Source organism: Falco cherrug, chromosome 4 (assembly GCF_023634085.1).
Source record: "Falco cherrug isolate bFalChe1 chromosome 4, bFalChe1.pri, whole genome shotgun sequence".
NCBI lineage: Eukaryota > Metazoa > Chordata > Aves > Falconiformes > Falconidae > Falco > Falco cherrug.
The window spans coordinates 763,738-1,011,208 of NC_073700.1; the positions used below are offsets into that span (position 1 = coordinate 763,738).

General features: G+C 40.8%; 3 protein-coding genes and 1 long non-coding RNA gene across 16 annotated transcripts; 3 read left to right on the forward strand and 1 right to left on the reverse strand.

The window, feature by feature from the left end:
• Positions 1–4,152: 4,152 nt before the first annotated feature.
• Positions 4,153–229,547, forward strand: DOCK3 (dedicator of cytokinesis 3). Of its 13 annotated transcripts, none has more exons than XM_055709450.1 (56): positions 4,153–4,545; positions 24,324–24,407; positions 34,564–34,604; positions 36,941–36,996; positions 41,684–41,780; positions 78,048–78,196; positions 86,217–86,301; positions 96,259–96,300; positions 98,083–98,237; positions 121,189–121,270; positions 127,805–127,865; positions 129,117–129,264; positions 137,911–137,999; positions 141,548–141,673; positions 151,620–151,744; positions 157,055–157,217; positions 157,900–158,006; positions 158,704–158,875; positions 159,552–159,649; positions 161,652–161,735; positions 162,079–162,179; positions 163,514–163,595; positions 169,481–169,651; positions 170,872–170,958; positions 173,188–173,380; positions 175,222–175,349; positions 176,337–176,483; positions 178,571–178,669; positions 180,823–180,917; positions 182,492–182,567; positions 183,453–183,553; positions 183,833–183,891; positions 186,024–186,172; positions 188,716–188,801; positions 190,703–190,729; positions 190,855–190,950; positions 192,669–192,729; positions 193,212–193,305; positions 194,017–194,165; positions 199,081–199,167; positions 201,105–201,209; positions 204,681–204,822; positions 205,933–206,099; positions 206,648–206,734; positions 207,164–207,343; positions 208,267–208,350; positions 209,605–209,721; positions 210,945–211,066; positions 212,607–212,742; positions 213,302–213,383; positions 215,361–215,513; positions 219,026–219,144; positions 220,102–220,189; positions 223,691–223,813; positions 224,434–224,516; positions 225,022–229,547. In XM_055709450.1, exons 1-56 carry the CDS (start codon positions 4,509–4,511, stop codon positions 225,526–225,528), a joined length of 6,384 nt encoding a protein of 2,127 aa, XP_055565425.1. In that variant the 5' UTR covers positions 4,153–4,508; the 3' UTR covers positions 225,529–229,547. The 13 variants fall into 13 exon arrangements, with proteins under 13 accessions (XP_055565425.1, XP_055565426.1, XP_055565428.1 ...); XM_055709451.1 differs by having other exon boundaries at positions 219,044–219,144; XM_055709453.1 differs by having other exon boundaries at positions 176,337–176,441.
• LOC129736006 (uncharacterized) lies at positions 228,694–235,963 on the reverse strand. The gene is made up of 3 exons (XR_008732096.1): positions 235,590–235,963; positions 233,508–233,597; positions 228,694–228,833 (listed from the first exon to the last, which is right to left on the reverse strand). It is a non-coding gene; the product is annotated as an uncharacterized LOC129736006 (long non-coding RNA).
• MANF (mesencephalic astrocyte derived neurotrophic factor) lies at positions 234,853–239,778 on the forward strand. The gene is made up of 4 exons (XM_055709466.1): positions 234,853–235,026; positions 237,517–237,644; positions 238,432–238,573; positions 239,540–239,778. The coding sequence occupies exons 1-4, from the start codon at positions 234,939–234,941 to the stop codon at positions 239,722–239,724; spliced, it is 543 nt and encodes a 180-aa protein (XP_055565441.1). The 5' UTR covers positions 234,853–234,938; the 3' UTR covers positions 239,725–239,778.
• A 236-nt stretch (positions 239,779–240,014) lies between these two features.
• On the forward strand, positions 240,015–243,160 carry RBM15B (RNA binding motif protein 15B). Its single transcript, XM_005447442.4, has one exon. It carries the CDS (start codon positions 240,149–240,151, stop codon positions 242,894–242,896), a length of 2,748 nt encoding a protein of 915 aa, XP_005447499.3. The 5' UTR covers positions 240,015–240,148; the 3' UTR covers positions 242,897–243,160.
• The last annotated feature ends 4,311 nt before the right edge of the window (positions 243,161–247,471 follow it).

A 247,471-nucleotide genomic window follows, 5' to 3' on the forward strand; every position in this document is an offset into this window, starting at 1 on the left:
GCCTTTAGATTCCTAAGATGATGGTTTTGTCCTTTCTTCAGAAGGAAAAAAAAAAAAAATCCATGAGATGGCCTTGTGCAGTAGGACAAAGAATATAATTTATATCTGTACATCAGTCTTCCTGCTCAAAAGTTTCAGAGCATTACTTCATCAAAGGGGGAATAGCCCCATTCTTGAGACATGTGAATTCCTATTTTGAGGCACAAAGGAGAAACACTTGGTGCTTCAAAAGGACCTGTGAGGTTATTGGAGGTGGTGATAGAGCGTATTTGCTTTAGATTCTTTTGTTTCTCCATGTAAGGTGAGGAATTTATAATTTAATGGGAAGGTCAGGTTGTTTAATGGCTTCTGTTCATCTTATCAACAGGGAAAGAATATGAACTTCAAAGAGATAAATATTCAAAGTTGGAACCTCAGGTGTAGAAAAGGAGGTAACATAATCAAATACATTGACTGTCAGAGGGAGTTAGAATTCATCCCTGATTATTTTGGGGTTCTTTTTGTGATAGAAGGGGTTCTGGGCCATGTTTCTAAAACAGAGACTGAAAGTAATAATGGAAGTAGAAGTACCAGCATCTATAGCCCTGAGAATAAGGAGAAAGGGTAAAGTACAGGGATGCTCTTACCTGAAAGAGAGGGCGAGAGGGTGATATGTTCCATGATACCTTAAGGCTGAGATAACTGAGAAAAATTTGCTTGCAGGGAGGTATGAGAATCTCTCTGCTTTCTGCACTCTGACCTTCCATTGTCCCTTGCAGAGCATTTGAAAGGATCATGCAGTTCCCTTGATCTATTTAAGAGAAAGAAACTGTGTCAAATCTCTCCAATCCCGAGCCAGCTGTCTTTCAGATCACATCTATATTACAGCAAGATAGTATGATATAAGACAAACTCTGTAACGTATTTTAATTACTCCTGTGTTAAACGTGAATGCATATTCTGTTTAGATAAGGACAATCATGTCTGCAGTAACTTAACCATAAGCAGCTCACCACACTTCTGACATTACAGCTCCTGTACGCAGTGGATGTTCGGTAACATTCAACAGCGTTATTCAGAGTGCTTAGCACTTTCTTTCTGGCTTGACTTGTTCAATTATATAAAGTCTTGAAGCGTGTATTTGCTATTATTTCCATATGGTGCAACACAGCAGTTTAGTGACAAAGACTCAGAATGGCAGCTCAGAAGATTTCTACAAGGGGAGGCCACTTTTCCCTGAAGAGCATTAGTGTTTGGGATCCATGATGTTCACCAGCACTTGGTTCTTGTAGCAGCTCTGACATTTACAGCAGTTTTTAGAATGTAGTTTGATTGCTGAAGTTAATTTAAAAAACTTCTTAACGAAACCTTAAAATCATTTAAATACTCTAATGAAGTAGGCATTGGATTCCCAATTTTGTGGTGGTGGTTTCTGAATGTGCAATCTTTATGACAGAGAAAAATAAAAACAGCTCCAGAAAAAAAACAACCCTGGGGCATATAACCTTCAGAATTTCTCGTTTGTGCTTGCACAATACTGCTGTGCCTTTCCCATGCTTTACAGAGTAGCATGAATATTGAGGTTGGCAGGTGTGAGCTCTGTTAAAGACAGAAAAAAGACAGAAGAAATGGTTGTTTTGCAGCCCTGCATAACAGTCCCTGCTTGCTTTGGTCTGCCTCCTTTGCACATGGGTGATCCTGAATACCTGCTTGCTGCCTGGGAGAACAGTGCCTCTGGCTCCCTTACAGGATGAGGTGTTTGTTCTATGCTACACTTAAGTTACGAATATTTACTAAAGCAATCAAGTATTTATGTAGAGGTGATAGATGACTCATTAAACTGGTGAATGCATGTATCAGAGGAACAGGTGTAAATATATTTGGTAACTTTAAGTTGTGCAAACTTGCATTCCACTGACTCTACAGTAGCATACACTGATTTTTTATCTTTCTGAAGTGGCTCATATGCCCCTCTACTGACTCTTTCTGTCTGAAAATAGGCATTACCAGCAGCAGGGCAGGAAAAATGTTAGGAATAAATACGTAATAATATGTACTATATTTCAAATAAAAGTAATCTGTCATCAATATGACTGTACCTGTTAATGCTATCATTTATATGTCCACAATCAGGGAACATAAATGGCATCATGCCCTTTAAACAAAATGTTTCTTGCACACTACTAGTTCCTTGCCCGTTCCATTCTGTCTGTTATTCCGGTGTCCTCTGCAGAGTGTATATAACCTTGCAAGGTTCTCACCTTGTCTTCCCAAGTTCACCTTCATCTCATATTTGATTTAAGGGGAAAAGTCAACTCAGACATGGTTGTATTTTGGAAAAAAATCTGCTGTGTTTTTTGTGAAGCGGGAAGAGGATCGGCTTAGCTACTGGTCAGCGTAGCAGCAAGAAGAATCCACAAACTGCTGGGGCAGTAGGATGAAAAGGCTGGAAGAATTAACCAACTGTTGTCACTACAGAGCTTTCCTGCTCCCAGAGCACTAGCAGGAGATGAAGAGGTATTTATTATTGACATACATAGGTGAAAATCCCGTTTCTCAAACTCAGCAGCAGTCTATCTCCAACAGATGCAACTCAATGACTTTGTCAGGCTTTGTCCCTTCAGAAAGCTATTTCTGCATGCTGTGGGAGTGCCTCAGGAAGGAAAGTAATGAAGCTATTGTAAATATATATGCCTAAATGAGAATATGAATTAAGGTATGATTGAATAAGTTGTTTTTTCTGAATCAATAATGTACAAATGTGCTTACTTATTGGCCATTCTGTTTGCACTCTACACAGGCAAGCAAAAACCAGCAGCCCCAAACCAAGCAAAGACCCAAACAGATTCAGTGTTGAAACAGAAGTTGCACATGTTAAAAAAATAAATAATGAAGGTTTCCACAGCAACCTAAGTTCTGTAGTGCAAATTGGTGACTTTTGTTCTGTTTTATTATATAATGATAGAACAGATATTCTATAAAAAGTGTTGGGTACAGCTGAAGTTATATTATTAAAAAGTTCAGTGCGGTCCCAAAACTCCACAGCGAGCAGTTTGTTTACCAGGGTTTCTGCCAATGCGGTGTGGAAGGTGCTGGCTCCTGCCTGTGCCTTTGGAAAGGTTCCGCGGGGAGAACAGCCGCTGGTCTGGCAGAATATTCGCAGCCATCAAACATCCCGTTACAGGAAAAGTTCTGAGTTACATGTTCCAGCTTTTAATTTGCTGGGAGGAATTCAAATGTGGGCTTTATGGAAACAGTAGAAATGAAAGACAAACTCAGAGATCAAATCTAAAACCTATTCCACATTTTGGGCAAGTGTTTGTTGTGTGACCTGTATAGATTTTGCCAGGTCCTTAGAAACTTGGGAAGTTAATTTTTTTAAAAAAGGTCACAGTATCGGACAGATTTTGGTCGAGGGGCTGGTGGTGTCACAGTGGGAGGGCTGGGGCGCTCCCATCCCTCCTGCCCATGCCAGCCTCATGCCACCGCTGCGCACTTAGTGAACACCTCGTTCCTCCGTTTGCAAAACGCGGATAACTTATCACAGCAATGGGAAGAGGTTTCCATAAAGGTGCGGGGTGGGATACACACCTGAATGTCCCGCAGAGCGCTCGGAGCGGGGCCTGCATGCAGCCAGGGAACACAGACCGGAACGTTCTTCCCTTCGCGCGGCCACCATCGGCATTTGCCTGGTTTGTGAACCCAGCGCTGCCTGGCCGCTGCGGGCGGGGGACACCGGGGGCGGGTCACTGGGAGGGGGTGTCACCGGGGCTACCCCCCCACACCCCCCCTGCGGCGGCGGCGGCGCTTTTCCCGGGAGGAACCTCGGCCCAGCCGGTGTCAGACAACAGAGGCCCTGCCCAGGCCGCTGGGGGCGGGGGAGGCGCAGGGGGGCTGCCGGGGCCGCGGGACCCCCAGGCTCATGTGAGCGGCAGCAGCGGTAACGGGGGCGCGGTAACGGGGGGTTCGCGCTCGCCCCGGTGCTTGGGCACGCGGCCGGCCGAGCCCTTCCCTGCCCTGCCCTTCCCTTCCCCGCCCCGCCCCGCCCGCCGCCGCCCCCGCGCCTCGCGCCCGCGCGCGCCTCGTGCGGCCGCGCGGGGCTGGGGGGCGGTGCGGACCGCGCATGCGCGCGGGGCCCGGCGGGAGGGGGAGGGGGGGCGCGGCAGCCCGAGTCCTTCGGCGGCGGCGGCGGTAGGAGCAGCGGCGGTGGTGGCGGGGCCGGGGCCCGCCGAGGCGGCAGGGCGGGAGCCCGCGGGGCCGCGCTAGGGGAGGCGCGGGGCCGGCGGACGCCGCCGGGCGCTGCGGGAGCGGCGGCTGTTGCTGCCCAGGCGGGGGGGGGGGGGGGGCGCCTCCCCCCGCCCCCGGCGAGCGACCCTCGGCGCAGCCCGGCCGGAGCATCAGGCGGGGGCTGCCGGCGCGGCGGCCCCGCTGGGGCAGGAGGAGAAGCCGTCCCCGCTCCATGCGCGGCGCTCGCCCGCCTCGCTCTGCCCAGGGGACCCGCGGCCGCGGCCGGCAGCCGCCGCAGCAGCATGTGGAGCCCGACCGAGGAGGAGAAATACGGCGTGGGTAGGTGCTGCCCGACCGAGGAGGAGAAATACGGCGTGGGTAGGTGCTGCCGGCCCCCCGCGGCTCTGCGCAGCGGCCGGGCCCGGGGCCTGGGGGCCGCTCCGCGCTCCTCCCGGCCGCCGCTGCCGCTCCGCGGGGGCGGCTATGGTCGCTGCCGGCAGGTGGGCGGTGGGGGGCGGCGGGGCGGGCGGGCGCCGCCCCCGGGGGCTGTGGGGGTGCCCGAGGCCGAGCTACCCGCCCCCCCCCCGGCCCGCGGGGCCCTGCTGTGGGTCGCTCCCCCGAGTTTCCGCGGCGCGGCGGGAGCAGCAGCCCGGGGGGGGCGCCCGGGCCCGGCGGCCAAATCATCGGGGAACGGGCCCTGAGCCCTTAATCTCCTTACGGCGCGGCCCCCTTTCCCCCGTCTAATCTGTGGTTTGCGGTGATCTTGTTTGTGTGGAGTTTGGGGAGGGGGATCGGTTCTGGCGCCGTGTCATTAGGGGGCGTCGCTGCCGCACCTGTGCGGGGCCCGGGGGGCGGGGGGCAGCGGGGTGCGGGGCGCTGCGTGGGGCGCCGCGTTGCGTTGCGGTCGCCCGCAGCCGGGTCCCGCCGGTGCCGGTTTCGCCGTGGGCCGTCGGTCGGTGTTGGTGCCCCCCGGAGCCGTTCGCTGACCCGAGGCACTAGCTGCGCTGCCCTTGCTGGGTCTGGGGGTTTCGTGTATCCTCGTCTCGGGCGGCAGCAGGGACGCGGTGTCTTAACAAAACGGAAGGGAGACCCGGACTTTCTTTTACTTGCACTTTTTGCTTAATTTTTTTAAACTGTTGATTTTTATAACAGAAGTAGGTAGCATCTGCCCTGATTAGGCACCTAAATGCTTTCTATAAATGCTTTTGTAGTTTTCGATTGCTTATATTGATTTTTAACTTTCACAGTGTGTAGAGATGATCAATTTCTGCAAATATTTTTAAAAAATATAAACAAACTTGCTATAAAGATCTGTTAACCTGTACTGTTAGTGAATTTTGACGGTTGACTTGTGAGCAGTTAAAAACCTAATGCTGCTAATACCTACAACACGCTTTGAGCACATAGTCGACAACAAAATATGTTGGTGCTTTTTGTTGATTTTCCATCTTGTGCAACAAATATTCTGCTGGGTATGTTCCGCATACCTTCCTAATGAATAGAAGAAATAAAGGGGAGTTCACTTTTGTTTAAAAAAAAAAAAAAACAAACTTAAATATGGTTTGTCAGATGAGAACCTGTAAGCGTAGGGCAGTGTGCGCAAGTGGCATAAAGTAGCCCAGGACAGCCCTTGCAATGCTGTTGCTGTCTTGGTCAGTCACTGGGTATATCAAGCTAACCCGCTTTGTTAACCTCAGCTGGACTTTCAGGGAATACAAAGTACCCAGACTTGCACATACCCCTACCCTTGGTGGAAGACCACCTCTGTTGCCCTAGTGCTAAACTTGCCACTGCAATGGCTGAAAGGTGCTTTTTTTAAAAAAAATTACTCATTTTTCAAGTCTTGTTTGTTTTCCTCTCTTCCTTTTACATAGTCATTTTTATTTGCCATGTTGCAGGGTTTGATATTCAGAGTTTTGTTTGTGTCTGGCCCATGTTCTCGAATAAGAAAATATGCATGTATGCTACCTGAATCAAAAAGTAGGTGAACTAATTTTTTCTTTTACTCAGATGTATAATCTCTGTTCGGGTTGTAAACAAGTCTAAAAGAGGCATCCAGCCAGAAGAGAGAGTAGTGAATGAAGTGTTATTTCAGTAAATATTCTGTAGTCTTAAGAATATTTCTGTGATGTTGATTTTTCATTTTCATGTAGGTAGGTCTGAGATACTGGCTAAATCTTAAGAATTTTGGTGATCTTTAGGCAAGTTTTTTTAATTTTTTTTTTTTATTATTCTTGGGTAGCTTTAATTACTTTTCCTGTAATTGAAATTGGTTGATAATCCTCCAGAGAGGGAGAATAGCTGAAAGATGCTGCTTGTGCCTGGAGTTTAGTTACTATAAGTGGGGAAAGGAGTACAGGTTTTGCAAAAGTGGATCTGTCATTGTTTGCTGGAGTGGTCAATTTTGTGCATTTTGGAGAAACTAATCTATAGAAGGTGTAAACCTAAGGTTTTACTGTTAGAAGGTGCACTAGCAAAAAAAAAAAAGAGTGGGCAGGAGGTGATTTACACACCCCACCCCCCCCCCCCAGTGTAATTCCTGATTTCACAAATAAAGTAATATATGCAAAAATAATTTTCTGGTCATGAGTTGCTGGTATAAGCTTATGCCTTGGGCTTCAGTAGTTTGTTTTTATTTTGACCACTGTCCATCACAAAAAAGCCTTGTGTGTTTTCTCTGTGCTCTTGTTAAACCATGAAAAGTTTTTGATTTGACTTTAGATTAAGGCTATAGACTTTACGTCCCTGTTGATGTAAGTGGGGTGGGAAAAAAAATCCAGTTATTTCTGCAACTGGAATACCACAAAGAGCTTTCTCATGAAATAGAAAGGTGTGTCTGGGCATCCAGGCCCTGTACATACCTGTTTGTGTGTATCAAGGAGAGTGAAAGTATCCTATGAAGTAGTTAATCCTGATGCTGTTCTTTGTTGAAAGTAAATTGTGATCTGTGTCGTTTTCTTATCTAGGTAGTTGGCTCAGAGATGATGATTTATAGAATCTGTTCCTTCAGAAAGACACCATGTTCCCTCTCCCAGCACGTGGGTATAGAAGGGCTTTTGTATTCCGCACTGGCTTGCAAAGAGTTCAAGACAAAGACATTTCTTACATGCTTGCTGGAGCCCTTTTACAGCTACACAGGCTCCTGACTGCAAGATAACATGTTAAATTTGCTGATGTGACTGTCAGGGGCTTTTTGGCGGTTCTGAAGTGCTCTTTGCTTGTCTAGATGCAACTAAAAGGAAGCTTTCAGTGCTTGCAGTTGTAGGATGCTATGGTATTGCCCAATTCTCATACGAGCCATTGCATACTTCTGCAACAAAGATATTAAAAGATTGCTCAGGATGTTTCTAAATAAATAAGTTAAACATTCTCCTGACAACGCTGAAGTTCTTCCTTGGTTGTATTTCTCAGCTACTATAGCAACTACCTGGTAGCTGTAGCTCCTTTCTGTTCTATTTAGAAATACCTATTTTCAGTGGCTCTAATCCCAACTGTGCTTTTAAAACTGTAGACTTGCTGCTGAAAGGCAAACAGTTCTTCCACAGATGCTTAAGGTGACCAGTTACGAAAACAGTTAGTGAGATTTCTAAACTGATTATCAAAGATAACTAGCTCTCTAGCCCTCTAGTGTTCTAATATTTCTAAAGCAGCCTCTGTTTCTAAGAAAATATTTATTAAAGTGATCTGATTAGTTACATTATCCTTCTAAAGCAAGTATTAAATTATAATGAATTAAAAGGAAAAGCTAAGCAGAGAGAACTCTTTAGTAAATAACTGTTAATTAAAATTTGGCAGATGAATGAGAGCTGATTATGTATTTCATTAGGCTGTCAGTTTCTGCTGCTTTATTTTTGTGCAAGGAGCACGTTTAGGTGGTTCTCAAGAAAGTTTTTGGTGGTGTTTTGTAGTTTTTTAATGTAGTTAATCCTGTACTTTGAACGGCTGACCAAGTTAAATCATGGAGAAGAAGGAAAACCTGCCTGCATAAACAGCACCTGTTCTTAGTTTATTTAAAGAATTAGTGTTAAAATCTGCTGTTTCATTTCAAATGAATTTTTAATCTTTTTTTTTTCACCACTTAATTGGTAATGATGAAAAATAAACCTGTAAGCACAAATACATATAAATAATACTTCCCTTGCTCCTACTAAGAAAGGATGGAACATCATAATGTCCTAGTTGCAGTTCTGTACTGCAGCTTCTGCTTTTTGGTCAGTATCTTGATATTTTTTTGTATTCTCCTCACCAGTAAACCTTGGCTTACACAAATATCCCAATTTGTGTGTTTGGAAAAACAGGACTGCAGAACTTACAAAAAGTCTGCCTTCCCATACCAAGTTCCTTGGCATGCTGCTCTGTTCTTACCTGTTTATGTGTTTATGTAGAAGGCAGCTGGGGGATGGAGTGCCTCGGGCTGACCGCTGTTGCGGTTTCTCTGTTTCACCGAAGCAGCTTGTTACAGGTTTCAAATGAAAAGTTTTGGAGAGCTAGAAGAGAAGGTCCCTCCCCCAGATTAGGAGAAAGTCCATCTTCGGTGACCTGGGAAGCAATATCAGTCATTGCAGCTGGGTTCTGTGTAATGGAATGTCTGTGATACTTCATTTTCTTTTGTGCCTTATTGGCAGAAACTGTAGCTGTCTGGTGGCAGGAGGAGGGTGACTGGGGATGTTCTTCAGTGATCTGTCTTGGAGCCAAAGTGCTGGGGAGGGATGTACTTCTGAACCTTCTGCGTGGTGCTGTTTGGAGAGGTGGTGGTAATACCTGGGGACTTGCTCGTTAGGAAAACTAGATGGTCTGTGGATTGGAGTGATTTTTAGTTCCATTCAATATTTTGCCCCTACAGGCCTTTTTTTGCCCTTAGGGCTTAAGAACGAAGAAAGGAATTTGTCAGTCTGGGGTCATAAAGGAAATGTCTATGTGTTATTTGTCTGAATGAGAAATGAATCATACCTTGCAATGTCTCTGGAAAAGATCAACTCCCAAGACGCACCCAACTGGAAACATTCAGTATAGATAGGAAAGTTTAGTGAGGTGTCATTTAAAGTAGTGGGGAATTTTAGTTTCATCTAGTATAAATCTGTATTTCTGCTGTTGCTGATATCACTTGGAGACTAAATACACTGTTTTGTGGGAAGGTATTAAGGTATTTTGGCTCATTTATCCTAGAAAAGACTAGCCAAAAGACATTGTGGTTACTCTTGTCTGCGGAGCTGGGTGAGAATTAATCTGTAAAATATTACTAGTTTGAGATCATCTCAATCCCACTTGTCCACAAATGCATTTACAGTAGGAATTAGCCAAAACATTTATAAATATGGGAAGAATGAAGTTGAGAAACAGTTTTTCAAATTGCTTGCAAAGGCAAGGAATCAAATGCGTATGTTTAGCAGTTTATTGTGTGGTTTGTATGGGAATGTAGGCGTGATCTTGGAGTGAGAGGTGATAGTATTGTAATATGGGGTTTAACTTTCCATGTTTTGATGCTTTTGAGAGCAAATTTCTCCATTTATTCACAGTTATACTGTATTATGTATTCAGTTAAGACCTTCAGGACTTCAGCTGCTTGCGAGTAGGGTGGGGGCAGAGGTGATTCCTCTCTGACCTTATCTGCAGTGCAGAATGGATTTTATATTCAGACTGATTTCCTGAAGGTGGAAATCTTCAAGTGTCAGGCTTTGTGTCCTCTCCTAACAATACCTCTCATCCAGTAATGAGAGACATTTGATGATGAGAGTTGGCAGTCTCAGGCATACACTTCCTATGGATTTAATGAAAATTGGTGGCTGGGTGGGGAAGAAGGAACTCTAGTACTAGAATTCCTGTGGATGCAGTACAGATAAGCAGCTCCTGACTCGCTGAAAAGAATCAAAAATAAAGTTCTATTGAGATTCTTCCGAACTTTTTTGTTTGGTGGCTGGAGAACGTGAAGGGGAAGTTGTTAATGTGAGCATGGGAGTGAACTGAGGGTACTTTGTAGACAGGGGTGGGGACGGCGAAAAATTAACTTTCATGGAACCTTTGGTGAAGTGGAGGGAACGTGAATGTGAAATATCCATTGGTGGGAAACTACACTTTTCACATTTATTCAAGGAACAAGTTACCTTGCATTCTTTTTTAATGCAGCAGGTACCAATTACAATTAGTAACAGGGTATATGACAAAATACCTTGAATGCTCCTTGCTCTTCGAAAATTTAGATGATTCTTTAGTGTTTCTTACAAATAACAGTATGTGCTTTGGGTATAAATTGTCAAGCGTGTAGGACAGGAAGGGAGAATCTTCAGAGTGAAATTAGTGAGGAAAATTTAAAGTAGTTTCTCTTTTGAACAATTTAAGGCATAGGAAGTTGGTGTGTGAGTATGGAGTGACAGTGCAGGTTGTGGTTTGCAGTTGTAAGGAGGAGGAAGAGGAAAGCTGCTATTGCTATTAATCCTTCTGAAGGTAGCGTTGTTGGTTTGCAGTCAATGGCATAGCTCAGCAGGACATGAACCTCACTAACTTGCAGAGCCTTTCTTTCCAGAAAGAAATTTTGTGCTTAAAAAGTCAGACTCCCGATGATAAACATCAGGGAAACACGTAAGAACCATTACCAGAACTTGTGGTGTAGAAAATTCTCTACCACATATTTGGTGGCATTTAAAAGCCCACAAAAAGGGGATAATTGGGAAGAGTTCTTTGTCTTCATATGCACAGTGACACCGTAGATAGGAATAATTGTTTAACATATTAATCAGAAAAGCTTTTGGAAGTTGGCTATTACATGGAAGAACTGTAAATGCCTGATGATCTCCAACAACTGGTGTTACTGGTGGCCATACATGTTTCATAGATTGGTTCTTTTGAGAAATGGAAGCTTTTTTCAGACATGGATGTGAAAACACTAACCAAAGAATAGAAAGTCTTTGGAAGATCATTCAGCTGTTTAAGAGCCTGGTGCAACTTTTCCTCCTGTTTCAGAGAATTTTTTGTTAACTTGTGTAGTGAATTAAGTTTATTGTGATCTCCTCTCAGCTGTGATGTTCTGAGGGAAGCGGCTAAAGGAAGCATACAGCAGGATCTTGGTTCAAAAGCAATTGCAATTGACAGCAGCTTTCCACTGGTTGCTTTTAAGTCATGAGTCAGCCTTAATATCACTACATTTTATTCTTTGTTCCATTTCAAAATCTGTGTGCTCAGTAAACCTCAAGGCAAAGAGGTTAAATACCTTCCTTAAGTGACTGATGTTAAAATCAAACCTCCATTCAGTTTTTGTGTCTAAATGAACTTTATAATCTCTTCTGAGATCCTGAAAGCATCTCTTAAGGTCTTTTTAGCTATAATTCCTTCCTTTTAGATGTATTTTAGTGTTTGTTTAACTAACAAGTGTTTAATCAAAACTTACTGAAGGTGTTAGGAAGAGTGGTGACTCTGGGTTTGAGCACACACTTTCCAGTATAGCTGTGAGGTGATTTCTTCTTACAAGGGTAAGGCTTCCCTCTTGTTCCACTTTAGCGTCTGACTACGGTTTCTTGAGTCTTTCTGGGTATTCAGCCTTAAGAAAAGCTTATGGCCAGTGGTGCTAGCTAACTCTTGGTGATCAAAACCGGGTCATTCTGCTTTAAAGAGGCAAGCCGATACCAGTCACTTCTGACACAAAAATAAAGATTTGTCTACATGCTGCAATACAAGGAAGCTTATGCACTAAACACTTTTGGTGCTGACGGTAGGTGGGGTGGTGCATTATTTTCTTTATTTTGAATACAAGCCTGTGCACTGTGCAGCATGCTAGAGCATGGTTGGGTGTGCTTTGGCGGGTGGCTCACTGTTCTAGAAATCTCTTGTTTCTGTGTGTTTGAGCAGCAGGGGCCTCTCTCTTCCCTCTAGATGTATTTGGGCATGCGGTGTTTATGCCATCCCTTCCTACACCTGCCCTTTCGGTCTTCCCATCTTGATCAGTGTGTTGGAGAAACCCAGAACTGTAAACAGAAGCCAGCTGAAATTAATATATAACTTTTTTACGGGCCTGTTTGGGTATTGGGTTGCATACGGTCCTTTGTGCTGCTGGGCTCTGTGGCCCACCCGGAGCAGCTGTAAAGGCAGCGGAAAACCTTTCACAGGAGAGTATCACAGTGTTAAATAGTCCCTGTGGGGAGCGATGTGTATGTTCCAGTAACTGGCTCTGCACCTGGGAGGATAGGAGGAGATATTTCTATTCCATCCATCTCTTCCTTTGTAGAGAAAAATGCCAGGAGGTGCCGGTGTAAAGTTGTCCACTTTACCTGGGCACGTGCTCACATTTATCTAAGTTTTATATATATATATATATATATTTGGCTGTATTATATACCTGGACAGAGCGTGTAGGTGCAAGTGAGAAGGTGTCAGCTAGTGTGGGATAAATAATTGAGAAATATATGAATTATTGTAAAAAGAAGACTATTGAAAACTGTAGTTTGAACTTTAGTGTCTCTGTGGGTTTTCTCTCTCCCCCAAAGCTCATGAGCTGAACGATTGGCAACTCGATTTTTGGTAGACCAAAGAGGTAATGGTCTTAGTTTCACTGCACTGAGCGAAGCAGGATCAGCGTGTTTGTGAGATGATCTTGCCCTCGTACCTGCCATCATGTACCACACGGGACGGCGCTGCCTGCACGCCTGCCTGTGACGGGTGACCCGCCTGTGTGCCTCGGCTTGTGTTGAAGGTGACACTGGCTGGCTGCTGCCTCGCAGTGGCTTGTTGGTGTGGGCAGAGCTGGCCCGTGGCACAGGTCGGGCCTGTGGGCTGGTGTGGCAGCTCGGCATCCGCCGGAACATGTGTGCTGCTGGCACTGCCGCCTCGGCACGGTCGCACACCAGCGTCTGCAGCCATCCTGCCTTGGTGCTGGGCTGCAGCCTGCCAGGGTGCACCGACCTGATCGGAGTTACAGACAAAGTCTGTGTGTGTTGGAGTTTTGGATTTTGTTGTGGTGGGTTTGTGTGTGTGTGTGAGTGTTTTTTGTTTGTTTTTGTTTTCCCCCTATAAGTGTTTGGTTATCTCTGTGGTTCGAGGCTTTTACACCAAGGAAGATTGCTTTTGAAGGATTGGTCTTGCAGAAAATGCTTCTCTTTTTGTCTGTGGGCAAGTGGAAGTAGAAAATAGGGGTTTCTCTCTAACTTCTTTCACTGCAGCAAGACCCTGAGCTGCAACTTCTGATCTTGCTGGTTTTTTTCCAATTCTGGAGTGACTATTTCAGATTGCTGGCAAAAGACAGTATGCTTTTAATGGGGGAAAAAAAAAATTTCAACCTGGATGGAGGATGCAATAAGAAAAAGAGGATCTTCCCCAATGTGTCAGATGTACACTATTTTATGCTTTCAAAACATTTGCTTAAGTTGAGATTAGAAGATGTAAAAATTCTTCAGGTCTTACAGGGGAAAAAAGTGTCAGGCAAATATTTAATATTTTGGTATTTTAGCAGCAAATAGTTTACCAAAAAAGTCGGAGTTCTTTTGTGTGGGTTGAAAGGTTTCTTAGCAGTCTTGTAGGCTGCCTTCAGACATCCACAAAAAGTTGTTGTGTGGCAGCTGATTGGCTAAAATACAGAGTTTTCAGCTAAGATGTATTAGCCGGTATACTGATAAATACAGCTCTGTAAGCCTGCCCTGTTCTTCCCTTCCTCCTCCTCACAGGGAGCGTGCAAACTGACCGTAAATGCCAGGGTAACTTCAGCGTGTTGTCACTTAGCAGTTAGATGGGAGGACTAAAGGTCTTACCATAGCCAGTGTGAAATGGGGCAGGTTGTAGAACGCTGTTGGGTGGCACCTGTGTGTTTGCAGTGACTGGGTCAGTGGTGGGCTGCGTGCCTGTACCCCGGTGTGTTGGGGGAAGGGATCATTCCCCCTGACAGGGGGGCTCTGGGGGCTGCATCTGGGGCGCTGTGTCTCCCAGTGCCCAGGGTGAGGGTAGGAGGTGGTGAGGGGGCTGGAGCATGCGGTATCGGGGAGGTTTTGTGAGATCTAGGGTGGCGCAACCTGTAGAAGAGGAGGATAAGAAGGGGTCTCGTTTGCAGTTAACTACTTTTTATGGAGTTAAGGGGAAGATGGAGCCAGATGCTTTCCAGAGTTGTGGCGTGGATGGACGGGCAGTGGTGGCAGATGACGGTGTAGGGGGACACTGATTTCCCCAGGGCATGCGGTGCAGCACAGGAGCAGGTCACCTGGAGAGGTGCTGCAGCTCTGTCCCCCGGATACTCGGCACCGGACTGCTTCTGACCTCATTTCCCAGTGATCAGCAGTGAAGCGTGGCTGCTCGTGGGTCACGTCTGTGGAACACAGCAGTGCGGGACGGCTCCGCGCTCCCTCTGCAAAGCGTGGCTTGCTCAGCGTTTTTCTCCTCTTCCAAGGTTAGATATTGGAAAGAGGGGAAAAGGGTTTCAGAAACTGAAACAGCCTTTGTCGCTGCTTAAAAGGAAGCTGCTGCATTTACTTCCCGTATAATGGGGATGATGTATGGGTGAGGGACTTCTGTGCTGCCAGCAGAAGTTGAATGAACTGGTAGCTGACGGAATAGATGTACAGGAGTGGGATGAGTAACTAGGAGAGGTGCCTGCAAAGCTGGGAGCTCAAAATCAGTTCCTTAATATAGCTGAGGTAGTGGACAGTGCTGTGGACTTCTGATCTGCTCCTTCAAGTCTACCTCTTGCCACCAGGATGTGCAAAAATATTTTAAACAGCTCATGATTTTTGAGCCTAATCTCTATTTTTATCTTAGAGGGTAGGGGAAGGATGCTAGCAGTAATTCACTTTGCTAGTGAATGATCACCTTTCTTCTCAGGCATCTGTTTCTTTTTTTTGCATGAATATTTTCGTAGCGCTGGTATGACTCAGTGGAAGGAGGCGGTGTTGCTAGGCAGCAGTTGGAGCGCTGTGCAGATACCATGTGATGGCAGTAAGCTGCCTTGTGATAACGCACTGGTGGCTGTTCCTGGCTGAGGGTCCGTGCCGCACAAAGCAAGAAGCATCTCTGACAGGAGCAGATGCTGCCTAGCAACTGCCACTGCTCCCCAGCCAGCCCAAATACCTTCGCTCCGGCGCGGTGTAATTCTGGTAACAGGCAAACCCCGAAGTGTAACAGGTTGCTTTCAGTTTTGAAGGATATTTTTGTTCTTCAAGGTTTTGTGTGAAAATTCATGAGGACCATTAAATAAGGTCAAAAACTTCTTGAGCCCTCTTCTAAATCCTGTCTTTTGTTTAAGCCCTACTCTTCGATTGTAATGTTAGGATGGCTTTTAATCAGCTTTCGATAATCTTTTGGGTTTTTTTGCGTGTGTGTGTATTACTTTAGTGCCTGGCAATTCCAGTCGGATTAGAACCCTGTTCCGTGTCATGTGTGCTAGCATGCTCTGCAAGAAATGCCCCTCTCTGCAAAAATCTTGTTTTATTTGGGTAGTTTGGTTTTTTTTTTTTAGAGTGTAATTGGATGTGTTCTCTCCTTCCTACCTAAATTCTTCATACTGTCCATCTTGCTTTAACAGCAGAATGTTTTAGAAGTACTGGTCCTGGCTTTGTTCCCCATTTTCTTTGCAAACGTACTTGCTGAGTGTGGCCTGAACTTGCAAATAAATTAGCATGTCTCAAATTCAATTCTGGCAAATAATTGAAACCCTCACCACAATTAATCATTTAAATACTTGGAAGGTATATTGTGAAAACATTCTTCTAGATATTTGTGGAATAAAATTAAAATGTTTTCATTTTAATTTCCTTGTGATTCTGTTCCCTTGTCAAATATCATCAGAGTCTAACTGTGCAATCTATGAAGCTGCCAGGTTTAATCAAGCGGTTCTACAAAAATTTAATCATTTTGGCCTTTAATTTTGTAATAAAAATGTGAATGTTTTTGTTCCGTCAAACTATTTTTTTGGTCTTTTAAATTATTAAACCCACGACTTTCTTTTTGCAAGAACTGCTCCTTTTTGCTAGAAAAAGGTTTGTAGTTCTGAGAGGAGCTCAGAATGGGAGGCACATGATGGCTTGGAAAGTATTAATTCTTTGCTGCCTGTAGGCGTGATTGTGCAATGCAGTTGCCTCACGAAAAGGTAAAGCTAAATCTTGACCCTTAGCTGTCTTTTCTTCTGTGTGGTAACTTGTGTCAGTGCTGGGTTTTTTCTTGCACAGTCATACTGCTGTGGCTTAGGGACTTTTCCCTGTCTGCCGTATGTAAATACGAAGAATTAACATCTGTCACCCTTGGAAAATAAATTATTAAGAAAAGGTAGCTTGGAAGATTCTACAACTAAATACTGTGGAGTGGAAGAATAGGAACGGGATCTTTGCTCTTTTTATTTTAATAAAATTCTCAGAGGGCATTTGATGCAGGATCTGAACAACTAAAAATGCTTTCTTATATGATGTATAAGTGAAGCGTGGAGTTCTGTGGCGATGTGGATGTTAGAAGATGATGTGGTTAAACATTTGGGTGGCTCTGTAGAAGAAAATGTACAAAAAAACCTATTAAATACATACATAAAATTAATACTAATAAAAATTTCTACTTCAGGAAGTCCCAATCCATAGATGGCTGAAGCTGGGGAAAGCTACATCCTCACCCTATTCTAATACTCTTCCTTCACCTCCTTGTTTTAGCCTCCGTTAGGGAAAAGGTGCTGGATTTAGAGCCATCTTTGGTCTCGCCTTCTACAGTGACTCTGAAGTTATGTTACATGGAGCCTTTATTATCATCTGGGTATTACAGGGAAGAAAATAAAGTTAATCTTATTCAGCTGTTAAAACTAGCTTACAGTGTTTGATGCTAGACACTTTTAATGGATGGTTTAATATGAAAAGCATTTTAAGGAAAGGTATACCCTCATTGTAATGTTGATTTATCCATCTGAAGTAATCATGTTGTATTCTTTATGATTGATTTTGATTAATCTTTGACTCACAGATTGACTTATATTCCATTTCAGCTATTAATAGTGATAACTAGCAGTAGTTGGATACAAAATCCTTTATATAGACTGTGAAATTTAAGAGTTTGTTACATGTGTTTACCCAAAGTAAACCAAATTCTTAGCAGGTGTCAGTTTAAGATACGGTTATGTGTTATAAAGCATAAATTACAGCATCAGAAAACTTCATAACTTTAATATTTGCAGCACAACACAATTGAGTGGCTGCTCGGTGCGATTATAAATTGGTAAGGTATGGAGCTAAGTAGTTTGGTTGTAGAGCAACACAACTGCAGCTGTGCTTCTCCTATGTGTTATCCTTCCCATTGCTTCTGAAATTAGTTTGGTTAAAGATATACTTAGGGCACAATCAATGCATAACCTGAATAACTGCAAGTTGAGTATAGCACAAAGTATTTATAAAAATTAAGTGGCATACTTTAACCTGGACCAGTTGTTCTGAAGATGTCATTTAAAAAATACTGTAACTCACCAGAATTTTAATAAGACAGATAATAATAATAATGAGTTGAGAACTGGAAAAAACTGTCACAAAGGCCAAGAAGATTTGTCTTTTGAAGCCATGAGTAAACAGTTATGTTGCAAGTTTGCAAAATTAGGATTGTTGCAGTGGCAGGAGTTAAAGAACTCTTTTGGGTTTTTTTGTCATATTGTGCAATTAAAAAAGTAAAACAAAACAAAAGCATGTTCACAGCTGATAATATGAAATACTGTGGGTTTTTCCCCCCAAAGTTAACCCATAGAGTTCATTAAATCTTGACCTCACCAATGTCTTGGAATAAAACACATTTTTTTTCTTCTTCTTTAGCATATTGCATCTGTTTCAGCAGCAATGATTAGCGAAACATAATTTAGAGTTGTAGAAGGAAAAGGGTACAATGTAGACATTGAAACCTCTTGAACTGATTTTGTTTCTCAGCCTGCGTTTAAATTAATACTTCCAATATTGATTGATAAGTCTTGGAGGGTGGGGAGGGAAGGGGTAGGGGAAGGTCTCTGTTCCTTTATCAAAATGAACAAATTACTTATTATGGGGTGAGCTGATACTCTCTATTGTAAATAAAATGTTATACAATGTCAAAATATTTTTGTAGGCTTTACTGCAATGTGTAGAAACAGGATGGAAAAAATAGTATATGAGGAGTTATATACCTATGCCAGTTAATTGTGCTGCAAAGTGGTTTTATGTATATGCTAAGAAAAAATGATATTTCAGGGGAATTAGCAGCTAGATGCTGCATGATCTTTATGTGGGTGTATTGTGCTGGACAGCACTCTGACATTTCCCTGTGCTTGTTTTGGGTTTTCCCACTGTTCATGTAAAAAGAGTGACATATTTGTATTACTATGTTTATCATGTAATTGACATTTGAGAAGAAAAATGATCTGTGGAAGCACTGCAACCCAGGTGGGACTGGGTGGGGCAGTTGGGACATAGGAAATTGTGTTAGAAGGAATTAAAAAAGGAAGGTATATTTTAAATTCTACCACAGCAAAAATGAAAGCAGCTCGGTTATTTAGCTGGGCAGCAGAAGGTAGTAATGACACACATGAAACCTAATTTAGCAGTTCCCTAACTGTGAATCGTATTCTCTCTTTTTGCCGTAAGTGTTCAGGTGAGGTCGCAAATCAATAGGCAGCAACAAGCTATCACTTTGGGACAACAGAAGCTCAGGCTGTGATTCCATAATAACAGTGTGGGAGAGATCATAGCAGTCCAGCCACATACCCATCTCATTCAGTGTCCTGCCCCTGTCAGGTGTAGCCGGTGTTTACAGTACAGTAGCACAGCAAGGTAAGTGATGCTTTCCCAAGGCTTAAGTGCTTTCTGGGTCTGGGACTTGCTGAGCCTAAGGTGGTATGCATCCATTAATTTGCTTTATTTGTTTTTGAACCCGACTGACTGATTTTTATGTTATTTTTAATCACCCACAGCATCTCGTGAGGAGTGTCACAGTTCATGCACTGTGTGGGAAAGTACTTGATTAAATAAAGTCCTGAGCTGTTTCATTTGACACTGCTCTGCTTTTTGTACTGGAAGGGATGATTAGCAACTGTTCCCTTTTCAACCTCTCAATTATGCTTTCTGCACCCCTTTCAGCCATCAGTCTTACTAGTAGAGGAGTCCTGTCTTGGTTAATAATTAATCATATAAAACCCCTTATGCAGTCCTTGGTATCTCTCATCTCTCTTCTTTCTATCTTTTCCTATGCTGCTCTGTCCTTTTTGATGAAGAACACATTTTTGACAAAGGGGAAAGGGGAAAACTGGCACATGGGATTCACTGTGAATTTGATACACTGCTGTAGGTAATTGTGTCTTCCTTTTTTCCCCCAACATAGCGTTCTGCCGTGATGTGGTGGTGGTGTGGGGAGGTGGTGGCTGAGCACTGAGCCTATGACAAATGCTCGGAACAACATTCTGGGGTTTCACTCAGCCTGGTAACAGCAAGGGGAGAGACCAGTGTTTTGTGTGTGAGATGAGGATTGTTCATCCCTCATGAAACACCATGTAGATGAACTAAATGGTGTACATCTGCCAGTTCTATTTGCAGTACTTAAGTCCATCTGCAACTGTTTATTACCCTGATATAGCTTGAGTGGCTTCACAAACTTTGTCACTTTTCTAAATGATCAGCTTTTCTGGATCATTTAGAAATACTTTAAACAGAAAAGGCTCTGACAGAGATCCCTTCAGAGCTTGCTGGTCCATCTGTCTTCACTAAGAAAACTGGCTACTACTTCTATTTCATCTCTCTTGGCTAGTTATTTGTCTGTGCAAGTGCCTTCCCACTTTCATCACAGCTCAGTTTCTGCACGAGCTTTTGACAGGGGCTGTTTGGGAACATACGCTGTAAAACCTACTGAATTGTATCAACTGGATCATCTTTGTCCACATGGCAAGTGGCTCTGTTAGGTACCCAGCACCTGAGGACCCAGCGAGCTGTGCACGGAGGCGCTGGCTCTGTCTTACAGTGCCATGTTTACCTGTGTACCCTTACTCTTTTGAAGCAGTTTCTGCTGGCAACGTAAAGTGCAGCTGCTTATGCTGTGTCAAGGCATGTCCATAGGTGAGGAAAACACTTCTGAATCTGTCCTGTCCTGTATCTTCAGCTTTCCAAACTGTTGTTCTCATTCCATATGCTCTTATATGTTATACCCCCCAGTTGCTTCATACTGCCTGCTACAGCTTGAGAGTAACTGCCTATGTGTGAATTCGTTCGTGCCTTTCTCATTAATGAACTAGAGGTGCAGAGGGAGGGTTTATTTTGCTGTGGCCCTCTTTGATGCAGTTCAAGTATGACAGCTAACTGTCACTTGGAGATAATTTCTGGAAGTGGCGCGTGGTGCTTTCTTGGGGCATTCTTCTTTGGCAGAATGCTGGGTTTAACTGCCAGCTGAAATCATGTTTCATGGGGGCGACCTGTGACCCCCTTATAAACCTGAATGATGGCAAGGGGGATTAATATCTGAAAACAGATGTTAAGTATTTCAGCAGTCTGTCCTGGAATCCAAGACGAATCATTCAGGTCTATTAATTGGTGGGTAGAAGCTTTGCTGTGTGTCCATTTTGATGTTACTTCTGTGTTCTGGTGATAGAGGAGATGACTTCTGTAAGAAATGATGAAGACTTGTTGATTGATGGGCAGTTTGGAGATGATCTTATGCTATAGAGAATTTCACTGTGGGAAGGATAAAGGCAGTTACTGGAGTCCTCTCTAACTTATTTTCTCCAGAATGGTTAAATTATTCCATATTTCTCGTACACATTTGTGTTCATATTTTTCAAATAGTACTGCTAAGAAGAACTGTGTACCTAAAAGTGACTTCATAAATAAGATTGTGTTGTATAATGCATTTCTAGCTTAACAAATGTATGATCCATAACTTTGGAAGTAACCTTTGGAATCATGTCAGACTATAAAGTAGTCTCAGACTTCTGGGATTCTGTCATAAACAGTAGCCATTCTTTCTCATTTTGGAGATGATGTGTCCTCTGTCCTCATTAAATAGTTTTAACAAGGCATTATGTGGTGTATTGGGTCTGTTTATTTGGGTTCTTTAATTTTTCCTGACTTTCATCTAGTGTGGTTGCAAAGGCAACTACTCTTGAGATTTGGCTTCTGTTATTTTGAAAGTATCTCTATTGCTATTCACATGCACTATTGACGATTAAAATTGTCAAACAGAAGAGACTTACATAATTTATTGATGACTACAAATTTATCGATGAAGGAATGGTATTTCATGCTGCTGCATTAAAAATGAGGAACATGAGGCAGTGTGTGTGTGTCTTTATGTGAGAACTTATTTTCCAATTGAGAATGATCATCTAGATTCTATCTTCAGCTGATGGGATCAGTTCATATTTGTTCTGTGATTTTTGTTTATGCTTTTTTGACTGAAAAGAAGAGAGCTTTTGCTATCTTTATTAATGGAGTACTCTGAATTCTAAAGAACTGCTTACATATTCATGCAGTAGAGTCCTTATATCAGATTTTCTTTGTGTGACCAGTAGAATCCTTTCATAAGTGGACAGTTTGCATCTATAAAGTAACAGATTTGTTAGAATAACATAATGTATTCAGGCTTACAAGAAGTAAAAGTCATTATTCTTGGCCATATTTATAAATCTATTGTATCAGCAACTGGAAAAAAAAAGTACTCTATTTTCATGATACCTTCCCTTTAGCTTTCATTCCAAGCGTACTTTTTATTGTTACATAATAGAAAGGTATTTGATGACCAAAGAACTAATATTTGAATCAAATCCATTTTCTTTACTGGTGGCATCCTTTATTCCGTAGTTCTCATATGGTACATAATTGTTACAGGGAGCCAGCTGTTTGCCCATTCAAACCCTCTAATGCAGTGTTAACATGCTGTAATGCTTTTTCAGGTGAAGTGTTAGTTGTTGGACTTGCGTGAGTGAGGCCAGTCAGTCGTTAATCTTGCTACAATTCCTACGCTTCTGTCTACAAACCAACTTTTTGTCTACAACCACTAATACTCATGTGTCCCACAACTGGTGTCTCTGTGTCATGATAACCTTGATATGTTCAGAGACGTGGAAAATGGTCTGGAAATTTGATTTAATATTATGTATGTGTTGTTTTTTTTTTTAAAAAAAAACCACAACAGTGTGTCTAGGATTACTCTCATAAATGAGTATCTTGCTACTGTATTAACATTTATCTGTTTTTCAGTGTTTTCAATAGTATTCTTCACCCAGGATTTTTAAAATCCTGTGGGTTTGAGACATACTTGAATTTTCTAGTGTTTTTGTTGGTCTGAATCGAAAGGTCATGTTATTTCAATATAGGACTATTTTGCAAAACAACTTGAAAATAAAAGGTGTTTGTACCTTCTTGTTCTGGTAAAATTGCCTAATTAGGAAAACAAAAAATTCTTTATTTAAAGGATAGTGCTATCTAAAGTCGTGCAGGGGCCGAGAGAAGCCCCTAGAGGTTTGGCTGGCCTGCCAGTGTGGCGCTTGGCAGTTGTCCGTGTGCCTGCACTTTGGGAGAAGCATCGAGTGGTTTTTCTTTGGTTGAAATTCATGTTTGTTTTCTTCATGGGTGAAGAAAGAATCCAGAATGCTGACAAGCTTGGTGTTTTTCTTGGATTATGTTGTCTGTGTTACTGCAGTCTGGAGGCAATTGTCATGTTTCTGCTGTCTCTGATGTAAACAAGAATGTAAAACCTCACTTAACTAGTGACTTCTGCTGGGCCCTACCAACTGAGAACAGTTTGGGTTTGTTGGTGGAGTCCCTAATTTTTTTCCTCTTTAATTAAACACTCTGAGTCTCACTGTGGAAGACAAACATTTGATGCGGTTTGATTCTCTTCAGGTTCTTATTCAGGTTCTCCCTCAGACCGGTCTCATCCGTGTGGGTGTTCGCCTGGCATATGTAGTTTGTTCTTTCTTGCCCTTTCCCTGTATGAAATCAGTGTATACGGTTGAAACCGTGTTTTATTTTGGTAGGAGTTTTTTTTCTATGCTTTTCTCATTATTTCTGGGAAACTAAAGGTTCAAGGAACGTACTTTGTGGTAGATGGTGCAGGTGGCAGTCCTACTTCCCAGGGCATCCTTCCTCTGGACTTCAGAGTTTGTGGTTAACTCCTTTAAGTTCTGCACAGGGAGGCTTTAGTCGACATAAAAAGCTATTCAGGGAGGAGCTGAAATGGAGCTCCACCACACGGGAACATCTCAGCCGTAGCCAGAGTGTTTACATCTACAGGGGAGTGTTTGCTGAAATGGGAAGAAAGGCCGGTGCCCACTGGAGATCACTACCTTGGCTTGGGGAGCTCCCCTTGGAGTGCTGTAGTGTGTAGGTGTACGCTGTGTCTGAGCACGTATTGGCTTAAAGTACTTGAATGATTCAATTAAATCTGTGCCCGAGTGAGTTCTTAAATGCTGATGAGCAGGCATCATGGGACTGGGGGGAGAGGGACCTTGGTTGCGATTCATCCTTTATTTTGACATGTCATATTTCAGGTAACTCCCTTGTCCATGTTCCTATTACACTTTGATAGATATACCTATCATTACACACTTCGTTAATTCTTTAAAATTTGTTTTTAAAATTGAGTTTCATTTAGTAATGTGTTTGGTTGTATTCTTATTTTCCCTGGTTAATGAAAACTAAAGATACCTAGAAAAATATTTGAGGTATGTCATGTTAGTTAGTGCCTGTGAAAAATACAGGTTCTATATATCTACTTAAATATAACGCATGATAATACAGTATTTTTGCAGTGTATTAATTGCATGGATGGTACTTGAAATAGTGGCAGCTTGGAAGGCAGTAACTTCTGCAGCTGGCGTCCTGTTACGGGATCTGCGGTCTCGACTGCCTTGTTCCATGGATGGGTTGTGTAGTAGAGCAAGAACTGCGACAAAGCAATCTTTGTATGTAATACGAATCAGAGGTTGGTGATTACAAGCCTCGCTTAATTCAAAAACTCTTTTGAAAAGCCTTGCTTTTATGTTGCTGCTGAGCTTAATTTCTGATAAGGGCAGAATTAAAGATATCTGATGAGGAAAAGTTGGCTGACAGGTTTTCTGGGCAGCTATGTCATAGCTATTTTTATGTGAGGAGTGAGCTTTAAGTGCTATGCTTAGAAGAAAAATTCACACAAAGATTCAACCCTCATGTGTGTGTCTCTTTTTCCCCACCCTCTAGTGATATGCAGCTTCCGAGGAGCTGTACCGCAAGGCTTGGTCCTGGAACTAGGTGAAACTGTTCAGATCCTAGAGAAATGTGAAGGTAAGTGTGGTGTCCAAGAAGGAGACCCCTTTTCTGTATAAGAATATACAAATATCTTAACCTAGCAGATTTTAATAAGCTGTTTGGAAATCATGATGCATCAAATCAAAGCATTGGAATAAAACCTAATCTGACCCACTTTCTGTAGGAAGGGCTGAGTGCTGTTGGCACTAATCCAGTCTGATAGGGGGTCAGTGTGTTTAAGTTAACCATCTGTCCAGAAAATCTTGAACCCTGACCTGATTGTTGTATTGTAATTGGGTCTTACAGTGAATTTTCATCATGTAAAGCATGTAATAGTATCTTTTTTACTATATTTTCTCAGTTACTGTTACGTGTTTCAATTAAGTATATCAGTGTTTTTATTATTTAGGAACATCTGAATGCATGAAAAATATTACTTATAAAATAGATTAGCAAATCAGTTGGGAGCAATGCTGGGAAAAATGTAAAGAATATGGGTGTAGGGGGGATTACATTGCATGTATCTTCATGTGTGTTTTTGTACCTAAAGGAAAACGCCATTGTAAATGTTACAGCTCTAGTTCTTTCTTATGTGGCTGGAGATGGCTGTGTGTGAATAGATTGAATGTCCTAATCCTCCCCTTTATTCACATGAACAGTGTGATTGCAGTTGTTGTATTTAAAAGGAGAATTATTTTTATCCTAATGTTGAAGCAAGTGTCGTAAAACATGCCTATTGAGAAGCAGGTTGACAAGATACATTATAAGAACGTGTTTCACTATAGCGTGAGGTAGAATAATGTAGCCTTAATCCTGAAGTGTTAAAACAAATTCAGAACCCAGATCCACAAATCTGAATTCCAAATTAACATTCCACAGAGTTTTAGTTTTGTCTTTGTGTTTGTTCAGTTTACATTCATTTTTCATCTCCAGTGTTAATGCTGCTACGCAAACCTTCTGCGTGCTTGTCAGAAGACTGCTTTTCTTCTTTCTGGCTGAGAGCTGTTTTTTGCTCTTGATGCTTTTTCTTATACTTGGGTGTTTTGTTTGTTTACCTGCTGACTTAACTCCGTAAGAAAGTGACCTCCTGCATGCTTATTTTTCTAGGATAGTAGCAGCTTCTTCACCTACACTTGAAAATTTTTTCCATTGAATGAGACTTTTGCAGTGCTGTAGTGTTGCTTGGTCCATAAGGATGCATGCTGTAAACAGTTAAACCTGCAGGTGATAATGGTTTTAAAAAACCCACATGTGGTGTAAGAGGCTAAGCTTTACTCAAGCACTGAGTGTGGATTATAGTCATTCTACCAGGTCTTGTGAATTAGTACCTGGTGTAAGCTCAGAAAAAATTTACTACTTTGCATAGGCTAGTGTAACTCCAGGGTGTAATGGACAGCAGTCATGGTGTTTTCAAACTGTTTCTGATAATCATGGGAACTTTAAAAACTCTGGGAAATAAAAAACACAGTCTCAAAGGAGAAGTTGCTTGCAGAAACTGCCAGTAGTTTTGAGGATGATTCCTCAAAGACAATTCATGCCAGTCTTCAAATTGCTGGGAAAGGAGGCCCCACACAAAGTGGTGAAAGGAGGTGTTTGTACAGAGGAGTTTTTTTGTTTTGTGAGGGTTTGTTTTTCTTAAGCCCTCTATCCTGTCTTTCTGATTGGGATGCCTTTACCTTACACTTTACATATATAAAAAGTTACATTGATTTTGATAATAACATCTGGAAATCCACAGTGTGCAACTCGCTGAATATTCAGATGGTCTGTGCTGCAGCTCTTTGCATGTGTGAATTATGCAAAAAAGCATACTAAATGTGCAAAGTAGGTTCTTAAAAAAGTAGTCTTCGTTGAAGCATTCTTGTCTAAGTGGCTGTTTAACACAGTCCTTGGATTACCTTGCAAATTTAGGATAAAACATACCTCATTTTCTACTTCTGCATTATTTGCTGGGGATTTGTTTGACCAGACAAACTGGATAAATTAATGTTAACCCGTTCAAAGAAGGGTCAGGACTGTGGGAGTCAACAGAAGATTTATTGCTCTTTCAGCTTTGCTTCTTAGAATAGTTTGTGCATAATTCTCTACAGTAGGGACTGTGCTGTCTGGGTTAAAAGGATTCACATAACACAAACCTTCTAGTGGTGTGAAGAGTGATTTCTGGAGACTTGCTGAAGAATTCAAGGCTGATGAAAATTCAAATACTAGCTATGCTTCTGAATGTGCTCATTTTTAATCATAATGATTTACTGAATAACTGATATTATTACAAAAAAGCACTTGGTCTTTTGTAGTGACTGATGTAAAAAGCAGTCACTTTTATTTAGGGTGATTGAATTAGAGTAGGGTATTTTCTACATCAAGTTCTCGGGTACCTCTACAGCTCATTTTTATTTATATTTTCCGAGTAAAGGAACAGATATATATATATACACACACACACAGATGTATATGTACACGTTTTTGTCTTTTTAACGCTAATAAGCACGAATACCAATTAATAACATATTTTTTAAAAGTTTTTTATTGTGGTTGTCTATGCATTTCATTTTAAATAAAATGCAATGAAATAGTTGTCTTTATTACTATGGATCTTGTTTATGTGCTTGAAATTGGAACTTCTGAATTTCAGTCAGTTTGTGTGCCTGCCACTCTGCCTGCTTCCATACCAGGCTACAAACGTCTAAACCACTGTTTTCTGACTGTCTAAACCTGACAAACACTCCCCGCCCCGTTCAGTCTCACAAGGTTCAAGCCCATGGGCTAAGTGTCTGCCTTTCTTCTAAGTTACCATAAGCTCCTTCCATGTTTTCATCAAATGTGCTGTCTCTGAAGCATGTGATGTTACTAGGGGTGGTTTTATACTTACTGCTTGTACAAAGGGCCCTGAGATCCCTGACTGGTCACACTCAAAGATTAGAAATAATCAAGATGCCAGTTGTATGTATGCTTGGCTTTCACAGCTTTCCTTTCTCTTTGTTCCCCTCTCTGAGCCCTTCCACTTAAAATCTTGTCACTGAGAGAGAATTGAAACAGCAAGCAGTGCTCTCTGCTTTGCATGCCATGCATTGAGGAGGTGAAAGGGTATGGCTATAGTATGCCACCTGTAAATGCTGAGAGAATTTTCTTTTGTCAAGTGACAAGGCATGAGCATACTCATAGTTTGAAATACACACATGGACTGTGTGTTCTAAAGAACACCCTATTTTTCAAGTCATACGTCTGTTGTCCTGCCACTGCCGGTAGCTGTAACTAGTGGCATTCAGAGTAAATTCAAAATGTCTGTTTTACCCATGTATTTTAATCGCTAGGGAGCAGTTTTCTTTAGATTAAAAAAGTTACAACTTCAGTGTGTTTAATTATTACCTTGAGATTCTTATATATTCACTGAAGAAAAGAAACCTTACCGATATCTGAAGCACCAGTTGAAAGAATACTGTCTTACCCATGCACGTTAGTGATAGTGTTCTTAAGCCTTGCATATAATATAGTTAAAGTTTCCCTCTGTTATTCCAGCAGTGACAGCGTGGTCAAATGAAAGCTTTCCAGTATTTGGGACACTTAAGCAGCAGATATAGTCGCAATTAGGGATTTTTTCTTAATTTTTTGAAGAATTCAGTGTGCTTGAGCAATGATATCTTTGCCCTACAGATGAGTGAGGAATCGCACCTCAGAGTGTCACTGCGGTGGGAGCTGTGCAGGTTTCCTTCCACCTGGAGCCGGGAGCTGACTCACTCCCCGTAACGTGGGTTTACCCTGAGAAAGATGTCTCCAGTGAGACAGCCCTTTTCCTCTTTGCTTTTTTCCCTTTTCATCCCTTTTCCTCCTTGCCTTTTGTGGAGTGTGCCAGTGAAACTGGAGCCTCTTGGACCCACACAGCTGCTGCGGAAGGTCTTGCCTGGCTATTGAAACTGGTCTTTTGGAGCACAGGAGCGGCTTCTTGATGGTCCTCTATTTGGCTAAAGCCAAGATAAAACACATTCTATCTCTTCTGCTTTTGTTGTGGCAACACTGACTGCATTATTAGCATATTCCTGTGGCTCTGCTGGCAGGAGCCGGCTCCCTGACATGGTGTTGGCAGGCTGGCTTGGGTATTCATCTGCTGCTTGTCCTGTCCTGGCACTGCTCAGAGCATCAAGCCCAGAACAGAGTGGTCTTGGCATTGACTTGTTTCGGCATCAAGAAGCTTTTGCTAAGCACTATTACTGCCCCTCTCCTGGGTCACTTTGAGCACTTCAGCTCTGCGCAGCAGCTTATATGCAGATTAAAAGGCAAAAGCAATTGCTTATTGGCTAGATATGCAAAAGATAGCTTTCCTCCACATCCAAGGGTTTCTCACATTACTGCAAAGTATACTTATTTTTGTAAGGCAAAGGAAGTTTGAGTCCCTGTAGAGGATTCTACAAGCAGTGCTTTCTTTAAGAGCAGAGTTTAGCTTTAGGAGTTGCCATAAATACTTACAGAGTTTATTTTCAGAATTGTGTTTGTGAAGAGATTATATGCAGAATTTTTCCTACAGTCTGCAGCTGATGCTACTTTATTTAACCTGGATATTTGAGCTTTATTTTTCTAAAATCAGATCAATACCTTTCAATTAGGACTCTTTTGTTTTGCTGCTACTGAGTGCTCAAAATGGGCTGGCTTTTTCCATGTGGCAGACCTCTCATTGATTAAGTGGAAATCTGAAAAACGTTACAAGGTGGCATTTAGAAAAATCCTGGTTTTGTTCAAGACATTTTCACTTGAAGATCAAAAAACATTGGTAGGTCTTCTAATTGCTCAGATTAAGAGATTGAGATGTGCGTGCTTGTCCCAGAGCTCCTTTGGCAATTTAACCAGGATTGCACTAGCGTTGAGACTTGTGAGTGTGGTACATCTTTGGAAAAGACAGTTTTTCAGTCTATCTAAGAATATGCAGGTTTCTGTCATAAGCTTCCAAGTTTCTCACACTGTGAATTTCCACATGTACAGGTGTACTACTACATATGCAGGTGACAGATATATTACTTACCTATGCATTTTTTTTTGATATGTGGTCTTGATATATACATTCACAGTCCATTTTTATGTCCTGCCTCTTCAGAGGCCTTGTTGAATTCTGGGCTTCAGAGGAGCTAAGCAGGAAGCCTAATATCCCGTGTAGCTGAGAAAGCCCTAGAAACAAAGGGGAGGACAGGGCTGCGTTCCTGCCTACACTGCAAAGTAATTTCGCTTTTGTTACTGGCCTGCAAGTAACCTGCGGTGTGACTATATGCATAGCCAGTCCATTATGAAGAAAAGGTTATGAGCAAGTGGTGGTCTTAATGGTCAGGGGGAGCAGGCATAATGGGGTGCTCTTCCTTCTGGTTTTCTCCAGTTTTGCTACTGTGGAAGTAATTCTTCTTGAAGCTCTCGGAGGGATTATTTGCTGTGTGGGGTACACAGAGGGCAAGAGCTGTAGATCAGCCTACTCTTCACTTTTCTTAGCTTGTATCAAGTATCATTAGACAGTATTGAAAAAAAGTGGCTGTGAAGGATTGTGTTTTTTCCTGAGTTCTGTGTTTCACCTGAGAAGCGTGAGGTTTAACGTCTGTGGGAGGTTTAGCTGGAGCAGATCACTGTGCGGTGTGGCTGTACGGCCTCAGGTGGTCTGCTTGGTTTGTCTACTACGCTGTGCAGTAGAGTCCATGTAAAAGCAAAGTTGGAGTAGGGCTTTAAGATACAGTGACTTGTCCAGAACATACTTGGAATGGATGAGATTCCTTCAATTTTCTGCTACAGTACTTGGATTAAACCTTTGTCTTGGGCATACTGAGAATGTAAAGTATGACGTATTCAGAATCAGTTAGGTTAGGAAAGTGTACGTAATTCCTGCATGGACAGTGTCTGTTTTACTGAGGAGGCATTATGGCTATCATATTTTCAGTTTCTTTAAAACGAACAAACAAAAAGCTTTGCACCTTCATTCATCATCTGTGGCTTTGTCGTGACACTTACCCAGAAGTAGACATGGATGGATCCCCCCGGCTGCGTTCACCGCCAGCCTCTCACAGACTGCCAGACCTAGCAGTGCTTTCTCCAGCTGGTGGTGTGCTGTGGGGTAGCCGTAGGCTTGTCCTATACTCACTGCCTGGGTGATCAAAGAAAAAAGGGGAAAAAATAAAAAAAGTAATTTGCTTGCGGTGTCGTTTGTATCATTGGAGGTATTTTTGCCTGTTCTAGAATGTCTTCATCGTTTTATCTCCTTTGACTATGGTACAATATTTGAAATCCATCAGCCATGTTTAGTGTTCTCCTCCCTATCCTGAATAGGACATTATTTAGAACGGTGCTTCTAATGGGTTTATTTTTGGGTTTTTTTGGTTTTGGGTTTTGTTTTTTGGGTTTTTTTTGTTTGTTTGTTTAATAGCAAAATACATTATATGGTGTGGAATATCCTTTTGGCTGTTTCAGGTCAGTGGTCCTAGCTGTGTTCCTTCCGAACTTCTTGCCTACTGTTAGCCTGCTTGCTGTAGGGGCTGCGCAGGGCAGTGATGTACCAAGGCTGTTCAGCAATAGCCAAAACATGGATCTCTTACCAGCAGTGTTGTAGCCACGAATCCAAAACACAGGGCCAGACAGGTTGCTGTGAGGAGAGTTAACTCCATCCCGGCCAGACCCAGCACGGTGATAGTTTTTTTTGAAAAATAGAATTATGTGTCTTCCTTTCCCTAGGTTGTCCGCTAGGTCAAGCAGTTTGAGAATGTTCTAAGCTGTCAGAAGGGGCTGTGTTGCATGCATGAAGCACAGTCTTTCTCTGCAGAGGTGTTAGGTGTTGCAGCTCTGGTCTTACACCTTAACTTCATCTGTCCTCAAATTCGTATTAGTTACTGATAATTACTAGACAGTTAATCTGTTCAAATAGCAGATACTTGGGATTGTTGTTTCATGTTAACTTAGCAACAAAATTCTTGTCACTTCATAGTTTTTCTGCTCCATGTTTTTCTGCTTCTTAGTTTTAAATCCCATCTTTTTCACCATTTCCTTGAAGTCAATACCCTTTAAAGGCAATGTGTTACTAGAAAATGAATGCCATAATTCTAAAGTACTAACAATTATTTGTAGTACAGTAATGCCTAAAAAGTTAGTCAATGTTGCAGCCTAGCCGTATAGTGCATGTTGTGATCACAATTAGCTGAGCAGCTGCCTGGATTTGATGACTGCCACGATTAAATCCTCCAAAATAAGTGTTCTTTAAAATATATTAGATCAAAATTAAACTCTTTAAGACTAATTCCAGAATGCAGGTTTAGTTCATTTTAGTGAATAATATAATGCAGATGCAATTTTCTAAAAGTACTTTTTAAAAAAGCATTGTACCTTTTCTCATAGCTTTTACTTTGTGATACAGAATGAGTTTTTAGTAATGTTCACTGTAAGCAAATAAGGAATTACATTTTACAATTCAGTGCTTTCAGGTTCTGGTGAGCTCTTCTTTCTATTTTATCTTGCTTGCATAGAGTTGGAGGAAACATAAAACGGAGAGAGAAAGCCGATTCTAAAAATATTATGCCACACTGAAAAATAAAAAAAAAAAAGGAAGGAAAAGTAAGATCTGGAGAGCACAAGCTGCAAGATTAAAGGGAAATATACTGGTTTCCAAATGTATAAAAGTACTTAAAGGGAAGTCATAAAAATGTTTCCCATATTTTCCAAAAAAACCCACCCCGGATGCAAATAGCAGCAAAGGAAGTTCAGGTCCTAAAGTATATGTATGTTGTCTGAGCCACTGAAATAGGTTGCCCCGGGAGGATTTGCCATCTCCACTTGACATCAATATTCTAGATTTTCAGGTACTGTACCAAGCTGTTACTGTTACATGCAATTTTCTTGGCTGATGTTGATCCGTGGAAGAAACTTCTAAAAAGCTGTCTGTGCATCACCACCACTTTCAAACTGCTATGTGTGGAGTAGCAGAAATGTACTGTTTCCTTTGAATCCTGTGCAGAAATACCTTGGAATCTAGGTTTTGCAGAAGATCTGTGGATCATTTTCCACAGACTGGAAGTGCTGTGTTATTCAGTCCTGATAATAAGTTACTGAACGCTGCTAAAAGCAGACTAAACATCTGTGAGAAATTTAGAGGCATTGCTTGGCTGAGCTAGATGATTTCTCAAGGGTTCTTCCGACCCTCTTGTTTACAACTCTGTGAACACATACCTTTCTAAGCTTTGAAGATTTATGCTGGGATTAAGAACAGGAAACTCAGAACTAAGGTAGTTTTTTAGAAATGTTTCATTCCCTACCCTGCACATCTAAATCATGAGTAAGACACTTGCTTTATTAGGTTTTGTTCTTTTACAGTTCTATTCATAAACTTAGATAAAACACTTTTCCCCATATTTACCCAGAAGCTTGCCATTCTGTTTGTCTTAAAGCTTAAAATGTATGTTCATGTCTAAGGTACAGAGTCTACAAATGTAAAAGTTAGCAGCATGCTGCATTTAATTTTGGTAACAATGAATCACAGGATAAAAGCATTTGGTTTTTTTGTGACCTTAAAACTATGTAACATCTCTTACTCAAAAGCAGGTGTTGCAGGCACAGTTGTGTGGGGTTTTAGAAACTACTCATTTTAAGGATCTGTGTGTTGTTTGTGCATATATTGATATGATTGCCATGAAGTTTGATCAACTAAGAAATAAATTGAAAACATTTTTTTTGTTTTAAGTATAAGTATTAAGTCATGGGGAACTACATCTTTGTGCTATGTCCTATTTTAATGAGAAATTTGTGTAATAAGGAACATAGTATGGAAAAAAAAAACTAAGATTTGCAAATGTCTGGAATTCATCAATTATTTTCTTTTTATATTAACTCAGATTTCATTAAAAATAATTCAAGACTAGCAGGTTGTCATTAAAACAAAATCAAGGCCCTCTTCCCACTTCTGAGCCTCTAAATGAGACTTGGGTCATAATTCAGCCAAATGTGAAGCCCTTTTTCTGAGAGGGACAAAATACACAGTTATTCGTTCTGTCCTTCTCTATTCTCCATAACAATTACCAACAGGCTCTCCTAGTGCTCTTTTAAACGCTGCAGATATTACATTGTAGCTGGCCTCTGTTGGGGGGGGAAGTAGGAAGTTGCTGGAAAAAATAGAGGAATTTTTTATGGAAAGTGGATTTTAGATCATGTAGAATTGTGGGGGTTTGGCAGTCTGGGGTTGTTGCCAGCCTGTGCACTGGGCTGCAGGAGGCAGGAGGGTGATGTGCGGCGATGGGACGTGCTGGCCCCACGTGCTGGTGGCCGGCGGTGGCCCCGTGGCGCTCGCCGTCGCCCGTGCTCCTTGGGTGCCAGGCTCAGGTCTGCATGGTTGGCTTTGCGCTCCAGGGCTGAGCGTTGCACCAGCTACGAAGAGCAGCGCATTTTTCACACGAACTGAAGCAGTGTGATGTGCCTTACGGGGCAGAGCAGCAGTTTGTGGACACGATGGCTGGCTGAGCTGTTCGCCTTTCCACCGTCAGACCCAGACGGTGCTCTCTGCCTTTTCCTTGATGAATCTTGCATGGAATGCCATGACTTTCACCTGTGTAACACAGGAGTAATTGGGAGGTTCTATTTAGCTGGTGGCTTTTGCAGCTTTAGTTTTTACTCCTGGTACATTATCCTGACTGGGGCTGCTAATAGATGGGGATACAAGAATAATAATTGGGTTGGTGAAATTAGATTCCAAAGTCTGTCCTCCAGTCTCACAGACATACATAAGACCAGACGTATGCAAAGAATTTATATTTGTTTAAACAGTATTAGAAATGTATGGTAATGGCTTTTCCCGTCTTTAAAAGGACAGGGTTTTGAAGTCTGGAAATTTTAAGATAAATACTCTGAAGAGACTCATGTACCAGCATGTGAGAGAAGCGTTCGGCACAGATTCCTGCATGGGTGCTGAGTGTGGCTGTGAAACCCAGTGAAACCACTGGGGCTAATGGTTATGACTGGTTGGAATAAACAGAAGCTTTCTAGGTTCTTAATTGCTTGTCAGCGTTGCAGAGCAAAAGAACAGTTATAATAAAAATCCTAAACCAAAACAAAAAGCCCTTTAAAAACTTTTGCCTGATGTGAGGCACAGCTGGTTTTTGAGATGATTTCAGTAACTGTGTAGTTCTCAGTTTGCTTCTGTGTAAAGTAAGCAAGGCCACAAATTAACATAGTGTGTTTGATCTGGTTGTAGGTTGGTACAGAGGTGTTTCCATCAAGAAGCCAAATGTAAAGGTAAGTGGGAATACATGTTTTCAATCTAGTGGGAGATTATACGTATCTTCCTGTGGCAACTCAATAAACTTTTCATTTTCCTTACCCTTAGGGCTTTACTTCTCCAACTTTTTTCCTGGGGGGGGATTGGATGTATTTTCTAAGTTGAAAGTGTGATACTCATTAATCACCCAAAGGATCAGAAACTTTACTGACATGTAACGTGTAATCTTTCCAACATTTATAAATCTTGTTCAATTTGATTCTCTCTACCCTACTCCCCCAAGAAAAGCATAGGTGGGTGATCATGCACTGCTGAAGTCAGGATTTTTAAAGAACACATTTAATAATTTGCATTATTAATTGAGGGAACTTCAAAAAAGTCTGATGAAAAAGGTTATTGTAAGTTTGTTCTTTTTTCAGATATTTACAGTTGAACCACTGCATTTAGTTATTCTCCAGTCATATCCCTTTTCGCTCTTGGAGAACTTTTTTTGACTGTTAGGAATTTTTTGCGAATGAGTGCATATTTTTATGAATGTATGTATCCAAACATGTAAATAATTTCTTCTATGTAAGCATCACTTCATTGTCTTTTGGTTTAAATATAGCTTGTATTGATTGTAAAAGAAAAGAGGACCAAATTCCTCATGTTTACCAGTATTATGGAATAACTATTACCTGTGTTACGTTCTCATGACTATGATACTCTTTTAATGGAAAAGCCTACATTCTTTGTGTGTGTGTGTTGGTACATATGCTGCCTGCACATATGTTCAGTTTTGATAGGAAAGCCCTCCAAACCTCCCTTGGTTTCTTAGGTAACCAGCACAGGATCACAGAAATAAACAGCATTAACTGGAAGTGAACCAATCAAAAATGAAAAATGAAGTAGCATTTCTTCCTTTTCCAGATTTTCTTGTGGCTGAAAGTATGCACATCTACTTTTTGCCTCTGATGAAACTATTCCTGTTAGATTCATCTTTTTTCCTTGTGCCACTTTACTGTGAAAAAGAAGGAATTTTTCTTAGTGTTTTGAATAATTTTTTACTTAGTATTTCTTTCAAAACACCTCCCCCCGCCCCCCGCAAATCCTAGATTGTACTGTCTAAAGCTCTAAAAATGTAAAGCCCACACTTGATTACTGACGTTTTTGCCAGAGGCTGTCAACTGGTTTTTAGCCTGAAGGTGTCCCATGCTGATCCTGCATCCCTGCTGAAGTGCAGGCTTCCTGTTCTTATGTACAGAGTTTGCTGCAAGGATTCAGGGCTGTGTGTTTTACAGAGATAGTGGAACACGAAGGAAAGTTTGGTTTAAATTGCCTCTTTTCCCCATGTCTCATCGCACAAGAACGCAATGGCACTGGGAAGGTTAGAATCCAGCCATCTTGGGAACAGCAAAAGGCAAATCTCCGGAGCCATCCCAAGTGGGTTTAAACAGCTTTTTGTTGCAAGGAGAAGGGAATCTGATAGCTCCAGCCTGTGCAAGTAATACAGTACTTCTTTCTTTAGTGAAAAACTGGCATGGGGTCTAGACACAAATTTGATGGTAGGCTTTTAGTGTTGTGGGTTTTGTTGTTGTTTTTTTTAACCTCTGTCCTTGTCACCTAATGAAATGTAGCACACCGATACAGAAGCCTGGTCTGGATGCACAGTGGTGCTATGCTGCAACCTGCATGACAGCCACTTTCCTGGCTGTTCCGGCTGGCCGATGTCTCCCCAGTAGATATTCCTGGTAGCTCCATCTGTGACTCTTCCTTTCTGCTGACTGCAGGCCATTTACTGAGCTCTGCCTGCTTGGCACACCTTTTCCCCACTTGCCTCTCACCTCTTGGTGGGCTATTGGGCTCACACAGTCTTTGCAGTAGGAAGACAGCTAACTAAACTTAAGTGTTTATTTTTAAATCAATCTTCTCCCTTCCAAGGCAGCTGTGTAGGATTAGGGTGATACCTTTTATTTTGGTCCAAGTTGACTTACCCACGATTTTTATACCGAAGCATGTTTCCCATACCAGCCGTGTTTCTGAACACTTCAGGGTTTTTGGGGAATGGAAAGTATTCAGCTTGAGTCTTTGTATGAGAATTTTATTGAACAGATCTGAAAAACTTCCTTATTAAGAAACTGACCTTTCAGGATGGAGGTTTGATTCAGTGTGCTGTCCTGTTCTAAGGTGGATTAAAATGATCAATTGTGACTAACTTGAATGTTGACTTTTGACTGTGGCAGCTTCTTTGACACACTGGTGGGGTTTTTCTTTTATAGTTATATTAGCAATTATTTATTGTGGCTTAGGATATAAATGCTAAAAACTGAAAATGTATTTGTTTAACGTAAAGACTTTTTTTTTTCTCTTGCAGGGGATTTTTCCTGCAAATTATATTCACTTGAAAAAGGCAATTGTCAGTAACAGAGGGTGAGTATTTTTCCTTCTTTCTAAGAAGCTGCAGTGCTTTTCATCTAGAAAGGAATCTAAGAAATGGTTATTAAAATCTATAGAGCGGTTTTAGTGCATTGTGTCTTCTGCTGGGTATTAGGATTTGAGAGTTAAATGTAATTCTGCAGAGCTTTGGGGTTTCTTTGGTTTTTAATGTAGCAAGAATCAATTATCTTGGTTACTCCTGTTCACTTTCGCTCATAAAATTGTAACTTCAGAGGTATTATCTAAAACATGCATTTTAAAGAACTCTGGTTTTCATTTCTGCTTGTTTCTTCACTGGCAAAATTCTGTATGTTCCTGTTTGTTATGGAGGCACTGGCATGTTGGCAGCCCATGTTGTTTATCAACAGATTTTCACTGAGACATAGCTGACAGTGTGACTAAGTTACCTTGAAACTTTTCAAAAGGATCCAACTCTCCACACCTCAAGCCAAAAAATTACTGAATTATACTCTGCTGAAAATATTTTACTTTCACTGTCTTTATAGATAACTCGTAGTTTGCTAGAGGTAGGTTTAATTTAGTTAATGTGAATAGCAGTACTAACGGTGACATAATGTCAGATTTTACCCAGTGTGGGCTCTGTAACCTGCAGAGCTTCCTGTGAGGTTGACTAACGTGCCTGAAATCAGTGTCTTGTGCCTTCACCGCTGCTTTTACCTGCATATTTGAGGTTAAGGCTGCTGCAGGGAAATGTAGAAGTACAGCATTTCAGACAGTGACCCAAGGCAACAAAGGAAATATGGAAGATAAAATGTATAAAAAGTCATCTAGTGAAGTACCTGTAGAAAAATGTGACTTATAGTTGTGGATTGTGTGTTTGTCCTCAAAGGGACTGAGTAAAGATTGTAAGGGCAACTGTAATTACTGATGCTTCATAACTTTGGGGTGTAATAAAATTATATGTATTGCATAGAACGACTACTCCTGACCTGTCGTTGCCTTAGGGGAAAGACCAGTTTCCTGTAACCTGTAGTTAATTAGTATTTGATGTTAGTTCAGAATTTGTAAAGGGTAACCAGTTCAGGATACTGAACTTCAGATACTTACTAGGAAAGTTGATGTACTTTTTAAAAATAAGTATCAAAGACTGGTATCCCAATTGATACAACAGAATGTAATATAGTTCTGAACCAAAGAAATTCTGTCCTTGTATTTAAGAATATATTCAAAGTGTCAACATAAGCGTTTATGGAATAACAGCATGTGTGGTGGTTTAACCAGGGGGGTGGCTGAACACCACGCGGCCGCTAGCTTCGTCTCTGCGCGCCCCCACAGTCGGGTGGGGAGCAAACTGGGAAAAGACAAAAGTAAAATTTGTGGGTTGGGGTAAAGACAGTTTAATAGGACAGAAATGGAAGGGAAAATAATAACTGTAAAAGAATATACCAAAAAAGTCATGCACAATGCAATTGCTCGCTGCTTGCCAAGTGGTGCCCAGGCAGTTCCCGAGCAGTGGCCCCAGCCAGTTTCCTCCTGGTTTGTGCACTGAGCATGATGCCATGTGGTGTGGAACTGGAACATCCCTTTGGCCCACTGGGGTCAGCTGTCCTGGCTGTGTCCCCTCCCAGCAACTTGTGCCCCTCAGCCTGCTGGTTGGTGGGGTGAAGTGAGAAGCTGAGAAGTCCTTAACTTAACGTAAACATTGCTTAGCAACCTCTAAACCATCAGCATGTTATCAACATTCTCATCCTAAATTCAAAACACAGTACTGTGCCAGCTACCAGAAAGAAAGCGACCTCTATCCCAGCCAGAACCAGGACAGCGTGGCGTGTAGTGTTCTTAGATTTGAGTCATAGACCCAATGTAATGCCATTAATATGTGGGTATAACGGAGGCAGTGCAGGTTTATAGGAATGCAAAGCATTAAATTTACATGGTTCAATGTAGTCCAGATGTGCGTTCTCTTTAAACCCAGCCATACTGTTGAAGGTCAGTCTTCCAAAGCGTTTTATTATTCACTGATGCCAAAAGTTTTAAAATCTGTTTCTAAAAATAACCTTTAGAAGAACATATTTCTTCTTTGGTTTTGATTTTTCCTCACATATTAGTTATTTTATTATGTAATTCCTTTCATCCTTTAATTTTCTGCAGTTTCTTAAAGGGATGTAGAACTATTTTGAGTCTGTTCCCTGTAGTGGCATTTTACAAAGATCTGAAGGGAACTGAATTTTCAGCTAGAAGTGGTTGCACCATTGTTTTTAATGGTGCTAGTGTCAAGCAAACTTTTGATGATATGTACTAAATGCAGAATTTTTGTTTAACCCTTGAAATGATCTTTAAATATGAGCTAAAGAAGAGGTGTTGGGATTGTGATCATATTCTTAGTGTCATACTTCAGATCACAAGCATACTCTGTGGAGATTTGTTAAAATATTGAGATTTTTCTGGTCTTACTGTGGCCACGTTTTGGAAAAAGGAAAAAAAAAATCCAACAAAAATAAACAATGCCAAAACAAAACAAAAAACCAGCAACAACCTCCCCCCCAAAAAGCTACCAAACCCACCAAACCAAAATATTGCAGGAGTAGACTAGAGCGCAATCTCAGGTGCCAAGTGTCTGTCAGTGTTTCAGTTTCTCGCAACAAAATGTTGGAATGACAAGGTTGTTGGCGTAATAATAGATAAAAGATTTGTGATCTGGTTTAGTCTGCTGGCATGTATATATATGAACTGGTGCTTTCCAGTCGCAGCTTTAGTGGGTTGATTGCATACTTAATGTGACTATGGCAGGTTTGTAAGATGGTCATGTTTCTAAAATGTATATATTTTGGATCTTAATATAAGGTTTACTTACGTCATTGAGATTAATATGGGTGTTCTGGTAGCTTGGAAATGGGGAATTGAAGGTTTTGTTTGGTAAGTGTTCTGCTTCAAGAATACGTGGAGACATACAGTGACTTGACTTCATCATCCTCTCGCGCATCATTTGTTACTTTTGGCTTCAGCTAATGTGGCACAATTATTTGCAGTAAGAATTTTCAAAAGGGAAATAATGCTGCATGTTGCTTTTTTTTTAATGATTAACTGTGTTCTCTTTAAAAAAGAAACAAACCAACCCAAAAAACCAACACCTTTCAGAATTAATTACATCTCATTGCTCATATATTTACTTGTTAGCACTCATTTAACTCTGCAAAAAGGACAGAAGAAATTGTTTAAAGTCATTATGGAATGGGGAGTTTGCAGCTTCTCTTCAGGAGCATTTCAGAGCAGCTGTACTGCTCAGGAGGAGGGGGTCCGTGTCTGTGGTGGCCGCGGGGCGTGCCGCAGGGGCTCTTACTTGATGCTACTAGTCCCAAACCACGTCTTGAGCCAGTGTGTTTCAGTACCACTTCTTTAGGGTCTATGGAAAACTTTTCCAATGTGGTGTGTTTCAGAAATGTGATGGGGTTTTTTTGGTTTTGGTGTTTGTTTTTAAATTCTGCCCATTTTTTATTTTTTTTTAAAACTTGCTGAAAGAGCAGAAGCTTGAAATAGACCTTATTTTTACAGTGTCTTGACACTTGTTTCAGTAACAGCATTGGACATGGTTCAATGAAAGAGCAAGTCAAGGCACTAATGGATTGGATAATATAATGATATTAAAATACATTCATTAGAAAGAGAGACCTGTGCTTAGCTGACATGGACCTGTTGGTTTGGGTCCAGAGGAGAGGGCCGTAAAAATCATCAGAGGGAATGGAGAACCTCTCCTATGAGGAAAGCCTGGCACAGCTTGGGTGGTTCAGCCTGGGGAAGAGAAGGCTCCAGGGAAACTTTACTGCAGCCTTTCAGTATTTAAAGGGAGCTTATAAGAAAGTTGGGGGCAGACTTTTTAGCAGGGCCTGTAGCAATAGGGCAGGGGTTAATGGTTTTAAACTGAAAGAGGGTAGATTCACACTAGATATAAGGAAGAAATCTTTTATGCTGAGGGTTGTGGAACACTGGCACAGGTTTCCCAGAGAGGTGGTAGATGCCCCTTCCCTGGGAACATTCAAGGTAAGGTTGGACGGCGCTCTGAGCAACCTGACCTAGTTGAAGGTGTCTGCTCATTGCAGGGGCATCGAAATGGGTGACCTTTTAAAGGTGTCTTCCATCCCAACCTGTTCTACGATTCTCCTTTAACGGGTATGGAGCACCTTGACTGCAAGGGGATAAGTCCTGTTCTTTTGGTTAGAGGATAGGTCGCTTGGGTTTCATAAGCAATATTGAAAAATTCGTCTGGATAGGCAAGGTAAATAGATGGTAGATCTTTTGGGTAGTTGATGATACTGGCCAATGTATTAATTCGAGGGGAAAAAAAAGGGTTGGACTAGTGTAGAAAAAAGGGACACAAACTGTGAAGGCACACTTTACAGGCAAGTTAATTTAACATGCTATAATCATGAAAAGTTTTTCGTTGCCCTTGATTAGAATGAAATATATTTTCAACAGGTAACTTGGAAATGCATCACATAACCTGATTCATGTGGAATGTAATGGAGGATCAGTTGATGTTACTGTGGAGTTACTTCAGTGTTAATGATGAGAAAACGTTCCTCTTAAGATATTTTCCTTTATGTTGAAAAAATTCAAACAAGTTCAAGTTCCAGCATTTTACAAATTACTGTGCTGACATTTATTTCTTTTTCTACCTTTTCAATGGTACCTTTCCTAACTTTTTCCCCATCTTCTTGCATAGGCAATATGAAACAGTTGTGCCGCTTGAGGACTCTGTTGTGACTGAAGTCACAGCAACACTGCAGGAATGGGCTGTGCTCTGGAAACAGCTGTATGTGGTAAGAACAGCCCTCTTCTCATTGTACTTTCCCCCAAGATATCTGAGAAGTAACGTTGCCTGCATTTCAGTCCATTAGGACAAAGTAGTAACTATAAGAATTGTTAGATTAATTTTATCTGGCGGGGGATTTGCTAACTGCAGAATCACTGATCGTGTGAGGTGCATGTGGGCCAAGTTGGAAACTTCAGCAGTTTTGAAATCTGCCTTCAGATCTGGAAGCTTCATTGTTTAAAAAACCCCCAATTTTAGAGTGTTCTTAAATATGTAAGAAATGTAGGTGTTTAGTAACACACAATGGAAGGCTGTAAGTCCCATCAAAAGAAATATTCAACACAGTTTGTGAGTATTTGTTTTAGCATCTAGAGTTTGAAAGAAGAAGAACTTAAAGGGTTTTTTTATATGATTTTTTCTTCACTTATTAAAAATAAACACTCAAGATAAGTGAATTGAGTTTCATACTTAATTTTCAGTTGCTGCCACATAATGTCACCTACTTCTGCCTTCATCTTTGTTCTTCTCTTACTTTTTTAATGGCCAAATCCCATGGAACAGCAAATAAAAAACTTGCACATTTGAAAGTATTTTTTTTCTGTTTTTTTTTTCTCTCTCCTTTTAGCTTTTTAGCTTAGCAATTACAAGCTGTAACTGTAGGATTAGGATCAAGAACTGTAGGTGGTATGAGCATGAATTTCGTGTCTTTCCTTACTTAAGAGAAATACCTTTACAGAGAGCTGCAGCAGCTTTGTTTCCTTATGTAAATCTGAAGTGGCAGCAGTTAGATATTGAGGAAATAAAACCAGAAAAGATCCAGTTAAGTGATGAGACTAGCGTATCACTAGCGTAGCCAGTACTCCCTTCAAAAAGCAATCAAGTCTATGATGAAATTAGTTTTACTTTTGTTGCTCCCACTTCTCCTGTGGGGATCATATGACTCTGAAGAAATTTTCTTGGAAAGTAGCATCCAGTCTAATTGGGATGGGTGGGGGGCCATGGTACATGCTATATATGCTTTTTTAATACCACTCTAAAAGCTAGTACTCCTTCTTTTACCATTTCAAATACTTACACCTCTGGTGTATGTGAATAAAGCGATCTTTTCTGTTTTCTTCCTGTAAGATTTTCTCTCTCCCCAGTGTCAGATGAAGAAGACAACAGTAACACGGACAATGGTACTGAATTGGAGAAAGGGGAAACATTTTACCTACAAATGAGTTGCACTTCCTTTCTACTAATCTGTTTTGGGTTTATTGTTAAAAGGAGTTCCTTGAGGGAAGGGAGAGAGAAAGCTCTAGCTATAAACTTTCACTTAGTAATTTTCTTTCTGGGACTGCTTTCTGTTCTAGCTCATTATAGTTATTATAACATTGCACACAGCATTATTGTATTCTTAAATAACAGGGCAAAGAATTTACTGTTTTCATGGAACTTTGGAAGGAGGCATATTTCATGACAAGAAGAAATTGGCAGAAGAATTTACTGTTTTCATGGAACTTTGGAAGGAGGCATGTTTCATGACAAGAAGAAATTGGCAGAGGTTCTGTCTGAGTAAAATAAATTTTGTGGTGTATTTTTACCCAGAAAGAAGATATTTCTAATACAGAGGTGATCACAGAATTGTGTAGGTTGGAAGGGACCTCTTGACATCATCTCGTTCAGCTGTTTTCTCGAGTAGCGTCAGAGCTTGTCCAGGACAGGGTCACTCAGGTTTTGAGTTTCTTGTAAATGGAGACTCCGCAGCTTCCCTGGGCAAAGCTGTTGGTGCTTAATCACCTTCAGTGTTTTCTTATGTTCAGGACTGCTGATGTAGTGGTACCATAGCCGTTCTGATGTGAAAGAACAATCTGTCGTTAGGTAGGTAACAGAAATCTGTCCTATTTACAAACTGTAAATTTGAAACCTGAGGAAGTGTACAGAGGTACACAGATGGATGTGGCAGAGCTGGGATTAGGACTTTATAATTGGTATTCAGGTGAGGAGCTACGCTGTAAGGTCATATTCTAAAACATATTAAGACACTAAATGGAAGTGCTTGTTGTTGGATCAGCACCAGCAGAAATTTTTATTATTCCCAAACTGTAATAAGAGTCACATAAGAAATCTCATTGATGTTATTTATCATGCTACTGTGCCTAGTCAGCTTTGTAGAAAAGTTTCTTACGGTAGTGAAAGTTCAAATGCCAGTTACTGCAGGTGCTTTCAGTAGGTCAGTACTTACAGATGGTAACAGTAAGCACGTGGTTATTTAGTAGTACCGCACCTCTTAACTTCTCTGAATAGGATAAAATGTTCATCTTGTGCTTTTTGGCAAATGTCTTTCTTGGATTATTGTTTGAAAGACTAAGTTTGTTTCAATTAAAAATGCCAAGAAATTGCTTTAGTAATATTGTTGAGATATGTTGTAAGGCTTGTATTTGCCTTCGGTTAAACAACAAGAACTGGAATGTAATACTCGGGAAGCCTGGAGGTATTAAAACACTGCCTGAAGAGGGATGCTGTGTTGCTTCAAGATAAAATAGCTCAAATGACAAAATAATTGGGGGGAAGAGGGCAACGGTGGGAAATAGAAGGGCAGAGTGAAGCACAACTTTTAGAGAGACAGTTGTAGAAAATTAGTTTGTATAAAATATTGCCAATCTTCTTCAACCCCTTCTGACCACAGAGTCCATGCTGTTACTAAGAAGAAACTACGTGTGGGAAGCTTGAGTAGCTTTGAGTTATAAGAGTTGTGCAGTAACTTTAGTTAGTATATCTGTGAAATATATATTGGAAAGATTAGCCTGAGTTCACTATACTACACAGGGCTGTGATATCTTTGTAATTTTTGCTGTCAAGGTGAACATGAAGTGATAGTCTTAGCAGGACTAGAAGCTGAGACTGTGCAGAAAGGCGTTTGTGTGCAGGGAGTTCATCAAGGAAGGGCTGTGCCTGAAATGAATTTGGAATGGAAGGATATAAGGTGTGTGCTCTGCTTTACTGTAATGTCAAGCTTTGCTCTGAGTGGTTGGATTCTGGTATTGTAACCCTGTAAATGATAACAAAACAGTAAGATTTTTGAAAATGCAGGAGGTTTTTCTCATACTGGAAAAGGATTCAAATAAGACTGGTATGGAAGCTAACAGAATTTGTAATTTATATTGGGTCTTTTTGTAGTAATAATGATAACTTAGTTTAAAATTCTATGCGTACCTAAAAAATCACCTCTTTTGTTACTGAGTAATCAGTAATAGAACTTAAAATATTTAATATTTTTAAAGGAGTAAAGATGATACGACCTTTTAGCAGGGCCTGTTGTGATAGGACAAGGGGTGATGGTTTTAAACTACAAGAGGGTGGATTCAGACTAGATATAATGAAGAATTTTTCATGCTGAGGACGGTGGAGCAGTGGCACAGGTTGCCCAGGGAGGTGGTAGCTGCCCCATCCCTGGTGTCATGTTTTAACCCCACCGGTACTTCGGTGCTCACCGCCCCCTCGCCCAGCGGCACGGGGAGGAGAGTCGGGAAGGAATGTAAAACCCTAGGCTTGAGAGAAGAACAGTTTAATAATTGAGATAGAATAAGACCAAACCAATAATAATAATAACAGTTACAATGAAAAGGAGGGAGAAGGGGAGAGGAATGAAATCCAAAGGGAAGGGAGAAAAGAAAACAAGTGATGTGCGATGCAGCTGCTCACCATGCGCTGACCGATGCCCAGCCGGTCCTGGAGCAACAAGCTGCAAGCCCCAGCCAGCCCCCCCGTTTATATACTGAGCATGACGTCCCATGGTAAGGAATTCCTCTTTGGCTTGTTTGGGTCAGCTGAACTGGCTGGGTCCCCTCCCCGTGCCCCTCTGGCCCTTCTGCCAGCAAGGGCTGAGGAACCAAAAAGTGCCTGACCCAGTGCAAACACTGCCTGCGACACGAAAACCAGCACCAGCATGCTCTCAGCACTGTTCCCACACTGCATCTAAAGCACGGCACTGCACCAGCCACCAAAGAAAATTAACTCTATCCCAGCCAAAGCAGGACACCTGGGAACACTCACGGTCAGGTTGGACAGGGCTCTGAGGAACCTGGTCTAGATTATGTCCCTGCTCACTGCAGGGGAGGTTGGACTGGATGACCCTTAAACGTTCCTTCCAACCCAAACCATTCCATGATTTGTTAAAGAGCACATTTTTTTTTCCCCTATTTGAGTGTGTAGTCTGTCTGCAGATTGATACAGTGACATGACACTGGAAAATAAAAAAGCAGTTCTTTGCTTTCTGATCTGCCTGTATCCAGGCTCCTGAGCACAAAAGCAGTAAGACTTAGTAACTACTTTCTGTCAAAAAAAGGCCACTGTTCTATTTAACCTACTTGTTTTGGATTTTCCTGCTTCCACTGCAGTTGTACAAAATCTTTGGTAGGGAGTTCATGGGAACTGAGGGTTTAAAATCAGTGCTCTGAGCGCCGTGTACGCTGAGCTGCCCATAACCTGGGTAGGATTCCTGATAACCACAGCCGACCAGGTGTGTTTGTGTATGTGCCAGGGTATGTATACACATGCACATGCGTATGTACGTGTATTCTCACTTAAGTGTGTGGACCCTGTGTCTTGTGCTACTGTTTTGCCTGGCTCAAATACTCTGTGTTCTTCATTAGATTAATTTGGACAAGATACCTATTTCATTTTGTGGGAAGCCTCATAAATTTAAAAACAAGTTCTGCTTATCCTTTCTCAGTATTACAAAGGCTTATAAACAAAAGATGCCAGCGATTCCCCTGCCCAATACTGTACTTGGTATGAAGTGGAGGAGGAGAGCAAAGGAGGATTATTACTGGTTTCTCTGTAGGAAACCTAGCTTGTTCTTGTGACTGCTGCAGAGGAACAAGGAAGAGAGAGCAGAAAAGCAACAGCAAACCTGGGGGAGACTTCTGTAGGCACAGAGGGGGATAAAGATGCAAAATTGCATTCATTGCAGTGAAATACATGCATGTGGCTCTCAGGTAGTTGCCCAGACAGGTGTATGACTTCCACTGAGACAAGCACAATAATACCAATAAAGTAATAACTTTCTCTCTTTCCCTGTATGTGTTGATAAGGTTTGTTATTTTTATACTACTTCTAAATAAAGAATCTGCAAGTTCTCTGTGAGCTTTTATTAATTAGGTCAAACAAAACTCCTGTGAGTTAAGTCAGCTAAAGAGATCACTGAAACTCATAGTTGGAGCGTAGTAGCTATTTTAACAGTAAAAAAACAATTCCTTAGAGTTCAAGATGTGATGTGAGGACTATTTCTGTTGAAATAGCAGATGACTGTAGAGAGACCAAACACAATATCCCAATTTAGAATTTGGTCAGATCAATACAGGTAATTTGCTACTTTTCCCCCACTCCCCTTCTGCATAAAAGTGTGGAGTTGACTGCTCGTCTAGTTTTAGGAGTAAGAGCTAATGGCATTGGGAATAGATGGAATTTTTTGCCAGCTGAGTCTGAAATTTCCTATTGGCTCCTTCTAAATTTTCTGAGGATCCTGTCAAGGAAAAGAGAGTGGGTAAAGGGACTGGATGCAGTTGAAGCTGTCTGATTTAGGTGTTTTAGGGTGTCCCTAAAATCAAAGCGTTAGTTCAAAAGTTGCCTTGTAAAAAAAAAAAACCAACCAACCATTTGCTGAATCACTAATGTAGTTTATTCTTGTAGAGTCTTTTGTGAGACATTTTCATTTTCTGAGATGCCTGTTGCTTCATATCTAATAAAACATGGAACTGCTGATGCATTTTCTATAGTATATAGACAGAAAAAAGTGTGGTATGATCTGAAACAGATGTGCTGCATCTGAGGTCTGCTTCAGAAGATCTCTCTTGAAGGAGCTCCTTAAAGTCAGGCCTGAGCTTATTTCATACACACTTAGAGTTCTGTGCAAGCATGCTTCTGGAAAGATGAGGTATTTGTACCGAGACATCTGTACAGAAATGGTGTTGCACATATATGTGGTCCTCTTTCCTTTTTTCTGAGTAATTTTCAAGGTTACGTGCGAATCGGAAATTTATTTAGGGTGATTGTTCAGGCATTGTGAGAAATATCTAAAAAGAATCTTAGGAGCTTGTCAGGCCTCAGTTGACACCGACAGAGAGACTCAAAGGTTATCACTTTATTATCCATAGTCCTATGTTCTATATTTTGGCTGTATTATGGATGTATTGATAATTTTAGATCTTTCTGTGTTTGGAGTGAAGGTTGGATCTTCATGGAGTGGTCTGAGGCAGCTGGTTGGCTCATTAAGGGCTGTGCAGAACAAAGGAAACCAAGAGTAAATATTTACAGTTCCAGTAGCATCTAGTTCTTCAGTTTCCCGAAGTAAACAGTATACTGGGAAAACATCTGACTGCTTAGCAACATAATTGGAGACTTTTAGCAGATTTGTCATTTGATTACTAGAAAACAGTTGGCTCTTTCTTGATTGGGTTGCGAAGGGTACATGCAGAGTGATTCTGAGTGTACAGAATGATGAATGCTTCCATTTTGTATGCGTGAGGTGGGTATTTTTATAATTGGGTACCATCAGTCATGGAAGGGGAAGCTGGAGATAAATCGTAGAATAGCCCAGGTTGGAAGGTGCCTTGGAGGATCATCTAGTCCAACCTTTTGTGGGAAAAGGAGCCTAGATGAAATTATCTTGTGCCCTGCCTGATCACATCTTGAAAACAACCAGTGATGAGGACTCTACCATGTCCCGGGGGAGGTTGTTCCAGTGAACGATTTTTCTTACTGTAAAAAATTTCTGTCTTAGGTTGAAATGGAACCTCTCCCTAAGGTGCAACTTATACCCATTGCCCTTTGTCTTCTCCCTGTGGCTCCTTGTGAAGAGACTGCTTCCATCCTCTTCATAGTTGCGCTTTATGTACTAGAATACTGTGATGAGGTCCCCTTGAGCCACCTTCTCCAGGGAGAAAAGACCAAATTCCTTTTGTCTTTCCTCATCGGGCAGGTTCTCCAGCTCTTCATGGCCCTCCTTTGGACCTGCTCCAGTCTGTCCACCTCATTCTTGAATTGTGGGCACCAGAATAAAGACCATAATATAGAAGTGCCATGGTGCGATTTATGTCTACTCGTTACCTTAGGCAGTTAGAAGTTTTTGTACCTAAAATCGTAGGCTTTTATGCTGCTTAGATGTGTTGTGTGTGGAAGGCTGATTAAAAGTCCTTCTCATGCCATGTTAAACTGAGACTTGCATTTACATAAAATTATTAGCTATGGTTTCTTGGAGGTCTTTAGTGGATGTCATGACCTCTACATTTCTTCGGTGGAACAGTCCTCATGTAGAATCCACACTTAATATTTATTAGGTCACTGCCATGAGATGCAATCCATTTCAGTACATCTCCCCGTTAGCACTAACTCACTGAAGTTCAGTTTAAGTGCTTCATATTTTAAGATTATAAAGGATTCCCATAATTATTATTTTTCCCTTCCCTATTTTTAAGAGCTTTAATGCAGTTGGTCTTTCATAGTGATATATAGAACTCTGTGAGGTTTAAGGAATTATAAGTAGGCATAAGTTTTTAGGAGAGTAAAATAAGATTAGTTTGTAAGCAAGTCCTATCATTAAAATTTGAAAAATTATGATAATTGGTTTGAAAATTACTTTCCTTTGAAGACCACAGAACTCACAGCTAGTTTATTGGATTTCAAGAATGGTATAACAAGTAGCAATATATGCAGTACACTTCACCTTTCGTTTTCTTCCACATACAGATTCATGATATCATTTAAGATAATGAGGATCAACTAGACAATTCTTATGTATTTTCAAAGATACAAAAGGTTGACTATAAAACAAACTACAAAGTATTAATCAGACTGTATGGGAGGAATAGATGTTTTGAGTTACTATGGAGATAGATAGATTTTAATAGGTTTTAAAAATAAAAGACAGAATTAAATGAAAGTCACCTGCTGGTGTCCTTGGCAAGTCTTACTATGACAAACTGTGTGCCGGGTGTTTTTATATTTTCTTGCTTTGTAGGAGAATGTTATTTAGTCATTGATATGGGAGGTCATAATGTGCTCTTTTATTTTAGTAAATAGAAGAAAATAACTGCCTTCTCGATACTGAAATTCATAGCAAATTGTGGGGGAATGTGGAGGGATTTTTTGAGATTAATTTTACGTTTTTGAACTATTTAGCTAGTTTGTAGTTAACAAAGGGCTCCTTGCTTTCAGAACAATGTCCAGACAACCGCATGCTGAAAACGGTGATACAGTGTATGCGTAAAATACATGTGCAATATTAAAACATGGGAATTCGGTTTGACTGAATGCCGGTTTAAGACTGGCTGTGAACAGATGACTGGCAAGGAAACAGAATAGAATTCATTCAGGGCAAACCAGTGGCTGACCTGCAGATGCTTTCAGACTCTTTCTTTTGTACTGTAAACATACTGAACACTTAATTGCATTCGACCAAGGAAGAAAGGTTTTAATCCAGAAATCCAAACAGGAGTTTGAGAGTCTCTTCATCTGTAACTGGAGAGACCCACCTGGATTGTTCCAGATACAATGTTGTTACAGAATTGCATTTGAAGTAGAGGCAAATGTTAATGTGGTTTGATTTTAGTCTTCCAAAGGTGAGTCTTCCAAATATTGAGGAAACATGGCAGTTTGTTTTTGTTTTACTTTTAAAGAACAGAAAATTAGATAAGAGGGGGAAAAAAGGGGGTAGGAGGAACTGGCAGTCTGGCTTTTTGGAGTGAGTGAGCAAGCTTGTGTGCTATAGAGCCTAGAAGGAAAAAGGCTGATCATCCCTAGTGGGTATTTACTGGAACTAAAAAGACAGTTTGTTGGATTTCATTTTATAGGAGACAGATTTATTTTTTTTAATAGAAAAGCAAAGAACGTCTGTCCTGTTGGCATCTTGTATGGCACTGTTGTCTATGTGGTATCAAGGAGTGTCCTTCAGTCTTACCCTGATTTGTGTTACCTTCTGTTGCTTCTAACCTTAAGACACAGACAGGAGAAGGTAACTAACGTATAATAATTTATTAATAAAATTACTGTAATTTTAGTATCTGTCTGTATAAATGACATAATTGTGTATGTTTTCTGAGGGGAATGGGTAACAATCTTTCACAGGTGGGAGGGATAGACAAAGTAGGGTTATGAGAATTAGCGTATATATTATATATATTAGTGAGAACATGAACACTATAGCTGCAGCAGTGGACAGCTGGCACTTGGCTGCCAAATTTGGTCACTCTGCATTGTTGCATTTGGCTGGAGAGGAAGTCATGTTTGATTATTGGGTCTTTCTAAAGAAACAGGAATAAAAATGCATCTTATTTTAAAAACGCAGTGGTTAAGTGGCAAATGGGTAGATACTTGATTTTGCATAAGGTATTAAGATGAAACTAAAATATTTTACAATATTATTAAAGACCTGTTTGTTCTTTCTTGTTGCAACTTCCAGCCACATGACTGTGAATATACTGTAGAGATAACTGGTAAAAAAAAAACTGTTCTAAAAGTATAAAAAGGGTTGTAAAGAGTTAGGGAAGAACTAGGGAATGCCAGTGTACTCAGTTTAGTCTACATTTTCTGTAAGAGTTATGGTAAAACCTTTAATTTTGTGGCTGCTCACCATATGGTAACAAGGCTGTAAACACCTTCCTCGTGTCCAGCTGTTCTGCAGTGACTGGTGAGTGTGACCCCGAGACAGGGGGAGAGCCACCTGTAACAGGAATCAACGCACTGCGCCCTCCCAGGGTGTTGTGACCTTCCGTCTTCCAGCTCAGTGCTGCAGGAGGTATCACAAGCTAGTCACAAAGAATTAGTGGACACTTTTATACTTAAATCTGTCTTTAAACCCAAGATAATATTACTTCTAGCCTTGCAGGTAAATTCACAAAAATGTTGTAGGTTTGAAGCAGGATGCTGAACGCTATGTAGAAACCATTAGGAATGGGGATTACCTGCCTTCATGGTAAGATTTGAATAATTTTTAGCAAACTGAGCCCCAAGAACCATACATTGAACCACAAATGATAATGAAAATCAGAATGACTAGATTTATTGGTCAGTATAAAAGGAGGTTCTGCATATGGTCATGCAATTAAAAACTATTATAAAGCATACGTACAGGAGCCAGGGTTAATTTCAGTTACTGTTTATCCTCATTTTCTTGAGTACTTTACTTTCTCTTTGAATAATTTTCTCATAATGTATGGGTTTTGTAAATGTTGGAATGAGAAATGGGGAAATGAATATAAATTGTATCTTTGGAAACTACTCACATAATTCTTGAAATGGTTGCATCTTAATTTTGAACTAATAGTGATTCATGGCATTTGGAGAAATGTGTTCTTTCAGAATTTCACCTGTCTGTTTCCTAAAGTTTTTTATCACACTATTTTACACATAAAGATTGCTTAGAATAAAAGGAATTAAAAAAAAGAAATTGGGAGAAGTTTCTGTGTGAGAACTGTAACTTAGCTTCTCACTACTTTTAATGTTCATCTTGCTGTAAATTTCATGGTGGTTTGGTTTTATTTCATTTTTAATTTAGAAGCAGAGCCTTGTGCTAGCTGATTGGTCATAGAACAGCTTTGGTTTCAGTCATAAACATTGATTGAATATAAAAAAAGTACTGATTGCCAAGTTTGATTTCAAAGTCTTTAGCTGCTATCACTGTACTGTGCAGTGAGAGCTTCTTCAGGTAGTGAAGGTACTTTATGATTGTACATTTCCCCCTAAAAATAACATACTGGCTTTGAGGAAAAAATAAATAAATCTATTGGATGATATGAAAAGTTAACTTCGAAAGGTAAACGAATTTAGGACACCCTGACTGCTTATAAAACAAATACTCATTTCTTTTTAGTGCCAGTACTCACTGCCAGGAATAGCTCAAGATCCAATGTATGTAGATGGGATCCAATACATATTATAGAAAAAGCTGTTGCTGAAATAATGGAAGACACAAATCATGTGTAGGATTACATTATTTTCTGATAATAGCCACTGCTATGGGTATACCTCTGTATCACTGGCTTCCAGTTGGTGTGGTCTCCAGCTGGTTTTCCTTCGACACAAATGCTGCTGCTGCTGCTGGCCATTGGCGCAGGGCACAGGCGGTGCTGAAGGTGCTGCTCATCCAGGCGGCATCTTGCACCAGAGCGGCTTCTGTGGTCGCTGTGCAAGTGCAGAGACCAGGAAACTTGGGAGCCCTTGCCTGGGGTGAGCAGGGAAGTAATAGCTTTGGCTCCAAAGACATATAATTGCTTTTTTAAAATAGTATTTAAAATCCATTCTTTTGCTCAAAGTCCTACCCTCAGCAGTTAATATTGCACATACGTGTGACGTTTCACAGGGCTTTCTTAAAGCTAATGTACCTGTGTTCATTCTTTTCCACTGTGTTTTGCTAAGCTGTTCATGAATTTTGGAATGCTCCTGACCTGAAAGGACTTTTCACAAATTTGGAACATCTTGAATCCAGAGATCTTTATCTGAAGGTTGTGGGTTTGGGTTTTGTTTTTTCCTGTTTTGTGTACCCCCCTTCCAGGCCGTCTGCTCCCCCCACCTCCCAAATCACAGTAGTCTGGATTCAAAGGCTTTTATATAGCCGGGGGAACAGTGGTATCTTTCATGTGCTTTGCCATTTGCACATAGCTGTTTGATCTAAATTAAATTGCAGTTGATAAACTGAAGTCTGCTTCATTCTTTCGGATGTGTCCTTAGAGGTGATGGGGAATTTGTGAACGCTTGCTCTGTAGCCTGTGCAAGAAACAGCAGGCAATCAGCGAGGAAGCTGAGGTTGCATCCTTTCAGGAGGAAGGGCAGACTGCTGCTTAATGCCTCTCCAGACTTGCCACGCTGATGTCAGCTGGCAGTGCCGCTAAACAGGCAGTTTGCCTGCTGCCCCGGTGCCCCTGCTGCCCCCCAGCCCTGGGCAGCCGTGCAGGCAGCGCGGGGCGAGGGGCTGTGCCATCCTGGCCATCACTCAGCACCCCAGTGGGGGGACTTTGGGTTTCTCTTTTGTCTAACCCAGCAGTTAATACCTTTGGGTAGAGCCGTTACACTGATGTTTATCAAAGATGCAGGTTAGTGATGATGATATTCCTGTGAAGTCTTTCTTTGATTTAAGAACGATACAAGTTTCTTTTATGAATTGGCTTGAGCTCAGTTTACTGTGTGCAGGTGCTTATATTGTCAGTGTTTTCTCATACAACGATTAAAGTACTAGTAGTGATCCTAGTGCTGTTACTTTTCCATATCTTCTATTGCTGACAGCATTTAATGCTGTCATGGTTTAAACCCGGCCGACAACCGCTCGACAACCCAGAGGGATGGGGAGGAGGATCGGAAAGGAATGTAAAACTCGGGGGTGAGATAAGAACAATTTAATAGGTAAAGCAAAAGCCGCACACACAAGCAAAGCAAAGCCGGGAACATTCCCCACTCCCACGGGCAGGCGGGTGTTGGGCCATCCCCAGGGCAGCCGGGCTCCATCACGGAATGGGTACTCAGGAGGACAAACGCCGTGATGCCAGATGTCTCCCTCTTCCTCCTTCTTCCCCCAGTTTATATACTCGGCATGACGTCATATGGTATGGAGCATCCCTTTGGCTGGCTTGGGGCACCTGTCCTGGCTGTGTCCCCTCCCAGCTGCCCGTGCCCCCCAGCCCTCTGGCTGGCAGGGCCCAGGAAACTGAGAAGTCCTTGATTTAGTATAAACATCACCTGGCAACAACCACGACCACGAGTGTGCTGTCAGCACTGCTCTCACACTGACCCCCACACCAGCCCCGTGCCAGCTGCTGAGCAGAAGGTGACCTCTGCTCCAGCTGAAAGCAGGACAAAAACTCTTTTGAGTCAGCGTAGGCCAGTAACGGGTTGAAGGCAGTCATTTTATTTTGGAATCCATACGTACCTTCCTCTCGTTTTTCCTGGTAGCCTCAGAACTTGAGGTAATAGTTAATAAAGTTAATAAAAAAACCCATAGAGGTTTTATTCTCTATATGACTTGGCAGCCTTGGCCATCTTGCAGATGAGGCCAATACTGGCAAGGCACTGAGTTGCCATTTTTAAGGAGTACGGTAGTAACGTTTTTGTTTTGACCTGAATAGCTCAAGTTCAGTTTGAAGTGCAGAGGGCCAGGTTCCTGCTACAGGGAGGTAAGCTGCTGCAGTTTCTCTGCAGCTGAGATCTCTGCCCAGTGACTGTAAGTGGTTTTACTGATGCTACCAAATGGAATGACTTTCTTATTAGAGGGACGTGCTTGGAAACGTGCTCAGACAGGATTTAATGAATTTCTGAAATGTAGCACAGAATAGTGGCTCGTATTACTAAAACAAAGTTAACTTATTTTATGGGAAAGCTGGGAGAGAACAGCAGCAGAGCTTTGTTTTTAACCTTCCTATGTGTTTACTAATTAAAAGGAAGCTGTAAAGAAACAGGTGTATAGCAGGTTTTTGTGAATGTGTTCATGGAGTTAATGAAATTACAGTAAATAAAAATATTGACTATGGAATATTGGGTAGAATGGAAGAGAAGGAAGAAGAAAATAAGGTGTTTGGAGTATTTTGTAACAACCAAACAACTTTAAAGCTATGCAATATAGATATTACTAGTATTTTCATTTCATTTAAGTGTATGTGGTGACAGAAACTTTTCATCTTGGAAGTTATTGGTCCATGTGCTAGATCCTTAGATAGATGTAGTATATTCTTAAAATTTCAAATACATTATTTTTAAAAAAAAAAACCCTATACTGTCAACTTTGAATAGGGAGGTGCATGTTACTTAAATATTGTGTGCTTTTTTGGAAGACATCAAACCCTGTCATCTGTCTCCTGCTCAGTTAAAAAGATATGTGCAATGTGGCAGATCAGCTCTGTGTTGGCACAGCACTGCTCTGAAGAGCAGCCCTAAGTTTCTCAGAACTCAGGTCAGTTATTCCATGGACCTCAGATGTTAAAACAAACCAACACCCTGCCCTAAACATTGGGAAACTTTGGTTTGTACTTTTACACAGTGAACTCAGCTACCCCATTTCTTCCATCTAACTCTTCTCCCATTGTTTGTCCCCTTTTGTTTCATTTTTTTTTCAGTTTCTTGTTAAGCTTCTCGTTAGCTCCTTCATCTCCCTTTCCCTTGTTCCTGTCAGTTACTTCCCAGTCACTCCCAGTGATGTATGTACTAGTCTTTGTTGAAAGCTTAGTATGTTTTTTTCTATTGCCTGAATTTTTATCAGGTACTTCCAGTTTTTCCTAGATTATGGTGGGGTTTTTTGTTGTTTAATTGTGACTTTAATTGTTTTGAAAGGGAACAAGTAGAATAAGTGTTAACTTCACTTTTCCTGCAATTAAAAAAAATCCCAGGACAAGTAATTTAGCTGACAAAAAATGGTGTACAGAGACATTTTAGTTATTACTTGAAGAGGTACTAAAATAGTGAAATGGGGATGTCCAGCTGCCTTTCAAAAGAGGAAAATATTGTGGCCAATGCAGTGCTGAAAAGATACAAATGAAGGATAAGTTTTCTGTCAATTTTTGTCTGGCCCTTATGCCACAGAATGTAAACAGAATGGCAGTTTGTTTTAGGAGAAATAGCAGCATCACTTGCAAGTTTAGAATCGGGAGGATGATTTTAATGAGCCAGTTAGGCTTGTTGTTGGATTTTGGTGTCATACTCGGAAGTAGCTGCTGAGTTTGCTGTCTCAGATCTGACAATAATTGCAGGCATGTCAGCTCTCACTGTAATATTGTTGGCTGTCACCATGTAAATCTACGTTAGAAACACATCTAAATGCAATTAGTCTATTTAACAGTTATTTTGTTACCAGCATACTATTCCAGAAATAACATAAATGTGATTTGACATTTCTATTGATACCAATGGCATTGCTGAGTTAGATGAAATACGGAATGGTAGTATTGAAATAGCTGCAGAAAGAGGAAAGACAGACGTTAGGCCCATTTCTGTGCTTAAAAAAAAATAATCTGTAAAACAATCTAAAACGTTTTGTTTCAAGTTGTCAGTTTTATTTGTCCTAGAAAGGCCATACCATGTTTGAAGATACAATTTTTTACTACCTTAGTTCTTCATTCTGCTACCATCTTTCACAGTTTTTGTAGGTGGATCTGGGAAATGCATAACTAGGTAGCTCACAGGCATCTCCAAAAAAGCAGGAATTTTCCTACACATGGATAATAAGCTGAAACATTTATATACTGTGTGTATAACATTCATACTCTGTGTGACTTTCTGATGCAAGTAGTGGTACTATCTCAGTTGCTTTGGTTTTTTTTCCGAGAACGTTGTTGTGAAAAACACCGTATTTCTGATGGAGTTCTCCCATTTTATTAGAGGAAATCCAAAAGCTGTACCTTATGAGTCATCTTACCTTAGAGGTCCTCAAGTTGGCCTGGCCAGGGCCTTCTGATGGGTGTCCCTTTGAATGCTCTAGACAACCCCCTTGACTGTCATTCTTTATTCTACCCCCCTGACCTATCACGTAGACTCTCTACCAGTTCCCAGTCCAACCACAAAATTAATTTTCTTGGAAATAAGAGGCTGTGTAAAGGGAAAAAAATGTGGCTTTATTGCTCCTGCCATAGGAAGGACTGCAGTGCAATTTCATCCGTATCGTGAAGCAGAAAGTAATTCAGACAGGCAGGAGCTTCAAGAAGCCAGGCTTCGTAATGTACGCTGCTTACTGCATTTACGGACGCACTGTGTCTGTGTGGCTGTGCAGTGTGAATTAGGGAATTATGTGGCTGGATGCTAACCATCTTTTAATTCTGTTGCCATTTTTCTGGTAGATTAGATTCTTGATGGGGCTCACTGTGTAAGTGTCAGTCATAGTGCGTGGGAAGAAGACAACAGGTTTAGACAATGGTGGGGTTTGAGACTACTTGGGTTGGTTTTTTTTTTTCAAATTTTGTTTTTAGTAACATGTTTTTCTAGTGGATTAAACTGGCTGTGCTGCCACAGTGTTGTCCTTTAATAACTGAGTGGTTACCAATAAAAAGAGGTTTTATACTGTTGGCAATAATAAAATGGCAGGGTTTATTATACCAGTTATCTCAAACTCTTCCATTGTGGAACTTTATTACCGCTGTGCATGTTGCTTCCATCATAGAGTTTTGGCTTAAAAGTAAGACAGAACCAGGCAAAGGACATTCTCATGGCTCCTGGGGAGTTTTACTGCTGTGTCTTAAATTTCACAGGCATAGAATCATAGAATCCAGTAGACTGGAACTTCTGGGGGTCTCCAGTGCAACCTCCTCCTGAAAGCAGAACCTATTAAAGCAGGTTGTTGAGGATCTTGTCCAGTTGAGTTTTGAATATTTGTAAAGATCCCACAACCTCTCTGGGCAAAAATCTGTTCTAAATTTTGACCACCCACAAAGGGAAAAATGTTTTCCATTTATCTAGTAGGTATTTCCAGAGTCTGTTGCCTTTATTCCTACTCTGGTGCACCTCTGAGAGGAATCTGGATCCCTCTTTTCTAAACATTCCCATCTGGCAGTTTGTATGTGGCAAATAAGTACTCCAGATGTCTCATGACTAGTGAATAGAGGGAAAGCATTACCTCCCCCAGACCTGCCGGCTACCCTCTTGCAGTGCTGGCTTCTGTTCAGCTTCTTCATGAGAATCACAGGTTGTCTTCCATAAAGCTGCTGCCTGCCCTTGTTGCGTAAGGTTATTCTTCCCAGTTGAGGAGGACTTTGCCTTGGAAGAACTTCTTGAAGAACTTGATGAGGTTCTTGTTGAGGAAGCTCCTCTGAATAGCAGCCTCCAGTGTGGTGACTGCTCCCTCAATCTTAGTATCATTGGCGAAGTGCCTGAGACTGCACTCTATTCCAGTATCCACGCTGTTCCTAAAGGTCTTGGTACACTGAGGGATGCTGCTAGGAACCAGCCACAAGTTGACCTATGTGCTGTTCATGACCACCCTTTGAGTCTGGTAGTCCAGCCAACTTCCTACCCAACTTGCAATCCCTTTGTCCAGTCCATATCTCACCAACATGACTGATAGCATGTGTTCTCCAGGAGATGTGCCCTGGTTGTCTCAGGCCAATTATCTTTTCTAACCTCAAATCTTAAAACTTTATGGTTGAGTTTCAATGTTTTCTAGTGATAGCCACCTCTTTAGAAATTGTCAACCATGTCAGAGACAGAAACCACGCACATCCTTAAATATAATTACAAGTTGCATTGATAAAGTTAACGGTAAATGTAGGACTTCTACAGGCATTAACTAAGCCTCCCTTGACACTATGATTAAAGAAACAGTGCAGAATTAGATACGGCATTTACTAAATGGTTTAAAACCAGATGAATTGATAATAGAGCAGCTGAAAATGGAGAGTTTTTATTCTGTGCTGCTGCTTGTAATAAGACCTGCAGGGATCTGTTCTTGTCTCTTTTTTTTTTTTTATTCACTATTCTCTTAATAAGAATCACAAAAAATTGTGCAGTCTCATAAAATTTGCTGATGATGCAGAAGTAGAAAGTTAATGATTATTTCTGAAATTGTACAGTTTCTGTCAGATACTTGGCTCATTTAAACAGGATTTATTCCATGTCCAAATATAGAAAGGACCTACAGATGGTGTTTGTGTCCTGAGGTGCAATGACACTTAACATGATGAAACATTATTACGGCTAACCAGTTGAACATCAGTCTTTCTTGATGTTGATAGCTAAGAGGGTAAGATGTCTTGTCTGTATAGGCAGGGGGGCATCTTGGGGGGCCGAGGGGGAAGGTAATTGAAAATTTCTCTGTACAGGCTAAACGAGGTGATTGTTGGGCGACTGCTACTGATTCGGCAGTGTCCTCTTCAGAAGAGGCAGGAGGAGCTAGGAAGATTCAGAGACGATCTGTAATCCTTGATTCTTTCAAGGGAAGGAGTGATAGGAGCAGGTACCTAGAATGGATCTTCAGGTCACCTGCTAGTCCATCTAACTCCTCTAAGGCAAGTTAATTTCAAACTATGGCATTTTCAACATGTGCTTGTCTTGCCTGTTTTTTTTTAAGAAAAGTTTGCAACGATGGATATTTTGCAGCCTGTCAAAAAGTTCAGTACTTTTGTGGCCTGTACTTTTAAAGACCTTTTTTTTTCTGAAGCCTATGTGAATCTTCCTTACAGCTTGTTATTTCTTATTCTACTTGCCATGGACAAGGAGAAGAGATTATTCCATTCCTCTTTCCTTAAAGTTTTTAATTTAAATTATTTTCCTTACTTTTGTCATTTCTAGACTTAAACAGCTGAACCCAGTCAAACCCAGTCTTTAGAATCTATTATGTCTTCTGAATATTCTCATTATTGCTTTAAAGAATTACCTGTTTATCCCCACCTTTTCAATGTACAATGATAAAAGTATAAATCTAGAGAAGTATGTATGTAAAAGTGAGAATAATATTCCAGCAGAAACCTGACAAATACAGAAGTGAAGGAACTACTTTGTACATTTACTCAGACAAACTGCAGAAGTTTAGTGAGGAGTCACCCTATCTATGACTTACAAATGGGTACAAAGAGAAAGTTTTCAGGTAGATGACTGCTAATTGAGGTAATCTGTTAAAAATCTGTCAATTCTATCAAAAAAAGATACAACAAAGCTCAGTATTTACAAACTGAAGCCATGTACATTTCCAATAGGAATTAAGCCATTTTAATAATGAAGGTAATTAACAATAAATGAATCATGGAAAGCAGTTGCTGCTTTATTACAGATATCTTTAAAACAAGACTGGATTGTATTTTAAATGATCTGTTGCCACATGATCTTAGAGGAAGTGCAGCAATCTGAGCGAGCTTCTATGGCATGTGCCCTGCAGGAAGTCAGACTAGATAATCACAATAATCCTTTATCGTCTTGGAATTGATGAATCTTTAAATCTGTTTAGTCAGGACCAAGTGTGTTGAAAAACAGCATTACTAAAATAATAAAAAAAGCTAAGAAGTGGATATACTACACTGGTGTGTTTTATATTCTTTCAGGCAAGAGAATTGTATGCAGAAGTCTAATAGTTTTTTATGAGTCTTTCTCTAGTGATGTCTCTCAGATGATATGCTGCTTCTTCTACCCCTTGAAACATATTCTTTGTGGTTTCTGATGACTTATCTACTTGGCAAGGACATGCTTTCCAGCTATTTATGTATAAACTGTGGGAAAGATTGACATTCAATACTTTTTTTGGCTTGCTTGCGTTTCAAATGCTGTTGAGAACAGCAGATATTTTGGATATCTTTGAGTGGGAGATCACCAGAACTCGTTCAGATGCTGTGTAAAGGTGTAAGGGTGAGTCAATAGCTTGTTCTTTCGCTTTTGAGGCTGTGCTGCTTTGGCAGTTGAGAATCAGGAGTGTACTTGAGGGTGCTGCATTGCCAGATGTGCTGTGTTTCAGTCAAGAAATAATGCTGACATAATTCTTGATGGTTATTAGCGAGTTTTTAACCATTATACCTAAGCCGAGTGTTAGCCTGTGTAATGTTTTTCTTCCTTTCCTTTTGGCTTTTGTTTGTGGAGAGTGCTATTACATTTTAAGCACTAGTGAAAACACCTAAATTCCATCGCAGAAGGTGACCCTATTTAAAATAGATGAAAAAGAAATAATCTTATTCCACACTAACAGGAATGCTTTGATATTTGTTTTTTATAGTAATGAGATGCCCTAAGTACAAAAACATGTTTTTGTTCTGATGTTATTGAGGTCTTTGTTTAAAATCTGCAGTTTAAACAGCTGCTGGCCACAGGTCCATTAGAAATATTTGCAGTGTTGTTGTCACATACATGGAGCAAACATTTTCAAACTGAAATGGTTTGGATTAATTCTTTATCCTGGGAGTTGTACCTGTTTTCTCTTGGCTTTTCATGTGCAGCTCTGCCTCTCATCTTTTAACAGTTTTAATTTTTCATTTGCCAAAAAACCTGAATATTTTACAGAACAAGTCAAAACAGGTATTTGAAAACAGGCTTCATTTGTAATTTACATCCTACTTGCTGCATTCTACTTTTTTTTCTGTACTCTTTGTTTAGCTACTAAATTGTAATTTCTGTTGTCATTCCTGCTGCATTATGAGGTGGCTATCAGCTCAGTGCCAGAGTGTGACAGCTAGCCTGCTTCACGCGTTCTTTCACGGGGTGAAGGCGCTTATCTTTAGCTTGCACTTGATTCATGCATTGTTTCACCAGTATTCTTCCTGAGGCCATATGTGCATTTCCATTTGGTATTAGCTGTCTGGAAGCATCTTCCCTAAAAAGTAGGGATACTCTGCACCTAAGCATAGCTAACACCGCCTGCAGGGTTCAGAGACATTGGTATCAGCAGAGTTGCTAAATTAAACAACTTCTGTTTTTACTGGCTTTGTGTCCTTGACCTGGCAGCTGAGACAGATGCTCTAGTCAAACGGTTCTAGTCATTGACACAACTGATACTCTTGGAATCTTTCTCTTTAGGAAAGATATTGTTCATTATGTATAAACATTAAAATCTGAACTTGAATACATAGGAAAAGACAGCTATTTAGTCAGTAGTAACAGTTTTTATGTCTGTGGATCCCATGACCTGCCCTTTATTTCTCCTTCTGTCTCTGCTCCAAAGTAAGAATATCATAGATGGTTTGCATAAATAAGACCTGTGTCACTGGCATTCATTTTTCATTTTTGTAATAGCAGAGGGAGGCATATGATATGACTGAAACACAAATGAGCCTTATTTTTCAAAAATGTTAATACATCAGTATGAGTTGGCATAGATTGAAATAGCTTGAAGAACTGTGAAGTATCGTTACTCTCAGTAAGGAGAAAATACTTAGGTATAAGGGAATTCTGATTTTCGTTTTCTCACAATTTTATACTTACTATCTGGTGTTTGAATAAAAATAATTGCATTATAATGCAGAACAGAAGCATATAATATGAAAAACTGAAGATTTTTGAGTTGGAGCATCAATTTAGGTGATTGGCTTACCTTCCCAAAAAAACCCTGCACTTAAAAGTAAAATGTACATAATTTTGCTTCCTCTTGGTCCTCATTTTAGAAAAAGTAGTGTTATTTTCTGAACTCTTCCAAGCAGTTGTGTTATATAGACAAAATTAAGACTTCCAGGATGGGTTAGATTTGTGCTAAACATCTGTGTGAAGCAGTAGAAATGGATCAATTCGCTATTTAAATTGCTGGGTATATGGGCTAAAATTTTCTCCTGTAAAGTATTTTCCTCTGCTGGACAGTGGTTTCTGATTTTGGAAGCTTCTTCAGTTAAGGATCAGTATTAGAACTTTCTAATAATTCAGGAAGAGATTTTCAATCTTGTTCTTCCCCCCCCCCCCCCCCCCCCCCCCCCCCATTTCTTAAAAAAAAAGGATTAGGAGTAATGTTTCTAATGTGTGTAAAGCAGTTCGGATTTTATCAGTAGTACTGGTTTGGTTGTTCTCCCCTGACAGAAATTTAAATCTTATAAACTTTAGCTCATGTTGGTTTCCAATATATCAGGTAAATCTGATGGATTCATTCCATCCAGGCTATAAAAAAAAATACATTGTATTGCCTACACTGCTTTTAGCTGCACAAGAATAAATGCTACAGGTAAAATGTGAATGTGAACTTTACTTCCCATTGATCGATCTAAACAGCATGATACTTCTAGAGTCAAGATTTTAAGAACAAGTGGGATTTTGGAATTAGTTAATCCAAATTCTTCATTTCTTATTGTAATTTAAGGAAGCTATACTGAATACTGTGGGAATTACACTAAGTGGTGTTAATGATATTACTAAGTAGTTTTCAGAATAAATATGATGTAATAAAAGCAGAATTTTCATGTTTGCTGAATCTGAAACACATTCTTGTGACCAAATTCATAAACAAAATGACAGATGCTCTTACAGGCTAAGGCACAGGAAATCAATACGCTTTTTTACTCAGAACTGTTCCTCCAAAGTTGAAATTGTCTCTTTGGAGAAATGAAATTTACTGGAACCTGTCTACGAGAAGCATAGCTGAAATATTTTTGCAATTGAACGATATTGAAATGTCTACTTTTTTTAGTTCAGCTGACAAGGATCTAGTTGGAAAACTGTTGGAATTCATTCAGCCATTTTCTTTAGGGATTCACAGAAATGTTGCAGGACAAATGGTGGCATTATGCCCAGGACCATTCATTAGAAAATGCACTAATCAAACTGGTCTGCAAATAATGGTCTAAGTTCTCTATTTCATGGAATAATAGTGTGTGTTTTGCTTGTGTTTTTTCTTCTTAACATTTTGGGTGCCCTTAAGACAACTTTAAAACCTGGCTGTTGGCAAAACCTTCTCTAACATAACGAACTTACTGCGTGACCTGCACGAACATCCTGACAAAGAATTGTTAGAGACATTTTAAGATTACATATATTGACCCAGTTCCACAGATCCTGTGACTTCTTTCAGAATTTTTTTTTCTCTTACTGCTATGTTTGTCAGGTCCAAAGTAGTAGTACTACTTCTAGACTCCACATGTGTGAATGAGAATATTAATTTTGTGTGCTGCGTGATGCTGTATAGGAGAAACTGGAAAAAGGGGGAAAGTAAATAGCATTGAAAGAGACGATGTTTAGCTTAAGTGCAATGGAAATGCTTTGGAGAGAAAATTTTTTTCGACTTTAGAATTTGGCACACCAGTGCAAGGCACTGCTAAGGGGAAAATATCTGACAGCACTTGTTAGATACTGTAATCAGTTTGAATTTCTTGATAGGTATTTATCATGTAAGCTGTCATTTAGACAGTGTGGCTATTATTAATTAGTGTGAATGTTATTTAATAATATACCTTCTAATAAAGGTATTATCATGTTTATTCAAAGTGGAAACAAAAGCATTTAACTCTACTTGATAAATGATGTGAAAGATAATATAATTTCTTGGTCATGTAGAAAAATGACCTTAAGATACACTGATGAGGTGTGGGGGGGTGTTATTGTGTTTGCAAAAGAATATAACATTTAGTCACGGGTAGGAAGCTTTCTTCTGAATGTTGTAAGTTCATTTGCATTTAAATAATGGTAAAAAGCCTACTGAAAGTATGAAATACAGAGGCTTCCACACTTACTCCATACTGCTTCAGATTCTTTCAGAGCAAAATGTTTTCATTTATTACCAGGTAAATACTGCCAGTCACTACTGGATGCAGTGTCTTCCTCAAATCCTGCAGATTTATATCTCTTTCAGATGGAGGCTATACAGTTTTCCCTTTTCTAGTACATCAGAGGATAAGTGGCTTCTGCTGGCCCTCAAAGGCACTGATTCCAGCAGGAGGCATTTTGAATGACTGTAACAGAGATGGCAGCAGGAGGCTGAAAGTCATCTTCCTCTTGCAGCCAGATTTACCAATATTCCAAGCTTTGTGGGACTAGAACTTCTGTACAAAAAAGTACACTGCTGTGGGTCAAGATAGTCAGTTCTCCCTCTGGAAGGCCACGTAATTCAGCAAATATATTTTGGGATGTAAAGTACCATTATGACTGTGATTTTTATGTAAACAGGGAACACAGAGTCTACAAGGAATATGGAAGGTGATGGATGTGAGCAGGGAACACTTGATACCATTTGATTTTAGTTTTGCTTATTAAAGCTCATTCACTGCTGGGACCTCATGTTTACAAACAAGGAAGGGCATCCTTGACTTCAGTGACCTTGAGATGGTAGAGCTCAGGATCCTGAGAGGAGGGAGTAGTGCAAAAAGCAGGATCACAACCCTGGCTTTCAAGAGACACTGACCTCTTCAGAGCTCTGCTTGAGATATTCTTCCTTCCAGGGTCTGGTCCCATGGGACTGATCTGGGAAACTTGGCTGTTTCAAGAATCGCATTATCCAGGCTCAAGTAAGGATAGTCTGTCCCAGCAAGCAGGAAGCCAGGCAAAGATGCCGGGAGGCTTGTGCGGATGATCAAGGAGCTCCTAGCAAAACTCAAACATGAAAAGGAAGCATACAGAAGGTGGAAGCAGGGGCAGGGAATCTGGGAGGAATGTGGAGATACTGTCTAAGCATGCAGAGACCAGTATTAGGAGAGCAAAAACCCACCTGGAGCTGTCAAAAGGCAACAAGAGGGGCTTCCTACAAGTATATAAGCAGTAAAAGAAAAAACAGGGAAATGTAGGCCAGCTGCTGAGGCAGGGGTCCTGGAGACACAGGGTATGGACAGGGTAAGGTGCTGAATGTTGTCTTCACCTCATTCTACAGCAGCCTTCAGAAATCCCAGGTCCCAGAGGCCAGGGGAAAGTCTCAAGTAAGGAGAACTTACCCTTGGTGGAAGAGGATTATGCGTGGGAATACTGAAGCAAATTAATGTGCTTAAGTCCATGGGACTGTATGGGATACACGCACAAGTGCTGGGGGGCCTGGCAGATATCCTTGTGAGGCCACTGTCAATCACGAGTGAAAGAGCATGGCAATTGGGACAGGTGCCTGAGGATGGGAGGAAAGCAATTATCATTCCTATCTTCATAAAGGGCAAGGAGAAGCCAGCAAATTACAGGCTGGTCAGCCTCACCTCAGTTCCTGGGAGAAAATTGCAATAACTAATCCTGGAAAACATTTCCAGGCTTATGAAGCAAAGAAGGTGACTGAGAGTAGTCAGCATGGATTCACAAAGGGGAAGTCACAGCAACCTTGTGTGAGGAAATGGCTGGTTTGACAGATGAGGAGGAGCTACCTTGCCTACCTTGACTTCAGAACGCTTTTCAACACTGTCTCCTCATAGAGAAGCTGATAAAATTTGGACTAGATGAGTAGATGGTGAGGTAGATTAAAAACTGGACTGGACAGCCAGGCCCAGAGGGTGGTGATCAGTAGAACAAAGTCTAGTTGGAGGCCAGTACCTAGTGGAGCACCCCAGGGGTCAGTTCTGGGTCCAATCCTGTTCAACAACTTGGTTAATGATCGAGGTGATAGGATGGACTGTTACTCAGCAGGTTTGCTGATGATATAAAAACTGGGAGGAGTGGCTCATACACTGTAGAAGAATGAAGCTGGGTTAATTAGCATTGATAATATACAACTGTGGGTTGGCTTCAGGGTTGGCCAATGTAGATAAGGTGCAGCTGTGGCTGGTTCTGTTAAGTGGTTGAGAGCCAAGGAAGAGAGAGGAGGAAGAAGCAGAGAGAAGAGAGAGAGAGAGGGCACCCTGGGTGAGGAGAGACGAGGAGAAGGCAGCAGAGGGACTGGCATGAAGAGTGTGTTGATATGTGATGGTAAAAGACCTTGTTGCAGCTGGCTAGTTTGGAGAGTGCTGTGACAATACACCAGAGGGTTGTGCCTTCATCCAGAGGGACCTGGACAAGCTGGTCAGGGGTGCTCAAACTACGGCCTGCAGGCTGGATACGCCCCCCCAGGGTCCTCAATCCAGCCCCCCGTATTTACAGAACCCCCCCCGCCAGGGGTTGCGGGGGGAAACCAGGCAGCCGCAGATGACCTCCTGCGACTTTATCTGTGCGCTGAGTCCCTGTTTAAAAAGTTTGAGGACCCCTGAGCTAGGTGATAGGAACCTCATGAAGTTCAGGAAAAGAAAGTGCAAAGTCCTCCCCTGGGGAGGAGTACCTCCAGACAGCAGAATATGCTGGAGCCAACCTGCTAGAAAGTAGCTTTGCAGAAATGGTCCTGGGAGTCCTCTTGGACACCAAGTTGACCATGAGGCAGCAGAGCACCCTGGAAGTAAAGAAGGCCAGCTGTCCTGGGCTGCATTAGGAAGAATTCAGCAGGTCGAGCTAGGTGATCCTTCCCTTTTATTCAGCACTGTTAAGGCCACAGCTGGAGTACCGTGTCCATTTCTGGGGTCTCCAGTACAAGAGAAAGATGGGACTACTGGAGAGAGTCCAGAAAAGGGCCACTAAGATGGCCGAGAGACTGGAGCATGTCATATACAAGGAGAGGCTGAGAGAGCCTGGAGAATAGAAGTCTGAGGGGGTTATCAGTAAAGTGTATACATGCCTGAAGGGACGGTGTAAAGGAGATAGAGCCAGGCTCTTATTGGTGGTGCCCGGTGACAAGGCAAGAGGCAGCAGGCATAAACTGAAATACTGAAGAAGACTCTTGTCTGACCATAAGGAAGCACTTTTACTGGGAGTGTGACTGAGTGCTGGAACAGCTTGCCCAGAGGCGTCATGGAGTCTCCCTTTTTGGAGATACTCCAAAGCCATCTGGACTGGTCCTGAAAAATCTGCCCTGGGTGACCCTGCCTGGGCAGGACGGTTGGATCAGATGACCTCCTGAGGTCCCTGCCAGCATCAATCATTCTGTGATGGTTTCTGCTGGCTGCAGGATAACCTAAGGTCTGTGTAGTTGGTGCAGTGAGAGGGTAATGGTCTTTGTCAAAAGCAGCACTTCATCACTTGTGATGGTTCTGTCTTTTGTGGAGGGAATGGTGTTGAATATGACTAGCAACATGCTTGGGCAGGTATTTTTCAGTGTTATCCAATTTGGAGATGTTATTGCAAGTCTCATGCTATTTCTAGTTTTCTCAAACTCTACAGTCTTGCAATCAGGATAGTTTATTCTTTGTGTAAAAAAAAGAAAAGGAAAATAGTGTTTTTCAAGCTCAGAGATGGTCTTGAAAATGTAACCTGTGAATACTCAACACAATTCTGTTACGCCTCTAGGAGATGTATAAAGACCTTATCAGCTGCAAGAATCAGCTATATGCATGTCAGATTTTTTTTTTTCCCCTTTTCATTGCTTAACAGACTTTTCTCCTTCACTCATATTTCTGTTTTAGTTGTGCTGAGATATTTGGGGCCACATGCTGGGAAAAAGGAAGCCTCTTGCATGTTCTTAGGCTCTTTCCTTAGTGTTTTATCTTTCAGAAGATTGACTTATTTACCTGGTTTAGTTAGTAATACTTCTGAAGAAATATGATAAAGCAAAATGTATTGTTGTCTTGTTGTGTCCTTTTAACAGTTACATGGTATAATGAAGCCATTAAAAAATAAGGGGAGCACCAGGAAAATAAAACCCAAGAAATCATCCTTGATTAAAGAGCAAACTCCTTGTATGCTTTTTTTTTTTTTCCTCAGAAGGGGCAATAAACTTACCTTAAATTGCATGTGCTTACATTTCAAAATGAAAACAAATTAATTACATTTAATATAAAAATTATTTGGAACTGTCTTCAGTAAATGTGATACAGCTTGAAAAGGGGTGGGAGTATTAATACCACTTGTTTTAGAGTATTAGAAATGAAGAATGCGGAATTAACTGTTCTGATAAACTTAGAGATTTGTCCCCTTCAATTCCATCTCCTTAAGCTTTGTTAAAAAGTTCTTATGATGATATGAAATGAGGTTAATGTTGCTGTTACTACTCCTAAAGAATTAAGAACTTCATCTGAATGTCAACAAAATAATGGTAAGCTGCTGTCTCTTCCACAATCTGATTATGTAGGTTTTTCCAGCCCTCAGCTGCCATCAGGGGCAGCCAGGATAGGGGTGGGCTGGAGTCACAGGGTTGCTTTAGGTATTTCTTCAAACAAATTTTTCCTCTTCTCAAGGTAATTGTCCCATAGAGCCTCTCCTTCCTGCCCCCTCTTCTGGAGAAGACTAATCTCCCTTCTTTGCATCCTATTTTTCTGTTAACCAAAAAAGCTAAACAACACTGATTTACACCCAGAGTAACTGTCCCGTTCTGGCCAAGTTGCTTTTCAGACTCTAAAAGTAACAAAAGCATATGAATACTAATAGCATGAAGTAGACACCAAAGTAGTGTCAGATTTGTTTCAAATTGTTTTTGTAACTATTAAATGTTGTCATCTGTTACTTGTCCCAAGTTGGTTTATTAGACAACTTGGGTATCCGAAGTTGTAACTAAGGAAAAGATAATAAAGATGTGCATCTTAACTGCTGGTAAGTGTAGTACCTTGTATTTGCAGTTATGTATGTATGTGGTATAACTGATTTTTAAAGTGGAAAAGTTGTTTATAATGGAAATAAAAAAATATTTTCTCTGTAACATACTGCATTGCTATCAATAAAAATAGGTTCTGAATTACATCTTTTAAGTTAGACATGTAAGATCTGTGGGGTGATAGGAACAAATAGGAAAAAACTTCTGTTCTTGAAGAAGGGCAATAGGATAGTACCAACCCTGCATAAACATTTTTCTTCATAATATTCTGTGGAGATCTCTGAACTTGAGATGGGCTGATTTGTTAAATACAGAGCATTGTGAGAACAGGTTTAAATGTTACCCAATGTCCTTCATAGACAGGAATGGAGATCTTAGGAAAGAAAACAGCCCTTTTAAAGAGTAAATAGCTTTGGTAATGTTATGAGGACTTGTCCTCCTCTGTGTTACTACCTTAAATGTTGCTATTGCTGTAATTTCATGCTGATCCTCTGGCATGGTGTTTATAGCTATGAAAAGCTATAACAGGGTGTTCATTTGGTTTGCAACAGATACAACCTATCACCAGGTTTTTGGACTTGTTGGTAAATAGCTTTGATTTAAGTACACCATTGTGGTTTTGGAGCAGATCAAGTAATTGTTTTTTTCTGTCTATTGCAGAGTATTTTCATGTAATCTCATTTAAACAAATACAATCTTTTAGTTGAAATGCGCAATCCAAGGAAGTTCTGAAATTATTTTTGAGGCAATCCAATTGTTGCTTTGCTGTACAAAGTTTCTGGTAAAGCACATTAAATGCTCTGAAGCAGAGGAGAAGGTTAGCAGAAGTTCTGCACAAATGGCATTTTTAGTACATTTCAGAGAAGTGGTGGGAATGAGTGGTGAAAAGAGTTTGCATATATACTACTAGTATGAAGATACCCATATAAAATTAGCTTCTGTAAAATTTAAGGCTTCATATCACAGGTTTCATTCTTTTGAGAATACTTTTTTTTTTTTTCCAACTCAGGGAAAGTCAGAATTCTTGTAGTTTCTGCTTGGATTGTTACGAAGAGTGCAAGGAACCTCTTCATGAAGTTAATGATATAAATTCAACATATCTTTTATTGCCTAGCTCAAGGATTTTAGTACTTGGAAGAAGCATATAGACACAGCATATCCAGAAAAGTTACTGTACTACTAAGTATGGTATATGGTGATTCAGATGTGTCATTTCATCTAATGTAAAGGAAAAGCTTGTAGCAACCTCTCTGTTTATCTTGTAAAAGCTTTGTTTTGTTGGTTTGCTCTGCTTTTGCTTTCTTTATTGATGCACCACCACTCTTTTTGCCTCTTAAGTTTCCCCTTTGTCACGTGTCAGTATTTTAAGCTATTTGACACATTTTCATTGGCAAAAGGCTGAAGAATTTATTTTTCTCACGCTAATTTACTCTGTTTTAATACATACTGTAAATTGAAATGCCCTCTGTGAATACAAGAGAGAATCAATTTAAAACAGATTTATATTAGAGTAAAAAATTTCTGTTTGAAGCTAAATCCTATGACTATTCATAGGAGAGAATAAATACTATTCATGTTAATGCATCCTTACTAATAAATAGTGAACTTCAGGACAGAAGAATGGAAATAAACCAAAACTGAGGTGTCCTCGTTTCTCAGTCTGTTACTTGTTTGAAAGACCAAAGTTGTTCATCGACTGTTCAGTGTTCTGCTGTCCAAGAAGTGTGAGCTCAACCCCAGACTCTTGGGAAAACACCAGGGTGGTACCACAACCTTTTGTAAACGTACATTGTAGTTGTAATTAGGAGAAGCTGTAATTTACTCCACTTTATTCTTGCTTGATGTTACTTTCCCTTATTTGTTTTCTGTATTTTTTAACTGTTACTAAAGTCCATTTTAATTCAATGCTACAACAGGACTAGATGTCTAGGCACACATATAGAACAGAAGAATATGTACAAGCATTAACTGTGTTCTCAGATTGCTTTGCTTTACTGTGGGTGCCAGTCTTGATACCTGTGTGCTAACCACGTCTCCCATGCAAGTTTTACTTCAGTTCCTTTTGCTTGACACATCCTTGTATTGACCGGTAAGATCTGACCTTTGTTCATCAACAGGCATTTGATGAATACTACCTAATTAGATAGGCAGTGATTAAGGTTGCATGGTGGTACGATTTTGTGGTAATATAGATTTTGAGTAAGATTAAACTATAAATGTTGCACAAATCTATAAATTCCAGCAGAGCTTTACTATAAAATTTGTTTAATTAAAAAATCCAGATAAAAGTGGAAAGGCAGGCATGAGTTTGGTGGTTTCCAGCTTTAGTATTTCCTTTCATGTGATGATGATTCTTGCAGGCTTTAATATCTAATTTAGGTACTGAAATCCATAACAAGGAACCTGGGAAAAGCTACTCACTTGCTTTTATAAGGAAAATAATTTTTTGTGCCCTGTTCCCCTGTTACAGCCTAAGGCAATTCTACAGAAAATGTCTTAAGGGACTGCTCTTGAGGGAAGCAAAATCCTGACTTCTTTACAGTAGGATTAAATGAAGTCATGGTAACAAAGTAACTATAAATAGGTCATGTTCCATAATATACTGGTCTTCTATATATTTTCATATTATGTGGTGGTTATTTAAAGAAGAGTGACAACTTAGCATTTCTAAGCCACCACAGGCACGAAGCAGGGAGTTTGTGCTATTGCAATGGAGCATGAAACAGCTTGGTGTTCATGTGAGTGCAGGTTTATTTTCTGGGACTACCTGTTTAAAAACCCCAGCCAGCTGTGTTGGGTGCTGTGCCTAAATGTTGGCAATGGGGATGTCTCCATGGGAAGAGGTCAATTCTGGCTGGTTCCACAAGGGACCTGCTACAAGGGCACAGCTGAGCCCATTAGCAAAGCTGGTGACCTCTCTTGGGAGAGCACCTTTAAGAAACAGCAAGTAGCCACCCAGGCAGTGAGGATAAGGAAAAAAAAAAAGTGAGAAACAGCTTCATGAACAGCTGGGCCAGAACGTGAGGAGGGGAGGAGGTGAGGCGGTGGTGGGTCAGGTACCGGCACTGCAGCCCGTGGGGAGGGCTGCACTAGAGCAGGTTTGTCCTGAAGCACTGGAGCCCATGGGCAGGACCCACGCCTGGAGCAGGGGAAAAGCATGAGGAGGAAGGAGAACAGCGAGGAGCTCACCCCCATGCATGCCCTGCACCGACCCCATTCCCCTGCTGTGGTGGATGGGTGGAGGAGCTGGGAATGAGGGAATGGAGTGGGGCCTGGAAAGAGTGTGGGTGAGGACAAGGGATTTTAGGGTTTTTGGTCTTTGTTTCTCACCACCCAACTCTGTTTAATTGGCAAGAAATTAATAGACTGGGTTGGGCTGGAAGGGACCTTAAAGATCACCCAGTCCCAGCCCCCCTGCCACAGGCAGGGACCCCTCCCCCCAGCCCAGGTCGCTCCCAGCCCCATCCAGCCTGGCCCTGAGCCCTGCCAGGGTCGGGGCACCCACAGCTGCCCTGGGCAATGTGTTCCAGCGCCTCGCCGCCCTCACGGGAAAGGTCTTCCTCGTGTCTAATCTAAATTACCCCCTTTCAGTTTAAAGCCATTCCCCCTCATCCTGTCGCTACATGCCCTTGCAAAACATCTTCCCCCCGGCTTTCCTGTAGCCCCCTGAGGTACTGCCAGGCTGCTACAAGGTCTCCCTGGAGCCTTCTCTTCTCCAGGCTGAGCAACCCCGACTCCCTCAGCCCGTCTGCACAGCAGAGCTGCCCCAGCCCTCTGAGCACCTTCGTGGTCCTCCTCTGGATTGGCTCCAACAGGTCCATGTCCTTCTTACACTGGGAGCCCCAGAGCCGAGTACAGTGCTGCAGGGGGGGTCTGGCGAGCGGAGTAGAGGGGGAGGACCCCCTCCCCCACCCTCTGGCCACTCTGCTCTTGGTGCAGCCCAGGGTTGGGTTGGCTCTCTGGGTGCAGGGGCACAGTGCCAGGCCAGGGTGAGCTTCTCGCCACCCAGCAGACCCAAGCCCTTCCTCTTGTGGCTGCTCGCAGTCCGTTCTCTGCCCAGCCTGTACTTGTGCTTGGGACTGCCCTGGCCCACATGCAGGACCTTGTGCTTGGCCTTGTTGAATTTTATAAAGTTTGCAGAGGCCCATCTCTCCAGCCTGTCAGTGTCCCTCTGGATGATGTCCCTTCATTCCAGCATATCAACCACATGATACAGCTTGGTGTCATCAGAAAACTTGCGGAGGGTACACTCAATCCCAGCATCCATGCTGCTGACAAAGATGTTAAACAGTGCTGACCTCTGAGGAGTGCCACACGTCACCGCTCTCTACTTGGACATCCAGCTGTTAACCACATGCCTCTTTGAGTGTGACCATCCAGCCAATTCCTTATCCACAGAGTGATCCATCCATAAATCCATGTTGTTCTAGTAGAGACAAGGATGTCATGCAGTATAGTGTCAAATGCTTTGCACAAGTCCAGGTAGATGATGATATTTGGTCTTCTCTCATCCATCAATCATAGAAGGCCACCACTTTTGTCAGGTGTGATTTGCCTTTAGTGAAGCCATGTTGGCTGTCAGCAATCACCTCCTTGTTTTCCATGTGCATAGTTTCCAGGACGATCTGCTCCATGATCTTTCCAGGCACAGAGGTGAGGCTGACTGGCCTGTGGTTTCCTGGGTCTTCCTTATTTTTGTTTTTAAAGGGAAATTTAAGTAATATCCCCTAAGTGAAGTCTGTTTTACTGGAATGGTAACTGGGAGATGATCTCCCTGTCTTCATCACAACCCACAACTATTTTTATTTTATTCACCTCACTCTGGCCTGTTGCGGAGGGAGAGCAAGAGAGCAGCTGGGTGGTAGCCTGGCAGCTGGTAAGGGTCAACTCACCACAACACCAGAAACATCTTTTGACTTTTGATATCAGTAAAGCTAGCACGGAATCATTAAAAGAAATAACAATTATTGCCAGAATTACGGTTTTTGATGTGCAGCTATGTGTATGGAGATCATCCAAGAGTTGATAAGCGTGACTTGTTAGAAAAAGATTTGCTGTATTTCTTTGATATGTTACTACTATCTGGAGATAGTAAAATAAGGTAACAAAGTGCTAGAGGACAGGCTTGTGCTGCTTGTAAGAAAAGAGCCCCCAGTTCACGAAGACTATCCAGATTCATTGTCCCTAACACGCCTTAATTATTACTGTAAAAATTTTGCGTAAATACTTGTAAAAAATTATGTTCCAGATGCAAAACACTTGCCAAATATGTTCATAAATGTGCACAGCAGACTGTTCTGAATGGACTGATACAAGTTGTTGACTGATAAAGCTTGTTGCTTGGTAGCTCGTGACAAAGCTAGATGAAAAATGAGAAGTTACAGGTTGTATAAAAATTTACTGTAAACCAGAGCGAACACTTATGTACCAGACTGACTGTCATCTTGTTAGTAGCTAAATAAAAAAATGCAAATGTTTCAAGTTTGTTTGTGGTGCTGCTCTGACTAAAATTGTTTGAATGGCTTTAGTGCTTAAAATTAGTTTTTCTGGAAATGTGGTGTCCAGGTTCATCTGTTTCATTTTAAGCCATTTTCTTTACATGAGGGGAGGAATCCTGCTCACCTTAGTTTGATGTTGAATTTTGAAGGTCTTTTCTTGAAAGAGAGAAGGCAGAGGAAAGTCATTACAATATGTGCATCTCCCTCCCTCTCTCCTAAATGGAGTTTACTAGTCACTAGACTTGTTGTAGTGTGAGGAGGGATGTTATACACTGTTTATTGACGGCTTCAAACTCTTTACTGCCTGTGAGCCTGGCATTGAGCTACCTTCAACTCTGTTCTATCTCTCCTTTCTCTCTCGCAAGTATTTTCCTTCACTTTCATGGATCTTGCTTCTGTGGTTCTGTTCATAGCTGTTTGCCTAAGATCATATCTACAGCTTCTCTGGCTTTCCACTTTCTGATAACTCTTCCTTCCTTCTTTATAGGGGACCTTGTCTTTTCTGAGAAGTATACCATATGTTTGGCTCTCTCTGTCAATGCTTGCTTATACTGTTTAAAGCAGGTGAAATATTTTTTGAAAGAATAAGTCTGAGAACTAAAGCTGAAAATGGCATATTGTCATGATCCTGGAGCACAAGGAGTGTTTGAAGTTTGAGAGAGGTTTGAGTTCGAGGGTTTCTCTCTTTTTTTGATTGATGTGTAGGACCTAATATGACTAGCTTTTACTAAATTGTATTCTACAATCTCAGTTCTCATTTATTTATATTTGAAGTAAGTACTTCTGATACTTATGTGAAAAATAACTCTGTAAAAATAACTCCAGAACACATAGTGATTTAACAGCATAGTGTTCTGGACCTGAATGCATTGGTAGCCTTGAACCATCATTAAAAGCCTGAGGGAGTGGCTCTTTCAGCAGGTTCATTTGGGAATTCTGAATGTGATTATTTTGGAGCTGATTCTTGTAATTGTTTCATTGCCAACTGTTTTATTGATAGTATATACCTAATTTGCTTATTCGATAGGCCCAAACTCAGTTGTCTTCATCCTGTGTAGAAGTTACAACCTTTTCTTGCTCACAGAAATAGCATATAAAATTGGACATTTCTTATACCTACTGTCTTCTTCAGCTTATACCAGATTTACTTTCAGCCCCTTGTACTGATAAAACTAAAGCACAAATCTTGTACTTTGCCAGCTATACATGATTGTCTTCCTAGAGTAAGTATTTTCAGCCCTGAAAATGTGTGTCTTTCTGTTGGATCTGGTGTCTGTGTTTTTTTCAAGTAGGACCAGAACCGATGTTGATGCATAGTTGAAAGTTTCTGCATCATTTAATCTCAGAACTGTTTGATAAGAACAGCAGATGTTTCCATCTGTGCTTAACCTGCTTCAGCAAAGCAGATGTGTAATCGGGTTCAGAGAAATTAACAAATTGCTGATCAAAATGGGTTGTGTTGAAATTGTTTTCCTACAAGACCATTAGATTTGCATGACTTAGGAAAACAACTCAAGTAGATGGAAATTGTTTTTTTCATCTCATCTAATGTATTTTTGGTAAAACAAGTGAAAACCGTTTTTTTCACTTGCATTTTGCAATAGGAAACAATAGAAAAGTGTTCTATCATATCTGGTCTTGATAAATGCAGGTATTTTATTTAGAGAGCTTTTATAAAACACTCACAAGCAGCAATGCGATCGAGATGGTGCTAGCTTACGAAGTCTCAGTCTCAGTCCATCTAACCACTGCTTTCCCCAAGTGGTATTCAAACAGTTCAAGCTTTGTATAAAAGTGGGAACGGAGCTTAGTTGTTCAAAAACCAGAGTTCAACTGCAACAGGGGATCCTCACGCACTGCCCGTTGGTCATTTTATGCAGTATGAGACATGGCTGCATAGACAAGAGCTGCCTTGACACACACTTCTTAGCTAGCAGATTTTGGAGCAGTTTGGACCCACTTCCTTATCGTAGGGATGCTTTTAGGCGGACCTGGTTGTTAGCCTCAGGCTTCCTTTTTTGTGGGCTTCCCATATAGTTATTTCCTGCAGGGGAAGAAAGTATTTCCACTCCCGTCTGGCTTTTGGGTTGTTTTTTGGGTAGGCTTTTTTTTCAGATTTGAAGAATACTAGCTCTTTTGGAAAAGGCTGTGTAATTATTTTTTTTCTTTTCCTAATGGTGGTGGTGTGGTGTGTTTTTAATGTCTGTGGTGATTTTCCTCTTTTAAAGTAGTTTTGCAGGTAAATTTTATCATTAATTGCTTTAGTCCCTTTCAGAGTGCAGATAACATATTCATTCCCCCCCCCCCCCCCCCCCCCGCCCCGGGTAAATTTTAGTAATTAGAATATAAAAAAATAACTAAAAGTGGTTTTCTGTTGTGGTGAGTCATTGTTGCTAACTGTTTAGAGTCCTTAAGTTAGCTGCTGACAGACAAACTTCTTCATCTCTCTGTTACTATAAATCTAAAATTTATTTGAATTTATTATATCATTGGAATAAGTGATCCCTGCTGCACATAATTAATCCTCTTCTCTGTAGTGTTAGGTTCCATTAGAAAATGGACCCCTTAGAAGATTGAGCCTAAACCCTTAGAAATAAAATGTTACTCCGTTTAAATAGCATCAGTTAACACTTCTTTTTGATATAAATATTTTAAAGCTTGTACAAACTGGATTAATGTTCCTACAGTGTAATTAAATGAAAATTTGGTAACTTATTAATATCTCTCTCTCTTTCTTTCTCTTTTTTCTCACATCCTTTCTCTTTCCAAACTTATTAATCTCCCCCCCATCTCTTTCTCTTCTTCCCCCCTTTCTCCTTCTGTTCTGCCCCTTCTTTTTTCTTTCTTTTTTCTTTGTTTCTTTTTTCTTCCTTTCTTTCTTCTCACTCTCTTCCCCTCTCCTCCCGAAAATGTGCCTTTACAGAAACATAAGGTAGATCTTTTCTACAAGCTGCGGCATGTGATGAATGAACTCATTGACCTACGCAGACAGCTGCTGTCAGGTCACTTGACACAGGATCAGGTGCGGGAGGTCAAGAGACACCTCACAGTGAGGCTGGACTGGGGCAATGAGTAAGTACAGGTACCAGCTGGGTACTGTTTGTTCTAATTATTGTTAAATAGCTCTTACTAAAAAAATACCAACAACTTTTTCCTTCCAGTAGTATTTGTACACAGGTAGAACATTTTGACTATTTGGAAATCAAATACAACTTTTCACAGTGAGTTCATTGCATAGTTCTCTACTATTACTATAAAGTGAGCTGTTTGCTTATTAGTAAGCCTTTTCTAAGGTTGTCTGCACTTCTAGGAGGATTAGGTCACTTACTTTGTATCAATATAGTGAATATTAGGCCTGGGAGAATGTGTTCGTAGATACTAAACCCACTTTTTTTTTCAGTTGAGGAAGTATTTTAATGGTTGGTGCAATATGTAGAGAATCTCACCGTCAACAGTGACATTGGAGCTGAGGCTGTATATTTTGACTTTTTATGTAATGACATTTCTCAGAGGTTTAGACTCTCCTTGGTCAGTTCCATGGTGAATTTGTGGAGAGGTGGTAATAAGTTGCCATTAGGCAGAAACTAGCCGTACACCAGAACTGGTTTTGTTCTTGAGATATAGTGTTTCAGGTAAGTTTTGCATGATGCGTATATGACCTTTCTAAAGGAAGTATCACTCTCCTCAGACACATAACAACTGCTTTTCAACTAGGAGTAGGATTAGTGCTAATTAACATATGGGGGGCAGGGCAGAATTCTTTAAGTTGACAACTAAGGAAGAAAGTAAAACGTTTTTCACTAACATGCCTTTGTTATGACTGTTCCTTAGTCACCCACTTCAGGACCCCATCTGAGAGACATACTTGGAACACATTCATGAAGATTTAGCTAGCCCCTGTGCTACATTTCATTTCTCTGTTGGAAGAAAGCTCTGAAGGACATAGACTAATAGATTGCATCAAGTCGTTCTGCAGTGTGGAGTTACAGATATTTTCCAGTATCATTCCCAGTAGGGTAAATGGGAATCAAGAGACCGTTTTTAAGCATTATGCCTAGATGTTTTTGCTCAAAGAGTGCATGGATGAAATTAGCAACAGGAAGCTGCAAAAATGTAAGAAAAAAAGGTGAGGAGAGTAGACAGCAATGCAGCAATGGGAAGAATAGGTTGTTCAAGGAGCTGGCTATAGACATCTTTTCTTTTTAATGTAAAATCCTTAAGTACGAAGTAAATTAAGACTATAAGGGTAAATTAATGCATGACAATAATGGAGAAGCATCAATGAAATTGGGAAATATAAATATGTTCGTGATTAAATTCATCTGCTCAGGATGCTTGTTTAGGAAAATTCTTTTTCTGTGTTTCTTACTATATAAGAACAGGTACTGACCCCCCTAGAGAAAAAGGCACATTATATCAGACATACATGCTTAAACAGATTAAGGGTATCAATAAAGGAACTGCATTAAAAGGCATATGATTGAAAAGGTATTTAATTAGTAGACTATGCAGTATTTCAATACAAAATGTCTGGGATTTTGGAAGGTCTTTCTGCAACATCACTCTTTTCATAGAATTTTTGGGAGAGTTCTGTCACTTCCTTGTATCTCCCCGCTCAGATTTTTTTCATGGAACTCATAACCACCTGCTGTTAAAAAATTAATGATTTTCATATGCATATTCACATAGTACTGCCCTTTCTCAAAAAATGTAGTAGTGTTCGTTGCTTATTCTGTCATACTTGAGATTTGGAAATAAAATAAATGAAGAATGTTGTTATTAACATGCATTAATGTTAATAGAGAAGCTTAAGTACATGCAATTTGAGCAAGTCTGTAGTTATTCAGTGTAGTACAATCTGGTAGGAGATATTCCATGAGTAAGTAGCTTTCAGAAAAAAGGATTCTTGATACATACCTAATACATAGTATGTGTGCTACTTTTATCCTGACCTTGATCATTAATGCATTGTATTACTTAGGAAGGATGATGTGAACATGAAATTCACACTTTCCTGTCACCACCCGTTAAGGGTCTTTTCAGTTTGAACTGGTATCATTTTGCCTTAAATACACTGGCAGTGGTGCTGGTAGTCACCCCTTGTGTTCTCCTAGGAGCTGGTGGAAGTCAAGGGACAGCAACACCCCTTGGATTAGTAGTTACAGATTTTTTTTGTGAAAAAACTCACTTAGTCTGTTTTCAGAACTACTGCCGTGAACATTTTTGCTTATTTTTGTATGCTTAGTCTAAATACTAAGTTTTGCTCTGTAGTTTGGTCTATTAAAAAGGTAGGGATATAATTTATTTTACAGTTATTGCTGCTAACCTTTTGTATTGTTGGTAGTCATTCTTACAATGCAATATTGATTTCCACTTAATGTAGCAATTTAATTTTCTGCTGTTTACACATTCTTTCTCCCCAATACAAAAATATGATCCTGGGTGCATCCTTTTTATGATGATTTGTTACTTCTTCCAGTTCCCTACAGTTAGCTTTGTTTTCTATGCATACAGTGACTAGTATTGTTGCTATATAGGGTTTTGTATTTCCCAGTTGCTCAAAAGAGCATGATTTACTGTCTTCAGATAAGCATCTTAGTGGTTTTAAACTTTCAGTTTTAAGCATTCTTCTGTGTATTTTTGCACATCTCATATACTGTCCTTCTTCCTGCATAGCTTGCTAGGTTTTATATATAATATTATAAATAGTTGTGTTTTTTAAAAGTATTTCACTGGGATACAATTTATTAGAATATTGATCTGTTGAAGTCTGAAATGCTATTGGAAGTGTCCAATGATCTGTAAATAACAACGAAAAAGTTGTAAAGCAGCAAATAGACATTATAAAACTGAAGTCTGCAATTCATCATCTTATTTTAAATCATGTTATAAAGTGAAATCTCTAGTTCTTCATCTAATTTTAAATCACACTGCAAGTATAATAGAAAATTGATTTTGAAATTATTTTTTTTAAATTAATGGGTAAGCTTTTCAACTTTTACTAAAGCTTAAAATGGGAAACAAGAATTAAATTTTCTTACTGACAAAAACCTGTTTCCTTCTAGAGTCTTTTGCATCAAAAAAAGATGAAGGAATCTGTCTTACCAAGCTTCTCTTTGATATGTGAATACTCTGCTTCTGCCCCAGTGTAAAAAATTAATTGCAGCAGTATGTGCATACCTTATTTACCAAACAGGCAGGTAAAGATTTCTTCAAAGTAATTTAACTTAACAATAAGAGGTCATCTAAATGATCTTCAGGATTGATTCTTTCAGATTAATATAATACCTGTCAAGGACATTAATATACAGCATCCACGTTTCTGAGCACAATCGCTTTCCCATTTATACTGAGGGAGGACCCTTCCTTCCCTATAAATGTGGGGTAGACACTCAATGTTTAGGCTCAGAAACAGAGCAGGGAGCGGGGAGTCATCAATACATTGAGATTTTGGACAGATAAAAGCCATAAATAAGATGAGTTTGTAGGTTTATGCTACTTTTTAGCTAAAGATTATTCTTTTTCACATAAAATGTTATTAAATCCTTGCATTAAAAGAACTCTTCCAAACGGTTGCCATACATTCTGCAGAGAAAGATCCACAGATAGTTAAAAGTTACAAATTAATATTTAAAAAGAAAAACGGGGGGAAATGTTAGAAATTAATCTTTCACACTGCTGTACAAATAAAATGAAACAGTTTCAAAGTCATGGTCTTTTTCTTACCTCAAAATTGCAGTCAGAAAGCCAGTGTCAGTTGCAGTGTTAATACCTAACTACTAATGTGCGCAACACTGTAGAGGGAATAGTGCGATCCAATGAACTAAGCTTAGTGTTAAAGCTCAAAGAGTCTTGAATTTCAGTGCTCACATCCTTATAAGATTATTTTTGGACTTTTAAGTGACTAACCTTTTTTTGACATGAAAGGAATAATAATTGCTTCCTGGTAGTGTTGCAACAATTAGCTTAAAGTTTGTAAAATGAATTTGCAGATGTGTTACACGTATATATGAGGTCATAATAACTGGAAACCAGTTGTTACAGTAGTTGTCATTGTTGCATCAAAGGTGATCAAAACAGGAGTGAACAATTTAAACAACCATAATGAAATGCTTTTAAGGAGGTTACAGAAAGAATGGTTGCCATTTCTGTCTAAATATATAATATTTTTACTCTCTCCTGAATATACTTGTAGTAAAGATTGAATAGAGATTAAAACTGTAAGGAGCTCTCTTGCATGTCAGTCTTTAAAGAACACCTTAATAACCTCTCTCTGTAGTCTGATACTTCCATGCTCAGAAGTATTTGCTGCCGTTCCCTTTAAACAATTCTTTACTAAGATTACTTACTGTCATCTCATCATTTTCATTTTAAGAAATAATTTCCTGTGTAGCATTACGTCAGCACTTTACTAACTTTATAGATCACAGCCCCTGCAGTTTCTTTGTACACAAGATAATTTAATTCTGTCGAAGAAAAATATGAAGTTGTATTAGCACAGTCTAATTTTCACAAACATGTTTCTCATACTTCATTTTCCATGGATTTCTCTATTGTATTTCCTTCAAAGTCTTTTTTTTAAAGTCTCCACATAGTTTATGTGAATCACTGTCAGAATCATTTTGTTTCCCTTCAACACCTTTATAAATGTATTTGTGTAGGAGAAATATGAATGATATTAAATGAGGCTTTGATACAATTAGAGAAGGAGTACAAGGAAAATTAGCGGCTGCAAGATTAAAGCTGAAAAGAGTCAAGGTTAAGAGCACGTTTTTGGAGCAAGGGGGATGGTATCTTGCACACTGTGAAGATGTGATGAGTTCTCCCGATCTGTTCTTCAAGATTGGATGTGTATCTTAAAGACATATTTTTAGTTAAATGACATATTTCTGCAAGGTTCTTCTGGGAACAGTTGTTATGACTTGTGGTTTTATGAATTCTAAATGGTATAGCATTCGTATCATAAATAAATGAAAATATTAAAAATTAGGATCATTCTTTGAAGTTACCATTAAAACTAAGTTGATTTTCTCTAGAAGCCCATTTAACCTGAAGCAGAATTGTATGTTCATTCCTTTCAGTATTAAAAATGCTAGTATTTCTGTCTATTGGCTTGTCCTCTGAGAGGAAAGTATCTAGAGATTGCGGGCGGTGGATATTTTTTTTTATTCTTTTTTCCCCCCAAAGAAAGGAAAATTCTAAAGAATTCTATGTACAAGAGGAGGAATATCTGAATATTGGCTGGAGTTTATCCCAGGCATATGCTACTGAGGTAATTGATAGGCTTGGGGAGATTTTGTATGTATACTTGGAACATATTTTTGAAAGACAGTTCAATGTTAAGGCAGAATAAAAAAGCACATGAATTTACTTGTAAAATAAAGTATTATGGAGAGAGGAACTGTCAAATAAACAAACCGGTACATTATCTAATTTTTATGCAAGCTGTGTTTTTGAGAAATACAGCTTGGCAGCTGGTGCTCTTATATGCCCACAGTATTTGAGAAAGTGGGACACCGACTATCATTGCCATTTCAAGCATTATGCTCTTTGCTGACAAAAAATAATGGATACAAATTAAATGCATAAACCTGAACTTCCACCTGCACGATAAATGACAGCATGTTAGTACTAAAGCAAAATACACCTTTATTTCCTGGGAGCAAGAATTGTGCAGGATTAACACAGTATTAGAGAATGAGAATCTTCTGGGCTGAAAGTCCATGATGTTAAGGGATTTAACTAAAAATAGGGTATCAGATAGGTTTCACAGGGATGCTACTGCAGTTGTATTGAACATTATTAAGTAGAAGATAATACCTTTGTCATGTCTTCAGTAATGAGTCCAACCACTGTTTGACCTCAGTTCTCTGGAGAGTTGAAATGATGAGAATAGTGCAGTATCAGGCTATGATTAGCTTTGGCAGTTTTTTTCTGTAAACTCTAATAATGCTTTGGAACTGCAGTTACAAGTGGTTTTGATAATGTTATTAGGAAATCATTTGTTATTATCTATGTTGAAGAGGAATTCCTTTATAAATATACTTTGGGGGGGGGGTGGGTGGTACACATGTGAGTGACGGTATTTTGGAAATGTCTTAGATATTCAGGTTCAGGAAAGCCTCTGTGAATGAACATGATGAACATTAACCTTATTTAAAAAAATTTGAAGTGGACTCTGCATATTACCATTTTTACCTGTTACAGTTTTTTTTCTATTATATTATCGGACTTACTATTATAAGTAGGCTCAAAGAGCTGCTGCAGGTAAGGATTACCTAACGCATTGTTATTTTAATCTTTTTCATTTGGTAAATAGATACAGTAATTTTCATCTTTGCAGCTGCAGTTTTCAGATACTGGTCTTGGGCCATGGATAAGTTGTGTTTGATAGGTTTTATCAAAAAGTGCGGAAGGTGTGTAACCATTGCTTTCACAGTTTAGCCTTAAGAGTTTAGGCAGTGGTGTTTGGCATGATAACTGAATTCATGAAGGAAAATTTTCTTTTTCCCATTGAAAATATAGCTAATTTCGGCAAAGAACTAAGACTGTGGAAAATCCAGTTTGTTGGTACGATATTTTAATGGCAATTATAGTACTAACAGTTGTTTGCCAGCGAGTGGACCAGGACTGAGCTATCTATTTTTGAGATGTGATGGTTTAGGGATATAATTAAAGAAGGAAAACCTGATTAAGCAAAATTTCAAAAAGATTTGCAGAACTGGGAAACATACTGGCAATGATTACAAGTACAGTGGTCAGCAAAGGTAACTAACTGGGCTTCGTGCAAACCACTGGTTCTTCCTTGCTGTTGTTTTAATTTAATTGCTCAGAAAGAGACACTGTATTGCTTGAAGACTCCTGTTTATTGCACAATACAATTATTCTGTGGTACCTGAGGGGTTTTTGCAAATAATTTTTTTTATTTGCCATCAGGAACAAGTCTGTGCAGGATGTTTCCCAGTCTGATTACAAAATTAAATTGACACTTGCTTTTCCTTTATAGTTAGTGACAGAAAGAGTGCGAAGGTGGTCCATGAGGGCACCTCTTCTGAATCTTTTTTGAGACTTTTAAGAATTTCACTGTAAAGTACCTATAAATGAAGTATCAAATAAGATGAAAGCATGAAAATAGTTTATTTGTATTTCTTTAATTTTGCTCCTAATATGTGTCTTTAGAATAGTTTTTTATTGCAATGCTTGCAACTCTTTATGCCTCAGAACCTGAAGATCTACAGATCAAAAGTTGAGTTTTGATGCCTCTTAGGTTGTTTTGTTCCGCAGTCTACAATTATTAATTAATTGTTAATTGTTGTTCATTTGTTTTTCTGGATACAAAATACTTTATTCTGTTTACTACTGATGTGCAGCTGTGATCTGAACTTCTGACTTCTAATACAGAATCTCTTAACTAGTCATCCTCTTTGCACTGGTTTACTTCTTTTTTATTTAAAGTAATTTATATATCTGATTTGAGCCAAAATACTATTTCAGTTCAGAATAATTAAAAGGGATTTTTTGATATGTGTGTGTTCTTGTTGATATTGCAGTTATTGCTTATTATTAAAAAATACTGTTTATACAGTGGTAGTTTATGGTTTAGCTGCATCGATACCAGGAGTTTCAAAGCTTCCCAAGGCACAGTATCTATTTGCCAGTATGCACAGGATTACTAATGGAACTTTTTCATTATGTAGTGAAAGAACCTATTCAAATACTGCAGCAGATACCAGCATACTATGCTGTTTGCCTACTACATTTCCATGTGTTAAATCAACTTGCTCTGTATATTGCTCCAACATCGTGGCCAAAAGCTTCAACTGGCATTACTTACTATTGTTCCACTGAAGTCAGTGAACAAAAAGTAACAAGTTCGTAGTGTGGAGGGGGTTTTTTGTTTGATTTTTGCATTTATTTTTTGCATTTATTTTTATTTAGAAGGACTGTCTGTTTAATGATTAACAAATGCAAAAATACTTAAATAGTTTAGTATTTCTTGTGTCCTTGCCCTTGAGTAAGCACATTTGTAGTAGATAATAGTGAACACTCTAATGTATTATACTTACCATTGTTTCTTCCTTCTCTTTTGCAGACATCTGGGCCTAGATTTAGTTCCTCGGAAGGACTTTGAGGTTGTGGATTCAGATCAGATCAGTGTTTCAGATCTTTATAAAATGGTAAGAAATCTGTGGGAGATTCCTTTGAGTTTTCCATTTGGGAGGGAAAGAAGGGAAAAAGTTTTTATTCTTTACTCTTAGATATTTTCTTGCTTAGAATAGTGTTATTGTAAGCTGAATGTCTTTTTCATATGCATCCTAGCCACCAGAATAGTCGGTGTCTCTAGTACCTTGAGTTTAGTAAGAATGAACCAGCTTTCTTTTGGAAATGGCATACTTACATGCATTGTAATTTCAATTTATAAAGTAACATGGTATGAAAACTGCAGAAGGTAGCTTTGAATGTCGTTTCTTCCTGTGATTTTCTTATTTCTAAAATCTGTTGTTTCAGAAACAGCAAAAGTTCTAAATAAACAGATCCATCATACACAGCTAGTGGAAATCCTTTTAAACTTTGATCTTTGTTGCTAAAATCAATATACGAGCATCAAATGAAGTAGCAGTAATCTTTTTTCACTTATTTGCAGAATTAAAGAAAAACAGGGCTGGAAAATCTTAAGAGGTTGTCCAGTCCATTCTTTTGCTTAATGTCAGGATCAACTGCCTCTGTCATTTATGACAATTTCTTTTCTGTTTCTAAAAATCTCCAGTGTTTTAAGTCACCATAGCATACCCAGGCAATCTTTTTGCTCGGTTCACTGTTCTTACAGTTTGGAAGTTTTATTAATTTTAGTCTTTAGATATAGAGATATTTCACTATAAACTCACAGGTTAAGCTTCACGTCTTCCTGTCATGTCCGCAGAGAAGCAGTTTACCCCTGCTTGTTTGCATCACCCTTTTTTACGTACTTGTTAAGTCCCATTCAGTCCTCTCTTCCTTAGGCTAGAGAACCCTATTTCTTTCAGTTTTTCTTTCTAGGTCAGGTTTTCTAGACCTCTGGTTCCTGCGTGTATTCTGCAGAGATTGTATTACATAATCTACAGTTTGTCACTGCCTTTTGTAAATATACTGTTAAATTCTGTAAGATGGGAAATAATACAAAATCTTGGAAGCTCTAGAGATTAGCTGTGGTGATATCTTGCCGAGGTCTATTGATCTGAGGGCACCATGAGCCAGGCAGATGTCCTGGAAAATTTTATTGATGTATAATGAAGGTGGCTAACAGATTGATGTGCTTTTGGGTTACTTGATTATTTTGAACAGCAATTGTTAACTTGCTGGGAGAAATAGAACTGCTTCCAGTGGTAGGATCCTAGTGTTGATCAGCCTGCTTCTTCCATTAATTAATGCTTCTCAAGCCTGGAGTCCATCAACAGTTTGTGTGGGTCTGGAAGGTCCATGAGAGCCACTATTTGATTCTTTGAGGAGAGTCTGCAGATGCAGCTGAAGAATACTTGAGTGAAAAGTCTGCTTCTAGGAGTTGCATAGTTAATAAGCATCTTTGCTCTTTCAAAGCTTTTTATGCTCACAAAAAAGGAGAGCAAGGGAGGAGACCAGTGAATAAGTTAACTTAAGCAAAACTAATCCTTGAACATGAAGGCCATCTCTGTTGTGTGGCAGTGTCCCTTAGAAAGCATGTGTGGTGCATTTGAATAAGAATGTTAGGATTTTCAGGAAAAGTAGTAAAACCCCTTCACTGCAGTGAGTTCCAAATTCTATCATTATTGGTCACTAGTACAGTCATGTTAGAACATAGCAAAGCTAAAGGTGTGTTAGAAATGTGAATTGTGTCATTAATGAACTGGAAAGCCACTAATGCATTTCACAACTGAACTGCACTTGGATTCTTCTTTGTTAGTAGAACTGTGTAATACAGTTAACTTTGTTTTGGATCATGATGTAGCAGTAAAGGGAGAAACAGCATATAATGTTCAGTGGAAAGTGAATGAAGACTTTTCCTGGGATGCTACTTTATTTTTATTTTTTTTTAAAAAAGGAAGAAAGAAAGAAAGAAAGAACAATTACTGTAATACAATGTCATGGCTTAGTATCATCCAGAAAAAAACAGTAGATTTTCTACATAAATATTGTTATAGTGTCACTCACTTCTAATAAACTTTGGGTTTCCTATTTTAAAACGTTTTTGGCTTTCAGCTATCAGAGTTGCAGGAGTGATAGTTAATGTCTACGTGGCGTCCTTTGTACATCTCCCTAAAATAAAGGCATGTTTTGTAAACAGGCTATATGCTGTTGCTATTTTGGATTATTTGCATCCTATAACAGAGAGAAATAAAAATTGTTACATAAGAAACACTGAAGTACATCACTCAATAGTACTTCAGTGTTTGTTCCTGATTTGCCATAGTCACAGGAAAGTTTGGTGCTATTACAGCAGTTTTCCTTCAAATACAATGTACAAATGACTTGGTACAAAATTCTGTCAGTCATGACTCTGAGAACACAAGGTAAGTTGCTAACAGGATTGCTTTATTACTCTGTGTTTCATTCTGCAGTTTTCTTTACTCTGAATACTTGCAGTACAGCAAATAGCTAATATTTAATTGTCAAAAGTAGTCTGATTATGTCACCCATTTTAGTCCTGAAGAAAATACCCCCAGCACAGTTTGCTGCTCAGTTCTGTGCTGGTATCAGGACGTGACCATTAGTCAGTTCACACTTCACTGTTGCTTTAGTTTGTAGATTCAAGAAGACAGTGCTGTCTAATCACATCCAGTTCATAGTCAGAAGGCAATTTCAGGAACCAGAACAGATGAAAATCTGTTATTTTTTTAACTTAAATTTGGCAAAAATTGAAGGAAGGTGGTTTTGGTGAAGGTGTTTGTTTTTCTGTTAGGGTCTTTTTAATGTGGCTTTGGGTTTTTATTGTTTAACAGAAACCCAGGGAGAGAATCCTCCTTACTCCTGGCAAAATACTTAATGGGCTTTCATATGAACAATAAGGTTTTATATTGTAAAATATAAATAAATAAATAAAGTAAAACTTGTGGGAGTAGTTGTGAGAGTCCAGGTACCTTCTCATGCTTGTGCCATTGTAGAATGTTAAATGTAACATAGAAAACAGTCGCATATTAGCAGAACAATGGATGGGGTAACACATTAGACTTCCCTGTCTGTGCAAACAAATTCAAGCATTTTATACAGTCATTAGATTTAGGATTACTTTTCTTGGTAAACTTTAAATTTTAAAATTTGAGCATCCTTCTTAGCTCTCATTTCTCATTGCTAAGTATATTTGTGACTACTATATTAATCTCTTTGTCACAACTGTTGTACTTTGAGGCCTTATACACCCTGTTTCTCCAGGTGACTCATTATGAAGCTAAATACCAGTGGCTTCAGGATACATAGCATTTGTCAGAAATTGTTGCTTTACACCTGAAGGAAACCAAATTGCTTTTTCCTTATGACAAAATTTGTGCTTTTAACTAATGTGATGGATCACTTTTTTTAAAAATGTACATTGTTTTTGAAATTTTAGGAAAATATGTTGTCAGAATTCTGCCACAGAGCTCAGTGCTGGAATTGCCACTAGACTGAAGCTGTCATTTAGCAACTCAAGTCCAGCTGAATGTCAGAAACACTTGGATGGCACTTTTTAGTGGAAGGGGTTGCAAGACACAAATGTTTGGAGGCGTTTGCAAAAAATCAGAGACATTCAAACCTGGTGATTAAATGTCTGTAGCTTTCCTATAAATTTATTGATTTGTGTATGTGTCTTCAGGATGAATTTAAGAGATGCATGAAAGGTACAACTATTGGCTATGTTACTGCTGGATCTTAGCCATATCTTTCAACTATCAAAAAAAAATTAATAGTTTACCAGATTTCCCAGTAAATCAGATCTAAGTTTCAAGTTAATGCTGCCATCACCTCATAGCTGCCTATTCTTTATTCAGATGGAAAATGAAATTGCTAAGAATGAGTAGTTATAACACTTGATAATAGAGACTTCAATTGCCCAGAGCTCTGCTAGTAAAGGAAACCAACTGGACACAAACTGTGCAGGAAGCTCATGAAATCTTTGTGACTTTTTTTGTTTGTTTAACAAAGCAAATTGTCAGAGGACAGTTCTGTGTACATTTGGTTCTAAACTCTAGTAAGAAGTCAGTTGAGAGTGAGATGATAGAAAGCAGTTTGTTTGAGACTGATGTGGTAGTGGTAGGATTCACTTATCAACATTGTTAGGAGAGGAAGGAGGAAGAGCAACAATAAAAACTAGTATCAGTAGGTAAGATATCATAAAAAGGAAGTGTGCTGGGAAGAATAAGTAAGGAGAATTGATAGCTCTTTCAGTAAATTAAAAAAAAAACCATACAAGATACTTGCTAAGAGGCCACGTTGGATAAATTAAGAATTCTTTACTATCTTCAGTCACTAGAGTGAATGAAAGGGAACTTAAGGTTACAAAAAGTAAGTGTAAAACAACAGAAGTATAGAAAAGTATGATAGAATAGCACTAATGGGTAAATAGAAGAATTAGGCAATTTACAAATTAAGATATAACAAGCAAATGTTGTCAGTTCTATCAAGAAAAAGTGTTTTATCAATCAACTGATAGTAATTGGGAAGTTAAAGAAAAGTTTTTATGCTTATGGGAAAACAATTGGCACACGATCCAAGAAAATAACATGACGTTTAATGTTGGCTTTGCTCCCTTTACGCTCTGGTAAGGTGGTAAACTGTGTCAAATTGCTAACAATACGTGTGGGAAAGTGAAAGTAGTCACACTGGAACAGGGTGGAAAAGTTTATAAAGTACTTGTCAGTTCCAGAGATATCCAGAAATATATAAATTTCATTTGGGATGTCTAGAGAAGCTGTATCAGACATGTTAGTGATAATCATTAGAAAGACTGGTAAGGTTGCAGAGTACCAGCAAAGGGCAGGCATACTTCACACCTTTAAAAAAGAGTGATGGAGGAGGAAGAGCTAGTAATCATTCTTTCCCCATAAAAAATCCTGGAACAGAAAAAAGATCCAATTATTTGCAACAGGGAGGTCAGTAATAGTGACTGTGAACTTGCTCAGAATAAGCAATTTTCATGAAGATTTTAATTGTTTTTTTAATTTAAATTCTTCTAAGTTCATTAGTTCTAGATGAAATTACTGTAAACACAAAGCTAATTAGAAAAACCACACCCAGAAAAAAATATAATGATGAATGGTTATCAGTAATTTTTAAATAGGAGAGAGGTTGAGTCAGCTTAATTTCTTGTGGTCATCCTCCATTTTGTTGTGCTTTATGTTTCACTAATGACTGGATGATGAAATAGGGAGTATGCTTTCTAAATGTGCAAATACCACAAAGTTGGAAGTGGTAGTACATTGGAGGAAAGGATCAGAATTTCAAATAATGTAGAGAAATTGAAGAAATTATCTGAAAAGTGTAGGCTACCAGTGAGAACCATAAACGCAGTGGTTTAACTTCTGCAGTCAATTGTTGCTTCTGAAGTACAGGTTGGGAATGCTGCAAGCTTAGGTGGTTTTGTAGGAGAAGATTTGAGTATTACAATGGAGTCACAAGCTGAATTTAATTAATCTTTTCATGATAATGATGGATAAGACAATCAGTGGGCCTAGGTTACAATGGCAACGATTCAGTTTAAGCATCAGAAAGCACTTTGATTTTGAAGAAAGATATACTGAAATGAATCATCTTATCTGTTAAAGTTTGTACAACCTTAAAAGGCAACTGTCTTTTGGGGAAAATAAAGGTAAAACAGATATTATTTTATTTTAGGTTTTTTTGGAAGGAAGATAACAGTCCTATTTTTGTATCATCTTGCAAGGCTTTTCAGGTTGAAAGGGGCCTCGGGAGATTAGTCAAACATGCTGCTCAATGCAAGGCCAATACTGAATTCACACCAGGCTGCTCAGAGCTTTGTCCAGTTGGATCTTGAAATTCTTCAAGGGAAAAGATTGGGTACCTGCTGTAATACTTGACTGCCATGATGGGGTTATTTTTAGCTTTTTGGAAAGTTGGGATATCCCGTGCTGTAGTTTGTGATCACAATATTTTTTTCTCCTGCTGTGCAGCTCTGTAAAGAGCCTGGTTGTGTCATCTTGGTAACTTCAGTTATTGGGACGCTGCCATCAGGTCACCTCCAGACCTTCTCCAGACTAAAAAAGCTGTGTTCCCTCCATCTCTTCTCATACAGCATGTGTTCCAGCTCCCAGCTGCTTGGGTGGTCCTTTGCTGAATGGGGTGCACTATTTCAGATGTAGTTTACTGAATGCTGAGTAAAAAGGAATAAATTATTCTCAATCTACTGGCTACACTCCTGTTAATAGAAACTGTACATTTGTAAATGTCCTTGCTGTCAGAGTGCTGTCCTGATTTGTGTTTGGCTTGCTCTTTAGCAGGACCCTGCCAGTCAGTTCCCAGCCTAGACCATGGAAGGATTAGCCTGTTGCAAGTGCAGGACTTGTTGTATTTGTCCTTGCTGTATTTCATAAGGTTCCTTTTAACCAATTCCTCTGGATTGCCTAGATCCCTCTGAATGGAGGCCTCCTCCTTGAATACATTGACTGCTGACCCCAATTTAGGATTATCTGCAAATTCATTAAACTGCATAGGTCTCAGGATAGACCTCTGAAGAATACATGCTATCAAACTTTTGAGCCCGACAGTCCAATGGTTGGGATTTTTTTAACCGATGTAGTTAGTCTACCCATCCAGGTGTAACTTCACAACTTGGGTACAAGGATGCTGTGAAAGGCTGTGGTGGTCAAGGCCTTGCTGAACTCAAGATAGACAACAGCCAGTAGTCTCCCTTCACCTACAGGTCTGGTTATTTTGCCCTAGAGGGCTAGCTTGATCAAGCGTGATTACCCTTGGCAAATCTGTGTTGGCTATTTTCAGTCATTTATGTACCCAAAAATGCCTTCCAAGAGAGCTTGTACATGTTGGGCACTTTGCCTAGCCAGAGGCAAGGGTATGTAAATTTAACTCAGTCAGTAGTTGTCCATATAGGAATAGCATGGTCCTGCACTATTAAAGAAGAGAGTTGGTGAAATCTAGTCTTTTGATTGTCAAAAATTGAAAACCTGATTTTTGACACTTACTGTTACAGCTTTACCTAAATGTGCACTCTGTGAACAACTGTGTGTGCTGAGGAAACTGTAGCTCTTTAGACCGGCTCTCATATTTCTGTTGCTTGAGTTTATGTCCCAATTTCTTACTCAGTTTTAGAGATTAATTTTAGTCAAAAGAAGCCAGTGTACCTTCAACAGCTTTAATAACCGTTTTTTCCTATGCCAGCTGATTCTGAGTGCTTGCAGGTGACAAAGATTAAATAGGCAACTCAGCCACCTAAACTGAGAGGGTTTTAACATTCAGAAGACAGTGTAGTAGTCAGACAAACAAGGGAGCTGGAGATCATTATTTCTCCTGCTGACAGTGTGAGAGAGGACGTTCTTATAACTGTGAATGTAAACAGTTGTCAAAATATGCCATTCAGAATCATAGAATCATTTAGGATGGAAAACACCTTTAAGATTGAATCCAGCTATTAACCCAGCACTGCCAAGTCCATCACTAAACCAAGTCCCTAAGTACCGCATCTACACATCTTTTAAACACCTCCAGGGATGGTGACTCAACCACCTCCCTGGGCAGCCTGCTCCAATGCTTGACCACCCTTTTGGTGAAGCATTTTTCCTGATGTCCAATCTAAACCTTCCCTGAAGCAACTTGAGGCTGTTTCCTCTCATCCTGTCACCTGTTACCTGGGAAAAGACACCAACAACCCACCTCATTACAACCTCCTTTCAGGTAGTTGTGGAGAGCAATAACGTCTCTCCTCAGCCTCCTTTCCTCCAGACTAAGAAGCCCCCGTTCCCTCAGCCACTCCTCACAGGACTTGTTCTCTAGACCCTTCCTCAGCTCCATTGTCCTCCTCCTCGACACGCTCCAGCCCCTCAGTGTCTGTCTTGCAGTGAGGGGCCCAAAACTGAACACTGGATTTGCGGTGCGGGCGCACCAGTGCCGAGCGCAGGGGGATGGTCACTGCCCTCGTCCTGCTGGCCACACTGTTTCAGATACCCGCCAGGATGCTGTTGGCCTCCCTGGCCACCTGGGCACAGTGCCGGCTCGTGTTCAGCCGGCCATCAACCAGCACCCCCAGACCCTTTCCTGCCAGGCAGCTTCCCAGCCCCCTGCCCGAGCCTGCGGCGCTGCGGGGGGTTGTTGTGACCCAGCTGCAGCACCCACCGCTGAGCCTTGTTCAGCCTCACGCGGTTGGCTTCAGCCCATCGGTCCAGCCTGTCCAGATCCCTCCGCAGAGCCTTCCTGCCCCTCAAGCGCACCCACACTCCCCCACAAGCTGTACCAGTACCCTACGTACCGGGGCTGCGCTCGATCCCCTCGTCCAGATGGCCGATGAAGGTACGAGGCAGAGCTGGCCCCACACGGAGCCCTGGGGAACGCCGCTGGTGCGCGGCCGCCAGCAGGATGTTGCTCCATTCCCCACCGCTCTTGGGCTGGGCCAGCCAGCCAGCTTCTCACCCAGTGAGCAGCGTACCCATCCACGCCAGGAGCAGCCAGTTTCTCCAGGAGAACGCTGTGGGAGCTGGTGTCAAAGGCTTTACTAGAGTCTGGGTAGGCAACACCCACAGCCTTTTCCCCATCCTCTAAGCAGATCACCTGGTCGTAGAAGGAGATTGGGTTCGTCAAGCAGGACCTGCCTGTCATAACCCCACGCTGGCTGGGCCTGATCCCCTGGCTGCCCTGCACATGCCCCGTGGTGTGATCTGCTCCATCCCCTCCCCCGGCACTGAGGTGGGGCTGCCAGGCCTATAGTTCCCTGGATCCTCCTCCCGGCCCTTCCTGCAGGTGAGCGTCACATTTGCTGACTTCCAGCCACTGGGGACCTCCCTGGTTAGCCACGACTGCCAGCAGATGGCTGGAAGGGGCTCCGTGAGCACTTCTGCCAGCTCCGTCTGTACCCTAATATCTTCTTGATTTAGTGTTATTTTGAAGATCATCTTTCATTTTGTGGTAAAAAGTCTTATTTTTGTTCTGTGTGAAAGATAGTGGCATAGTTTGGAAAAAGTGCTGCCAAATACATTTTGTGGACTGTCTTTTACTTTCAACTCTTCTGAAGCTATGAGGTTATCAGCAGATCATGCTGGTCCTGCTACAGAGTGTATATGTTTAGTCAGAATAAGATTTTGAGTATTTAACAGAAGGATAGCGATGGGGGTGAGTGAAGAGAATATTTATTAACGTGGTGGTGTTAATGTTACTATTTCAGTTTAAAATGCTAATGTTAACATGAATGTGTGTGGAACAGGCGTGGCAGAATCATTAATGATATGGTTTTTAAAGCTCTCTGAAACCATTTCAATTGAGATTAGTATTTAAATCTCCCTTTGGAGATTAAACGGGTTCAGTGAGTCTTGCAGTCCATTTTCTGATTATAACATTTCTTTCTAGCGTACAAAGGTTTAAATACAGCATCACCCTCTGAGTTCCGTTTCAGAGATGTTGCTCTTTATAGTGATGCTTCTTTACAGATGTTGGCTAGCTAAAATTGTAGAGAAGTATTTAATCATACATCAGAATTTCATTTTCTGCTCAGAGCAAAAAATTTAAGTCTAAAATCCATCCTTCTTTATAGATGTCTATATTTTTAAACAGATGCACCTTTTCATAGACAGCATACTGGTAGATGAGGATTAGTGGTGGGGTATCACCCCACTTAGCAAGAGAACACATAGGTTATACAGTATAGGGTGATGCACTTTTCAAAAAGAAATGCTATTACAGCGTTGGAAATTCTGTCCAGCTTGTGACAGCCATTTACTTTAAAGCTAATGTAAAATACCACCTGTTAATTCAAGTAGTCAGGCTAAGAAATGGTTTATCTGAGAAGAGTCTTTAGGAAAGCTAGTAGTCTTGTGAGTGATGATACACTATGAAAAAAGGCCATGAAAACTTGGGAATAATCTTGAACAGTCATATTTTGAAATTACTGTTCTGTTGCTATAGAGATATAATGTAAATATTTCTTACTTTCAAAAAGGTTTAAATTTTACTGTTTTGTATTTCCACAGCATTTGTCAAGTAGACACAGTGTCCAGCAGAGCACATCACAGGTAAACATCATCTACATACCAATATTTGTTGTCTTTAATTGTTTAGTAATGTATATAAAGATATGATGGAGATTATTGGGTAAATCCCTACCCATACAACACTTCCTCAGAAGATTCCCAAGTAATTAACTAAGGTCCTTTTTAACTTCCATTTAGGTCTCTTTTCCTTAGCTCTAACTGTTGTTCTTAAAAGATCAACTTCTGTAGTGGTATCAAAAGCCTTGATCTGCCCATGTGAGTTTTCTTTCTCCTGCTAACATGTGGCTAAGTAGGCTTCTGCTTCACATATCCATTCTGTAGTAGCGTAATCCATCCTGGTCATGGAATCTGGGTCTAATCTTTCCAGAAGAACTGAGCTTCCACAGGTACCTGTCTTTAAAGGATGAGGATTTGCTTGGATTTAATTTAAAATACCAAACTAAATTGATTTTGAGCTATTACAAATCTGGGTTGGAAGTCTGAAAAATCTAGATTTTCTTTGTTAGTATGTACCTGTCTACTCATTCAGAGGAGACTAATTAGCAAGCTTGAGATATTCCTGCAGCCTGTTTATTAAGATCAGCATACAATGGATATAAAGGGCTATAAAACTTAAAGAGTAAATTAATTTCTAATCATACTCCTTTTTTTTCCCTCCACCCAATTTTCGCTAAATAAGTCTTGGTATACTGAGTCAAAATGTAAACCTTTCTGCTGTTTTACTTTATTGATTGCTCGTTGTATGCACTGCTGTTAAGGTTTCTTTTTGTTATACCTGCAGGGAATGTTAGCCTGTAAAGCCCGGGTTGTAAATAATACCATTATTTAGGTGGATAAAGACCTCCAAGATCATCAGGTCCAACCATTAACCCAACACTGCCATGTCTACCACTAAACCATGTCCCTCAGTGCTGCATCTACACGTCTTTTAAGTACCTCCAGGGATGGTGACTCATTTGCTTCCCTGGGCAGCCTGCTCCAATGCCTGACAACCCTTTCAGTAAAGAAATTTTTCCTAACATCCAATCTAAACCTCCCCGGTGCAATTTAACACCATTTCCTCTTGTCCTGTCACTTGTCACCTGGGAGAAGACACACACACATCCCCACACCCGCCCACAGCGGTCGTTGCAGGGAGCGATAAGGTCCCCCCTGAGCCCCCTCCTCTCCCGGCTGAACACCCCCCGTTCCCTCAGCTGCTCCTCACAGGACTTGTGCCCCAGCCCCTTCCCCAGCTCCGCTGCCCGTCTCTGGACACGCTCCAGCCCCTCAGTGTCTGTCTTGCAGTGAGGGGCCCAAAACCGAACACAGGATTCGAGGGGCGGCCGCACCAGTGCCGAGCGCAGGGGGACGGTCACTGCCCTGGTCCTGCTGGCCACATAAATGACTTACATAAATGAATTGTATCTGCTAAAAAGAAATTACAAATGTTATTCTTAAAAATGCTTTGAAATCCATCTGCTTTAAATGGAAATCATCAAGAACTGCCCTATCACCATCTTATTATAGTTCATTTTCTGTATCAAGACAGTATCAGAGAAATAGGATTGACTTTGTTTACTTTATAAAAACAGATTTTATGTGCATAAACCTTTTTACTTGGTTATTGTGGTTTCTCAAACTATTCAAGTTAAGAGAGGAAAAAAATAGGGGAAGAAAACTTAATCTAGTATGTGTCTGTAAGGTAGAATATATTTGAGAGTAAACTTAAGAAAAGAGAGCAGAATTTCAGTTGAAATTATCCAGTTGGTCATGTCTTTTATTTGTGAAGAGCTAAAATTCATTTTTGTTGTTTTTAAACAGGTGGATACAATTCGTCAGCGTCATGGGGAAGCTTGCCGTATGCCAGTGCCTCATCACTTCTTCCTCAGTCTAAAGAGCTTCACCTACAATACAATTGGAGAAGACACAGATGTCTTTTTTTCTTTGTACGATGTTCGAGAAGGCAAGCAGATCAGGTAGGACTGTATCAAATAACTAAAGAGCTTCCTGGGAAAAAAAAATATGAACAAAGAAAATGCATTAGAGAAAAACATGTGAGCTCTTCTTGTGGCACAACTGAAAGGACAAAGCTGATAAATTGTGACAGCCCTGCAATGCATACATGAGAGTATCAGTAATACAAGTCATTCCATATGAAGGTTAGTGCTTACATATAATCAAAGCATTAAAGGCACAGAATAGTTGAATTTTGTTCTGGATTGTGACTTTGTCTCCACACGGTACTGAAGGTCTTAGTGTTTAGTGGTTTCTTTCTTAGGGCTGTTGTTCAGGAGCTACTAATAATGGCAGGGCCACACTGTGTGACTGGTTTGAAAAGAGGACTGCTGTGTGTCTGGGTGCTGAATTTGAGGCTCTTTAACTCTCATCCACTCCTTGCCTTACAGGTATGTTACAATACAGCGTGTTTTCATTACTCTGTTGCTATCAATATAAACTAAAGTACTCCTATTCATCGCAAAGCCTAGGCAGGACAGCTGTGCTGCTCAGTATGTTGAGGTAATTGGTACTAACATTTGCAAATATGAAATGTCTTTCGTTTTTCTTTTTGAAAACATCAGAATACGTAGAAGAATATTGCAGCATATACATTGTGTCTTGGAAATTAAGTATGTGTAACTTGGTCTGATCTAAAGTACAGCAAATCTGTGGGGTTTTTGAGTTTTGATTAAGGCATGTCCTGACGGTTAGCATAGACCATGTTTGCTACTGTGGTCAAAACTGTCCTAGTTTTCAGCAAATTAGATTTAGATTTGTTCCAAACTGAGGGAAGAGCTTCAAAATGTTCCTTCCTCTCTTTGGAAGAACATTATTCTGTGAATAATTTTCATCCAAGAAAGTTCAGAGTAGAGTGATAACAGCTTTGTAGCTCTTCAGAATACATTCCACTAAACAAGTGGTCTATATTGAAAAGCTCTCATGAGTTGTGTGTTATAAATATATGTCTGTCACTGTTTAGTTGGGCAACTTAAAGATTGTTTTGCAGAATATGGCAAGAACGCCTAATCTGGTACTACATCATGTTTATTTCAGCCTCACTAAGTGAGAAGTGCTTGTTTTGATGTAGTTAGGAAGATATGCCTATAATTCCTCTATTGAGAGAATGAACAGAAAATAGCTGTTAAGAAGGAAAGGTGAAAATGGCAAAACAAAACAAACGCATGCACACTTTAATTAGTTCATACCACGAAGCAGTAAAATATCAAATTATTTAGATGAGGAAAGCTGCAGGGAAGGGGAAGGGACAAGCTGCTGCCATCCATGACTGTAGAAGGCCTCAGAAATTGCTTTAGAAAGAGATGAATTGTCTGGGATTGCAGTTTGCATAGTATGTAAACATTGAGTGAGAAAGCCTTTAGAAGGGGTTTTGCCAGTGGTAAAAAAAATTAAAAAAGAATAGTTATAATGAGAAAACATACAAAGAGTGGCTCAGGCATATTTAAATATATATAATAATGCTTTGATGTGCAAACAGTTGTGATTATTTAGCTTTTTGTATTATGCATCAGTGATCTACTGCAGTGAAAACAGCATAATTTTTACATTTTCTTACATCCCCAAGAGTGGTGGGGAAGAAGCGTGTAATGAGGCTGAGCTCTGTTTTGGAGAAGAAATTTAAAAACAGAAAAGTCACACACACTGCTACAAATTTAGAATTATGTTTTTAAAGCTACTTTAAAAGATAAAGTTTCTTTCCTCTCTGGAAATAGTACATTAAGGTAGAAAAACAAGCAAAGCTTCTGCATGCTGCATTCTAATTGAAAAGGACAAATTGACTTTTCTGAAATGGTTTTGAGGTTGATAAATTTCTTACCCAAACGGTTCACACTGGGCTTTCAGTGTTAGTGCTTTGGACATACAGTAGATTACAAACCTCATTGAACCTGTGGGTTGCAAGTTATTTCCCAGTTAGGTAAAGTGAAGCTCGGTGAAAATTCCAGTGTTTTTCAAGAGCTGAAGTAATAGCATGTACCAATTATGGATTAGCAATCAGAAGGTTGGAGCAGCAGCTGAAATACAGTTTGATATCTATTGCCAGGTTCTGAATACAAATATGGTACTGTACTGTGTTCAATGGTTTGTGCTGTCTAAAAATGAGAAGCAGACAAAAGATGCCAGTGGGGAGATATGGGTAGCAAGAATAACAATGCTGCTATCAGAGGGGTAAAACCTAGAGGTAAAAAAAAAATGAAAAAGTGACTTAATTTTTACTCTTGACAGAATTATAAAAAGAAATACTTACAAGTAAATCAGTAAGTGGATTGGTGAATGTCTGCCTCAATAACTGGTTTCAGCCCACAGCAGAAGCAACCTGTCAGTCTGAGTGTTAGGTAAATGCTCAGATCAAAAGGGATGAAAGTCTATTTGTATGTTTTAAAGTCTTTGGGATTTTTTAGTTGCAAAAATTGTCCCACATTTCTACATACAAAAGACATTAATATAGCAACAGAATCTTTGTTACTAAAATTTAATACCTCAGCTTGTCGTGTGGAAGGTAGTGGAAAACAATGAGAAAATCAGTCTAGTTTTGATTAAAGCCATTGTGAGAAGTACCTTGGGATGAATGATTGTGAAATGATAAGAGTTGATAGTAACTAGAAAAGGAAAGAAAGAAAATATTATCATAAAGATGGTGAACTTCAATAAGGCAGGTGTCAATAAACACCAAAAAAAGATAGGTAAATTCATATGGAGGAAAGAAATTTGAGAGTTGTCAGTTTCTTAACAGTACTGTTGAAGAGCACAAAAGCAAGTTGTTTCAAGATGAGGCAGAGTTTAAATATATGGCAACAACAGGAAGAAGTCTGTATCACAAATTCTTTGGTGAAATGGAGTCTGGTAGGAAATGTAAAAAAGGAGAAACTAATGAAATTGTGTGAACAGGGATGGGAAGACACAGAAACTTCTAGAAAAATACAATTACCAAAAGACATCAAGGACAAAAAAAGAATAATTCTATAATGCTTTAGCAGCAAATTTTATTTTTTTTACAAAATCAAGAAATAACAGAACAGATTAAAGGGGACGTTAAGCTATCAGCAGATGTTACCAAGATAGCTGGAGTATTTAATAGCTCAATCACCCTAAGAAGGTCAACTGCAATCAGATGACAAATGCAAAAAGTTCTGGAACAAATAAACTGTTTATTAGCACTAAGAAGCTAACAAGACGATCGGTAAAAGTCACCATAGATCTGTCAAGCATAGGTCACGTAAGAGCTAACTAATTTTGTTCGAGTATGTGGGAACGCACCCCATGCCTCGACAAAGAGAAGCATTAAACTTAGTATGGTAAAGCGGGGAGATAGAGACTGGATGAAGCTATTGTAAAGGGGCTGGAAAACTGGTGGAAAAACAGATCCAGAGTATTATCTGTGCTGGAAGGATGCAGTGAATAAGATTTTTTTGTTTGTTTTAAACAACATTTTTGCAGCATTATTTTGGTGGGTGGAAATAAACCAAATTCATTGAAGCAGTGAGGCTCAGCTACCTTTACAATAGCTCTTTTTTACTAATAAGTGTATAAAATTACGACTTCAAAATTTACACATTCAAAAGCATGATATCAGTTTTTTCTGAAAATAAGCTTGAAGAATCCACTAAGTATGAAAAAGGATAAATAAATTTCAGTATGATTTTTTTCTTTATAAAGTTTATATTTAAACATGTAAAGGTTTTTTATTCTGCCTGCATCTTAAACCAGAATAGATGTTTCTAGCACTATTTTACCCTATTTTACTCCACTTGGAGTTAACAGTTTCTTGTTGGCTAGGAATAGCCTTAATTATGGAGATTGAGAGGAACGAAAAAGAAATTCTGATGTGATTGAATTTGAAAAAAACTGGGGCCTAGGCAATAATTGTGCATGGAACAATAATGCCATGCATATTTCTGCTTGCAACTCCTCCATCTACCTACTTGTTGTGCCTTTACTGTGCCTGTTATAATAAAGACCTCATGACTGGAGGTTTTGGAAAATGTGGTAGATCATGTGTCCATGACTGTTGTTAGCTTTGCCAGAGGAAGTCCATGTGTACGTCTCTCATACAGAATATAGTCTACACCTTTTTGTTGTGAGACCAGATCCATTCTGTGGTCTCTGTGGAAGGCATATGTTTGCTGATGGTCTCCTCTCTTTAATACACAGCATTATGAGAAGGCCTTAGGATCTTTCAGCTGGTCTATTCAGTCAGAATGCACCACTGCCTTGGTTGGTTGGTTTCTGCATGATGTCTGTCTTTGCTGTCAGTTTATCTTGGTATTGCATTTTGTGGAGTTCAAGGATGGTCCTTTCTGACATGCAGACAATCAAGCAGATGTATCAGATTAGCTACGTGGGGAAATAAGAAATTGCCTGAGCATGCAGAGACAGAATAGAAAAGCAAAAGCTCAGCTGGAGTTGAATGTGGAAAGGGAGAGAAAGATACAACACACACATGCAGGCATGGCTTCTGTAAGGTACATTGGCTGCAAATGGAGGGCAAAGAAAACTTGGCCCGAATGCTCAGCAGGGCAATATTTGATGTGGCATGAGGAAAAGTGGCTGTTTTAAGTGGTGAATGTTTTCATCTTAACCAATGGTAGTAGTAGCAACAGGTGGCTGTACGTATTTTTCGATGTAAATTTACAGTGGAGATTGGCAACTAAGAACATTTACAATGACATGGTACTGAAACTCTTAAGAATTTGTGTCATTGATGTTGTTTTTTTGTAATATATGCAGAAAGAAACTCACTGAAAAGTACTTTCTTTTGTTTGCATTGTGCAGTCCTCAAAAGTTCAGTCACACCCAATTTGCTGCTCTTACACCATCTGTCTTCACTTGCAAGATCACATATTTTTCAGTGAGCACCACAGTGCACATTACATTTTCTCTCTCCTGCTTATATGATTTTTTTTTTTTGGATCATAAACATTTATTATTCCATTCTGTCTAATTCAAAAATCTATGTAACTGTGTTTGCAATGTCATCGTGATACTATCTTTATTTTGGTTTTGGAAACAGGAACAAAGGAAATAGTTTCACAACTTTTCAGGATATTACATTCTTTTTCTTCAAGTGATGTATAGTAAGGCTACCAGAAGTGATCACATAGAACAAATTAAGTATATATGTATAGGTAGATGTTACTCAGTTTAAGAACAGCTTTCTCTTTTACTCTGCTATTGTAGTGTTTTCCCGTATGATGCTCCCAACACATCTTGTTAAGAGATTGATACAATTATATTCTGATAAATACTAAACATGCAGTGTATCTAAAAAGCTTATATTATAGACATGCAACCTAAAACTAGGAAAGTTTAAAGTTAATGAAAATATACTCTGGAGATGTTACTCCAGGAAACGTGAAGGATGAGAAGTACAGTAATACATTCTTCCCCTCATGATCTTGTAGTGTCCCAGGAAATGTGTGAGAAAGCTTACTTAAACTAAAAGTTAGCCAAAAAAAAGAAACAAAACCAAGATGCAATAGAAGACAAAATGTTACATTTTATTCTGTGATTTTGCCTTGGGGAAAAAAGCAGAGAAGAGGAAAGAAGTGGCAGCAGCTATCCTAACCAAAGGTATTTCTACCAGAAATGAAGATTCCAATTTTCCAGTTTACCCAAAGGAATATGGAAGCCAACTGAGATGCTAACAAAGTCATGGGGAATACTTAGTATCAACATCATGGTGCATTCTGTGGATCTGTGTTACTGTAACTTTTTCAGTACTGCAGAAGTTCTTAAGTAAGAATCTTATTTTGCCCATAAATTCTATCTAGGTAAAAATGATTGTTAGTGATCAGAATCCAAACTTGTCTCACCCAAAGGTGTGGCAGATATTTAAAATTTAGGAGTGCTATAGCATTTTTAGCAGCTCTCTGGTTCCTCAGCACTTTGTTGGTAGGATACGCAGGGCCAATAGGGCATACATCCAGAGGAGTTATGCTGACAGAGCCATGGGGAGGAAAAGAAATGTCTTCCACTGGTAGAGGCAAGTTTCACGGTATATGCGTTATGGTAGTGGTGAGTAAGTCTACACTCCAAAGGTCACTAAGTAATTTGCATTATATCCAGCTCCCTATTCTATCACATCAAAAGGTAAGTTTAGGTTTGTCCATTTTTCCTGCACATTTTTTTCCTGTTACAAATGCTTAGAATGCTCTGAATCCTGAGATAATAGTGGCTCTGAAGACTTCTTGATGATTGTTATCTGACTTCAATTCTTCTGAAGATTAAGGGTTTGGATTCGGTTGTCTGTGGCTGAACTGGAGGCCTATCTGTGTCACTCTCCAACAAAACTGAGTTTGTTCTAATAAGTGTGATACTCATTAAATAAGAAGGATCAAATCACATTGCAAAAGACATCAATTGTCACGGATCCATTTAGATATTTTCTAGCTGCCAATTCTGCCTTGAGTTTTTTCAGTGCTATAGATAAGGCAAAACAAGACGGGTGTATGTTCTACTGCAATGCAATTGGAACAAGGCTTATTAAATATTTTTTTGTTTGGGTTTTATTTTAAGTCATGTAATCGGCCTATCTTATATGGGGCCTGTCCAAATAACAGAAAGATAAGAAAAAGGATGAAAGGATATAAAACTGGGAAAGAAAAATAGATGGTTGGTCAGTGTTCATAAGGACTACTGTCTGCTTCTCATGTGAGGGTACACATAAATGCGTTATGTAGATCTTGTGTTCCATGTGTTTCAGTACGATTTTGTTTGACAGTTTTTTATTGCTTCAAGAGAATTAATGATGCCAGTTAGAGGTGGGGGGTAGGAGTTAAGCAAAGAAATAAATGTGCCTACAAATGCAGAACCACATATTCCTTCTTAAGTACTTCCAACTGGACTTTTAAGACTCTTCAATGCATGGGAAATTTCTGGGGATCATAGCTGACAATCAGGTTTAAAGGGTGTATATAAATCTGTATACTGATAGCCCAGTTCTCATACAGTACAATGAAATGAGAGGAAAGATGCTGCATAGTTACTGACCTTGAAGGCTTGACTAGTTCTCATGTATGCAAATTCCCTTACTTTTTCTGGACCGGTCTCATTTCCGTAATGCGTTTCTGAGTACGCTAGTACAGAGCACAACATTCTGCTCACAGAGTCTTTTCATATTGCCTTTTTAAAAATTCTGTTTCTCCAGGACTTAATCAAATAGTTATCTAAGCTTTTCACCTTTCAGCATTTTTTTTCTTGTCTCAACCTATTCCTTTCATTTCCTTTTGCAGGCATCCATCCTTCAATAATTTAGTGAAGTTAAATGTGTATTTTTTCTTCAGATCTTTATTTTTTCCCTTAGTTGTCAGTGTAAGAGAAATATTGAGGTGGAATTAGTAGAACTTCTTCCACTGATCATCATTTAAAATAATTTGGAAAATACTCATTTTTTAAGGAGACGAGAAAAAAAGAGTAATGGAGTTAAAATCATACATGAGAGCCAATTTGTGGGAGTGCGAAGCACTGCAATGAGAGAGGAATGTAGGAAAGGCACAGTAACAGTGTAGTAATAATTTGGGTGGTTATTAACTTGGATTGATTAGCATTTCACACCTTTTGGGTTTTTTATTCTGTACTAATTTGTGCCTTCGGGCTTTATCTAAATGGTATTATGGTGCATAACTGTAACGTTACACGATGAGCACATACCATGTTGTTACGATATTTTTTTTATTACTTAAGCAATAAATGTAGACGTGACTGGAAGTGCTGTACTCAGACTTTCAGATACGGGGGCAGGGTATGACTTGCTACCATAATACGTTTGCTGTAATGTAAGATGCCTGTCCAGAATTTTGTGTTGAAATATTGTGTACTGCCAGAGCATACTTCATTCTATTACATTGCAGGGTGATGTCCAAATACACATCATAAGCATAAATCGTTTGCACTCTAATGGAAGGAGAGAGACAGCAAATGCTCATACAAAAAGCAATCAGAATGGAATAAAAAATAGGAAAACAAAATATACGTATTTTAGCTCACGAAGTGTGGACTGGGTGAGCGGCCAGTGCGGTGGGCTGAGAGCTGGCGGGTGGCAGAGCTCGGAGGGTTGTGATCAGCAGCACGGTCGAGCTGGAGGCCTGTAGCTCGTGGTGTTTCCAGGGGTCAGTGCTGGGTCTGCTTCTGTTCAACTCATCCATCAGTGACCTGGATGGAGGGACAGAGCACACCCTTGCAAGTTTGCGGGTGATACGGAACTGGAAGGAGTGGCTGATGAGCCAGAAGGCTGCACTGCCATTCAGCGAGACCTGGGCAGGCTGGAGAGCTGGGCAGAGAGGAGGCTAATGAAGCTCAGTAAGGGCAAGTGTGAGGTCCTGCACCTGGGAGGAACCAGCGCCCACACCAGTACAGGCTGGGCTTGACCTGCTGGAAGGCAGCTCTGCGGAGAAGGACCTGGGCGTTCTGGTGGGCAGCAAGTTGCCCGTGGGCCAGCAGCGTGTCCTGGGGGCCAAGAAGGCCAGTGGGATCATCCTGGGGCGCATTAGGAGGAGCGTGGCCAGCAGGTCGAGGGAGGTGACCCTCCCCCTCTGCTCCGCCCTGGTGAGGCTGTGTTTGGAGTGCTGTGTCCAGTGCTGGGCTCCGGTTCAGGAGACAGGGAACTACTGGAGAGGGTCCAGCGGAGGCTACGAAGGTTGTGAGGGGACTGGAGCATCTTCCTTCTCAGGAAAGGCTGAGCGAGCTGGGCCTGTTCAGCCTGGAGAACACTGAGAGGGGAGCTTATCAATGCCTACAGGTATCTTAAGGGTGAGTGTCAACAGGACGGGGCCAGGCTCTTTTCAGTGGTGCCCAGCAGCAGGACAAGGGGCAGTGGGCACAAACGGCAACACAAGAAGTTCCTTCTGAATATGAGGCAGAAACTCTTTACCTTGAGGGTGACAGAGCACTGGAACATGTTGCTCAGAGAAGCTGCGGAGTCTCCTCTGGAGACATTCAAAACCCACCTGGACACGAGTGTTCAACCTGCCCTCAATGAAGCTGCTTTAGCAGGGGTTGGCCTGGATGATCTCCAGAGGTCCCTTCCGACCCTGACCAGTCTGTGATGCTGTGATAAGCCAGACATCTGCCTCTGCCTCGCCTGCCTTAAAACAAATAAACCCAAGGATATATCTTAACATAAATGGTGTGTGGTCTGTGTTATATAATAGACAAGATTGAATTATTGTAACAATCCTAGCTGCTTTTAAAATTAATCTGTTAGATGGAAGTCTTTTCTGTATATACTGTATTATATCAGCTAGTAGTTTCCTAGCAGCAACGTGACAGAAGCTGATCTTAACGAGAGGTTGCAATTCGGAAAAGATAGGCTGGCAGAGTATTTTCTCCACCAAAGATTCTACGTTAAAATTCCAAGTTTCACACTGTTGCTCTTTGCCTAGGACAATGAGAAACAGAGTAGAGAAGCCTTTTTGTTCTCTGAAGCAAGACTTTATCCTTCAGTTGTTAATTTATAACTGCTTGTAGCTTTTCTGATGCAAATCAACATTTATTGGTTAGGTGCCTTACAGAGAAAGTCCTTGTTCCTTCAAAAAACAAAAACAGAAATCTTCCAAAGTTCATGCAACAGCTTTGTTGCCTCCTTCTTTTCTCTTGCTTCTTTGGTTCTTACCTCAGATATGTGGAGGTATTAACCTTGTTATTAAACCAAGTCCTGTATAAAGCATCTCATTGTGTTTTGTTGAGATCCCTTTTCACATTCTTTTTCTTCTCACGGAAGATTAAAATTGTAATCCGTTCTTTCTCAGCAGATGACTAGGTAAAACACGTGCAGAAATGTGAGAAAATGGAGACACACAGTGATTTTAAAATACTAGAAAGGCAAAAGCATATCTTCTACCCAGCTGCCGGTTTTCAACATAGGAATTTGGTAATTTTGAAACATTTATTTCTGTTATAGAATTGTAAAGCAATAGGCAAAATAAGAGAAAACACAATCTTACTCTTTAATACTATTGCTAATAGGTGATATGGAAAAATGGCTTTTGTGGAAATGTTCTGAATTTGTGGGTGGACGTTAGGGAGCATGTGAGTAGTGCAGCCTGTCTCTCATCTTCTGTCTTAAGAATTTAGCGCCATTGACAAAACAGCTCCCGGGAAAGAAACGTGATTTGGAAACATAATTATGGACTAAGAAAATGCTGTTAAGCTATATCATGATAGTTGGATTTAGCTATTCTAAAGTTATTAACATAAAATCATCTGCCCCTTGTTTTTAAGGCTGAATCAAAAAAATTGTAAGAGGCAATGTTCTGCTGTTAATACTGCTGTACAGTTGTGTATAGGTGGTAACTGCATAAGTAATGTACATAATGGTTTGCCATTTGTAACTCGTCTCATGGTCTTGAGATACTTCCAAACAAATTCTTTTACCTGATAAAAATCAGCAGACAAACATATAAAAATGTAGGATATTAAAGGTGTAAAAATATTAGAGAACAACATGATCATTATTTTAAATGTATTGTCCCCTTGGCCTCAAAAACTGGTTAACTTCCACTGCATGATCAAATTGGTTTTGGCTGGACCAGTTTAACTACTCACTTCTACAGTCTTGTCCTATTTTACTATCTCTAAATTTCCATTACTTCTCATAGGTGTTATTGAATTGATAGAGGTCACGATACTGGCTTTTCTGGGGAGGCTGTAATGCCAAAATGTCTGTGACAGTGTTTTGGTAGACTGGAATAAAATGCACCACTTTGGAACACTGGATTCAGCAATGATGAATTTGTACAGGAATTGATTTTCACTTTTTCTGTAGTAGGAGTTTTCTCCGACACAGTATTCCTAATTCAGATGTCAGAATATAAATCTGTATACCAGGTTGCTGAATTCGATGAATTTGACAGGAATCCTCCATCTCTTTGTGTATTTATTGATGACAGTTAGCTCCATGGTTCTCGTCATCATCTAGTCATATTTTCTTGACTCTTAAACTGTCAATAGGAATGTGTATCAGCTGCTCAAAAATGTTAGCAAGAACAGTGTAGCTAAAATTACATCGCGTTTACATATATCTTCTTGAATAATTTTTTTGCAACACTTCCTAATGTAGACAATTGCTGTAGTCTGGAACTTTCATTTTAAACTCTGAGCAAACTTCTGAAAAAGCAATAGCAAATTTTCCAGAAGTTCTATCTGATTAGGGATTTGGGGCTCTCAAAGCTCTGATGTGCAGGATCAGCATGCTTAATGGGGGCAATTCTACATGCTGCACAGCAGAGCTGTAGACACTGTACATGTTTTAGAAATCAGATGCTGCTTGGGTAGAGGGAGGCTTAGTAGTTCAGACTGGCAAAGGGGTTGGAGAGATACAGACAGGTGAAGAATAAACGGGAAGATAGGCATTAATAAGGTCAGAAGAAGGGAAGACAGGATCACTGGGTAGATTAGTATGGTAGAAATTGAATAGCTGAGAAAGAAATGTAGTTAATGTGGAAAGAATCACATTAAAAGCTGTGGCAAAAAAGTCTGCCTGCATTCTTTTCCAGAGTGCAGAACTGACTTTATGTTCCCTTGTTCTACATTGCTTCTCTCTTTTGGTAATAGCTCTGGGAGTGCTGTGGCAATGTGTGTGTGTTTATCCCCTGTTAAATGCTTTAAAATATTATCATGTTCTACTATTGCTAGTTGCTATGTTAGGAAGCAGAAAATTATATTTTACTTTTATTGTGCAATTACATGCTAAGCTTTCCATTCGTTAGTTTTTAATAGCAGCCTTCTTGTAGTTATTTTAAAATAGAAAAGTTATCTCGTTCACTGTCAGTATAATGATTTGTCTACTGGGAAAAAATAACTTTATATCATTCAGAATTATTTCTGTAATATTCAGAGAATTTTCCTAGGGATTAGGTTTACCAACTAATAAGGTTTTTCTTCTGCTTAGTCACGAAAAAATCCATCTTTCTAATTTTTACCTCTTTTCTAGCAATCTGATCTGTTGGGTTAGCTAATCCTCATCAGTTCCTCCTGTAGTTCAGTTTATTGTATTTTTTGTATTTCAAGGAAAGTATTTTTCTGATTTTTGTGTAATAGATAATCCATAGCATTAGTAACAAGGAGGATGTCTGTTCTTCATGCTGCTCAGGGTGAACTTCCTTAAAAAACATCATCCAGAAAGCAAACATTAAGGAATATTGCTATCCACAGCCATGGCCCTTGTTCTGGTCACTCTAGTTAACATGGAAAATACGTGGGTCTCTAAAGTCTGCTGCCACATAGGGCAGGGGTCAAAGAGCCTTCCCTGATCTCATACATAACTGTGTATATATATATATATATATATATAACATAATTATAATGCGTAACTGATATAATACATAATATAAAACATAAGAAAATACAAGTTTGATCATCACTGGAGACAGATAAAACATACGGAATATTTTATAAGGGATTTTTTTGATTGTGTAGATTTTTTTAAAAAGGGTGAAACGGTGAAGGAGGAGTAATGCCTTTTGGTTTTCTCTGCCAGTTGCTTCAGCTAACTTTCATTCCCTAGCTATCTCTCCCAAATCTGCATTTGCTTGGTTTTCCTATTTATCCCCTTTCCTGTTAATATTACATTTTTTAAAGAAATTATTAATCTCTGGGTTTTTATATGAAAGTTGCTGTAGAGAGGTAGGTGGTGTTACTAGAGATATTAATTCTTTCCTATAAAATTCCTAATATTGAAGCTATTATAAAACAGGAGCTTTTACAAAAATCCATCTTACCTTTCCTACCACAACCCCCCTCTTTCCCAAAACATTTTTTTTTCAGATTGGAGATCACATATCAAAAGGCAGGGATACAGGTTTTTCTACAGGGGCATTTAAATTATTTTAGTTGTTAACAGGAAGAAATCAATGAGTTGCAGGTATTTGAAATTCTTCCTTTTTCTTGCTCAGAAAGAACAAAAATGTGTCATGCGCACATGCAACTAGAAGCAATTTTGCTGTCTCGACTGGCTGGGTGCAAATACAGTTACTCAAATGTTTAGGTTAACTACATAGCTCAGAGAAAGCAATTACGATTAATTTTCTGTCTGTAGGAAGGCCCAGTGTAATGAATACTACTTTTCATACTTGAGCTCTTTCTGCTGCAAAATTCACTGTCAAAACGTAATTTTGTGTCTCTGGCTGACATGACTCTGTCATGTGCAAAGCCAGTAACAGGGATATCTGGTTTGTAGAGCAAGAATTAAAAGAGGCTATTGCTGTCTTAGATCTCAGAGCCATTAGCTTCTCCCACGTTAGAGATGGTGATAAAATGCGCATTCTATAAAATAGGTGTAATCCAAAATTTGAAGTCTTCCCTACAGTTACGGTGAAAGCATTTCACACCTACCACCTGGCAGGGCTGGGCTGGCTTTCTTTTCGTTAGTTAAAAACATGATCACTGGCAGGGACTGAGGAATCATACTACATAACCAAAGTCTCTTTTTTTGGAAATAGAAACTTTTTCTAGCTAATGGAGAGGATTCCTTTCAGGAACACAAGTATGTACCCTTCATGATGTAAATAATAAAAAAAATACTAATGAGGGCGTTGAATGTTGAAGTGTGGCAGACTCATGAGAACCCAAGGAGAGTGTGATCGGTGCTTAGCTGCATTTCTGCTGCAAGCTTTAATAACATTTTTAACATTGTGGTTGGTTTTGCTTGAATGTGGTAGTGAAAAATGACAGGTAGTTATTTTCACTATTTTCTGTTTCTATGGAAACCCAGTGTTTGCAGTAACAGGCCTACTGTAAGCTCTGTAATCCTCCCCCAGGGCTTCTAGCCAATGTGGTAATTTAATAATTCATGAGCATTAAGCCTGAATTTGCTGGGAAGCAAACTGCGTTGCTTGGAGGCATTTTCTCAGAGCCAGATTCATTTCACTCACAGATTTGGTGTTCTTTTCTCTAAGATGCCTTTATAAAATACACTCTATAAGCCAAAGTGGTGATCTTTTCTTCACTTGTTTTTGAAGCTGGGGTTATTGCAGACCTGCTGCATGAGGCAGCTCATGAAAGAACTCCCCTCTTCCCCCCCCCCCCCCCAAAAAAAAAAAAAAAAAAAAAGGGGGAAAAACCAAACATACAGCATGAGCACTTGTCTGAGAAGGAAGATTTTAAATAGTCCATGAATCATTTGTTCAGACAGTATGCAAACTGAAAGTTCAGTGGAGGTGATCTTTCTGTCTCAGGGGCTCGGGAGTGACTGCTATTGATGATGGATTGCTCAAATATGGCTGGGCCATGGGCTCTAGTATGTGCTGTTGGTTTACATTATAAATGGGAATTGAGTTCTTCACACACATTGTATCATTCTGTAGATATACCTTGACTTACTCTCACACGTAGACTGAGAACTGAAGACTCATTCTGTGGAGCACTAGGAGATTTTGTTATTAGGTCAGTCTTACAGTAGCTGTAAGGACTTTAGATTTTTTTTCCAATAGGATAAGCCAAAATTAGCAACTCTAAAAGATAAACATGAGTAACAGAAAATAAATTGGAAAAGCTTTTTACAGAGGATACTCCTAAATGGACTGCAAAACAAATGGCTTAATCATCCCAAGAGTTCCTCCTTTTTAAGTACAATGGCAACATGTAGATGCATTCTGAGGTACGTTTGCAAAAATGGAACTATGTTAAGTTTTTGTGATCTTTCCACAAATTAGTATTTATAAGGGACTTAGCTCTTGGGAAGAGCAAAAATAATTTACCGTTTGGTCATAACTTCACTTTCCATTTCTTCACATACTTACGTAGGGGTCATGAATAGTTGTACTTCATTGGAAATCCTTTCTCTTACTGCTTACATCATCTTTCAAGAGAAAAATCAATCCACTATTTATGACAATGGGAAGTGACTGATATGTTGGTCTAATGCATGCTTTCTTCATGAATATGAGACCATCTGGTTGAAATAAAAGTTCAGAAGTCCTGATGTGAAACTTGTTTCCTTTTTGGAAAGTTTCTACAGGGTATTCTCAAAAGCATCGAAATGCGATGCTGTCCTGTAGGGACCGTTTTGATCACTGAGCATAGTAACGTTTTTGCCCAAACGTGAGAAACGTTTTGATGAATTTGGCAAATGAGAAGGAAATTCTGGTCTTTTCTTTAATCTTAAGTAAAGTTGTACAAGCAAATAGGAGAAGTCTGGTGGTGTTATCATTGCAGGATACAGCACAAGTGGAAAGCCAGGGCAATACAGCTGGGGTTGTCTCTGCCACCACATAGGCAATGGAGAGCAGTAACTGCTTTCCTTAAAAACTAGCTAATGCTGCTGCATTGGTCTCTAAAACTTCTGTTGGGCTGGTTCAGTGTAATTCCTCTCTGGTACAGAGAAGAGTTTCACAGGTTACTTCATGTAAATATTGGCATGTCCAAACTGTAAGGTTTAGAGACTGTCGTTCAGTTCTCGCTCCCTCTCCCACCCCCACCAAACCCCAGGAATCTCTTTCATGGTGTTTCTCTGCTAATTCATGAATGTTTTGAAACAAGCATCTTTTTTTGCAGCTTTAAGAAAATATTTTGGTCGTATACCAGTTAATTCCTAATGTAATTCCATTCACCTGGTCAACATATTGTCCTTGTAGAGCTTGTGCACACAGTGGTAGAAAGAATGCAGTATTTCATAGCACTGATGAAGCAAACTGTCCAAAATGTGATGTGCACAGCAAGAATGCTGTATTTTGAAGGCAAATGTTGGCAAGGTTTCTGTTGTCATCAAGAATGGCTAGATCATCCTGAGGTCTATCCTGGATGACCAGGGCTTGCAGTGCATAGAATTTATTCTCAGGATTTATCTGGGACAAGAAATGGTGCTTTTACCTTAACATTTAAAATACTTACAATACTCATATGCCAACTCAAATTTTATTCTAGAATGATTGTCAGAATTATTGTCATATTAGAATTCATTAAAAAAGAGAATAGAAGGGACTTTATTTTGTGTGTGTGAGACATTAAATAATAGCATGCTTATCACCATTTCTTAAATGGTAGCGCTGAGTACAATGGAAGGAGGTGAACTGTGCTGGTTAGGCAGGTCTTTGTATGTAGCTTATTCCTGCTGGCGTCTGTGACGGCACCTTCAGATTTTTGTTCCTATTTCGTATGCAGGTAGGTATTTACATGATACTAGAAAGTAAGAAAGAAACCTAGGGAGACACTGAGAGAAGGTCAAGGACTAAAATACAAGTTATATGACCTTCTCCACGACTGTATGACCCTTTTCCCTATGCACAGGTACAGATGTCACGGGACCATTATATATTTTAAAGCTAACAATTATTCTTAGAAGGGATCATTCAAATGCTAGTTTCAGAAAACCCAGTTAGATACAGCTTTTGAGAAAGGACTGAGCTGTTTGTAAAAATCTTGAGGTTTTTCAGTGTTGCCCTAGTTGTTCTCTGGAAGGAAGGAAGAAGGACTGAGGAAAATAAGAAAAATGAAGGAACAGATTTGCACCTTTTCCCTTTTAGTGGCATATTGAAATGGAAAGGGTGAAGAGACATTTGTTTCTGGGAGAAATGGCTACCAAAGTGTTATTTGAGGCAAGGGAAAGGTACAAGATGTGAGGTTTATGCTTAAGTGGATTGATGCCCTAATGTGTTGCCATTTCTGCTTCAGAAAACTAATCTCCTATACATTGCTAAAGATTTTTATATCTTTTTAAAATCCATGTTCTTTTATCATCAGTTTTTAATTAAATCCAAAAATGGATCTGCGGACTCTCTACAGACTACCATTGCTCTGGCACTGTGCATCTATTAATGTTGTACCTACATTCATAAACTGATAGGCAGTCAGAATTTTTGCCTCGCAACCCCACACTAAACCCACCAATGGGTTAGTACAAGGGAGCTTACTAATTAATTCCAAGCGCTTTGCCAGGGCTTTTGTTGTCATCTTCACGTTATGCAAAAAGCCCCACAAACAAATAACCTCAACAACAAAACCTCCCCGCAGGCATAATGCCACTCCTGCTCACCCAACAGTAAATTTTGTCCCTGTTTGCCCCTTCCTTCATGCTGAAAATGTAATGTCCCAAACCATTGATTGCTTCCTTCCTTTTTGCAGAAACAGATGCCAGTTCAGTATGGTCCTGCTTTTCAGACAGTTAAAGGAAGCCAAGAAGTGAGACACTATGCTCCTTTCATTTTTCTTCTTTTCAAGTAAAAGAACAAGAACCTATTTGATTTTGCTTATCAGAGCAATGTTTCTTATATTTGAGTAGCTTTAGCAATTAATAATGATGCAAGTGATTGTAAAACCTAACTTATTGCTGCACAAGAGGTGGTTTCACTATGATGTGAGTTAGCACAGGAGGAGATCTTGCAGTTAGAGTAATTGAAGACTGCTTATAGCATGTAGGAGCAAGAGGAATAAGTAAAGTTTTGTTTAAAGTACTGCTACTGGTGTGGCACGTCTTAGGACTGAACTCAACAAGGTAAAATGTTAATTCTTTTCTCTGTTTTGGTGCATTTCTTATCTCTGGTTTTATGCAAGAAAGAACTGGTTTTGGTGTATTTTCAGAATAGCTGAAAATGAATTGATTTATTTTTTTGATAGTAGTTTGATCAAACAGACGGATTGTATCAAATGCTCAGTACCTCCCCATACTTCATTTCCACCGCTCATTTGGCAGTTGTAACTGCTGTGTTTTTAAGTTTTCCTTATGATGTATTTGAAGGGTTTTTTTAACAGAGTATTGTCTATCTGTTTTCTTCAAGAAAACAGAGCATATTCAATTGTAATAAGAATAATGCTTAAAGCATACAAACACAGGCAATTAATTCCATATGGAGTTTATTCAGATTTGGTGTTTTGGTCTTACTAAACTGTGCCTTACTGTTGTCTAGGTGCTGTGCATGTTCTTGTCTTTGTGCAGAAGATAAGCTTGAGGAATAGACATAGAGAAGACTGAACTCCTTCAAAGGAAGCAGCTCCCAAAATAAGAAATTAAGTGACTGAATTCCCATTATATTTGACTGTAAATGTGTGTATCTGTCTAAAAAAAGATCTGTAATAATAGCTGAAGGCAGTGGGTCTTCAGATCACTGAAAACAAGGTTATTCTTCCTGGTTTGTTTTGACATAGGAATAAATCTGCAGTTGTAAAATGGGGAGCATAGTTCATCATATGGGTCAACGGTGTAAAAAAGTTCAAGTCCCATTCCAGGACATACTAAAATTATCAGCACTAGTGAGACCTCAGGGGAGTATTTAGGCTAGTTTCTGTAAACTGTTCTTGAAAAGTAATACCAAAGATTAGAGACATTTTGGAGGTGAGAAATGACCTGCAAGGAAAGGTGGGAGAACCTGAGGTGGCTTAGTCTTTTAAGACTGCCTGTTAGCACTGCCGTCTTTTCATCCTCGTTGTCGTGTTGGTCTGTCCTTTGACAGAATGCCTCTTCGTGTTCCACAGTTCTCACATGCTGCGGTTGCCTCAAAGTCTCCTTAATTATTTAGTGACACAAATTCAAGAGGACTCAAGGGAGGATAAGAAATTAAAGGTATTAATTTAAAGGTGGTTATTGAGGTGGTGCTGGAATAAGGGGACAACTGATGAATAGCCAGGTGAAAAAGATGCTGGTCTGGATCATTTTTTGCAGAGCATTGGAGTATGGGGACAAGAACCAGGTTTTCTCAGTGGCTGTAACAAAAAAAAAAAAAAAAAAAAAAAAAGGTGAATTGCAAATTTTAAACGATTTCCCATTGTTAATGGAGCAAAACCTTGCAAGAGGCAATCAAATGAGACTGCAGAATATCTCTCTTTGGATGTTTTGAAAGCAGACTAAGCAATGCAACTTCTGGTAATGAATCAAGTATAAATAGACACCTCAGCTGAAAGACTTGACAGTCCCTTCTCTGCCATTGTCGGAGGGGCAGCCTGCGCAGGATCCTATGGCAGACAGTATTGTATTCAACTTCAGCTGTGAAAATGAAGTGCTCATTAGTGCTGAAATAACTTCTCAAAGAAAACCTATGTTGGAAGTTCAAAAATTAACACTTAGGGGAGGTTTAAAATACAGTATGTAACATTATTACTGAGATCAGTGGAGGTAAAAGAGCAATTAAAATTATTTCTTGAAGAACGTCTATTTAATGAGTTTTAATTCTTAGATTCTTATGTTATATAATGCATATATATGTGCATTTGTGTAGCACATATGTATATCGTATATTACTGTAGAGTTCATTCTCTAATAGTAAGTCTGTAAATGGCTGGTCAGAATCTTTTAAGCGTAGCAGCCTGAATATTTTCCTGGGTTCAGTATATCCAGGACTATTAAACTCAAAGATATCACTGCTCTTCTTGAGCTTCACTTTGGTGTAAGCTGATAGTACACAACAGCAGAGCATTACCACATGCTTTCTTCAATCTTCTATTTTTTCCCCTAATTATCCATTGCTGGACGTTGCTGGAGACGGGACTGTAGGGTAGGGCAGACCTTTCATATGGAGGGCCGTGGTTATGACTTGTCTATTTTGACCATCAACTCCATTTATCTTTAGCTGTGGACCAGCATCTTCTGGTTCTATAATATTGGATGGTAGTATACAGTTCCTGTATTTTTATCCCAGAATTTGAAAATACTCTTAGTCAGCAGTACACTTCCAAATTTATCTTCTCCTTTTCTGTAAATAATTCTTCATCTCACAAAAGGGCTTGGTGTGGTGCTCTGCTACTGGTTTGTTTTCCCTTCAAAACATCAGTCATCCTCCGAATTAAGAGAATCAGCCTTGATCTGACCACTGCAATGAAAGTGAAGATACTCCAGGTGTTTATTGTATAGGGTATAGCAACTTCCAGGGATTTGCAATCAAATATGAGTGAGCCAGCTTTGGTTTACACTGTGGTTTTGGATGGACATCTTCACCAGTGACTACATTTTTCCCTGCAGGCATGATTTATGTTGCTCATAATCTTCAACTGGCAGGCTGATTGCTGTCTTGTTTCCTCCTTGTCTTAGGCTGCATGTGTTAGCTTTGTGTTCAGCTGTTGCACCCCTGTTTGGTGGCCAGATTATAGTCCCAGCAGCAGAAGCGAAAGAACACTTTGCCAGAGATTTTGTTGGTGTAGTACTGATCCATTTTATGCTCTTAGCCTTAAAAATAGGGCATGGTTAATATGCATAAGGCACAGTAATTATTTTTCAGTGTACTAGTAGCGAGTGTTGGCAAAGTTACATTTAACAAATAAACTATAATCATTTAATTACCATTGTTTCAAGTTCAGTTTTAAATTCTGTAGCTCTGTAGGTCATGACAATTTTTTATTTTCTTTAAGAAAATTTACTTTTCTTTATGGAAGGAGACATGTTTTACAAATTATACTTGTACCAGAAACAAAGTGTATGTTATGACCTAATCTTTCTAAATGAAAGGTTTTACAATTAAACTGGTTCAAGGATTAAAATTAAATGGATTTGTTAAAATTAGATTCTCCCTGAGCAGTGTTTTTGAAGGTATTGGAAATATTGATGTTTATTGCTGCAGCATGGAAAGAACATGGCCATGAGTTAATATCTCTTTGAATTACTACATAGTTTTAGTGATATAAAGCATGTTAGTGATATAAAGTTCCTGTTTGGAACTTGATAGTATAAAAGTTACCTTCTGGTTTATTCCCTGTTTTAACCAGAGCTTACCTGTGGGCATCACTGTAACTGTCCTGCCTGCTCCTCTTCTGAAGTTCATTGAGTAGGGAGAGCTGAATGCCAGCAACTGCAACTGCCACTAAACTTAACACCTGTTTCAGTTTATCTTAATATTTAGAGTTCTAAAATGTAATCGCTCAGGTAGTGCTGGAGGGCCTCTTTGTGTGACCTGTTTGCAGGAGCAACAAATAACTCAGGCAAACAGCTGGGAGAAGCAACCACTTTGGCCATCCTGCTTGGGTTTCTTGCTGCTTATGTGTTTGCACAACCTTTAGCTAGTTACCAACAAAATAATGGGCACAGGACTGAGTTAATGGTAAAGGTTAAGAATGTAATTAATGTGGTTTTATTGAATATAGGTCTTATTTTGAAAATTCTGACTTCATTTTTTGTGATTTATGTATTAGGTAGAAGTAACTATGAAGACGTAGTATTGTTGTAACTTCCTGTAATGTACTGTAGTTGTAGTATTGTACTGCACTCCACTTACTGCGTCATAAAATTCTTACTAAAAGATTAGATTATACCATGTCATTAAAGCATTTGCTAAGACATTAATTTATTCATTGACATCTTGGAAAGTAGTTGTAGGTGAAGAATCATCAAATACCAGTGTCTTGTGGGTTTCTTTGGGGCGTGTTAGCAATCTCCAAGGTTATAAGCATCTGCTACAAATGAATTAAAAATTATTGCTGAATGAGGTTGTGGGATACATGGAGATTGGAGTAATAGTGAGTAACAGGAAGAGTAAAACAGCCAGAAAGCATCTAGATGGCTTAGCAAGAAAAACTTAAACAAATAAATGTGCAAAGGTGTATAACAAGATGTATGAGTCATGCTTACAGAATTAGGGACGATTCCCGCAAAAGTGGCAATTCTGAAAATCTATCAGTATTTGTAATGGACAGGTCGATTCAAATGAACTCACAAACATAATGCTGTAGTAAAAAGGCTAATATGCGATGTTTGATAAATTAGGATTAGGAGGGACTTGATTTCATATATGTGTGTATTTGTATTCATGGCATAGGTGGTACCAGTAGTGGACTGTTACAAACCTAGACTTTTAGATCTGTTCATGAAATTGTGTTGAAAAATTGCACTATGGGTAAGTTCTATAAAATGCTTCCAACACTTTTTCTTGAATATCTTAACAGTGTTAAATTCCTTACTTGTTTGGAGAGGTGCTTGATTACATAATGTAATTAATGACTGATATCACTAGCTGTAAGAAACTAACTTTTCTAAAGGGCTCTTTAACATACAGAAGAGAGTGTAACAAAAAGCAGTGGCTAAGCACCAAACCCAAACATCTCCAAGCTGATGTTAACCCGTGGGGTTTAACAGGAGGGGTGAATAGCCTTTTGAAGCAAGCTACCAACGGGAGTAGTGTGTACTCTACATATTTATATTTTTCATACCAGCAGTGAATAATATGCTGGAAGATGTTTTTTAGTCAAAGGTTACTGGAGTTGATACAGTCATACTGGATAAAATTGAAAGGATCTGTGATATAATGGAAATGTAAATAGAAGATTTAATGATGTGTTCTTGCTTTATTTCTATGAATCTGTAGGAAGAAAATACTGGTCAATACTTAGTGTGTTGTCGCACATCTAGTGAATAAATTATTCATCTGATTTATTTGTAGACATAAATTCTCTGTCTGTCTTAAGAAATAGTATCAATGTGCATGGCTTACCATCCATAGTAAGGATTATTTATTTTCAGTCTGGCTATACATGCTGGGTTTGCTGATAAAAGGACTGTTTAATTTGATTGATAAGCAGTTCTACCAATTGAATCTTAATGTGTTTGAATTGGTGTACTACTTCTATGGATAGTATATGTTGAAGGAGATTGCTTAATTGGTATTCTTGTTACTTTTAGTTTTGAGTGGATTTTAATGAACTCAGTTTTACCAAAGGCACTGTACACATCAGCAACTGCGCGTGAGCTTTGCCTGAAGTGGTTAGTTGTAATGTGTTCAAATCCTGTGCTTCATATAGTCACATTATTTTGAATGCTGTTACATCATGAATATGCATCAACACATGTTCTCACATGTAGGCTACTTGCTATTAAAAGTCTTCTATGCGATTTCATGTAACTGTATGTAGATCAGTGTATATTGTTTCATATGCTTCCAGAATTAAAAAAAAATTATAATACCTAGCACATCTTTTAAAACCCCCAAACATATCTACCTGTATTTTCATTTTGAAGTGTGTACCTGAAACTCGTATTTATTGTTTTTAACGTTGTTTGCTTTTCAGTGAGAGGTTTATGGTGAGGTTAAACAAGAACGGAGGCCCCAGGAATCCGGAGAAGATAGACCGAATGTGTGCGCTTTTCACGGTACGTGTCCATTCCCTTTCTCCTTCCGTTACAGCAGTATGATTTTAGATGTGATCACTCTGAGGGGAAAAACCCTCATTCTTCCTTTCCAATGTGTTGAGTAGAAAGAAAGCTGTTTCTAAGTTTTATGTTTATAACTAAATGTTAACATAAGCAAATGGACATACTTCTAAGTAATTTTTATGGTTAAGTAAATATTCTGAAGTACTTCCTTTTAAATGCATTTTTTCCTGCTTATAGTTTGAAATTTTGAATATTTTTATTGCATGTACTATGCCCTTAGATAAACAGGGCACAGGAAAAAGCTGTGTTGGCCTGAACATAAAGCAAGGCACTTTTTCAGAATCAAAGTTAGACAAACAACTACAACAACACACAGAGAGCAGAACAGAAAATTCTCCAAATGGATTTTTGCCATGGCCCATTCTAGAGTCTGTGTTGCCTCTCCAGGCATATGGTGCAGCCTCCCAGGCCAGCAACACAGGGGGTGTGACGGAGCAGAAAGACCGGGATGTGCTGCAGAAGCAGCAGGCAAGCTAAGCTGCAGAGTTGGTTGTAGTAAAGGAAACACTGTGACTTCCTAAGTTTCTATGGCAGGTCTGTGCAAATAGCTACCCCATCCTGATGCAGAGCAGATATGACCAACTGTACCAGCTATTTTTAACCATCTGTGCCAGAAAGGCAGGATAAGTAGTACCCATCTGGCTCCTACCAGATGATACCTCAGTTGGGTGTGAAATAGCCAACTAAGATTTACTTCCTTTTAGTTCTTCATACTCACCTCTCACCTAGGTACCATCTTGTTTCATAGTTTAGGTTATGCCAAAATCGGAGTTTCAAAACACTTGGGCTTTAATATCCATTCTGCACTGGTCTTAAGTTCTGTAAAAAATTGCCTCAGAATCATGTGTCAGACCATAATTTTATCTGCCACTTCTCTCAGAAAGAATATGGAAATCTAGAGGCACTGAAACTTAACAGCTCATCACAGAATAACTATAAGGAATTTCAGATCCCAAGTGTGATAAACACCTTCCATCGTGACTCACCTTTAGCTATTGCACATGCTGGAAGCTCTTTGACAGAAGTATTTTTACCTCCAGTGAATAAAAAAGATGGCAGACAGCTTTGGTACAAGCTTCAGTTCTGGCAAAGAAACCCTTGAAGGCCAAGCAGGGCTGGACACTGAAATAGGCATGGTGCCCACCACCATTCCCTTTTCTCCTGTAAGAAGAGAGATGAATTTCTCCTCTTAAGGAACAGAGCATATATATCCAGATTTAAGGATGCTCAGTTCTGCCTCTATCTGGATATAAAAGATACAGTTCAATCCAAAAATAGCATAGACATTGATGCTGACATCAGTAGCAGTTTTGGGTTTGGTACTGTCAGTGAAGTGCTACCAGCTGATAAAACATCAGTAGAGGTAACGGTGTCTTAGTATTGCTGTTGGCACTGATGACTCCGCTGTTGATAACTCAAGAGCAAGTGTATTTCTCTTTTAAGAGAAAGGTGTCTGGGGGCACTTGTCAGCGCTGGTGTCTGGATCACGCAAAAAGGTTGAGTGTAGAATTAATAATTGCTCTATGGATTATTCCCAAAAGGCAGCACAGACTGGTTTGTATCAAGTTTGGCACCTTCTGGCCTCTCAGGTTCATAATTCTTAAAAAGATTTTCACCAGCAAACTTCCCCGCCCCCACCAATGCCACACTACTTAGGGTCCTGTAACAACTGTCCTGTTTTACACCCTGTTGTGCAGCATGAAACAATTTAGCTCCAGTGACCTGCAAAACACTTTCAAAAAAACAAAAAGAGTAGTGATATGCTATGGCCAGGGGCATAACATAGTTCCAGAAGAGACTTGCTGCATATTATGAACGAGGCCAGCCTAGTCTAGAAGAGGCCAGCCCCAAGTGCTGCAGACGTGTGCTGCTCTGTCGCACCTATCCTGACCAGAGATCACTCCCAAGCCCCCTTTCCATTTAACTATACAAAAATACCAAAGCTGCTGCACTATCGGCTCTCTGAGGTGCTTAGACTTACCGTCTCTCCCTCTTTCTGGCAGAATGTATGCTCTACATAACAGGAATTATGGTAACAGGAAAATAATCTGTGCAAAAAATTGTACACTTCTGATAGAATATTTTTCACCAATGAATTCAAAGAACTTTCCAAAGTATGTAGCAAAGGAGCAACAAATAATAGGGTTTTGAATAACCATTTTATCTGCAATGGTTCTATCATCATAATTTCTTGATTATGAAATGCTTCAAAAATAAAATAGTTCTCTGATTTTCAGGTTTCTTCCCAAGTTTGTATTAGTCTTGACTTTAAATCTATTTATTTGTGTCCTTGCCCTCCCCCACCACCCTGCAGTATCTTTCTAAAACTCTAATCTTTCCCAGAGGCAAGAAGCCCTGTATCTTAATTCAAAGTATCCCTGTCTTTTCACTCTGTAGCTTTTAGGGGTTTAGCTGTCTCCATGTGTTAGATACCAAAATTACCTAGGTTTTCATTTTAGATCCACTGTCATATCACGCCAAAGGTAGGAACCTGCATCCTCTGAAGATCAGAGCTCACTCAAGCAAACCTCAGTCTATGCACACTTCAGAAACATTCCTGTGTCTAAATTAAAATGTAATTACACAGTATAAGCTTGCTGGTTTTTGCTTAATACCTTACTCTCTGTGGCCTATGAGGTCAGCAACTGAATTCAGTAAAGCTGTTTAAACAGCTAATTACTGGCAGTCAGGTATCCTTGATTCCATTGTTCTGGGGGTGTTGGTATTTAGTTTCTGTAACATACAGTTAGACCTTTATAGAAACCAGCATTGTAAAGAAAAACAATTATTATGGAGTAAGTCTTTTCCATGCTCAGTATGGGGGAAAAAAATTAAGGGTGATTTTCTAAAAAGCCATGCAATTAGAATTATTATGAAATTATTTTGTTTATCAACCAGTATCATTTAAGAAGCTCGGAAGGATGTGGGAAATAAACCCCCTGAGGACGCAGCCCCAAGAACACCTTTCTGGAAATTGATTTCCTTACATTGCATGCAAGCAAATAATAAATAAGAGTTTGTCCTCTTCTGGGTCCCGAGTCATGTGCATGGATTCTTTGCAAAGAAGCTATCTGAAAACTTCCTCACAGAGGCTGGGGGTTTGGTTGTTTAGTCCATGTCGTAGTAAGAATTTCTTGTCTTGTAAAAAGCCTCTGCTGTACAAAATGAAATATGAGGCCATCTGGGCCCACATTTTTTGTCTTTTGACTGTGACACAGTATAGTTTTTGTGAAATTGAAAAGCAACTAAAGTGTGAACCCATCAATATGTTCATGCCCTACCGTTTTCTGATATTCTGACAGCTGCCCTTTGAAAAAGTCATTCTCTAAATTGCTGTTAATTAGAACCAGTAATCCGGTAGTATAATAAAATTCCCCCTGTGAAATCATAGAAATTTTCAAAATTTTATTCCTTTCTGGAGTATTAAGCACTACCTCCAAGTTTTTTTGCTTTTTGAACTTTTTGTCAGGCACTACTGAGATTAAAACTATGTCAAATCCCTTCTTATCATGGAACTTCGATTCCTCCAAGACACGCAAGATAAAGCCTACCATATGCCACACTGGTATGTTAGGTGATGAAGAAAGCCTAGAAATTATGTTCCCTTATTCATGCAGCAGCAAAATAAGACTTGAAGAGAAAATGCTAAGGAAGATTTATATAGCTTAATTCTTTGGCTTCAGAGAGACATGATCTGCTTGCTGGTAAGCATACCAAACAGCATATTTGCAACTTTCTGCATATGCTGCCCAGGGAAATACAGTGTTCCTTTTAAATGGAGTAAGACGATACAGCCGTGGATTTATTACTTGCCTGCTGTAATTTAGCAATATAACGCTATCTGAAAGGGACTGAATCTTCTCCTTTAGAATAAATCCTCTTTATGCCTAGTTCTCAGTCACTATGCCCAGATTTTATTGTGCTATGTGTCATTATAACCTGAAGTTCAGCATTTATGTGCATTGCCATCATAGTTTTTGAGATTTGGTTTCTCAAGTCACACGGGAAAGAGATTTGCTGTGTGACTTAAGGTTCATGTTTTAGCTTCCAGCAAAATACAACTTTTAATACACTAAGTTGGTTCAGACTAGGAATGACAACTTGAATAGCCACAGTTTAAAATTTCCTTCACTCTTTATATAAAAATTGCATTATTCTCTTTTACAGTGGTTTTAATATCACTTAGTTGTGTGGTTTTTGAAAAAGAAAAATAAAAGATCTTGTCTGAATCTGAGATTTTTCCAGTTGATTTTTGCATTGTGTTTTCAAAAGAAGTTTAGTGGTAGACAGCCAATACACCAGCGTTGTTCTCCCCACACAACTCTGTGTTTTAGAAGTGACTGTTAATGCTGGGATGGACATCTTTATTCAAGTAAAAAGGAAAAAAAAGTGAAAAAACATGCACACATAGCCATCATCTCAAGTTGTTTATAAAGTCATATATAAAGCCCTAGAGCTGTTTTTCAAAAGCCTTCTGTTGAAAACATTTTATACAAACAAACGAAAAAAAAATCATTTTAGAAAGATGTGAAGTGATGGCAGTTGTATCAGTGTAAGGGGAGGAGTGAAGTGAACAACAGTAACTGAGCTAAAACCTTCGTTTTGGGTGTTTCTCTTTCGCATGCGTACACACTTCTCCTCTCTCCCACCTTCTTAGGAAGAATACATTAATCGTGTTGTGTTTCCAGTTGCTCTTGTCCTGAGAAATGACTGGAGCGATGCCCTTTTTTGGGGGGGAGAATTTGGGGGCTGTGTGGCAGAAGTCAGTACATAACAATAACATGATAACACAGTAGAGCCGAGAAAGAGGCAGCAGCTGTTGCGATAGAGCACAAACAGCCCTTTTTGCATCAGAGTCTGAAACGTGACTGAATATTCTCACAGTACATATTAACTTTTTAAAGTGTTCTTGTTTTGGAGATTAGTAACATAAGGAAAACTTGAAGAATGCTAATATTTTTAGGAAGAAAGAGTTCTTAGATCTTTCCTCTAATTAAAAAAAAAACCAACAACAACCAAAACAAAAAGAGGGGGGAATGTCTTAGAAGCTGATCTTTGTTTATAATGTTATCAGAAAAAAATACAACATGCCAAGGAAATTGCAGTTAAGACAGCTTCTAACATGTGAATGCAAAATGCCACGGTAATGAACTATTGAAAAGTATTCTATGTGTATTTTCTTAATTTTTCTTGATTATTAAATATTTGTCAGGGTCAATAATACTTTACAGGGTCAATAATTCAAGACAAAAAAGGCTTCATTAGCTTCAGCTTTCCTTTTACTCTTCTGTAGGTTCTCCTTTTCCCATTTTTTGGTGGTTCTTCAAGCTTGTTTTTAAAAGTTTTGATCTGCTGTTCTGTGACATGGAATTTCAGATTCTTTGTCCGTGTTTCTAGTTGCTTGCCATAAAAATAACTTTTGGGAGATATTACAGTCCTGTGTTTTGCTAAGCAACTACCGTATTTTAAAACTGAGTTTATTTCTTAGGTTTTCCAATACTGTACCACTGTTTCAAATGTCCTAAATGTAAGAGTGACCATCTGTGTCGCTAAACCATTAGAATGTGGCCCTTTGCATCTACCATGCTCCCCTGCTAATGCCCTGCCATGTTTCAGCGGTGAGGATGGGGCAGGGAGCATCTCCAGTCAGTGGTCTGCACGCAGCCTGCGCTGCTTTTGGACTTCAGCTATGAACGAGCTGCCCTGGGCTCCCACCAGCCCTTACAGGTAGAGCCCATACATGCTGTGCATGGTCGACGCGCTGCCTTGCTGCTCTCATAATGTAATGAACATATATGAAACAGGGTTGATGCTGCACATTTAAAAGCATTAAAATATACAGCCTTCTACATTTTTTTTGTCTTCAGACTTTTGCTTGTTGTGCAGAATTGCACCTATCCACTCGTAAAATGGAGACTAGGTCCAAACGCACTTGAAGTTTTATCTAAATTCTGACAGTCACACTGCAATTTTTTTTCTAGAGCCATCTTGTGAAACTAAGACTACGCAGTGAGAAATCAAAAGCCAAAAAATAAAAGCAGAACCAAAGGAACAGGGTTAGAGGCAGGTGTTGGGACCTGCAGTCAGGGAGTGGGGTGAGGGAAGCCAGAATGGTTTGCACGTGAGGTAACTTAGGGGTTTAAATTTACTACGTGTTTGAATTAAGGATTAAATGAACATATAAAATGTTTGCCAGATTTTTGATACAGCATCATTAGTCAGTGGAGTCAGAATCCTTAATTACTTTTCCTTTTGAAGGACACTTGAACCAAATAGAATCCTTCTATACTTTATTTTTCTTGTCTGTAAATTAGAAATAATACTACTTTCTCCTATTTAAAGATGGAGGAGCTAAATGAATGGAGACCAATACTGTGTAGTCCTTATTATTGTTCGTGGGAGTTTGAAGGCACTTAATTTGGAAATGCAATGTCTTCTTTCTTAATATATATATTATTTCAAATCTTTTAGGATCTCAGCAGCAAGGACATGAAGAGAGATTTGTACATAGTTGCCCATGTAATTCGAATAGGTATAGTATGATTTAATGCTTAATATATATATAATTATCAATGTTTTTACAGTATTTTTAAATGTATGTTTTAATTAACTGACATTACAATTTAACCAGTTAGAAAACTCAGTCATAGACCATGCCTGTCTGCGGGGATTAATATTCAGACCATATGTAGCTCAGTGTTACAAAGTTGCTGATGACTGTTTAACAGCAAGTTTTTTTTTTCTCAGTCTGAAACAAAATACTTGATTAAAAACCACAGTTGGAGGAGGAGGAGGGAGGAAATAAAAAAGCTTTTGGTTTAATGTTCCAAAATTTCAAATGAGGTGTCTTTACTGAGGATATATAGCTGGTTTACAGGGCAGGGCATCAGTATACCTGGCTGTTCACATCTAGGAAATCAGAGGCTGTTAGACAAATATACAGAGAGAGAGAGAGAGATCTGTTTTCTGCTGTAGGAGTCTGTGGTGCTCCCAAGCACCCACACTCAAGTTTAGGGAGATCCTGTACAACAGAGGAGCAGGGGAGCTGTCACGCCTCTCGGGTGTTCCTTCTGGCTGCTGATGCCAAAAGGAGCGCTAGCAGCAGTACCTGTCACGCTTGCAGCGCAGCATTCAGCAGCATACAATTGCTGCTTTCCAGGTTCTCCTGGCTGCTTGCACAGAGCTATCCAAAGGATGCAGAGTGCTCAGACCTGACCCTACCCAAGGAAAAAAGCAAAACCAAAAGTTTTACTCTCTACTTCCCTCCAGCAGGCGATGTCCAGCCACCTCCCTGGACGTGGGGCTTCCGTACATGTAGTCATTGCTCCGAAAGACAGATATATTAATAACAAATGCCCCATCTCCTTTCTCTTAGCTTTTATTGCTGAGCAAGTGTCGTATGGTGTGGAATATCCCTTTGGTCAGTTTGGGTCGGCCATCCTGGCTGTGTCCCCTCCCAAAATCTTGCCCGCCCTCAGCCTGCTGGTAAGAGGGGAATGTTGGAGAGACAGCCTTGACGCTGTGCAAGCACTGCTTGACAGTAGCCCAGACACCACTGTGTTATCATCCCCTTTTCTAGCTACCAATGCAAAGTACGGCGCCGTGAGGGCTGCTGGGGCGAAAATAAACTCCATCTCAGCCAGACTCAATACAGAAGTATAGGAAAGACTGCAAGGTGTAGTTGAAACTTGCTGTAGGTATGCACACTCAGAGGGATAATAGGATAGAATAGACAGAATGGCTACATGTGAATCTCTAACCTCTTAAATTTCTGTTAATTTAGGTCGCATGTTGCTAAATGATTCAAAAAAAGGGCCCCCTCATTTACACTATCGTCGCCCCTATGGCTGTGCAGTATTGAGCATCATGGATGTACTTCAGTCAATCTCTGAAATAAAAGAAGAGAAGGATTTTGTTCTCAAAGTTTACACGTGAGTAACTCCTAGATGGAAAATAATTAGGAAAACCACTTTGTATATGTTGGGTGATGAGATACTAAAGAGAGATTAAATATCAACATGCCATAAACTGCATTTGCTGCTTTATCCTCCTCACAAGGTAAGCTAGTGTTGCTGGCACTGTTTTTTTTCTCCTTTGTTATTCCAGAAGCTTATAGAAACTAATTAATTTTAGCACAGATGTTTCAGGTATGTGAAATGCTTCAGAAATTATTGAATACTGCCTAAATCTATGTGACATACAAAGCTGCACTTCTGTTAATGTGATTTACTTAAAATCTGCTAAGCTCAAAACCAAAGAAATATGCTGTATTTCACCTGAGGAAGGGAATAGTTACTAATGCCCCATCCCCCCGCCCCATTCCTTATCAGTCATGGTGACCGGCAAAAGAAGTAGAAAACAACTGAAGTCAACAGTATGTGACCAAAAAACTCTAAACAAGTCGACATTTTTTGAGCAAGAACCTACATCTTCGGTTATTTGTGATTTTAGACTTTGAACTAACAAATTCTGATTATGAAATGTGGTCTCACAGTTGTAATAAAGAGGCCACAGACAAACTGTCTGGAGCCTGCAGGGAATATTCAAATCTCTTGTCAGTGAAGATAAATACTGGCAAGATCTGCTTTGCAGATGGGCTGAGATACAGCTGACATTGCTTTGTGATCTGTGGTCACTATTCTGAGTAATAAGATAACTGGGGGGGGAAGCTACAGAACTTTGTTATTCTTTCAGAAGTGCAGCAACAGAAAATCTGACATTCAAGGGAAACTAGAAATGAAAAAATGGCTTTCACTGTTCACTGCAAGTTTTTTGGATATCTCTTCCTACATTAGAAATCTGTAAGTTCAAAGAAAAGTCTGTCACAGTTGGTTCTTCCATTCTTCTTTTGCCAATGGTTACAAAAACTGTAGCAAAAATGTCAATTTATAAGGAAGGACATGGTCTTCTTTCTTCTCTTTGTCAATAAAATCTGGATGATCTTGGCATTTTGTCACCATGCAGTTTAGCTTATTTCAGACCAGTGGGTTTTGGTTATAGAATTTATGTTAATATTGACCTTGTAGGTGTGATATTAATAATTGCAACTGCAACATTTTGAATGCTTACAGTAATGGAACATTCTCAAATCACATTTCTGGTTTGATTCCCATTTAATGCATCTTTAGCTTCTTACTCACTGAAAGATGGGAGAGAAAAAGCTTGTAAAATACTGGACTTCTCTGTTTGTCAGTGACAAATAAAGTCATGCAACCAGTTAGAGCAATCTAAAGTCCTAGGACTATGATCAAAAAAAATCACAGGATGGGGAGCTCCCCTTTTCCTCCTCTTAACCTGAAGTGTTTCGGTAATATGGATTCCTCCCACATCACCCAAATACCAGCTGGATCTGCCTCAGTGTTTATATCAGCTGTTGTTCTGCAGATCTGCTTCCCCACACCCTTTGTTTCCAGCATCCATGCGCAGCCATTCCTGCCTTCCCAGAGTGGAGGTAGGGCCTGGAACAGAATTCAGCTCTCTAAGCAGATGCTTGTAATTTTTTATCACTACTATCATTCACTTGGGTGGTTGTAAAACTTGTACAGCATATTTTCACGTTAACTGCTCCTTGGAGTGTTCTCTGTAAACCTCCAACAAAAATCTTCAGAAGGGAAAAGGGATCTATCCAAACAGCACCAGCTTATCCCTTTTGCAGCTTCAATAGCTCTTGGTCTGCCGTGACTGAAAGTTTTCACAGATTTATCTGCTTGCAGCTTCGCTTTGCACATTCTTGTAGCTAACCTACCATTTCTTGCTTTGTAGACTAAAATTGAAATGACAGATTTTTGTCCTTTGTAAGTTTAAAACTGTATACGAACACTTAAACAACGCTGAACTGACTCTCTTACCTGCTGCTTTCGTTTTGATTATTGTTAAAATGCCTCAGGCCAACCCCAAAACATCATAAAAATGAAATAAGGAGAGAGGTATATTTCTATTTTTAAAGTAAAAAGCATTCCTTTTTGTACACTGTCTGGCTAATTCTAAATCTTACAACTGCCACAAATGAGGCAGCATACAGCCAGAAAAGCCTTTTCACAGGGAGAAGCTGGAAAAAATTTGAGACTGAAAACCTAACAAAGGCTGAAGCAAATACATGGTGTTTCAATGGAGACTTTTGCTGGATCCACAAGAGGAGAGTGCTTATCAGGGGTGGGGGGGAAATCAATTTACCTCACCAGTCTTTCTCAGCTTGCCTTATTGTTGTTAAAGATTTATGTCTGAAAAATACTTCTTTCTCACAATCCAGATTTTTCTGTTAATCCCACAGTTACGTTATAATCTTACTAAGAGGATATAGTACCACAGCTCTAGTTATAAGCTCATTATGTCAAAGCATGAAGGTTTACTTTTTAAATTCTTTTTAATAACATCCATGTAAAATATTTAAAAAGTGAGATGGAAACTAAATTCTTGATTCTTTTTTTCCTGAAATCACTTGATTTCATATTTTTATATGAATTTTTATCTTTAATGGAATTTCTTATTCATTGAACATGACTCTATGCCAATCATCCCATTCCCCTAAAACTTCATATATTTCTCTTTCATATTATCTTTTTCAGTTTTATTTTTTGTCTTATTTTCTCACAGTTATTTGGGGTTTTTTCCTCTTTCTCCAGCACTAGCTCTTAAAATTCCTACCTCTCAATGTGGTATACTGCCTGAATGCCTTTCCCTTTTGATACTCAGTTGTTGCTATTTGCCCAGCTGGACAAGAGCGTACATCGCGTTTCTGTCCCCATCTGTCTGACATCAGGGTCTGATGCAGTATGGCAAACATTCCATGTGGTAAATTTACTGTAGAACCAGCCAACCTGAAAAGGTGATGGATGGCTCAGGAGAAAATTCTTATTTAAATGAGAAGTATATTTTGTAGTGTGTTTGGTATTTAGACAAGTGAAATGTTAATAAAATGCACAGCAAGCAAGTATTTTCAGGCCAGCGTTTCAGACCTGGGAGAATATTCTTCTTCTTTGAGTTCAGGAAATGTGAAGTGCAGCTTATATTGGTAGTTGGTACAAAACTAGCTTAAAGCTATCTTTACAGTCCGTTGATTTTGGGATAACTTTGTTCCAGGTTAATTTGCAGGCATAAGTCATTGGAGGCTGAAGTCTATTTTAACTTGACTCCAGAGGCTGGTACAGCAAGTAAAAACATTATCAGAGGTTAGAAGTTTTCTATAGTCTTATCTGTGAGGATGGTATAGAATTTTTCCTATAGGTTATCTCTCTCCTTCAAGGAGAATATTATCTGTGGTAGGATAAATGACTTTTAATATCTTGGCAATGCAAAGATGGTTATTTTTTCGTGACAAGTAAGCTGAATATTGGTTAAAGTTCTGAGTTAGTGCAGAACACCACAATTATCGAAAAGGGGTTTTTACTTTCTTTGATGTTTCTGTTGTGTTTTGGTTTTGAGAGATTGTTTTGGGGAGTGCCAGTATAGTCAGTTTGCCACACTGTTAAGTTCTGGAAGGTCACTGCAGTGCTGACCTGCCTTGAGTTACTCTGTGGATATCTGATCTCTCCTCCCAAAAAGGATATAGTAGTCACAGAAGGTATGGAGTAGAGCAACTAAAATGTTTAACAGCATAGTCTTTTCCTTATGAGAGAGATTGAGAATGTGGGGAGCTTCACCTTCAAAAAGAAGAAAAGTGGTGGTAGGAAGGGATATGACCAAGACTTGACTTACAAAATTATGGTGAAGGGTAAACTGTTGTTCACAGAACACAATAGTACAAGAATTAGGGATGCTTAATGAAATTGGTAGGAGATGATATCAAAAAAAGATGGAAGAAAGTACTTCCTTAGAAAGCAGGTAATGATCTTCTGGGTTGGGCTGCCACAGAACGTTGTGAAGACAGGCAGTATTAGCAGGCCCGAAGGGGATTAGACAGGTTTATGAACAACAGGTCCATAAGCAGAGGAATAGGAAAAGACACAATCGCACACCTCAACAGCTGCAATCCAGCAACCTCAGGGAGCAGGGGGCCTGGGCCTGGCTGCTCACGTAGCCTGCCCAGATAGTATCTCTTGTTGCCAGTGTGGCAAGCTCTTTTTTTCTTTTGGTTTTTTTTTTTAATGTTCTTACGTTCTTAACAATCAGCTGAGATGTCTGGTACCTAAACCCACTGCAGTGAAAGGAGGAATGTTGATATAGGTGGAGCTGAGATTTCAGGTGGGATAATCCCAATCTAACTGCACCAGATAACCTGGGAATACAGTCTGATCAGCATTTTAATTACATGAATACTTTTGGATAGCATACTGGGCTGGGAGGAAGTAACTCTTCATCTTTTTTCTCCATTTTTCCTTTTTTACTGTCTGTGCTTTGTGTTTAATTTATTCCAAGTTGTCTATGTTCTTTTTCCTTTTATAATAATCAACATTTGCGGGGGGGGTCAGTAAGTGTGCCGTGACAGGCTTTGTGGGTTATCTCGTTACTCTTGGCAGTATATGGTTTCATAATACTGAAGCCATGGAAAATTACCAGCTACTACTTGTTCTAGATAGCCATAATTCCTTTTGCCATACTATTCTTCAGCTACATAATGCAGAAGACAAAAAAATCGCTGCTGTTTTCACAGTAGCTGGTTTGTAGCTTACGCTGATCTTGCTGACATCGTGTACCTCTTGGGGGGAAACAAGAAAACCGAAAAAAGTTAATATGCTTGGGAGAAGTTTTGCAAGTTACTTAGGTGTCAAGACTCCTGTCTTGCTAGGAGCTGAAGGCTTGTAGTCTGCATTGCTGTTTTTTACTTCATTATGTGATAACAAGCTATAGCAGTGATGGCACTTTTTCCCCAGTATGATTCCATTTGAGTTCAGTGAGTTTAGCAGGTCTGTTATACAGGTTTACATATGCTAGTGCAAATAAAATTGTGTGATTTTGGTGTTAAGGTAAATAAGAAACCTGATTCAGGTTGATAGGGACCTCTCTAGTCCACCCTCCTCTGAGCAAGGCCAGCTGTGAGATCAGACCAGGTTGCTGAGGGCTTTCTCCTGTCGCGTCTCAGTAACCTCCATGGATGGAGACTGCATAGCCTCTCTGGGCAACCTGTTCCAACGGTGCTTGACTGTCCTCATGGAAAAGCTTTTTCTAATGTCCTGTCTGAACCTTTCTTGTTTGTGTTTATGCCCATTGCTTTACACCATCTCACTATGCACCACTGAAGAATCTGGCTGGCTCTTTTGTCTTAATAACTGCTTGTAGGTCTTTGAAGGCTGCTGTTTATGTTCTCCTTCTTGCCTTGTCCTCTCCAGGCTGAAAAAGCCCAGGTCCCTCAGCCTCTCCTCCAACAGTGTGTGCTCCAGCCACCTGCCCATCCACAGGATTCTCCCCAATTGTCTGTTTTGTACTGGAGAACCCAGAACTGTGCACAGTGTGCTAGATCCAGACTAACCAAGTAATGTCTTTTCCCAACTGAAAGTAGAAACATGTAAACAAATACTAGTTAAATATTGGTATGTTGTGTAAACAGTCATTTACAAAATATACTTGTGAATATATCTTGTAATTGGAGAAATTTTTTTCTAAGGGATCAAGACTGTGTCTTTGCTTTTTGAAAAGTTTTGGGTAGTTCACTAAACATATAGCATGGGTTACTTTCTATGGGAGTAGGATTTTGGGTTGAATAAAAGTTGCAGGATGAAAAAAGACTCGAATGATACAATAATGTAGCTCAGTAAGTATATATATATATACACACATAGGGATTTTTTATTTTCCAAAATGGTAAGTCAGAGAAATGCTTCAGCAGCTCCAAACCTATATTATGCCTACACTTTGGTCCCTGCCATTGTTTTAATACCTGAGGTTTCTTGTCTTTGAATATGTAAGTTAATACCCTAACTCTATGAAAGAGTTTAGGTATTAGTCACTGCCTGGAAACAGGGAAAGCTAATGAAACTGAAGATCTGCCTGTATCTCCTAGGGGCCTGATTGTACAGAGAGACCCAGGAGACCTCTAAGGGTGCTGATGACACTGAATCCAGTGCTAAACACAACAGCTGTAGTCACTTGCATTAAAAACACAGCTCACAAGAGAGATTATATGGATCGTCTTTCATGTAATAGCTTAATAGAGGGGCACTTCAATTCTTTGCCTCCCCACCCCACCCCAGTCTAATGTACGTTTCTCATACAATGGACCAGTAGCCTACTGACTCAGAACATGGGGCTTGTTTCCTTCATTGCTTTCTCAGTGGCACTGCAATTCTTGCTTTTTTGGCTTTGGATCCTAAACAGAAGTATGGCATTTCTGACTCAGGTACCCAAGATCCAGAAAGAAGCAAGCATCCAGGTGTGCTCTTGTTCTCTTTCCTGCTTTGCTGGCTCTCTGCTCATGATTTTTTTTTTTTTTTTTTTTTTGTGGGCTATCATTAAGAGTAATCTGTATTTCTCCATGGCTGGGAAGGAGACTGAAACATCTGCTTCTGGTGCTCTCAGCCATCTCTGTCACAATGTAATCTCCAAATGCTGCAGTGTCCCTAATTTCTCTCTCCAGAATCTTGCCATCAGAGTAATGAGAATATCTATAGAGCTATAGATAGAGATAGTGATTTACAGAGGATTTTTTTTAAATGTTTCCCCACTTCAAAGTATTTATACATAAGGCATGGAGCAGAACAGTAATTGATACTGATTTTGACTTTCCACTGCATGGTTTCATAGCCTGATTTTATTGCAAGGGAACATCATCATGCTGCAGTAGAGAGCATAGTCCATTCTTCGTTCTTTTCTTACCTTCTTGTTGTCTTTATAATTCTCATTAACTTGTATTTTGAAGATTATATATTCCAATCTGAGGAAACAGTCCTGAGAAAGGTTGAGAATGCAGGAGGGAATTGGCAGTTAGCCATTAAAAAAAAAAAATGAACAGAAGGAAATTCTCATGTAAGTGCATGCAATGTCACGTGATTAGTCTAAAATCTCCAAAATTCTTAAGGGCATTGGAATGGTGATGGGAGACGTTAGGAGCTGCTGAATCCAGCAGCCTGACAGAGGTGAAGCTGCCCCAGCTCCATGCCCGCAGGTCCAGCCAGGCACCTATATCCCACGCGTGCACATACACACAACACACACGTGTACAGCCAGCCACACAAGTCAACACAGGCGAAAGTACACGCTGATACAAACACATAAAGCACCTCAAAAGGCCTCATCCTGTTTTCCTCTCTGGTTTGTCAGGGTAAAAACTTCTTAGTGGAAAACATACATACATACATACATAAAAATACACACTACAGATCCCTCCCGTCCCTAGTTTTAGGCACTCAGTTCAGGCATAGGGCATGGTCAGACAAGCATACTGACAGCAACCTATTTACATCCGAATGGGCCATTTTATACCATTATCCCTCTGTTTCCCTACAATCCACATTAAGTCTGTAACAATCCCAAAATGCTCTTCCCCAGCATCCCATAATGAGCCCTGTATCGCCAAAGGCAGTAACCCACTGCAGTCATCAAAAGGATCCAGAGAGCCTTTCTGGTGAGTCATCCTACTGGATTTCGCACCTGCACAGTGTGCTGGCCATCCTCCTGCGCCTGACGTTGTTCCCCCACCTGCCATTGTTCCTCAGCTCCTTTGTGTTCGCAGAAAGATAGAGTTGGTAGGAAATGTCTAGAACAGTTTTGTTTGTAGGTACTGCCATTAAGTGGTCTTGGCCAGATGTACATCCAGTGGGTTTGAATCCGAGTGTTTCATCAAGGGCGATGCAGTCAGCTCTCCTGCCGGAATAGCGTCTGAAAAACGTTACAATCCCAGCACCAAACTGCTGTGTGCTGTTGGAACTAACAGTGGCATTTTTCCTGGTGAAAAATTAATGAGTGAAAGTATGAGAAATCTGTTGACAAATAATTACATTGTCATTTCTATCTTAGAAATCTATTGAGGATTTACAGGTGGTAATGTAACTGAAATGAAGTATAACAGTATTTACAAATGCTTATTAAAATAACATGTAGATGAATAAACAGTCGTGAAATATTCCTTCAGAAGATGGTACACATACGGAAGCATACTTTGTGGTGTTATATATTTTTGTCCTACAGTTTGCGGGGGGAGTTGCATCATCTTTCAAGGCATTCTCTAAAATACGTAGGTAAGCAAAAGTCTTGTTGCAGATGCCTGAGATACTAAAAAGAAATCCGGGTTTTATTTAGTCTTTCAAATTTCACTTTGTATTTCTTGATTTTCACTTTTTTAAAAATTAAAACCAAAAATGTAATATATGGCAACAGTTAATTTCAGCTTAAAATTGTTTTTCTACATTCACAGGTTTCAAATATGGTGTCGAGAGCTTTCTTTGTTTGGTCATAATATGAAGAGTGAAACAATGGCTTTGATGACTGAAAAGTCACCGCAGGCTCCATAGTGTCCATAAAAAGGCTTATGCATGTTAGGCGTGGGTTTGTTTCCTTCCACTTTTAAAAACAAGAGTATGTGGGATTTCTCTCATGCATCAAACCCCCCCAGCCTTTCATGGTAGCTCTACAGCAAAGCTGATTCTCCTGTCCTAAGACGGTTCAGCAGAAAGCTTTTAACTTGAATTAGTGTTCTTTTATTTTAGGTGTAACAACGAAAATGAATGGTGCCAGATCCATGAAAATATTATTCGCAAGTCCAGCACCAAATACACAGCACCCAGCTCAAACTATGGTAAATATTTATTTGTGCATTTTTGTCGTAATAACAGCTGAAGATTTCCTTTAGGAAACTGCTAATTATTTATAGCAGGCAAATTCAGTGAGATGTGAGATTATGCATAGCTGAATTTTCCTACTTGTGATTTAAAAGTTTAGCTAAAATTCATTCACGTTCAGTTTACAGGTGAAAATCTGTATTGCATATGCCAATTTAACCAGGAAATTAAAAAAAAAAATAAAAACACCTGATTTTTTTTTTGTTCCGAGATATGGCAGACAATAATATTAATTCAGCATGCTAAATAACCTTCATCATTATATCTGTATTGTTATTTTATCTCAAGAGAGGTCAGCAGCAGAGAGAGCAAGTGGTCTGCTATAGTATTAGCTTACTCTGTGAATCTTCACTTAGTATCTGTGCTTGTGAAAACTGCTCGCCCGTGGGAGGATACAACATGAGCAGCAATTGGCATTGGCAGAACTCCTTTAAAAGGGTTTTTCTCATGATACTGGCTTAAGTTACTGTGACCAGACTTGGCTGCACAGGAAATGAAGAATTTAAATTTTATTCATCAAAATTTCCCTGAGTAAAACTGTCTTCCTTTTCATCCTGTATTCCCTTGAAAATTCCAGGTATAGCACATATCTGAGGCTTGCTCTCCTGAGGATACCGTGCAGCCCTGTCAACAGAATGAAAGCCAGAGCTTAAATTTGTTGTAATGTATTTGCCTGACTGTCCAGAAAATAAGCAGTGTTTTCATACTTACAAATTAATTATCCAGAGGACTCTCTGTGATAGTTTCAGCTAAATGTTTCATTACATAGTTCAGGAGAATAACTGTCTTGGCAGAGTTTTTTGACACCTTTCAAATCCATTTTTATTTTCCTAGCTAATGGCAGATAAATATGGAAAGTAAATCTTGTCCTATCTTGTTACTTCATTTAGTGGTATCTGTAGTTCACGAATTCAGAGCTATCATTACTATTCCATTTCCAATGAACCAGCTGGTAGGTTACAGTTCTGCTTTGCTACAGCTAGTTTGGCATTCATTACTGAGTGCCTGATTCGTTGGCTTACCGATGTCCGAATACTGATATCGTCTTAATTTCACTTGACTGCATATTGAGTATTGTAGTGGAATATACAGTTCACACTTCTATAGAAGATATTAAGCACAATAATAAGCAAATGAAACTGTTTTCAGGTTTCAAATTTTATTACCTGGAAAGCTGATCTCCTTCCCTGCTGTTCCTCCTGTTACAGTTAAGGTCATCTACCACTTCTTAAAAGATTTTCCTGAATTGTTTACATTTTGAAAACTTGCATTTATTTCCAATGCCAGGGGTCTGCCTAAAGTTTTTTTTTATCAAGCGTGAGCTTTTTTGAAGAGCAGAAAGAAATAGTAGCTTTTTATCCTTGCCTTTGGCTTTTCAAAATAATGATTTCAAACGTTTCCTTAAGATCTAATGCATCTCTGGAATAAGAGGTTGAAACTTGGCAGAGGTATTGCCCTGGTGGCAGGGGCAGTGTTGCAGGCTGACATTATTTAAGCGTAAATAATACGGTTTGGATCTCAGAGCCTGCTCTTAGAGTGAGAAAGTGCTCAAATCACAAGTGTGATTTTTTCCCTGAAGAAAAACGCACTGGTTCTTTCTCTCCCCACCTTCCCAGGGCTTGTGTAAAAGTAATCCTCAAATCTGCTGCAAGGAGTAGAAAAGAACTGGGAGGATAGGCTGAGCAGAAAAGGGGACTGGAGAGTAGATGTACAAAACCTCATGGGCAGAGCAAGAAGGTTTTGGGGGTGGAATATGTGGGAGGGCATCACGTAAGTAACACATGTAATACCATGCTGGAAAATGACATATTCTGTTATTTCCAGTGACTGATTTTTATAGATAATAGATTAATTCTGGTGCTGTTTGCTAAGTACTGGGGGGGTTGGATGTGGGGAGGTCTGAACTTCCAAATTTGCTCCAGTCATTTTTGCTGGAATTTTCAATTTAATTTTATTTGTTTGTTTTTAATAGCAAAAGAGGATATAAAATAAACAAGTTTTTCTGTAAGTGGCAAAAATAGTCAAGACTGATTTCTAGTGATTTTGCCTCCTGTGTTCTGTTAAACCTTCTGTAGCGCCTGCACACACAGATGCACATTGCACATGGTATTCAAAGGGGTTGAATTTTTTCCGTGGTGATAAAGCCTCTGCTTTCCCTGCAGTGCTTTGCAGCGCTGTCCTGCCTACTTAGCTGGACAGTTGCAAGTCCCTGTTTTGGCAGCTTTGGAGTGCATACATGCTGGTTGTCCAGCTGGCTGGTTGGCCTGCCTTTCCCTTTGTTTTAAGGCTTTATGCTCTTTTTTTCATCCCAACTCCCAGTGTTCATTAAACATATACAATCTTCATATTATCTAGCTAGCTATTTGCCAGATTTGGCTGAAGTCAAACAACAGGCTTGAAAATTATTTCAAGGGAAGAGAGCAGAAAGTGGGTGGGAGGTACATGATATTACCAGTTTCATTCCCCTGGTAACTTGTCTAACAAAATGGCAACTAAATATTGTCTGCAAAGCTCGTATATACAGCTTAGGAAATAGCAAAATGTTAGTTGGCGCAGGCAAGACTGTACAAGGCAGTGTCTGTTTTCATATGTGCTGCTCCACTGAGTGAACAGAGGATAGAAAAAACTGTTGACTAACTGGCAGTCATTAGATGAGATAAAGGTTGTGGAAAATTGCTGTGTAAATGTAATTCACATTGATATGTGAAGCTGGTAATATATACTCGGCAGATGAGACTAAGCTTGCATGGTTGAGCTTAATCCTGGTGTTTTCTGGTATCACAACACTTGACTTTGTAACCTTACCAATACATTATCCTCATTTTAGGGGTGTAGTATGCTTTAAATTAAAAGCAACTAGGGAAAGCAGTTGGACTGAGATTAACTGTGTAATTATTCCTAGTCCAGCTATTCGGTTGATGTACTGAACATCAGGTCGCGTTGAAAGAGCTAGTTGCAGAAGTCACTTTGACTAGTTGGTGCTCTTGAAACTTGCCGAGCTACTGAAGGGAATTTCATTAAAATCAATATTCCTGTATGAAATAGTTAAAGTGGAACAGATATGCTTTGAGGATTTTCTAATTTATTTTTTTTTATGGTATTAAGCAGGATCAAAGGCACTTTAGAGATATTCTATGACATTGTGTGATGTGGTAGTTCAGATAGAGGTAGCATTGCTCATATGTGTGCTGTAACTTGCTGTATGTGAGGAACAGAAATAGTGTTAAGTACCTCACTGTCTCTTGCAATATCTCTGTGAAATTAAGTATTCTGATTTTAAAAAAATGTATTTTAACACAATGTTACACTCTTAACTGATCCCTTAAAGCAGTTTGGTTTCTTCCATTTCAATTTTAAATTACTCCAAGGGAGAAAAGAACTCTGTATTTATGTATTTGTATTAAATTAACTGTGGAGCAAAGCATTATATTACCTACATGCCTTCTGTGTACAGACATGTAATTCTTAGGTCTGAAAAAATTAACAACTTTGGGTTTTTTTCCAGGACTTATAATATCTCTTCAGCTTCTTCGTGGTGACATGGAGCAGATTCGAAGGGAAAACCCCATGATCTTTAACAGAGGCGTTTCTGTTACCAGGAAGTTGGGTTTTCCTGATGTTATAATGCCAGGTAAACATAACAACTCTTATCTTAAAATATTGGTAATTTTTTTCTCATACTCTCCTAGACAAGTCCCACAGGAATGGGTGCTTTACTCAAAGAACATTGCTAATAGAAGAGTTGCCTTATTTATCAATAAATGCCAATTCCAGATTCAGGGAGGGATGCTAAAACATTTTAATCAACAAACATTATAGTAATAGAAAGTGTTACATTCACATGCATGGAAGTTGATCTGGAAAGATTGCTTTGATGTTCTCCCTACCTTCCCTGCCAGTTAGATATCCCTCATGGATGCTAAGCTTAGAGATGTTTCTTTTAAAATGCATCAATTTCTTCTTCCCAATAATCCAAAGCCTGGAAAGAGTTTCCACTTTGCCGCCTTGATTTTTGGAATTAGTATGAGCCTTTTGTAATGGTTGACAATATATGAGGCTGCAAATCTGGTCTGATTTTCCAGCTGGCCTTACAGAGCACGTAGTCCCTGCAACAGTGGTCTTGACTGAAGCATTGCTGTACTTCATTTGCTCCTTACTTCTGGAGCAGCAGCTTGAGATGCTTCTTATTTTGGCACAAGGTGAGGTAGCCCCAGCATAGCCAAGAGTTCATTTAGGGAGGAAACCAGAACCTAGCCAGTCATGCAATCAATAGATATAAAACCTGGCATTATACTGCCTTCACTTTTACAGTGTAGTAAGAAATGGGCTTACAAATTATATTACATGTATAGCATTTGAAATACTACTGCTTTGCTATGCGTTATAACCAAGGCCAAGGGTGACTTTGCAGACATGGGAAATTTTATGAAAGCATAATGGGAAAAGTATCAGATTTTATTACTTGAAAGACTGCAGTAGTGACGCATCAGTATCAAAAGTAGTTGTTGTGGCCTTGTTATGGAGGCTTTTCAGAAAGCACAATAAAAATAGGGAGTAGGTAGGAAGAATTTCTAGAAACTAAAGTAACAGGATTTAGAACAGTATGTGTTTTATTTACTAACAAACTTGGAAATAATAGTAACAGAGCAGCAGAGGAGGTGGGCTATAATGACAATTATAGATTTTAGTTTTTAGTGACCTTATAGCAGTTTCAGTCTTAACCCAAAGAGAGAAGAGATTAAATATTGTCTGTTGATATGCAGGCACAGCTGCTGCATGGTGATCTGCTGTAATTGAGATCACAGCTGGATGTGTCAGCTAGACCAGCTAGATCACAGCTAGAAAAGTCAACATCAACAATAACATTTGCATACCTTTATAAGTGAATTGATTCTCCTGTAAGAACTGCTTTATCCTCCATTTCTGTGTATAAAGCTGTCCCTTAGGTGCTTCAGACCACTGAATTTTAGCCCGCCTAAGGAATAGCTTTATGGCCTCAGTGTTCCCCTCAATTGTTTTACCATTTTCTGGGCCCTGTTTTTTTTCTGCAAGCTGGCATAGTAGGCTGTCTTCCCTGTGCTTCTGCTGTTTTGGGCAATGCTTTTGTCCAGGGCTTGAACAAGCCAGTTAGCAGTTTCATGTGAAAAGTACTCCTACCCTAAACTTTAACAATTCTTTATTCATTGCAGCTAATTCAAATTTCCAAACTTTCTTTCTCTAAGAACTCTAGTGAAAATACTGCCTCAGTGCAAAAGATGTCCAACAAATCTGAAGTATATTTTTTTTTTTTTGTGATATTCAGCCTAGAGACATTGGATGTTTAAGTAAATTAAAACCCGATTCCAGAGTGTGTGTTTGCAGCACTCCCACTGTAAGGCTGGCTATACGGGTGTAAGTAGTAAACTTCCCAGCGCTGGTCAGCCCATCAGTTTTTTAAATGGTATTCTTCAAAAGACCGTAGTCGCTTGGTAATGTCATGATTGTGAAAACCACAGTTTTTGTTGGATAAAACAGAGATTTTAAGATGATAATCTGTTTGGAATTGGGCTCATATATATAGATCTGCTCAAAATACTGATTTGATACAAAAAAAAATGTGTGAAAGAGCCACCATTCTGCTGTTAGATGCTTATTGCCTCTCCAGAGCGGCTGGACACCCAGAACTTCTCAATTCAAAGGGGGCTAGAAGGGGGCTGCATATATAGCACTTAGATGGAAAGCTTTAGGCATTTGATTCTGGAAAAAAAATTGCTTATGTTTGCGGAGAAAGGCAGTTTGTAAATGTCCTTAAACACAGCCATGGAAGTGTGAATAGATTTTCACTATAATGTTAAATTAGGACATTACCAGAGTAGAGGTGAGATTTGAAGAGAGAGGTAGCAGTGAATGGTGCTCTGAAGAAAAATTTTCATTTCCTGGGTACTCTGCAGGATGATGAAATCTCTGTAAAAATTAGGAGATTAAAATATAATGTAAACTCACTGATGCAGGGAACAGTGTTCATTCTAATTACTTATCTTTTTTTTTTTTACATAAAAGTGTGTTTGACATTATTCAAGTGACAGCAGATACTTGCCTGTTAGAACAATTGTTTTTAGAATTACTGTTTTTAGAACAATAGATCAAACTGAGCTTTGAGTTTACCTGATGTCCAGGATAGAACATTTGGGCAGAGTTACCCTTCAGGTGGATTAGCCAAGTTACATGAACAAGGAATGCCTGTCAGGGTTTTTTTGTGCTTCTGTTGTAACAACCAGAATCAAACATTCTTTCTTAGCTTTACTAGTGTTGTCTAAAGCTAGAAAATACTTTGGGGTCAGGGGAGGTTATAAAAAAGCCCCAAACAAACAAAAAAACTGTCATGCATGTTAGCAGTTCTCAACTATGTCTACTGCTTTAATTGTCATTGTCAAACTACCTTTTCCTTGCTTTGCTTCAGAACTGATTCTTTCTCATTAAAGACAGGGTTTCCTGTTTCAGAAAAGAGCACAGAAAGTTCATCAGTTGTATTTTGCAAGTGGATGCAGATTTTTCAAGGCACTGATTTAAAAATGTTCTTTATGAATACATTAATAAAGGCTACATCACCTGGTATTGTTAAAATATGTAGTGATCATTCTGCTGAACCAAGAAATCTGTTTTTTAAAAAGTAAATAGCTCTAGGGTTTCAAATTAATCTTCTTGGTTATAGGTTCTGACATTTTCATTTTCTGTTTTACTAGGAAATTCTTTCACATGTACACATTTTAACCATTAAAATCCTGTAGCTGTGTCTTATCACACAGTTTTCTTGCCCCGTTTTGTTTTCTAAACCGTAGCATTAGTTCCTGTATCAAGCAATTTTTTCCCCTTACTCGCATTTGAGCAACGTAGGTGGTAGCTGGTCATCATTAAGAAATAAAGTTTAACTGGTCTTTATGTGCTTATATCTTGCATGGTTATGCAGAACAAGATTAATGGCCTACAAAATAACCATGCCTGTCTTCATTTCTAAAGATAAAATGATCTTTGTTTCCTACTGTGTTGTGATCAGAGAAGAGCATCATAAAGACTTGAATTCTTTTTTGTCCGAATCAGAAGGGATTGAGTCAAACCAGCCTCATGAAGAGGTGTGGTGGGCTTTTGTTCATTTGTGGGTTTTCTTTTTTCTTTTCTAAATTATGACTGGGTTTAAGACCATCCATCTGATCCTGACAATTTTACCTTTCCCCAGAGATAAAAGCAATGAGGCATGTGCTGCTTGCCTTTTGGATTGCAACTTTATTTGTATACAGAACTTGCTGATCAGAAATCTATTGCATAGGCATGGCGTTTGTCAGTACCCCAAAGGACATCCCTTCCCTTCCCCATGTGCTGATAAGTATTCTGTCTTTTACTTTGATGCTCTGATGAAAAGTGCATGCTTCATCTTCAACTTGTGAGTGATGTTTCTTTCTCTTTTTTTTTTCTCTCTCCTTGTCGTAATTTCCTGGCTTCTCTCCCTTTCCTCTCCCTTTACTCTCTCCTCTTTATTTCTGATGCAGAGATGAAGATAGTTGGGTGTAAGTTTCTGCTTTTCTGTGTAATGTCTGCCTGTTGCTTGCTTTTTCCCATTTTCTCTTCGTTCATGGAATGTTGGGGATCGGTAAAGACAGCAAACCATAACATCGTAGGGAAACTTTGGTAACAGAGGCACAGGCTTTGTCTTGTCAGTCTTTCTTCATACCACAGTGTTTCAGACAAATTTAGTAGCTATGACAGATGAATCAGTAGCAAAGGTGAGAAACATCTCAGCATCTGTTCTGTCAGTGAGCACAGTCATGGCAAAAGGACATTAAGAAATGGACATAGCAAAATCCATCAGCTGTTCTTGCAACATTCATGACGAGAGTCAACAAGACTAGAAGATGTAATTTTTTAATAATTATGCCAAAAAAATGTTTACAAGGAGAATAAAAAATATTTTTGTCACAAATAAACTTGCAGAAATGCAAAGTTGGTGGAGATAATAAAAAATATATTAAAAATCAATTTCCAAATACTAAAAGCAAGCTGTTTCAGGGAAATCATTGAATTTAAACAGAGCAATGTATAAATTCTTTTCTATACACAGAGGCCAAATGATGGATAGCAAATAATCTAGTAGGTACTGGTTGTTCCTTTTCCTTGAAACAATTGAGTGTTCTGCTCACTGAAAGCTCGAGGAACGCACAGAGTTAAACTTGCATGATGTTCTCTTCGGGGGGTGGGTGGGGAAGTTAATTTAATTCACCATATAGGCAGTAGGTCAAAGCTCTGTTTCCCCTTGCTGCTGTAATACTACTTGCAATAATGTTAACAGTTACATGCTGTAACTCCTTGAAGAATATGGACCTTAAAACAATTAGTTACTGACTGGTGAAAGGGCAAAGAAAAATAAGCTGCTGCAGTGGATCTAATGTGATTCCCAGAGCCTGTCTGACCGTACAAGGCTTCTTCATTCCAACAGGCAAGTAGTGACACAGTGGGCAACACAGCAGAGTCACACCGGCATCAAAGGTGACTGCACTGTTACAGCCAGGGAAAATCATGCAGTGTGAGGCCTGGCACTTAATCTGTTGAGTTGTGATTGAGAACAAGTCCATAATCAGCCAGAAGGAAGGCCAGAGAGCATTTGAGACCCTTCCCGTGCAGTGCACTTGGTCAGTTTTTTTCCTTTAGTCCGTTTGGTTTGTAAAAAAAATGTGATGATCGCAGAGCTGATTGTGGGCATCGTTCTGTTAACCTCATCAGTCTTGAAATCACTGCACTTCAGAAGCAGTTGCACGTTTTTCATTTAGAGAAAGTTGCAACTTAAAGGCGTAGTATGCTCTTTGAGATCAGAACCCAGTTACTGGTGCCCTGCTTTGTGCAGTCGCCTCCAAAGCTGCAGCAGAGATGGGCTGTGCATCCAGGGAACGTCCAGCTCAATGTGATTATCTTGGCCTGAAAGGACAGCGGTTACCATTGTAAAGAGCTAGAACAAATACAGGCAAAGCACATTCTGACGCTATACATGAATATATTCTACATTTTATAGTTTGTTTCAAAGATTTTACTTACTTGCTGGACTCTTTGAGTCAAACCCTTAGTGGTCTGGACTGCTGTAACTTCAGTCAGTGGGGTGATGCTGATTGAATCTAGCTGTGGGAATGCTCATTTATGTATAGGACGTAACTGTATGGCTGTGGTTTTACTCCCTAAGCCATTGTGGAGCATACTCTAAGAGTCCTCCTTGCCCATTCACGCTCTGGAGTTTTTTGGCACGCTTCTGTGAAACGCCAGTATTTTCAAAAAGATCCTAAACCCAGTGATGTGAGAGAGTCAAGCAGACAGTATATCACAGTGTTGGGCCCTAAGCAAATAGGACCGTCTCAACAATTTAACAAATACAGGCATAAATACTGATTTTCATAGATAGGTTTTTTATATTTTTGGCTGCTTAAATTGTAAAAGACTAAACTTCCAGTTGAAAAAATCACATTAAGATTCTCTGAATAAATACAGTTATTTTACTAAGTTACTTGAAACTGGACCTACACATCCTGAATGTTGTGAGCTGCCACTGTTCCCCAGCTTACAGGGATATATTACATGTCCTTTACAGGTTCACAAAGCCACAGAATAATTGACCGTTTAGAAAACAAATTTGCTAGAATCATGATGTCAGATATTTGTTTGTCTCTTTCTCCTTTGGGAACTTACGTGAATTGTGTAAGCTTTTTTTGTCACAGTATTCACCTGTATAAAACAGGAACCATTCCTGTCCTCGGTGTACAAAATCTTGTAGGAACCCTAAATGAAAAATGTTACATTAAATGCAGGCAGCTTCTGTAAATTGTTACTACTTTGCAGTTCAAGTAACGGATTAATCTTCTAGTAGAAAATGTACAAATCTTATCAGGATAATTCTCCTACTTATTCTAATAGATAGTAGTCAGTTACTGGCCATTGGACTGCTTAAGTTACTTGGACTTGAAAATGATAAATAAGTGTTTGGAAGTCTTCCAGTACATTTCTTTATACTGTAACCACAAAATCAATATTTGGCTAGTGCAGCCTTTGCCACCACTCCTTTTTTTCCCCATTACTGTTAAAATCATTTCAGGTGATATGAGAAGGCATTTAATTTCAATAAAAGTGAACCCTCCAAAGCTATAATCTGTGATTTGTGATTTAAACAATTGTACGTTTGACATAAGGCTTTGTAAATAGGTTAAAACAAAAACCCCACAGGTGAAGGAAGAGCCATGTAACACCTCAGGAATATTTTCTTAATATATTATTGTGAAAAATCCTGTCTTTCAAGACATTTCATAAAGAATGAAGCTCAGTAACTGCATATGTTAAAAGTGCATGTAGTATGCTAAAGAGGAGTTTACGTTTGGTTTTAAGTTGAAAACAGTTGTAGAGGGGTGGGCTTCCAAACAAATAGCCATTCTGAAAACTCTAGGTTTTCAGTTTATCCTTGACAGTCACCTAACACAAAAAGCCCTCAGCTTAAAATGTCATCTGCAGTTTTTAGCCTATAAGTACTTTTGGCCCATTAGCCTTCTAGCACTTTTTTATTGCTGTGCTGATGATCGGAGGCTGCAGCTGACCCAGTTTGATAGGCCATGCTGCTCTCTGGAGCCAGGAGGCCCGTGGGCCCAGGCTGGTGGGCCATGCTGCTTTTCTCCCAAAATACACGCTACTGCCGTGTCAGAGCCAGCACTTTTGGGACAGTGGTTTGCCGTGCAGAGGGCGTGAATTATCTGGTTTGTTAAAAAAGGACCTTATTTTTCTCTTTTTCTTTTGATGATGGAATTAAATATGGGAAAAGCCCTGTCTGCCAAGATTTTTGAGTTGATAGCTAGCTGTCATTCTGTGTTAAAGCTGCCAGGGATCACTCGCGATCCTACTGATCACGCTTGTGTTAAGCCACACGCAAGCTGCCCTGCGCGCTCTGGTCGTGCACTTGTGTGCTGGTGTGCAGAATGTTTTCTCTAGCTTTGCAATTTGCATACCCAAAGTTTTTAATAAACTGCTCAGTGTTCGAGCATTTGCTCCAGTTTCTGTGCATCCTGTTAGTGCATCTGAGCTCAAACGCTCAAAACCAGTAGCGACTGGAGAGAAAAAAAATGGCTTGTGAGGACTCAGCAAGCTGTGTGGTTAGTGAACGTGATGGGGAGAGCAGAGGCTTCTTTGCAGTGAGGTTATATTCACTGAGATAAATGCAAGAGTTTGATTTTTAGCTTTAGAAAGTTTGTAGCTTTTTAAAAAGCATTTTTTATCTCCAGATTTTTCAAGAAACTGATGGGCTCCATATCTGATAGTTAAATGTGTTTTGTCTTTGCTAGATACATTTACTTTCCTATTTTTACTATATATAATAACCTTTTTTATTTTTTCGAGATTCAATAGACAATATTTTTACAAGAGAAGGTGCACCGTTATACTTCACTAAAATACTATTTCTCTTCTTTTTTCTTCATTTTGATTCAGATCCACTGGTTTTTAGATTCCTCTCCCCCCACCCCGAAGGCATTTTTTATTTTTTTCTAAATTAGTGCAGTGATATCCCTCCTGTTAAGCTTCACGCAAGATAAGATGCTATATATAACCAAATAACTCCCTTTAATTTCAGCTGGAAAATGATTTGCTATCTGACATTGGACTTTGTGTAACCAGACTGTCTTCCAGAAAAGAGGTCATAAATAGGAAGCTCCAAAATGCTAATTATACTGAGTACAATTGATTTCTGTGAAGATTTATAGCATACAAATTGAAACTTTTTTCCTCCTTGTGCAAACTACTGAGAAAAAAGGATGGACTCTGTTAAGCAGGAGGATTTTCAAAACAGAAGTCCCTACTTACAAAACCCGTTGCAAATATAATAATAATAGTTTATTTCCTTGATATTCCTACAGTCAGCATATAGGTGGCTTAGCTTGATTTTGAACAGCAAGATAATTTTCTCTGTTGTGGGGGGCTGTGGAGCGTTGCATTTGATGACTATTATTTGATGAGAAAAAAAAGATCAAATATTTGAGGTCTTTCACCAGCATCTTGCTGTCATCTTTTTCCCGTTAATGAACCATAGCATTTTCAAACCTCTAGTTGCGTGGTGTTTCAAGCAGGCAGCTCTGTGTGAATCCACAGTGAGAGTGAGGTTGATGGAAAAAGGAGGACATTTTGCATACAGATTCCCATTCATAGAGAGTTCCTAGCAGAAAGCACTGAATGTCAGCTACAGAGCTGTATTTTCCATGCTTAAAAAAGTTGTCCTTATCTCCAGAAATAAAAATGAAAGTAAAGGCAGGACTGAAAGCTCCTGTTGTTTGTCCGTCCCTACAGTAAATTAAGGAACAAATTCTGTGGGGTTATAGACGTCACAAAGAATTTGAAGTGCTTCTTTGACAGACACAAAAGGATATCCCTCACTGCCTGAAAGCAAATGCTGCCTATTTCATTGTGCTTCTGATTAATAAACAGATTTAACTGCATCAGCTTCTCCAAGTGGAAGAAATCAGGCCTTCGAGGAGTCTCTGCTTTGCTGGATAGCCATTCCATTACTTGATTATTTAGTCTCTTGAGGCTGCTTAACAAAATACTTGCCTTGAAAGAGTTCACTTTTTTGTTTATTTTTTTATGTATATATATTTATATATTGCCCTTTAATATGTTTGCTATTCTGGCAAGTAAATGAAAAAATGTGGTAAGTGTGAGCTGTCATGAAGTGGTGACAGTAACTAAATTTTACAGAAAAATAGGTGCTACCTGCTTCCTTTTGGTGCATGCCTTAGAATTTACTGCATTAGTTTTGAAAGCAGAGTTTCCCACATCAGATTCCTAAAAGAAAATAAAACGTGACCTAGAATCTGTGAAATTCAGGATAACAAGATGCTGAGAGAGATGCTAATATTTCAATTTCTGAATAGTCATTTGCTCTGAAAGCTCTTGAAAATGAGGTAGTGAGAAATTGGCAAGTATCCATACTGCGTGCTTTGTTATATCCATGCATATGGATACCAGAGGCTAGCCAGAAATCTAGCAAAAAAAGAATTTATAATTCCCTCTTAATCCATCTGAACTGAATTACAACGAGGTTTCCAAAAAGGCCGCTTTTATTGTGTTTTATGATAAAAAGGAATTATGAAAATGTAGAACGTACTTGAAGAGCTAACTAAACAAAATGTTCTGTTGATCATCACAAACAATACTTACTTTTCTTAAAATATATTGGAATTAGGAAGTCTGGTGTTAATGATGTTTAGTCAGGCTTAACCTGATACTTCCAAATCAGCTAACTAGACATAGCAGTAAAAGGGTTTTTTTCCCTTTCTCACTTACTCAATAAAAGCAAGTATTGATTCCTAGTTCACATTTAATAAAGGCATTACTAACAATGGTCTGATTTTATGCACTGATATTAAAACGTTCATCTTTATTAACAATTTACTTGCTGCTTGGAATGATTTGGGCATCAGCCATGGTCTTGCAGAAAACAAAAATCGATTTGCAGAATCAAAATCTGTTGCCTGCTGACACTGAGTCATCCATATTGAATTTAAGTGTGTGACTCCGCTCTTTTACTGTAGGTGATATACGCAATGACTTATACCTGACATTAGAAAAGGGAGACTTTGAAAGAGGTGGGAAAAGTGTGCAGAAGAACATTGAAGTGACCATGTATGTGCTCTATGCAGATGGAGAAATCCTGAAGGTAAGTGCCTTCCTCATTGAGCTTCAGGTGCCATGTGCTTGCTCCATGGACACGTTACCTTGTTTTGTTGTCTTAATACAAGGGAAGTGCTAGAATAAAACTAGCTTTTACTTTTTTTTTCCCCCCAAGTTTTTAAGTTATATATTATGATGAAGGAAGTAGCCAGTTGTAAATTTGAAAGAATTTGGAGCACTACCCCTATATGGGAATAGGCAACTTGGAGAAAATATTCATAAACTGAAAAACTTCCATAATTTCAAAATGTGATGTCAGTGAAGAAAATTTAGAATAACTGTAGTCAGAAAGAGCTGAAGAGTATGTGACAAATATCTAAAATTAAATAACGTGTGTCCTACAATGTGATGAAATGTGATTACAAGAGAGACTTAAATCTGTGTTGTTGGAGTTACGGTACTGAATGTAGTTTTGGAAAATAAATGTCACTAGCTGTATTTCCAAGATATTGGCTTTCACCCTGGGATGGCTCCATTCCAGCTGTGAATGGTGATAGTTAATACTTTTCTTTCTTCCTCTGTTCTTTCTTTTAGTATTATTGAAGAGGAAAGGGTAGTTAAGTCAGCTTTGGCTGGGGTGGGAAGGTGTGAGGATAGAGAAGGAAATGGAAAGTATTTTAACATAAATATTTATCAGAAATAACTTCCCCCCTCCCTTCTTTTAACATCCACCACAATAAAATAGCCTTTGTAGCTATTATTAGAAGAGTGTAAACATCGAAGTGCTTGTGTACCAAACTCATTGCCACAATCTTTGGTTTTTAATTGAAAGGACACCCTTTCCTTTATTACTACAATTGCTTGTGAATTCATTAAAAGTAAAGTATGTCTCTTTTAAGGAACTGGTTTGTGCTCATAGCTGAAGCAGGAAGACCACAATCCCTTTTTGTTTAATTGAATTAGGCGTACCTTTCAAATGAAGTGACAAATTTTAAATCATCACTTTACTGCACAGCTGTCTGCCAAAGACCAATACAGGTCTTTGCCCTCCGAACTGCAATATCAGCATCTTCAAATACTAATGTACATGGTGGTGGCTAATTATACTGTAACTGTGGCTAATGATTAAGTATAAAAGCCGTATAATTTCTAGACATTATCAGCCTTAACTTCTGCTGTGGTTTTGCATGGAACGGTCATTCACAGATGCTAAGTTATAGTTTTTCTTACCCTGCCCTGTTATTACTACTGTAACAGTGCTTCAAGACTTTACCATGGGATAGTGAAGCAGATGTGGTACAAACAAAGACTAGTAAAAGGTAGTCATTCCGATTAGAAAAAATTTGGATGAACATTTGTCATAAAGAAGAGACTTTACAGATAAAGGATCTTTCGTGTTTTTTAAATTCAAACCACACATTTAAAAGAAAATCTTTATAGCAGATTTTATGTTACTGCTTCTCTGTATAGTGGCAATCAATGCAACAAAGATACTTTGTTTATGTCAGGGAGGTCTTTGGTTCGTGATGTCTAATGATGCTTAAGATCCATTGTATTTCAAGCATGCAGACACTAGAATTTTCTACAGAGAAAAAACTCAGAGGTGTAAGCTAGCCTATCTACTGAAAAGTAAGTAAAAGGGCCATCAAAGACAACAGAAGTTGAACTCTCCTTCCCTTTATTTCCAACTCCTCGCTGCTTAGGTACATTTGCGTTCTCTTTTAACTGCAGAATAGAACTAGAAAAATAACATAAACCTGAGTATCAGTTGAATTGAATACAGAGACAGTTCAAAAGTGCTAAATGACAGTTTGAAGGAATAATCACATGCACATAAGAGAAAGAAGCAGCTACTTAGAAATGAGTTTGCAAACTAATCATGTCTCCTCTTTTTTTGTCACTGCCATAGCTTCTACATGATTTAAAAATTCTGCAAATTCATCTACCAAAGCTAAAGCAAATGAGACAGCCATCTGGAATTACTTCTAACTTAGTGAGTTATCTTACCATTGTAAGATGGCTCCAGCGTTACCAGTGGTAACCTCCTTGTCCTTGCAGAAGACAGCTGACCCTGTTAAGAGCCTCTCTGGCTGCTTTTGAGTCTATAGAAACGCCCTGAAAATTGTGAGGATTCAGCTCCTTAATCTGTACATTTCCAGTTTGTCTCAACTTTCAGAATGCAGATTTTGGTTGTAAAATACAGCAAAGCTTGTGCTCAGAATGTTCCTGTGCTTCGGGTTAAAAGCCCTGAGAACAAGCTACCCATCCCAGCTTGCCATGGGTTTGGGGAAGTCTGGGTATCCGTCGGTCTAAAACGTAAGACAGGTCCTGGGTTATTTTAGTATGCAACTAAATGGATACCCTTTTACCTTTTGTATGACAGATTTGGTTTTAAACCCTAGATGGCTTATTTTTCACTGCAGCCATCTGGTTTCTGTAATCTTCGGTATGGACACCTAGAGTGATGACCTTCCATTTTCTGTTAGGAGCGAGGTGGTTTCACCCAAAGGCAGAATATAATTTTATTCCTAAACAAAGCAGCTGGAGAGACTGCTAGCTCTGGATCCATTTCAGTCATTCAGCATAATATAAAAGAAAATACTGAAGACTGCAACAAGAGGAGTCTTAACTTTTTAACATAAATGTTAGGAATAAGGTGTGCGTTGGTTAGGGCTTGGTGCACCGCTGATAAAGGGAATTGCTTTGTTGGGGTTCCCTGTCCCTTAATGACCGCTTGTGTGACCCAAGGTTGCTTGGACAGTCAGTCAAGGGTAGCTATTTTCTTTCTTCTATTTCATTTTGTCTAATTATGACGTTCATTTGAGAACTTTCAGGAGGTGATACAGTGGAGAAGCTAATAAAAACCCTCCAGTTTGAGCTTAGAATAGCATGGGCAGAACACTGACAGCTAACACTGACAGCTAAGTCATTGCCCCCAAAGCACTGCTGTTCCCGGCTGAAGCGCCGTCCCTGCCTGCCCTCTGCCTTTCCCAGGCAGGGGCTGCCAAATGAGAAGGTGTGGGGAAATTGCCACAACATTTTCATCTGATACTAGAATAAAATCTCTAAGCTTTTCCTGACCAGCAGCACAATCCAAATCGGAATTGCGCCTTTGTGAAGACTTTAGCAGAACCATCTGCAACAATAATGACAATATTCTGTCTGTCTCACATCCTTATTGCTGCTGAGTATATCTTGGTCCAGAAATAGTCCTACCAAAAGCAGTGAAATTATTCCCAGAATACAGTGCTGTTTGAAATGAAAATTAGTATTTCCTTTTCAGAATGGTCTTACTCAATTGTTAGTATCTTTCAATATAGTCTGAAAAATAAAATCCTTGACACATTTCTCACTACTTCTTTCTGTTGCAGTAGCAGGAATATCTTAATTGCAAGGCATACCTTAAATGATAAAATTATTAGCTGATACTTTTTCTAGTTTAGCTTCCCTTACTTGCCTCTGCCCTCTAATTCACCCACATATTTGGGTCTTATGGTAACTGGATGTACGGAGGCTAGTTTCATGTTTATATTTTGCAGATCACAATTCAGAATTAAAGATTAAGCAGTCCTCCCTCCTCAGACTATAGATTGTAGTACAAATGCATAGAAACAGCTAACAACCAGAAAGAAAGACGCTTCACTTATTCATTTATTTAACATTTATAGCATGAAACACCATTCGAATACTGACCATTTTTCTGCCAAGGCAGGTAATTTTTTGAGGCAACAGAAAAAAGCTCAGATGAAAATCTGAATTTTTACTGTACCTTCTAGAAGAAATACAAATACTATTTTACTTTCTCCTAAGAACCCCATGCAGAATGAGGTTTCAGAATTGCCGTGTTGAAGCCTGACAAGTTACTCTTATTACAAAATATGACTGGGGTATTGCAGGCATACTAGGTTTTAGTACTGCTTCCTCTGCACTCACTCCAATGTGTTAATATCTGCTGGGGTTGTGGCATGTATCGTATGGTGACTAAGGCTTACGTGAGAGGGCTGAGTTTTGTATGTGCTACAGCCACCCAGTTTGGATTAGAGCTTTTGCAATGAATCTCTGTCCAGGGAGCTGTTCTTGCATTGAATCCCAAAATTCCAGAGAACTTTTCTTTCTTTTTTGGCTCCTTCACAAATTCATAACTTTCTCAAAGCGTAAAGAATATTACCAGAGGCTGAGCTAACTGGGGCTGGTTAATGGGATGTGCTTGGCTTGACAGTCCCCTGTTTACAGGTGAAAAAAATAAATCAACATTGTTGATATTTTTTGGGGTTAGAATTTAGAGATGCTTTGGGAAAATGACCAGTAATTCTTACTGTCATGCTACTGTTCTATGTGGGGTGCTTTAATGTTGGAATTTATATCGCTTGTGTCATTCTGGGTCTTCTTAGCTTCTGTTTCTTCCTGGATTCGTTATCCTTAGAGATGCTAAAAGTGAAGAATCTCTAAGGTATCTTTTTTCTGCATGGCTTTATAAGATGTTGAATGTTTTGGATCACTTTGTAAGTGCTAGGTATAGAACATGAGTTACTGCTTATATAAAGAAATGTGCTTCCTGCTCCATGTCTTCATTACAAAGGACCTTTTACGGTCCTTATTTCAGGATGTCAGTATTTCTTCTAACTTCCTTCACTGATATTCTGACTAAGGGTTTCTGTATTTCCTAAATATCAATGAATGTTTTCCATCTGTATTTTGAGAATACATAGATTGGTTAAGATCTTTGAACTTTTTAAATCTTAAAAGCGAAAATTTAGATCTCATTGTGTTTTTAGGTGATGATTAGTCAACAGAAATTCCTTGCTTACCACTAATGGAGTAACTTGACCAGAATTATCTGGGTTACTTGTTGAAGCTGGTTGGTTGTAGTTTCAATAGACCAACATTTTTAAGAGCTTGAAAAGTTCAGGTATCACTTCTGAACAGAGATACTGAAGCAGAAATCAGATTAAATTATATTTTCAGAAAAGTCTAATATTAATAGTGATGGTCTTATGAGGTCCTTTTTGTTGTTCGTTTGGGGGGGGGTTGACTCATCTTTATGTATTTGGACTTATTTGTTTATTGTATCTGTTCAATGCTTGACAGAACACTTAGCTTAAATAATAACTTAAATAATAATGTACTGGAATTCATCCAGTATCATAGGCCTCCTAGCTCATCCTTTGACCCAAAACACAGTTTAAAGATCTCTTTAAACATTTCAGCTTTCATTGTGTCTGAGTTTCTGTTTCTGACTCTTCCTTTATGTCTACAGAAATAGATGAATTATATAAAGGTTATCACCATGTAATAAAATGACTCATCTGTAGTGATGTGATGTCTTTTAATCTGAAATTGTTTTCTTTTGTTCCAGGACTGCATCAGCCTGGGCTCAGGAGAGCCAAGCAGGAGTGCATACCACTCGTTTGTCCTTTACCACAATAACAGCCCTCGGTGGGGAGAAATCATCAAGTTGCCCATCCCTATAGACAGGTTCCGTGGATCTCACCTCCGGTTTGAGTTCAGACATTGCTCCAGTGAGTGCAAAATATAACCAAGAAAATTCTAGAAAAGCTGAGGTCTTTCCATTGTCCGTGTACATTTGGGTGAGGCTGTTACTGGGAAGAAAGCAGGGAAGCAATGCCAATCTAAAATATAGTGAAGGTGCACTGCTAATTAGCCAGTTGCTACATTAGTTAAACAGCACATTAAAAACATGAACAACCACTGCAAGGCAAAATATTTTGCAGATGTTCTCCCTTGCTGTTCTTTCGCTGTGTTTTCCTGTAGAATATTTTCTGTACAGCATGTATATTTTATATTTTACTGTGCTCAGCATGTCTGTGTTTGTTTTGAGGCTTGCTAATCACTTGCATAGAATTAGACATAGTGTATTCTTACGTAACCTGCATGCTTTTTGTTAGGCATGCAGAGAAGTTCGTGAATAACCTTGTGGTATATATGGACAGACAGAATTATCTGTCTTGTGAGGGCAGCGAGGCGCTGGCCCAGGCTGCCCAGAGCAGCTGTGGGTGCCCCATCCCTGGCAGGGCTCAGGGCCAGGCTGGATGGGGCTGGGAGCCAGCGGGGCTGGGGGGAGGGGTCCCTGCCCATGCCAGGAGGGTGAACTGCATGATCTTTAATGTCCCTACCAACCCAAGCCACTCTGTGATTCTATGATGCACAAATACGATTCCTTATTTCCATCTGTTGCTATAGCAAAAGACAAGGGAGAAAAGAAGCTCTTTGGGTTTGCGTTCACTCCGCTGATGAGAGACGATGGCACTACCTTGTCGGATGATATCCATGAGCTTTACGTTTATAAGGTACCAATTCTTCTCTGCAGACTTTTCACCTACTCATCTATACTTCAGTTTAAATAAGTAATGGCCATTACATTGCTTTTTCCCCTTACTAGAAGTATGTGAGGAATAGATTAATAGTTTCAAAATGTTACAAATTCAAAATCACACGACTAGGTATAGATATAGCCTTCTATTCTAGATAAAGCTTGCCTTTTCCCTTCAGATAATGATGACTCTAATCCTATCTGTTTTGAATTCAAACATACTAGTATTTATGAGCATTCAGCAGTTTTACCAGCCTATGACATTACTCTACACCCTTTGTGTTATGAAATTAGGCTGTACTTCAAATGCATCATGTTACAATGCTACAGCTTGGCAACCTGTAATTAGGGGTTTGGGAGGGGTTGTATTTTCTTTGTTCCTGCTGATTTGGTTTATTTCTGCAGTATGATTTTCAGACAGCAGCACTAAGTTGTACAGTTGGAAGATCGTGGTAAGTTCTAAGGAGTCAGTGGTTAGGAAGCCACACTTTCTAGAGCTGGGTCTGTTTTGTGTATGTACAGACCCCAAAGGTGGTAAGCAAAGCTTTTTCTTAGAAGTGTTTTTGTGCACCCAAAAGGTCAATAAAAGTACCATTAGGCAACTGCTGTCAGGGTGTGAGTATGTGGAATGAGATTGACCAGGTACAATTCCATGTCTTGTCCCGTACCCGCAGTGTGATGAGAACAGCACATTTAACAATCACGCACTGTACCTGGGGCTGCCTTGCTGCAAGGAGGACTACAACGGCTGCCCCAACATCCCTTCCAGCCTCATTTTCCAGCGCAGCACCAAAGAGACCTTTTCGGTCTCCACACAGCTTTCTTCCACCAAACTGACCCAGAATGGTGAGTAGCTGAGCCTTCAGAATCGACCAGGGCAGCGGGCTTGGGAAGAGGGAGGTAAGATGGGTAAGCTTGTGCTCTGTTTATTTTACTAAAATACTCCTTTGTTATAATTTCATTATATGCATGCTTTTTGGTTTTTTACTAACACTATTGAAATGAGCAGAGACTGTTTTTGAGGAAATAAGGATATTGATAGGTGGCAGAGAAATTGCAGACATTACTGTAAGTGCAAGAGAAGGGTAATACATTAAAGAAAAGTTTATTTTCATTAAGTGATTGAAGGATAAAAACTTCAATGTTGGCTTTTCTGTACAATCTGAAGTTTGGGGTTTTTTGGCTTTTACAGGGTTAATAAGTAAATAAAAACTTCTTACGGCAACTTCCCTGAAGCATGGGAAGACAAAAGTAGATTGTCCACAGGGCAGTGTTGGTCACATAGGGAAAAATGCAGTCTTCGCTGTTTTTAGAGCACTTTCCCGTTCCTCGATTTGTTACTTTCTTAGCAGTATTGGACTTAATATGTATTTTCCTTCTTGTTTTCCCCTTTCCCCCCTGCCCTGAGAAGTGTGAACTGCAGCAAGAGCGGAAGTGTAACATGTAGTGACTCTGGTGGGTCTGGGGTTGCCATCCGTCCCTCTGCGTACAGACTGTAGCTCTTTCTCTCACTGTTCTGCAGTGGATTTGCTTGCCCTGCTGAAATGGAAAGCCTACCCAGACCGTGTGATGGATATTCTAGGACGACTGAGACATGTCAGTGGCGAGGAAATTGTGAAGGTACTACGTGAAATAAGTCGTTGTATGTATCTGTGATAGCAAGTTCATCAGACCTGCAATGCACTTCTGAGTGCTCCCTCTTGCTGTGCTTTTTGATTCACTCTGTGAATTTCCAGAGTGTATGAATTGAATGGATTTTATTTTGACATGAAACTGAAAGGGAGTGTACACACCAAAAATTAATGGATAGTTAATCCTTGGTATCAAAATGTAGCTAATCCTTAGGAAAATTCCCTCACCCCCATACTCTGCAAGTATCAGGTCGTGGGCACCACGTTCCCCACTCTGCAGGACCGCTCCTGTCGAGCCACACTGCTTGCTGACAAAGACGTCGCCGCTGGTGGTGGTGGTTTGTGCCGATCTCTGTTCCAGTAGTATTTTCTAAAGGACATTCTCTGAAATTGCCTGAATGTGGTTGGTCATTTCTAGAGTGAAGAAAACAGCTGGCTCAGAAAACTTGGCCTTTTCAAACAGCTGGCAGAGCTGATATGTAGTTCTGTTTTGCAAATATGCTCCAAACATCTGTGTAGAGGAGAAAGAAATGTGACACCTTGAAATTAAGTTTTGCTCAGTGGCTGGTGACCCATCCTGCAGACCCATTTTCCTGTCCCAGCACTGTGAAGTGGAGCTGTTGCGTAGAGCCTGAGCACCAGTTGCCCTCCAGCGTTCCTAACCTATCAGTAATCCATCTCCTATCACATAATTTCATCATGTTGTGTAACCCCTATTGCTTTACTTGCCAGTCCTGTGTGTGACCTGAACTTTCTTAGGTCAGAGGAACTTCAAAATGCATCTGAATACTCAGCAAAAAAAGTTCATTCTACATACCTCTCTGATAATTTTAGGTGTGCTGAGAACTCCCCCTAGAACTTATTTTTATAAATCTAGAAGTAAAAGGAGATAATGTGTAACGGCAAATGACCAAAGAAAAGAAACCAAAGAGAAATCACATCACTTAATTAGTAGTTTATGATTAAAGCCACTTCACTGTAACTCATTTGAATGTTGCCATATCTTGAATATTAATCTTCACGATAGCTTCATAACAGAGACAGAAGAGGACAATACCCCATTTATACTGGAATTCTCCAAGAATGCCATGTTTTGTACACTTCGTTTGCAAGGCAGTACAAGTATCTGTTTTTATAGAGAAAAGCATAAAAAGATACGGATTAAATTATTCCAAGGGGAGAAGTAATTGATTCCCTCCCTAAATCAGCTGCCACTAGGCACTGGGATATGAGGCACAGCATGCAATAATTCAGAAAATAAGAAATTGTGTCCTTTCAGAGACTTCATAAATTATTATATTTTATTTCTTGCTTTCCGCATCAGAAATTTAATTGGAATAGATTAAAAAATCATGAGAGGATGTGCAGTTGACTTGATCTTCAGCATTATTCTTCACAGCCATCCTTTTGAGGACTGTGCTTTCAGGAAAGAAAATCACTGAATTGCGCCAGCGCTGAGTAAGCCGCGGTGTTATGGATAAAGGAAACATTTGGCAATATGTAACTTGACCCAGTTAGTGCTTGTTATAAAAGCTTTACTTTTTGTCATATACCAGAAGTTTTCAGTATTAAACATAATTTGGAGCACCAGTTAATGTGCTTCCAAGTCTTAAATTTGATGACAAACAGTATCTGATACACTCTTAATGATACGAGAATTAAAGTAAGTTGTTTTGCCACTGTTGTTAGGCAGCAGTTTTCGTCGGCTTAGTCAGGAACACTGAAGTTATATTTATAAATCAGACATGGTACATATTTCTTATTTTTTGGTTTTCTGTCATTTTTGTTTAGAAATATTCCTTGTAAAGAGAAAAATTCTTCTTAGTAAAACCAAATGAAAATCTTTCGTGTGCATGAACCTGAAGTGATTTGTCCTTGGCAAGTGTTGCACAAAGATACCAACATGTATGAAACAATTAAAGCAGGGAGGAAATAACCTTCTTTTGAATGCAGTTGAATTTGAAATTCTTTGTTTATTCATGTCGTTTTAGTTCCTACAAGATATTCTCGACACGTTGTTTGTAGTTTTGGATGACAACACAGAAAAGTATGGTCTGTTGGTCTTTCAGTCTCTGGTAAGCTGCTGAATTGTTACTTTTCTTTATCTCATGGTCAGTGAGCTTTAAGTTTCTAATTATCATGTTGATAGTATTTTACTTCCATGAAATATAAAATTTCAACTGGATCCAGCCTTACGTTTTCTGGGTGAGGAGGGCAGGCTAGCCTCAGCAGATCCTAGGACAGCAAGATTTGCTATCACTTGGGAGAAGCAAACAATAACATCTAACAGCACAACTACTATATTTTTAAAGAAACTCATGTATTTCATTGTTCCTGAGCTTGTGTAACTTGTTTGTAGCGACCTAGCAACAATGTGCAGCTTCCTTTAGCATGGGTTCGCTTTTTTATCTCCCACAGGTGTTCATCATAAATCTGCTGCGTGACAGCAAGTATTTTCATTTTCGACCTGTGATGGACACTTACATTCAGAAGCACTTTGCAGGAGCACTGGCTTACAAGTAGGTTTTGTTCAACCATCACTTCAAGAGATGGTATTAACAAGCTTTTGAATGATGTCTCCATCAGAATCATAACCTCACGTTAGCATTGGTTGTCAAAAGCAGAACTACTCAGACGGAAGTTTCCCAGCGCAGTTGTAGAGAAAAGCTGCTGGATGTTCACCGGTGGCTAAAATGAGCAGACACTGGGATGTATCCTGCCTTTCTAAGGCTGGCGAACCTTGCTCTCTCTTTTTTTTTTTTTTTTTTTTTTTTTTTTACCCGGAGGCAGACTGTCGCTCAGCAACAACTCATTACCAGTCTGTACTAGTGAGCTACCAAGAGCATATACATTTTTTGCCTTAAGGATGTTGGGGTGTAAGACTTGTATGAAAGCTTAGGGAACTAATTCTAATTTCCTTTTCCAAAGTAGACAGGTATACAGATAAGATGTTCTATTTGATTACACTAAATGTATAATTTCAGTAGATGAGAAACTTAGTTTTCACCGTCACTTTGAAGATTCTGCCTTATTTGCTAGTATTCTTTTTCGAGTCTTGCATCAGGGAATAAGAGAGATTTTTGAAAGCAGTAACAGTTATCGTTCTGGGTGCTGTTTTTCTTTCTTTTAGACCATTTCTTTTGTATATTTGAGGGTATTTTATCTTTGGCCACAGTAAAATATTAAAAATAACTTATAATTTGCTTTAATCGTTTTATGCCATTCACATTTTAGTGTAATTAAAAAAAATACTTAAAAATTTCCGTCAATGGCAGGTAAAAAAACTGTAGGTACCATACAACACTAGAAGGCATAGTCACATTCAGAGGCTAAAAAGGTGTTCTGCTTTGTGTCAATTATCACCTCTTTCAGACAAAACAAATGATTTTTGGTAGTCTGATGTCTGAAATCCAACATGTTTGTAAGACAGCTCTTCAAGTTAGTCCAAGTGGTATTGTGTACTTAGGAAAACAGATGCACGTATTTTCTTTGTGATCTTAGTTTCTAAAAACTTTTACTTAGGGGAGACCTGGAATTTCTTATATAAACTTAATTTAAAAAGGTGTGGTTTAGTCTTAGAACTATGTTGCATGCATTTATCAAAGCTTTTAAATAAACATCTTAGTGTTCCGCATGGTCTAAGTCAATTTCAGAGAAGAAATTATGTTCTAGTTTTGAAACTTAAACCTATGTATTATGTAAATTAAGCAGCTAGGACAGCTATAGCTGACCGCTGAAATAGAGTGAAATGAGACTGTTTTATAGATTTCTCCCTAAAACCAAAATGTTTGTTGCCTAAATGATTTTAAAATAGTGCTGAAGGTTCCTCTTCTTTTCTCTCTGTTATATTCAGGGAACTGATCCGATGTTTGAAGTGGTACATGGACCGTTCAGCTGAGCTTGTACGCCAAGACCACATCCAGGAAGCGATGAGAGTATGTATTGAATAGAAGTATTTGTGTGTCTGTTCCATCTGTGACTACAAAAGGGCTGGGGAAGCTGTAAATAAAATCAAGGATAGGCTGGCACTGACTTCTGATTTGTGTTAACTAGATTATTTTTTTTAATAATATTTTGCCAAAATTGTAATGTTGGGTGGAGATTCACTCTTGTGCAGAAAAAAATGGAAGAAGTATGTCTCGTCAGGTCTGTTTGAAGCCCTGTGGAGAACTTCAGTGGGACTTTCATGGAGTATCTGTGCCCTGGCCATTTATATGTGGTCTGCACCTTGCGCTTCAAGAAGCCGTTTTTGTAAAGGTATTAGGCAGAGGTGTGCTGTGGATCAAAGATAGGGTTTTCATTTCTGGCTGCAGCACAGCTTCATTGCATTACGGGCTGAAGTTCTGGAGTACTTTAAGAAGCAGATAAAGGAGCCTTTAACTGGACAGAAATTCTGACTCTGGTTGCACAGGACCTGAACCACAGTTCCGTGACAAGAACATGATCCCACCAGAAGGCACAGCTTTCTGATGGTGTGTGAAACAAAGGGAGTATTTTTGGTGCTGTTTACAGAGGAATCAGAATAAATAAACTATTAGTTTTACCATGTGTAATTGCGAAACAGAAAGGTAGTGCTTCAAGTACGTAAACAGAAGATTCCAAAATTTGCAGGAAGATACTTTTCTTTGAGTGAATGTCCATCTGTACCTTCTTACTCTGAGCAGAGCATCCAAACATTTGAAACTGGGCACTTTCAGAACTCGTACCAGTGGCAGAGATTAGTACTTTCTTTTCCTCACTTTTTCATGTTCAGTACAAATAGGTGAAGCATCTCACAGGTGAAGCACACACACATACATATGCTACTACTTTAATTTATGGCAACCAGTTGGGAAAGGCAGAGGCTGTTCCTTGTAAACGTACTTATGCCTGTGTCCTGGCATACGGTTCAAACTTTATTATGGCTTCTTCTTCTTGTGATATTTTTTTTCCTTTGTTTTGCCTCCTTTAGTCTAATCTAGTCAGTAATTTTGAGGAAGTGATTTTTATTTTTTGAGAATCCTTGTTCCATTTGAATGGTATAGCATCGCTGCCATCAACTAGCTTTCAAGACCACCTGTTAAGATCATATCCTGGTACTTAGAAGGGCATTATACCAGTGTTTACTTTGTCTTTTGTAGATATTTACATACTTAGGAGCTTATTCTTTGCAGTATTTTTCAGCCACAGATTCATACGCAACGGTAAAAATAGGGCAAAGATGGCTTTTCAGGAAATTATCAACATTTTTTTGTTTCCATCATTATCCCTTTTTTTTGACATTACAAAGAAACCTATTAAAATTATGAGATGAGAGGAAGATCTCTAGCTGGGATGACTTCTGGAAGGTTTTCTCTCTCTCAAACCACTCATTAGTGCTATATGCAGTGCAGCAAAAGGAGATAGATGATATTGGCCCTATGTGATCTGCATTTTTTGAATGTCATAGTAGTCCTCTTCAGAGTTGTTAAAAATATGAATGCTGGAGTCTTTCAGAAACTTGGGTTTTCAACATACTGTTTGTGAATAAGGTACATCCTTTCAAGGATTCCAAGGCAGCTCTTTGCTTACTGGAAATCTCAAGTGCTTTCCTAGAAAGCAGCTGTTCCCTCAGTGACTGAGGTCAGCTTGAAGATGTGGCAGCCCAAGCCTTTCCAAGCACAAGAATTACAATTACCACTGGAGTTTCTGCAGCCCTAACAGTGCATCCTCTACCACTGACACCGCTGTCACATCTTATTCAGACAGTGGCCTTTGCAGGTGTATCTTGGAGGCCCAGATTAAGGTCTCTGTCTTCTTCTGTTACAGGAAAGTGATTAATCTTCTTTGTTTCCAGATTTTATTTCAGGCATTTGGAGCAAGTTTGTACCAAACCCGTTGTCATTACTAACATGCCATTACTCGTACTGTATTCTGTGTATTTGTTGGGAATTTCTGTGGTCTTGGATGGTCTTCACTACACTCCTTGCATTAGTAGTTCTTCAGCTGAGAAAACAGGATAACTCTCTAACCCTTTTTCCCTGAATTAGCTGTTAAATGTAGTACCTGAAAGCAGATGTGAATTATCTGTGCACTCTTTTGTGGCTCTTGACTGCCCATGTACGTCCATGATGGATATGCAGATGTCCCATAAGATCCTGATTTTTTGACCTTGGCATTAGCAAGTGGTGCTCTAGACTATTTCTAAAATTACTTACCTCCTTCAAGACTGCTCTTGTCAAAATACTTCTATGAAACCTGGAGAAGCTATAACCAAAAGGACATATTTAACTGTGCTAGAACACATGGCATCATGTTGCTTTATTATGCGCTATAACAAGCTCTGTGTAAGCTGCACCCAGGCGCAGCTGCCGGTGCCTCCCTAGAGAATTCCGTAACAAAGTGTCCATGTATGGCTCCACAGACAGGTTTAATTTCCCTACCAGTCATGGCAAAACTTACAAAGTGTCTCCAGGAGATGCCCTTTCAGCTTCAGTTATCTTCCAGCGGCAGAATCACAGGTGCTCTTTGCCTAGATTGAGGAGCCCGCTTGAACAGCAGGCCCTTTTCTTCCCGAGGAAGGCACACCTTCACGCCGGTGTTCTGGAGCTCAGCCACGCAGGGCGTGCATCAGACTTTTTTTAAGAAATTTTGATGTACTGCGTGCCATTATGATGGGGATTCAACTTTAACTGGATGGAAATTCTAACTCTTGTTGCACAGGACCTGAACCACAGTTCTGTGACAAGAGCATGATCCCACAGGAAGGCACAGCTTCTTGTAACACGAAGCAGTGATATGGAAAGGGTCAGTTTTCTGAGTTGATTTCTTCAAAACCCTGAACATACTTTCTGAGCCAAGCCAGTCAGGGAGCTAGTGAATGAGGGATGCGGAATTACGTTCTCAGCCTGCCTTTTGAGGCTGGGGGCTCCTCCAAATCGTTCCCTTCGCCCTGAATTTAAAAAAGAAGTGTCAGTCTGTTGCTTTTGAGACCAATCTATCTCAAGACTCTTTAATTAATAATTACTTTATTTGGTGATCTACATTTTCTACAGTCTTGCTTTTGTAAGAATACCAGAAAATTGCTGATGTCATTATAATTGTTCCACCCTGGTCAGCCTGGTTGTGCGACCTGCTACTTCTTCTGTTGCTGATGCCTTGAAGTTCGCCCTAGGTCTTTTATCTGCTCTCACAAGACTCAAATTGGTATTGAAACCTGAACCTTTGCACTTTTCTTCTTAAAACTGCATACTAGATGTTTCTTGTACTTCAGGGATGCAGGTCTCTGGAAAAAACACGTTGACAGTAGCAGGAAGTTTGCTAGCTGCTCTGGAATGGTGAAGTGAATACTCGGAGACTGAAGTGTGACACTGAAGATGGCTTTTATTCACTCTGGTGAGGACAGTGAAAGAGATTCAGATCTTCAGAGCTAATCCTCTTCACCTACACTGTGCTTATGATAAGGTTACCCATTCTACATGCTCCAGCGTCTTTTCTAAAGTAATCTTCGAGTTTCTCATGTTAGGAAATCAATCTGTGCTTTTTCTTAAAGCAGCTCTGATTCAAAGCTGATTCATCTGTTCATACTCTGAACATCAGGTGTGGTTTGCCTTTTGTTTGGATTGGACATACGCTTCGTCTCAGCAGCAGCAGCAGAGTCCAGATACACAACTGGACTGTCCCCAGTTCTGTCCACCGGATTTATGAATGTGCTACAGTAAAACCTTCAAGTGTTGTCTGAGCAACACTTCTATGTCTTCAGGCACATATATGCATCGTATCTGTGATTCTGTAAGTAGTAGGAGGCAGAGTTGGTCCAAGCGCTGATTTGTGCTAATGAGACTTGGTTTGTACTTCTACCATCTTGGCCATGTGTCTGCAAACACAAACACACTGAACTCTTTAGTTAACTGCCTTTATGGGTTCATTCTAGGCAACAGTTGAGTTGCCTGTGCTAAGGCTGTGGGGTTTCTCTGAAAGTCTGCCATTTCACTTCCAACAGACAATTACAGAATTTCATACACAAATCCTCTGATTCATTGCAAAACATAAGCTTCACCTTAAAGTTATGAGCTTTCAGGTTAGAATTATGGTTGTCTATACCAAACCTATAAAACAGGTTGTACGAGCACTTGACTCGCTGCAGAGATGCTGACCTTAAAGAGCTGACTCTTGTGAACTAATTGACCTTTGTCTGGATACTATCCAGAAACATAAAGTGTTATTTCCTGATGAAATTCTTTGGTGAAGGAAGCTTCACTGGGAGATGTTTTAGTACAGAAGTATAACTAACGTAATGCCAAATGACCACAGTTGCAATCATTCCTGGAAAGAAAAAAAAAAAAATTCTGTAAGTATAAGCGGCATTTTGGAATGTGTCATGGCTTTATGAGGAATTTCACCTTCCCATTCTCTATCCTTAAAGCTGTAGCATTCCAAAACTTAAAACATAACATTGCATATTCATGCATATCGTGTGGAGATTGAATGAGTGGCATCTTATGGATGCAGAAATATCTGATGAGGGCAAGATTTGTATTTGAATTAACTTTCAGTTTCCAAACAGCAAAGCATGACAAGAATACTTTCCAGCAAATACAGTGGAATATGTTTCTGTGTAGACTGTGATTACTGAAGCTCCAGCCTGTTCGTTCCCTGTGCTGAATTTTGAGGATATCATCAGACTAGACATCATGTCTTCCCTTAATCCTGCTTTAGTGCTGTATCATGTTAAGCACTAAGGGAAGGAGTAAAGTCTAAATGTCACTGATATTTAGTACATTTCAGTGATGACAGTTGTGCACTCCAAATGATCAAAAAGGCTTTGTTCCTGTGTGGAATGTTACATTGCTGTGTTAGTGCCTGTGAGAACATTTGATAGATAGGACAGCTTGTTAAAGGCTGCATAGAATAATGTATTTTTCTTCATTGACACTGCTTCCAAATAAATGTTCTGAATAATGCCATTTACAAAATTCTAGTTAAAGATGTTTATGTTGCAAATTCAGGCTTACTCTAGACATGTCGTAGAACAAATGATCATTCTACTACAAAAAGGTCCAATTTGCCAGTCCTTCAGGAGCGCGGCATCTATCACACGTTGTGTAATGGTGTTAAATGCCATCTTCTGTGCAGGTTATTCTCCCTCTGCTGGGTGACTCCAAGTTTCATGTGATGATAAAAGAAAGACTTTAACTTACTGCAGCTTGAAGTAAAAAGATACTCACTACAGTACTGCTGCTTGCTACTGTCATGGGCTGGCAGAGGGCTTCACATGCTGCTCTTGTCTTCCTCTGTGTCTGCATCTGCATTTATTTCTGTTTGTACATATACCTGCCAGAAATAAAGGCGAACTTTGCTGTTGTGTTCATATTGAAAAGTAGATTTTCCTTTTTCAGGTAACCCTTTTTCTGTTCCACTGGCAGTCCACTAATCTTAATTTAGATTAGCTAACTCAAGGAATTAAAGGTAAAATTGGAATGAAAACAGGAGAATAGCTTCTTCAGACACTTACAGTCATTGTGCTAAGTCATGAGAAAACGAAGTCTCGTCTCTTCACCAAGATTTTCCTCAAGTTACGTGACTCAAATTTGTCTATTTGACTTGACTGCATTCCTGGTTTTGTTAGTGCGGCAAACTGGTAACAAAGATTATTGGTTGAGAATGGGTACATGCCTATAAGTAACTCTTCCTTAACTGAATTATTTAATATACAAAACCTGTTTTTCTTTCTCCTTTCTAAAGCTGAAGAATTTAGTTGTTGTTATGCACCTAGAATCTTTCCTGGTTCTCTTTAAAACTCCTTTATTTTTCTTTCTCTCTTTTTCTCTGTCTTAATCTCCTTCACCTCCTGCTCCTAAAGGCCTTGGAATATCTTTTCAAGTTCATTGTCCAATCTCGGATACTTTACTCCAGAGCTACTTGTGGAATGGAGGAGGAACAGTTCCGCTCCAGCATCCAAGAGCTTTTCCAGTCCATCAGATTTGTGCTCAGCTTGGACAGCAGGAGCTCTGAGACTCTCATCTTCACACAGGTTTGCTATTTTCTACACTTTAACCGGCAAACCAAAAGGCAGCTACTTTCTGCACTGATAGGATATATGGGCACACGATGATTAAAAGCAGGTTAGTAGAGTTTCCCCCTCTAACAAGCTGATGATACTGGAAGACACCACAGGCAGTTCACGTGGTTGGCCGGTACCTTTGCACCACATCACAGGTCTGGGTGAGCTGAACCGTGGGCTCTCAGGAGGAAAGTGACCTGTCACACAAGAATAGCTTTTAGTTTTTGCTCCGCAAAAGTAAACTGCGTTTTCAAGTCCTCTCGTTCACGTGTCTTGCAGTTGGCCTCAAGAAATTTTAAATCCTTAATTGTAGCAGCTCAAGTCAATACTTAGGGTCATAACAACGTCACAGCAGAGAAGTTTGACTGGTGTACTCACAGCCAGGTAAACTTAATTCCAGCATACTCTAAAATGATGGTCAGAATCGTACGCGGCCCAACCACAAGCACGCTGACATTTAATGCGTTATTTTAAATATGGCCCAGATGACTTCATGAAGACTTCATGTGGGCGTAAGATACTACTCAAAGTGAGTACGGATGCTGCTAAATTTTTGTTTTGTATTTTAAAGACCACTGTACAAAATTACATAGTTCTGTGTTTAAAAGTTATAAAATGGACCACCTAGAACTTCCTGGTAATGCAAAGGTGATTTGTAATCACTAATCACCATTTACAGATGTTTTGAACACCGAATGTAGTTTGCCAAGGAAGCAGTTGCTGTGAACATTGCAACAAAACTGAGCGGCTCTGCCGGTTAGGGAAGCTGCCAGCAGTGTGATCTCTTTCTTAAGAAGCTGGTCTGAAAGATGTTGAGAACAGCTGCTCTAATCTTTTATTTAATCACCCATTAGTGGGTATAATAAGATGAGCCACGAACATGAGAAGTCAGTGCACAGAATTTTGCAGGCAAAGTGACAGTGAGTGGAAACAGGCTCTTGCGAGCACAGGCTGTTTGGGCTTGGTCGGCTGCCAGCCATGCTGGCCGCAGGTCCAGGGACGCTGGCTCTGACGGTGTGTTATTGGCCTGTTTTCTCTTGGGCTCTCCTTATTTTCCTCTCGCTCACTATGGTATTTCTTACTTTAGACTTCTGTGATTTGTAAATCCTGTCCTTATTTAATCTTTGAAAAGTTTACTTTTTGTTTCCCCCTTGCCACTCTGTTGCCCCTTGATCCCACTTGCCCCATAGGCGCCTCAGCCCGGAGGGCAGGCGAGCGGAGCTGGGACATGTGCCCCACAAAAATGTGGTGGTACGTCAAGGCCGTCATTTAATGCTGTAAGTAATGATCCCCAGAACTGCACACGTATTTCATCATGGATGTTCCCAATTAATCCCATTTACCTACCCCAAACCCTCTTTTCCTGCATATAAACTGGAATTTGATGTTTAAGTGGCTGGTACTTTAAAACTAGGAAATGTGGAATATTTCAGTAATTAATGGAACAGCTTGTGGCATCCACACACTGAAAAGGCAGTACTGAGGGCATACACAAGATTATGTACATCATATTGTTAGGGACAGCCAAGGAGATTATGTACTGGTTCTGGAAGCCTGGACAACTGTTAAATATCTAGAGAAGATGCTTGAGGCCCTAGCAAGCATAATTTTCTTCACAGTTGTCCTCTTATCCAGGATATTAGAGAGATCTCAATATAGTACTTCCCAGCAATGAGATTAAAACTGATTATGTCTTTCCTTCCAGGCAATTAGTTTGACATGAGTAATGTTCCAGCATATTTTAGGGTGTCGTACAAAAAAGGGCCCTTCAAGGAACGGATGCAATGATGTAGCTGTTCCTCAGGACGGATCCAAAGCTTCCTGAAGAGATCCCATGCATATCCTTAGATTGCTACTGGATATCCTAAATGGCCACAGAAATCCTTCTGCTTTATAGTAATAGTTAGAAATAAGTTTAGGAAAACTCCTGTAAGGGTTTGCTGGGCCAGTGTTGTAATTTCACTTGTTTATCCCAGAGATAAAGATGCTGCCTAGATTTGCAGCTGTTCAGGCTTCCAAGAGTGCCATCAGCTATTTTAAATGATTCCTATTTGTTTATTTTGTTAGTACATTGTATGTTTGTAGCAACAAATAGGTGACAACACCCAGGAGGATATGTGAGGTTTTGTATAATCTGAATTGATTGTAACAAAACAAGATGTTGGGAGAGATAACGAGCACGAAGAAGAAAGAGGTAAATTTATATTCAGAATAATTTAATGAGCTCTACAGTGTTAGTTGTAAGAATAACTTAGACTTTGCTCAAAGACCATTAAATAGATACCAGTGTTGTTTGAAGATACTTTGAGGGAAGACTTTGCAAAGAAGGAAGCGGTGTATTATATGGGATTAGGAAAGGCATGCCAAGTGTTAGAGCCAGTGTGGGAGAGTTACAGAAATGTTTTATGTCATGACAATTAAAAAATCGGTGAAGAAAAGGAAACTTGCAGAACAGAAGAAAATATTGGCAGGTGGTGGGACTCTGGAAGGGCAAAGCTGAACAGGGATGTGCAGCAAAGCTTGGTGCATCAGTGTGGTTTGTGTGGAGAGCGACAGGCAAGGGGGTGGAAGCAGCAAGCGGGGGGGCTGGGGGGCTGGGAGAGAGGCAGCTGGATCAAAACCACACTGTGCAGCACTGAGGCGTGCAACCGTCTAGGAATTCAAGTAGTTACAGTGAGGAAATGGGTCTGGAGCATGGGTAGGGTGTAGAAGAGAAGACTTTTAAAACCTTGGAGGTGTATGGCAGTTGTTAGGTCTGACATCAAGGCTGTGGGACCTGAGGATAGGGTCAGGCATGGGATTTTCTACTGTTTCGAAGAAATGAATTGAAAAAGTGTGACATAAGAGAGGAAGAGTTTGATTTTTATTGTTGTTGTGCTGGTATTTTTTCTGCACTTTAAGAAACACCTTCGAGGTGACTCCAGCTGACTGGAAGTACCAGTCCTTGCACGACTCACGTGCACACCTTGCATGATGTGTGCCTCTTTCACATGAAATCACACCTCACCCCTGTTGCAGAAATATAATGTCACATGACAGTGGCTGCTATGGTTAAGAGTCTGTCAACATGTTCTTTACTTCAAAATGTTTTCTGAAGAGTTTTAACTACAAAAGCTTGGTATGGAACACACTAATCAGAAGCAAGTTTTATATTTATTGAAAAAAGTAAATCAACAAGAATTGAGTATTTTCTGTTCTCTGGTACCTCAGTGTTTTTCTGTTTTATAAGCTTGTGTCCTAAAACACAGCCTTTTGAAGCTCTACAGTATGTATGTGCTCAACTTATTGTAAGACTTGGTATTCCAGCAGCGCTTGATTTTTATCTGCTACCTGTGGTTTGCTCACTGTGGAGTTCAGGTATTGCAGAACATGAACACCAACCATAGTGCACTATTGGGTAGCTTTTTGCAGACCCTTAATTCAGTTTTACTGTTGTTTCTATTTCACTGCATTTAGCTGCAGTTCCAGAATTCAAAATTTTCAGTTTCTTCATTTACTTTTCCCAGGCCGCCTTGCTGAACTCCTTCCCCGCTATCTTTGACGAGCTGTTGCAGATGTTCACTGTGCAGGAAGTGGCGGAGTTTGTGCGGGGAACGCTGGGCAGCATGCCCAGTACCGTGCACATCGGGCAGTCTATGGATGTTGTTAAGCTACAGTCTATCGCACGCACTGTTGACAGCCGCCTGTTCTCCTTCTCAGGTAAGGCAGTGGTACTGAGGCTAACTCATGCTGCTAGCTGAGAGTAGGAACATGCTGCATTCATTCTGCAGCTGCTTGGCTGCAAACAGTTCGTTGCTGAATGCCAGTAATCTTGGTAATTATTTATCTTGGCGGCATCATTGTCACCTGTATTTGCTGCAGGTACTTTCCAAGTTTCCCTACGGTAGGAAATGTTTATAAATCCATCATGGATAAGTTGTAGTTTCTAAAGGTTGATAAAAGTATGTATGTTAACAAATCGAATCAATTATTAAAACTGCCAAATCTCACTTGGTACTTTGTATTACTCCTCTGTGGCTGTCCTGGGTAGGAAGATAACCTCCTTTCCAGCAAGCTTATTCTCTGAGAAAGAAACAGGGAGATGAAGTTACATGAGAGACCCACCACAGTCTTTTAAAGTATATTTAATCTTTACATTATAACTTTGTATTTCTTTAGCTCAACATACTAGTAATTATTTAAGAATTAATTGAATGAAGAGGGGTTGAAGACCATGAGTTTATTTCGTACATAAAAGTCTGGATGAAAGAAGTTAGGAAGGTAATAGTGGAAGATAAAAAGCACCTTTGGGCTTATCTTCCCTGTAGTGAGGATCTTAAGTTAGTGCACTGAAATTACTCTACACAGTGCAAAGTGAGAATGGTAATAGCACAGACTCATGTTTAAACCATCCATTGTAATTGTTCTTAAACGTATTTTTTCTTAACTTTGAAATTAATCTCAAAAAATATGAGAGTATAGAGAATGAGTAGCTTAGTCCAAAGGTGGCAGTGAAACAGGCAGTGAATTTTACCTAATTGCAGTGTTTTGAACCTATGGTTAAAAATATTTGTCTTTGTGAGTGCCAATTCATGGGCGAAAGCCTCCTCTTCTGTCTTCTCAATAAAGACAGGTGTAACTTTACCCACAGGGTCTAGGGCTTTACTCCTTCCCCTTAACCTTCATTTCTCCTTCATGAGGTACCAGCATAGCTGCTGCATAGCAGCATGACATCTCGCTACAGCATCAGAAACGAGAAAGAAAGCTTCAGCGTTGCAAGGCAGCTGTGACTGTACAGTTGCCACATTTTCCACCCAACAAAAGGGCAGACCCTAACTTCTTCCTTCCTGTGGAAGCATGACCCGATATTCCTTGTCAAAGGTCTTTCCCATGTCCTGTCTGCCCCTGGGAAGATGAATCTGGTTTCCAAAGTTATCTTTTGCCTGCCCACCATTCCTACTCTTCAGGTCTTGCATTAAAGGAAGATACGTACTCTTTTTCTTGCCTCCTATATGGTGATGACTTATTTTCTTTCTAGCTCTCCTATCAGTCTGCTGACATCTTGCCACTTTTTTCCCCTGTCTCTTTTTTTCCTGTTTTGGCTACTGATTTCTGCAGCTGCTACCTGCTCTCCCTTCTGTAAGATTAAGGTTTGTGAGCCAGCTAAAAGAGAGAATTAGCCAGTTTCAAGAGGCACACAGTAGAGGAGCTCTGTTAACAGTGACAGTAGAGCTGGAAAGCAATGCAAAGTGAGAAAGGGTTTGCACAAAAGAAATCAACATTAGAAAGTGTCAGTTCACAACTGTTGTTTGCAAGCTGAGTCATTGTTGGGAACATCATGTGTACTGCATATATGAACTTCTGAAACTAGAAGTACTGTTCATTCATGAGAGACAGTTCTTAAAGTGTAGTGTACTACAATGTGTACGATAGAAGTTGCACCACTTAATCAAATGCAGTGTATATCAGTAGAATAGTTTGGATACCAAAAGGCTACTGATTGGCATGATTGAAAATTAATTTTGTTTGGAAGAGCTGTGATCTGGTTTTCCTTCTTTCAGAGTCCCGGCGCATCCTGCTACCTGTAGTTCTTCACCACATTCACCTTCACCTACGACAGCAGAAGGAGCTACTTATCTGCTCTGGGATCCTCAGTAGTATCTTCTCCATAATCAAGGCCAGCTCTTTGGTAATCTGATGCTTTATTTTTTTATTATTTTTTTAATTGCACCACTAATTTAGTAAAATTCAGACTGAGGGATTTTTATAGGTTAATACAGGTTTTTTTAAGATCCTTTTAAAAATTGAATTCTGCTAACTTTTGGTCAGCAGGAGAACACCTGAAATGAGGGTCTGCTGCTGTGTGTGTGACTCAGAGCATTCTGATTACAGAGTTTTCATGCTGTTAGGAGGGGGGAAAAGCATACGCATTTACCAGGTTTGACACTGTTTAATTTTCTTCATCCAAGCCCAGAACTTAGGTGTCAGTGAAGTCTAAAAGCTCTGCACAGCTCTAGGACTTGTAGTTCTGCAAGAGACAGTAACTAGCACTTTTTGGTTCATGTGAAGAGAATACTCTTAAAATTATCCAATCAGTGAAGTCACACTTACTTCTGGAAATTGCTGCTGAGTTTAAACACGCAGCCTTGATGATGGTAATACTCCGATCCCAAATGGTAACTTGATCATTTAAAGCAATGCCCACAGACAGGGGTTGGTGAAGTTTACCCACCTGACTAAAGGAGGAAGCTCATGGTGCTAAATATAATTCATACCAATGTGTTATTTCCAATCACAAGTTACAGTTTGTGTGAAAGGAATGCGATGGAAGGTATCGTGGTTATAAGCTAAAATAATACTGCCATGGATTAAAGCTTCCCAGACATAATCGGATCCCACTGTGTTTTAGAGTGTATGAAAACCTTTGGTTATAGATTTACCTTTATGGCTCTGACCCTGAATGTTCCCATCAGACTGACGAAGTAACACACACACACACACACACACACATTGGCATCACAGGTACCGGTGAGGAATTTGGTTGTACTGCTTCGAACATCTGCTGCGGAGTTGTCTGGCACAAGGAGTTTGTGCTATGGCTGACCTGGCAGGGTTGTCTTTGTCCGTTCCATTCTATCCAGTTTCTAACTGTCTGTTTGCTCATCACCTACTGTAGGAGGGAGATGTCGTGGAGGAGGTTGAGATGATGGTGGAGAGCCTCCTGGATGTGCTTTTACAAACTCTGCTCACAATCATGAGTAAATCGCAGTCTCAGGAGGCGGTAAGAGGGCAACGTTGCCCGCAGTGCACAGCAGAAATCACTGTTAGTAACTAACAATCAGTTTCTATTTCCTGCTTCTCTAACCTATGGTTCAGCCCCTCACCACCACCCGCACCTCATTATCATCTCTGCTGCATGAATGCCCAGAGCTGTGTCTCTCTCCCTTAATAAGCCACAAACCCATTCCTTCCTCTGTGCAGTAGTGAGGTCTTCAGGAAGCGGTGGAGCTCAGGAAGCTTTTGTGGATTTCCAGGTCATTTTCTTATTTGCCTTTGGAGCTGTGATTGCAAGTTACCGGTTAGAACTTGCAGCATACACTAGCTAGGTAGCTGCCTGGGGCTTCAGCCCTAAACAGGTACCACCAAGGGCTACACGAGCATCAGGCCCTTGATTCCTAAGACTGAGAGTACCATAATGCTCAGTGGACAGGTCCCATAACACCCTGGAGAGCTTCTGTCCAGGTTCACTGGTTATTTCATGCAGATGAAATACAACATAACTTTTGAAAAAAAAATTAATAGATCCTAAGTAGAGCTTGGTGGGAGAAGAGGGAACAGCCACCACTTTGTCCAGACTGCCAGCACAAGCCTAGGGGGAGAAATTTTTCTTTGACATGCAATGGAAGAAGAGAAAAAGAATTAAATTCTGCTGTTCAGCTTTCTGCTTTTCTGGATTCATTGCCCTTTTCTATTCTAGCCTATTTTAGTCTATTTTTGCTTGTCAGAGTCTCTAATGCAGCTTTTGCACAATGTGCCATGTTAAGCTGTTGTTCAGAACATCCCTTTTTTTAGACTTGCTTTTTTATCAGATGGCTGAAACCTCAGTGGTATTGTTGGGGGCAGATGTGCACTGAGGTCCACTCCTTGCACGAGAGAAAAGGCTGTATCTTCCTGTGTGAGCTCAGATAAAGTAACAAATGGTAGAATCCTAATAAGGAACAAGGCATTTAGTAGCTTCAGACACGTTCTTTGATACAAAACAAGAAAGGCAGTAGCCTGCAAATGTCCAGTAACATCTCAATTTCCTTCTACTCCTACCGTTTGACCTACTGTTATCACTGACACCTCGCACAGAAGAGCAGACCTTTTATCCTAAGGAAATTCAACCCTGTAAAGTTTATTGGAACAACCTGTGTCAAAGCTTCTGGGTAGATACTTGAGCCAATTAAAAAAAAAATAAAAGTAAAATTACAATGGAATGGACAGTCCTAAGTATAAAATCCCCTTGTATTTGTTCCTGAATTTATATTTCGCAGCACAGTGGTATGCAGAATCTTATTAGATACTGCTTAGAAGGAAGTTTAATTTTCCAAATTAACTGCTCATTGTCACAGAAAAAGTGTTGCACAAGGGAGTGGCAGTCAAAAGACATAGTCCTTACGTTCTTGGCACTGCCTTGCTTGTTATCTTGGACAGATTGCTTAACTTCTCTGTGCTTTGCTTTCAGATATATAAAATGGGGGAGCTCATCTTTGGAAAACACTTTGGGATACTGTGGTAACTGGTTAGGGTGCATCTGCTTTGCAGGCCAGAAATGTAATTGTAGCTCATGTAGGCCTGCCCAACTATATTCAGAATATCTTACTGGAGTACTGTTAGCTACAACAGCACATAACTTGATGAACACTAATAAGCCAAATATTTATGAGATTCCAGACGCCTTTTGTAGCCCATACTGATCCCATGCTGTCATCACTATACTGTTGTGAGTATCTGAGCCAATTAGTTTAAATAACGCCTGGTATGTCTGCATGAGCCGCAGTCACACCTTTGATAGACACAGTATATCAAGCAACTGAAAAAGGTGATTGTCAAAACCTGCATGCTCGGAGGGCTACTCATGTACGTCTGTATTAATCATTTTAAATTGTTTTTGTTTAGACTACAATATTGGGTAAAAGACATTTAAAACTGGCACCCATGGAGGAGCCTCTAAGAGGTGTATTCCTATGTGTTAACAGTCAAGAACTGTTAACATGCAGTATTTTTAATCTCTGTGCATGTCAGCTTTCCTGTCATAGGCATTGGGGCCATTTCAGACCCCTCCCTTTATACCCCACCCCGGGTTGAGTTTTATAATTATGAAATCTCAGATTGTCTGAATGAAATAGTTTCTTGTTTGGTCAACAGGGAGAATATGTCTCCTGCCTTTTATCTTTGCTTCGTCAGATGTCAGACACTCATTTCCAGCACTTACTGGACAACTTCCAAAGCAAGGATGAACTAAAGGTACGACAGAGCATCATGTTTGTCGGGTGATTCACTTGGAATGGGAGAGCAGAAGGGAATCCCTCCAGCCTTGCTTGCTCTGCTTCCCATTCCCATTCACGGGCACTCTGGTCACCGACCTTCCTTGCACTTGTATAATAATAAGTGTTGTGTTAAAAAAACATTTCAGATCGCAGGGCACTGAATTATCTTCCTAACAGCAAGGGAAGTCCCGGTATAGCTGTTATGAGACTTAAAAGGATATCGCTGCTGTACCTTACAGAACACAGTCAGAGGAACAGGGTTTTTTTAATCCTGTGGATGTAATTATTCTATAGCCTTTTACTAGATGTACAAGATGCATTGGAGCTTACTTAGGAAGGGTGTTGATTTTATGCCAAAAGAGAATTTCAAGCTTTTTCAGGGATACAGATGTCTTTAGCAGATGAAATCTTTTTTGGGAAAGCAGTAACCTTACTACTCCACTTGCTGCATGCTTCCCAGATTTGTGAACATTAACTTAAAATATGGCTCTTCATGAACAGAAGGGGTTGGTGAGAAGGGGTGCAGACCTCTCTGGTGGCTTTCTTTGCCACTGAAATTTTGGGATGATGTATCTCACAACAGCAGAAACTAACTTTATATCTCAACTTCCATAGGAAAGAGGAGAATCTCTGACAACAGTCTGTTTAAAAGGCAGAATCATTTCACGAATAAAGACAAGATTTTATATAAAATGCTGTTGATTAGCATGGCGCTCAATAAGATATGGACAAGTAGAATAATATCATGTGGCCTTATATAACTTAAATTGCCTTAAAAAATGAAATACAGGAACAGTGAGAAGTCCTCTCTGAATAGGTTTTCAGCTTCTAAATATTTCATGTACATAAAGAGGCTGAATAGGTCTCGGAAAGAAATTTGGGATGATATCATTCTTACTTTAGGTTACAGGATTCAATGTATCTCAGGTTGATAATTATCTGAGATTACTACTTTTCAGGTAACTTTCAAATTGCTCATAGGAAAATGATTTAGTAAATTAATATTAATTTTAATAGATATTTTTAAAACATATCTAAAGTATATTCTTATGTCAGACCAGTGAAAACGTTTGTCATTGAACTGAAATTTGTCTTTACACTCATAAGAACAAACAATATTGTATCTCTGATAATTGAAGGACACGTTCCAGGAGTATCACAGAGGCTGAAGATTTCATACCAAACTTTTTTTACAACTATCATTTGACCTAATAAAATATATTACTTTCTTTCCCCCCCTTCAAATATTGCTGTAATAATACTTCTAATACTTCTTCTTGCACGGAAAGGCATTATGTTCACTTACTGCTGTTACATCGAGGCCAAAATGAGGCCAGGAGTGAAGGATCTTCTGATGCTTTACTCTGAGCTCAGTTGCACAGAGATGCTCATTCCCGACCTCCCACTGCAGTTAAGGCATAATGGCAGGACAGTTCTGAACAAATTTTGCACTGCCGCTTTCTGTGCTATCTTGATTTTGTGTAGAAGAAAACCAAAACAATTTGCAAGGCCAACAACTTGGCATGTTTGATCCTCGCTGCTGTTCTTTGCAAATACAGAGGTACAGGCAGTCAAAGACCAGAAATGATCTCTATGTTTGGGGATTTTCTGGGGAAAGCAGGTGTTCAGCTGAATGTGTTTAAGAGGTCTTTTCACCTGCATATTGCCAGAAATGGGGTTTTCTGTTACTATTTTTAAAAGCGTATGTAGGAGCTTTATTGGGCTTGAGTGTGTGGGGTTTTGTCAAATTTGTGACATAAGTGCAAAGAAATTTGGACAGATACGGTAATTAAATGAATGCATAAATGATTATGATTCCAGTATATTTGAAAAATAGCTGCAGATTGGCACTGGAGCTCTAGATAGTAAAGTCATATACAATTATGCACATCTCACTGTAGAACTTAAGATTTAAAAGACGGCTAGTCGCACCTTGCTTAGTCTGTATTAGGTGCATACAGAATGAATAGAGCCATATCCCAACATATGTTGTTTCCATGTTTTCAGGCGAATGGCCTAGTAACACAATGCTCAAGTGGAGCATGCCTAGCTTGATTGCCTTTCTTATAATCAAGAAATCAGTCTGCAACTGCTGGTGATTTTTTAAATTTTTTTTTCCCTACATGACAGGAGTTCCTTCTGAAGATTTTCTGTGTATTTCGGAACCTGATGAAAATGAGTGTCTTTCCTCGAGACTGGATGGTGATGAGGTTGCTCACCAGCAAGTAAGTAGAGAAGCAGGTATAAACTGCTGACGTTCTGTATCAGAATTTTTTCTCCTCAGCTGGGCAGCTGAAACCTGTGATGCAGTGTGTTCATCAGACTGAGATATGGTGATCAAGACAGGAATTCTGGAGCACTCATCCTCCTTCTGCAGTTATCTTAGCACTCTGGACCAAACTGGGGCTTCTGTATTCATGCGATTTTTTAAAACTCTGCTTTGCACTGGCATCAGAATTGAAAGTTTAAACTCACAGCTGAAGTAGCTGCGTTGAAGGTGAGAGTGGCACAGCAGCTCTCATACCACGTGGCAAGGAGCCCATGCCAAGTGGTGTTTACAGACAGGCCTCTCAGCTGCCATCCTCAGTAAATTACTGCATTAAACATCTGTCTCTTCCCATGAACATCATTCCTTAACCTACCTAGGAGGAGTACGCAGTTATTTTAGAAAAGGAGGAGCAGACCCTAGTGACAACACAAAGTGCATTACAGAGTTATTTCTCAATTAAGTTGTCATTTACCATTTTAATGCTTAATTTTATCTAATTTTCATGATTCTGGTGAGTTAAGTACTGTGCTGTTTGGAATGGCAGTAGTGTGATGAACACAGGGTGGCTGGAATTATTTACTAGTTTCTTTAGACAGACTACCTATAGAATTATACTGACCAACTGGCAACTGGAGCGGTCCCATTACAAGATGTCGTACAAGCTTTCCTAGAGGCTGGCTGCTCATCTGAGCTGCATGCTCTGGGAGTTCACAGTGCTAATGAAAAGTGAAAGCGGTTTTAGTCTTTGAAGCACAAAGTTTAAACGAAGCCCTGTAAGAAAAGAAAAATCCACAATGAAGGAGCAGTTGCCTTGGACGCTGTAGGTTACCTGGCTGCCTTTGGCATGATTTTGCCATTAAACCCTTAGACTGATAGGTGTGTTCAGCGGTGTTACTGGAAGTATTGCTTGCATGTGGATCGGCGATGTGGTGTTTCTTTTGATACTAATTGTTGCCTTTCCTACATGCTGTTTATTGAATTTATCGCATGCCTTGATTGACTTTAACCAAGGTGTATTTACCTTGGTTAAAAGCAATTTTATACGTACACATATACACCTACAAAAATATACCAGGGAACCCAGAATTGGCAAAATACAAATATCTTGACATGTGAACCAGATGAAGGACCATTGTATAGCCAAGAATGAAAAAAGCTTTCTGAGTTGCTCATCTCTGGGAAGAAAACCCCAACAAATCTTTCTGCCTAAAATAGGAGGAAGGTGAGTGTATTTCGTTTCACTGGAGGTAACGTGGCCCAGGTGTTCAAGATAGACAGGACTTCAGATGCTCCTGTGTAAATTCCAAGCGTCACAGGAACAATGAAAATTCTTAATCTTGTATCACTTCGTACAAATTGTTTATTATGACACAGATAAATAGGCGATTTCGGTGTGACTCTAGCAGTGATTACGTGAAGATTGCCTGACTCTGTACATACCGTAAAATCAGTACCACAAACCACTGTACTGTGTTATACGCTGGATTCAAACATGCTTTTTTTGTTTTTTTTGTTTGTTTTTGACTGCAGTATCATAGTTACAACCGTTCAGTACCTGTCTTCTGCGCTGCATAAGAATTTCACAGAGACGGACTTTGATTTTAAAGTAAGATACTCAGAAAATACGACATCTTCTTAAACTAGCAGCCACAAAGGAGTGAGGGCTGTTCTCTGCATTAGCTGATTCTGTTTGCAGCATTTATTTGAGTGTCTGTGAGGAAGATGACCTAGCTGATAGAAGACAGGAATTTGAATCTGCTGTGGAATTGAGGGGAAGCAGAACAGATACACTGTGAGATCAAATCAAGAAAATTGAGTCCCTCATAAAGGAAACTAGTGTCTTCGTCAGCAGTGGAGCTAATGAAGCATGCTGTCTGACAGATTCGTGGCTAATAAAATGTAAACTCAGACAACTTTTCCTGAAGTTGGGGCGTTCGTGATCCTCCTCTCCCAGAAGCCTCTTTCTGGCCATTGACTTAAAACTGGGAGGAACCCAGTATCGCAGTGTTTTCCCTGTGTCTGCTATATTTGAAAATGGGCAACAGGTTCACTGTCGCTAAGGAAAAGCTGCCAGACATACCGGGGTGCACGCACACAGAGCATGATGGCAAAAGCCTCATTTCTTTGGGAAAACAGACGAAATTATGTGGCTCTCATTCATGATATAGGGTAATCTGTGGGGATCTTTGGGGGATAAAATCTGTTTAGCCTACACAAAAAACAATTTACAACTTTGCTGAAGTCACCAAGTTTATTCATTGTCGATCTCTGGCCCTGAGGAAAGCCTGGGGGCGTTACCTTCCTGGGGGTTTTAGTTCCTACCAGGTTTTGAGTAATCCATTGGTATCCTTAAGAGTTTACTGTCTCAGTGGTTCAGATACATGTTGATTAGGTTACGTCTTGATTAAAGAAAGGAACATATGTCTTCCTAGCCTTGTTTGAAACTTCCTTCATGGAGTGCAATGATGAAAGCTTCCTTCCTGTGTCGCAGGTGTGGAACTCTTACTTCAGCCTGGCAGTTTTGTTTATAAACCAGCCAAGTCTCCAACTGGAAAACGCCACACCAGCTAAGAGGAAGAAGATTCTGGATAAGTAAGAATACATTTTGTTGGGTTCCCAGCCTTTTCTGCCACCTCAGAAAATGAGACTTATTTTTCTACCACAAGTCACTGTGATTTCTTACGGAACTTAGGATGTGGAAATGCTTGGCAAATAAATAAGTAGATGTCCTAATACAGCGTTCAGTGATTAGTCGAGTTGTTTGATATTCTTACATTGACTTAAATGTGAATTTGATTTTTTTTTTTTCTTAACATCAGTGCGTTGCCAGATTTTGTTCCACTAGGCAGCTCTCTGCCTCCTCTCTTTCAGATACGGTGATATGAGAGTCATGATGGCGTATGAGCTCTTCAGCATGTGGCAGAACCTGGGTATGTCTCTTCCCTCTCTGTCCTAACAAAGCTAAAGTAACCCCACGTTTCTGTTCGATTTTTTTTATATTTTTACTTTTTGTGAGGTCAGAGAATACTTAGTTTCTCTTTAAGAGTTGTAAAACCAGAAAGCACTTTTCTTCCACCAAAACCGCTTTTTCTTTTATGTCCCATCATAGTTTTTTTATTTGAAATAATACATTCCTGTGAATTGGAATGCTTTCTTCGCAAACATGACAGTGGCAGGTTTTGGTTGTTTTGACGCATCAGTGACGGGTCTTATGTATTTGCAAATACAAAATCAGCTTTATCTAATCCATTCAACTGTGCTGCAGTCAGGTTTATATGGAGATATACTGTTACTCTCTGACTTCTGTCTGATCCGTGGCTGTAAAGCAGAAATATAAATCTTCAAGGCTATAACTGACATTATAATTGTGTGGATGATTCAAAATTCAAAGTTGTCATGATTCATAACTACAGAATTATAGAATCGTTTAGGTTGGAGAAGACACTTAAGATCATCAAATCCAACTGTAAACCTAACACTACCGAGTGCCCCACTAAACCGTAGCTATATGTGTTTGATAATAAAGACCAGAAGTGGCATACAGTAAAGCTTCTTCTTTTGGGGCTTCAGGTATCTGGTATGCGTTCCAAATTCTACATTACTGCCTTAAAAAGAAAAAAAAATTATCAGAAAACCAAAACCCACAAAAGCCCTGTCCACAATAACACAATGTTTGTGATAAAATTGCAACTTCTGCAATTCAATTGACCTTTTATTGTATATTTTGATTAAAAAATTAAGCATGTTACAACATGGGGAACAACACGTCTCGGCACAGGTCTCAAAAGGTAAATGGTGATTTTTCATCTAGGACTTGTGCTTTCAAAAGTGTGCTGCAGCAGTCTTGGGCTTAGGTAATTCAGGATTTTATTCATAGAAAAGCCAAATAACATCTGTACTGCACGAGAGCAAGTCCAGCTGGGCCACTGTCCTGCCTCCAGCCAGGACCAGAGATGGACACCTATGGAAATGTTTGCGGACAAAGGAAGCATGTAGTAGTCCAGAGGAAAATATGAAAATGTTTGCTGATAGAGTTCACAAATAGTACAATTTACCTTAGAACAGGCAAATCATTAAGAGCACGAAGGAATGACACAGATCAGTTTGGATAACTTCATAATGTGGCTGCAAGCAACAGATACAAAACCCCAAACATTTAGTTTGTAGGAATATAGGTAGGAGTGCTATTCAAGAAAACAAAGACTACAAATGTATCTTGCTGACAATCAGCAGCATGGGAGCTACCTGTAAAGTGTCATGAGTAAAAAAGATACCATAATATTTGAGAAAATATGGAAGAAACCTGAGTCAAGGAAGAGGGATGATATTACTGCCAGACCAGACTTGATTACAGTTTCTAAGCATCTGTGTGGAGAATAGGAGGCTCTCCAATATAACAGAGATCAAATGGCCAGAAAATGATGCTAGACAAATTCAGATGAAAAGTGAGAAGCCTGTTTTACCTATGTAGATACAGATACATATCGCTGAATGCGGCTATTTTGATTTATTCTCTGCGACTCACAGTGAGCATGCCACGGAAGAGAGTGTTAGCAGAACACCGTGGGGTTTGCTGCTGAGAAGCAATGCAATTTGGTCCTGAGTCAAGGTCGGTTACGAAATTGAGACTTCCAGAGCACTGAGAATGAAGAACTCTGTAGTTCTTTGAAATCTAATTTATTCTATCAAATGCCACTGTTCTCAGCAGCCCATTCAAAATCTTTTTCTTCATAAATTGGAAGTATCTGTGGCCTCTTTTCCGCCTAGTTAGTATGTTTTAGTTTGGTTATTTTTGACAGTTTGAATTCCTTTGCAAGTAAAATGCACTGACAATTTTTGCTGAAGGCTTTTACAGTGAAATTTAAAATGCTTTTAGAGACTTCACAAGGAACCGTGTAAAGCAAATATTTTTTTTCCCAGTCCTTTCAGGAAAACAACGTGTTTGCTTTCCTAATGCTCATGCCTACTACTTTGTATATGTCATTACTGCAGGGGTTCCCTGTTTTCTCAGTGACAGATAACAAAGGCTTTTATTTAATCACAGTTGCTCTGTGTTGTACAGGCGAGCATAAGATTCACTTTATTCCGGGAATGATTGGCCCCTTTCTTGGTGTTACACTTGTTCCACAACCAGAAGTCCGGAATATCATGATCCCTATCTTCCATGACATGATGGACTGGGAGCAGAGAAAGAATGGCAACTTCAAACAGGTGAAGTCACTTCCCAGGCATTTCCAGTTTTCTTTTTCTTGCTCTACCTGCAATGAACAGCTGAAGCAAGGAGTCTGTATCTGTTGATCTGTTTCTGGTTGTGAAGATGTTGTCATGTAAACACATAAAAATAGAAAAATTGAAGCATAATTTACAAAACTATTAAAAGACCCAAGTTCATTTAAACAGTGTGCTTCACAGCAAGCTGCATTTCCCGTGGATACAGAGGAGTGATGTGCTCATCACACCAGAGATGAGGAAGACAAAATAATTTTGTAAATGCTGGGCTCCCACTGCTCCCATTGGTTTCACTTGGATTATTAGTCAACCGTTAAATAGGTCAGACCGAGAGCCAAAAACAGAGATGTAAGGATTTCACCAGTATTTGTGAAAACAGTGGGTTTTGCTTTTTTGTCTTCAATTTCCAGCTAGAAAATGGTATGGTATAATTAAATAATTATACCGTGTTTTGAAATAGACTTTGTGATTGTATATTGTTTAAGAAATCCTGGCAGCTCTCCTGGAGCGGTTATGCCCAACAACAATTCTCTGAGCTCTGATTGCAAAGCAAGGAGAGGAGTCATCATCATTTTGTTGTCCAGTCATAGTCAGGGAATTGCTTAAGTCTTCCATGGCAAAACAGATCCCTGAACTGCAAAATATTAACAATGAAGGATCAGTTTGGACTAGTTCCTCAGATGACAATGCCTCATTGTCATTGTGTTTGGGGCAGTACTGGGGGCAAGTGTCTGCAGATAAGTGTGCTGAAGTAGTAAATCCTTTTATTTAAATTATCATAATTCATGTGATTATTTGTTATCCACCCACTCATTAAAATGCCAGCTCTAATCTGTTGTTCCGGGAGAATAACAGACGTGTTCCACAGCTTGACCTATTAAAGGCTGTGTGGAAAAGTATTACCAGGCACTGATGGTTTTGTTCCTCTTAACTCCCTCGTTTATTACTGCAATTACCATTATTATTACAGTAGCATCTGATCATATCCTCTTTTTGCTTGTTTTAGCATAACAACAGAACAGTCCCTGCTCTGGCATTTGCAGTTATAGGTACCTACAGTCGTCTTCAAGTTTCTGGACCTGTTTATACTTTCTGTGTCAAGATGAACTCTTCATAGTCTTCACTGAATTTTTATAATCACTAATGTATTCTAAACTAGAGCTCCAAGAATATTTCTTAAATTACCGGTGGAGCAAATTTCCACACTGCTTTATGAAGCATATATTGTAACTTTCTAAGATTAAAAAGACAGAATAATCATCTGTATTAGTGAGAATGAAATAAATAGTTAAATAGGACAAGATGTATTAAACCTTACTAACATTAGCTGCTGGAACCAGGAAGTTATTTGTCGCCACTGTAGCGGCAGGTGGCTGGGCAGACGCATTGCTGATTTCTATCAAGTCACTGTACATCACAAGCAAAGACAGGGTACAGGTTTTTAATTTTTAGTTTCTCTTTACTATTTGAATGCTAAATTGGTTGTCAGAAAACATAAAAATTCTGGAAACTCATTTTCAAGCCCTACTTTTTTATTTTCTTCAGTAGCTCATGTTTTAACAAGGTTATTTTTCCAGTGATACTGTGTAACAATGCAGTCTGATTCATGGTAAATCAGGTCTCACTTTTATGATTTCAGCAAGGAGAGCACCAGCTCCTTCTGTGTGCCACCGGGTGATTTGCTTTTCCTTCTCATCTTGACTTCCTTTGCAGCTGAAAAAGAGAGAGAAACTCAAACTGTGTTTGTCTTTAAATAAAAACAAGCCATATCTCTACAAACAGTTTCAACCTATAGAAACCTCTGTCTTCATTAGTACTGAAAGTATGTTTCCTACAAGGTTTCCAAGACTACATGAAATTTTGTTTAATGGTAGATACATTGATTTCTACGCTTGAATCAGTGTTATGGGAATACCTGACATCAAACTTTGTTATATGATATATTAAGACCTGGAGGGAAATGAATACAGATTCAAAACCTTTCTAAGGAAAAAGAAATGTGATGATACTGTTGTGAAAAGAAAATGCATCACATAAAGGCTGGACAAAGCTGGGTTTAATAAACAAATCATCTTCCAATGTAATGATGCCTGGATGAGTGGAAATCAGTTACCTACCAGCAGAACCATCACAGGAGACCGGTGGCGATCATGCCATGAATTAGTTTCTCTGTGCGGATGTTCTGTTACAGTACAGGGTATCATTTATCTGAGATACCAGTACACAAAAAGTGTCTCTGAATGATTATTTAATAAGACAATAAACTTCAGAAATCCCTGTAAAGAAGTGTTACCTGTCCAGGATTCATTTAGACCCTGATAACCAAAATGATAATTTAGTTGTAGTCCTCCTATTTCACCCCAGAATGAGCAAGGTGGGCCCCTTGACTGAGCCACAGAGATCACTCACACATAGCAGTGGGCAGCCCCAGGGCACGAGAAATGAAATACTCTTTGGTCTTCCTGGTGTTTGGAACTCCAGTCTTCTACCTGAACAGCTAATCTGTAACCAAATTCTTCATCCAGGTGGAAGCCGAGTTGATCGATAAGCTGGACAGCCTGGTGTCCGAAGGGAAGGGTGACGAGAACTACAGGGAGCTCTTCAGCCTGCTGTAAGCCCCCGCGTCGGGCCGCGCGGGCGCTGCGGAGCCAGGCTACAGGGCCCGGCTGCCGAGGCAGCAGCCAAGGGGTTCGGGCAGGTTTTCGTGACACAGCTCGGTGAAACAGAAATATGTCCCTCTCATTCTGGAAAGAATATAAAAATCTGAGTCCTTCTTTGTCTTCTTTCTGTGAAATCTAATGTGTGGCTGCACAGGTAAGTGGGTATCACCCTCCTGTCAAAACCCGATGTGCCGGAGCAGCTGGCGCCTTCCTTTTTGCACAGCAGTAAGAGAAGTGACGGCCTTAGGGCTGCGCAGAGCAGCCAGGTGCTGCTGTCCAGCCAGGCAGGCCTTGGTAGGGCAAAAAAGATTTTCATCAGCATTGTCCTTTGCTTCTTGCAGTTTTTGAAGATCGTGTTTTGGTTGGCTCAACACTTGCAAGTTGCTTTCTCCAGAGTCCATCATGATACTGTATTTCCACTCCCTTTTTCACCAAAAATCTGCACTCATAAGGATAAAGACTTTACATCTGACTTTCCACTTAGCTACCTTTGATTACTGACCTGTCTACAAATTTCATTTCCAGTGTTCTTAGTTTATTTCAGAAGGACTTATTTTGAACTCTGGGAGTCATAGCAGCAAACCCTACGTCTTTTAGTATTCCAGTGAGCCACAGAGATCATTAGCAGAATTTTAGCCATATATTCCAGACGATTTTCTGTAGCCCCCAACAGCATGCTGGCAGTTTGAGGCATAAACCTTTGTTTCACTAGAACAAACACTTGTATTTCTGAATTCAAAATGGCACACTCGTTTGTTTTCAGGAAAGATAAGCCTGCCCATCCCGCATGCTTATCTTGGGAAGCTGGGAAGCATGCAAATGTGTTTGTGTACCTTCAGCCTTGGGAAGCCTGGTTTGTTATGTGTACGGCTAAGTCTTTTAGGGATAAAGGAAATTATTTATTTATTTTTTTAATTCACCTGGCAAGAGGAATATTGTGCATTCCCTTTGCTCCAGCTGAAGGCGTTTGTTACCCAAAATGTTAAGAATTAATAGACTGTAGCTTGTTACTTATTTTTAGATGATAGTGACTGGATGCATTACAAAGAAACGTAGCCTGGAAGTCCAGCTGCCTTTTAGTTTATATTCGCTACTGACTTTTCTGAGAACAATGTGAACTTTGAGGAAACAATTCCACGGAGTTAATAAATGCTCTGTGAAATAAACAGTTGACCCCGAATTCTGCTGTCTCAGCTATACCGCTGAAATGTAAACTGGCTCCCTCAGCTGGAAATCATTCCCGTACAGAAGAGTTTGCCTCTTCTGAGGACATGTATAACACCCAGCAGGATTTCCTTCTTCATACCAGTGCAGAAATGGCAAATTGTTTGAGTGGAAATCCAGTTTCAGGAAACTATCATGTAAATACGCTCTTTTTTTACTTTTGAAATACGATTTTCAGTGTTTTCACTCTAGCCTTCTCTCAGCCTTCCCAGCTGTCTCAGTGAGATGCTTGCTGTATTGTCTAGCCTGCTGAGCAGGAACAAATTGCCTATATTTATTTACACTTTAAATTAATTGTGATTCAAGGTTGGTTAGTTGATTGCTGATTAGAGATGAAAATGTATATAGGGATGAGCAAAGGAGAGATACTTGCAGCAGGTTTAGACTCCCAACTTCTGACTGCGGTTAGCAGTATCGGAGCTACAGGGAATAGCATGGGAATCATGAGCATTGCTCCTCTTCATGGAGCCGTAGGCTGCTTTGCGTTGGAAGGGACCTTAAAGATCAGCTAGTTCCAACGCCACTGCCACAGCAGGGACATGTATTTTAAATGGCAATGTGACAGTATTTGTCCTTCTCCTGTCAATGCTGTAATTTCCTTGTCTTTGCTTCATGCTGCCTGGAGTAGAACCCAGCTCTTTGGGCCTTATCCCAGGTAAGATCAGTCGGTCATTCTATGAATCAGTTTCATGAGGGAGAAACCGAGTTGTCCACAGCTGCCTGCTTGCACTACACCACTTCCCTAGAATCCTCACCTGCTGTCTTCACATCTCCCAACAGTTTGCTGGAGAAGATTGAGCAGGAAACGTGGCGGGAGACTGGAATCTCTTTTGTTACATCAGTTACGCGTCTCATGGAGCGTCTGCTTGACTACAGGTATCTACCAACAACAGCAATATATTCTAAGTATAAGAAGATTGTAAAGAGGTAGTACCGGGTTTCTTTTCTACAGGGATTATTTTTATTGTTTATCAAGCTGCATGGGCCTCTGACAGCAAGTATTAAGCAAGCCTAACTCACTGCTGCTGGGTTCTGAGCAAAAATCTGAATTCCTCATCTCTAGAGCCCCAGTTCTCATTCCTGTATGCTCGTTCCTGATAACAGCAAAGGTGAAGACATTTTTTAGTTCGTAGTTCTGTACTTAGGTTTATTCAGGTTGCTAAATGATTAATTCCTTCTATTACTGGCATGGTCTCATCTAGTTCAGCGAAATAGATGCTAAATGCAGGAATGATCTCAAATGCCTTGCTGAACCAAGATGTGCTGAATGCCTCATCGAGACATGCAGGGCTGGAAAACTTTCCATCTGAGGAAAGTCTGGCATGTCAGCTGGTGACTCATGTGTGCAAGACTCCACTATAAATTGGGCATCCTTTGTTTAGTTTTAGACTGAAGTTTGCAGGACTATTGTGTTAATACAGCTGAATTTTGATTGAGTTACAAAAAAATATTTTAACTTTATACACTCACACACAGAGTTGTTTTTATGGAATGATAGACAATTTGAAACTATATAGAACTGCCCCAAATATTTCTATCTTTAGCCTACTGACAGGAGTTCAAGTAATTGTTTCTTCTGCTGCTGCTCATTATAGGTGAAACCCTGTAACTCGGCTGGGTATTCTGCAATCCCAAATCCTTTTCTGTGCTCTTCAGTTTGCTCTTTTTGTTACCCTTTACCAGTTTGATCCAATCTGCTGTTTGTTTCCTGACAACAGCTGCTGTACCACTCCTATGCCAGACCAGGTATCTGAGACACATCTAAAGGGAACTTCCTTTTTTAAATTAAATCTGCAATCAATGCAGCTTTGATACACAGATATACATATTCATGCTTAAGTAAGGAACAGATGCCAGTTTTTAATTGATTTTTAATACACAGCAGATTTTTTCATTCCCAGGAGAGAACAGGGAACTGCATCAGTATTTGGAAATACACGGGCATCTTCTGGAGTCCAGCTGACAGAGTAGTTCCCAAGACAGTTTGCTGTGTCACTGCTTTAATTTTTTTCCTCTTTTTCACAAATGAATGTGACTTTCAAAGTAAAAATCAGTAATTTCTAATATATTCTAATTTATTCCTCTAAATTCCTCTAAATTTCTAATAGACCCTCTAAAATGTTCCAGAAACTAAAGATAAATTTTGGATTTAACTTACTTATGAAAAAAATAGTGATCTAGTCCATATTACTAGTGGCATATCTTTCAGCATGCTGAAAGGAAGCTAATCCTTTGACTAGGTAACCACTAAACATTACGCCGGGATAAAAAAATAGTTTTTCACCTTTATAGTAGATCTCATTCAGATAATTTTTGGCCACTATTATCTGATTTTTATTCAGATTCTTGTAAGAAATTAAATAGCAGTCATATCAGGTGCTTCTTAGGTCAAGCATGTAAGGGGACACTCAGTTCTCATATCATTTAAGCCATAATATGGGCATTTATCTTAGAGTAACTTTTATAAAATAAAGGATATGATTAACTGTTCTTTGTGATCCAAGAAAACTCTCTGGAGGATAAGATAGCTTCAAATTTATTTTAAAAGGACTTCTTTTGGAGATGTATGTTTCAACATTGCTCTGCTTTCTTAGGGACTGTATGAAAGGAGATGAAACAGAAAACAAGAAAATTGGCTGCACTGTTAACCTCATGGTAAAGCCGTTTCCTTTATCCCTTTGTGATGCTGTGCCGTGTTGTCAAAATTGGGTTGGGATGGGAATCTGTGTCAGGCAAGGGTGGCTTCAGAATCCCAGCACTGGGGTGGCGGAACAGAACAGGGACTGTGAGGATCCCCTGGGGGTCTCTAGCCCAGCCCTGCCTCAGGCGGGGCGGGTAGGTCAGGTCCCTCGGGCCGTACAGCTGAGCTCCGAGAGCCCTGGTGCCAGAGGCTCGACAGCCTCGCTCACCTTTTCCTTCAGCTTTTGACTGCCTTCATTCAGGGGGATGGGGTGGGGGCTGTGAAGCAATAAAATTAGTGAGTTAAACCAGTGTGAATGTGAAAATAATTACTACTTTTCTTTTAGGCTAATGACGTATTTTGTTTTCAACAACCTTATACACACACAGATGCTGCTGATTATCTTGAATGACAAAAGAGTCTCAGTGAGAATAATGACTCACTCTTTCTTTCACAGAATTTCTATAAATCTGAAATCAACAAGGAAGAGATGTACATCCGCTACATCCACAAGCTGTGTGACATGCACTTACAGGCTGAAAACTATACAGGTTAGTAAGACACCATATGGGATCTGCTTGAAATCCTGGTGAAAGTTTTTGACTCTCCCAGTGTTACACTCAAACATCTGATGTATCCTTTTGGAAAAAGAGTCGGTTAGGGCAGTTGGGAAGATAAGAAGCTGGAGTCCAGCTCATTCCCTCAAGTCAAATAATGTACGTCCGTGCCCACACGCCCATACAACTACTCCATTACGCTCCAGATTCTACATTTAAGTGTCCTGTGAGGAAGACTGATCAAAAGAATCACAGCAGTGGAATCAAATGTAGAGGAAGATTAATATCACAAAACCACTGTTAGATTACAATTCGCCATACTTCCTTGCACTGTAGTATTTAGGGAGCACTTAGAAAGCGTGTAGACTTAACTGTGTTGTCCAAGCTCTGTTCACAGCTGCAGGCCCCCCGAATCTAGTTACATATCTGAGTATCTGATATATGACTGTGCTTTCAAATCAAGTAGCTAGCAACAAGAAACTTGGCAGATTTGTACCTAAAAATTAGGTTCATAGGAAACAGCTTTGTGCTGCTATTTTAAGTAATAGAATAATGTAATGTTCATCTAAGACTTCAGAATGTTTTCTCAACTTGTAAATCAGGAATGCCAGCCTGTTTAAGAAGCAGCTCTAGTGGCCTTTCAACCCATTGCTTGTCTTTATTTGTTGTGATTGATTCAGTGTTCAATAACTGCATTTCCAACAGAGGCTGCATTTACTTTGCTTTTGTACTGTGAGTTGCTTCAGTGGGAGGACAGACCTCTGAGAGAGTTCCTGCATTACCCATCTCAGTCAGAGTGGCAACGTAAGGAAGGTCTGTGCCGTAAGATTATCCATTACTTCAACAAAGGGAAGGTATGCCAACTTCTTCTCTCTTCCAGCAGCTTCCTTCCCTTTTCCTGACTTACATAGGGCTTGCAAGCCTATCATCTCTGTTCAGTAGTCTGGAAGTAAATTTGTATCACAAGGTTTTATAGCTTGGCAAATTGCTTCTTGGCTCTCTGGAGAAAAAAAAACAGATGAGCCACTGGATATGGGTATTTCATTACGCCAAACGTTTGGAACTAGTTTAAGCAGGCCAACAGGAAAAACACCAAAACATTTTTATACCTTTAAACCAAACTTTGGACCACCTGCTACAGCAGAAAGGTCTACGAATGCCAGTTCCTTAGCTTTGAGGGGGCAGGACTGCATTTTGTAGTTAATCTGTGGAAATTGCTGTGTTATGAGTCACATTAGGACTTGTTTTGTTTCTAACCTATAGGAGTAAACGGCAGGCAATGCACTGTAGGAGTCCTTCTATTAAAAAAGATTTAAGTCTCTTCAGTGTCACTGTTATTTTAAAGTGCCTTTCAATTACAATGCCATTTCATCCATTGCAGAAGAAGAAAATCAGTACATTTCAATTTCAGATATTCGGTATGTTTTTCGTACAATAAATATTTTTTTAAAAATTACTGCAGATGTAGGTGTTATAGTCCCTTGTGTCGTGGTGTTTTGGGAACATTTCAGTGGTGAACCTTAAAAGTGGTATCATCTGTCAGAATATTTTCAAATTTTTCCCTTCTTTAGAAGAATTCCTACAGCTTATATTATTGGAAGATGGCATCTGTATGTGCGCCTCGGGGTTGGTTTTGCCTGTGATAGCAGTGACAGTGGCATTAAATGCAAATGCAGTTTGATTCATACGGGCTTGCCATTCCAGATAATTCTTTCCTAGCCCGGATAATAGAAAGTTGCATATGGCAGAGACATTCGTTACAGAACCTGCAAAAGGAAGGCAGATTCCTGCATGTAGGAAGAAGTGGCCTGTATAGGAGGAAGTGATGAAGGAGAACTGGGGGAGGGGGAGAGTAGAACTGTTCTCTTGTAATAATACTATATATGGTTCTCTTTAGTTTCAGAAATGTTCAGGGTTTTTCAGACTGCACTTAAAAAAAATGAATTACTGACGTGCAAATATTGCTGTACTGTACTGTCGTGACTTGGCAAAGATGATACAGAGACTATGTAAAACAAGTGAGCCTGGATTTTTGACAAAACCAGGCAATCCATATATGCACTGAAAGGGAGTAAAAACTTGACAGGTGTAATTTTGCTGTAAAACTCCTAGCGTATTATAGAGTGTTAACCTCTTGAGGTTTTTTCCCCACTGGATGTTTTTGGAGTTACTTGACTTTGTGTTTTAATCCTCCTTTATTATAAATGGTAGCTGAATGACTAAATAATCCACTTAAGTAGTGTGTATGTCACTCAAACTATGGAAGTGAAAGATGCTGAGAAGCCAAATCCTGCTGCTGCCTTCCAGCCCTCTTTCTGTTGCTCTGTAACAGGGAACAGCTCAGGGGCTGCAAGAAACTTGCTTCCCTCAACTTGTGTCAGGTATTTTCTTTCTGGACCACCCTAAGAAGGTCCCTCCTCAGGCCCTGGAGTGGGATTTGTTGTTCTGTGTCCTGCAGTTACATTTCTAGAGTGAAGTTTCTCATGCTGCTCCTGGCATCTTCCACTATGTAAAGGGGGCCAAGGCAGGCAGAAGAGGGTGTAACGATTCTGCACTGCTTAATGGGAAAACTTCAGCACAGGAATGGGGGAAAACTGTGGCCACAAGACTGCCTTTTGAGTCTGACACACCAGCATGCCAACGGAGGGCACGCGTGGTGGCACCGGTGGCGGGGCCCGCGGCAGGGCTGGCGCTGGGTGCAGAGCTGAGTAGTGCCCGTCATAACCGCGTTGTCAGTAGCAGCCGCATGCTGGGGAGGAACAAGGGGTCCCCAAACGCTTCTAGCCACCTTCTGGTTGTGTGCTCCTTCCTACTGATTTCTGCTGTGCTTTGAAATGGTTTATGGCTCAGTTGGCCCTGTGTGCAAGGGCATAACTTTAAATGAAAATTATTTTTTTTTTAGCTCACAACTACGATTTTGTCTGTTAAAACGCGAGGTTTTCTAGTTGAAGACGATCGTGAATGGAACAGTTCGAACCCAATTGATCATGCTTCTGGACAGCAACAGCTTGAAAACTAACAAAGCCTTTTCTGTCGAGTTCCCTGCTAGATTTTATTAGCTAAAAATTCTGACCAGCTCCCACCACAGCAGCACGGTGTGTTCTCCTTAGCACCAGCCAAGTGCCGTGAGAGACCCAAAGCTACTTCGAAAGCAGTTCATTTTTAGATCGTGTGCTCCATACCCAACATCTGAACTAATTTCTCTTGTGCACCCCCATGTGAATCGTATTTCCAAAAGAAATCTGCACACTGGGGTGTGAGTAAATAAAGGCTGCCATTCATGTTGATTGTCTCTGTGCCTCCTTGTGTGCAGTCAGTGGTGCTCAACTGAGAGTTGCTGGTGCAACAGGAGAAAGATGCAAGAAATACCATGTGAATGTGCTTTTCAAGTGAAGGACATAACATGTACAATGTGCAAACAGATCAGACGTTGGCAAAAAAGAAAACAATAACAAGGGAGATTAACAGTGGAGACATGAGGAAATAATTTGAAGGGGGAAGAAGGGTGCTTTAGGGGGAAGTGACACTTGCATAGCACATGGAAATACATACTAAATTTCTACACTGTGAAGATGGTACTCATTAACATCACAGGTTTTAAAACTGAGGATCCCAGTGACTTGGGTATTCATTCATTCTCTTTTCCTTTCAAATATCTGCAGACTCTTTTCTTTCTAAGAAGTTACCTATATATTGTGTTTCTTCGCTTCTCTATCTCATATTGTATCTACAGAATATTTAGCTAGCACAGTGGGATTTCTCTGTAGAAGTCTTAACTGAAACAAAGAGAGAAAGCCTGAGTTGGGATGACAAGGAATAGCATCAGGGTACATGTAGAAGAGCTGGTATAAAGAGAAATGAGATGTGGTTACCTGTTGTTAAGTTAATTCACATCAGAAAAGGAACATGAACAGGTTACATCTTTAGGATCACCTCAAGGGAAGACAGCCAGCTAGCTTTCTGATTCTGTCTGGAAGACAGATAAGAGAACTATGTAGGCTTTAGCCACAGCATTCCATTTGGAAGCAAGATTCTGCTCACACTCTCTGACAAAATCTATTTATGCCTGGTCAGGTGTTTCAGAAGAGAGTTTTCTTTTCCATTCTTCCAAGTAAATACAGATCAGCTAAGGACTGAAAATCTCTGTATAAGATCTCTGTAAAGAATGTTGAAACCTATAAAAAGCAGCAACGGTGTTTGTGTTTGCAGATATAAACACTTAAATGGTTAATGTTGTTGATCTCAGTGCAGTGTATCAGTTTGTATGTCATGGTGACAACCCACAGCAAAAATCTTGGTAATTTGAGATCACAGAAACCCAAGTAATATTCTGAATAGTCAAGTAACTGGTCTTCCAGTCCATTTCCTATTGTATGTATTGTATTTACCTAAATAAAACTCAGGCTTCCCATCATCCCAAAATACTAATGCTGTCAGAATACCCAAAATGATTCTGAAAGAATCTTTTACTTAGCAAGTAGTTATGTAAGTTTTTGTAATTTACTGAAGCCAAAGAGATGTAGGATCATTATTTTTGCCTTTTTAGTTCTTACAACTACCCCTTTTAATAGAAAAGGTTCTTACACTTACTGGGTTTGCTATTCAGAGATAAACAGCTTTGCTATTATTGAGGATGAAAGAACAGAAACTGCGAAAGTATGTGCATCAAGGGAAGCATTGTAAAGTACCTAATACACTAAATCAAACAGTGCAGAGATTCACTTTTATAAGTGAAGGTACATGTAACAAGAAAAATTTATTTCCATATTAAATGCTAATATTTTACATAATTACTGTTGATTACCATTACCGATAGTTTACAATATTGCTATTAATATTCTTAAAACTCAAGGTGTAACTCACTTGGGTCTAACTCACACATTAATTTTGTTTTCACTGCAACAGCATCCCAGTTAGAACATGCAGCAAGTTAGCCCAGTAATGCATAAAAGTTAATCCAATAAAGTTCAGCTGAGACCTTGGTGTTCTATGAGTATGGTACGGAACAGTCATTCCCCCCAAAGGTGTCCAGTCTATGCAGGTAGAAGATGATGGGAGAGGAGATTTCAGTTCAGGGGTGTGAAATGAGCACTCCAAAGAAGCTAAGTGGGGTCAGGGGGAGCCTCCTCACAGGCGGGTACGCACAGACTCGGCCTCCTCCTTCCTGGCTGCCGAGGGAGACGAGAACAGCAACTAGGGAAGATGATTGTGTGCAGACTGTCAGGGGAACAGATGAGGTTTGCTTTCAGTTCTGAATACAGCTGTTCAGTTAGTGGGATGGTGCAGGTCTGTCCTGGGGGTGTTTGTCCCTCGCCGTGAGTGTTTCCTGGGTTTGGTGCTCTCAGGAGGCGGCAGCAGCCCAGGGGGGGAGTGCTGAGCTGGGGGCCAGGCCTGAACCCTTCACTTCAGGGAGTCCTAGCGCAGAGAGCAAAGGACATGTGGGGGTGGGGTGAAGGGGTGTCTAACAAGAAGAAAAATTGTCAGCGATATTAATCTTTCTCCAAATTATTTTCCCAGTCTCATGAGTGAACTGTCAGTAACGGGCAGCATGTGTGTGTAATTTCAGTGGAACATATGCCTGCGTTACCATCTTGCAGAAGGAATTAATCTGATAGTTAATGGAAACTGTTTCATCACGTTCCATTTTCACATCTAATCCCTGACATTTCATAGAAAATTAATTCCCAGAATTGAGTTTCCATATTCCCCTCATCTGAGTTGGCAACAATATTCCGTTTGCTGTGAGTGTGATTTGCATTGCTTTCACAGAGCTGGGAGTTTGGCATCCCGCTGTGCAGAGAACTGGCCATACAGTATGAGAGTCTCTATGATTATCAGAGCCTCAGCTGGATTCGGGTAAGTAGCAGCAGTTCCTCTCCTTGCAGACTCCCATGTCATTCCCCAGGGAATTTTGTTCTCCTCTCAGAACATTCTGAACTCAAAAAAACAGTCATATTCCCTATACAGCTCCCTGCATTTATAGCGACTCCTTTGCATTGAATCATTTTGATGACTTTGTAGGTCCACTGAAGTAACTGCTAGCAGGAAAATCCCATGAGTATGTCGAGACAGCACACACACGGGTGCTGGGATTGCTGTTGCAATTCATATTTTTATATATTTTTGCATAAAATATCTTCTTTTATTTCTTTCCTAAACAATATATAGATACTTCATTTTAATTCCAAAACTATCAAGGGCAGCTCATGCCTCAGTTGACATAAGAGGAACAAGAGAGAAAGAATGGAGAAGGCAAACTATGGCACCCCTACCAACTTACAAGAATCTGGTCCTCCAGTAAAACCAAACACATGATGAAATCGGGGCACGTTTGCAGCATTATGCTTCAGTCACAGAAAGTTGAAGTTCTGGTTGTTATTTAAAAACTTCATGAATGTTAAAATAGCTCAGCTGCTTTTGTCCCCTGGAGTAGCATGTGTATATCCAATTTTACTATTTATGCGATGTGGAAGTATTCTTATACACAGTGGTTTAAATTTTCTTTAAAAGTCAAATTTATTCTGATCTGAAGATACAGGTCTAACTAGGTCTCATGGACTGCACTTCTGAAGAACCTGTTTTCTTCAAAGTGGCCCTGAGGAGAGTAGGGGTGGCCATGGGTTGTGCACTGTGTGTTGTACACATCTAAAATAGGGCAGTGTGAAAAACTGATCCTGGTGTACAGGCAATACCGTATCAGTAAAGTGATCATAAATGATAAGCAAACAAACTTACTGTCATGCATCAAGACTTTATTTCCTAAAATATCAGTAAATTAGTTAATTTTACTGCCTCTTTATTATTTGGATTAATTGGCTGGCAGGTGAAGAGCATCTCAGCTGATCAGTTTAACCAGGTCACTCATCCTTTTGCTCACCTGAGTGTGATGTTTTCTGTTCAGGTTTCCTAAATCTGAACTGTGTTGACCTGAACTCACCTGGATTTCTCCCCACTCTAAAGAATCTTCCTCTATGCCACTCGCATTATTCAGTGCATTCCTTTACTCTTCCTGCAGTGATTTTGAGAGCTTCTCCCGTTTAGAGAAGGAGTTAATATCTGTGCAAACCAAGAACCAAACCTTGATGCAACACTTAAGTCAAAGCTGCTGTCAGGGTTCTCTGCAGTGGAAGCAATGATGTCAGACTGATTCTTCTCATAAAAAAGCTCTTTTCGCTGTAGTGCAGTTCCTGTGAGCATTTCAACTCAGATTCAGTTTGGCAGGAGGTCTTGAAATCCCACTCCTGATGTAAACGCTAGCACAGTGCCACCAAACTAATAATTAGAACTAGAGAAAAGTCCTTTTACTTTTTTCAAATCCCATTTTTCTTCAATGTTAAACCTACTGGTGCACAGAGCTGTTAGAAGATTTAATTTTGTTTCACCCTCTTTCATGCCCCTCAACTCAATTAAAGCAAAACCAACTGAATTGGTAACTTTCCTGACAGTGGTATAGATTTTGAGTTGTAGGAGAGAATAGGACACTGTGAGACAGGCAACATAGATCTTAATCTCAGCTTTGCCATTAATTCTGCAATGCAAAAAAAATTAAAATTTAAAATGAGATACAACAGAAAAATTTCCAAAAAGGTAAAATGATTATGATGATACTGTAGCCTGTCCCACCATGTAGACTGTTTAATTAATAATTTCTATCTTCAACAGAATTTTGGTCTTTTCATAAAAAAACTGTGGGGGCAAAAGAGTAACGTGATATTTTAATGTATCTTGAGAGTCTAATGTTTTAAGTGCAGCTTTAAGGGTTGTTTGATAGCAGCTATCTTTTTTCTCCACAGAAAATGGAAGCTACGTATTATGATAATATCATGGAACAGCAGCGCTTAGAACCTGAATTTTTCAGAGTTGGTTTTTATGGTCGGAAATTCCCATTTTTCCTGCGGGTAAGCCGGAGTTATACAAAATATGACAAAGTGACCAGGCTCAGAGCAGCAGTTAAGGCTTTGTATTTTTGTTGTGGAGATATGATGTCTGCCATTCAGCTTAATTTTTTTATGCCTGCACAAGTGGAAACAGCTTTGGGCCGAACTGAAGGATGTGGTCCATCGGGAATGTTCTTAGGAACAGATCAGAAATTTGACTCATGCCTATGTGTATTTTTGACAATCTGCAGATGCAGCACAAACTGCCTCTATATTAAGCAAAATGCTATATTGCACCAGTGCTGGGTCATTACTGAAATAATTTCCATCACTTTAAATTATCACGCTTTAAAAAGTCTCACATGACAGCAGGATTCTAATACCAGACTGATGACTCTCTTATGCTATCTGCAAGTGAAAATTTCCTCTCTCTTCAACAAAAGCCTCGCAGCTTCTCCAGACCCATCCTCACTTTGAGCTTACTGTCTGCTGGTGTATACAGCATCAGCTGGGTCTGAAATCCATTTAAAAAGTAAAATTATCTTCTTTTCCTAATGAGGAATCAAACTGAAAATGGATATTTATTCACACAATGTCTTGTTGCTAGTTCAGAGCAAGGAAGGAATACAATCTGACAACTGCTGTAACAGCTGTCTGAAAATTGATGGTAGATGCCATCTAGGTTGACAGGACAAGCTAGCCTGAAACGTGCTTTCGGAGACCAGAGGTGCATGTCTTATGTCCTCTTTAGAGAAATGGTTTGACAAGAGGTGGCACCACTCCTGAGTTGTACAGCAAGAAGCTACAAAACACCAAACTGTGTACCATTTTGCAAACTGCACTCTTAAATTTCCCTCTGATTACTAAGTTGTTGGGGGTTTTTTAACTGGCTTTTAAACACTGGTGTTTCATGCCAGTCTTTTAACAGAAACACAGGCAAGGGAAGTAAAGGCAAGCTGGAATTAATAAAGGTGAAAATACCAGTGGATAAAGGGTGGCTTCATGTTGTTCAAAGATGAAGTTAACAGTGCCGTAATGTAGCAGCCTGAATCAGTGTGTAGAACGCACCTGCAGAGGAATCCGAGGAAGTGACAAGTGTTGCGGCATGAAGCAGTAGCTACCCCTTTGTGACAGCCTCCAGAGAAAACTGACAATTTCTTTTTTTATATCTAACAACAGATGCTTCAGAAAATACATGACAACAAAGCAATTATGGCATGTAAGCATTGCTACAGTTGAAGTGTAGTATCAGTGAATCCAGCTTAGCTTATTATATTATGGACCCTACCGGTTTATTGTGGATCCTGCATGGCCTCTGTGTTTAACACCGCACAAGTTTTCAGTGCACAGCACTTACTCCTTGCACAATGGTGTAACGGTATGGATACTTGGCTGGAGACATGAAGAGCGAACACGAGCGTACATAATTATAATCCTTGTTAATTCTGCAATTATATTTGGTAGCAGTACTTCTGATAGCAGATTACTAACGTAGCAATCTCGTTAAAAGTCATCCTCCTCCTTTCTCTCTCTAATGATCCATACAGCATACACGTTGCGGAGCACAGACTAAGCCCATTAGCAAGCACATCAGCATGGATCACACTAAAGAGATTGGAAGCAGTTATTCTAGAGAAGAAGAAGATGTACACGGATTTAAAATTTCCAAATGGACATGGAAGTGTTTTAAACTGATCAAATAACTCCAAGCCCTTTTCTCATTTATTTTTCTGTTGCTGTATAGCCTAAGACAGAAAATAACCACTTCTTTCTGCATCTTTGATTTTGAAGACCCTTTGTCTAGAAGAGTCATTGTTCACATTCCTGTGATCTCTGCATCTATTTCTAGCCATCCTACATAAGTAAATTAAAACTGTCCATGTCTTTCACTTACTAGAAGTTCAAGTAAGGCCTGAGAAGCCATGTTGAGAGATCTTGTGTTGGCATCTGTCTGAAAAGTCCATTAAATTTATCTTTGAGGTGTTTTCAGGGCATTATTTTTAGAATCACAATAACTTTATTTATAGGCTTACAGTTTTCTGGGTTGCTGCCATCAAAAGCTAAAATAGAAAATGCAGTTAAGTGTCATGAAGAGATTCACCTTTAAACATGGACTCACTCCAAATTTAATAATAGCTGCAAAGTTTGAGCATTACAGACTGAACTGTCAAGATTCATCATACAGTTTTTCTCCCAGTTCATCGGTTGCTGTGACTGATGCATACAGTGTGACATATGTCACAGCTTGAACATGAGGTCTGTTCCATACAGTTGAAATGCAAAGCCAAAGATAACTGCACTCCTTGGCTGTGTTTTATGATGGGGAGGTGCTCCTTTCTCTTTGATTTTGCTACCAGATCAAGAGCTGTGCACCAGAACCTTTTTCCAGAGCATCTAACCAAACATTATTGCACATACTGCGGCTTCTAAATGCAAGATATAGGACAGGGTGAACTGTTCTTGTTTGCTGGGATCCTTTCTTTGTTTTATGAAGGTGAAAAATCTCCCTGTAGTTCTTGTTATTGTTACGAGAATTAAAACCACCAGAATCAGGGAATTTGCCTGCTTTGATTGGTCTTGCATCAGGAGACGTTACCACCGATGAGAACTGTGTTTTGTGGTAAACAGGGTTGAGACACAGGAATACAATCTTGATGACACTGAGGACTTTAGAAATCCTGTATCTGCTGTTCAGAGTTTGAGGTGGCTCAAAAAAGCATCCAAGAACTCTGCACAAGAGGTTTAATGCCTTAAGAGGCATATCTAAATGCAAGCTTTCCATTACTAGCAGAAATGAAATTTTGTTCAAGAGGAAAGTGCTTTTAGGGCTGAAGGGGAATTTGCTAAGTGGCCGCTGAGAATTCTTAGTAAGGCTTTTCCACGTTACTGCGCTATAGACTGGGGAGTTCCTGAAGGACGATCAACATGATCAGAAGTGGATTGTATGGCTGTGACAGTGCAGCAATCATTAATGATTTCTGTGAACAGTTTGTTATGACTTCTCTCTAAGGATAACTGGTAAACTGATAAACATGTATCTCCCTCTGTTCTATGAAATCCTCAGGACTTTTATCCATCTGGTGTGAACTCTTATTTGACAGCAGCTTTCCCAGTGCAGAACAGCCAAGCTGGTGACAGTCTTAAGTTTCGGTTGACATGTTTCAGTACAGTCCATTTAAAAAACAGTCCCTTTTCAGTTGTCTGAGAAGCAATTAAAAGACAGTAGGACTGAATGTTACGTGTGTATGGATCAGAGACATCTTTCTGTTGAGAGATCAGTGGAATAGTCTACTTATAACTTCCTGATGAAATACTTTGTAAAGAAAAAGGAAGAAATAAAATCTATCAGCTGTGTTAAATGCACATTTTACTCTCATATTAGCATTGTCATTTATCTTTGGTTTTGAAGCATTAAAATTTAAAGCGATATAAAAGCTATTAGAATTTAACTTACTTTTAAGGAGACTTAATTTATGCTTGTCCCTCTTGCAGAACAAAGAATATGTGTGTCGGGGCCATGACTACGAGAGGCTGGAAGCCTTCCAGCAGAGGATGTTGAGCGAGTTCCCACAGGCCATTGCAATGCAGCATCCAAACCACCCAGATGACTCCATACTGCAGTGTGATGCCCAGTGTATCCTTCAGTGAAAGGGAACCCTACGATCAGAACTGTAATAGAGCACAAAGGAGGAAGGTATAGAAAAGGTCATCAGCTTGGATCCCTCGGTTCCTGAGTGCCTTAGGTAGGGTAGTTATGGACAAAGCTGTAAACCTGTCTACAGCTGATGCAAAGTGGTTCACTGCACTATGTGTTGTTGGAGGGAACGGTCACTCGTTACTTGGAGTAATGCAGGTCATATCTGATGGGTAAGGGAAATAGCTGTGCTTGGTCACATCCCTGTTTTAACCTTTACCAACGTCATTCTTCTCACTGTTAATCTGTACTGTGATTTGATGCAACCAGTACAATGCTATATACATTTAAGGACTGAACCATGTAACGTGTAATGGGTCTGCAGAGACTTTCGGAGATTTGAGTCAGGGGAACACGGCTTGTGTGACATCAGCAAGGATGTTGTGCAGGACTTCAACCGGAAGGACATTGTCAGCACGTGAAGTCTCCTGAAATGGGTTGCTGTTTCTCACTTGTCTTTTAACATGTCCTTTTCACTCTTTGTTACTATAGAACACTGATACTTTCGTAGGCAGAAGGGTTGTTTGTATGTGTATTTTGGTTGGCTTGTTGATGCTTGCAGAGGTCTTGTTTGTAACACTAAGTTTCAACTAGTTCAATTAAACTGGACTGTAAATTGATTAAATTAGGACATTTTTGGTTTGTAGACAAAGCTGAAGTATCTAAGGTGAAATATATCAAAGGGAAATACTGGATATGTAGATACCTAAGTACATCAAGATGAATAAAGTTCCTGCACAAATGAGGCACCTAGTTCTAATTAAAACTAATAGGAACTGGATTTTGCTTGCTGTAGGTATTTTGGATGTCTCACTACATACTCTGTACATCCTCAGGTACCTTCCTTTTCGGTTAACCTGGCTGTGTAGTACTGTAACTCTGTAGACTCCCCTACTAGTTCTATCCTAGTGTTCTGTTGTTTCACTTGCAAGAGTGTTGGAAAACAAAGAGGACGATGACTTTCTGAATTCACCATTCTGTTTCTTCCCAAAGCAGAGAGAGCTTTTCTGTTTGATGTCCTGTGACTTTCTTTGACCATATAATTGACAGATTTACAGATCTATGCAGTGACTCCAATCCCAGACAATATAGATGTGCTGCAAATGGACCGTGTCCCTGATCGCATAAAGAGCTTTTACAGAGTCAACAACATCCGGAAATTCCGCTATGACAGGCCCTTCCACAAAGGCCCAAAGGACAAGGAGAATGAATTTAAGGTAGAAGTAGTGAATAAGCAATGTTAAGTTAATTTCTTCAAGGTGAATACTGTCTTGTTATTTTATGCTGATGTAACCTTTCAAGTAATCCTGAGCTGATGACCAAAGATTACTACAGTAACTCAAATAACAAGTAGCTGTGGAGTCCAGTGGTTAAACACCTGACCTGATTAAAGCATCGTCCAGTTTAAAAGTGACTTATTTTAGTGCCAGGAGAAACGCACTTTGAAGCAAGGATGGGGTTTTTTTTATTTGGCTGGATTTTTTTTTACTGCCATATGTCCACAGTATCTTCTTGGTTCCCATGAGAGAATTGGTGGTCAGCCTCTAAAAATTAATAGAAATGTTGAATGTGTTGCTTTAGAGCATACTGAATTCTGGTTGTGTTGTTCAAGTGACTTACAGCATGACATTCTGCAAAGTAAGTTAATGCTCGGGAGGTTAATATATTATTTTCTGAACTTTTCCCCCTTTGCACCTGTACTAAGAGTACAGATGATGTGATTGTGATTCACTGTGTACCTCACATCCCAAATTACTCTTTGCAGAGCTTGTGGATTGAACGTACCACTCTGACCTTGACTCACAGTCTGCCTGGGATCTCTCGTTGGTTTGAAGTGGAGAGAAGAGAACTGGTAACATTCATAGTTCCTGTAACTGGAGTTTGAAATGATGAGTTACTGAGGACATGGGATAGGCAACTTAAAGCTCCTTTGGCTGAAATCTTGCAGTTTAAAGTGACGGAGTTTAGCAATGACGAAGTATGTCCTTCTTCCACCACTTAGTCTAAATAATTGCTGAATGTAAGCATGGGAATGTAACAGAGTCAAAAGATGGCACAGTGACATTGTTGCCGTGTCTTCAGTAAACAGAAGGAAGTTATCACAACTCGGTGACCTCAAACACAGCATTGCCAACAGGAAAGTTTGTTAATGTAGCTAATTTGTTACAAGCAGTAAAAACTGAGATCACTGAACAATTCTAGAGTATAATTTCATTACAGGGAAGGTAATAAATCTCAGTTAAGTGTCCACGGAATTAAAATATATTTTATTGCCTTTGAGGTTGAAGTAAGTCCTTTGGAAAATGCCATTCAAGTGGTTGAGAACAAAAACCAGGAACTGAGGACACTGATAAGCCAGTACCAGCATAAACAAATGCATGGGAACATTAATCTTCTCAGCATGTGTCTGAATGGAGTGATTGATGCAGCTGTTAATGGGGGAATTGCACGATACCAGGAGGTAAGCCAGGCTCTGCTTCTGAATTTAGTGTCACCTTTTTTCAATTTTGTTTCCATTTCTGTTTCAGAGAAAGTATGACTTAATAAGATAAGGCATTTTCATGTACATTATCTAAATATGAGGTTAAAAATCCTGCTTGGTTATTCTGCATCAGTGCTTGCATAGCAGCATGTCAACAGGAGGATCCAAAGGTGGAGCTGGATATTGTGTTGAAGTAGGTATGCCTGGCAGTGGGGTTTTTCAAGAACGAAACTTGGCAGGTAAAAAGAGTGAAGCAGATTTTTTTTTTTGTGCTGCTTACATTATAAATCCATTTTGCAATAGAGGCAGTGGGACTCATGGTAGTTGAGACTGATTGGGCCTGTAATCAGGAAAAGCCACTAATCTGTGCGACTCAACCATTATTTTTGTTAGCGTAATCTCAGATTCACTGTAACCTTAAAATTATCTTATATGCGGTATGTTTATCTGGCATAATCTTTGGCAAACTGTTACTTAAAACTCTGCATTGCAAAAGGTAAGTCTAGGGTGAAAAATGGCAGCAGCAGTCCAGGAGCGTGGGACACGTCTTCCCTACAGAGCCACAAAGAGAACGCTTTTCATGCTTTACATCAGTTACCACTTTACTCAATTTAACTTTAGGCAGTTATGTGAAGGAAACTCTAACATTTAAATAACTGGATGATACAAGGCTTAGTGGTATTGCTTATCACATGGGGAAACTTGGTCAGATTCATGATTCAACAGAATCATCTAGGTTGCAAAAATTGTCTTCTAGCTTTAGCTGGATCCCAGAGTGTTAAAAGCTATAAAGCTGAACAGCTGCTGTTAGCTTTATATGTTTAGTTTTTCTAAGCTTTTTGGATGACAAAGTATCTTCCAGTAAGCAGAAGACTTTTTTTTTTTTTTTTTTTTCCCCACAGGCCTTTTTTGATAAAGATTATATCACAAAGCACCCTGGAGATGCAGAGAAGATCACACAGCTCAAGGAACTCATGCAGGAACAGGTACCATTTTTCAGATGCAAAAGAACATTGCTACAGTGTCTCAATTCATCAGCAGTCAGTGTAAACATATCAGATCCCATTGATTCATTCAGAAGCAATGAGTTTTAGTACATTTAAACAAAAAAGAGGGGGAAGATGGCCAAGGAGTTTATGAACAAGCTATTCACCTTATGGGATGTGAGGTGAAGCTCTGCTAAAAGTACATGAATTTCGTTTTCTCCATTTATTATGCAGTAGACATCTTGCCATGTTTCAAGCCTGCCATTCATTTTTGGCATTTTGAATTATGTCTTCCCAGTAAATTTCAAAGATAATCAGAGACAGGACAGATCAGGCTTGATCTGTCTGGCAGAGGCACATAGGAAAACTTGATGCCTATTTGTATTATCTGCAGTTTTGTTTTCCCTTAGTGTCTCCATCAAACATCTTGTAGATAAAGCTAGCTAGATGCTCTGATGGGAGTGAAATCAGAAAATCACATCCCTCTTAACTAAAAGTTTGGCAAAGATATACCCATTAAACAATGTGTCCAAGTCTGAACAGAGCGACTAGGCCTGTTTCTTCAACAAATCACTTAACTCCATTTCCAGTTTCCCATCTGTAAAATAAAGATAATGCTTATCTCCCTTCAGTCCTCAAGAGAATGTTTGAAGATTAATTAGGTATTGTTTGTACAGACTTTAGATCATGTAGGGAATCATATACATCTTAAGCCTGCTGTCATTACTATTTTCTTTCATCTGGGAGCTTATATAATGTCATTCAATCACTAATACTATGTGTTTGACATTTGAAAAAGTGACCTTTAAAAATAAATAATGAGCAACAGAAAGAGTTGCATGCCACACTGCCACTGTTCAGCTCAATTATCAGAAACTCCTTTTAGAAATCTCTGTGGGCAACTTTGACCCCTTCTCTGACACCGGGTGGAAGGAATTTTCCTTGTCACGATGCATTATCTGTGTGAGGACATAATGCTGTTCACTCTGGAGAGAGAATCAATCTGGGAATTTTTTACTGTTATCTCTTAAAAGTAATCCAACATGACATAAATGTAGTTGTCTCACCCTTAAAGTACTTGTTGAAGTAATTTGCACTTGCCAGGTCTCCTAGGCTTGCTTAGTTATCAGCTCTCTCACAAATGAACAGTGGCATATTTTACAGTACTTCCTCGCACATGGACAGAACTGTGGGACAGGCTTCTCTTAGGCACGATTTATTTGGTTTTGTGATGCTATGTTTTCTTTTTAACAGGTACATGTCTTAGGAGTGGGTCTGGCAGTCCATGAGAAATTTGTACACCCAGAAATGCGTCCCCTGCATAAGAAGCTCATTGACCAGTTCCAGATGATGCGATCCAGTCTGTACCATGTAAGCTGACAAGTCATTTTTCCCGTTTTGAATTATTCACAGTTATCACTAAACTTTTATGAGTTGCAGTAAGGTTCACAAAAGAACTGGGCTGATACAGCATTGGTTGAACCTACTGGATTGCCAAATTATCAGAAGAAGTATTGATTTCTGTGCAAGAAGGAAGTCCTACTAAGTATGTTAACTTGGCTTTTAATTTAAACTAGAACTGTTAATATCTGTATGTTCTTTGTTGTACCACAAAACAATCGCAAAGCTTAATTTTCTGTTACTGTCTTACATAGCAGAAAATTATGTAAAAGAGGGGAAGAAAGATTAACAGAAACTGCTAGATAGCTCTTCGAAAGAACTGCCATAATTTGGAGTAGCATGACATGGATTAGGCCCTCCAGAAGTGGTTTTATACAGACAGCAACAGAAATTCCTGTTGGCTGCATCAGGCATCCAACTGGTGATCAGAACATGCACTATTATGGGTCTCTGGTTCCTATCTAGTCACCAGAACTGCCTCCAGAGCGTGGTTCACACCACTTGGTATATACCAGCAGTACAAATACCATCCTCTAGTAATGACACCTTTCATTCTACGTGCTCTGCTGTGGTATTCCCAGGCAACTATACTTGAGATAACTTTGCCAGCTGGGTCTCAGAAATTTGCAGAAAGTAGACACTCTCTTGAACATTATCACAAACAAACCAAAGGATATCTTTCTATAATGTAAAAGAATTATTTGAAATATGTGTGTTAGCACTTTACTTTCCAACTGGAGTACGTATTTTCTAAGGTAGCTTCTAACTTGAAGGCTTTTCCCCTCCATTCCTAGGAATGAACACTATGCAAGGATGGCCAAAAATAACAGCACCAGAATTTTAAAATCCTGCCTTTCTCTTGCAAAGCAGATGAGATCTGTACAGGTTGAAGTAGCCAGTTTAAGTTTGCTACCTTTCTTGAGAGTTTGGACAAGATCTGTACTTCTGAGTCCACTTTTTTCTTTTTGAAAAATGTAGGTGGCTTAATTTGGGCCACACTATGCCTCTATCTTCCTCCCGAATTCCTGAAATTGGAAATCAACAGAGTGTAAAGCACTGAAGCTGTTTATCCTGTGGAAATGCAGGATAACTGAGGAAAACTGTAGAGAACATAGAAACAGATCAGGACTCCCACAAGATGAAAAGCTGTAGTTTTCCATGGCCAATTTCGCTAAAGTAAGTTTCCTTTGCAGGAATTACCTGGTTTGGATAAGCTGAGTCCAGCCTGTTCTGGCACTAGTACACCACGCAGCAATGTCTTGGTGTCACATGGACCTATGAGCCCAGAGAGCATAAAGCTGGTGCATCGACACAGGTACCCCCTTGGTTTTTTTCTCCTACTGAAATACCTAGGATCTCTGCACACTGTTGCACTATGATTTGAGGATCTAAGCGAGCAGGATGAGTTTTGGCAGAAGTGCCTCTCATCTTCATTCAGTGTGAATTATTGAAGTTTGAGGACTGCAATCAAAAAGTTGAGAAATCCAATTTGCAGCAAATGCTGAACACCTCCAGCTGTTACTCCATCACTTTACTTATTGTAGAAGCAGAAACACACATCTGCCACGCGGATCCCCCGATTCAATCTGACTTTGGAGGTTCCAACTTCTCCTACTTCTGTTATGCAGACAGCAAAAAAATGGGTCCTTCTACCATAAAAGGAAAATTATACTGCTTTTTTTAGAAGCCAACTCAGTATGTACCCATTTCTAAGGATCAAAAAAGGTTCACATCATTGTTTTTATCAGAACCCCAATATAAGAAAGGCTGCCAAGTTGTTTTGATCAGAATACCAAGAAGTAGCTCAGCCTTCACAGAAACATCTGAAAGTGTGGGTGCTTATTCAAACTGAATACCCATCTACAAAACCTGAGATGATTGAGGGTAAAAATTTGGGTTATCAGAGCAAAACAGTGCCTATTTTGCCTATTTTGAAAATGTATATATCTGTGCCAGTTCGAAAAAGTGACAGGAATGTCACTGAAGTTAGGAAATATCAATTGTTCTTCCATGGTTTTTTCTCTTGGTGGGTCTATATAGCTTAGCTGTTCGTAAAGGCTGGCATGAAAAGCTGTGGCAACTTACTCCTGAGTACACGAATCCAGGATGGTGCCATTCTTTCTACTATTTAGAGTAGCTCTTACACCACTTTAGCAGCTTAGCAGTTGACAATTGGTGCCTAGGTGATAAAATGTTTTGCCTCAGAATTCCTCACTTTTTAAAGCCTTTTTTTAGTTCTTAGGGCAAACTAGGGACGTTCTGCAGTGTACAAAGTAAGTATTTGTGTATGTGAATTCAGAACGACAAAAAATGAAATGAGTGAGATCAGGGTGCAGCCTGCACGCCAACTGGCATGTATTAATTTACTGTCAGCTGCTAAGTTGCCTTCAACTGTAATGGTGAGGCCCCACAGATGAAATAAGGAAAACTGTTGGACCTGTGGGTCTTGTGCTTGGCTTCCTTTGGAATGTTTTTTTAAGGTACTCCCACTCATTGTACTTCAGCATTAGAAATGAGGGTGGTTTCAGAATAGTCTTTTTATAAACAAAATAAATATGCACCCAGCATCATGACGTGATGTTAACCTAGTTTTGGATTCTGAAATTCTGCATCCTACATTCTATGCTGTCTTACATGTAACCTTATTGTCACTTCTTTCATACATGAAGCTCGCACATATGGATTTGTTTAAGCTTACTGGGCCTGATTTTACAAAAGTGTTTGACATCTAGAGGTGACCTAAAGCAGTAGGTAACTGTAGGTACTTACTAGCTTGGAAAAAATCAGACTTCACAAATGGAAACACAGGTTCAAAAAATAATAATGCCCTTGTTCTGTCTCTGTTTTCATTCTAGCCCGCTGAACTTGCTTGGTTCAGTCCGACACTCGTCATCCTCTCTGTCATCCCACACCTCGAGTGAAACAGGGAACCTGGTTATCCTAACAGACAGTTCCGTGGGAGAGACGCCTGAGGATATGTACCACATGCAGGTACCTCCAGCACAGCCAGGAGTGCTTGTTAGAAACAGCACTGCATGTGCTCTGGAGGGTTATGCTCAGGAGTATGCTGCACCTGTGCACAGGCTTGGATCTGTCCTGTGATACTTCCTCAAAGAAATGAACAGGTAGAATCTAACACTGTTCAAGAAAGATGATGGAGTTACTCAGCTAGGTTTACTTTGGGAAGGAATCTTCTGCTTTGGTACAGTGACAGTTGACACTGTGGCCAAGATCACACTGCTGCTTTCAGAAAGTGAGATTTTAGTCGGCATGCTTTTTATCTGACCAGTTCAACATCTGCGGTTAGTATTGCTCATGGTTTGGGCAGGGGGTGAGATGGGTCCTGCAGTCCTGACTGCAGATCAGTAGTGGCCTGCACTGAAGCTTTTTACTAGACAGAGGCTACACCAGGAGATCTGAGACAGGTCAGTATCTAATGCACCGATCCGCTCAGCGCTCTCTTCGATTTCTCTGCCTCTCACAGCTTGTTTACTCTAACCTCAGGTACCAAGGCTTAGTCACCAATGTCTCTGTTTTATCCTCGTCCCAGGCTAGCCCTTCCACCTCAAGCCTGAGCTCTACTCACTCGGCACCGTCCCAGATGATTAACTCTGCCCCTTCCAGTGCTCGAGGTAAGAATGGACGGACCCAAATGAAGGGTTACCTGGACCTGCAGGCATCCCCCTAAACCTGGCAACCTTGCTGACTTACTGGTGAAAAACCACCGACACTGAAATACACCACTGTTTCTCCTTTGGAGCTGTAAATGCCCCTCCAAAAATTATTTCTTAAAAAAATGGTTTTCATTCTCCAGAGATGGATTTAATAGGGGTTTTTTTCAGTAGTGTTTGGAATGGCTCTCTTGACACATGCTCGTTTCAGGCAGTTGAATTTCATAATGATTTCCATTGTTCTTTCACAAAACCGTGGCAGGCAATCTAGAGGAAAACAAGAATAGTCTTTGGTACAGTATTTAGAAATCATGAAGACAAAGGCAAAAAAAATCATTTTACTTGTTTACTGAAATTATGGCACAAAAAAGAACTTGAGGCAGTTTAGCAGAAATGTATGTATACAACAGCATATATATACAATGAATGCTGAAAGATAAGAACTTTAAGGACTGGTGTTAAAGAAGGGTTTCCCTGCTGGGATGTTCTTGAAGAAAGGAAAAATGTCAAAACAGACCCTATGGGGTACTCATATTGCCTTTGCTGTTACAGTAGCTGGTCTTGGTACTGCTAATCGTTTTCCTCCCAAGCCTCAGAGCTGAAGCAAAACTACTCTGTGCAATCTGCTGACTTTGGTAACTGATATTCAAGTTCGGTTTTTTTCCCTCTCATTTTGAATTCTCAGTTGCAGGTTTACAAATTTCTACACCTCTTTTCACAGGCGTCTGAAGAAGGTATCTGGGATACAGTCAGAGATACAGGCTGATATTTAAATCTTACTCCTTTTTCCCATACAGGGGAACTGTACATCTCCTTATGGACAGAGCATACACAGAAGGGCCTCTTCTCTTGGGCCAGCTTGGGGCTTTTTTGCTCAATCTTGCAGTAAAATCTTAATTGACTGGCTGTTGTTATGACACAGATGCATCAAAGTGATTTAATTGAAGGATGAAATGGAGTAGGAAGGTGAGACATGGCCATCTCCAAATAAAGGCAAATAGCTTCACTAATTACCAAAGGCTGGAAGGAAAGTAATGACAATAGTAAAGTAACCAGATGAAACTGGCATAACAGGAAAGAGAGGGTGGAACTGAGTACAGGGTTGTCATGTCAGGAAGACATCCCTAAATAGATGTGCCTCAGCTGGCACGCAAGGTCTGAATCTTTTGGGGGATCTGAGGGGTTTTGGTGATCAGTGTTTCAGGCTCTTTTCCACTTTAAAAGTCCAGTGCTCACAGTGACAGGCTGTGATGGTCTTTCTGAGCTTGATGACTTCACAGCATCACCAACTTCCTTCTTTACTGTATTCTTCGCTGTTGCTTAGAAACCAGTGATGAATGCTACAAAGGGTATGGTGCTGATGGATGAGCCAACAGCACCTCCCAGAGATGAGAACTAGACAGTGTAAATGACCGCAGATGAGGAAACAGTAAGAGAAAATTCTGAAAAGTACTTCAATATATGTATCTGGTTTATTCTTCATTCTTACTAACATGTTTTGACAGCCTGTGACACAATTTCTTCTCTGCTAGTTTTGTTCACTTTTGAGTTAGGTGAGCACAGCATTCAGACATTACCCATTGATTACAGGATTTCACTTCTAGTAAAGTCCCAGATGCTCTCTGTGTTTCACAGCGTGCAAGTCACTATTCTGGTTATTATGACACCGCTGTCTGGAATGGAGTTGTTTGTAACAAGAAAAAGCCCTTACACTTAAGTTCCACTGTGGTAATGCAGCTTTGGTTTTCTCCTTGGTGATTTTTCCTTTCGTTTTGTTTTTTAATTGGGTGAATTTGATGCTTGTGAAAATGAGAGACCAGTATCACTGGCTGGAGCAAGGTACTTCACAAACATTACATGTGCAGCTCTGCCAATGCACCTCTATCCTTTTTTTTACCTTTTTTTTTTTGGTATTTATTTATATTCTTTTTAATTTAGTGCTGGTGAAAGGTGCTGGATTGACAACACTGGAGGCTGAAGCCCTCTATTTATCCACAGAACAGATACAGCATGGGCGGCAGCCGTGCAAGCTTCCCCACGCTGCCCCCACCAATGTGCCTCATCTCTGTCCTGGAGGGACCACCTCTAGAGGTGAGAGGATAGTTCAGTCGCCATGACCCATCCAAACCTTGGCCTTTCTGCTGAGACTGCCAACAAAGCTACGATAGTCACGATGCTGCAGTTAACCACTTCTAAGATGGGAAGTATACGAAGGCCAACAATTCATTTTGTAAAGGCCACCTAAATTTACCAACTTAGCATCTTTGTCACCTGTGGCTTTAAACCTGAGCACGTTTATCTAGAATTTCTAGGATTTTGTCAGATCTTTAAATGCTCCTCTCGTTGATTGAAACAACGTAGAGGTGAAAAACCACTATCCCATTATCCAGATACTTGTACCACCTGCTCTGTTTAACTGCAGAGCTCTTTCTGGAGCTTAGCTACTAGCACTGTTCTGAAGAAAGGGGTATCCTTATAATTAGTTCCATTTGTGACCAAAGGAAGCCATGGCCATTTGTATTAAGAATCCAGCAGGAATTTAAATCATACCAAAAATGACCCTTTCATTGGTGTTTAAAACAGCAACACAGAGAAATTATTTGGCTTGTCCAAAGAAAATAATAAAGCCATTAATCCAAAAAAATTTTAAAGGATAGTCAACAAGACAGTAGATTAATGATTTCATTATATCACTGAACAACAGATTAAAGCAGCAAACCTCACACTAGTTCTAATATGCACAAGTTAGAACAAAAATCTTAAATAGAATTGTAATCAGAATACAGGAAGAATTTTCTAATTCTGTGCTAAGGACAAAGACATTACTAGTTACTCTGTTTTTCAGATTAACAACTATGTATCTTTCAGTTTTCACCTGGCTTTTGACCCTTGTGTAGCTTCTTCCCTGTCAAGAAAGTAACAGTGTTGTTGTATGGAGGATCAGTGAGAGCTTCAGAGTGTGTCTTGGCTCCATCTGAGGTGACTCAAGGGGCACTGCTCTAACCTTACTGGAGTGAAATGATTATGTAAGCCAGCGTTCATTAAGCAGAAATTGTAATGCACAAAGGCCTGGAAAATGCCAGGAGTGGGTTAGGCTTTTGTCAGTAATTTTATTTAAAATATGGCTGGGGCTCCTCCAATGCACTCTAAAAGCAACTCCCACTTGGCACGTAGTGACTCACCTCTTCAGGCACCCTGCTGCTTCCTTAACACAGCCCCCTTTTTAAGGTGTAGAAAATGAGTCCTGGTGTCTTACTCAGCACTTTGCAAGGACCCATATACTTACATTAAAAATTCCCTTCTTAAAGCACAAAAGTTAGGATTTGGTGCAGGAGCGAACTGTTTTCATAACAGTAATAAAAATAATGAATCAGGAGAAAACATTCACAGAGTTTGGACTCTAATTACATAAACCTAAAACTAATACTTGTTAGAAGTGGATTAATATTTTCATAATTAAAAAACTACCTCTGGCTTCAGCATAGGTTTTCCTTTCTCATTAATAGTATGTTCAGTGCTGCACACATCAAGTGTACCAAGCTACAAGCTAAAAGAATAAGCCCTGACACATGCTGCAGCATTTTATATGGCCACTGGCTGCTCTGGAAGCTTTTAAAAGCTGCTTTTTTTTCACTTTTGTTTTTTAAGTTTTGCCAGTCCCTGAAAGAAACCATGATGATTGTGTGCTATCTGTCCAAAGAAGCAGGCCTGATTATTAATCAAAGCTTCAGTTATAGCCACTCCTCTTGCGCCCCACAATTCAGAAGTATCAGTACTTAATTTTGTTTGCAGACTGGATACTTGGCATAATCTGTTACAATCTTTATAGCTATAGTTACTCACAAATTTAGGGTACCAAACAGCAGAGCTGTTTTGTAAACTAGACTCTGCCACCATATTTAGCACGTGTGGGATTTTTCAGGTCATGCAGTGCAAGGTCTGTGGAAGCTATAATCCCATATAAAATGATGGCAGATAGAGGTGGTTTGCATCTTGGATATAAAAGAACAAGGATGACAAGATAAATAAAAGGGGAAAGTTTACAGTGTAGGTTGTGCTGTGATGTAGTTCTGGGCACACCTAAAAGTTCAGCATCCTTACATCTGTCATGCAGAAACAGGACTATCTGTGAAGTGCGAGGAAGAGACTCAGCATAAAGCGTTAACACTGTGTTTTCCAAGCTGATGTTGTACATAAGAGCAAATAATGTTGTCTAATAATGTTTCCATTCTATGTCTGGGGAGAAAATGAGTTCGGAACTAGAATGCAGATACTCTGCAGCTGTTCATGTTGGGGTGGGGGTGTAGATTAATCTGGGATCTGCCACCCCTGATGGAATTGTTGCAGTCGTAGGACCTTATCTTGCATTCTGCTGGACACATTGTTCCTTCCACTGTGTGCTGAATATCAGTCCCAAAAACTGCATGTTTGCTTTTGCTGGGGTAAAAGCTGCATTAACCAGCACCAATGCCTTTGCTCATATGTTGGAGTGCTGTCCAGGTAATGTGTGTGGTTGTGGAAAGTTTGCAAAAGGGGGCATGTATTCCCCAAAAGCCGGCATGGCTCTGTAATGCGCTGTCTGCTGCCATCTGTTAAGTGCGTGTTTGTGACGCAATGAAATAATCAGTGCAAATTAAAGCTCACTCCAGCAGCTTCAGAACATCAATTCCTGCCTAATACCGTGCATCCCAAGGGATGTGTGTATCAGTAGTCTCAGACTTTAGGAAGCCACTAACGAGAATCATTCTTCTGGCAAATCCATTGTCAGCTGGTGCATCTCAGAAGGCATACTGTAACATGGCACTCACCTTGAAGGACATGAGTCCAAGTAACTCCACAAGCCAGGAAGCTGTTTACACGACCCTAAGAACTTAAATGACAGCTACACAGATAACACATAGTTAAGCACACTCCTACTATGTAAGTAAGCATTGGTAAACATCCTGTTGTCATAAAATGGCTCAGTCTACCAACATGCTCAGTAGTAATCGTATGTTGCCCAGTGGCACTATAAGCAAAGTGCCACCCATGGTAATAGAAAATTCTGTTTATTATTGGGTTTTGTTTTGCTTTAACAAAAAGGAAGCTATCAGCAGCTAAATGGCAACACCTCAGACTATCTCCACCAGAACTGAGGAATGAAGTGGCTTCCCGTAACTTCCTGCTTTAACTGAATGGTGTATCTCAAGCTTCTACCCTTCCTTCCACGTTCAGTCTTAAAATGCTCCATTTTATGGCATTTCTATATAGTTTATGGGGTAAGGAAGCATCAGGCACTCTACAGCACAGCCGCAACTGATCCCACACAGATGCCCATTTTTTTTTTAAGAGGAGGTACTTTGCAACATACAACTAGGGACCCACACATCTTATATACCTTACATGGTATGTCCTTAATTGTATATAACAAGCCAGTTCTTACTTCATCCTCGTGCTATGCACCCCACCAACAGTTAGCTGCTTAGTGGGCTCGGCACCATGTTTTCTTGAGTCCTGTAAGATCATCCGTCTGACCAAATTGCAAAGGTGGACTATCTCACTGGGCATGCGAAGACATGGCTGTTGTTTGTCACGTGTACGTGATTATTCTCACTTGTTTACAGGCTCTCCCTCTCTACCAGATAAGTATCGCCACTCTCGGGAGATGATGATGTTGCTGCCAGCCCATCGGGACCGACCTAGCAGCGCCATGTATCCCACAGCTATCATGGAAAATGGACAGGTAGCAGTTCTGATTTCTTTTATGTCGGTTCGACCACCTGAAACTTGATTTTTACCATTTCTGACCACCTTCAAGCTTCCCTTTTTATTATTTGAAAGCACAACAACTTACTTTACTTAACATTGCAGAACTTTTCATATTTACCACCACCTTGAGCCACCCACTTTGGTAGTCAAGTGATGCAATTTGTGGTAACTGTTAAAACTGCAGATAGGCTCTGTGAAAATGGACTCTTCTTACTTCCCAGCTGTATCCTATGAACGCTGGTCCAGTGCAAACAGTCATATTATTGTATTAATTCATTTTTCTGGAACCATGGCCGTCCTGCAGTCTAGCCTCAAAGCTGATTCTAAATAGCTTTATGATGATTCCCAGCGGTATCAAAAAGCCCAACAGGCTGAAACAATATACTGATACAGGGTCTCCAAACATGCTGAGCCTGTAGGTCCTACTTTCTCTGGACAAACTGAAAAATTCAGAGTGTGCCTCTGTGTAAGCATTTTAATCTGGCCCTGGCATGCACTTTTGAAGGGAATCTCCTAATCATGCCTGCTTACCGCACTTCCATTCACAACAGAGAACTGTCTCCGAGCATGCAAACTCAATTCTTTCAAATGAAACCACGGCAGAAGGCAAGCTCCAGAAAGGCACGTGATGCACGTAAGCTGATTATGGGCACAAGGCCACCCTAGACCTAGTTTGAAGTAAGTCCTCCAGAGAACACAAGCAGCATGAATTGCGGGTCCTCGGCACTGTTCCACTCCAGAGATCCACTAGTATTGCACTGCTGTACTTGCTAATGTAGACACAGCCTAAGGTTCCCGTGAACTTTTCAGTTTAGAAACTTTCTTTGCTTTAAAAAAGCGAACAGAAAGCCCCAGGGTTCTGTACCAGCTAACCTGTAATTTTTTTACTATTTTTTTTTTACATTTCTTTGCTAAATTTCTTCTCCCTTAGCCACCAAACTTCCAGCGCGCCTTGATCCAGCAAATGATTGGACCATGCAAACCCTGCAGTGATCCCAACCTGTCTGTGGCTGAGAAAGGTACTCTTTTTTTTTCCTCGTCAGCATGCATGCTTTCTAAAATACTATTATGCTGGTCATGCTACAGCAAGTAACGAATGGGCTTCTATATGTTTCCTGGCAGAGTACATTCTCTCACATTTTAGTTTAAGTAAACAATTTAATTAACTGGGCTTTCTTCCAACCTATAGTCATTTCACATCATTCACAGAAGGGTGGAGTTGCACAAACCTCTTTATTTCAGAAAGCCTTCTAAGTTTAGCATTCTGTTATTGAAACAAATCCTGCAGCCTTTATCAAGCAAAACTTCCAAAGCAGCAAATGAGAAGTTATCTGAAAGAAGAGTGCAAGATTTGGACTATATTTTTAAATAATGAGATAAATACTTCTTTTAATATGCATTTATTGTTCAAAATATTAACATTTCTTGTAATCCCTCTCTAAGGTAGCTTAATATTTACATTTATCATTAGGAATGTATGCTTTTTTAACTCATTGCTTTGAAAAAAATAGGCAGAGCCCTTGCAGAAAAACACATGAAAGAAGACACAGTTTGTTTGGTGTAACAGAAAAGGAGGAGCTTGCGAAAGGGGGTGCCATGGACAAAGCGATGGGCTCAAAAATTTATCTGAAAGGCAGCATTCTGAAAAAGCAGAAGAGGACAAAATTCATGAGTCAAAATCTGAAACAAGGAGGCTGCCTAAGCAAGCAACAGTCACACATACGGCTGGGAAAAATGGTATCTTAAAAGATTTTTAAGGCCAGGAAAGACCAGCACAACTCTTTAGTCTGACCTATATAATGCGCTCCATTAGACTTTTATATCAGTATTTTTGTTTCAGTAACTGTGCCTGAACCAAATTATCTTTTTGAAAAAAATCTGAATTTTATTTTAGAATTTTTAATCAGAGTCCACTGCTTTAACAATGTGACAGCCTTATGGAGCGGTCCAGACTGAAACCAAAGGCCAGCATACAGTTCTGAATAAATGGCAGAATGATTACTTGATGACAATAATGAATGATGACAACGGAGAGTTAAGATTAGGGGGCAAGAGATTAAGAGCTCCATCTTATCTGTGTTAGGTTGAACTGAACATATGACAGAGGTGGTGAGATCTTTATACTGGACAGGAGAAAGATCTGGAAATGGAAGGCAGAGAAATATTTATTACCTGTCTAGGAAAAATACTTTAATTTGTATTTGTGGGCAATATTATGCAAGAGCGTAGCATACAGAGCAAAGAGAATGGGATCAAAGACAGAATCCCCTCCAGATGCCCAAAGAAGCCAGGAAAGACACAGAAGATGTTCAGTAATTGTTCTTACAGGATGGTGTGATGGGAATCCCAGCTTTTCAGCCAGGTTGGTAGCATAAATGCAGTTACAGGCATTTTTTGCAGCCCTTGAACCCTCATCATTCTTTTTAAGCTGGGATGCCATCTGCCTTGGGTTTTGTTAACAGTTATGCCCTGTGAATTTACCCACCCCCTTCCCTGCTGTGTCAGAAGCTCTGCCCAGTAATTCTCATTGACAGCAGGGTGACATCAGTCGCCCAGAGCAGAATGGTTCAAATGCAGCTTCCCTGCCTTACTAATTAAACTTGGCCACTGAGCCACTAAACACTGTTATGAAAAGAGAGATGGGCTAGGACAGAGCACTAGGACCTCCCTGGTTAGATTCCTCCCTGAAGCGTTTTGGATAAAATGCTGGTTTTAACAGGCAGCAGCCACTCTCCAAAACCATCTGACCTTAGAATGATTTCCAGCGCTTCTAAACACTCAAAAGGCCATGAATGAGGGAACATTAATAAAGTATAAATGGATTACGCACTGGGGTAGCATGTTCTCTTCTTCACATTCTTCTACTGCACCTCAGTGCTCAAATAATAAAAAAACAAAATTACAACCAAAAAAAAGCCAAACAAAACCCCACCAACAACTGAAAAAAACAGAACCAAACAAGTACAACAGTCATTTTACAGGCCCAGCAAGTCACGTTTTGTTCTGTCCTTTTCACTTGACGCTGGTATACTGCAGGAGAGAGTAGCATAGCTGGCATTGTTTGCATCTTGCCCCTCTGTTTAAGCCTTCTGACACTAAGAGTAGTGCAAATTAGAGCACTCTGGCATGTGTACAGGAACACTCGGAAAATTCATCTGAAGCCACATTACTTGTGTTGAAATGTAGCCCTTGGTTTGTACCTGTTCGTGTCAGGATTTTTAGTGTCTTCTCAGTATGCCTTTCTCAAGCTGAAGGTCTCTCTAAAAACATTTACTTCTATATTTTTATGGGCTTTGTTCTGTCTTATGAAGCTGTCACTTTGTGATGTTTTTTTACTTTAGGGAATTTTAGGTCTTGGGGAGCCTGTGTTCATGCTAACTCATGAACTAAAGAGAAAAAAAACAAGCAAACCTTTCAAAGTCATTTTAGGGAAGAAACATCAAAAATGGCTACAGGCATTTTAATTAAGGAGAAATCCTCTTCAGATGTCAAACTCTATGTTTATTTCTCCAGGCTTCCATTTTCCAAACTGAAGATGGAAAAAAGCTATTTTTATCTCAGTTTTCTTTGGTAGGCTCACTGAATTACTTTGTTTGCCTTCTCCCTTTTCTTTGCTAATCTGAAGAAATAGCTTATTTGTTTTTAAATAAACATACAATTATTGCATGTCTGTCTTCTCAGAATAAATAGTCTTCCAGTTTGTTTGGAAGGAGGGAAGGTGCATTTTAATAATGTTTAAGGCTGACAGAATTCTCAAGATCCTGAAAAACTTTCATGTTAGAAAGAAGCAGGGTTTATTTCTACCAAAAAAATAATTCATTAAGATCATACTCAATATGCGTTATATGAGGAAAACCTTCCTCTCTCTATACTGCCTTATACACAAAGACTTGATCTCTTCAGGTGACTTTGTAATACAAGGAACCCAAACTGCTATCTTTAAATATTTTTTTGATCAAAATTCTTGATCAACTCTGTAGCTTAGTAAATCAGGGCTTTAACGTCATATCTCTTCTCTAACAGATTGAGGTGTCACCTCCCTCATGTCCATCGTTCAGTCTTCACTTAGCTGCTCTAGTGCAGCAACACCACACGTTCCCTTCTGCATCGTTTAATACAAAGCAGAACAGCTTACAACTGAGATCCAGCTGCCATTCTATCAGTGAGATTTCATTTCTACTTACTCACTGGTTTGCAAAAAACAAAAAAAAAAACCAAAAAAAAAAAACCACCACCTGAAACAAACAACAAAAACACTTTGCTAAATGAGCCGAGGGGGCCATGGAAGGGAGATGGGCAGACTAACACTACGCTCACCTAACTCTTGCTTCCTTAACAAAGCAACCGATAAACCTAACACGCTGTAGACTAGACAATGTCTTTGTATGCCTTCAAACCTACCCTTCACCAAGTCCCTGCAATCGGTCTCTTTACTGCTAAAGAGCACACCAGAAAGCCAGTCGTTCTGGCCCCACAAACTCCCTCTTGTTACCCAAGTTAAATCTGTTTCAATCCTTCAGCTGTGCCAGCAGCGCCCAGTAGCTGGAGCCTAGACAGCGGAACCAGAGAGGCCCTGCCATTCCTGTCTGCCCATGCTGGGAGCATCTTGGCCCCACCAGTGCCTCCCCGAAGCCTGCCCCATGGTAAGGAAATGCCCAGTAGGCCTGCTGCAGAACGCCTGCAGTCATGCAGAGGTAAATCTAGACCCCCTGAAAGCTGACCTTAGCCTTTTCCCCGCCTCTATAAAAAAAATCATCAACAAAACCTGAAGTCTTTCCTGGTCTGCTAGGTTAGCACTGGATAAAGTTTTCTTTTTCTTTTTCTTTTTTCCCCCAAAAATCTTAGATTTTTTTGCGGTCCTTATAGTAATATGGACTTGGGCGTATTTTGGGACTACAATTAGATGTGTGAGTGTTGAAGCTTGGCCTGGCTTCTTGCCAATGACCATCTTCAGTGGTAATGTAAGGTTACAAACCTATTAAATGAAACTTCAAATGTTTGTTGTTTATGAGCCTGTTGCCTTGCCATGAGATCCTTGATAACAGGGGCAGATGGAAATCTGTCACCGCACTTACCTTCTTGTTAGCATTTTGTGTGTGTGACAGATGCACTCCACAGTATCTTATGAGAAAGGAAGCCCTCTGTCAGAGTGGAGTTACCAGCATTTGGAGCTGCTACCTGGCATTACAGAGTGTAAACCCCCAGCTCTTTCCCTGCAGTGAGGCAGCACAAGTCTGCATTTCTGATCCTTGTCTCATTCCAGGACACTACTCACTGCACTTCGATGCCTTCCATCACCAGCTCAGTGATGCTCCTCCGGCATTGCCTGCACGAACGCTGCGCAAGGTAAAAAGGAAATGGCAGGAGAGCAGAGAGGGATGTAGAAGGAAAATAATATGCTCCTGAAGGAATCCCCCCTCCTCTGCTCCCACCAAGCAGCTTTTTAATATAGCAACGCTATTTTTAACACGCCAGTAACTCACACATGAGAAAATTCACTGAAACCTCACAACCTATTCCAGAGCTGAATTCTATAGAAATAATGTATGTGTGTTGTAGGCCCTTCCACTTTCCTTCTTTTCATCATACACTGTGATTTCAGGCACACTGATTATCACCTCAACTACTGTTTAACAGTCTGGTGTTAACACATGGTTGTCTGCCCATAGCAGGTAATTCCATACAAGTCAGGGGAGTGCACATATAAGCCAATAATCATTGACATTTTGAACATAAATGGAAACGTACCATTGTTAACATCACTGTCAAAAGCTGAAATGTGGAACAACACATAAGATGCAGCATTGCCTCCTTTGTCGATTTTAACCTGGTTTTGTTTTTCTCCAAACAGTCCCCTCTTCATCCTATCCCTGCATCTCCCACCAGTCCGCAGTCTGGTCTAGATGGAAGTAACTCCACTTTATCCGGCAGTGCCAGCAGTGGTGTCTCTTCCTTGAGCGAGAGCAATTTTGGACATTCTTCTGAACCACCTCCTCGCACAGACACCATGGATTCTGTCCCCAGCCAGGCCTGGAACACTGATGAAGACCTAGAGACACCCTACCTCCCTGTCAGGTACAGTCTCTCTGAGCCTGATGTCCTAGAGTCACTCAAATCCCAGCCATGCCGAAGCCACTCTGCTCCATCTGGAGTCATTCCTCAGGACACCATGGACCCTCCTGCTCTACCCCCCAAACCTTACCACTCCCGGCTGCCAAACATGGAGAACGAGGAGGGGATGATAATTGAAGATGATGACAAACACCGCCCATTGCATCGTAAAGTGTCCCAACCAGCGAGTGGCGGAAAGGAAGAGCAGGCCAGAGTAGCATGGGAGCATGGCATCAGTGAGCAGTAGGGACAACTCCTGGTAAGCAGCTTGCGTCATCATTCCAGATCTGACTACAAAGGAGAGAGATAAGGACTCGGAGAACAGCAAACCGATTTTCTACTGCTGCAAGTTTATGTCTGGAGCCCCAGAAGCAATTGGGCCAGCATGGGAGGTTGCTGCTTTCCTTTTTAATTTCTTTTTACACCTTCCCATTATGTTTTTTAACTTTCTGTGCAGTGGACAGTTTATTCCTTCTGCAGTTTCTTAACCACATCATATGGCACACAAGCCATAGAGACTTGCAGAAGCTGAAACAACTTTAAGTGGAGGGGGAAAAAAGGGGGGAACGTAGCAAGCTGATTTTGAAACTGCTTTCCTCCCAGTTCTGAGACGCACATGAGTAGAAGCAGTTGCACTAGGGACATATTTCTTTGCTGTACAGAAGTGAAAGCTCATTGCTGAAATCAGGGATTCTATGAACTGTCAAGGCTGGAAGGTGCATGAGCTGCAGGCAGTGGAAAGATGAAAATTCTAAGAAGAAATTGGCTCTCTTGAGAGCAAGATTGTACATATCTGTGCAGTGATCTCCCTGCATTGGTTCACAGGTGCTGAGGCAATTAACCAGTGGTGATGCACTGATTTCCAAGATACCATTTCCAACAAACTCTGCCTCCTTTGTTTTTTATGTACTGTTTGATTTCTTAAATTTGCTTTCACTGGCTAAACCAGCCTGCTTTCTCATTGGAATCATACGCTATTCATCTGTGCTACAGAATGAGAGGAGGTTAGTAGCCACTGGAGCTACAACCTAACTGTAGGCCTTTCCCATGCCCAACTTTGGGCAGGCTGTTGACACCAGCATTTCTATTCCAGTTTAAAAAATAAAAAAAAAAATACCAAACAAAAAACCAAACCACAACCAAATTGAGTTTCTCATGCCACAAGCTGGTTGATGATCCAGCCAGTAAAGAAAAGGTGGCTTAAATGTATCATATACAACAATCCTTGCCTCAGGGCTGAACATCACAATTGTCACCAACTTCCATCACCCAGGAGCTGAGATTCATTCCGTGTAAACATAAATGTCCGCAGTCCCTCCCCAAAACTCACTGCAGCTGGTGTGCAGAAAGAATCTCCATCTCTCACATTAGACAGAAAACACCAAGATTCAAGAAATGTCCAGTTTATAGTGTACACCCTAGAGTCGGGAATCTTAAAGGCAACCTGTAAAGGAGAAATGTGTTTCCTCTTTTGCTTCTTTAGAGAGGATTTAAGCAGCTTTAAGAACTGCTTCTTCCCTCTTCTAGAAGGTTGATTTATTTTCTTTTCTCCTCAGTCAGCAATAGAGCCTTTCCCCCCACCCCCAATTTTTTTTTTTTATTAACAGGCTCCAGAAAGGACTGAAGAATGTTTAAAAACAAAAAAATAAAGCCCCAAAACCAAAAAACAGAACTATACAGAGGTGAAGACAGTACAAGTCCGTGAACACAAACCATGCCTTTTAGTTGACATTTGCTTAGTTCCATAACTTACAGACTAGGAAAAAATTCCGTGGTTCATAGAGCCAAGATCTGTTCTTTGAGAACACTTAAGAAATCTTACTCCTATTTTCATATTTTTCAAGAAACTTTCAATCAAGAGAGTATCAAATATTTAATGTTTTTAGATAAACAAGCGGTGTTCCTTCCTGCTCCCATGCCCACACACATTTTAGCCTTCCTTATGACCCCTTCCATCTGCAACTTGCAAAGCACACTGCAGGGGACGGTAACAGACCACCCCCGTTCTTACCACTGAAAATTCTGAAGCACATTCAAATAAGAGACTTGCCTCTACCACATCAATTAGTGTCAAACATAGCACTCAACTTTCATACTGAATTCTTGCCCTAACAACTCAGTTTTTCATGCTACAAACGGCATAAAGAAGCAAAAAAGGATATTACAAATCTTTTACAGGTCACCTTTAGCACTACCTCTAAATACAGTGACTGGGGCAGAGTACATTGCTTCTGAACTCTCCTAAATATGGTCTGTCTGTACAAAGTCTGGACTTAGTGGTTGTATGAAGGGGATTTTAAGAGGATTCGTTTATTTTCATTCTCAAGCTCTAGCCCATGCAGAACTAATAAGTTATGGATTTGTTTCTTAAATGGCCTGTTTGGCTGGAACAAAGTCTCTCTTGCTTCCTCTATTTTGTTACTAACACAGGCTGCTTGTAATCATTATATCCTTCACAAATAAGACAAAGTAAAACCTGGCCTCTAGTGGATGTTTCATCTCTAGCAGGAAGGAGAGTTTTCCAAGGCTAGGACAGTCCCAAATGTTAATGAACCAAGCCGGATCTCTGGTACAGAACACATGTATGAAAACTCACTCAGAATTTTTTTTTGGTACAGGTAAGTCAAGGTAATTCCTTAGAAATGAGTGAAATATTTTCATATATGCTATTCTCCAATCTGAGACTCTTCAAGTAAAGTTTTTAAGAGAACTATGTATTCGATTCAATTCACTCTCCCCCCAACCCCTTTTTTTTTTTTTTGACAGGAGATTAAAAGTAGTGAATGTAGTGACTTACTGAGCTTCCTTATTGAAAAAAAAAAAAAAAAAACCCAGCAGGTCTTGCCAAGAAAACTCCGCAAAACCAAGAATGCAACTAACGTGGGACTAAGTCCCAGTCAGCTGGAAAACCTGAGCTCTAATCAGTCTCTCAAAACGTATCATCCTGCTCCGATTAGAGACATTGTACAATACCAGTGAATCCATTTTGGGAGTCTGACATTGCTATGGATTTGTAAGGGTTTGAAGATCAATCGGATGATGCATACAGATACCTAGTTTATGGCAGGTCCACACAGAGAAGGACAAATTGATGAACTTGCCAAATTTAAGCCACTCTGGAGTTAAATTTCTGTTACTGTTCTGACATCTACCAAGAATTCTGTCTCCCTTTTCAGTGCTTGCCTTAAAGGGTGCAGAAGATAGAGAGACTATCGTTAAGATTTTGCAAATGTTGGAACTAATACTTCTTGGATAATATAATACTTCTCTGTAGGGCGAGATGTCTTAATAGCGTAGTACAACTCCAACATTGAGGTCAGTCCTGGAGTAGGTGGAAGCTGTTGCACTTGCCCAGCAGGATTTGAAGATTCCTTGTATAAACCACAGCAACAGGATGTTTTGAACAGGACCTTGTCATTCTATACTTAAACTTAATATGTACTTGCCTTCATCGGGTTTTCTTTGCATCACAAAATAGCATGTGCATTCCTGAGAGAACTGGTGGAATTCTGCTACAAATCTCTCCATCATCAATGTACCTGCTGGTCCCATCTGAAACAAAATTGAGAAGGAACTACAGTAGCAGAAGAAAAAGCAATTAAAACAAATTCTCTGAATCCTACAATTTTTTTTCCAGTGGTTGGCTTGGTTTTATTACTGTGTGCAAGACTAAGATTCTTTTCTGTCTTTTCCTCTGTTTGGTTTTTAGCTTACTTACCCTGTTTTAGCTAAGGGATATTGCATATCCCTTCTGTGGGGGAGAACTGGCCAAAACTGGGGAGGCTGGAGAGAGCAAGAGCCTTTGGGAAACAAATTATGTGGTATTTAAAATTTCCTCTGATCATGCTTCTTTGTAAATACCCCCATTTGAATGCTGTGTATTTGTACAGGAAATTGAGCAAAAAATGTATAGATTGTGATGTCTGACTGGTATTCTGCCCTGTAAATGTGTTTTTAACCTCTGGCATTCTGTGCTTATTTAAAAAAGGCAAAAACCTCTAACCACTTCTCTTTTGTGTATTCATGTTTAAAATAAAATGAAAACAGCTATCTTATCTATAATGGAAATCAAATTTAAAAAGGAAAAAATTAATTTGTACAAGTGTCCTAAAGGTACTTCATTGTATATATTGTGATAGCATGTTTCCAGAACCAACGAATAAGTGGTGTGAATTTTAGGTGTAAATATCTGCTGTTTGTTTTGGGTTTCTTTCCCTTACCCATTCACTCGACTGCTGTGATGTGGAATTAAAGATTAATACCTGATATTAAAATGGTACAGTTGTATGTCCATTGCTGTCCTCCAGACAGGGTTATCCTCAGGCTGCTCCAAACATTCACAAGACTTGGGGGGCAACCAAAAGGACCTTGTGGCTATTATGTATGGCGAGGCAACAGCTTCCACATTATTCTCATAGCTGACAATACACTTACTCTATTTAGTGTCAGCTTCTTAAAGCAAGCATCAGGCATATCCACCAGCTAGTCTAGTCAGGTAGATTTACATGACACGTGCAACAACCCAAGACATGGGTTTGAGGCAGTACTCTCAGAGATCAACTGAGTCAGTTCTCCAATACATATCTCACTATGTAGATTGCTACTTGAGGAGCGACATTTCTTTTTTATCGCAATAGCAAGATATTTCTCAATGTTCAGTATTTAAATACCAGTCATTTTAACAGAACAGGTGTGAAAGAACATTAAGACCTGTAGGAATGCAGGATTTTGGAATTAAGCGCTACTGGGACTTGCACACGTGAGTAATCTCAAAGATGTGCATCTTCTTCCATTAGCACTAACAAACAAGGTCAAGGTGCAGGAGACAGAAAAAGTAACCCATTTGTCCCATCCTGCCTTCACAAACTAACAAAAAAAAAAAAAAGTAAGAAACTTGCCCCAAAAGACAAGTTCAGCAGTAAAATATAGGAACAGTCTAACTTAAGCTGGCCATACGTGTACATAGACTGCCAAGCCACCCTCTTCATTGTACCATGTACAAATACTGAGAAGACGCAGACGGTAATGAGGCACTTCAAAGTCCATCTAAAATATCAAAATGTGGCTTAGCTAAAGTGTTCACCTGACACCTGAAAAACATCTGTATAAGTTAAACCCTTTGAGACTGTTCCTAGACCCACTTACCAAATCTTAGTTAAGTAAATATTTGTTTTATTCACCTAAAAGACATTTAATAACCAAACATAGGAAATAAAAACTGTATTTGGCACAACAAAAAAAGTGTGAAGCCTTTGGCTTTAAACAAGGGTTAAAAAAGTTTTAAAAGAAACCAGATTTCGAACAGAACATTTTTTTCAGTGCAAGTCTCTGCAAAATACTTTATTTCGGCTAAGGCAACGCAAGTCAGATTGAAATCTAAATACCACATTCAAATAGCTCACCTTATCTAAATAAGAAAACTTTAGCACAGTTTCAACGTATGAATTGTGCAACTCAGTATGAATTTCATTATATAGCTGATAAGAGGTGAAATTAAACCTCTGGAAAGGACTATAACCTAGCTGATAAATATTCAGCCCTCTTAACCTTAAACCTCCTGGCAACACCAACAACTCCAATCACCACAGATTTACCAAGCCCAATTAACTCTGCTGCTCACCCCTCGCATGCTGCCATTGCCCTGTTAGCCTGTAGTGACTGATCAGCCCAGAGAAAAGGCAGCTCCAGGGAGACCTTGTAGGAGTCTTCCAGTACTTAAAGGAGGCCTGCAGGAAAGGTGGGGAGGGACTCTTATCAGGGAGTGTTGTAACAGGATCAGGGGGTAATGGGTTTAGGCTGAGTAAAATTAGACTACACACGAGGAAGATTGCCCAGAGGAGCTGTGGGTGCCCCGACCCTGGCAGGGCTCAGGGCCAGGTTGGACAGGGCTGGGAGGAGGGGTCCCTGCCCACAGCAGGGGAGTGGAACTAGGTGATCTTTGAGGTCTCTTCCAACCCAAACCAGTCTATGACCTCTTCCTACCACATGACTTAAGAGCTAAGCATACTCCAGCTCCCCTATTAGCCCTACCCTGCTCACACCTTCCTGTTGTACTACCAGCCTACCAAAACCACACGCTGCAGGAGCCCCAGCCAAGCCCAAAGAGTTACAGCTACCTGGCTCCTCTTAATCTTTTTCTTCATGTAGAGCATTTTCAGCTATAGCAATTGCCTGGTTAGAAACCACCTCAACACCAACTTTGGTGGTTATGAATGGGGAAAACAAGCAAACGATTTAATGCTGAAATTGATTTCTGCTTCTCTGTAACAGCTCCCTTTCTCTAACTATCACCCTTTTCCACAAGGAAAACTGAAAAGGGATGATCTATCTAGGTATCCTTTAAATAACCCACCTTTCTCTCACTCACACATGCCCAGATACAATGGAATAATGCCTAGCCTTCGCTCTAAAACCACCTATGGCCTGAAAAATAAAGTCACACCCTATCGTCTATGCAGTGCAACACTAAATTGCTAGCAGACTACCCATCCATAATCATATTGTGATGATATCACAGAGTGCCTAGTTCCTAAAGCTTGCAAAAAGCTGACCAGATATCACTAGAAGTTTACTACTCACTCGGTTACACGCTCCAGCTCTAAACCTGTGATTTTTCACTGGCACAGTAACTCTCCTGTTTCCCAGCAGCTCACTTCTTTGGTACTATTTGGCTTAGCTAATACTAGGACCAAACCCATAGCCAAAGGCTTCCAACGAGCATGGGAAACACAAGCACCTCTGTCCCCCACAGCATCCTGTAGGGTATAGCAACTGTAATGGACACAGCACTAGCAACCTCCCCAACAGAGAGCTAATAGCTTTCTGTTTGATCAGTCTAACTGCACAATTTAGGACAGGACCAGAAGCCCCCATCGCTGGCACATACACCCTTTGCACCTTCCTAACAACAATGTAAAACTCCACCCACATTTTGTCAATCTCAAGTTCTCACATACAGGAAGACCTCTTCTCCTTCCTTGTTCTTGTCATATTCCTCTTTATTCCAAAGAGAGAATTAGTTGATTAATATCCTCCTCCAGCTATAGTTCTAACTCAAACATTAAAATGGGACAGTAAAACAGTAGCTAAAGCCTCCTTAACAACTATGGGGCATTTAAACAATAAAACCAAATAACTTTCAGATACAGAACTAAATCCTCAGCCCAAGCATTTTTAAAAGATAGACACTAGGAACCATGAATGTTGCCGCAACTCAAAGCATCCTGAGCACATGACACTGCAGGAGGATCTCTGAGGCTCAGCCAACATCCTGAATATTAACCGCTTACTGCTTACACATGTGGAAATTAAGGACTACATTTAAAAAAAGAAAAGGGAAAAAAAAGTTTCTTGCCTTTTCAACACCCATTTAACTTAAGACTGGTAACAGTCAGAATGTCCCAACACTGCTGAGGACCAGCACAAGCTCTCCATCACCTGTGTTTCAGACATGAGAAATCACTAGCACTCAGAGAGACAGTGGCTGGAGGGTGGTGGAATGAGCAGAACCCTAGAAACCTTGCCAGGGATCAAAAAAGAAGCAGCAATTAAAATGAAGGCAATCCTTCCTAGCTCAGAACATTGGAAAATAATCTACAAATAAAAAGAAGGGGGTGGGGCGCGGGGTGCTGTCAAAAGGAATCTTTGTTCTTCCCCAGACCCATCTGAGGATGTCATATTAAAACACAGAGAGGCTCATTTCCCAAGCCAAAACCAAATAAAATCACTCCTATCCCTTCACACAGTCAGTTCTATAGCAATATATTAAATTCCTACTTTATTTGAAGATGTTTCATAATTGCACTCCTTTGATCGTTAAATTTCTTCCTTACTGTGAAGTTCCTAAATTCTCCTAATTCTGAATGTAAGCCCTACTTCCAACTAATTAACATGCCGCTTCATCTTGTGGTTCTTCTGGCCAGTACCCTGGTAAGAACCGAGGGCAATTTAAGTAACTACTTGTCCGCACAACTAAGTGACTTTAGCAAGCAATCAGAAAAGCCAATAATCTTCCTAAAGTACACTGACATTGAGTAATTCTGGGAATCATGATGGACTGATTAAAAAAGAAAAAAAAACAACAACAAAGACAATATCATTACCAATCTTAATAAACACATTTTGAGAGAGAACAAGATCTAGAAAGGTGAAAAGCTACCTCTTCTATCTGATAAACACACATGATGTATACACACGGCAAGATACAGTGTCTTAATTACTACTCACCTACTACGTGACCTTTGCTGAACCAGGTTGCTCCTCCTCCCCATCCTGCCTCTCTCACCTCTGTCAGGCTTACAACTTGCAGCTGATGACCTGCTATAAAATTCAGACTCTTGACACTGAAAAAATTCCTCACAGCTCCTACCACAGCTTTGCTTCGGGCAGGCACAACCAGGCTGCCTCATTAGTCTTCCTGTACCAAGAGAAGCCACCAAGCTAAGATGTGCACTGCCTTGCTGTTGCACAGGGCTACGTGACTTTGCCTCTACCTTCTTTTACTAGAATGATAGCCTAGGACATGTACAGTTAACACATAGCCCCATAAGACAAGAAACTATCAGCAGGTGTGTACTGCCCTCCCAGGTGGCCTACAACTCCAAAGGGATCGAAGTGGTAAACTCAGAGGGTTGGGGATAGTTCTCAGCACATCCTGTGAGGCCTTTGGGAACAAAAGGTGATTAGCCCAATGACTGGGATAATAAGTAGGAATTTAAATTAAAAGTTTAAAAAAATCTTTTCCCGAGTCTGAAAAAGCATCACCATCCCCCAAGAAGCCAGAAACAAGCCATACGCAGGCTGCTACTTTAACCACTCAACTTTCAGCTGTCCCACTGCAAAGGATTCAGGCCTTGTAACTCGCAGGGCTACAGGCTTAACCAAAGACCACGCCGAGTGGCTCCATTAGCGCTGGCACCGCGGCTGAGGGGAGGCCTGTCCCTACCGCAGCCGCTCCAACACCTCACAGGAGGATGGGAGGGGGGCTCCCTCCCAAGGGCCACCCGCCCTGGGGGCTCCTCTCTGCCCCGCCAAGCTCCCTCCCCCCGCCTCACCCACACACCCTCAGGCCACAGCAGCCCCGAAAACCAGAACCTCTGCGACCTGAAGCCTCCGTCGGCACCAGCCCCCGCGCTGCTCGAGGGCCTCGCCTCAGCCAGCCTCGCCCGCCCCGAACGGCCGCACACGGCCAGCAGCCGAAGGGCCAGCCCCGCGCCGCCCACCCTGCACGGCCGCAGCCCGCGTGTGCCGCTCGGCCCGGCCCCGAGGCAGGTGCTGACGGCGAGCCAAGGCCGAGCCACCCCCGCCGCGGCCCTCAGCGCGGCCCGGCTGCAGGTGTGAGAATCTGCCCCTTTAGAAGATGGCGCCCGCGGGCAGCCGCCGGGAAGCGCACGAGGCCGTCTTTCCCTTAACAAAAATGGCGGCGAAAGGGAGGCGGGGAAACTCGCCGCGCGCCGGCGTTCCGCCGCCTCCCCCAATCAGCAGCCGCCAACTCTCCCGTGGAGGCCGCAGCGTGGCCAATGGCAGGGGGGAGCGTGGACGCCGGGCCGGGAGCGGCCCAATGGGGTGGTGGCGGCGGCGGGGGGAGCCGGCGCGGGGGCGGCGGTGCCGGTGCCGGTGCGGCGGGCGCAGTGCACGCGGGCTGCCGAGCGAGGCGGGATGCGGGCGGCCCACGGGCTCTGGGCGGTGCTGGCCCTGCTCCTGCTGCCGGCCGGCGGCCGGGCCCTGCGCGACGGGGAGTGCGAGGGTGAGTGGGGCCGGGCCGGAGGGGGGGCGGGCCCGGCCCGGCTGGCGGTCCCCGGGCCCGGTGAGGCGAGGCTGCTCCTCGCCGCCCGGCCCGCCCGCCGGACCAGGGGCCGGGACGCGGGACAGCGCCGCGGCGGGCCTGGGGGCTGGGCTGCGCGCCGCCGGCGGGGCGCGGTGACAGCCCTGAGCCGCCGAGGCCGGGCCGGGGCGGGAGCGGCTCCTGTCGGCGTAGAAGTCCCCCGAGTGCGCCCCGGGCCGGGCGAGCCGCTCGGGGCCGGGGGCGGGCGCGGGGCGGGGCGCGGCGCTGCCCCTCTGCCCCGAACCGGGCCCGGCCCGCGGGGCGGCTCCTCCCTCCCGGCGCTGCCGCCGCCACAAGTTGCCGGTATCCGCCGGCGGGTTCCTGGGAGCGCGGAGCTCCCGCGGGGAAGGCAGGCGCCCCCCGGGGGGATGGGACCGGCTCCCCTCGGGCCGCGGGGTCCGGCTGTGCCCCCCGGGCGCCCGGAGCGGGAGGGGGTGGCTGCTCACCGGGCGACCCCCGCTCCCCGCGGTGTTTATTGCCGTTACCTGGGCGCTGGCCGCCGGAGCGGTGGGTGCCCCCTCCGCAGCCGCTCCGAGTCAGGCCCGGTGCTTGGCGTACCGCCCCAAGGCCGAAGCCCCCAGGCTGGGGGCTGCGGAGCTGCACGGCCGGGCCGCGGTAGCGGAGCGCATTCCCCCGGCAAAGCAAGGAAAGCGTGAGGTGGGGCTCTAGTGAGTGGTCAGGAGTTTGTGGTACTAATCCTCACCCCTTCCTCCTTTTTGTAGGGAGAGAAACAGTAAGAAGGAGGGGGAGGGGACATAGTAAATCAAAACTTTTGGCTGCTGTCCCAGCACTAGGTTGGAAACTTGTTTCTGCTGTACTGTAGTCATCGGTACCACTGCCTGCAGCATCTTCACTCTTTCCAAAGGTTCTCACTTCCAAACAGCGCACAGTGGACATCAGTGCGTGCCTGTGACTGGGGACAAACTGATGTGAGGTAAATGACAGTGTTGTACACGTACAAGAAAATGTTTTCCTAAACGGCCCAGCTTATAATTCTACTTTTAACATAATGAGAGTAAGTTTCTGCTTGGTTTCGTGATGATCACACTCGATTTCCTGTATCTGCCCGGTTTCCCTGTGCCATGGCTTGTGCTCAGAGTTGAATACAAGTTGCTAATGACAACGATACTTGCCAGTCTCTTCCTGCTGGGGTAAACAAATCACATGAAAGACGTAACTCGTAACATTCCTCTAGGGCAGAGGTCCTCAAACTACAGCCCGTGGGCCAGATACAGCCCCCCAGGGTCCTCAATCCGGCCCCCGGTATTTACAGAACCCCGGCGGGGGTTGGGGGGGGAAACCAAGCAGCCACAGATGACCTCCTGCCACTTCATCCACGCGCCAGCCTCGTGTTTAAAAAGTTTGAGGACCCCTGAGCTAGGGGCAGCCCAGCGCCTGGCTTGTCTCCCACCTGGAAGCTGCGAGAATCCACAGGTCCTGCTGCAGGAGTTGGTGGGACCGCAGCGCTTTTGGTCCAGGCGATGCTGATACTCCCAGGCGAGCTGCATGAGCAGCGGCGTGAGGCCAAACCTGACACTCGAAAACTCTCACCGTCTCCCTCAGTGCCCTGCCCCATAGCTCCTGCCTACTCTAGGGGTCCGCCTGCCGCCCCAGCTACGCAGGCGTGCTGTGCCACCCACGGTGTGCTGCGCTTGGGCTACAGCGTATGCAGAGTGACTGCTGCCCCAGGGGAAAGGGTAACGACTGAGACCCTGTGTGCCCTTCCCGTGGGTGGGAACTTGGATCTCTCCTCTCAGCTGCTGGTGCACTTGTGGGAGTTTCATTATCTTTAAGACTCTTCCTTATTTCAATCTGAAACTGATTCAGAAGCCTGTGGGAATGAAGAGAGGAGAAACACACCAAGTGGACATAGCGTGTGACCACACTATTCCTTTCTCTTGGAAATAACTTGCCTATGAACTGAACTGACTTGATAATCAGTGATACTGTATTACTAAAACCAGCACATGTGGAGTCTAACAGGATTATGTCAAGAGAGTTGTTTTTCAATCAGAACTTTGGTTTTGAAGCCTATGGTCTGATAAATTGCTTCTCCAAGTGGAAAGAATAAGACAAAAATAAGTTTACATTTTTGCACAGGCACTGTTTGGTCTTGTATCCCTCAGCTGAATCCTGCTGCTCACTCAGGACAGTATATAGAAGCCGCTGCACACTTCCATGGATCTGGTTTCTCAGATTTCTCAAAAACACGCTAAAAATACCAGGGCATATTGTTGATTCACGCATGATCTGAAAGACTTACTGAAATATGTGTGAAGTCACTGACTACTAATGCAGCTTCTAGAAGTTCTATTCTCCAAATTCCTTACTATGTTTCCCTACAAGTGCCCTCTAAGAGCTGCCACAAGATTACTGCACTTGGCAGATTACCCTGTCCATCTTCCCTTCCAGTGTGCATCACGTTCCTGGGAAGGTTCTACCGGAGTCTAAAGGACAACGATGTTGAATTCACACCTGCCAGTATTGAAAAGGAGCTCTTGAAATCCTGCAAAGAAGCAAAAGGCAAAGAGAACCGCCTGGTAAGTCGTAAGAGTCAATGATACTTGCCTCCTGAAGCAGTAAGTTGTAGAATACTTGGCAAAGGAGGGGAAACTAGTGGTTTGAGTTTGTATGATACGGCTTCCCAGGGGCTGTTCTTCCTAGCTCTGTGGCCGCAATTGGTCCTGTATTTTTTATAATAGAGGACTTAAGGAGTTGGATCTCTTAGCCTTAAAAAAAAAAAAAGCCACCAATTTGTCAACAGCTATCTTACTGGCTGACCTTGTTTCTCCCTGTTACTGAAGCGCTGGGGATTCACAGCTTTTATTTGCTGTAGGACTTCCTTGTCCCTTAAACTGTATTTGGGGTGCTGTATAAGCTGTTAAAATATTTATGCTCTTCAGTTGTTTAGCTGAAAACTAAATAAAAAGGAAAACCAGATTGCCCTAACTAGAAACAGAAGTCAGTCTGCAAATGAAGAGCCCCAAGGGAAAGGCCTTGAACTCTCCTAAGAAGAGAACTGGAGAGACACCATCAGAAAGCAGAGGGGGAATGCTTCAGAAAGAAGACTTTATTCTTAATCCAATTTTTCAGAAAGTTGAGAAACCAGACGACCAGCCTCAACAGCTTTAGAAGTGGTGTGATGGGAAATGTCTGCTCAGTAGCCTGGGCTCAGAGTTAGGGTTCCTTCTGCCTGCCTGTAGCAGTCACTTGGAAAGGTTCTGTTACAGTAGCTGCAAAACCTGAGTGAGAAGACTGATAGGAAACTCCCTTTTAAAGGCATTTTTCCATGCACACACACCCCCCTCATTCTTTTCTTCCCTCTAGTGCTATTACGTTGGGGCCACAAGCGACGCGGCCACCAAAATCATTAACGAGGTATCAAAGCCCATGAGTCATCACATCCCCGTGGAAAAGATCTGTGAGAAACTAAAGAAGAAAGACAGTCAGATCTGTGAACTAAAATACGGTGAGTTGCCAGCATAAGAGGAAATGCCTGTGCTTTTCTGGGGTACGGACTGTCTGGGGTAAAACAGCGTGCTAAAACTGCTCAGCCCTAAGCTCTGTAGGAAGCTCACAAGCCTAGTGAGGCTGCACAGCCTGGGTTGCTCTCCATGAACAATTGTCCTAGAGAGTTTTGTGGAGATGCTCAGGTAAGACCGTTGCCTACTAACCCTTTCTAGCTTCTGCGCAGCCACTATCTGCCTTGAAGTAAGTAACTCCCAGGCATATCAGCGCTACGGTGCTCAGGCCACAGCTTGGAATACCGTATTTAGGAGAGTGTGCAGTAAGGCTTGTCCGGGGGAGCAGCCAGGTCTGTCACTATGGCTGGGCTGCGCGCCCTTAGCTGAGCTGCGCAGCCCTGGCTGCTCCCTGGGCTCTCGCCTCTGGTGCCCTGCACAGGGCACTCAGCACTCTTGGTTCTTACCGCCTTCCTGGAACGCTCGCGCTCCTGGGTGATGTACACTTCCCAAAAAGACTAATATGAAGAACGGTCTTGGAAATGCCTCCTCCTGACTGCTTTCCTCTCTCTCTGCCCTTGCCTTCCCCGGAGACGCCCCTTGGATTGCGGGTCTCCCCACCCCACGCTTCTCGTCCTGACCTCCTGTTGCTTCCCAAAAAGCTTTCTGTTGTCGCTTGTCTGTGCCCCTGAAACCACCCTGCCGCCTCTCATTGATCCAGCGGAAGAGAAAATTAAAGTATCGCTGCTGGCGTCAGAAAGGGGCTCTCAGGGCTGTTGCCGAACTGCTGCGTCCCGGCTCCAGCCAAACGGAGCGGCTCCCGGAGCGGCTCCCGGCGCTACCGCCTCGTGCGCTGTGCGGGGCCGGGGCCCCCCCTCCCCACGCTCCGCGCCGCTCCCCGCAGCGGCCGCCGCCGGGCCCGGCCCGGGGGCGGTGGCCTCGCCCCGCTGAGCGCGGCTCTGCTCTCCCCGCAGACCGGCAGATCGACCTGGGCACCGCCGACCTGCGCAAGCTGCGCGTCAAGGAGCTGCGGCGCATCCTGGACGACTGGGGCGAGGCGTGCAAGGGCTGCGCCGAGAAGGGCGACTTCATCCGCCGCATCCACGAACTGATGCCCAAGCACGCGCCCCGGGCCGCGGGCGCCCGCGCGGACCTCTGAGCAGCTGCGCGCGCTGTACGGGACGGTCATTAAAAGTGCAACGGCCCCACCGGGCGGACGCGTGCCGTGTCACGTGATTGCGGCCCCGGCCCGCCCCCTGCTCGCACCGCCCTTCCCGCGCGCGCGCGCGTCGGCTCTTTCCTCCTCGGCCGCGGAAAGCCGGGGGGATGGGGGGGCGGGGCCGGGCGCGCGCCACCGCCCCGGGCGGGCGATTGGCTGCCCGGCGGCGCGCGCGGGCGGGCGGCGCGCGCGGGCGGGCGGTGCTGCGGCGTCACGTCGCCGTGCCCTGACGCCGCCATGCGGACGGACGCGGGGCGATGACGTAAGGCCCGCGCGGCTCGGCGGCCGGAGCCGCCTTCGTTCCCTTTTGTCCAAGATGGCGGCGGCCGCCGGAGGCGTCTCCTGAGCCGCGGGCCCCGGCGCCATGAAGCGGGGCAGCGAACGGGACTCCAGCCCGCCGGGGGCCGGGGGCGGCCGCGCCGCCGCCGCCAAGCGGCCCCGCGAGCGCGACCGCGAGAGTAGCAGCCGGCGCGGCCCGCACCGGAGCTCGGGCGCCTCCCGCAGCAGCCGGGACAAGTCCACGCCCGGCGGCGGCGGCGGCGGCGGCACCACCGGCGGCGGCAGCGGCGGAGGTGGCTCCAGCTCCCGCAGCCACCGCGGCGATGAGCGCGCCGGCGGCGGCGGCGGCGGCGGCGGCGACTCGAACCACCGCCCGGCGGGGAGCGGCTCGGCCTCGGGCGCCCGCGGCGGCAGCCAGGCCGCCCCCTCGTCCTCCTCCTCCTCGTCGCGGGCGCTCGGCGTGCCCAAGGCCAAGGCCCTGCCGGGCGCCGTGGTGGCCCCCTCGCTGCTGCTGGCCGGGCCGCCGCCGGGCGCCGCGCCCTCGCTGCTGCTGGCGCCGCTGGGGGGCTCGGCGCTGGCCGGGGAGCCGCCCGGCTCCTGTGAGTACAAGACGCTGCTGGTGAGCGGGCTGAGCGCGGCCCTGCCCGACCAGCTGCTGGAGGACGGGCTGTTCCGCCTCTTCCAGCGCTTCGCGGGGGGGGGCGCCGGGGACATCAGTGTCAAACTCTCCCACACGCCCGAGCTCGGCCGCGTCGCCTACGTCAACTTCCGACACCCCGGGGATGCCCGCGACGCCCGCCGGCACGCCCGGGCCCGGCAGCTGCTGCTCTACGACCGACCCCTCAAGGTGGAGCCGGTGTACCTGCGGGGGGGTCGCAGGAGCCGCACGCCGCCCCCCGCGCCCTCGCCGGAGCCCCTGGGCTACCTGCCACCCATCCACAGCACCTACCAGTACAAGCAGCGATCGCTCTCTCCTGTCACCAGCCCCCTGCTGCGGGAGCCGAGGCCCAGGCACGCTCATGCCGCCGCCGCCGCCTTCGCTTTGGAAGCAGCTGCCATCGGGCTCTCCCGGGAGCGGGAGAGGGCCCTGGATTACTACGGGCTGTACGACGAACGTGGCCGCCCTTACAGCTACCCCATTGTGGCAGAGGAAGACCTGATGCCGGAGGACGACCAGAGGGCGACCCGCAACCTCTTCATCGGCAACCTGGACCACAACGTCTCAGAGGTGGAGCTGAGGCGTGCCTTTGAGAAGTACGGCATCATCGAAGAAGTGGTGATCAAGCGCCCTGCCCGTGGCCAAGGTGGGGCTTACGCTTTCCTCAAGTTCCAAAACTTGGACATGGCGCATCGGGCCAAGGTTGCCATGTCGGGCCGCGTTGTTGGCAGGAACCCTATCAAAATTGGCTACGGGAAAGCCAACCCTACCACCAGGCTGTGGGTGGGTGGTCTTGGTCCAAGTACTTCCTTGGCTGCCCTGGCAAGGGAGTTCGACCGCTTCGGCAGCATCAGGACTATTGACTACGTGAAGGGAGACAGCTTCGCTTACATCCAGTACGAAAGCTTGGATGCTGCCCAGGCCGCCTGTGCGCAGATGAGGGGCTTTCCTTTGGGTGGACCGGAGAGGAGACTCCGAGTGGATTTTGCCAAAGCAGAAGAGACGAGATACCCGCAGCAGTACCAGCCTGCACCACTCCCCGTGCACTACGAACTGCTAGCTGACGGGTACAGCAGACACCGAAGCCTAGAGCAAGACTTGAGGGTGCGAGATAGGACTCCTCCGCATCTCCTGTACTCGGACAGAGACAGGAGCTTTGCAGAGGCAGACTGGGCCAGCCCTGCCAAAAATGCTGAACGCAGAAACAACTTGGAAAGCTACAGCCGATCGGTGCGTAGCCGGAGCGGAGAGCGCTGGGGCAGCGACAGCGATCGCAGCATGCCCAAACCGTGGGAAGAGAGGCGGAAACGCCGGAGTCTTTCCAGTGACCGCGGGAGGACTACTCACTCACCTTACGAGGACAGAAGCAGGACAAAGGCCAGTGGGCCAGCTTTAGACAGCAGCCCAGTCAGGGCTCGCAAGGAAAATCACACTACAGAATCTGGAACGGAGAAAGAGCAGAGTAACTCTCTTCAGAACAATCGTCATGCGACTGAGGAGAAACCCCATCGTGAGCCATCTGATGCTCCCCAGCCTAAAAAAAGGGACAGCGAACGCAATCATCGAACTGGTGAATCGGAATCAAAAACTCACGAGGAGCCAAAATCTGAGACCAAAAAGCTAAAGAATTTATCGGAATATGCTCAGACGCTGCAGCTTGCTTGGAATGGGCTTCTTGTGCTAAAAAACAGCTGCTTCCCCACCTCTATGCACATCCTGGAGGGAGACCTCGGTGTTATCAACGGACTCCTTAAAGACCATTCATCCGGCGGGAAGTTAACGCAGCTCAAAATCGCTCAGAGACTTCGGCTCGACCAGCCCAAGCTGGATGAAGTAACTCGCCGTATCAAACAAGGCAGCCCCAACGGCTACGCTGTGCTCCTGGCGACCCAATCCACCCTGGCAGGGGCAGGGGCTGAGGGGACCTTCCCTGTTGTAGAGCCTGGCTTGCAGCGACGGCTTCTCAGGAATCTGGTCTCCTACTTGAAACAGAAGCAGGCTGCTGGGGTTATCAGCCTGCCCGTGGGAGGGGCGAAGGGCAGAGACAGCACAGGCATGCTTTACGCGTTCCCTCCTTGTGAATTCTCTCAGCAGTACCTCCAGTCAGCACTAAGGACATTGGGAAAGTTAGAAGAAGAACATATGGTGATAGTTATAGTCAAAGACACTGCCTAGCCCACACTGTCTTTTCAAATTCCATGTTTTCTTTGTGTGTCACACAACGCAGTTGTTTTTAAGGCCGATCATTTTGGTGGAGGCTCAAAACACCTCGACCAAAGTGGTAAGTTTTTTAGTTTCTAATTAATTTTAATACCATTTAAATAGAGCCCATTTTATTCGTTTTTAATATGTGACACTGTCCGCTGTTGTTCTGTATTTTTATTTTTTAACTGTATGAAAAGTTGTCAGTAAAGCCTTGTTCACTGATGGATTTCTAAACTTGTGCAGTATCCTAGTTTTTATGGCCCAGGAAGGGCTGGTTCCCTGCGCTAGAGCTGGAAGGGGGCGGCCCCAACGCATTTCAGTTTCTCAGACCCCAGCCTCCCACACCTCCTCCGTCTCTTTCTATGTGTCCTGTAAGGTGGGAGAGGGAAGGGGGTGGTTCTTCTTTGTGCTGTATGAGAGACTGAAAGGTTGGTTCTTTTTTTTTTTGTCCTGTTTGCTTTTTATTTCATAAATTTGAGTCTGGATGCATTCCTGTTGATGCTCTATTTGAAGATAGAAGCTTCCCAGGAAGCCAGCTGCCAAGGAAGCAGATCCTGACCAAGAATAGAAGTGGTCTTTATGCACAACAAAAATTTACAGTTATTATTTGGCAAAAAGTTTGCTACTAAGGAGTCAGCTCTGTATTCAACTCTTTGTTGTGAGGTTTGAGAGCACCTGATACATGTCTCAGTCAGATATAGAAGTTCTTCGGTTATACAAAAATGAGGTTTGACATTACCAGTGTGTATAAAAGGAGAAAAAAAAAAAAAAAAAACCAAGCAGGAGGAAAAAAATATAATTCAAAGGGGAACCCTTTTGGGCCTGTATTAGATGTAGACAAGCAAATAAAGGGCACAGGGTTTTGGTGAACTGTAGGTGCCCGTTTGCATAGTCAATTGTGTTGCACTGTCTGAAATCCTTTACTGAAAGAAAAACAGCAAAATTTTTTTTGCTGAAGTTGAAACCTGTTTGCAGGCTTACAAAAAAAGCGATAAACATGTCTGGCTGTCTGAAAATGTGTTATGTTACCGCAAGTAACCTGTCTATGACTGTAGGAAACTCTGGAGATCAGAATTTGAAATTTAAGATGGGATGGTTCTGTCATCTTTTCCGTCTGTGGTATGAGACAGTTGTTCAGGAAAGAAGCCAGGACATCTGCACCTCTGTTGCTCAGTAGTGTAAGGATGCGGTAACTAGTTCAAGTTAAAATTCACACTGTTCAGTTTGGGGATATTTTTGTTTTTTAAAATGATGCCTGTAGATTTTAGGAGGCTTACAGAAAATTGTGTGGGATTTAAAACACTACATTACAGAATTTCTTTAAATTTGCAGGTGTGGGGGGTTTTGTTGTTGTTTTGGTGGTAAGCAAGTGAAAAAATCCTGGGAGAACCAGAGTCTTTCTTGCATCAGTCTCTGTGACTGAGCAGATGCACTTGCTCATGGCTGCCAAAGGCCCTTTTAAAACTGTGCTCTCAGGTATGGTTGGTGTTAACACCTGTATAGCAGGGAGCATAACTCAGTCTAATGATGCTTTTATTCTTTTTTATTTTTTAACCCTGCAATTTCACAGTAGGGGCATCATCAGCTGATGATGTATGAGCGGTTGCTTAATTTAATAATGTATTGATATCAACAAGTAAGGGTTGTTTTGTTGGGTTTTTGTTTTGTTGTTTGGGGTTTTTTTTAACATTTAATACTGTGATTATATTAAAAGTAAATCTAATGAGTTAGCGTGATGATGAGGGGGTTAGTATTTCACTTGATGATGCATCTTCTGTACCCCAGAAAACATAATTCTGTCTGTAAGGGCTGGGATGCAGCTATAAGGCCACAGAGGGTTCTGTCCGTGGTGTGCAGGAGGTTCAGCGAGGTGAGCTGCTTGTCTGCTGGAAGGGGCAGCGCTCTGGGAAAGCCGATTTACACTGTGGGAGCAGAGGAGCAACTCTGCTGCTCCCAGCAGCCAACTGGGTTCACTGGGCAGCACAGAGGTACCCTTCGCAAAAGCAGGGCTGCACGGTGCAGGGTAGCGGGACTGCCCCGGTGTTACACGGTTACAGGGACGCTGACTTTTAACCTTGTGACCAAGTCCCCAATGCTGTTGTAATGTAGACAGTGCCAAATGTCAACAATTGTAACCGTTAAGTGTTATCTGAAACCAAGTGCTATTAAATACCCCTTATGGCCAGAGTCAGAGTGGTTACAGCTTTTTGTCAGAGTATGCTACGTGTCGGAGCTGTCCGTTCAGCCTAAGGCAGAGCGTGTGGTGGTGCAGTAGCAAATGCCTGGCTGGCTTTTTGCTGGCAGGGAGCTGTAGCGTGGAGTGGCCTTGTGCATATGTGTGTGCGTGTGTGTGTCTTGTGCCTGTGCATGCCTGCGTTACGGTGTGTGAATGTGAGGAAATGGAAGGAAAAAAAATAAATGTATGATAAAAGCTGCAACTGCTTGATGCCAAAGCCAGGGAACCACCAGAAACCTCCCCTCTCCCACTTTCCTTTTGAGACAATTAAATAATAAGGTTGGGATTTTTTTTAGAAGACAAACTCTGTCATGCTTTGGGTTGAGTAAGACTTTTAACGATGGGATTTCTGTTCCCAGGGAGGCAGCTGACAGTTGTGAGCATGTGTGCATGAATGGAGGACCAACAAATCTCCCTCCTGCAAACCAACCAGTATAAATGAAAAGCTGGAGCATTTAAGGAAAAAAAACACCTGGGAGAGAAGCAGCATCAGCCCTCTAACCTGATGACCCTGAGCCTTCCCAGGTCCCCAGCATGCAAGTGAGCCACAGTCACTGCTTGAACAGACTGTGCCAAGTCCTGCCGTCCTGTCTGCCATCCCATCCCCTCACATGTACAGCCAGGCTGGTTCCAAGAGAAACGGCCCTAAAAAAGGGTAGATAGTTACAGCAAAACAGCACTGCACCTGTATCTCACAGCTTGCAAGACTTGGTCCTTAAATTGGGATGGGATGTGGTTCTAGGGAGAAGACACACGATGGGGTGTGGGAGGAACACCACGGCCCTAGTTAGGAGGCCTAAGCCACCCAGTGATGTTGGAAGATGGTGGGTGCAGCAGTGCTGGGGGGTTGTTTGGGGGTCTGTCAGCCTGGTACAGCGGTGGCAGTAAAGTAATTGCAACAGGGTAATGGTCTCTGACTCCTTGAGGGTGGTCTGAAACTTTAAGTGGGATCAGGGTATGAGATGGAGGATTTGGTGGTCTGAGAGCATTAGTGTTTAGACTGAGTTGTTCCTTTTAAAAAAAACCAAACACATCCATTCAGTAAATATTCTGTCTTACAAAGCCTCTTTTTAACATTAGTTGCTGGCTGTCTTTACTACAATAGAAACCCGGACAAGAGGGCTAGCCCTAGGCAGTCCTGGGTGCCCAGCATGTGCAATGACCAGTGCTGACGAGCCAATCATACCTTAATTATTATTACCCTTTGCTAACATGCAGGCTAAACTACTGACCAGCCCTGAGGTTCCTACCCTGCTCTCCAAGCCGTGGCCTGTACGAGATGTTCGAACCACTGCGCTGCAGGGGTATGGGCATAACCTCCCAGGTGCTGGCACGGTGGTTACACAGCCTGGTGCTGTGGCGTGCGCGTACCGAACGGGCCAGTTACTCATGGCCTGCACAGCAGAGGACCATGCTGGTCCAAGGGCGCAGGCTGGTGCTGGGCTATGCCTCTGCTCACGTCACAGGAGGAAGCACAGCACCCTTCCCACTCTGGCAGCTGGCAATCCTGACCAGCTGGCAGGGGACTCCAGTGCCCCTTCCATCCCCTAAGCCAGGGTCTGTAATGCCTCCATAGGAGCAGAAATACTGCATGGAATAACATCAACATGCTGTGTGCATTCAGGAAGGTTATAGGACTGTCTCGAAACACCATGCTTTTAGATTAAAGCATGATGCCAGGGGAAGAAGTGATTTTCCAGATCAAATGGGAGACTTCTGCCCCATCTGAAGTAGTTGCACAATTATGGCCTGACAAAAATAAACAAATCAACCCTTGCTACTCCTCAATTCTGAACCCCCTTGCTGCACCCACCCAGCCTGTTACAGCCAACCTACTCCCCACCACCCTGAAGCGATGCCCAGGAGAACCAAGGCAGGCGCAGGCAGCCTCCCCCCACGGCCGCAGCAGCTTCTATGGTCAGCGAGCAGAGGGGCTGGGGTCTGCCCAGACAGGCAGCGGGGGCTGCTCCCGCAGGTGTGGGTGGGTGACCTGCGGGCTGTGGCAGCCAGGCCCTGCGCCTCCGCAGCAGGATCGGGCCCCAGCACCCTCCCTCTGTCTCTGTTCAATAGCGAGGACAGGTGTGGGAGGGGAGGGATGGCACATATACTTACAGTGGCCTGGTTTCAAGTCAAATTTATATGTAGGAGCTCCATCCTAGGTGTTTGGTTCTGTCACAAAAGTAGCTGCTGAATTTCTCCAAGATAGCCAGGCCTAAACGAGCAGCAGATGCAGCCGATTACAGCTGTGGTGTAATGCCAGAACAAGATAGGCAACGGCACCTCCCTGTTAGTAGTTAAGTACACACTGT

Coding starts and splice junctions, on each gene's coding strand:
- DOCK3 (XM_055709450.1), top strand. CDS start 4,509: ATGTGGAGCCCGACCGAGGAGGAGAAATACGGCGTGG. Junction 192,730..193,211: donor GCTGCACTGTTAACCTCATG/GTAAAGCCGTTT, acceptor TTTCTTTCACAG/AATTTCTATAAATCTGAAAT. Junction 213,384..215,360: donor TGCCCCTTCCAGTGCTCGAG/GTAAGAATGGAC, acceptor TTTTTAATTTAG/TGCTGGTGAAAGGTGCTGGA.
- MANF (XM_055709466.1), top strand. CDS start 234,939: ATGCGGGCGGCCCACGGGCTCTGGGCGGTGCTGGCCCTGCTCCTGCTG. Junction 235,027..237,516: donor GCGCGACGGGGAGTGCGAGG/GTGAGTGGGGCC, acceptor CTTCCCTTCCAG/TGTGCATCACGTTCCTGGGA. Junction 237,645..238,431: donor AAGGCAAAGAGAACCGCCTG/GTAAGTCGTAAG, acceptor TCTTCCCTCTAG/TGCTATTACGTTGGGGCCAC.
- RBM15B (XM_005447442.4), top strand. CDS start 240,149: ATGAAGCGGGGCAGCGAACGGGACTCCAGCCCGCCGGGGGCCGGGGGC.